The sequence below is a fragment of the Molossus molossus genome, unplaced genomic scaffold, assembly GCF_014108415.1.
Source record: "Molossus molossus isolate mMolMol1 unplaced genomic scaffold, mMolMol1.p scaffold_m16_p_1, whole genome shotgun sequence".
Classification (NCBI taxonomy): Eukaryota; Metazoa; Chordata; class Mammalia; order Chiroptera; family Molossidae; genus Molossus; species Molossus molossus.
This window is the reverse complement of record NW_023425344.1, coordinates 116,324,220-116,612,577: the sequence shown is the minus strand read 5'-3', so window position 1 is coordinate 116,612,577 and position 288,358 is coordinate 116,324,220. Positions and strand designations below refer to the sequence as shown.

General features: G+C 38.8%; 2 protein-coding genes and 1 non-coding gene across 4 annotated transcripts; 2 read left to right on the top strand and 1 right to left on the bottom strand.

Moving 5' to 3' along the window:
• Positions 1-58,777: 58,777 nt before the first annotated feature.
• LRRC49 (leucine rich repeat containing 49) lies at positions 58,778-250,891 on the bottom strand. Its single transcript, XM_036263468.1, has 16 exons — positions 250,693-250,891; positions 250,037-250,093; positions 248,011-248,098; positions 242,184-242,283; positions 237,759-237,962; positions 231,315-231,381; positions 212,935-213,078; positions 181,007-181,068; positions 125,983-126,130; positions 113,370-113,453; positions 108,863-109,026; positions 97,957-98,194; positions 96,659-96,844; positions 90,674-90,783; positions 69,640-69,793; positions 58,778-59,432 (listed from the first exon to the last, which is right to left on the bottom strand). The coding sequence occupies exons 1-16, from the start codon at positions 250,738-250,740 to the stop codon at positions 59,229-59,231; spliced, it is 2,058 nt and encodes a 685-aa protein (XP_036119361.1). The 5' UTR covers positions 250,741-250,891; the 3' UTR covers positions 58,778-59,228.
• On the top strand, positions 135,460-135,858 carry LOC118631170 (ubiquitin-like). Of its 2 annotated transcripts, XM_036263477.1 has the most exons (2): positions 135,475-135,574; positions 135,662-135,858. In XM_036263477.1, exons 1-2 carry the CDS (start codon positions 135,475-135,477, stop codon positions 135,856-135,858), a joined length of 297 nt encoding a protein of 98 aa, XP_036119370.1. The 2 variants fall into 2 exon arrangements, with proteins under 2 accessions (XP_036119377.1, XP_036119370.1); XM_036263484.1 differs by having other exon boundaries at positions 135,460-135,858.
• LOC118621213 lies at positions 152,841-152,946 on the top strand. Its single transcript, XR_004957653.1, has one exon. It is a non-coding gene; the product is annotated as a U6 spliceosomal RNA (small nuclear RNA).
• Positions 250,892-288,358: the final 37,467 nt, after the last annotated feature.

Sequence of the window (288,358 nt, the reverse complement as noted above, 5' to 3'; positions counted from 1 at the left end):
CCTGTTGGACCAGAGGATCTGGTTTAAATTGGGCAAAGCTGGTTTTAATCTGCAAGTGCAAAACTATTGAAATTAGAGCTGATTTTATCCCGTTTGAACCAAACTACTTTGACAAATGTCACTTTAAACTGGTCTGATTTAGTTAGAATCTGTTAACTCTGCCAGGAGTCATTTCCACTGTTTTTTTCTCACCTGGCCCTGTATCACCAGACGGAACCCAGTTTCCTTCTTCTCAGCGGTGGTGACTCCAGCCCTGTTGGTCTGACCTGTAAGGATGAGTTGGAACCAGGCTTGTCTGCTCTGTCTGATGAACTGCTGAGTCTGCTCTTTCCAGGTGGGAACGTTGTATCCTCCCTGAGCAGGCGGCATAGAACTGGATTTGACCTGGTTAGAACCAGTTAAAAACTGACTTTAACCGACTTGGAATCAGTTTGCTACTTTGAAGATCAGTCGGTTTCTGTTAGAAACCTGACATTCAGGTAAGGCTTAGCTAGTCTCAGCCTGCTGTGAACCCCACTCACCCAGAAGAAGGCAGAACTCTTCAGTTTGGTCTGAAACAGTAAAAAACAAACAAACAAAAAACACAGGGTGGGGTAGAACCAGGTTGCACAGATTAGGGAGTAAAAAGGGTGAAGAGAAAACTCTTCTAGATATAGGTTAATATGGAGACTGAGGGTCAAGAGATGATTTAAAAAAAAAATTTTTTTTTTTTGCCTTTATTGATTTTAGAGATCAAGGAAGTGAGAAGGAGAGAGAGATAGAAACATCCACAAGCGAGAACATCGATTGGCTGCCTCCTGCATGACCCCCACTGGGGATTTGGCCCACAACCTGGGCATGTGCCCTGACCGGGAATCGAATGCCCATTATCCACTCCTGCCACCCAGAAACATGTCACCTAAGGATTTATTGAGCCCAGCCCCACAGTAGAGAAAAATGGGAAATGTGTTCCCATGTTGAAAAATAAAAGGGTATTTGCACAGATTGCCAGGGTGCCTCTGGAGAGCATCCAGGAATCGTTCTAGAAACTATTTCCAGGTGTGTGTTTCTCTAAGGAAATGTTGTGCAGCTGAGAAGGACACCCTGCCAGGTGCCACTGGCTGCAGGTGTTGCTGTGGCAGATCAGCTTTATCATGAAATAGCAAAGGGAGGAGTCATGGGGAAGTACCACATGAACAGGCAGGGTGCACACCCCACCCTTGAGGAAGCCATAGGCAGGGAGCTGACACATTTTCAGAGTGTGCACATTAAAGGGACCAACTTCCCCAGCTGCAGACCCACAGCAAGGACCCCCTGAGTTGGACTCTGCTCCTACTTCTGCCTGACCCTGGGCTTCCCCACCAGCTGCTTTGCACTAACATAAGTCGATAGGGAAGCAGGGTTCCTGCTTTCACTGGGAGCTGGAGAAGCTTGGAGACAGAGTGGAGGTCAACAAGCTAAAACACCAGCTCTGGAGATGGGTAGCTTGTCCAGAGTCAAGATTTGGGCTGATTCATGACACTTGTCTGTGAGGAGAAGGGGACAAGCCCCAGTGGGGAATATATGAATCATGTACTTGTATTCACCCAGGAGAAGGGCCTTCTCAACGTGCATCTATTTCTTTTCTTTTCTTTTTTTCAATCCTCTCCTGAGTATATTGTTGTTATTATTAATTTAGACAGAAAGAGAAACATCGATGTGAAAGAGAAACATCAATCGGTTGCCTCCCACATGCACCCCGACCAGGGATCGAACCCACAACCTGGGTATGTGCCCTGACCAAGAATCGTACCTGCAATCTTTTGGTGCATGGGACAGTGCTCCAACCCACTGAGCCACCTGGCCAGGCCTCCAAGTGCCTCTTTCTTTGATTATGAAATATGGCTCAAATTCCATTGAGAAAATAATTTTAATACTATTTATTTGAATAATAAAAAAAAAAAAGAGAGAGAAGGGATGTAGTTAAACACCCACTAAGCACTAGGCTCTGTGCTGGGTGTGTTACAGAGAGGAGTTTATTTGACCTTTACACAAACCTCCAAGGGGGAGCAGCAGCCAACTTGGAGTCTTTGTAGTCAGCTACTTAACTCACCAGTTTGAGCCTCGTTTTCACACGTGTAACATAGGCTGACCCTACCCGACCGGCGTCTACTGCAAAGTGGCCGACGGCACTAAACGAAATCGCTGCCCATAGAAGCTGCGGAATGTACAGCTCATTGAAAAGTAATTTAACCTAAGCTTGATGGGAGGTGGGTTGATGCTTCTGACATGACTCCTGGTTATTGTTCCATTCAGCAAGTGCTGTAGTTTTAGGAGAGGGAGTCTGTCCTGGGTGGTGTTTCCTCAAAGGCAGACCCTGAGATTAGGATTCTAGTAATTGCTGCTTAATTGGGAGGTGATCTCAGGAAGCATTTGCGGGAGTGAGGAGGTGATAGGGCGGAAAGGAAAGCTGAAGAAGGTGTGTCGGTGAGTTAGCACTGTGGGCATCTGGGGCTCGGTCTTGGGGATCTTCTGGGAACTGCGGAACCTGCCTCAGGCTTGCCCACCAACTGCGGCTCCTCACTGCTGACGCTCTGGCAGCTCCGGAGTGTCCCCCGTGGAGGACAAAGCACAGCCCTGGGCTGCAAGTGTCCCAGGCAAAGAGATCCCGGAAAACATTCCTAGATGGGGAACTGTCTGCAGACCCAGGGGATACGGTGGGGGACCAAGAGTGCCTCCTAAAGAGAACCCAGAAAAGGAGGCAGGGGCCAGTGAGCGCAGAGCGAGCGGAGAGCGAAGGCAGCCGGACGCGTGTGCGCCTCCACCACAGCCTAGGCTTGGAAGTTCAGCAGTTCGGCGGCGTCGGGAGCAGAGTGCTTCTGCCCTGTTCCACCTGTACTCCCGCCTCCCCCCTCCGCCCCTCCCTGTGCAGCATGGGCCCGTGTCCAGGGCCCGGCCGGAGAATTGGAGGCTGAATTGCCCTCACAGCTCTTTCCTAAGCACAGTGGCTCTGCAGCCCTGCCAGGCCCTGGAAGGAGCATTTCTGGTGGCCGTAGCAGAGTTTGTAAGCTGGGATCTTAAGATGATTCCACAGGGACTTGAACTGGTAGGGGAGCTGTTTCCATCTGGGGACGGCAGAGTCTAGTGGTTAGGAGCAGGAGTCTTGGAGTGAGACCAAGCTGGGTTCTGGGGCCAGTTCCACCACTTTCTGGTTGTGTAATCTCAGGCCAGTTTCCTCATCTTCTTATACCAAAGATTCCTCATCTGTAAAACTGGGTAAAAGAATAGGGAACTTGTCATAGGGTTGCTGTGGGAGTTAAATGAAACATCATGTATAAAGCCCTTATCACAGTATCTGGCACATAGTAAATACTCAATGAATTCTAGTTATTATTTCTCACTCATTCAACAATTATTGAGTCTCTTCCATGTGTCGGACCCTGTTTCAGGCTTTAGTAATACATCTGTGAACAAGACAGACTCAAGTCTTGCCATGAAATTTAGGTTCTATTGCTTTAGAGACAGACAATAAACTAGTAAACACATTAACCACCATTATAATTTTAGGTAATACTAAGTGCTTGACGTGTAAATAATGTGACGAAGTAAGTATGAAAAAATCCTGGCGCAGCGATTGAGCAGAGGGTACGAGAAGTGTGAAAGCATGAAGCGAGAATCAAGTTAGTGGGCTGAAGAGAAGCAAGGTTGGTACAGTGAGAGTAAGGAGGGCTGGAGAGAGGCGAGTGAGAGATAGCCATGGTCAGGGATCTGGATTTCATTTTAACTATTTAGCAGGGGTTGGTGTGATTTGATTTGCATTTTTAAAGTATCCACTTGTGTGGCCATAGAGAAAATAGAGTGGGGGAGGGGGGAGGCCAAGAGAGGAAGCTGAGAGATGAGTTATGAGACTATTGGAGTAGGTTCAGAGGGGGGGGGGGGGTGGCTCAGACAGGTGACATCAGAAAAGACGTTGAGAATTGGTTGAATCTTGGATGTATTTTGAAGATGAGAGCAACCAAACTTACCGATGGTCTAGATGTGGTATAAGGTAAAGAGAAAACTGAATTACAACTCATAGGCTTGGAGCCTGAGTTTCTGGGTAAATGGTGGTGCCCATGACCGAGAGAGGTGAATTGAAGAAGACACAGGTGTGAAATCCAGAGTTCTACTTTGGACTTGCAAACTTTGAACTGCCCAGCAGATGTCTGAGTGCACATGGAAAGAAAGCTTAGGGCCCAGGTCTAGGCTGAAGACATGTCTGGGATCGTTATAGCATGGACAGTATTTAAAATCACCAGACGGAGTAAGATCACCTAAGGAGTGACGGGTGGTAGAGAACAAGTCTGATGACAGCCTTAGAACACGCTGACATTTAGAGGGAAGGGAGAGGAGGAGAAGCCAGCAAAGGGCATGGAGGAGTGACCCTGAGTAGGAGGATAGCCAGGAGAATGGGCTACCCCAAAGTTCAAGCAAATAAAGTGTTTCTAGAAGAAAGTGACTTACTGCGTTAAATGTTAATGAGCGATAAACTGATATGAAGATAAGAATTGACCAGTAGATTTAACGAGATAGAGTTATTGATGACATAGAGAATTCTGGTTTCATTATTACTATGGAGACTAATGCCTAGCTGGTATGTGTCCAAAAAAGAATAGGAAGAGGGGAGTTAGAGATAGTAGCAACATTTGTTTTGAGGAGTTTTATTATAAAGAGAGCAAAATAATTAATAGATGAAGGAAGAAATAGAGGTCAAGGAGAGATTTATTTATTTTTTAATATAATAAGGGATGTTACATGTTGGTATGTCAGTGGGATGAGCCACTAGGAATGAAAAAGTAATGATGCAAGAGTAAGATGCAAAGTCCTTGAATGGGAAGAAGGAATAGGACCTGGGCACAGGCGACAGTTTGCCCTAGACAGAGACAGAGGTGGGTCATCCTTTGCAACAGGAAGAATTGCAGAAAACAGAAACACAGCTGTATGAATATTCCTGGATGCTTAGGGAATTTACTTCTTTTCTCTAGAAAATTTCCAAAAATTCAACTTCAGTACCTACTAAATGGCTCAGCTGGGGCTGCAGGTTTTGCGCTGCCCGCCAAGCAGCTGAGGTTCACAGCCAGTCCCGAAGGAGTCCCGAACATGAGGGCGGACGCCACATTCTTCTCCATCCTTGTAGGCCTTCAGTGACTGTTAATTGACTTGAATTATAAAAAATGAAAATTCATTTGTTGAAGACCTCCTTAAAAGATATTTACAAATGGTTCAGGAAGCCACTATTCTGGGGAGTGAATATAGTCTCCACAGTCCTCTGAGGAAATCTGTCTACAGATGAGAAACAGATAAAGATAGAGCTAGGATTTTTTCCACTGACTTGGCCTCTGTTCAATAATATGGCATCTTCTTGGTCCCACTTACTGATTTTACCATGCTGGATGACAAGCTCTCTGAAGGAAGAGGTCATGTCTTGGTCAATATTCAACGACTTCCCAGCCACCCATTAGCCAGTGCGTGTCAGTGCAAATGACAGGTCCTCTGCTCACTGTAGTTAGGGATGGAGGGAGGTCCCCCAGAAACAAAAGGAGACCCCTTTCACATCACAGTCCCTTGCAGGCTTCTGACTGAAACACTGAGCCTAGACCCCAAATACCTCTGATAAAGAGACCTTTGAAGTTAACAGTGAGGAAAAGCTTCCATATAGGAAGATCTGGAGTTCTAGTATATTCCCCTACTCACCTAGCAGCTCCTGCAATGGTAATCGTTAGAGTTTCCTGGCAGTTGCCTGGCCCCTCAGCGGCTGCCTTACCCACACACTCTTCTCTTTCCTTCTCCCATCACTCCTGTGGCCTCCTAAACACTTTTCCTCATTCACCTCACTTCCACACCTGGACTTCCATCTTCTCTTTGGTCTTTTGTGGAGGCTGTCAGACCCATGGGCTCTTCTAAGAATGTGCTGATGAGGACTAGAAAATTTAGAAAATGAGCCCTCGAAGTCAATTTTTTGGGGTTTGTTTTTTTTTGGTACGTATCCCTAGCGGGAACCGAACCTGGAACTCTCTGGTCTGCAGGCCAACGCTCTAACCGCTGAGCCAAACCAGCCAGGGCTCAAAGGTATTTATAGATATAAGTTAACAACTCTTCCAGACTTCCAAAAATGGCCTCCTCTTGGCATGACTCCTGTATCCTTCCCAAGCCCCCTCTCTCATATCCCCATGGATGTATTCTATGTCTGCAGAAAGGACTAAGGCTGGAGAAATAGACCCATCCTTCCAGAAAAGCCTCCACATTTGAGCGGCTCTCTGGATCCAGAATTGGGTACGTGGCAAATTGCTTTTTAAGACCCTGACAAGCATGTACTAGCTGAAAACTTGCTTTTCTTTACTGGATGGTCCAGAAAGGATACCAGGCTTCAAAGCAATTCTGCACACCAGGGGTAACTGCAGCTGGAGGAAGACATCAGGAGTGAGGAGTGCCCCAGGCTCGGGTTAAGTGGCTCTTCCAGGTTATGGACAGACAGAACCACCTTGGAGAAGGTGAGGCCTGCAGGCCAGAACAAGACAGGGCACTAGGTAATTGATTATATTAGCATATCTAAAGAAAGAATGTGTGGAATCCAAGCAGAAGTAGGTCAGACTGGAGTCGAGAAAAATCTTAGTCAGAAAGGCCCACTTGGGAATAGTCCATCTCGGCCCTGAGTTGTACTCCTAGTCAGCTCATCACAGTCTCCCTCCTGATGGCTTAAGACATGAACTGTAAACACTTCCAGAGTTTCGAGCATCAACCTTCGGTAGATCCAAACCCTCCTTGCTTGTCTCTGATCTGCCTCTGCTCCTCACAGGTAAGTGGAGACAGCAGAGTGTGCCCGCAGCGGGGAAGACCCTGGTCCTCTGTGAGATGTGGCACAGGGCAGGAAGAGTAAGGGCCACCAAGAAGAGGGTCAACAAAACTATTCAGATCAGAATCAACACCTTCCTTTAACCCTACTTGGTTAAAACATATCAAATTCTTTGGTGCAGTGGAAACTGGTGTTTAACTTTGGCCCTGCCCTGTGGTGTGCATGGTTTAATGTTGTATTGGGAGTCCCAAGCCCACCTCCAGAGCCAGAGCCCGCAAGAGGGACTCACAGGACTCAGTATATGGTTGCACTTGTGGCTGTGACTTATCACAGTGAAGGGTGCAGAGCAAAATCAACCCAGGGACAAGGTGCGGGGAGAAGTCTGGGGAAACAAATCACTAACTTCCGAGAGCTCGCTCCCCGTGGAGCCACACAGAACACGCTTAATTCCTCCAGCAGCAAGTTACATCAACACATATGAAGTGTTGTCTCTCAGGAAGCTAATTAGAAACTGTGTGAGGTTTTTATTGCCGGCTGTCATAGGGTGTCCTGTTGTACCAAAAGTCCAGGCTCCCAGAAGAAAACCAGGTGTTCAGGATTGATAACATACACACAATACGGGCACAGTGAGCTACCCTTATCATTTAGGAAATGTTCTGTATCAGTGTGGGGAACTGTTCTCACAAGTTCCCACACACCAGCCAAGGGCCAACCTTGGGAGCAGCCTCTCTAAGGAGAGCAGCCGCAGGCCTAAGTGAACAGGTGTATCTAATTAGACCCATGCCATCCATATAGTAACAATATAAAGTTCTCATTCAAAAGTATAGGTTCAAGTATTATCAACAAATCCTTTGCTATCTTCTCAGAGTCCTGAGATAAAGCACTCCTCCAGCCGTTGATACGGATATATGTTTCTACCAGGAAGACCCCGTTCGCACTGCCAGCACGATCCTAGTGCTCTGCAAGTGCAAGTGGTGGTGGAGTTGGTGGATCTTTCTTGCACCTCCTCCCAGAACCAAACGAACTAAAACTAACTGGGGAACAGTCACCCTGAATACCAATGGAATACTAACTGAAGAGGAGACTTTTATTTATTTATTTTAATCCTCATCCAAGAATACTTTTCCATTTATCTTCAGATAGAATGGGAGGGTGAGAGAGGGAGAGGGAGAGGGAGAGGGAGAGGGAGAGGAGAGGGAGAGAGAGAGAGAGAGAGAGAGAGAGAGAGAGAGAGAGAGAGAGAGGAAGGAAGGAAGGAAGGAAGGAAGGAAGGAAGGAAGGAAGGAAGGAAGAAAGAAAGAAAGAAAGAAAGAAAGAAAGAAAGAAAGAAAGAAAGAAAGAAAGAAAGAAAGAAAGAAAGAAAGAAAGAAAGAAAGAAAGATCAATGTGAGAGACACATCAACTGGTTGCCTCGCACACAACCCTGACCGGGGCTGGGGACCGAACTACAACAGAGGCATGTGCCTTTGACTGGAAGCGAACCTGCGACTCTTTGGTCCAAGGGCCAACGCTCTAACCACTGAGGCATACCCGCCAGGGCTGAGAGGAGACTTTTTTTTATCCTCAACAGGACATTTTTGCATTTATCTTCAGATAGAGCAGGAGGGAGGGAAGAAGGAAGAGAGAGAGAGAGAGAGAGAGAGAGAGAGAGAAACATCGACATTAGAGAGACACATTGGTTGCCACCCCAACCGGGGCGGGAACAACCCGCAACCAAAGTAGGTGCCCTTAGTGGGAACTGAACCCGGGACTCTGGTCTGCAGGCCGCCGCTCTAACCGCTGAGCCAAACCGACCAGGGCTGAGAGGAGACTTTTATACAAGGAAGGGCAAAAACCACCTCAGACAGGTAGGAGAGGTGAGGTCGAAAGAGGGGCTGACCCCACTTCCACAGGTGGCAGGGGAAGTCGTGGAGGGATACTGTGGCTGTGAGGGTGGGGAGCAGGAGGGATTCCCCTGAGAGGAGTGAGGGCCGAGCTCCAGGCTGTGCTCCCGAGCCCAGAGCTCCAGAGCCATGAACAACTGCCCAGGTAGCAGCCAATAGTAAAAGGTGATGGGGCTTCTATCCACCAGGGAGAGGCGGAGCCTGCAAGAGACAAAGCCACTTTTTCCCCTAAAGGGCCAGAGCAAAGGATTTCATCATCAGCCACTCACCCTGGGCCAGGTGGAGGGAGGGCCGTGTGGACAGGAGTTGCTTGAGGATTGTGTGGGGTTGGAGGCACTGGGGGAGATGTGAAAGGCTGGTTGCTGGGATCCCTGTGCTCAGTCATCCCTCCTGACCCCACCACCATCTCTTGATAATGCAGTAGCTTTGTTTTGTGAGAGGCACGAGCCTCTCCCAGCAAGAGCAGCCTTGTGAAAGGTGATTACCTCACTCATTGAGATACAGCTGGTGACTTCACCTTCTAGAACCCACTTGCCCCACCCTGTATCTCTGCAGGTCTGGGGGCACATCAGTGACTGGTTTTGGGGTAGGGCCCCTCTACCCGCTTTCCCTGAAACCTGGCTGACATTTCCACCTCAGGGAGAGCTGACAGACACTCCCAGCTTTCAGCAGACCCCGCCAGCCAACCTGCATGGGGCTCCACCCTGCCGAGCTCAGGGAAATATTCCAGGGCCGACTCAGACCTGTGGCTCTGGGACAGAGGAACACACCTACTGTTTCCTGAAGTCTGAGTTGCACCTCCCCCTCACAGGAGACCCAGATGTCCCATCCTCCTGATTCTGCCAAAAGCCCTTTCAGAAATGGCCTTTTCAGTGACTAAATCTGACAGCTGGCCAGCAAGCAGAGGTGGGTGGAGGTGGATCCCGAAGTGCCTTGGGATGTGTGCTGGCCTGCCTCTGGGGCCCATGTTTCTAAAAAGCCAGCCAGCCTTGGAGTGCAGCTTGGTCCCTTCCGCGTGCAGCCAAGCCCAGCAGAGGCAGCCACAAACTGTGGATCAATTGAACTTCAACAGGTTGCTGAGAGCCAAATGTGGACAGCTTCTGACATTGGCTAACACCAAAGTGCCTTCTGAGAGGCCTGGAACACAAAACAGCCTCAGATAACATGAGAGCAGGATGCATAGGGAGATCCAAGCAGGCACTAAACACTGCCGACTCGACTCTACTTTTCCTTATTTTTTAAATTAATTTATTATTTTTTTCCTTTTATGTCTCTTACTTTTCTCTTTCCTTTTTTACTCCATATTTTCTTCCTCGTTCTCTTCTTTCTTCCTTTCATTAATTTGTCTTCATTCTCTTAATTTTTCCTTTTCTTAATTTTTTTCTTTCTTCTTTTCTTTATTACCATTTTTCTTTTCCTAATTGCTATTCTTATTTTTCTCTCTCCTTTGTTTTCTTTCATATTCTTTTTTACTTCCCCCTTTTTTTCTCCTCATATTCTTTTTTCTTTGATTATTCTTGTTCTCTTTTCTCTTTACTAATTCTTTTTTATTTTACAACTGTTTTTGTTGTGTTCTTCTGTATGCTTTTGTTTTGTTTCTTGTTTTGTTGTGTCAGCACCTGTACAAAATCTTGCACATGGTCAGTGTTGAGCCTCAGAGTTAGCCAGTTTGAGGGGAGAACCCACCAATGAATGGGAGACACCAAAACCCAATTACAAGAGGAGAGCCCCAGTAACTCACGTAAGAGACATTTCCAGAGCATTCAGCTCAAGAGATCAAGGAGACTGTACCACTGGCTCCTACAGGACTCTTATTACATAAGGCTACCCCCTGAATACTGAGAGTCATGGCAGTTCTATCTAATATACAGAAACAAACACAAAGAGACAGTTCAAATGAGGAGAGAAAGAAACAACTGCCAAATGAAAGAAAAGGAGAAAGCTCCAGAAAAAGAGCTAAATGAAATGGAGGCAAACAATTTAACAGACATAGAGTTCAAAGTAATGGTTATAAAGATGCTCAAGGAAGTAAGTGAGAACTACAAGGAACTTAATGATAACTATAAGGAACTTAGTAGAAACTACATTAGCATGAAAGAGGACATAGAAACCATAAATAAGAAACCATTGGAAATGAAGCATACCATATCAAACATCAAGAATACACTTGAAGGAATTAAAAGTAGGCTGCATGAAGCAGAAGATCAAATCAGTGATTTGGAAGATAAGGTAGGAAAAAAATGCCCAATTGGAGGAAGATAAAGAAAAAAGAATTAAACAAAAACACACAACAACAACACAAGGATAGTTTAAGGGAACTTGGGTCAACATGAAACTGACAATATCTGCATCATAAGGGTACCAGAAGGAGAAGAAAGTGAGCAAGGAATAGAAACCCTTTCTGAAAAAATAATGATAGGAAACTTCCTTAACTTAGGGAAGGAAAAAGGCACACAAGTTCAGGAAGCACACACAGTCCCAAGCAAGATGAACACAAAGAGGCCCACACTAAGACACATCATAATTAAAATGACAAATGTTAAAGACAAAGAGAGAATCTTAAAGGTAGCAAGAGAGAAACAGTTAGTTACAGGAAGTTCCCTTAAGGTTGTCAGTTGAATTTTGAAAAGAAATACTTCAGGCCAGAAAGGATTGGCATGAAGTATTCAAAGCAATGATAAGCAGCAAGGATCTAAATTCAAGACTGCCCTATTCAGCCAGGCTATCATTTAAAATTGAAGGTGAAAAAAAGAGCTTTCAAGATAAACACACACACACACACACACACACACACACACAACTAAAGCAGTTCATTACCACCAAACCAACATTCCAAGACATGTTAAAGGGACTGTATTTATTTATTTATTTATTTATTTATTTATTTATTTATTTATTTATTTATTTTTGTTACAGATGTTTCTCCTTTTTCTCCCATTAACACCCTCCTCCGCCTCCCTCCCCACCCTGTCCCCAGCTTTGTTGTCCATGTCCATTGGTCATGCATGCATGCACATAAGTTCTGTGGTTTATCTCTCCCCCAACCCCTTCTTCTGTGGATTGTCAGTCTGTATCCTACTTCCATGTCTCTGGGACTACCCTGTTCTTCAGACTGTTATGTTCATTATATTCCACAAATAAGTGAGATCATATGATACTTGTTTTTCTCTGTTTGGCTTGATTCACTTAAGATAATACTTTCCAGGTCCTTCCATGTCGTCTCAAAGGACGAAAGCTCTTATTTTCTTATAGCTGTGTAGTACTCCACTGTGTATATGTAACACACCTTTTTTATCCACTCGTCTACTGATGGACATTTGGGCTGTTTCCAGATCTTAGCTATTGTGCTGCTATGAACATGGGGATACATATATTCTTTCTGATTGGTGTTTCAGGCTTCTTAGGGTATATTCCTAGAAGTGGGATCACTGGGCCAAATGGAAGTTCAATTTTTAATTTTTTGAGGTAACACCATATTGTTTTCTATAGTGGCTGCACCAGTCTGCATTCCCACCAGCAGTGTACTAGAGTCCCCTTTTCTCCACACTCTTACCAACACTTGTTGTTTGATGATTTGTTGATGGCAGTCATTCTGACAGGTGTGAGGTGGTACCTCATTGTTGTTTTGATTTGCATTTCTCTGATGATTAGTGATGTTGAACATTTCGTCATATGTCTCTTAGCCATTTATATGTCCTGTTTGGAGAGGTGTCTGTTTAGTTCCTCTGCCCATTTTTTACTTGGGTTCTTTGTCTTCCTTTTGTTCAGCAGTTTGAGCACTCTATATATTTTGGAAATTAACCCCTTATCTTATGTATCATTGGCAATTACGTTGTTCCATAGAGTCGGTTGCCTTCTCATGTTGACGGTAGTTTCTTTTGCTGTGCAGAAGCTTTTGACTTTGATATAGTTCCATGTGTTCATTTTCTCCTTTGTTCCTGTTGCCTTAGGTGATATATCAGTGAAAATTCTGCTGCGTATGATGACTGATATTGTGTTACCTACATTTTCTTCTAGGATTTTTATGAATTCATGAGTTATATTTAAGTCTTTTATCCATTTTGATTTATTCTTGTGTATGGTGTAAGTTGACGGTCTAGTTTCATTTTTTTGTATGTAGCTGTCCAGTTTTCCCAACACCATTTATTAAAGAGGCTGTCTTTACTCCACTGTATGCTCTCGTCCTCTGTCAAATATTAATTGAGCATATTTCTTGGGTCCATTTCTGGGTTCTCTATTCTGTACCCTTGATCTATCTGCCTGCTCTTGTGCCAGTACCAGGCTGTTTTGATTACAGTGGCTTTGTGGTATAACCTGAAATCTGGTAATGTGATCCCTCCAACTTTGTTCTTCTTTTTCAAGATTGCTGTGGTTATTCGAGGTCTTTTTTGGTTCCATATGAATTTTGAAGTATTTGTTCTAGTTCTCTGAAGTATGTCATTGGTATTTTGATGGGGATTGCATTGAATCTATAGATTGCTTTGGGTAGTATGGACATTTTCATGATGTTAATTCTTCCAATCCATGAACAAGGTATGTGCTTCCACTTTTCTATATCTTCCTTTAATTCTTTTTTCAATGTCTTGTAGTTTTCTGTGAATAGGTCCTTTATTTTTTTGGTTAAGTTTATTCCTAGGTATCTTAATTTTTTTGCTGCGATGGTAAATGGGATTTTTTTTTTTTTTTTTACTTTCTCTTTCTGTGAGTTCATCATTGGTGTATAAGAATGCCGTTGATTTCTTGATGTTAATTTTGTATGCTGCTACTTTGCCAAATTCATTTATTAAGTCTAGTAGATTTTTGATGGAGTCTTTAGGGTTTTCTACATATAATATCATGTCATCTGCGAATAATGACAGTTTTACTTCCTCCTTTCCAATTTGGATCCCTTTTATTTTTTCTTTCTGTCTGATTGCTATGACTAAGACTTCCAATACTATGTTAAATAAGAGGTGCGAAAGTGGGCATCCTTGTCTTGTTCTTGTTCTTAAGGGAAATGCTTTTAGTTTTGCCCATTGAGTATGATGTTGGCTGTAGGTCTTTCACATATGGCCTTTATTATGTCGAGATATGATCCCTCTATTCACACATTGTAGAGTGTTTTTATTAGAAATGGATGCTGGAACTTGTCGAATGCTTTTTCAGCGTCTGTTGATATGATCATATGATTTTTATCTTTCATTTTGTTTATGCAGTGTATCACATTTATTGATTTGCAAATATTATACCAGCCTTGCATCCCTGGGATGAATCCCACTTGGTCATGGTGAAAAATTTTTTTGATGTATTGCTGGATCGGATTGGCTATTATTTTGTTCAGGATTTTGGCATCTATGTTCATCAGGGATATTGACCTATAGTTTTCTTTCTTTGTAGAATCTTTTTCTGGTTTTGGAATTAGAATTATGCTGGCCTCATAAAAAGAGTTTGGAAGTCTTCCTTCTTCTTGAATTTTTTAAACTAGTTTGAAGATAATGGGTATTAGTTCTTCTTTGAATGTTCAGTAAAATTCCTCTATGAAGCTGTTTGGGCCTGGGCTTTTGTTTGCTGGGAGAGTCTTGAAACACTTCAATTTCTTTTGTTGTTATTGGTCTGTTCGAGTTTTTTATCTCTTCCTGGTTCAGTTTTGGGAGACTATATGTTTCTAGAAATTTGTCCATTTTGCTTAGATTGTTGAATTTGTTGCTGTATAATTGTTCATAATATTTGTTAACAATCCTTTGTATTTCTGTGGTGTCAGTTATTATTTCTCCTCTTTCATTTCTGATTTTGTGTATTTGGGTTCTCTCTCTTTGTTTCTTGGTGATTCTAGCTGAGGGTTCATCAATCTTGTTTATCTTTTCGAAAAACCAGCTCTTTGTTTCATTGATCCTTTGAATTGTTTTTTTGGTCTCTATGTCATTTATTTCTGCTCTGATCTTTACTATTTCCTTCCTTCTACTTGCTCTGGGGTTTTCTTTTCATTTGCTTTCTAATTCTTTAAGTTGTGTAGTTAGATAGTCTATTAGAAATTTTTCTTATTTCTTGAGGTAGGCCTGTAGTGCTATGAACTTCCCTGTCAGAACTGCTTTCGCTGCATCCCATATAATTTATTTTATTGTGTGTTCATTTTCATTGGTTTCCAGGAAGTTTTTAATTTCTTTCTTGATCTGTATGGTAACCCATTCATTGTTCAATAACATGCTATTTAGCCTCCATGTTTTCAAATGTCTTTGCATGCTTCTGTTGCAGTTGATTTCTAGTTGCTTGTTATTGTGATCTGAGAAGATGCTTGATATGATTTCAATCTTCTTGAACTTGTAGAGTCTTAGCCCTAACATGTGGTCTATTTTTTGAGAATGTCCCATGTTTACTTGAGAAGAATGTGAATTCTGCAGTTTTCAGGTGTAATTCTCTATAGATATCTGTTAAATTCATTTAATCTAGCACTTCATTGAGAGTCTGTGTTTCCTTGTTAATTTTTTGTCTAGATTATCTATCCAGTGATGTCAGTGGGGTATTGAAGTCTTCTGCTGTGATTGTATTGCTGTTGGTTTCCAGAAGATTTTTAATATCTGTTGGTGCTCCTATATTGGGTGCATATATGTTTACCAAGGTTATATCTTCCTGTTGGATAGATCCTTTCAATATTATGTGGTGGCCTTTTTTTCTCTAGTTATGGCCTTCATTTTGAAATCTACTTTATCAGATATGAGTATTGCTACCCCAGCTATTTTTTCCTTTGTGTTTTGTGGAAGATTTTTTCCATCCCTTCACTTTCAACCTATGTGAGTCTTTTGTTGTGAGGTGGGTCTCTTGTAAACAGCATATATGTGAGTCATGCTTTCTTATCCAGTCAGCTACTCTGTGTCTTTTTATCGGAGCATTCAAATCATTCACATTTAAGGTGATAATTGAGATGTACTTATTTATTGTCATTTTTGTTTAGTGTGGTTCTATTTTTCTTCCTATTTCTTCTACTAATTACAGCAGTTCTTTTAGCATATCTTACAGTGCTGGTTTGGTGTTAATATATTCCCTTAGCCTTTTTTGTGTCTGTGAAGCTCTTTATTTGACCTTCTATTTTGAATGATAGCCTTGCTGGGTAGAGTAGTCTTGGATTCAGATCCTTGTTTTTCATTACCTTGATTAATTCATGCCACCCCCTTCTAGCTTGTAGTGTTTCTTGTGAGAAGTCAGCTGAGAGCCTTATTGGGTTTCCTTTGTAGGTAACCTGTTACTTATCTCTTGCTGCCTTTATGATTCTCTCTTTGTCTTTAATTTTTGGCATTTTAATTCCTATGTGTCTTGGTGTGGGCCTGTTTGGGTTCTTACTTGGGGCTCTCTGTGCTTCTTGAACTTGAATGCCTTCTTCCTTCACCAAGTTAGGAATGTTTTCTGTCACTATTTCTTCAAATAAGTTCTCTAACCCTTGCTTATTTTCTTCTTTTTCTGGAACTTTTATGATGTGGATGTTGTTATGTTTTAGCTATCCCACAGTTCTCTTAAGCTATCCTCCTGTTTTTTAATTGTTTTTTTTTTTTTCCTTTTGGTTTTCTGATTGGTTTACTTTTTCTACCGTGTCTTCTAATTCACTGATCCAGTCCTCAGCTTCCTCTACTTTGCTGGTTAGTCCTTCCAATGTGTTCTTTATTTCTGCTATGTCATTCTTCATTTCCACTTGGTTGGTTTTCAGTGTTTCTACATCTCTACTCATGGTGCTGATGTCCTTACTCATGCTGTTGACCTGCCTCAAGATCTAGGCTCTGAACTCTACCTCTGATAATTTGCTTAACTGCGTTTCATTTATCTCATCTTCAGTAGAGTTCTTTTGTTTTTCCATTGAGGCTTTGTTTCTTTGTTTCACCATTTGGCTGTCTTAGTGGGTCCTGCCAAATTTTCCCTGTGGGTGTTGGTGTTCTGCTGTTTGTGGCTCCCTCTACTGGGTTTGGATGAGCCTGGGTGGGCCCACATTAAACACCACTGTCAAGTCTTACTTTCCCGGGTACATTTGCAAGCTCAGGAAAGGTTCAGTTGTCCTCTATCTTTTTGCCTGGAGGCTAGTAGTCTCAGTTACTCAGGGCCTTGAAATCTTGCCCTGGTGTTTTGCTAAAGAGGATTTCCAGAGGGTGGGATAGATGCTGATTCTTACTGTACCTCCATTTGCATTTCTTTGCCTCAGCTGGAAAAATCTGAATCTCCGAGGGAGGGGCTGCTGCTTTCCCCCACAGCTCTGGGAAGGAGCACTGTCCTTTGTGGCCATGACTCAGCAAAAATTCTGAGTGCCCTGCAAATCCCGTGTGTTCCCACAGAGTTCCAGACCAGTCTGCCCTCCCTCTGCCGGAGCCCTAGGTGAGTGGCTGTGGCTATTTTAGTGCTCTGTTCTGGCTCTGTGCTTTGGAGTGGGCTTGGGAGTTTAATCCTGAGGGTGCTGCTCACGGCTCAGACCGCTGCTGTCCGTGGGCTCCCAGCCTACCATTCTCTTGCACCTCTGCAGATCCTACTGGTGTCCCTGGTTATATGGTCCTGTTCCCCTGCTTTTCTGTCACTTTTTTCCAAAGATGTGTCTTTATTTTAGTTGTAATTCCGGTTTGGTCCTGGGAGATCATCTATGTAGCTTCCATTCACTCTGCCACCATTTTACCATCTCCAAAGGGACTGTTTTAAAAAGAAGAAATAGAGAGACAAAGGAACATAGGTATAAAGGGAAAAATGACAATAAATAAGTAGCTATTAATAACTAAAATGTAAATGGATTAAATGCTCCATTTAAAAGGCATAGGGTAGCTGAATGGATAAAAAAATCTGATATATATATATATCAGACCCACCTCAGCACAAAAAATTCACATAGACAGAAAGTGAAGGAAATGGGGAAAAGTTTCATGCAAATGGAAATGATAAAAAAGCTGGTGTAGTCATACTCATATCTGACAAAATAAACCTCAAAACAAAGGCAATCACAATACACAAAGAGGGTCACTACATAATACTGAAAAGATTGATCCAACAGGAGGACATAACCCTTGTAAACATATATACATTGAATATAGGAGCACTTAAATATGTATATAAACTCTTGGTGGACTTCAAGAAAAAGGCTGGCAGCTATACAGCCATAGTAAGGGATTTTAACAGCCCACTATCATCACTGGATAGAGTTACCAGACAAAAAATTAACAAGGAAACAGCGACCTTACATGACACACTGGATCAGATGGATTTAAATGATATTTACAGAATGTTTCATCCCAAAGCTACAGAATATACATTCTTCATAAGTGCACATGGAACATTCTCAAACATAGACCACATGTTAGGACACAAAATAAGTTTTAACAAATTCAAGAATATCGAAATCAAACCATTATCTTCTCAGATAACAATGGCATGCAACTAGAAATCAACTATAAAAAAAAACAAACTCAAAAACGCTCAAACACATGGAGGCTAAATAGCATGTTATTAAAAAATGAATGGGTTACAAATGAGATCAAAGAAGAAATAAAAAATTTTCTGGAAATAAATAAAAATGAACACACAACAACCCAAAATTTATGGGACACAGCAAAAGCAGTCCTAAAAAGGAAATTCATAGCATTGCAGACCTAATTCAAAAAGCAAGAAAGATATCAAACAAACAATGTAATCCTACACCTAAAAGAACTAGAGAAAGAACAACAGGAAAAGCCCAGAGTAACCAGAAGGAAGAAAATAATAAAAATCAGATTGGAAATAAATGACAGAGTCTTTAAAAACAAACAAACAAAAAAAACATTCAATGAAACTAAGGGTTGGTTCTTTGAAAAGACAAACAAGATTGATTAACAAAGAGAGAGGACCCAAATAAATGAAATCAGAAATGGAAAAAATGAAGTACCAACTGACACCACATAAATATAAAGGATTGTAAGAAAATATGAAGAACTATATGCCAACAAATTGGAAAATCTTGGTAAAATGGCCAAATTCCTAAAAACACAATCTTCCAAAACTGAATCTGGGAAAATCAGAAAACCTGAATAGATCAACAACAATTAATGAAATTGAAACAGTAATTTAAAAAAACAACCCCAGCCAACAAAAGTTCTGGATTGGATGGCTTCACAGGTGAATGTTACCAAACATTCAAAGAGAACTAACATGTATTCGCCTCAAACTATTCTAAAATATTCAAGAGGAAGGAAGACTTTCAAATACTTTTTACGAGGCCAGCATTATCCTAATTCTAAAACCAGATAAAGATTTTATTAAAAAAATTATAGGCCAATATTCCTGATGAATATAGATACTAAAATCCTCATCAAAGTATTAGCAAACCAGATCCTGCAATATATGAAAATGATCATATACTATGACCATGTGGGATTTATTCCCAGAATGCAAGGTTTGTATAAATCCACAGATCCATAAATGTGATATGAGATGAACAAATTGAGATATAAAAAGTAGATAATTAGCCCAATCAGTGTGGCTCAGTAGTTGAGTGTCGACCCATGCACCCAGAGGTCTCCAGCTGGATTCCCGGTCAGGGCAAATGCCCAGGTGGTGGGCCAAATCTCCAATGGGGGGCATGCAGGAGGCAGCCAATCGATGTTCTCTCTCATCAATTTTTTTATCTCTGTCTCCCTCTTTCTTCCTCTCTCTCTCTAAAATCAATAAAGAAAGAATGAATAAATAAATAAAGTAGATGATTATAGCAATAGATGCAGAAAAAGCATTTGATAACATCCAGCACCCCATTTATGATAAAAAATCTCAAAAAGGTGGGAATAAAGGGTTCATCCCTCAACATAATAAATATGAAAAACTTACAGCCAATATCATACTCAATGTGCAAAAACTAAAAGTATTTCCCTTCAGATCAGGAACAAGATGGGAATATCCACTTTTATCACTCTTATTCAACATAGTGGTGGAAGTCCTAGCCATAGCAATCAGACAAGAAGAATAAATAAAAGGCATTCAAATTGGAAAGGAGGAAGTAAATATGTCATTATTCACAGAATACATGATATTGTACATAGAAAACACTAAAGACTACACCAAAACACTACTAGATTTAATAAATGAATCCAACAAAGTAGCAGGTATAAAATCAACATCCAGAAATCAATGTCATTTTTATACACCAATAATGAACTCTCAGAAAGAGAAACTAAAAAAATATCCCATTTATCTCTGCAACAACAATAAAATAATAAGACACCTAGGAATAAACTTAGCCATGGAGATAAAAAAGCTGTATTTGGAAAACTATAGGACATTGAAGAAAGAAATAGAAGATGCAAACAGGTGGAAGCATATACTGTGTTCATGGATTGGAAGAATTAACATCATTAAAATGTTTATACTACCCAAAGCAATCTATAGATTTAATGCAATTCTTCTTAAAATACCAATGGCATATTTCACAGACCTAGAACAAATATTCCAAAAATGTATATGTAACCAAAAAAGACCCAGGATAGCCTCAGCAATCTTGAGAAAGGAGAATAAAGGTGGAGGGATCACAGTACTAGGTATCAAACTATACTACAAAACCACAGTAATCAAAACAGCATGGTTCTGGCACAATCACAGGCATATAAATCAATGTAACTGAAGAGAGAACCCAGAAATCAACCCATACCTTTATGGTCAATTAGTATTTGACAAAGGAGGCAAAAGCATACAATGGAGATAAAAACAGTTTCTTCAATAAATGGCATTGGGAAAATTAAACAGGTACGTGCAAAAAAAAAAAAAAAAAAAAATGCTTTTAGACCACCAATTTACACCATAAACAAGAATAAACTGAAAGTGGATAAAATACTTAAATGTAAGTAGTGAAACCATAAAAATCCTAGAAGAAAACATAGGCAGTAAAATCTCAGACATCTCTCAGAGCTATATTTTTGCCTATATGTCTCTGAGGGCAAGAAAAATACAGGAAAAACTATACAAATGGGACTACATCAAACTAAAAAGCTTCTGAACAGCAAAAGAAACCATCAACAAACAAAAAAGGAAATCACTCTATGGGAGAACATATTTGCCAATGATACATCTGATAAGGGGCTAATTTCTAAAATATGTAAAAAACTTACACAACTCAACACCAGGAAGACAAACAATGCAATTTAAAAATGGGCAAAGGACCTGAATAGACACTTCTCTAAAGAGGACATACAGATGGCCAATAGACGTATGAAAAAATGCTCAAGGTCACTAAACATCAGTGGGATGCTAATTAAAACTATAATGAGGTATTACCTCACACCTATCAGAAAGACTACTATCAATAAATCAACAAACAATAAGTACTGGCGAGGATGTAGAGAAAAAGGAAACATAATGCACTGTTGGTGGGAATGCAGACTGGTGCAGCCAGTGTGGAAAACATATAGCGTTTCCTCAAAAAATAAAAAATGGAACTGTCATTTGACCCAGTGATCCCACTTCTAGGAATATATCCTCAGAATCCTGAAACACCAATCAGAAAGAATATATGCACCCCTATGTTCATAACAGCACTATTTACAATAGCTAAGATCTGGAAACAGCCCAAGTGCTCATCAATATATGAGTGGATAAAACAGCTATGGTACATTTTCATAATGGAGTACTATGCAGCTATAAAAAGCAAGGAACTCTTACCCTTTGCGACAGCATGGAAGGACTGGAAAGACAAATACCATATGATTTCACTAATATGTGGAATCTAATGAATAAAATAAACTGACAAACCAAACAGAATCAGTTATGGATATGTGGAACAGACTGACAAGTGTCCGAGGGGATGGGAGTTGAGGACTGGAGAAAGGAAGGTGAAGAGATTAACAAAAGAACATATATGCATAGCTCATGGACACAGACAATAGTGTGGTGAAGACCCAGGTGGCGGGGGGGGAGGTTCTGGGTAGAGGTGGGCAATGGGGCGGGGGATAAATGGGACACCTATAATAGTGTCAACAATAAAACATTTTTTAAAAAGGTTCTAGAGCTCCAAGTTGGCAAAACAGCACATAAATCATTCTCCAGCCCCCTCCACCACTCTCTCCCACCATCGTGCACTGGGGCCCCTTACTGAATAGTGCTTTAAAACGGCACATCTTACTTGAAGTACTAGATATTGTTCACAAACTGTCCCTTTCTCACCCTTCCCCAAGCCAAAATTGATTAGCATGGGGGTCTCGAGCCCCCCTGACCCTGGAGGCAGCAGCACAGTGAAGCTCAGCGAGGAGCCCTTCCTCCTGAGCCATAGAAAGGCACCTTCCCACGCGTCCTTCCTTCTCCTTGCTCCAGTCTCTACGCCCACCTTCTACAGTGGAGACATTACTTATTTATTTTTGCCTTTCTGAAGTAAGCTGTTACCCTGGCTCACGCTTGGTCACAGTGAAATTTTCATTAGACAGTTTCTCAAATATCCTGTGATATATGAACTCAACCACCCTGAAGTCAACCTTGACTCTATGCGATGGTAATGACTCAATTTCTCTTAGAACCATGGAAATCCTAATCCCCAGCCCCATTTCACACAGTAATGACTTTGCCCAGTTTATTTTTCTTTTCTTTTTTCAAAGGACAGAGTTTGGGGAAGCCAGGAGAGGGGAACCTACCTAGTTCAGTCAGTCTGTTCACAGAAGCCAGATTTGGGTGCCCCTCCACATCCAGAACATCACCCCATAGGAATATCCTTTCTGTTTTTTCCCCTCCAAATTTAGAATCTGGGCTGTATGTGTGTGTGTTGGTCGGGGGGAGGGCTGTTTCAGGACAAATGACATCATGCAGACCCACAGAAACAGATGTTCGGACTTTCTGTGCTCTGTGAACTCAGTTGCGTGCCACCTACTGAAATGGAAACTCACCAGGCCATCCCAAGGGATCTCTAAGATGAGTGGGTAGGACTACACTGCTTTCCTTTCATTAAAACAGGAAAGGTCTGGGCTGGAACATGTGAGTGAGGACGTCCAGGAACTGGGCATGGAAAGCCGTTGCTGAAACCCGAAGTAGGTAAGGACTCCAGTCCACCGAGCAGCTTTGTAAGTGAGATGCTGGAATAATTTTTCCGCTCCACCTCCCCCATTCCCACCTCCAGAAAGGCACAGGATATTTTTAGCAGGAAAAATAAATGCCCCATAAAAATGAACATAAAAATACCATAAATGGGACAGGGCACCCTCCCACCAGTTTCCAAGAGATCCCTGGAGTGACCATTAAATTAACAGGCTTCAAAGCCAGTGTTGGAGGAGTGATAGGCCCAGCAGCACAGCTCTGAAAATAACTGGGAAGAACTAAAACAAGAAACTGGCCCAAAGAACCCCATATGTAATTAAGGGGAATATGGGACTGTGAAAATCCTCAAATCACACAGTGTGTCTCTTCTGTGATCACAGAACTATTTCATTTGCCAAATCCAATGACTTTCCCTCCTTGCTCATCTCCCCTGACCGTTTTGTGGTAGTCCTCTCATCCTTCTGCTCTTGGCCTCTGTGGAACTGTCTTATCTTCATGTTCCTCCATGTCTCTTCCTCAAGCTCAACAGGTCAAAAACCAAGATGCTCATTTTCCTCCTCAGATATGCTTGACTCTTTATCCCCCCTCCATTAAAGGAACCTCCAGTTCCCCAGGCCAGAACCTTGGGGTCATCCTTGACTCTCCCTCTCACACTCCACATCCAATCTGTCAGCAAATCCTGTTGGTCCAACTGTCCCAATATACTGAGATCTGACCACTCTTCTCCACCTCCACTGCCCTCACCACCAAGTCGCCATCAATTCTCACCCCGATTCTTGCACCGCCTTCCTGATTTGGCTCCCTGCTTGGCCCTTGCCCTGCTCAGATCTTGGACTTTCAATATAGAAATCAGATGGATGTTACTATAATGAAAGTCAGATGATGTCACTCTGCTCATAGCCTTCCAAGACTTCGGATCCTACTTTGAGGGGAAACTGAAGTCCTTACAATGGCCTTTAAGGCCTCTCACGGTCTAGTGCCTCCTAAACACTCCTGTCTTTTCTCTTCCTAGAGAGCCCCTGGGTCACTCTGCTCTGGCCACAGGGGCTCTGGGCTGGTTCTCACAGCCAGCAGGGTGCTCTGGTCTCCAGGCGCTGTGCTTGCTGTCTCCTTGCCAGAAATGCTTCCCATCAGCTGTCCTCACAGGTCACTTCTTCAGTTTCTTCAGTTCGGTACTAAAATGCCACCTCCTTGGTTCCTCTGTTTAAAAACTGCAACCATCTGACATTTCGTTATTCTTCTTCTTCCTTTTTGTCTCTCCTTAATGCCTATCACATTGCCCTACTATAGAATAAAGTTGTTTATCTTGTTTATCTGCCACCCCACAAGAATGTAATTTCTGTCTTTTTTGTTTGTTTTGCTACTGCATATCTAGCAGAATCTTTAGGCGAATAAATAAAATAAATGAATGAACGAAGCTATGTGCTAAAATCCACAACTCTTCTGATCTTCCTGCTCTAACTATGAATAGTACTACTCATGTCTTCCAGCTCACAGGAGCTCTTCTGAGATGCTCACACCTACCAGACAGTGAGCTGTGCTGTTTCCTCCTCCAAAATGGATCTTACTTCTGATGACTTAGTCTCTGCTCAAGTTGAAAGACCGTGACAATCCTCTCAAAGTGGTGCAGAGCAAGTGGCTTTGACAAACTCCACACCTCTACTTCTTCATCTGTAAAGTAGGTGTAGTAACACTGACTTCTCTTAAGTTGCTGTGAGGAGATGAGGTAGCCTGTCTATAGCATTTCTCTCTGTGTCTGATACAAAGCAGGTGCTCAGTTAATACTGCCTCCCTTCCCTCAGGTGTCTGTGCCATTCAGAAGGGCTCTGACAGCTGCCAGATTCCCCTGAGGGTCTCTCCCTTTGGTCCCTTCACCAAGCTGGCCGTCTTGTCCACTACTATGCAATTTCTTCAGATTATACTCTGGTTCAAAAATCCACATGTTTCTTCTAAAGAGGTAACATTTCACTGAACCCAAACACACAGAGTTAAAAAGAATCAGATCAAGTGAAATCATGTCATATGTCAGCCCATGCAAGCCGATTTCTTTGCAGGAGCTGCTCAGTAGCACCTGAGTGAAGACGAGGGCCAAGCCCAGCCCACTGTGAGGTGAGTGGCAGTTCATCAGCTCAGCAGTCTGCACCATTTGTAGGTAAATGTCAAGCCCCACATACTCTTCTTTGTCTCCAAGCCACTGTGAAAGCTGCCCCTGAGCCTGGAATGCCTGTTGCCTCTTTCCCCTGCTGATCATCACCCATCAAACAACACCACGCCCTTCAGGACCCTTAAGGCAAGCCTTCCTTTGAAAAACTCACTGGGCCCCCTCCCCAAGGTGGCTTAGCTGCCCCTCTACTGTGCTCCTATCATATCATCTGTTCACCCCACACAGCATGGATCATGCTGAGTGACATCTACCTGTGTAGTTGTCCACCTCCCCAACCTAGGCCGTGAGCCCCGGGCGGGGACCGTGTCCTATTCATCCACACGAACTACTGTCTGAGACAATACTCGGCACATGGTAGGTGCTGAGTAAATGATTTTTCAATGCATGAGCAAATGAGGCAGTGAAAACATGGATGACTCAATGAGTGAACGAGGAAATGCAGTACTCCACCAGCCCAAGCGGAGGTGTGTGAGGGCATGAAGAGACTGGAAAAGAACACATTTTAGGAACAGAACCAAGATGGCACCCACCCCACCAAGCTTCTATCTCGAGTCCTCTCCCTGCACACACTTGTCCTCCTTCCTGAGCCGCCTCACCCTTCCCCGAGGCCTCCCTTCCCCTCGGAGTGTCGCTGCTCCCAAGCAACGGTCCCGCATTCTGTGCCAAATTAAGACAAGCTTTTCTTGCCTGTGGTTTTTTTCGTTTGAACTTTTACTGCCACCACTTTCTCCACCAGAGAGCTCCTGTACCTCTGGGTTTGGGCAGTGTTTGCACTCCAGGCATGCGCAGTGCCCCACGGGCTGCATTCTGAACCTGCACTCACTGAGGCTCCTGCCCTGAGACTCAGGGTCGGGGAAGGTTCAGCAGGTTTGGTAACGGTAAATGCATCCCCTGTCCCATGGAGATGTGGTATTTCACAGTGACGGAGGACAGAGAGGCAAAATTGAAGTTACTTGCCCTGAAATGTAGTAGAAAAATGTAAAACCCAGGGCCCGGATGTGTAAGGCAAGAGTGGGAAACTTCTGGCCTCCAGCTCTTGGCTCAGTTTCCTTCCAACCTTTGGCAACCAGAACAAATTGTAGTTACATTAATGAAGAAGATACTTATCAGTCAGATACCACTGGCTGGAAGTTCTCCAAAGCCAACTGGAAGGCACACGGGTGGTGATACATTTTACAAGCATGTTCTCATTAGTCTTCTCCATTTCATAATTCATTTTGCTTTTAACTTTTCAAATCAGCTCCTTTTCTCCAGAACCTGTGCTAAGTTTTAGAGGAAGTCTTTTGTTTCCTCTTGTTTTATATTGTTGACTGAAGCCATAAAGTCACTAGACCTGAGAGCTGGAAAGACCCTTAGAGATTACCTGGTCTAACCCCCTCATTTTATGGGCAGGGAAACTGTCAGAGGTAACTTTTACTTTGAATTTTATGAGGCCTATTTGTGTTGACAAGATTGATTACTCTGCTCCTGAGACTGAAGTTTTGCAAGGGAAGAAGAAAGAAAAGGCAAGGTTCTTCCTGATAGGTGGGGGTGCAAAGTAGCAGCTCTCACTGCAACCTCCCCGTGCCACACCCTCCCCCACAGCGGCACTTCCACCTGGTGGAAAGCACCCACAGTGGGAACGGCTGTAGGAAGGGGCTGCTCCTCCCAGAGAGAAAGGTGTTGAAAGGTCAGAGGTCACTGGCCATTCCTGAGGGCGATTCAGGCTGACAGCAAAGACTAAGGACCTCTGAAGAGAAGAAGTGTTGTCAGTGGCACCCACTGTCCCAAAGGGAGTTTCTCTCTGGGTCCTGGCTGTTTGGACGTTTTCACATGAATGTGTCTCTGTGCACCGTAGACTCCCAGCCCCTCCCGGCGCAGGCGCTGGACGTGGCCCAGAAGCTCCCCTGGCGGGAGGCCTGGCTGGTCAGGAGCAGAACACCTTAGGCTGTGGTGTTGGATGTGGGTCTGAAGCTTGGAATCAGTCTGGAAAAGACACTAAGTTCAGGGCTAGAAGACCCAAATCAAAGCCTGTTCAGGGCCAGTGGAAAAGCTCAGGAATGGAAACCGGTTTCATGTAACTGAGCGGTAGCGCCCACCAGAGCGCTGTGTGGAGCAGGGTCCGAGTCTGAGCGGCGGCGGAGCCCCATTCCCGGCCGAGCTGCCTGCCTTCGGCCCAGGGAGGGGAGGAGCAGCAGGCACTCTGTGTCTTTTACTTTTTATATTTAATATGATCTTATATAAAACGTACATGCATACAGTTTTAAAAGTCGAATAGTGCTTCCAAGCTTTACAATGTAAACAGCAGTCTTGTTCCCGTGGGCGTGACAGCAGGCGCCCTCTCCTGCCGGAAAAGCTGTTAACAAATCCTCGGTCAGACAGGGCTGTGGAAATAGTCAAGGATGGAGATTATCGTGTGAAAAATTATGGGTGATGGAGAGTAAAAACAAGAAGCCGCTGGCCCTAGATAGAGTACATAGAAAATACAAAGTAAACCCACTTTCGTGAGCCATCCACGATGACGAGAGGGTGGGTGGCTTGAGCGGGAAACACTATTCACTGCCCCCCCAGCAGAGCCCCACCATGGCCGCTCGCCCGCGGACAGAGGACAGGGCTGGAGGCACCTGGGGGGGGGGGGGACAGTCCCGTGAAGGGGGCAGGGGGTGGCTGAAGTGCCTGGCCACCAGTAACCCTACCTGCTGTTGGCTCAGGTCGAGTGATGAAACCAGCAGCCTAAAATGGGGCTGAAACACTGCGGGACCAGGCAGCCGGTGGGGCCATCGCGCAGTCTGGACGGTGCCGGGCACACGAAGGAGGAGGCGCTGGGTCCAACGCCCGGAGCCAGAGGCCAGAACCCAGGAGCAACCTGATGTGGGTGCGGAGGGACACGGCTTTTCTCGTCACTCCCAAGGCTGCCACAGAGTCTTCCTCCCGGTTTTCCCTGCCCTGTGTGGGCCACAGGGAAGCTGTGAATGAGCGCACAAAACTTTTGTTCATCTGATTTTTACATTCTAGTCCTTAATATGGTGAATTACACTGATTAATTTTTCAAATGTTAAACCAAACCTACATTCCTGGGATGAAACCCTCTTGGTCATGATGTACTAGCTTTCTAGATACCATTGGATTGGTTCGCTAAAATATTAAGAATTTTTATATCTATGTTCATGGAGAATTTTAAATTATCATTTTCTTTCTTATGATGTCTTGGTCTGGTTCTGGTTAGCTTAAAGAATGAGTTGGGCCCTGGCTGGTGTGGCTCCGTTGGTTAGAGCATCATCCCACGTCGAACGGGTGGTGGGATCCTTCCTCCGTCAGGCCCACACCAAGGTTGGGTTTGACCTTCTGCCCCATCCATGGAGCGCATGCCGGAAGCAACCGATCACTGTTTCTCTCTCACGTGGATGTTTCTCTCCTCTCTGTCTCTCACCCTCTCCCTTCCTCTCTCTCTCTCTCCAATCAATGAGAAACACATCCTCTGGTGAGGACTAAAAACAAAAAAAGATTAAGTTGGGAAGTTCTTTCTCCTCTTTAATTTTCTGGAAGAGTTTATTCGAAATTCGTTTTCTTTCTTTCTTCAATGTTTCATGGAAATCACTAGTGATGCCATCTGAGCCTGGAGTTTTATTTCTGTTTTTTTTTTGTTTTTGTTTTTTTAATCCTCACCCGAGGACATTTTTCCATTTTTTGTTCAGGTAGAGTGGGAGGGAGAGAGAGGAACAGAGAGAGAGAGAGAAACATCCATGCGAAAGGAACACATCGAGTGGCTGCCACCCACACAACCGACCAGGGCCTGCAACCGAGATACGCGCCCTTAGCGGGAACCGAACTGGGTCTCTCAGGACCGCAGGCCGATGCTCTAACCGCTGAGCCAAACCGGCCAGGGCTATTTCTGGGTTTTAAGTAAAAATTCCGTTTCTTTAATGGTAATAGAGCCACATGGTTATCTATTTCTTCTTGAATGAGCTTTCCTTGTGTCTTTCAAGGAATTGGTCCATTTTATTCAAGCTGAACGTATGTGTGTAGAACTGTTCATAGTATCCCCATACTATTCTTTGATGTCTGCTGAACCTGGAATAATGTCACATCCTTTTTCTTGATAGTGGTAAATTGCATCTTCTCTCATTTTGCCTTAATCAGTCTGACTAGAGATACATCAATTTTATTGATATTTTAAAGAAACGAGTGCTGGTTTCAATGGTTTTCTCTTTGATTTTTTTTTTAATTTATTTTTTATCCTCACCCAAGGACATTTTTTTTTATTATTGATTAATTTTTGTTACAAATGATTCTCCTTTTTCCCCCCACTGATTCCCCCCTCCCCCTTCCCTCCCTGCCCCTTCCCCAGATTGTTGTCCATGTCCACTGTTCATGCATACATGCATATAAGTTCTGTGGTTCATCCCTCTCTCACCTCCCCACTCCTTAGGGGATTGTCCTCAAACTGTTATGTTCATTATATTCCACAAATCAGTGAGATCATATGAAATTTGTCTTTTTCTGTTTGGCTTGTTTCACTTAGGATGATACTTTCCAGGTCCCTCCATGTAGTCTCAAAGGATAATAGATCTTTCTTTCTTACCGCTGCGTAGTACTCCATTGTGTATATGTACCACGGCTTTTTTATCCATTCGTCTACTGATGGGCACTTGGGCTGTTCCCAGATCTTAGCGATTGTAAATAGGGCTGCTACAAAGATGGGGGTACATATATTCTTTCTGATTGGTGTTTTATGCTTCGTAGGGTATATTCCTAGAAGTGGGATCACTGGGTCAAATGGGAGATCAATTTTTAATTTTTTGAGGTAACAACATATTGTTTTTCATAGTGGCTGCACCAGTCTGCATTCCCACCAACAGTGTACTAGAGTCCCCTTTTCTCCACACCCTCGCCAACACTTGTTGTTTGATGATTTGTTGATGGCGGCCATTCTGACAGGTGTGAGGTGATACCTCATTGTTGTTTTGATTTGCATCTCTCTGATGATTAGTGATGATGAACATTTCTTCATATGTCTCTTAGCCATTTGTATGTCCTATTTGGAGAGGTGTCTATTTAGTTCCTCTGCCCATTTTTTAATTGGATTCTTTGTCTTCCTTTTGTGGAGTTGTATGAGCACTCTATATGTATTGGAAATTAACCCCTTATCTGATATATCATTGGCAATTATGCTCTCCCATACAGTGGGTAGCCTTTCCGTTTTGATGATTGTATCTTTCGCTGTGCAGAAGCTTTTGAGTTTGATGTAGTCCCATGTGTTCATTTTCTCCTTTGTTTCTATTGCCTTAGGTGATGTGTCAGTAAAAATTCTGCTGCGTATGATATCTGAGATTTTGTTGCCCACAGTCTCCTCTAGGATTTTTATGGATTCATGAGTTACATTTAAGTCTTTTATCCATTTTGAGTTTATTTTGGTGTAGGGTGTAAGTTGATGGTCTAGTTTCATTTTTCGGCAAGTAGCTGTCCAATTTTCCCAGCACCATTTATTAAAAAGGCTGTCCTTACTCCACTGTATGCTCTTGCCACCTTTGTCAAATATTAATTGAGCATATTGCCTAGGGTCCATTTCTGGGTTCTCTATTCTGTTCCACTGGTCTATATACCTGTTCTTGTGCCAGTACCAGGCTGTTTTGATTATGGTGGCTTTGTAGTATAACCTGAAATCTGGTATTGTGATCCCTCCAACTTTGTTCTTCCTTTTCAAGATTGCTGTGGCTATTCGAGGCCTTTTTTGGTTCCATATGAACTTTTGAAGTAATTGTTCTAATTCTTTGAAGTATGCTGTTGGTATTTTGATGGGGATTGCGTTGAATCTATAGATTGCTTTGGGTAATATGGACATTTTAATGATGTTAATTCTCCCAATCCATGAACAGGGTATGTTCTTCCACTTTTTTACATCTTGCTCTATTTCTTTTTTCAAAGACCTGTAGTTTTCTGCGAATAGGTCCTTGTTCTCTCTGGTTAAGTTTATTCCTGGGTATCTTAATTTTTTTGTCGCAATGGTAAATGGGATTGTTTGCTTAGTTTCTCTTTCTGTGAGTTCATCATTGGTGTATAAGAATGCCATCGATTTCTTGACGTTAATTTTGTATCCTGCTACTTTGCCAAATTCATTTATTAAGTCTAGCAAGCTTTTGGTGGAGTCTTTGGGGTTTTCTTTTTTTTTTTTTCCATTCTTTGTTCAGGTAGAGTGGGAGGGAGAGAGAGGAAGAGACAGAGAGAGAAACATCGACGTGAAGGGGCACATCGAGTGGCTGCCACCCGCACAACCGACCAGGGCCGGGGACAAACTGCAACCGAGGTACGTGCCCTTAGCGGGAACCGAACCCGGGTCTCTCAGGACCGCAGGCCGACGCTCTAACCGCTGAACCAAACCGGCCAGGGCGTCTTTGGGGTTTTCTATGTACAGTATCATGTCATCTGCAAATAATGACAATTTCACTTCCTCCTTTCCAATTTGGATCCCTTTTATTTTTTCTTCCTGTCTGATTGCTGTGGCTAAGACTTCCAGTACTATGTTAAATAGGAGTGGCGAAAGTGGGCATCCTTGCCGTGTTCCTGTTCTTAAGGGAAATGCTTTTAGTTTTTGCCCATTGAGTATGATGTTGGCTGTAGGTCTTTCATATATGGCCTTTATTATGTCTAGGTATGATCCCTCAATTCCCACACTGCTGAGCGTTTTTATCAGAAATGGATGCTGGATTTTGTCAAAGGCTTTTTCAGCATCTATTGATATGATCATGTGGTTTTTTTTCTTCAATTTATTTATGTGGTGTATCACATTTATGGATTTGCTAATATTGTACCAGCCTTGCATCCCTGGGATGAATCCCACTTGCTCATGGTGGATAATTTTTCTGGTGTATTGCTGGATTCGATTTGCTAGTATTTTGTTCAGGATTTTGGCATCTATGTTCATCAGGGATATTGGCCTGTAGTTTTCTTTCTTTGTTGTGTCTTTTTCTGGTTTTGGAATTAGAGTTATGCTGGCTTCATAAAACGAGTTTGGAAGTCTTCCTTCTTCTTGAATTTTTTGAAATAGTTTGAGGAGAATGGGTATGAGTTCTTTGAATGTTCGGTAAAACTCCCCTGTGAAGCCATCCGGGCCTGGGCTTTTGTTTGCTGGAAGAGTCTTGATTACATCTTCAATTTCTTCTGTTGTTATTGGTCTGTTCAAGTTTTCAATCTCTATCTGATCCAGTTTTGGGAGACTATGTGTTTCTAGAAATTTGTCCATTTCGCTTAGATTTTCGAATTTGTTGCCGTATAATTTTTCATAGTAGTTGTTAACGATCTTTTGTATTTCTGTAGGGTCAGTTGTTATCTCTCCTGTTTCATTTCTGATTTTATGTATTTGGGTTCTCTCTCTTTGTTTCTTGATGAGTCTAGCTAAGGGTCCATCAATCTTGTTTATCTTTTCGAAAAACCAGCTCTTTGTTTTATTGATCCTCTGGATTGTTTTTTTGGTCTCTATGTCGTTTATTTTTGCTCTGATCCTTACTATTTCCTTTCTTCTACTTGCTCTGGGGTTTTCTTTTTGTTTACTCTCTAGTTCTTTAAGTTGTGAGGTTAGGTAGTCTATTAGAGATTTTTCTTCTTTTTTGAGGTAGGCCTGTAGTGCTATGAACTTCCCTCTCAGAACTGCTTTTGCTGCATCCCATAGATTTTGTATTGTTGTGTCCTCATTTTCATTGGTTTCCAGGAAGTTTTTGATTTCTTCCTTGATTTCCTCGGTGACCCATTCATTGTTTAATAACATTCTATTTAGCTTCCATGTGTTAAAATGTCTTTGTATGTTCTTCTTGCAATTGATTTCTAGTTTCATACCATTGTGGTCTGAGAAGATGCTTGTTATAATTTCAGTCTTCTTGAACTTGTAGAGACTTAGTTTGTGCCCTAACATGTGGTCTATCTTTGAGAATGTTCCATGTGCACTTGAGAAGAATGTGAATTCTGTAGTTTTGGGGTGTAGTTCTCTGTAGATATCTATTAAATCCATTTGGTCTAGTGCTTCATTTAGAGTCTCTGTTTCCTTGCTAATTTTTTGTCTAGAGGATCTATCCAGTGATGTGAGCGGGGTGTTGAAGTCCCCTGTTATGATTGTATTGCTATCGATTTCTCCTTTGAAGTCCTCCAATAGTTTTTTAATATATTTTGGTGCTCCTATATTGGGTGCATATATGTTTATCAAGGTTATATCTTCCTGTTGGATAGATCCTTTCAATATTATGGAGTGGGCTTCTTTGTCTCTAGTTATGGCCTTCAATCTGAAGTCTATTTTATCAGATATCAGTATTGCTACCCCAGCTTTTTTTTCCCTTCCATTTGCTTGGAAGATTTTTTTCCATCCCTTCACTTTCAATCTATGTGAGTCTTTTGTTGTGAGGTGGGTCTCTTGTAAACAGCATATAGATGACTCTTGCTTTCTTATCCAATCAGCTACTCTATGTCTTTTTATGGGAGCATTCAGTCCATTTACATTTAAGGTGGTTATTGATATGTACTTATTTATTGCCATTTTTGTTTAGTGTGGTTCTATTTTTCTTCCCATTTCTCCTGGTAATTACAGCAGTCCTTTTAACATTTCTTGCAGTGCTGGTTTGGTGCTAATGTACTCCCTTAGCCTTATTTTGTCTGGGAAGCTCTTTATTTGACCTTCTATTTTGAACGATAGCCTTGCTGGGTAGAGTAGTCTTGGATTCAGATCCTTGTTTTTCATGACCTTGATTACTTCATGCCATTCCCTTCGAGCCTGTAATGTTTCTTGTGAAAAGTCAGCTGAGAGCCTTATGGGGGTTCCTTTGTAGGTAACCTGTTGCTTATCTCTTGCTGCTTTTAGGATTCTCTCTTTGTCTTTAATTTTTGGCAGTTTGATTACTATGTGTCTTGGTGTGGGCCTGTTTGGGTTCTTCTTACTTGGGGCTCTCTGAGCTTCTTGAACTTGAATGCCTTCTTCCTTCACCAAATTAGGGAAGTTTTCTGTCACTATTTCTTTGAAAATATTCTCTAGCCCTCGCTTACTTTCTTCTTCTTCAGGGACTCCTATGATACGAATATTATTACGTTTCCAGTTGTCCCACAATTCTCTTAAGCTCTCTTCTTGTTTTTTAATCTTTTTTTCCTTTTGGTTTTCTGATTGGTTGATTTCTTCTAGCCTGTCTTCTAATTCACTGATCCGGTCCTCAGCTTCCCCTACTCTGCTTTTTAGACCTTCCAGTGTGTTTTTCATTTCTGATATGTCATTCTTCATTTCTTCCTGTTGGTTTTTCATTTCCAGATGGTTTATTTTCAACATTTCTATGTCTTTACTCATGTTTCTCATGTCCTTACACATGCTGTTGAGCTTCCGCAACATCATGGCTCTAAATTCTAGTTCTATTAACTTGCTTAACTGCACCTCATTTATTTCATCTTCTGTAGAGGTCTCTTGATCTTTCATTTGGCTTTTGTTTCTGTTTCTCACCATTTTCGTTATCACAGTGGGCTTTGGAGTCTGCCAAGTTTTCCCAGTGGGTGTTGGTGTTTTGCTGTTTGTGGCTCCCTCTCCTGGGTTTGGATGCACCAGGGAGGACCCACTTTAATCCCGCCAAGTCCCCTGTTCTCCGGGAGTCTGTGTGGCTCCAGCCGAGAGTTTAGCAGGCTATAGCGTTACGAGGGCCCATGCAGGGTGGCAAGGGAGGCGGTGGGAATAATTTCCCACTGAGTTCCCCGGTCCCACCGAGTTCCCTGGTCCCGCCGAGTTCCCTGGGGACCAGGAGTCTGTGCGGCTTCAGCGGAGAGTTTAGCCCGCTACAGAGTTCCCAGGGCCGTGCACGGTGGGAAGAAAGACGGTAGAGTTAACTTCCCGTCTAGTTCCCTGGTCCCTGCCCAGGCCGCTGCGGACCCTGGGCTCTCGGTCCCCTCTCCCGTCCTCGCAAGCCTACCAGGACTGAGTGGGTGTTTCTGGTTAAGTGGTCCTCCAAGATGTCTTTCGGCTGCCCTTTCCTGACGGTTTGCCTTTATTTTCGTTGTAAATCCAGTTTGGTCTTGGGAAACGGTCTGGGTCGCTCCATTCACTTCGCTGCCATTTTTTTCAATCTGTCAATGCTCCAATCAACCAAGCCACGTGGCCAAGGATTTTACTTCCCAAGGACATTTTTCATTTTTTGTTCAGATAGAGCTGGAGGGAGAGGGAGGGAGAAAGAGAGAGAGAGAAACATCGACGTGAAAGGGACACATTGAGTGGCTGCCACCTGCACGACCCAACCAGGGCCGGGGACAAACTGCAACCAAGGTACGTTCCCTTAGCGGGAACCGAACCCCGGTCTCTCTGGACCGCAGGCCGACACTCTAACCGCTGAGCCAAACCGGCCAGGGCTTCCCTTTGATTTTGAGGTTTAATTTGCTCTGTTGTTTGTTTGTTTTTTGCCTTTCTAAGGTGGAAACTCGGGTCACTAATTTGAGACTTTTCTAACAAATTCCCTCTAAACACTACTTTGCTAGCATCTACAATATTTGATATGTTGTGTTTTCATTTCCATTCAGTTTGAAATACTTTCTAATATCACTTACTTCTTTGATCCATGAATTATTCAGAAGTATAGTATGTTAGTTTCCAAATATTTGGAGGTTTTCCAGGTATTTTTCTCTTTGTTTTCTAATTTAATTCCATTATAGTCAGAGAAATTCTTTGAATGAGTTGAAATTTTTTTTTCCCTTTTATTGAGGTTTGTTTTACATCCCACAATATTGTCTTAGTAAATAATCCCTGGACACTTGAAAAGAATGTTTATTATGCTGCTATTTGATGGAGTGCTCTCTCTATATAAATATATAAATGCCTTGGTTATTAACAGTGATATTCAACCTTTTTCATCTCGTGGCACACATAAACTAATTATTAAAATTCTGTAGCACACCAAAAATATATTTTTTGCCCACCTGACAAAACAAAAACAGGTATGACTTTGATCCATTTACACCGGATGGTTATTGTGTTGGCTGTTGTCATTTTTTTATTTGACAATCTAAGGGAAAAGAAGTCAGTGTCCCTGACTGAAAAATAAGTCAGGTATCACATGTTTTAAATTTTTTTGCTGCACACCTGTTGAAAATCACTGGTTTGTAGTGTTTATTATGTTTTCTTATGTATTCTATGTCCTTACAGATTTTTACTTGTTTTATCGGTAATTAATAGAGGATGTTGAGTCTCTGACTATAATTGCAAATTTGTTAATTTCTCCTTTCAGGTTTATCAGGTTTTTGGTTTTTGTTTTTTTTTCTACTTGATGTATTTTGATCTGCTGTTACTTTTGATTTATTTATTTATTTATTTATTTATTTATTTTTAAACCCTCACTCGAGGACATTTTTCTATTTATCTTTAGTTTATCTTCAGATAGAGTGGGAGGGAGGGAGGGAGAGAGAAACATCGACATGAAAGAGACACATTGACTGGTTGCCCCCCACATGACCCCGACCAGGGCCAGGGACAAACAAACTGAGGTATTTACCCTTGACTGGAATTGAACCCATGACTCTTTGGTCTGCGGGAGGACGCTCTAAACGCTGAGCCAAACCGGCCAGGGTGATCCTCTGTTACTTGGTGCAAAAATATTGAGAACTGTTGTGTCCTTTGATGAAATGACCCTGTTATCATTATGAAATAACTATCCCTACTAAGATTATTTGCTCTAAAATCTACTTTGTCTGATATTAGTATAACCACTCTAGCTTAATTTTGATCAGGATTATCTTGCTGTATCTTTTCCATTCTTTTATTTTTAATCGATTGTGCTTTTATATTTAAAGTGGGTTGCTTGTAGGCAGCGTCTAGTTAGGTATTATTTTATTATCCAATCTGACAATGTCAGCCTTTTCATTTGGTTTTATACCATTTACACCTTATACAATGAATTACATGCTTCCATCTCACTGTTTAATTTCTATTTGTCCCATCTGTTGTTTATTAACTTTTTCCTATTTTATTGACTTCCTTTGGATTAATAAAATATTTTTATGAATCCACTTCTTTCTTCTTTGGGGACTTAGTATTTATAACTCTTTGTTTTATATTTAGTGTAATAATAGGTAACTTTAATTACCACAACCTACCTTCAAATATTATAGTTTTTATGTATGCATATAAAAGGGTCTTGGGGTTACACATCTTACTATTAACCAAAGACTGAGCTGTTTTTCAATGCAGTTTTCTCCTGTTTTGAACGCTACCCCACAACTTCCAGCTCCCGCAGACTCCCCTACCTCCCACCTCTACTCCTCACCGTGGAGGGAGCTTCCTGCCCACTCTGCTGTCCAGAATGTGCTTCCAGGCAGAAAGCTACAGGGGCCGTAGAACTCATCTCATTTGGTCCCCTTTTCTGTGGACTCACAGTCCTGATATTCTTATTAGCCAGTATCTTTAAACAGTTGCTCCACATATTCTGTCAAGTTTTTCCCATGTTTAAGTCAGGAGGGTAAATCTGATGCCATGGTCTATTTTTAATACTCTGTTGGATGCATTTAACTAATATTTATGGAGGGTTTTTGCACTCATTTCTATAACTGACTGTGACTCTGTATATATAAAGAGGCACCTTTTACTAATGAATGTAAATGTGTGCACATGTGAGCAGAGCTGTGATTCGAGCAGACACAGCAGCGTGCATGCTGGAGGCACCCTTTCTGACAGACAGGTGTTGACCTGATCAACCAGTGTCCAAGCTCTGTTGTTGTTCAGTTACTTAAACACCATCTGTAGAGCAAAATCTATTTTATCTACAATTTAAAATATATTAGCCCTGGCTGGTGTGGCTCAATTGCTTGGAGTATCGTCCTGTGCACAGAAAAGTTGTGGGATCGATTCCCAGTCAGGGCACATACCTAAGTTGTAGGTTCCGTCCCCAGTTGGGGTACATAGGAAAGGCAGCCAATTGATGTTTCTCTCTCACATTGATGTTTCTCTATCTCTTTCCCTCCTTCTCTCTCTAAAATCAATAAACATACCCTTGGTTGAGGATTAAACAAATAAATAAGTAAATGAATAAATACAAATGTAAATATATTAGACTATAGTTGTTTGTAATATTCTTTTATTATTTTTAAGTTTCTTAATGTGTCTGCAACCATTTGTTTTTTTATTATCCTGCATTTTGTTTCTTTATATGATCTTTCTAGTCTTTCCAGAAGACTATTTTGTTTATCTTTTCAAACAGCCAGCTTTAAATTTCACTGATCTTTATTATTGTTTGTTTTTATTATTATTATAGATTGTATTATTATTGTTTTTCTTGTTCTTTACTTTAATTTCTGTCATTAATATTTCCTTCTTTCTGATTTGTTTAGTTTTACTCTAATTTTCCTCCTTTCTTCTTGAATTAAACACTTAGCTCATTAGTTTTCAGTCTTACCTGATTCCTGATAAGTTGATTTAAATTTATCAATTTCCCTCTAAATACTGCTTTATCCATAAATTTTGGCTTAAAATGTTTTCAGTTTATTCAGTTTTCTATAATACCTTCATGACTTCTTTTGATGTCTAAAGAGTATTTAGTTGTTTGCTATTTCATATCCAGACTTAAAGGTTTTAAGTTATTATCAAGAACCATGAAGAGTCTTGGATTTTACCCTACTCATAAACTAACAAGGTACCAGTAACAGTTTCAAAAACGCTGCCAGAAGACATAATGCTCCTGACTGAAGACAAAGGACTTAATTACTTCATTTTCTCATCCAGTTCCCTTGCCTCCTAAGATCCACAAGAATGACACGTCTGTGGATCCAGGAGGATGGGTGTGAATCACAGTTGAAGGAACCTGAGATTAGAAAATTCTAATCTTTTATAAGGGGGTATAAGCCAACCCACCCAGTCTTTGCCCCAGAGGGAGACATTTATTTTCATATCTATTGGACAGCCAACTTTCCTTCTGCCCAGGAGGGAAATACTATATTTTCCCAGGCTGTATGCTATATAAACATCTTTGAAAAGACACTCCAGATAAAAGCTGACAATGTCTCTGCTCAGAAGACTGACAGAAACCCATGGAGAATTGTCACGCAATGATTATTCTTTTGTTATTTATTTCTAACATAATTGCATTGTGGTGAGAGAATATACCTGTGGATATATATCTTGAGGACACCTGTGGAGAAGGCTTGGGATGCCTTAGGAATGAGAACACCACACATCACCAAACCTCAGACCAACTTCATCCTCAGTTCCTTCACCAGGCATTGGCTCCATTCAGAGAATCTCCTTTAAACTCTTGGAAAGAAGCAGGTTATCTCGAAGAGGACATGACCTTCTTAGGTTGCAGTCCACTGTCATTGAAGGTGTGGGGAGAAAGGGAATGAAGAAGCAAAGGCCTTAGGGCAGCTAAATATCCATCAAGCATGTGTTCTCACCAGATTCTCAACCTGGGAGGGTCATGAAGCAGCCCTGATATTCTCCCCACCTCCTCAGCCCCTCCATTTGCCCACATGCACACCTGGCCTCTGGGTTGCTCTTGCTAATTTCTATTCTAAGGAGGTGATGGAGCTGGAAATGATCTTGCCAAAGCCATGTGGAGGACAGGTCAGAGCAAAAGTTTGCTCCATAGCTAACCTACTACCATGCTCTGCCCATCCCAGACAGCCACAAGCTTCTACACCAGTTCACAATGGTGTCTGGTTTCCTCGTGGCCTTCTCAACGTCTTTATGTTCGATCTGCAGACTCTGCTTTCTCTCCTCCTCTATCAATTTGTCAAACCTGGCTGTACATTAGTTGGATCTGAGGAGCATTTTAAAAGTAATAGTGCCGCCCTGGCTGGCTTGGCTCAGCGGTTAGAGCATTGGCCCACGGACTGGAGAGTCCCGGGTTCGGTTCTGCTAAGGGCACCTTAGTTGCGGTTTGTCCCCGGCCCTGGTTGGGGTCGTGTGGGTGGCAACCAGTCAATGTGTCTCTCTCACATCGATGTTTCTCTCTCTCTCTTCCTCCCTCTCTCCTTCCTGCTCTATCTGAAGATAAATGCAAAAGTGTCCTCCTGTGAAGATAAAAAAAAAAAAGTAATAGTGCCCAGATTCTGCTTCTGGATATTCAGATATAATCCGTCCAAGGAGTGTCACCGATTCTTAATAATTTTTGTAGCTCCCTGGGTAATTCTAATGTGCAACGAAGGGTTGCAATCACTGTCTCTAATTTCCTTTGACATGATTTTGGAAAAGGGACCTCCCAGCCTAGGTTACTTAATCTTCCTGTCAGGAACTGGAAACTTATATATTGCTTAATGTTCAAATTATTGAACTCATATAACTAATGAACAAATATTTTCAAATCAAATTATCTTGAAATTTTAAGCTACTATAATTTGATTAAATTCTTTTCAATCATTTAAAATGCAATTATGTATTTACTATGGCTGATTATTTTCGAACACTTCAAATATCATAAAACTTAACACAAATGCAGACTAAAAAGCTTATTATACTTGAATGTATTCTAAAGCCCCAGAACAATGGACGTATTCATTTCTTTGATAATTTATGTGCTTGTTTTATACCTTTCTAGGGGATATTAGTATACTTATTTTTAATATCTTCCTAGGGTTTCAGTTCTATATTTTCATTTGTTCCCACAGGTGGAGTAACATTACCAGGCCCAAAGAGGAAGGCGCGCGTGCGGAGCCCGCAAGGCCACGGGCTGTGGATGACTGGAGATCCCTCTGACCTGGGCTAGGACCCGTCATCAGCTGCACGAACTTCTGACGTTACTGCAACATAATGTTTAAGGTCACACCTTCACTTGGGTTTAATTTTTTTACAGCCTGGTGTCTTTCAGAAAATGATGTAGTACTTTTAAAGTCTCACTTTGCCAAAATTACAAAACCCACTGTCCTATCCGTATAATATACTGACTTGAGCTGTTACCTTTATAAAGAATTATGTATTCCTTATTGGTGTTTTATTAAAATGAGTAGGGACATCTCATGGTTTCATTTCCTGTGAGATGAAGCATTAGGTATCGGTAATATCCTCTTTGGAATGTTTTACTATTTCCTCTTTTTGGAAGATCCTGTTGGACTTTCCTTCTGCTTGGTCATTTTGTGTGATTACTGATCCTGATTAAGTGTTGGACCTTCTTTCCACCTAAATTATTATATGCTAATCCCAGTACCAACTACACCAGTTCACTCTCTTCTTGCTGGGTCCTGTTTTTTCCTACATTATTAGTTTTTTCAGTGCCGTAATTTTGTTTTTCCTCAGAAACAAATATGCACATATATATTTACATAAAAAAGAGTAATTTAATGGGAGAGACAGAATACCCGTATGTAAACAGTAGCCACTTGTTAAAATCCGTTAACAAGAAACAAATCCATATTTGGTTGTTCGTTTTTGTAGTACAACTGTATCTTTGTACTCATTATGTTGAGTACATAATATAATGAGAATAATTATGAATCCATGACCTTTCACAGCTTCAACTTACTCCAAGTAGCCACAATAACAATATTATGTTGTGCTTAAATTATCATAACTTGGTCAATGGAAACCCTCAAATTGGGTCCTTTGGGCTTTAGGTATTGCTCCTAACATTTTTGTTTGTTTGTTTGTTTTAATCCTTACCCAAGGATATTTTTACATTTATCTTCAGACAGAGTGGGAGGGGGAGAGGGAGAGAAAGAAACATCGATGTGCGAGAAGCACCCACATGACCCCAACCGGGGCCAGGGACGAACCACAACCGAGGTACGTGCCGTTGGCCGGAATTAAACCCGGGACTCCTTGGTCCACAGGCCGACGCTCTAACTGTTGAGCCAAACCAGCCAGGGCGCTCCTAACATTTCTTAAATATAAAATTCTAGCTTTCTGGTGACAACAGGATATTTCAGACTCATTCTGATCTGTCTCCCTCTTTTTCCAACATAAGGAGCCATCTACCCTCTGGGCACTCTTGGTTTCTTTTACTCGACAATCTTGCTGGAGTAGTGGGCAAGGAAAAATGCATATGAAATAGGGGCAAAAGTTCCACCACTGCTGTTGAGCCATTTGCACTGGAAACTGTGACTGTAAAAAACACCCCATGGTGCCCGGCCCATGTGGCTCAGTGGATCGAACACCCTCCCATGCACCAAGAGATCCCCAGTTTGATTCCTGGCCTGGGCACATTGCCAGGTTGCAGGCTTGATCCCCAGTAGGGGTCATGTGGGAGGCAGCTGACTGATGTTTCTCTCTCATTAATGTTTCTATCTCTCTCTTTCTTAAGAAAAATTAATAAAAACATATTTAAAAAATACCTCATGGTTTCCAACGATTTTTCAAATTTAAAAATTTAATGTTATATTGCTGTACCCTGCTTTTATTATAGCAAATGATACCACATGCTACTAATATTTTCTCTTCAGAAACAATAGTCAAGTTCAATAAACACATGCATTCTTTTATTTTGATAATGATTTTTAAATTGATTTTAGAGAGAAAGGGAAGAGAGAGAAAACATTAATTTGTTGTTCCATTTATTTATGCATTCATTAGTCAATTCTTGTATGTGCCCTGACCAGGAATCAAACCCGCAACCTTGTTGTATTGGGATGACGCTCTAACCAACTGACTCACCCAACCAAGGCTAAACATATATGTATTTTAAAAACATTTTTAATTTTTCAATTACATTTGCCATACAATATTATGTTAGTTTCAGGTAAACACCCAGTGACTAGACATAAAACTTAAGGAATTGGCCCTGGCCGGTTTGGCTCAGTGGTTAGAGAGTCAGCCTGTGGTCCAGAGAGACCCAGGTTCAGTTCCCGCTAAGGGCGCTTACCTCGGTTGCAGTTTGTCCCCGGCCCTGGTTGGTTTTGCGGGTGGCAGCCACTCAATGTGTCCCTTTCACGTCAATGTTTCTCTCTCTCTCTCTCCCTCTCTCTCCCTCACACTCTACCTGAACAAAAAATGGAAAAAATGTCCTTGGGTGAAGATTAAAAAAAAAAACAAAAAACAAGTGATTGTCCCAAAAAATCTCATACCCATATGACACCATACATAGTTATTGGAATATTATTGACTATATTCCCTATGCTGTACATGACTACACTATAATTACTAATTTGTACTTCTAAATCCCTTTAACTTTTTCATCCATTCACTCAAGCCCTTTCTATCTGGTTACTATGAAAATATTCTCTGTGTCTATGAGGAGTCTGTTTCTATTTTGCTTGTTTATTTATTTTGATGTTTAGATTCAATTATTGATATGCATTTATTGTCATTTTATTGTTTATATTTTTATCTTATTTTTCTTCTTTTCTTCCTCCTTTTTTTTTTCTTCTCCTTCTTCTTCTTTCTTCTCCTCCTCCTCCTCCTCCTTATTCTTCTTTCTCTTCCTTTTCTTCTTCTTCTTCAAGAACACCCTCTAGCATTTCATATAATACTGGTTTGGTGGTGACAAAATCCTTTAGCTTTTTGTCTGGGAAGCTCTTTATCTGACCTTCAATTCTCAATGATAATTTTGCTGGTAGAGTAATCTTGGTTGTAGGTTATTGCTTTTCATCACTTTAAATATTTTTTGCCACTCTCTTCTGGCCTGCAAAGTTTCTGTTGAGAAATCAGCTGACAGTCTTATGGGAGCTCCCTTGTAGGTAACTAACTGCTTTTCTCTTGCTGCTTTTAAGATTCTTTCTTTGTCTTTAATCTTTGGCATTTTAATTATAATGTGTCTTGGTGTGGGCCTCTGAATTTATCCTGATTGGGACTCTGCACTTCCTGGACACGCATGTCTATTTTTTCACCAGGTAAGGGACATTTTCTGTCATTATTTTTTCAAGTATGTTTTCAATTTCTTGCTCCCTCTCTTCTTCTTCTGGCACCTTCATTATGTGAATGTTGGTATGCTTTAAATTGTCCCAGAGTTCACATTTTTGCTTTTTTTTTTTCTTTCTGTTCTAATTGTGTGTTTTTTGCTTCCTTATATTCCAAATATTTTATTTGGTTCTTGGAGTCCCTGTGAATTATTCTTCATTTCAGTTAGTGTATCCTTTATTTCTGACTGTTTTTTTTTTTATGCTGTTAATATTCTCAATAAGTTCCTTGAAAGTCTTACACAATACTTGAAGTTCTTCATAAGTTCTTTGGTCATCCTTATAACTATTCTTTTTGAATTCTGTATTTGGTAGTTTGTTTCTTTCCATTCCATTTAGTTCTTTTTCTAGAGACATTTTCTGTTCTTTCATTTGTGACATGTTTCTTCATCTCCCCATTTTGGCTGCCTCCCTGTGTTTGTTTTAATGTATTCAGTGGAGCTGCTATATCTCCAGGACTTGGTAGAGTGGCCTTGTGTAGTAGGTTTCTTCCAGTGGCTCAACCTCCCCAGTCATCTGAGCTAGGAACTGCAGGTAAGCCCCTGTGTGGGTTGTATGCACTGTCCTGTTGTAGTTGAGCCTTGATTGCTGTTGACCTCAGTGGGCAGGATTGACCTCCAGGCCAATTGGCTATAAGGACCAGCTGTGACTATAGCCAAAGAGCTGTTGTGTAGGAGCCAACTCTATGAAGCAAGACTTGCTTCACTGGGGCTTTGGTTCTCCCTGAGACTGCCCCTTGAGTGTGTCACTCATGGAGGTGGTAGGGTTGTAATCTAGTGTGGTCTGAAGCTGACCACTGGGTGCACTGGCTCTGGGGTCTCCTGCGAGGTACGAAGTCAGCCACTGCTTGTGCCCTACCTGAGGTCACCCAGCATGAGCTTCAGAGTGATCTGAAGATGGCTGCTACTTATACTGGGCTTGGAGTTGCCCAGGAAAGTCCAAGCTCTGTAAACCAAGGCTGGCAGCCACTAATGCCAAGCCTGGGGCCACTTAGCGAGAGGTACGGGTATGCTGAGGCCAGCTGCTGCTTGTCTGAGAGATTTTAGGAAAGTTTGAAGACAGATAATTCATATGGAAAAGCCACTGGAAACTGCTCAGATGAACCTGCAAGGTGGGTGGGGTGGGGTCTCAGGGAATCACCAGGGCAAGGTGAACAGTGTGAGACAGGTTGATGGAGACTCAGATATTGTGCCTGCCTATAGGCTCTGTTGAGGGAGAGAGCTCAGCAAAGGAACAATGGCCTCTGCCAACACTATTGTGTGGGAGATATTTGCCTCCCCCAGCTTTTGCCCTGATGCCAAAGAAGTTAGTTCCTCCCCATATATCCCTAGTTCCTTTCAAGCTGCTGCCTCAAGGCTAGAGCTCAGAGGGAGTGAGTCTGAGCAAGTCTGTGCACAAACCCTTTAAGAGAAACTCCTGGGACTCCAGAAGCCTCAGTCTCCCTCAGCCACAATCCTGCTGGATTTTACAGCCTGAAGATACAGACTTCTCTTCATGGTACTGGAATCCTGGGCTGAGGAGTCTTGTGTGGGCCTGGGACCCCTCGCTCCTCAGGGGGGACCTCCATAGCTAAGATGTCCCTCCTGATTAAATCTGCCACATGTGGGTATGGGACCAGCCCATTCCACTCCTCCGCCCCTCCTACCAGACTCAATGTGGCTTCTTCTTTAATTCCCTAGTTGTAGGACTTCCATTCAGCCAGCTTTCAGGCAGTTCTGAATGATGGTTGTTCTGTAGTTTAGTTGTTATTTTGATGAGGTTGTGGGGGGAGGCAAGTACTGCTTTAACTTACACTACCATCTTGACCCCTATGAAGCCCAACATATGTATTCTTAAAGGTCCAAGAACTGTCCCTAATGTGAGGAATTCACAGTATGGTAGGAGATCTAACATGCGTCTCTAGTCCCCTTGCCATAGGGCCTTAGATGTTGCTTGTCAGAATATCTCACTTCCTTTGGCACATAGTATTTTTGAGAATAACTTTATAGAGATTGAGATCAACACAGAGATTTTTAAAAATAGTCACAGAGGTCTTGGAAGACTGAGTTACAAAGGCAGTGACTAGAGACACTTAAAAAAAAGACAGCAAGAAATTAATAGTGCCCAGCCAGTGTGGCTCAGTGGATTGAGTGTTGTCCCATATGCCAAAAGGGCACCGGTTCAATTCCCAGTCAGAGCACATGCCTGCGTTGTGGGCCTGATCCCCAGTAGGGGGCGTGCAGGAGGCAGCTGATCTATTTTTCTCTCTTTCTCTCCCTCTTCCTTCCTTTCTCTCTCTCTAAAAAAAAAAAAAATCAATAAAAACATATTTTTAAAAAGAAACTAATGGAATGAGAGGGAGAGGTGGAGAGGTGTGTGTGTGTGAGAGAGATGAGACGTGTGAGAGAGAAATAGCACTGAGAGGGTAGAGTAGGAAAGGTAGGGAGAGGAACACAGAGATATTTGGGACAAAAAACAAAAGGAGAAACACACACACAGAAGACAGATGTGGAGAAAATGGTTGATGTTAAGAGCGGTATTAGAAGTAGGGGGAGATGTAAAGACAGTAAAGGTTAGAAAAATGGACAGGAGAAGAGAGAAAAAAAAGTTTCTTTCCTTGACTGTAAATAGAACATATATTAAATGACTGAAAACCTCCCAGCAGGATGTTAATGGTTTTAGGTGAACTCAAATTAAGAACTGAGCTCTGTGTGGAGTTTAGAGACATATTTCCATTCCCAGTTTTGCTTGACTCTACTGGGCACTGGTCATGAGGGTCCTCATTTTTGGCTACAGGATCTTCCATCTTATTGGCCATCTTAGAATAATAGTTTTTATAAATTCAGCTACTGGGTTTAACTTCCTATAGTTCCTGGTTTTGGAGATCTCTGCATTCTCACTTTCAGTGCTGGGATTCATTCAAAGTCAAAGGTGTTACTTGCTCCACACACGTTGTCAGCCTTTTTCTATCACCATCTCCATCTCTGTCAGCGGTCTGTTCCACAGGGTGAAAACCACAGTATTCTTACAAATACTCAAGGCCTTCAGTATCAGAATCACAATTTTACAAAATGCTCTGCCACTGGCCACCTGTCTCTGCCCATACTCCAATTTTATGTTCAGCGGGACCACGTGACCAGTGCTTCACAGAATCTCGTTGGAAGAACGGCTGCCCAGTTCTGCTACTCCAATGCCAGGTTGGGGAGAAATAAGAGGCCTTACATACTTGAAAATCCATAAAGGTTTTCAATCCATTTCAAAGATGATTGCAAAAACTTCCTTTGGATTCTTTGTGTTTTCTTGTGCAAAACCATTTCCTCTCGTTGACATGTGCTGTATCACTTGGGGTCTGACCAGGTTGACTTCCTCATGGCGGAGCAGCCAGCAGGGACTCCTTCCCAGACTGCAGGAGGAGGCCAAGGGGCTCATGGCTCCAGCGTCAGCATCTACCACAGCATTGGTCCCCAAACTTGGCATACATAAAAGTCACATGGGAGCCTATTAAAAATGCTGGGACCTACCTACCCACAGAGATTTGGTCCAAGGAAGGGGCATGGGGACAGGCATTTGAATTGTAAAACTCCTAAGTATGATTCTGATGTGGGCATCCCCATGCCACCCTCTGAGAAATATTACCCCGAGTAATGACAGTCAGTCTTTGTTTAGATTTTGGAAGGTGTCTGGCCAGTCCTGAACCCTGTTTGATCTTCTGCTTATATCAGGTACAGGCACATCTAAGTCTTCAAGTCTTCTCCCCAGACTACATATCTTCCTGTCGCCATCTATAGCATCAGTTCTCAGCCTGGATATGCTGGTAAACTTGACCTCAGAGTTGACATAAACTAATTATGAGACTTGCATCTTATTTAGGATAGTGGTCCACTCTATTTTTTTTTCCCAATCCTCACTCAAAGATATTTTTTCAAGTATCTTCAGATAGAGTAGGGGGGGGGGGGGGAGAAAGAGAGAAACATCAATGTGAGAGGGAGATATTGACTGGTTGCCTCCCACATGATCCGACCAGGGCTGGGACGAACTGCAACCGAGGTATGTGCCCTTGGCCAAAATCAAACCTGAGGCTCTTTGGTCCATGGGCCAATGCTCTAACTGCTGAGCCAAACTGGCCAGGGTAGTCCACTCTTTTAATTCACAATATATCCCGTAAATCTGCTAGAAAATAATAAGTTCAACAGGAGAATTTATATATTATATGAGGCTTTCATTCCCAGAAAGATAAAAAAGATGATAAAAATCCATATTAACACCTTTGAAGATATAGGCCCAGCATTTTGTACATATTCTTTACATTTTGTTCTTGTTCTTCACCCGAGGATATTTTTCCATTTTTTTGTACAGATAGAGTGGGAGGGAGAGAGAGGAAGGGAGAGAGAGAGAGAAACATCGACGTGAAGGGACACATCGAGTGGCTGCCACCTGCACGACCAACCAGGGCTGGGGACAAACTGCAACCGAAGTACGTGCCCTTAGCGGGAACCGAACCCGGGTCTCTCCGGACCGCAGGCTGACGCTCTAACCCCTGAGCCAAACTGGCCAGGGCTTGTTCTTGTTCTTTACGGAACTTTCATCATGTTTAATGATTTTCATCTTTGACTTTATTGTAGACACTATGAGGTTTCACCTCTTACTGCTGGTGTCAGAATTACAGGTGCTTTTCCCACTGGCTCTGCAGTGCACACCTGGCGATGTTTCTAAGACCACAGCTGGCTGGCTGCTGGGCGTGGCCACCACCAGGTGGCTCAGGGTGTTCTCTGCTGCCGGCTTATAAAAGTTTGAGCTTTGCATCTGGAAGGTGCACAGAGGTGTCAGTGCAAAGTGCTCAGAACTATGTGATATAAGGATATTACAAATCAGAAGTCGAGGGCTGTTTCTAAAATAAGAATCCAAATTAAGTGAAACTGATTTACTGCACAAACCCCGAGATAAAACTTTACTACTTATCCAGATATTTTTCTAAATATGCCGGTGATAGAGCAATGAAGACACGATTTCAAATAAGTCAGGGAACCTACAGACTGGTGGTGGAGATGAGCAGGTACATTACAAGTAACTTCTAGAAAGGAAAGGATCGTGTGTGCACATTGATAGAGATACCTCACCCACAGGAGTCTGAGCATGGTTTAGCGGAGATGAAAAAGTAAAAAGAAATGTTGTAAAATGTCTAAGGCCGTAGGGAATTGAAAATAGTACGGTATGTGTGGCAAACAGTAGTTTTCAAAATGGCTACAACATTATTTCCCATTTCACATGCTCTTCTGTCATTGTGACTTTGATACTCCACCTGTCAGGAGCTGAATCTATGTGATCCAGGATCTGAAAGTGATGCTGGGTCATACAATATGTTAGAGCCTGGGAGGCTTGCTCTTGAAACCGGGCACCATGCTGTGAGGAAGCCCAATCAGCCACCCGAAGAGGCCATGAGTAAGTGTTCTGGGTAACAGCCCCAGATGAGGTCCCAGTAAATAGCCTAGTATCAACCACCAGACATGTGAGTAAATAAACCTTCAGATTATTCCTGACCCCAGCCTTTGCATCTTCCCTGCTGAGGCCCCAGACGTTATTCAGTAGGGAAGAAGTTCAGCAGTAGAGAGGGCTTCATGCATGGTTCAACAGGTCTCCTTCTCCATTTCTCTTCATTTCTCAGCTCTCTTCCTTCTGGATGTAACTGGGTTCTTTTGTGGTCTTAAAGTAGCTGCAGGAGCTCCAAACTTCACACTTGCACATCTTGGATTTAGATAGATAGATAGATAGATAGATAGATAGATAGATAGATAGATAGCGCTCTTTTATTTCTAAACATTCAAAACAAACAAACAAACAAAACTGCACTATTCTCTAATTGGCCCTACCTGAGCCAATTACTGATTCTAAAGTCCATATGTTCATTGGCTTAGATCTGGCTCACTGCACAGTTAACTGTAGCAAACAGGAGATTATGTTAACCAGCTCATGTCAATCAAGGCCCATCCCTGGAGCTAGGATGTAAAGGCAATCCAAACAAACTAAATTTCTGCTACACTGTCAGAGGAGATATTTAAAAACAAGCAAAACACCGATGTGTATGTTTCTTAAACCACTTTCTCGAGAACACAGGTGGACCCCAACACACTAAATGATTGGGCTACAGATAGTTTGGAAGTTTCAGAAAGGTAAAAAATAACTTTTAAATTGTTTTCATAAATATTCAACAAATTTGGAACATAAAAGATTATTTTTACAAAAGTATAAACATGTTCTTATTTATATATTCTTAAAGATTATCCATGTTCCATCATTTGTTTTCTGCCAAGAATCAGTTAGTATAGTTCCTTTGGGCTAATGTAGCTTCTCACCATTCACATTCTATTGTCCACGTGATTAAGACTTCTGTGAAGCTGCATCTATTATTGCTCACTTTTATAGCCACAGCACAGTGCCTGGGATATAGTAAAAACTCAATAAATATTTGTTGAATAAATAAGTTTCCTTAGTTTACATATTTGTCATTTCTATTATGATGTTTTTATCCACAATTTACAAACACAGTTTATTAAAGATTAAGAATAATGATGAGTCTGGCCAGCGTGGCTCAGTGGTTGAGCATTGACCCATGCACCAAGAGGTCACCAGTTCAATTCCTGGTCAGGGCACATGCCCAGGTTGGGGGGCATGCAGGAGGCAGCCAACCGATGTTCTCTCTCATTGATGTTTCTATCTCTCCCTCCCTCTCACTTCCTCTCTCTCCAAAATCAATAAAGAAAAAAAAAATTTAAAAAGAAAATGATGAATTTATTAAATTAATGTGAATAATAGAAACTTAAATAGTGAACTAATTCCAATGAATGTGCTGGGCAAATGAAATTGTGTAAAATAATAATTTGATATAAACAGATTTAAAATAAGAGTGTGATATGAAGTACAACTGTACCTTATTAAGTCTAATAACATTTGGGTTTTATTAAACTGGTGGTGCTTTTATCCTTAGCTCTCACTTCATTGTCTACTATGGATCTATCTATCTATCTATCTATCTATCTATCATCTGTCATAGCAAAAACTCCATTATTAAATATATAAAACACTCTGTTATAAGTTCTAGGAAAAATACTAAAAAAATATGAAGAATGTATAATTCCTAAATCCATAGAGGGAAAATGTATGGGTGAAAAATTCTCAGTGATTCAAAACTAAGCAATTAAGGAGGAAAAAAACAAACAAAAACACAACATGGAATAGGTGGGACAAGTAAAATCACAAATTGAGATTGTTAATTTAAACCCAGTTAGTTTTAGAATGATAGTAAATGTAAATGGACTAAATTTACCCTTTAAAAAGCTAAATCACTGAACTGGATAGAAATATAAATTATATGCTATTTAAAAGAAACACACCTAAAACAGAAGGACATAGAAAGGTTCAAATAAAAGCATACAAAAACATCTCATTCCAATGTTAATAAAAAGAAAGCTGGAGTAGCTATATTGAACTAAATTACTTTAAGGCAAAAATAAATTCTAGAAACAAAAGAGTCATCTCATAATGTCAAAAACATCATCTCACTAAAATATGTCAGTTTTTTATTTGTATGCACCTAAAACATGCTCTTAAATGCATAAAGCAGAAAATAATAGGAGGCAAAAATATTTTTCTTTATAGAACTTAGCCACTTGATTCTATTTTTTAAAAAACGCTTTCTTTATTAATTTTTAGAGAGATAGGAAGGGAGAGGGAGAGAGAGATAGAAACATCGATGTGTGAAAACATTGACTGGCTGCCTCCTGCATGCCCCCCACTGTGGACTGGGCCCACAACCTGGTCTTGTGCCCTGACCGGGAATGGAACAAGTGACCTCTTGGTGAATGGGTGGACACTCAACCAATGTGCCACACTTGCTGGGCTACCCACTTGATTCTAAAGTTTACATGGAAATGCAAAGACCTAGACTAGCTAAAACAATTTTGAAAAAGAAGGACAAAGTTGAACGAGTTATATTACTTAATTTCAAGAGTTATAGTAATCATGACAGTATGGTATTTGTGTAAAAATAGAAAAAGGAAACAGAATACTAAGTCTAGAAAGAGACCCACACATATCTGGGTCAACTGATTTTCAAGAAAGCTGCCTAGGCAATTCAGTGGGGGAAAGGAACTCTTTGGACTAAATTGTGCTGGAACAACTGGGTTTCCAGAAAAAGGAAATAAATGTGTCCCCTACTTCACAGAATTCACAAACATTAATTCAAGAAGGAGCCGAATCCTGAATATAATTGCTAAAACTTTAAAGCTTCTAAAAGAAAACCGAGGAGAATATCTTTGCCAACTCGGGGCAGGTAAACCATCATAAAGAGAACAGTATAAAGCACTTGCCATAAAAGAAAAATTGATGAATTAAACTTTATCATAATTCAAAACAAAAACATTATACGTAGAACATATAAATAGCTCATATAAATCAATAATAAAAAGACAATTCAAATTAAAAGAAATAGGCAACAGTCCTGAGTATTTAATTCACAAAGGAAGATATAAAAATGACCAAAAAGCACATAAAAATGTCATTAATACCATCAGTGATCAGAAAAAAGAAAATTAAAGCAACCATAAGATGGTTGAAAAAGCCCCACTGGAAGAGCTAAAAATGAAAAGGGCTCAAACACAAAAGCTGGCAAATCTGTGGAGCGGTTGAAACTTAAACCATCACTTTGACAAAATAAACGCCAGTTCCTTCTATAGTTAAACTTAAAACTGTTCTATGACCCGGCGGGTCCACTGCACAAAAAGATGTATATAAAAACATCTCTATTTATAATAGCCCCAAGTTAGAAACACCCCATTGAAATGGTTAAACACATTGTGATAGCTTCGTACTATTCAAAAATAATAATAATAATAATCAACTACTTATACGGTAAACAGTGTGGATGATCCTCGAAAACAATGTTGGGTAAATGAAGCCCAATACAAAAAAGTGCAAACCGACTGTTCCGTTTATAGGAAGTTCCAGGTTAGACAAACTTCATCACTGGTCAAAGAAATGAGAAAACGTGCTCCCCACGGGCTGCTCCGCCGGCCCCGCCCCAGCGCCGGGAACGGGGTGAACCTCCGCTGCCTGGGCCCCGTGCTCCGCGCGTGGGACCCCCGGGGACTTGGAGCAGCCGGGGCTGAGGCGGCGGGGGCGGAAGAGACGCCAATGAGGACACTGGGGAGCTGAGGACACTGGGGAGCTGACGAGGGCACTGGGGAGCTGAGGACACTGGGGAGCTGACAAGGACACTGGGGAGCTGACGAGGACACTGGGGAGCTGAGGACACTGGGGAGCTGACGAGGACACTGGGGAGCTGACGAGGACACTGGGGAGCTGAGGACACTGGGGAGCTGACGAGGACACTGGGGAGCTGAGGACACTGGGGAGCTGACGAGGACACTGGGGAGCTGACGAGGGCACTGGGGAGCTGAGGAGGACACTGGGGAGCTGACGAGGACACTGGGGAGCTGACGAGGACACTGGGGAGCTGAGGACACTGGGGAGCTGACGAGGACACTGGGGAGCTGACGAGGGCACTGGGGAGCTGAGGAGGACACTGGGGAGCTGACGAGGACACTGGGGAGCTGACGAGGACACTGGGGAGCTGAGGACACTGGGGAGCTGACGAGGACACTGGGGAGCTGACGAGGGCACTGGGGAGCTGAGGAGGACACTGGGGAGCTGACGAGGACACTGGGGAGCTGACGAGGACACTGGGGAGCTGAGGAGGACACTGGGGAGCTGACGAGGACACTGGGGAGCTGAGGAGGACACTGGGGAGCTGACGAGGACACTGGGGAGCTGAGGAGGACACTGGGGAGCTGAGGAGGACACTGGGGAGCTGACGAGGACACTGGGGAGCTGAGGAGGACACTGGGGAGCTGACGAGGACACTGGGGAGCTGAGGAGGACACTGGGGAGCTGACGAGGGCACTGGGGAGCTGAGGAGGGCACTGGGGAGCTGACAGGACAGCGAACCCGAGGAAGAAGGGGGAGGAGGGGGGAGCTGAGGCAGCTACACACAGGCCGGCAGCGGAGGATGATGAGGACGACGATGCTGACCCCAAGAAGAAGAAGGCCGATGAGGATGACTGGACAGCAGAAAGGAAATGTTGAGCTTAAAAACAAAAAGGCGGCTGCGGAGACCTGCTGGGCTCCTCCTGCGGCCCAGAAGCTGACACGGCGGCCGGAGCTCCGAGCCCGCGGGCTACCACACCGCGAGAGAGAACCGAACCGCCACGGCCCGGACTTTTCCCCCCCTGGAAATTACTTTAAAAAGGAATATGTTTGCATTTGTTATTTACATTGTATAATTTTGTGTGTGTTTTTTATCCTCACCCGAGGATATTTTTCCATTTTTTGTACAGATAGAGCGGGAGGGAGAGAGAGGAAGAGAGAGAGAGAGAAACATCGATGTGAAAGGGACACATCGAGTGGCTGCCACCCGCACGACCGACCAGGGCCGGGGACAAACTGCAACCGAAGTACATGCCCTTAGCGGGAACTGAACCCGGGTCTCTCCGGACCGCAGGTCGACACTCTAACCGCTGAGCCAAACTGGCCAGGGCTACATTGTATAATTTTGTACATATTAATAGGATCTGCCATTTTTATTGATCCCGGAATGACCAAACCAGCCTGTAGGGCCTTCCCTGTCCGACTTCCAACCTCACCTGTGGTGGGAGCGTGTTCATTATAATCTCAAAGGGGAGAAAACAAAAACAAAAACGTAAAAAAAACAACAAAGCAAAATCAACAACAAAACCATCTTATTAGAGCATTCCAGTAACATTGTGTATTTAGCTGTGCTGTAGTAGTTGGTTTGTGTAAGATGGTTAAAAGGGCCAAAGATATTTCTCTGCCCATCCTCCTGTCTATTTGTATTTTTTGGCCTGTTTGATTTATGTGTGAAACAATGTTGTCCAACAATAAACTGGAATTTTAATTTGCTGAGTTATTCTAACAAAACCCAAAGTTGCTCACAGGGAGGGACAAGAATTGACTATATCTTTTCTGAAGTGATTAAAATGTTTCACTTCTTAATTGGGATGTTGATTATATTTTCAAAATTAAACAATTATACATTTAAGTGCATTTCACTATATATCAATATAATCTTTAAAGAAAGCCCTTGAACAATCTGTACAACAACCATGCTCATTACACACACACACACACACACACACACACACCACAGACACACGTACTCATATTAAACATCAGATTGCAAAAATGAAAATCTAATGATCAGTGAGTATGTGGAACAACCAGAACTTGTATTCTCTGCTTGTGGGAATGCAAACAAGCTGAAGATATTTAGTACAGGTGAATGTGTGCATATGTTCCAGCAATTCCACCACCAACTGTGCACCTCCCCAAAATCGCGTGCAAACACGTACTGTATATTTAAAGCAGTACTGTCAATAGTTATAAATGAGAAGCCACCAAAAGGAAAATGGGTATATAAATTGTGCATCCAAATATCAAACAGCAGTAAAAATGAAAAGAGCAGTTACTCCATCAGCTGTTTCTGAGTAGAGCTACTCAGCAACAGAATGTTGAGTGAAAAAAATGATGCAGAAAAATATACATTGCATGATACCATTTATGCAAAACTTGAAAATATAAAATCTCAATTCTATAAACTCTCTCTACATGTATGCATAAGTAGGAATGTTATGAAAACATGAATGAATAGTAAGCATTGAATTTAGGATAATGGTTACCTCTAGGGAGGAAAAGAGGTGCACAGGGGCTCCATCTATTTATAATGTTTTATTTTAAAAATGTGAAGCAAATGTGGAAAAATATTAATATCTCTTGTGCTAGGGGGTGGATACAGGGTATTTATTTGAGATACTATTCTACATGCACTTCTGTATGTTAAAATATTTCAAGATAAACAAAGAGAAGTCAACTCTCTGACAACTCAAGCTTAGAGAGACTTGTGTAAGGAATTAATAAATAGTTTCATTGTCTCCTGAACAGAAACTTAAACTGCCCAAGAAATATAGGAGTCATTTATTCTTTGGAGCTTTGGTATATTTCGGCTCATTCATTTATTTTTATCCTCTTTCCACAAAGGATTCAAGGTAGCTTGCAACAAAAGATACACACAATGAGCCGGGAAAACATAAACATAAGTAGAAAATCAGGATCAAAGACAACAAATATTCCATCAATACTGGTTAACCACAGTTGCTGTGATCAAGTTTCAAACTTGGCTCTGAACTTCTTGGCAACAGTAACCATTTCATCTCCAGCTGACCCATAAAAGCAGGTTACGAAAACTAACCTTTGTTCTTCAGAATTTAAACTTAGTACTTTCCTGAGCAATCTCTCTGGATTCTATTTTTCATTTTGCCTTGCTCATCAGCCAGGTTCTTCTTTCCTTTGTTCTTTTGTTCCTCCTTTCCCCTCCTGCCTCCTTCCCTCCCTCCTTCCCTTTTCCTTTCTTTTCCTTTATTTTATCCAAATGCCAGGTCCCTAAGACTGGCAGTGGTTATGAAAGCAGGTTCTATTTACTATCTATTGGCTGAAATATCCTCAGGTGAGGTTTCTAACTTCTTATGTCTGAATTTTCTAATGTTCAAATGGGGATATCTATCATATGTATATCAGTGTTAGGAGATTAAATGAGATAATGCAGGTGAAAAGCTTTGATTGGTGCTAGTTACTGCTCAATAACTCTTAGTTGTTGCTCTGATTATTATTACTCAGTGGAGGAGAGTATGAATCACAGTGCATTCCCTGCCCCGGTCAGGAACAGATCAGGAGCAGGGTAAGGCTCACTGTCTCACAGGCAAGACCGTCAATAGCGTGAAACTCAGGAAGTGGGAGCCGATACCAGCACCACCCTCAGACCCAGCTGCACAGTTCACCAGCCTCAGATCCCACGGTGCACTTAGCAGCCATCCCCAGACCTAGCAGCACACTTAATCCTCCAGCTGTTGCACCAGAACATGAGGGATACTGGACATTTCTGCTTCTGAGGCAAACACAATATTCTGTTTCTGCTTGAGATTCCCTTTGGAGAAAAGCAACCCGTGAGCACACACTAGCCTGGGCAGCCTCAGACCCTGAGATGTGCCCCTTCCTGAAGACCGGGGAGAAGCCCAAGCAGACGGGGTAACTGATTCCAGGGATCACCACTGACAACCTAGGACCCTCACTGGATTCCAGGCCCAGCACACCCCTGCTCCCTGTGTCCTTTCATCTGGAGATAATCTCCATTTTGCCAGGAGTTCCAGCAAAATAGGTTGGGAGGAAGCTGAGCTGAAGGGGAGAGGAACTAGATAGGAGGATGCAGACATTGGGAGTTTGGAACCAGGCAAAATAAGGATTCAAGAAATAGAAATCAATCAGTATGGGGCAGACAAGAGGGAGCTCAAGTACAAAGGGATGAGAGATCCAGTGACTAAAGCGGGGGCACAAGGAGGTTTGGTTTCAAGAACACAGCAGACACCCCATCACGAGGTCTGAAGCAGAGGGTCTAAGCCAGCAGTGCCTGTGGGCTCACTAAGTCTGAGTGCAGACTCAGGTTTCCTTAAACTCCCAGCATGATAGGGGGCCAGGAATGCATGTACACGTGAGGGCCAAGTCCCTTTAGCATCAGGGATGAGAGGGTTGAGGGAGGAGAGGCAGCATTCAGGAAATTAGACAGATTACTTACCAAGCAGCCCACCCATTCACCCGCAAGCCCAGAGTGAGCAACCATTCCCACACTGCTGAGGAGTCACGAGTTCTTGCTTTTCCTTTTCACTAGAAGCCCACAAACATGATATTCTTGTTCTCATCTCAACATCACCCTCAAGGTGGGAAATCTCATTTCTATATCAAACAAGATATAAATCCCAGGAGGAATCACCCTTTACTAGCCAGATGAGAGGTCCATATGTCAATTTAGAGACTGAAGGGTCATCAAGAAACGTTAATAGCTCTTCTGTCCTGGGCCACCAATTCTGTGGTTCAACTTGTATCTAGAAGAATAATACCTCCATTGATTGGCTGTTCACTGTGTACCAGGCATTATAATAAATGCTTTAAGTACATTATATCTCATTTGATCCTCACAACAATATTATGAGGTGGGTACTAGTGTGAAGAAACTGAGGTTCAGATTGGTCACATACTATCAAGATGGTAGCTCTAGTGCCAAGATACAAACCCAGGACAGTGTGACTTAAAAAGCCACATTCTGAAACATGTAACCTCCCAAACTTGAGCACTCCTTTTTGGGAGAGGATGACCAAAAACTCTTACAGACATGAGGCCTTTCTTAGAGCTGCAGAAGCAGCTTACCTGCTTCCTTCCAAACATTTCTGTATGACTTTGTTGTCCTATTTCATTCCTGGTCCACGCCTTGGTGGTCCCGCTGCCAGTTAAAAGCTTAGGCAAAATCTGAGCAAATCCAAGAAGTCCTATTTACTGACCTGTGAGATTATTTTCTAAAGGTGTCCCATGTCTCGCTATGGTAATACACTCCAACCAACCTCCTGAGCAGCCTAAACTAGGACAAACCCCTGCTTACTTCCTGTTTACCTGTTCGGTCTTTAAATGGAACTAGAACAATTAGAACCTTTCACCTGTAAATCCCTAATACCTCTGAGGCACAGGTGCACAGCCTGCCTGAGAAAAGAGCTCAAGAAGAGCTATCAATAGGTGGAAACACGTTTCAGAGAAGCCAACTTACTGATTTGTAACTGCATTGTACATTCACTAAGAATCTCTTAAGACAGTGTCTTCTTCCTGCCTCAGTTTTGACTCATTTTCAGATTTTCTGCCCACAGTGATCCTTAGGATCTCCTGTGGCACTCGAGGGTATGTACCACGAAGATCAGGACATCTTCCTACGAAAGTGAAGAGAAGGGCTCCTACTCAGCTAAAGAGGAATGTGCAATAAAATGACTATTCTGGCCCTGGCTGGTTTGGCTCAGTGGTTGGAGTGTCGGCCTGCAGACCTAAAAGTCATGGGTTCGATTCCCATCAAGGGCACATACCTCAGCTGCGGTTGGGTCCTGGCCCTGGGTCCTGGTCACACGGGGGCAGCCAGTCGATGTGTCTCTCTCATATCAATGTTTCTCTTTCTCTCTCTCTCTCTCCCTCCTTTCCATTTTTTTTTTTTTAAATGACGATTCTGACTGGAATAATGAAGCAAACACTTTGTTTACTAATTTATTAGTAAGTTTAATAAACTTATAAAAAAACATATTTTTGGCTTTGAAATCATGACATAAAATAAAAAGGCAAATAACTGGAAATTATGGGCTGAAAGACAGTAGTAGCAACTCATGCCAAACCATGGGCAGAGCCTCCCTCCACCTCTGGGCCTCAGCAGGGCACCAGTGGAGCAGGAGCTGCAGGTGCAGTGCGGTGCCCAGGCCCAGGCCGGGTCTACGCACTGCTCATTCCCTAAGGTAGTTTGGTCCTCATACATAGGAAACTAGGCCTGCCTGTCTCTTGATTCCTAACCTTGAACTACGAGAATAGTAGGTAATAATGATTTGATGCGTCCCGGTTTGTAGGATAGTGTTGCTGCTGTCTTAATTTACTTAACCTACATGTTTTCAGCCTTCAAGAACATAAAACTGCTAAAATCAGCTGTAACTATAAGCCATTTCTATTTTTGGTCAGTTATCTGCTGTAGGCAATGCTTCATGTAGGAATTTGTATTGCGAGTTTCGATGACTGCATCCCTAACTAGCTCGATGAACATCTGTGGCCAAAGCTTCTGCAAAGCCTCCTTTTTCACATTGATTTCTGTGGCTTCCTTCACAAGGTCCTCTATATACATCTTGCAGAATTTCTTTTTTTCCTTTGTTTCCTGTTAAGAAAAGAAAAAATTTGCACTGAATCATAATTAATCCAAAAGCCAAAGCAACAATGAGCTGAACCAGAGAAACTTGAAATACTCTGTTCTAACCCCTCTTGTCAGAGCAATAATACTTCCTAGACAGTCTGGATGCAGAGCTGTGCTTCAGAAAAGAAGCAATAAAGAGCTCCCTACTTCCCAGCCGACTCCTACCTCTGTTGGACAACTCTGTGAGAAAATGTGTTTCCTCACTGGAATCACTGGATCACAACTGCTATTTCTCCCTTGGTAGGCATTCTCCTTTCTCAGTCCAGGTAGTTTAGCTCACACATGTCAGCTGAATACAGATTCATAGCTTCTAGTGATAAACGTATCAGAGAGCTGACACTGCCGATCTTAACTGGTATCGTATCCATACTTTAAATAGCCATACTCTAAATTCGCTCTTTATTTTAGGAAAGCAGGTAGTGTACATTATGCTGACTTAAGTGACTTAGACCATTTGGACAAAGTTGAGGAAAAGAGTACAGGGAAGAAGAGGAAATATATACAGGCCTGGGACCCAGAAGTTGGCCTTCGAAAGAAACAGTAATAAGCCAGAGAAAGACAAACACCATATGATCTCACTTATGTGTGGAATCTAATTAACAAAATAAACTGATGAACAAAATAGAAACAGAGACATGGACACATGGAACAGACTGTCAGCTGTCAGAGAGGTATGGGGAGGGGGGACTGGATGAAAGAAGGGGAAGGGATTAGCCAAAGAACATATATGCATCACAGACAACAGTGTGGTGATGGCCAGAGGGAAATGGGGTGGGGGCTGGGTGGAGGCAGGCAAGGGCTGGGGGGGGTGGGTGAAATGGGGACATCTGTAATAGTGTAAACAATAAAAAAAATTTTTTTTTTAAAAGAAAGGGAGACTGATAAAAAAGAAAGAGAAACAGTGGCCCATCTCAACTTCTGGGTCTGGCAGTCTACATTTGAAAAATCTGGGTGCAAAACACAACGGTGGAACTTTTGGAGCCAAGAATATTCAGGCACTGGGCCCGTTTCATCCCAGAGGCTAAACAAAGCCATTTGTTTAATGCAAGAATTCAACATTACTTTTGAATACTGATATCTTTGGAAGTGTAAGGCATGATATAATAGAAAGTGTCATAAAATATATCAAATAGATGATAATCAGAATTACAGGGGAATCAATTCACATCAATAAAGAAAGAAATGTCAATGAGACAATAGGTTTAACTACTTGAAAAGGATCTACTGAGACCTTCAACTAAAATCAAAATGTTAAATTTAACATATCAAATAGATATTGCCATTAAAATTACACTTACAAAGATTTATAATACAAGGAAAATACATTATAATATTAAATGGAAAAAATGCAAAATGAAATTTTGATAGAGGTTGTGTTATATAAGTGTATGTATTTGTCAAAACTTAGCAATTATATATCTAAGATTTGTATTTTATTGCATATAAATTTTACCTCATAAGAAGTAAGTATACAAAATACTGAACTTTAATGATTTGCATGCTGAATTATTTAGAGAGAAGCATGCTAATGTCTGCAATTACTTTTAAATAAATTTAAAATATAGGTAGCTTCTGATGGACTGAGGAGGGGGTAGATGCATAGACTGACAAAGCAAGGACACCATACAGGGCAATGCTGACCATAGAATCGAGGTTTCAGTAGATGGTTGTTTACTATAAAATTCTTTCAACTTCACTGTACATTTTAAATTTCAATTAAAAATTTAGGAAAAAAACTATTGAAAGAAAATATACTGAACTGTCACTAAGACAGTCTTTGTGTTGTGAGACTATGAGTGTTTTTTCTTCTTTTTACTATTCCTTTTCCATATTTTTACAGCTTTTAAAAACAATATATTTTATATTCTTTTTCAATTTGAACTTATCTTTATTATTGAATGCATTACAGATGTCCTTCTTTCCCCCCTATTGACTCCCTTCTCCCCGTTCCTGTTCCCCTCCTGCCTTCCCCGCACTATTGTCTGTGTCCATTGGTTATGCATATATGCATAGCAGTTCCTTGGTTTATTTCTTCCTGCCCTGCACCCCCTTCCCTTTGAGATTTGTCAGTCTAACAACCAATTTGTACTTCCTAATCCCTTCATCTTTTTCACCCATCCCCTAAACCCTAAACTATCTGGAAACCAACAAAAAGTTCTCTGTATCTGTGAGTCTGTTGCTGTTCTGCCTGTTCATTTTGTTTGTAGATTCAATTGTTGATAAGTATTTCTTGTCATTTTATTGTTCATGTTTTTGGTCTTTTTCTTCAAGAGGACCCTTCAACATTTCATATAATACTGGTTTGGTGGTGATGGACTTCTTTAGTTTTTCCTTGTCTGGGAAACTCTTTATATGTCCATCAATATAAAGGATAGCTTTGCAGGATAGAGTAATCTTGGTTGTAGGTCCTTGCTTTTCATCACTTTAAACAGTTCTTGCCACTCCCTTCTGGCCTGCAAAGTTTCTTTTGAGAAATCATCTGACAGTCTTATGGGAGCTCCCTTGTAGTTAACTACCTGCTTTTCTCTTGCTGCTTTTAAGATTCTCTCTGTCTTTAATCTTTTGCATTTTGATTATGATGTGTCTTGGTATGGGTTTCTTGGGGTTCATTTTGTTTGGGACTCTCTGTGCTTCCTGGACTTGTATGTCTGTTTCCTTCACCAAGTTAGGGAAGTTTTCTATTTTTTCAAATAGGTTTTCCAGTTTTTGCTCTCTCTTCTCCTTCTGGCACCCCCATGATGTGAATGTTGGTATGCTTGAAGTTGTCCCAGAGGTTCCTTATACTATCCTCACTTTTTTTGGATTCTTTTTTTCTTTTTGCTGTTCTGATTGGGTGTTTTTTGCTTGCTTATATTGCAAATCGATGGTTTGCTTCTTGGCTTTACCTACTCTACTATTGATTCCCTATAAATTATTCTCCTTCATTTCTGATTGGTCCTTTTTAATGCTCTTGAGGCCCTCAGTAAGTTCATTGAGCATCCTTATAACCAGTGTTTTGAACTCTGCTTCTGTTAGATGGCTTATCTCCATTTCATTTAGTTCTTTTCCTGGAGTTCTGTTCTGTTCTTTCATTTGGGACATGTTCTTTGTCTCCTCATTTTGGCTGCTCCCTGTGTTTCTTTCTATGTATTAAGTAGAGTTACTATGTCTTCTAGGCTTCCTATTATAGTAGGTATCCTGTAGAATCCAGTGGCACAACCTCCCTGATCACCCCAGCTGTGCCCTCAAGGTATACCCCTCATGAGGACTGTACACCCTTCTGTTGTAACCGAGTCTTGATTTCTGTTAGCATGTCAATGAGAAGGATTTACTCAGGCTGATCAACTGCAAGGACTGGCTGTGCCCACTGACCACTGACCTCTGATTCTCTTGGAGGATTAGCTGTGCAGGGGCCCACCACACAGAGCAAGACTTACTTCAGCAGGGCTCTGGTACCCACTGAGTCCCCTCATTGAGTGTGTCACTTGTGGAGGTGGTTTGGTGGTGGTGCTTCAACATGATCTGAAGTAGTCCACTGGGTGTCCTGGCTCTGGGGCAAGGTCAGCCACTGCCTGTGTTCTACCCAAGGCCACCTGGCATAAGCTACAAAGCAGTCTGCAGATGGCTGCTTCTTGTGCTGTGCTTGGAGGTACCCAGACAAAGCAAAGTTGTGAACCAAGACTGGCTGCTTCTAGTGCTGGGTCTGGTGCCACTTAATGAGAGGTATGAGGCTCGCTGAGACCAGATGCTGCTTGTTTGAGAGATTTTATTTTTTATTTATTTATTTATGTATTTATTTATTTATTTATTTTATCCTCACCGGAGGACATTTTTCCTTTTTTTTTTTTTTTTTGGTACAGATAGAGTGGGAGGGAGAGAGAGAGAGAGAAACATCCATGTGAAGGGACACATCGAGTGGCTGCCACCGCACGGCCAACCAGGGCCGGGGACAAACTGCAACCGAAATATGTGCCCTTAGCGGGAACCGAACCCGGGTCTCTCCGGACCGCAGGCCGACGCTCTAACCGCTGAGCCAAACCGGCCAGGGCTGTTTGAGAGATTTTAGAAAAGTCTGAAGCAGCAGCCAACACAGGCCAATCCTATGGTAAAGCCACTGGAAACAGCTTGGGTGGGCCTGAAAGATGAGTGGGGCGGGGCCTCAGGGAATCACCAGGTGGGGCCAACAGTGTGAGCCAGGTTGCTGAAGTCCCAGATATGGCTGCCATCAGCCTGTCTCATGGGGGGAGGGCTCACCAAAGGAACAATGACCCCTGCCAGCACATCTGTCTGGGAGAAAGCTGCCCTACAGCCCTCACCCTAATGCAAAACAACTCAGTTCTTCCCCATATGTCTCTCGTGCCTTTCAAGCTGGAGCCTGGAGGGTGAAAGTCTGAGCAAGTCCATGCATAGGCCCTTTAAGAGAAACTGCCTGGCCAGGCTGGTGTGGCACAGTGGTTGAGCATTGACACGTGCACTAGGAGGTCACCAGTTCAATTCTCAGTCAGGGCACATGCCCAGGTTGTGGGCCAAATCCCCAGTGGGGGGGGGCATGCAGGAGGCGGCCAATTGATGTTCTCTCTCACTGATGTTTCTATCTCTCTTCCTCGTTCTCTAAAATCAATAAAGAAAAAAAATTTTTTTTCTTTCTAGTTTGTGCCCTTGGTGTGTTAGAAAATCATAGCCTACCCAACCAAGGTCATAAAGATTTTTCTCCTTTTTAAAAAATGAGAACTTTCAAATTTTGCTTTTCATACTTGGATTTTTATTTAATCTGGAGTTAATTTTTGCTGTATGGTGTGAAGTAGGGTTTCCCCGGAACCATTTATGATGCAGCCTGTCTGCAATGGTCTGTAACACCTGCTATCTGTATAGTTTCCCACATGCATGGGACAATTCTGGCTCTCTGCTTGTCTGTTCCCCCACTGCCTTCATTACTATGCTTTATGATAACACTTGCTATCTGGTAGTGCAGGTTTCCCACTTTTACACTTGTGCATTTTAGGTCTATCAGATAACTTTAAAAAAAACTGTGCTCTATCAGATAACTTTTATAATCAAATGGTTAAGTTCCAAAAATAACCCTGGCCAAGTTTTTATTAAAACTGCCTTACATTTATAGATTTAGGAAGGATTGATATCTTTATCATGTAGAAAGTTTCTGTCCATTAACATTAACTATCTATTTAGATCTTCTTCAATAAAATTGTCTTTCAATAAAATTGTTTATTGAAACCTCCATAAAGGGTGTATATAAATTTTCAATGTCTTTCAATAAAATTGTTTATTGAAACCTCCATAAAGGGTGTATATAAATTTATTATTCATGCCTATAAGGTTTGTTTTTGTGGTAAGTGGTATATTATTTAAAATTAGTTTTTGAGTAAATACTACAACCTGGATTAAATTATTGGTTCCTTTTCTAAAAGCTCTTTATAATTTAGGTAGATTACTACAAACTACTTTTTGTTTGTCATTTGTCTTTGCTTATTGTATTCTCCTGAAGGTCATTCTCATCCTAATGCTACACATTAATTTTCCATGGTTTCTTGTAGAATTTTTATATCTTTATTATAGACTTTAAGATCTTTGACCCATTAGGAATTTATGCTGGTGTAAAACATAATGACAAAATCCTGCTTTTCTTCTCAGTTTCCTAATTATTCTTAAGTCATTTATTGGATAGTCCGCTTGACTAGTTTGAGATTATTCTTTATCATCTAATAAATGCTCTTTTGTATTTGGATATATACTTGACTTTTCATTCTGTTCCATTAGACCATCTCTTCAGCGCCGTCTTGTTGGAACTGGTAGACTTTACAACATGCCTTCCCACCCAGCAGTGCTGGTCTTCTCTGTCAGAGTTTTTATGGCTGTTTGTTTACTTTCCCACATGTACTATATGATCAACTTGTTTAAAAACATCTCAATGAAAAATTTTTGTACTTTTATTGGAATATTAAAATTTTAAATTAATTAAGGAAAACTAACATTTTACTTTAGGTCCTTCTTATCCAAAACATGGTATAAATCGTTTGTGTGCTTCATTAATGTTTTAAAGTGTACTTCTTTTTTTTTTTTAATCCTCACCCGAGGATGTTTTTCCATTTTTTGATCAGATAGAGCGGGAGGGAGAGAGAGGGAGAGAGAGAGAGAGAAACATCGACGTGAAGGGACACATCAAGTGGCTGCCACCCGCACGACCAACCAGGGCCGGGGACAAACTGCAACCGAGGTACATGCCCTTAACGGGAACCGAACCCGGGTCTCTCTGTACCGCAGGCCGACGTTCCAACCGCTAAGCCAAACCGGCCAGGGCTAAAGTGTACTTCTTATAGCTCTTGCTTATTTATTAATTAGTTTCCTCCTAGATATTTTATCACTTATGTTGTTACTGTGAGTTGGATCTTTCCTCCATTACATTTACTTTGCTGTTGAGATATATATATATATATATATGTATATATGTATATATACATATATATATATATATATGAGCTGTTCATTTCTGCTCCATTACTGAATTTTATTATAGCTATTTATAGTTTCTCAATTAATTCTCTTGGGATTCCCAGGTATTCTATAATATTATTTGCAAATAGTAAGCTCACTCCCTTCTTATCAAGTTACTAATGATTTCTTTCTCTGGTCTAGTTGTATTATTAATTTTGATAAATAATAATGGTGACATTGGACATATTTGTCTTGACGCTGACTTCAGTAATGCATTAGTGTTCTATTGCTGTGCACAGATGAACTCAAACTTGGTGACTTAAAACAACATACATGTATTATCTCACAAGCTTCCATGCATCAGTTCTAGCATAGCTGAGCTTGACCACAGGTGTTAGCCAGGCTGTGTTCTTTTCTGAAGCTTGGAGTTCTCTTCTAAACTCAAGTGGTTGCACCTGGCTGTTGTGGCTCAGTAGTTGAGTGTCGAGTCATGCACCAAGAGGTCACCGGTTCGATCCCTGGTCAGGGCACATGCCCAGGTTATGAACCCAATCCCCAGTGCAGGGCATGCAGGAGGCGGCCAATCCATGTTCTCTCACATCAATGTTTCTATCTCTCTTTCCCTCTCTCTTCTTCTCTCTCTAAAATCAATAAAGAAAAATATTTAAAAAAATAAAAGAAAATAAACTCAAGTGGTTGCTGGCAGAATTCGCTTCCCTGTATTTGTCAGACTGAAGTCCCATTTTCATGCTGGTTCTCAGCAGGGAGCTGCTCTCTAGAAGCTTCTCGCAGCTCTTTCCCATGTGACCTTCTCAAAATGCAGTGGCGTGTTACTTTAAGGACTGTAGGAGACTCTCTCAGAGAAATCTTGAATCCCCTTTCAAAGGATTGCCTGATGAGAGGTCAGGCTCACCCAGGATAATTTCCACTTTTATTAACTCAAAGTCAACTAATTAAGGTGTTTTTTTTAATTTACTTTTTTAATTTTTATATCTGCAAACTTCCCTTCCCTTGCCATATCCCACTGGTTAGAAGCAAGTCAGAGGTTTCCCTGCACTTAGAGGGGATATCAGCCAGGGTGTGAACACCAGTGGGTGGGCGTCACGGAGGCCATCTTAGTGGACTTCTGCCTCCACTAATGCTAATGTTCCTAGAGTTTCCTCATCATGCATGTTTACCATCCAATTTCTACTTATCCTATTTATTTAGTTCAAGGAAATTTAGAATGGGTGTTCGATTATGTGAAATGCCTTTTCAACATCTATAGAAATCATCACAAATTTTCACCTTAGATCTATTAATTTACTAGAATAAACTGCACTTGGCTATAATGTTTGTTATTCACTTAATGTTCTGCTATATTCTTTTTTTTTTTTTATCCTCACTCGAGGACATTTTTCCATTTTTTGTTCAGATAGAGCGGGAGGGAGAGAGAGGAAGAGAGAGAGAGAGAAACATAGATGTGAAGGGACGCATCGAGGGGCTGCCACCCGCACAACCAACCAGGGCCGGGGACAAACTGCAACCGAGGTACGTGCCCTTAGCGGGAACCGAACCCGGGTCTCTCTGGACCGCAGGCCGACGCTCCAACCGCTGAGCCAAACCGGCCAGGGCTGTTCTGCTATATTCTGACTGATAACATTTTAGAAGGATTTTTGCATCATTAATATTCTTAGGTATCTGGTCTGGCTGGTCTTGTTCTGTGCTATCCTGACATAAAATCTGAAATCAATGTTATGCTGTAAACCTTGAAAAAATATAAAAGTTTTCTTTTTCAGTACTCCTGAACAATTAAAAAATCATTGGAATTGTCTGCTTCTTAAAGAGTTGGTAGATTTCTCTATGAAATGGTCCTTGTTTTGAATGCATCTCTTTGACATTTTTCTAAATGTCTTTTATAGAAATTGTATTAATTTTTGACTCATAGAACCAACTACTTTCAGGAAGAGAAGGACTCATAATCCTGACAGCTTGGCTTTCATTTTCCTCTTTTGACAAAATCAGGAAGCCGCTAACGGCCAAAGGCTTACATCCAGGCTCTTTCACACAGCCCTCTTCCCACCTTCCAGTCAATCTTCTAACAACGTCGACCTCAATCTCTGTGCTTCAACAACACTAAATTGCCTACAGTTCCTGGCCTTCTCCTTATCTTTTTTATACTTCTCTGTCTTTATTCACACTGTGCTATTTGCCAGAGTTTCCCTTCCCCCTTTGGTATATAGTTATTTCATCCTTTAAGACTAGTATCAGGAAATTACTTCATTAGAAAGCCTTCCTTGACCTGGGTTAGCGATCCCTCCCTCCACTCTCTTGGCATCAGATTCGTAATGATCCCTGTGAATGTACATCTTCTCTATTAGAATGTAAGATCCATGAGGATAAGAACAGAATCTTCTTACAGCCCAAGTTTTACATGTGATAGATGTTCAATATATGATTTTTGAATGAGTGAAAGTATAACTGTAGAGAGAATTAAGATGAGACAGAGGACTAGCTGACTTTAAGTATTTGATGAGTTTTCCTAAGAAAGAAACTTGTTCTCTTTTTTGACACAAATCAGTTAGCTTAATATGGGTAACAATTTCTCCATAGTTGCAGTTGTTCAGTGATAGACAGCTACACCATGAAGCAGTGACCAGAAGAACTGAAAGCAGAATCTGAACCTATTTTAGGGTGCTATAAAAGATACTGTTACATACATTGAGTTCTGAAGTGATTTTCAAGCCATGATCCACATAGCTCTATGGGTTCCAAAGAGATGCTTCAAGATTGGGTTGAAATGAGGGGAATGGGAAAGAAGATCCAATCAAATGAAGCTCTGAACACCCCACTTTTCCTATACAACAGCAGCTCTGCTGTTTTGCTTTGACATGCTGGGTTTTCAGCTACAATATGGTTTGAATAAAGAGTTCCACAGCTGTTTTAAAATTTTTTTTGAAAACTACTTGCCTATTTCACTTCAAATTTTATATATCTATATATAGATGATATATCTGTGTTTAGATAGCATGTCTTGCACATGAGTCATAGGTGCTCAATCAATGCTATCTGATCTTTTTGTCTTATTCTTTCACCCTTTAGTTCCCTCAAAATCTCTGATAGAATCTAACATTCTATTGTTAATGAGATGACTTTCTTCAGCTTTTCTATGGACTCCATCAAGGCAGAAAGTGCATGCTTTTCTCTTTGTAGTTCACACAGCACCCTAACATTGTATTCCCCCCAAAACCTCTGAACACTTGGCCTATGTAGTTACAGTGGAAACAGAACAAGTAAAAATTATATTATATAATTAAGAGTACAGAAGTTAATGGTGTAGAAGATTGAAAGAAGTAAATTAAAACATCAAGGACTCAAGCAAAGGGAACAGAAATGTGTACTCTGTCTGTCTGGCGTGGGCTAGGTAAGTGTACACAGCCAGCCCTGCAGCCCTTTTCTTAATCCAGAGACATTAGGACCCTTGGTCCTGCTTGGGTCTAGTTTTGATACAGACATCTTGTGCAGATATTTTTCTGCAGAAATGAAGATATCAGAACTATGGGCTCTACTTCTTCCTAACGCCTTGGTGCCTGCTGTCCACGCCTTTGTGTCGTTTAGGCTGGCTACCATTCCAGAGCAGCAACAGCACAAAGAGGTGATCTTAACTGTTTGGGGTGAGGGGGTGGGAAAGTACAACAGTCACGCCCTAAGCTGTGAGGGATATATCCAGGCACTAGATTTTAAGCATCAGTGGTAGTTTTACCTCTAGCTTTTCATTATAAAAGTCTCTTGTGGTATAAGTTAGCATAGCACGATTTGTGTTTTCTCCTGCAAGTTTTTTGCTATCATTATTTTCTTCATTGATAATACCAGGCTTTTTCCCCTTGGTTTTTTGCAGATACCGAAATTGCTTCTTCCTGTAGAAAGACAGTAAAGGGATTTAGAGTTACTTAACAGATTTATTAACATACATGCACATTTTGTTGATTTTGATTTTAGAGGGGACCATATATTCTTTTGAATATCTGTTTTACGAGTTTGAGTTAATTATTTACTTGAGCTCAGTTCAGTACCCCAGTCTTTCTACTAATCAAGCTATTCAACACAAATTCTTATTTCATAACTACCAACCATGAATATAAACATGTCTCAAGCATTTCTAAAGTGGAAAAAACTTGACTTAAAAAAATCAATATAATGCCCCACTGGTGTGGCTCGGTAGTTGAGCACTGAACTATCAACCAAGAGGTCACCAGTTCTATTCCCAGTCAGGGCACATGCCCAGGTTGTGGGCCCGATCCCCATTGAGGGGCATGTAGGAGGCGGCTAATCCATGTTCTCTCTCATCGATATTTCTATTAATCTCTCCCCTTCCTTTCTCCTCTCTCTGTAATATCAATAAAGAAAAATTTTTTTTTAAATCAATATAAAAATTAAGTAATCACAGAGCACAAAACAACCCAATTACAAATGTAGTAGACCGGGATTCCAAAATGGCAGCGGAGTGAACGGAAGCTACACAGACCGTCTCCCAGAACCAAACTGGAATTACAACTATAACACAGACAGATCGACGGGAAAAAGCAACAGAAAAGCAGCTTGTGAGGACCATATAACCAGGGACACTGACTCGATCCTGGTAGGCTTGTGAAGGCGCGAGGTGGGGGCTGGGAGCCCACGGTTAGCAGCTCTGGAACTGCCTTAGCTGTGAGCAGCGCCCTCGGGTTAAACTCCCAAGTGGCTCCACAGCGCAGAGCCGGGACAGAGGCTAAAAAAGCCACAGCCACTCACCTTGGGCTCCGGCAGGAGGAGGGCAGACTGGACTAGAATTGTGTGGGGACACTAAGGATTTGGAGGGCACTCAGAGCTTTTGCTGAGTTGCTGCCACGCAGGACAGTGGCCATCTTGCTCCTTTCCAGGGCTCTTGGGAGAGGCAGCAGCCCATCCCTCGGAGATCCAACCCCATCCGGTGGGCCATTGAAATGCTAATTGAGGCTCATTAACAACCAGCATCTGCCCCACCCTCGGGAAATCCCCTTATGCTGAGCACCTGAGAAAGGTATTCAATCAACTGACAACCCAAAATTCTTCAAGTAACCTCGACTGCTAGCCTCCAGGCAAAAAGCTATAGGATAACAGTACCATTCCTGGGCTAGCAACTCTAACCAGGAAAGTAAAACTTGCCAGTGGTGTTTAACGTGGGTCCTCCCTCACTCATCTAAACCCAGGAGAGGGAGCCACAAACAGAACACCAACACCCACAGGGAAAACTTGACAGGCTCCAAAGCCCACTGTGATAGCCAAAATGGTGAAACACAAAAACAAACGCCAAATGAAAAAACGAGAGACCTCCACCGAAGATGAGATCAATGTGGAACAGTTAGGCAAGTTAACAGAGCTGGAATTCAGAGCCATGATCTTGAGGAAGCTCAACAACATGAGTAAGGACCTCAACATGTTCAAAATAAACCAATTGAAAATTAAAAACCACCAAGAAGAGATCAAAAATGACATATCAGAAATAAAGAACACATTAGAAGGTCTAAACAGCAGAGTAGAGGAAGCTGAGGACTGGATCAGTGAATTAGAAGACAGGGTAGAAAAAAATCAACCAATCAGAAAACCAAAAAAAAAGATTAAAAAAACAGGAAGACAGCTTAAGAGAACTGTGGAACAACTGGAAACATAATAATATTCGCATCATAGGAGACCCCGAAGAGGAAATAAATGAGCAAGGGTTAGGGAATATATTCAAAGAAATAGTGACAGAAAACTTTCCTAATTTGGTGAAGGAAGAAGGCATTCAAGTTCAAGAAGCACAGAGAGCCCCAAGTAAGAAGAACCCAAACAGGCCCACACCAAGACACATAGGAATTAAAATGCCAAAAATTAAAGACAAAGAGAAAATCCTAAAAGCAGTAAGAGATAAGCAACAGGTTACCTACAAAGGAAACCCCATAAGGCTCTCAGCTGACTTCTCACAAGGAACACTACAGGCCAGAAGGTAATGGCATGAGGTAATCAAGGTCATGAAAAACAAGGATCTGAATCCAAGACTACTACTCTACTCAGCAAGCCTATCATTCAAAATAGAGGGTCAAATAAAGAGCTTCACAGACACAAAAAGGCTAAGGGAATATTAGCAGCAAACCAGCACTGCAAGAAATGTTAAAAGGACTACTGTAATTAGTAGAAGAAACAGGAAGAAAAATATAACCACATTAAACAAAAATGGCAATAAATAAGTACATATCAATAATCACTAATCACCTTAAATGTAAAAGAACTGAATGCTCCGATAAAAAGACACAGAGTAGCTGACTGGATAAAGAAGCATGACACATCTATATGTTATTTACAAGAGACCCACCTCACAACAAAAGACTCACATAGGTTGAAAGTGAAGGGATGGAAAAAAATTTTCCAAGCAAATGGAAAGTAGAAAAAAGCTGGGGTAGCAATATTCATATCTGATAAAACATATTTCAAAATGAAGGGCATAACTAGAGACAAAGAAGGCCACTACATAATATTGAAAGGATTTATCCAACAGATAAACCTTGATAAACATATATGCACCCAATATAGGAGCACCCAAATATATTAAAAATCTTCTGGAGGACTTCCAAGGAGAAATCGACAGCAATACAATCATAGCAGGGGACTTCAACACTCCACTGACACCACTGGATAGATCCTCTAGACAAAAAATTAGCAAGGAAACAGAGGCTCTAAATGAAGCACTAGACCAAATAGATTTAGTAGATATCTACAGAGAATTACACCCCAAAACTACAGAATTCATATTCTTCTCAAGTGCACATGGGACATTCTCAAATACAGACCACATGATAGGACACAAACTAAACCTCTACAAGTTCAAGAAGATTGAAATCATATCAATCTTCTTCTCACATCACAATGGCATGAAACTAGAAATCAATTGCAACAGGAACATGCAAACACATTTGAGCACATGGAGACTAAATAGCATGTTACTGAACAATGAATGGGTTACCGAGGAAATCAAGGAAGAAATTAAAAACTTCCTGGAAACCAAGGAAAATGAACACATAACAACACAAAATCTATGGGATGCAGCAAAAGCAGTTCTGAGAGGGAAGTTCATAGCACTACAGGCCTACCTCAAGAAACAAGAAAAATTTCTAATTGACTGTCTAACCTCACAACTTAAAGAATTAGAAAGCAAACACAAAGAAAACCCCAGAGCAAGTACAAGGAAGGAAATAGTAAAGATCAGAGCAGAATTAAATAGCATAGAGACCAAAAAAACAATTCAAATGATCAATGAAACAAAGAACTGGTTTTTCGAAAAGATAAACAAGATTGATGGACCCTTAGCTAGACTCAACAAGAAACAAAGAGAGAGAACCCAAATACACAAAATCAGAAATGAAAGAGGAGAATTAACAACTGACACCACAGAAATACAAAAAGATTGTTAGCAGCTACTATGAACAATTATATGGCAACAAATTAGACAATCTAAGCGAAATGGAAAAATTTTTAGAAACACACAGTCTCCCAAAACTGGACCAGGAAGAGATAGAAAACTTGAACAGACCAATAACAACTAAGGAAATTGAAGAGGTAATCAAGACTCTCTCAGCAAACAAAAGCCCAGGCCCAGATGGCTTCACGGGGGAGTTTTATTGAACATTCAAAAAAGAACTAACACCCCTTCTCCTCAAACTATTTCAGAAAATTCAAGAAGAAGGAAGACTTGCAAACTCGTTCTGTGAGGCCAGCATAATTCTAATTCCAAAACCAGAAACAGACACTACAAAGAAAGAAAACTGCAGGCCAATATCCCTGATCCTGAACAAAATACTAGCAAATCGGATCCAGCAATACATCAAAAGAATTATTCACCATGACCAAGTGGGATTCATCCCAGGGATGCAAGGCTGGTACAATATTCGCAAATCAATAAATGTGATATACCACATAAACAAAATGAAGAATAAAAACCACATGATCATATCAATAGATGCTGAAAAAGCATTCGACAAAATCCAGCATCCATTTCTGATAAAAACGCTCAGCAGTGTGGGAATAGAGGGATCATATCTAGACATAATAAAGGCCATATATGAAAGACCTGCAGCCAACATCATACTCAATGGGCAAAAATTAAAAACATTTCCCTTAAAAACAGGAACAAGACAGGGATGCCCACTTTTGCCACTCTTATTTAACATAGTACTGGAAGTCTTAGCCACAGCAATCAAACATGAAGAAAAAATAAAAGGGATCCAAATTGGAAAGGAGCAAGTAAAACTGTCATTATTTGCAGATGACATGATATTATACATAGACTGCATCAAAAATCTACTAAACTTAATAAATGCATTTGGTAAAGTAGCAGGATAAAAAATTAACGTCAAGAAATCGACGGCATTCATATACACCAATGATGAACTCACAGAAAGAGAAACTAAAACTACAATCCCATTTACCATCATGGCAAACAAAATTAAGATACCTTGGAATAAACTTAACCAAAGAAGGAAAGGACCTATTTGCAGAAAACTACAGGACATTGAAAAAAGAAATAGAGCAAGATATAAAAAAGTGGAAGCACATACCTTATTCATGGATTGGAAGAATTAACATCATTAAAATGTCCATATTACCCAAAGCAATCTATAGATTCAATGCAATCCCCATCAAAATACCAATGACATATTTCACAGAACTAGAACAAATACTTTAAAAGTTCATATGGAACCAAAAAAGTCCCCGAATAGCCACAGCAATTTTGAAGAAGAAGGAGTAAGTAGGTGGGATCACAATACCAGATATCAGGTTATACTACAAAGCGACTGTAATCAAAACAGCCTGGTACTGGCACAAGAACAGGCATATAGACCAGTGGAACAGAACTGAGAACCCAGAAATGATCCCAAGGTAATATGCTCAATTAATATTTGACAAAGGTGGCAAGACCATACAGTGGAGTAAAGACAGCCTCTTTGATAAATGGTGTTGGGAAAATTGGACAGCCACATGCAAAAAAATGAAAGTAGACCATCAACTTTCACCATACACAAAAAAAACCTCAAAATGGATAAAAGACTTAAATGTGACCCGTGAATCCATAAAAAGTCTAGATGGAAATGTAGGGATCAAAATTTCGGACATCACACGCACCAGAATTTTCACTGACATATCACCGAAGGCAACAGAAACAAAGGAGAAAATGAACACATGAGACTACATCAAACTAAAAAGCTTCTGCACAGCAAAAGAGACAATCAACAAAATGGAAAGGGAACCCACTGTATGGGAGAACATCATTGCCAATGATACATCAGATAAGGGGTTAATTTCCAAAATATATAGAGTACTCATACAACTCAACAAAAGGAAGACAAAGAACCCAAGTAAAAAATGGGCAGAGGAGCTGAATAGACACCTCTCCAAACAGGATATACAAATGGCCAAGAGACATATGAAGAAATGCTCAACATCACTAATCATCAGAGAGATGCAAATTAAAACAACAATGAGGTATCACCTCACACCTGTCAGAATGGCCCCCATCAACAAATCATCAAACAAGTGTTGGCGAGGGTGTGGAGAAAAGAGGACTCTATTACACTTCTGGTGGGAATGCAGACTGGTGCAGCCAGTATGGAAAACAATATGGTGTTACCCCAAAAACTTAAAAATTGAACTTTCATTTGACCCAGTGATCCTGCTTCTAGGAATATCCCCTAAGAAGCCTGAAACACCAATCAGGAAGAATATATGTACCCCCATGTTCATAGCAGCACTATTTACAATAGCTCATATCTGGAAACAGCCCAAGTGTCCATCAGTAGATGAATGGATCAAAAAGTTGTGGTACATATACACAATGGAGTACTATGCGGCTGTAAGAAAGAAAGATCTCTTATCATTTGAGACGCCATGGAGGGACCTGGAAAGTCTTATCCTAAGTGAAATAAGCCATGCAGAAAAAGAGAAATACCACATGATCTCACTTATATATGGAATATAATGAACGTAACAGTCTGAGGAATACGGTCGACCCAGAAACATGGAAGTAGGGCACAGACTGACATCTCTCAGAAGAGGGGGTGGGGGACTGGGAAAAAATAAACCATAGACTTATGTGCGTGTATGCATAACCAATGGGCATGGACAACAAAGCCATGGACGGGGTGGGGGGGAATGGGAAGATGGGTTGCCAATGGAGTAAAAAAGGAGAAACATCTGTAACCAAAAAAAAAAAAAAAATTTAAAATTAAAAAACAAAACAAACCAAAAAAAACAAAAAATAAAATTTATGGAATCATTAAAAAAAATATATAGTAGACCAAACTTTCAAAGTCTTCATATTCCACAAAACATGTTAGTTATCCTCTTATAAAGCACACAAATGGTTCATAATCCCACTACATAGTCAGTAGTATTATTCGTAGCTGGAAAATGGAATGGGATACTGGTTCATGTTCAGGCAAAAACAGAACCAACAGTAAACCAAAAACTTCCAACTGTTAGCATATCTGGTCAAGATCCCATTAGGAGGTAAATAATGAAACAGGAGGCCTCAGTTGATTATGGAAAATAACATAAATGATGCTCATAGTATCACTTACAGACCATGAGCCTCATCCAGAGGACTGCAACTCATTCTCTATGAAAGTCGCTTCTATAAATGAAGTGATATTACTACTTCACTGTAAACTTAAGACTGGGAGCAGAAGAAGAATGTATGTTTTAAAGTTTCTTCCTCTTACCAATTTAAAAGTGTAATAATCAGCCCTAGCCGGTTTTGCTCAGTGGTTAGAGCGTCAGTCTGTGGTCCAGAGAGACCAGGGTTCAGTTCCCGCTAGGGGCGCGTACCTTGGTTGCAGTTTGTCCCTGGCCCTGGTTGGATCATGCATGCGGGAGGCAGCCACTCGATGTGTCCCTTTCACGTCGATGTTTCTCTCTCTCTCTCTTCCTCTCCCTCCCTCCCACTCTATCTGAACAAAAAATAGAAAAATGTCCTTGGATGTGGATTAAAAAAAAGTGTAATAATCATTTTAAAAACGGTAAGGAATACAAATTTTGAAAAGTATAAGGAAATAGATAAAAATCACTCATAAATCAACAGCACATAAATTATATAAATCTATAACATTGTTCATACTTGACATACTTCCTTCTAGGCTTTTTCTACAAATTTTTGTAAAAAGTTAAGATCATACTAACCATCTAATTTTGTATACTGTTTTCACTTAATGTTATAAAATAAGCTTTTTCATTGTCATTAAAAATTAATAATTTTGCCCTGGCCGGTGTGGCTCAGTTGGTTGGAGTGCTGTCCGGTGCACTGAAGGATCACAGGTTTGATTCCCAGTCAGGGCACATACCCAGGTTGTGGGTTCCATCTGCAAACAGGGGTACATACAGGAAGTAACCAAATGATGTTTCTCTCTCTAAACATACTTTAAAAATTAATAATTTTAATGAATGTATAAAAATCAATGTTATGTAGATCACAATATATCTAGTCAAGACTTTGTATTGGATATTTAGGTAATATAATACTCTGACTTTTATAAAGAGAAAAGTAATATAGGTCATTATCTGCATTTATTTTCTTTATTGATTTTTTAATTTTAAGAGCAATGTAAACATACATAAACTACATTTTATATCACTTTTATTAGTCTTTTCAAATAATCAACTTTTCATGAATTCTGTTTTCAATGTCATTATTTCTTTTCTTTAACTCCAGAATTATTTTGCTGTTCTTTTTCTAATTTCTTTAGACACAATGTTTAGCTCATCATTTTCAGGCTTTATTCTTTCCTAATATATTCATTTTAAGGTTAAAATATTTCTATTTAGCACCATGGTAACTTGATCCCACAAGTTTTGAAGCATTGTATTTTTATTATATTTCAATTCAAAGTTGCTTCAAATTTCCATTATGAAACTGTCTTTAACCTGTGGGTTATTTAGAAATGTTCCTTAATTTTCAAGCATATGGGAATTTACTGGTTAACATTTTGTAATTGAGTTAAAGTTTAATTACATTAAAAATTTTTTCTTTATTGATTTTAGAGAAAGAGGAAGGGAGATGGAAAGAGAGACAGAAACATCGATGAGAAAGAACATGGATTGGCCGCCTCCTGCATGCCCCGCACTGGGGGTTTGGCCCACAGCCTGGGCATGTGTCCTAACTGGGAATCAAACTGATGACCTCTTGGTGCATGGGTTGATGCTCAACCACTGAGCCATACCAGCTGGGCTAATTGCATTTTGAACACAGAACATGGAATCTGTTGACATTTGCTTTATGAATAGTATTTGGTTAATTTTTATAAATATTCCATGTATACTTGAAAATAATGTACAATCTGCAGTTGTACAATGTGCAATGACACAAAATATTGTGTCTAAATGTCCATTAAGTCATCTTTTTTCTATTAATTTCAAAGGTATACGAAACTTTCCCAATGTAATGTGGATTTTCAGTGCTGTCAACTTTTGGCTTAAAAGTTTTTAAGGTTAGGCTAATAGGTGCATAAAAATTAAATGAGCAGATTTATCTTTATATTACTGATGAACTGAACCTAATATCATTTTGAAATTATCCTATTTAAATTTCTAGTATTGTTGTTAACCTTAGTCTATTTCATCTTCAACGACTATTCTGTTTTTATTTTGGTTAGTATTGATGTTGTTTACCTTTTACCACTCTTTTTACTTGCAAACTTTATATAACCTTATGTTTCAGACATGTCTCCTAAATTTAACTTCATTTTTTAAATTCAGGCTGACAATCTTTGGCTTTTAACCTGAAAAATTGCATTTTATCATTAAGGTAGATTGGTTATATCGATAGTCATAATTAATGGTTCCCTTGAATCCATGCCCTTTACAATGTGATTTTGCAGCTACGTAAAGTCTACCTCCAAGTCCCTTAAATTTTGGTCTGTGACTTGCTTTGACCAATAGAATGTGGAAAATAACAGTGTATGAGTTCTTAACTTAGGCCTTAAAAGGCTACCCATGTTTCCACTCTCTCTTCAAACCTTGCTTCTGTCATAAAAACAAAACCAGGCAGATTTCTTCATTATGACAGACCATGTGAAGCAGAGACAAGTTGTCCCAACTAAGGGCCTTCTTAGATCATCATACAGCCAGTCAACTCCCAAACAAATGACAGAGCCAGGCTAGATCAGCAGAGCTGCTTTCCCAACCCACAGGTGACTGCAGATGCACAAGGAACCTGGCTGAGGGCAGAAGAACCACCCAGCTGGGTGGCAGGGAGCAGGGGTGTGTGTTTTGTTTTAAGCCACTGACTTTTGGTACAAATATAAGTGCTGATATAGCAGTATAGGTTAAATTCGTCATTCTCTTTTGTTTCTATTTGACTCACACGTTCTATACTTTTTATATTTTTCTTCTCCTCATCCTCCCAACTCTACTCTTACTAGTTTGGAAACTATACATTCTTTTATTTTTTGGTTACCATAGGAGCTACAACATGCACTCTTAACACATTGACATCTATTGTTAATTACTGTATCACCATCCTAGACAATACAAGAATCTAGAATACTATATCTCTGTTTACTCTTTCCTAATACATACTACTGTTGTAGTATATTATATATATATATATATATATATGTTTAAAAAATTTGTTAAAGACTTGTTTATTAATTTTTAAGGAAAAAAAGGAGAGAGAAGAAGAGAGAGAAATATCAATGTGAGAGCAAAACATTGACTGACTGCTTTCTGCATGCCCCACACTACCAACAGGGATCAAGCCCACAACCTGGGCATGTGCTCTGACTGGTAACTGAGCCAGTAACCTTTTGGTATATGAGAAAATGCCCAACCAACTGAGCCACACCTGGCCAGGGCTTTCTCCCCTTCCCTTCCCTCCCCTCCCCTCCCCTCCCCTCCTCTCCCTTCTTCTCCTCCCTTCCTCCCCCTCTCCTCTCCTCTCCTCTCCTCTCCTCTCCTCTCCTCTCCTCTCCTCTCCTCTCCTCTCCTCTCCTCTCCTCTCCTCTCCTCTCCTCTCCTCTCCTCTCCTCCCCTCCCCCTCCCCCCTCCCCTCCCCTCCCCTCCCCTCCCCTCTCCTTCCTTCCTTCCTTCCTCTTTTAAATACGTTTTTATTGATTTTTTTAGAGAGGGAAAGGGAGAGAGAGATAGAAACATTGATTGGAGAGAGAAATATCCATCAGCTGCCTTCTGCACACCCCTTACTGGGGATCAGCCCAAAACCCAGGCATGTGCCCTGACCAGGAATTGAACCAAGACCTCTCAGTCTGTGGAATGATGCTTAATCCACTGAGCCACACTGGCTGAGCTATTTCTATATTTTTAAACTCCACTATATATTGTTATTGTTACGCCTCAATATTCATTTAGCTTTATCCTACAAACTTAATAATTTCCTTGCTCTTCAGATCTTCTTGTACATCAGACCTACAATAGAGGATCATTTTCCTTCTTCCTTAATTACAAGCTTTATTATTTCTTTTAGTGCAGGTATACTGGTGAGAAATCTCTTGGGTCTTATTTTTATTATTTTGTTTTAAAATGTCTATTTCATCTTCATTATTGAAGGACCTTTTTTGCTGTGTATAGAATTCTAGGTTGGCAATTAGTTTCCTTCAGTATTTTAAATGATATCATTCATTATCCTGTATTCTGGCTTTCACTGCTTCTACTGTGAATTTAATTGATGATGTGGATTCCTTTTAAATTAAACCCTCTTTTCCTGGTTGTTATTTTTTTTAAAAATTCACTTTATAGTTGGTGCTCTGTTGTTTCACTGTGATGTGACTAGTGTAGATTTCTTTTAACAAATTTGGAAATAGCTGAGTTTATTTAATGTGTAGATTTGTATATTTCATCAGTTCTGAAAAATTATTTGCCATTATCTCTTTAAATATTACCTCTAATTTTTACTCTCTGTTGTATCTTTCTAAAACTCCAATCAACATATGTTAAACATTCTAACTCACTCCATCTTCAAATTTCTTAACCGCTTTCTGTGTTTTTTCTTTGGGATGTATTCTGAAAATTCCTCTAGCCCATTTCCCAGTTTATTAATTCTCTTCTTTTCATAAAACTTTAAAAAATATATATGTTTTTTATTGTTTTGTTTTTTTTTTGAGAGAGAGGGGAAAGAAAAGGGTGATAGAAACATTGATGAGAGAGAGAGAAACACTGATCAGCTGCCTCGTGCATGACCCTTACTGAGGATCAAGCCTGCAACCCAGGCATGTGCCCTGATCAGGAATTGAACTAGGACTTCTCAGTCCATGGGAGGACGCTCAGTCCACTGAGGCACACCGGCCTGAGCTCCTTTTATGAAACTTATGTTTCAATATATTCCAATCAAAGGCAGATATTGAGTTTGTGGAGTCTGAACAGCTATAACTTTATTGTCCCTTTTTCAAACAACATGAATACAAAATTGTGAATATAAAATGCCATTACATTTCTGTCCTTCATTTTTTTAAATTGTTTATTTGTTTATTTTTTGATACGTGCCTCTAGCGGGAACTGAACCCAGGACTCTCTGGTCCGCAGGCAGATGTTCAATTGCTGAGCCAAACCAGCCAGGGCATTTCTGTCCTTCAAATATGTCCTACTAATTCTCTTTTCAACTGTATCTAATTGCCTGTTAAACTTCCTAATTAAGTTTTAATTTTGCTTATTGTATTTTTTCATGTATAGAACTTCTTGTTCTTTCACATCTGCTAGATCACATTTTATTTATTTATTTTTAATAAAAAATTTTTTTTTCTTTATTGATTTTTAAAGAGAGAAGAAGGGAGAGGGAGAGAGAGACAGAAACATCGATGAGAGAGAACATCGATTGGACACCTCCTGCAAGCCCTCCATTAGGGATTGGTCTCACAGTCTGGGCATGTGCCCTGACCAGGAATCAAACTGGCAACCTCTTGGTGCATGGGTCAGAACTCAACCACTGAGCCACACTGGCTGGGCTAGATCACATTTTAAAATTTCCTCCTCTCCAGATATTTTCAACCCTTTATATCATGAAATATACCAAGAATAGTCATTTTATAATCTATGTGTGATAATGCAAAAATCTAAAGTATTCATGGGTCTATTTCTTTTTTTTTTTTTCTCGCTACTTCTTGCATATGGTGCTTTATTTCCTAGTGTGCTTGTGTGTGTGTGTTGGTCACTGTCCTTAAAAATTATCCATGAGGGCTTGGTTTGTGTGGCTTAGTGGTTGGGTGTCCTCCTATGTACTGAGCGTCACTGGTTCGATTCCCAGTCAGGACACATGCCAATGTTTCAGGCTTGATCTCCAGTAGGGGGCGTGCAAGAGGCAGGCAATTGATGTTTCACTCTCACATCAATGTTTCTCTCTCTTTCCCTCTTTCTTCCTCTCTCCAAAAATCAATTAAAAAATTATCCATGAGGATTCTTTGAGATAGGATAAAAGTAACTTCCTCCAGAGAGGAGGTGCATTTGCTTTTCCCAAGTATCTAGAGATAGTAACGTTTAAACTTTGATAGTATTTTAACTGTCCATGTATTATACATTCAGGCTGCAAATCTACAAGAAGACTGACTTTTGCTTATAATTTCTTACAGGCAACTTTTCCCCTTTTCTGTTCAAACCAAGGCAACTTGAAAAATGTTGAGAGTGGGATGGAAGAAAGGTTTATTTCTGATACACCCTTGCCTTAGTGTAGCCATTTGGGTTCTAGCTTAATCTTGGGAAGATCTCAATTTACATTCACCACTTGAGATGGGATCCTAGGCTGTGATTTCTATCCTTCCTTCTTTGTGGTTAGAAAACCCAAACTTTAACTTTCCCTGAAAGGCCTCTAGGTCAAACAGAGTCTGCGTGCTCACCTTCTCAATGTTCTTTTTTTTTAAAATTTTTTTCTTTTACTGATGTTAGAGAGAGAAAGAAAGGAAGAGAGAGATAGAAACATCGATGAGAAAGAACATCGATTGGCCACCTCCTGCATGCCCCACACTGGGGATTGGGCCCACAACCTGGGCATGTGCCCTGACTGAGAATTGAACCGGCAACCTCTTGGTGCCCGTTGACGCTCAACCAGTGAGCCACACCGGCGAGGCTCTCAATCTTTTGCTCTTAGATCTTGGCCTAGTAATTATGTTATATATTGTCATCTCTTCAATACTTTTATGGGGCTTTAAAAAAAATTTATCCAGCAGTTTTAGTTGTTTTTAATGGTGAAAACAGCCCAACTCACATTTTTAGAAAACAAGTCCAACATAGTCTCAATGACAAGTTTCAAATTGTACAGATGTACACAGAGTAAAATTTGAAAACCACTTTTTTAAAAAAATTATTTTTTAAAGGTTTTCAAAGATTTTTAGAGAGAGAGGAAGGGAAAGATAGAAACATCCATGTGAACGAGAAACATCGATCAGCCACCTCCTGCACACTCCCCACCAGGGATCAAACCTGCAACCCAAGCATACGCCCTGACTGGGAATTGAACCAGGACCTCTCAGTCCATGGGACGAGGCTCAATCCACTGAGCCACATTGGCCAGGCAAAAATCTCTCTTTTTTTAAATTAATTTGTTTTTGTTATAGATGTTACTCCTTTTCCCCCCAATTGACACTCTCCTCCCCATCCCCAGCTTTGTTGTCTATGTCCATCAGTCATGCATACATGCATATAAGTTCTGTGGTTTGTCCCCCCACCCCTTCTGAGGATTGTCAGTTTGTACTCTACTTCCATGACTCTGGGTCTATTTTGTTCATCAGTTTGTTTACTTCATTATATCCCAGCAATAAATGATATCATGTGATATTTGTCTTTCTCTGCTTGGCTTGTTTCGCTTAGGATAATACTTTTCACGTCCCTCCATGATATCGCAAAGGATAAGAGATCTTTCTTTCTTACAGCTCATAGTGTTCCATTGTGTGTATATACCAATGCTTTTTTATCCACTCGTCTACTGATGGACACTTGAGCTGTTTCTAGATCTTAGCCATTGTAAATAGTGCTGCTATGAACATGGGGGTACACATATTCTTTCTGATGGGTGTTTCAGGCTTCTTAGGGTATATTCCTAGAAGTGGGATCACTGGGTCAAATGGTAGTTCAATTTTTAATTTTTTGAGGTAATACCATAGTGATTTCCATAGTGGTGCACCAGTCAGCATTCCCACCTGCAGTTTACTAGGGCCCCCAAAAACCACTTTTCAACTACACCACCACCAGTCCAACATCTACACCCTTCCAGGTGCTTATTATTATTATTTTTTTGTTTCCTTTATATGCCTCTATATTTATATACATATTTATTTTGTTGTTTTTTATAATAACAGTAGGTTATAATAGAAATAATGTTTTATGCCTATTTTATTTAATTAACCATCTGTCTCTGGATTATTTCATGCCAGAACAGAAAATCTAACTTAATCTGTATCTACCTTAATGTATAATGACCACATTGTAGATAGCATCATACAGATACTACATCCATAGTAAAACTAGCACGGTGTATTTAGTTTTCCCTATTATTAGGCATTTAGTTACTTTCCAAAGTTGGGTTACTAAAAACAGTAAAGCAATGGCAGCCTTGTACATAAATCTTTTATGCCCATATGTATGCATTACAATAGGATATATTCCTTGTACTAGAACTCTGCATTCAGAAGTAAGACACATACTGCAAACTACCTTCTCCAAGTTATACTTTTGCTAACAGTATAGAGTGTACATCTCCCTGAATACTAATAAATCCTTGATATTATTGGTTTAAGAATTTTTAAGTCAATCTAATTGGCAAAAAATGTCTCATTATTTTAATTTAAATGTAATTTCTTTAATTACAAGTGAGTTTGATCTTTTCTTATGTTATTTGGCCATTTGTAATCTTGTGAATTCTCTGTTCATACACTTTGATTTTATTTCCTATCATGTTGACTGTCTTTTTTCCACTAAATTTATATAACTTCTTAAAAAATTTGTTAAATGCCCTGGCTGGTTTTGCTCAGTGGTTAGAGCATCAGCCTGCAGTCCAGAGGGACCCGGGTTTGGTTCCCGCTAAGGGCACGTACCTTGGTTGCAATTTGGCCCCAGCCCTGGTTGGGTCATGCAGGTGGCAACCACTCGATGTGTCCCTTTCACATCGATGTTTCTCTCTCTTTCTCTCTCTCTCTCCCATTCTATCTGAACAAAAAATGGAAAAATGTCCTTGGGTGAGGATTAAAAAAAAAAAATTGTTAAATGAGTTGCAAATATATTCTCCCTGTATGCTCATGTCTTTTGACCGTATTAAGTTTTTATCATATAAAACTTTAACATTTTTGTGAGTGAAATGTGTCAAACTTTATAGAAATATTAGAAAGTACAGTAGAATAATTTTTAAAATTTGGGATGATGAATGCCTTCCTAAGATACAAATTCATCTTGTTTAGTTTACTGAGAAATTTCATTAAGATTTTTCAGTGGAAATTTATTATTTAATTTGAATAAATTTGCATCTTTTTACTATCAAGTCTCAGAAATCATTAATAGTGCACATTTCTCCATTTCTTAGACTTCCCTTTTCCTAATTTCAATGTTTACTTCACAATTACTTTGTGTCAGGTGAATTTCCTGGTGTTTTATGTTTTTTTTTTTTAATTTTTTAATTTTTTTATTTTATTTTATTTTTTTTTATCCTCACCCGAGGACATTTTTCCATTTTTTGTTCAGGTAGAGTGGGAGGGAGAGAGAGGAACAGAGAGAGAGAGAGAAACATCGATGTGAAAGGAACACATCGAGTGGCTGCCACCCTCACGACCGACCAGGGCCGGGGACAAACTGCAACCGAGGTACGCGCCCCCAGTGGGAACCGAACCCGGGTCTCTCAGGACCGCAGGCCGACGCTCTAACCGCTGAGCCAAACCGGCCAGGGCTGTTTTATGGTTTTTATTGCTTCTATAAATAGTATACTTTTTCTAAATTATTTTCAATAGTTTATTATTGTAATGAGGAAATGTTAATTATTTTTGTATGCTGAGGTGGTATCTGAACTCCTTGTATATTTTGACTAAATGTTTAATAGCCCAGTTCTTAGATTTTTCTTAGAAAATTATCTTTATAAAGAGTGAATTTTCACTTTTACTGGACAACTTTTCATTTTTCAATTTCTTCTTTCGTTAAAGGTTGCTGTTATCTTTATGAATTTCTTTCCTCCATATTATTTTACTTTACTTTGGTATTTTCTAGCTTCTTGAATTAAAAGCCTCATTCATTAATTTCTAACCTTTGTTTATATATATATATATATGATATATAATTATGATATGATATATATGATATATAATTTCCTCTCAGTACACCTTTAGCCATATCCCACAGGTTTTGACATATAGTATTTTTGTCAAATTCATTTATATGTGACTTATGCCTTTGATTTTATTTTTCAATTTTTAAAAAGATATTTAGAGAGAGAGAGAAAGAGAGAAAGGGAGAAAGAGATAGGGAAACATTCATATGTGAGAGCAAAACATCAATCAGTGCCCCCTACCAGCAATCAAGCCCACAACTCAGGCATGTTCCCTACCTGGGAATCAAACCCACAACTTTTGATGCATGGATGACACCCAACCAACTAAGTCACACAGGCCAGGGAGACTTTGGTTATATTTTATTCTTTAACCCAAATAATATATTTTCTGAAATCCTTTTTTTAAAAAAGGAATACAATAATTATAATAAAAAGAAATAAGAACAAAAAATAATACAACAGAACAAAAGCTAAAAAGATAATTTGAGTAGTACATATAGACATAAGGAAAAGTAGGCTTCTACATACTTTGAGACCCTAGGATCCCTCAGTTCAACTTACAGGGATAATCATTAAAAACAAAACAAAACAAAACATACCCAGCCAGTGTGGCTCAGTGGTTGAGTGTCAACCCAAGCACTAAGAGGTCGCAGGTTCGATTCCTGGTCAGGGCACAGGCCCATGTTGTGGGCCCAATCCCCAGTAAGGAGCATGCAGGAGGCAGCCAGTCAATGTTCTCTCTCATTGATGTTTTTATCTTTCTCTCTCTCCCTCTCTCTCTAAAATCAATAAAGAAAAATTAAAAAACTAAACACAATTTAAATTATACAAGGATATCTCTGAAATCATGCCCCATTTCTCACAAATTGCAGCATTTTCTGCAGTTGTTCTATACCTTACATTTTTACTTTCTCCAACATATTAAAGACTGTGTCATATCTGAATCTCTATTTTTAGTGCTACTAGTAATCGGTCCTCTACTGATGGACATTTAGTGAGCTTTAATACATTTCCTATTATAAACACTGGCTGCAGTGAAAATCCTTGGACACATACATTGGTGCTTATATTAAAAATATTATCTGTATAGCTCTGGCCAGTTTAGCTCAGCGGTTGGAGCATTGACCTGCGGTCCAGAGAGTCCTGGGTTCGGTTCCCGCTATGGCACGTACCTCGGTTGCAGTTTGTCCCCGGCCCTGGTTGGGTTGTGTGGGTGGCAGCCACTCGATGTGTCCCTTTCACGTTGATGTTTCTCTCTCTCTCTCCCTCCTACTCTATCTGAACAAAAAATGGAAAAATGTCCTCGGGTGAGAATAAAATTATATATATATATATATATATATATATATATATATATATATATATATATTCTGTATAATAGTCCTTTAAGTGAAATCACTAAGTCAAAGGGCATGTACTTAATAAAAATTTATTAGGTACTGCTAAGTTGTGAAAAAGTTGCCTCAATTTTCATTAACACCAATAGTATATATGAATCCTGTTTCATCATGCTTTACATTATCAAACTTTTAGTCTTTTCCCACAAAGTTACCTTAATGTTTTAAAATTTTCATGTCTATAGTTTTGATTGAGGTCAACATCTTAATTTTTAAGTTTAAAAGCATTTATCTTGTTTTCTGGAAACTTGCTTCTCCTGTTTCTTCGTTTTCCCAATTCCAACTGGACAAGCTTTTGGCTCATTATTTTATATTATAATTATAGAAAATTATCCGTATGAGTATACCTTTCGGGATATACATAGATTTTATTTGAGCTTAATATATGTCCAATTTTTTCCTAAACATTTCTTAAGTGTTTGAATAGGTTTTATTTATTTATTTATTTTTAATGCATTGGGGAATAAAGTTCTGGGAATAAAATTCTAAATACAGGGAGGGGCAAAAGTAGGTTTACAGAAGTTCATATGGAAAATAATACAATAATTAATAATACAACAATAAACTCTGTTCTGTATACTCACAACTGTAAACCTACTTTTGCCCCACCTGTATATTTATTTGATAAAATGTGTTAACTGAATTGTTCAAGTCCTCAATATTCTTTTTTATTTTGGTTTATTTGATCTACTGATCAAATCGATTAATATTTATCACAATAATTATGAATTTGACAGTGTATACTTGTATTTCTTAATATATTTAAAGTTGTCATCTTGGTTAAATTAAATTTAACATTTTTATTTTTTTTAGTGGATTATAGTTTTTGGTGTCATGAATTCCATTATCACTAATATTAATATTCCTGCATTTTTGTTGTGGTGGTCAGCATTTGCCTGCTATGTATTGTCCATATCTTTATTTTCAACATTTATATATTGCTATTTTTAGGGGTATCTCTCAAAAACAACATGTAACTCAATTTTTAACCTAACCTGAGAGCCACTATCTATTAATAAGAGAATTTCATTAATTAATATTTATTGTGATAACTGATATGTTTTTCTTTTTGCTTCCTTTCCTGCTTTTTGTTGATCAGTGTTTTTTTTCCTTTTAGTGATTTAGAAATAATACATCTAATCTTTTTTCTAATGACAGCCCTTAAAATTTTAAAATACACTGTTAAACATATATTTTTCCATCAATTTCTGGTGTTAACTGTTACCTATAATTTTTCTAAACAGGGAAAGAGACTTGGCAAGTTTAATTTCATTTTTCTTAGAATTTTCTTGGATTCTTATTTTCAAGTTATTAAATATTTTTATCATGCATTTTATTTTTAGACAATATAATTTATATTGATTTCTTTCCCTATCATCAGTTCTTAAATTTATTGCTTCCTATTTCTCACATTCACTGTTAATTTTGTAGCTTTACCTCCCTCAGTATTTGTTTCTCGGAGTGTTTCTGTAGGTTTTCAATGGCATTACGATTCCACCAATTAGATACAGTGATACCTCGGTTCTCGAACATAATTCGTTCCAGGAGGACGGTCGAGAACCAAATTGTTCGAGAACCGAAGCAATGAAACCCAACAGGAAATAATGGAAACTGGATTAATTCGTTCCAAGCCCCAGAAAATGCCTATTTACTGGCCTAATTTGTATATAATATGTAGAAAAACATAAGTCTCAACAAGAAATAAAAGTGTACAGTATGTCTAAGGGTTAAATTCAGTGTAAAGCGTGACTCTCTCCACAAAGCGTGACTCTCTCTCTGCACTCACACTGATGACGCGAGCAAGGCGCGCTGGGCCGAATGAACGCCATTCGGCTCAACTCGGCTCATCTCGGAAGTTCGAGTTCCAAATATTTGTTCGGATTCCAAGACAAAAGTTTCTCGAATCTCCTGGTCGAATACCGATTTGGTCGAAATCCGAGGCGTTCGAGAACCGAGGTATCACTGTACACCTGGGTTAAGATCTGAACTCAGCACTGAGCTAAGTGGGGAAGTAAGAGTAGCACATGAGATGCCTGTTTTGTTGGTATGAATTACAGCAGGGCTGCATGCTTCTAAAGCCAGGTTCTGGGGGAAGAGTGGGAAAAGCAGCGTAGTTCAAGTGATATGATTCTAGGGTTCACGTTGGGACAAGTCTCCCGATCACCCAGCTCCCTGACTGTTCCTTGGTGGGCTGGCCCAGTCTACAGAGTTCTTCTCCAATTCTTCTAATGATTTTGTAGATAGTGAATTCCTTGTAAATCAATGATTTTCTACTTATTCTAGTCAGACTGAATTCTTATAGCTGAATCATGACTGGCAGACCATCCTCGGCTTTTCCCCCTCCATCTATGCCATAGCCTGTCAGTGAATATATTCTGTCAGGTACACCTCTTCTAAGTATTTTTCAAATTATCCTCTTCTCCAGCTTCACTGCCTTAGTCCAGGCCCTCGTAATCTCTCTCCCAGACTACAGACTAGCCTCTTATTAGTCTCCATTCCCTCCATGCCCGTCTGCTCAAATAGCAGCCTTTCTAGAACATACATTTAACCACACGATTTTTGTGCTTAGTTACAAAGTGTTTTCACTTTTGTTTTCTATGGATTGCAAGGCTCTTCAAAATCAGACCAGAGTCATCTTCCTAGCTTCATTTCCTATCACTCTTCACAATCATCCCATGCTCCGATTATACGGAACTATTTCCAATTCCTGGTGCCTCTGCAGATCTCTTCCCCCATACCCTCTACCTGAGATGCTCCTACTGATTCCTGAAGAACTAGATAAAGTGTTACCTCCTTTGTGACACTTTCCCCAGTGTCCTTCCAAAATGTTGTTAGTCTCTCCTATGCTCCTCTTATATGAGCCACAGGAAACATTTTATTATAATTGCTTATCTATATATTTAACCTATTAGCTTATAAGCCACACAAGAGTGAAGACTTTGTCTTATTCATCTTTATATCCCCAACACTTTGAATAGGGCCAACCACAAAACAAACCTAGGATAAATGTTTGTGAGATACAGAAATGGCACAGTGAAGAGGAGTGTGGAATCTATTCCTTTTTCTAGTGCAACAATAATTATTTAAAAACAATAGAAATTAAAGGTTACCTGGCATCACCCAGAATTGAAATCACACGGTACTGGGGTAACTCGGAAGATGCTACATGAGCTAGCATTCCAAAGAGCCTCTCAGCCATTATGATATCATTCTGTGTCACCTGAAGAGATACAATGGGGACGGGTAAAAAATGACACTGTCTCTTAACTTGATACAACTACCATACTTCCAAAGAAATGTCCTGATTAAATATTTTCTTTTTAGTCCAGGAACGTATCTCCTGGGCTATAAGAAGAGTTCTCATTGATATTTCATTTTCTTCCCTGAGCTTAATTAGAATAAAGATGTATAAATGTGGCTCATGGTGAGGGAGGATGACTAGAAGCTGAGTTTGCACTGACTTAGCAGCTATATTTTCTGGGAAGTATACTGAAGCAACTTAGATTCTTAATGAACTTTTCAGAAACCATATAGCTTCTTGGAGTAGAATAATGAAGGGCAAGGGGGAAATTTCCAAGTGGCATTGAAATAGATTCGTTTTAATGTTTCAAAGGAAAAACAAGGTGGTGTTCTGACCTTGTTTTTATAAGGATAATTTTGTCCTTGCCTAAGAGATAACACATTGGATTAGCAAGGATACTTCTGTTCTTTATGAAGTCATGTCTGCCTTCCACGCTACAAGGATTCACTTGTCACAGGTATTCCCTATGAGGGTTTATTAAGATGTTAAACAAGAAAATACTAAAAGCAGGACTTGGATTACTATCTGGGCATATTTTCTTTAATGTGAAATAAGGTGGCTTGCATTTTAAATACTATTACTTTGTTTATATAATTCAGTGGTTCCCATCCAGGGGCTATTTTAATCCCTAGGGAACAGTTAGCAAGTCTGGAGATATTTCTGGGTGTCACAACTGGTGAAGGGGTGATACTGGCATCTAGTGGGTAGAGGCCAGGGCTGCTGCTAAGCATCCCACAATTCATAGAAGAGACACCACAACAGAGCTGAAGTTGAGAAACACTGGTATTGTTAAATTTTGAATCTTTTAAAAGTTCATTCATGACACTAGGTAAAATATACTTCACAGGCATTTTCTAAAAAATAAACCCATAAATCACAAGCATCTTATGAATCAGTACAGACTGGTCCCTTCCTTTCCCTAGCCACTCCTTTAAAAAATATACATTTTTTTTTTCATTGTTGACAGTATTACAGATGTCCCCCATTTTCCTCCCTCTGCCCCCCCTCCACCCAGCCCCTGCCCCACCTCAGGCCTTCACATTATTGTCTGTGTCCTTGGGCTATGCATATATGTATATAAACTCTTCGGTTAATCTCTTCACATCCCCTGCCCCTCTAAGATCCGCCACTCTGTTCCATGCATCCATGCCTCTGGACCTATTTTGTTTACCAGTTTATTTTGTTCGTTAGATTCCACATATTAGTGAGATCATGTGATACTGTCTTTCTCTTTGTGGCTTATTTGACTTAGCATAATACTCTCCATGTTCCTCCCTGCTGTCACAAAGGGTAAGAGATCCTTCTTTTTTACAGATGCATATTATTCCATTGTGTATATAAACCACAGCTTTTTTACCCACTCATCTACTGATGGGCACTCGGGCTGTTTCCAGATCTTAGCTGTTGTAAATAGTGCCGCTATGAACATAGGGGAGCATATATTTTTTCTGGTTGGTGTTTGGGGATTCTTAGGATACATTCTTAGAAGTGAGATTGCAGGGTCAAATGGCAGTTCCATTTTTAATTTTTTGAGGAAACTTCATCCTTTTTTCCATAGTGGCCACATGTACCAGTCTGCATTCCCACCAGCAGTGTACTAGAGTTCCCCTTTCTCCATATCCTGGTCACACTGATCAATTGTTGATTAGTTGATAGTAGCCATTCTGGCAGGTGTGAGGTTATCCCCTCATTGCCATTTTAATTTGCATCTCTCTGATGATTAGTGACTTTGAGCATTTTTTCATGTGTCTTGACCATCTGTATGTCCTCTAAAAAGAACTGGTCCTTGGCCTATTTTTACAATTGGATTGTTTGTTTTCCTTTTGATGAGTTGTATGAGTTCTTTACATATTTTGGAAATTAACCTCTTATCAGATGTATCATTGGCAAATATGTTCTCCCATACAGTGGGCTCCCTTTTCATTTTGATGCTGGTTTCATTTGCTGTGCAGAAGCTTTTTAGTTTGATGTAGCCCCATTTGTTTATTTTTTCCTTTGTTTCTCTTGCCCTAGCAGATGTATTAGTGAAAATTCTGCTGTGTGTGATGTCTGAGATTTTGCTGCCTATGGTTTCTTCTAGGACTTCTATGGATTTGAGACTTTCATTTAAGTATTTTATCCATTTTGAATTTATTCTTGTGTATGGTGTAAGTTAGTGGTCTGGTTTCATTTTTTTTGCATGTACCTATGCAATTTCCCAACACCATTTATTAAAGAAACTGTCTTGCCCTGGCTGGTTTGGCTCAGCGGACAGAACATCTACCTGCGGTCCAGAGAGACCCGGGTTTGGTTCCCGTTAAGGGCACATACCTTGGTTGCCGTTTGTCCCCAGCCCTGGTTGGGTCCTGCGGGTGGCAACCTCTCGATGTGTCCCTTTCACGTCGATGTCTCTCTCTCTCTTTCTCTCTCTCTCTCTCTCTCTCTCTCTTCCTCTCTCTCCCTCCCACTCTATCTGAACAAAAAATGGAAAAAAATGTCCTCGGGTGAGGATAAAAAAAAAAAAAAAAAGGAAACTGTCTTTATTCCATTGTGTGTTCTTGCCTCCTTTGTCAAATATTAATTGACTATAATGGTTGAGTCGATATTTGAGGTCTCTGTTCTGTTCCATTGATCTATATGCTTGTGACAACAGCATGCTGTCTTGATTGCAACTGCTTTGCACTATAGTTTGATATCCAGTATTGTGATGCCTCTAACTTTGTTCTTCTTTCTTGAGATTTCTGAGGCTATTTAGGGTCTTTTTTTATTCCATATAAATTTTTGAAATATTTGTTCAAGATATGTGAAATATGCTGTTGGTATTTTAATAGGGATTGCATTGAATCTATAGATTGCTTTGGGTAGTGTGGACATTTTAAAGATGTTAATTCTTCTAATCCATGAACAAGGTATGTGCTTCCACTGGTCTGTATCTTCCTCTGTTTCCTTTCCTAATGTCCTGTAGTTTTCTGAGAACAGGTCTTTTACCTCCTTGGTTAAGTTTATTTCTATGTATCTTATTTTTCATTATTGATGCAATGGTAAATTGGATTTTTTTTAGTTTCTCTTTTTGAGAGTTCATTATTGGTGTATAAAAATGCCATTTTTTTGGACGTTAATTTTGTATCCTACTACTTTGCTGAATTCATTTATTACATCCAGTAGTTTTTTGGTGGTATCTTCAGGGTTTTCTATGTACAATATCAAGTCATCTGCAAATAATGACAATTTTATTTCCTCTTTTCCAATTTGGATGCCTTTTATTTTTTTCTTCTTGTCTGATTGCTATGGCTAGGACTTCTAGTACTATGTTGAATAAGAGTGGTGAAAGCATAAATTCTTGTCTTGTTCCAGTTCTTAAGGGAAATGCTTTTAGTTTTTGCCCATTGGATAAGATGTTGGCTTTAGGTTTGTCATATATGCCTTTATTATGTAGAGGTATGATCTTTCTATTCACACGTTGCTGAGAGTTTTTTATCAAAAATGGGTGCTGGATTTTGTCAAATGCTTTTTCTATGTCTATTGATATAATCATGTGATTTTTTATCTTTCATTTTGTTTATATGATATATCACATTTATTGATTTGCAAATGTTGTACCAGCCTATACCCCCAGAATAAATCTCACTTGGTCATGGTGTATGATCCTGTTAATATATTGCTATACATAATTTGCTAATATTTTGTTGAAGATTTTAGCTTTCATGTTCATTAGAGATATTGTTCTGTAATTTTCTTTCTTTGTAGTGTCTTTATCTGGTTTTGGAATTAGGATAATGCCAGCCTGATCAAGAAACAAAGAGCACCCAAATAAATAAAATCAGAAATGAAAGAGGTGAAGTAACAACTGACACCACAGAAATACAAAGGATGAACATATATATGAACAACTATATGCCAACAAACTGAACCACCTGGGTGAAATGGACAAATTCCTAAAAACATACAATCTTCAAAAGCTCCATCAGGAAGAATCAGAAAACCTGAATAGGCTGATAACAGCTAATGAAATTGAAGCAGTAATAAAAAAAAACTCTCAGCAAATATAAGTCCTGGACTGGATGGCTTCAAAGGTGAGCTTTACCAAACATTCAAAGAACACCTATCCTCCTCAAACTATTCCAAAAAATTCAAGAGGAAGAAACACTTTCCTATATTTTCATAGTTAATGAGGCTGCTGCTCTGCTCCCACAAATCCTTCCTTTAGCTGACAACTAAATCGTGTGGTCTAGTATAGTCACCTAGTGGTCAGTGCAGGCCACTACTCCATTTTTTATTTTTGATGTTCATAATTCAATTTAACTCTATCTCAAGCAGTATCATTCTTACACAAAGAGAAATAGAAATATAATACATTATTATCTATTGCCATGGATGAGATAAGCAGCTTTATTTCAGGTGTTAATTAAAGGGTCAACTGTCTCTGGCTTTGACATTTTTGAAACTTTAAATAAAAATAAATTATATTGGTTCTTTCTCATTCTTTTCTGTTTCCTACAATTATAGCATATGATTCCTTCCTAGTTCTATAATAAATTATTATTTCTAGTGGTGATCCATGTCTGGGTAAGTATACTGTCCATGGTGGAACTGGAAGTAGCTTTGGAAACCTTTTGGACTAATTATTAGGTGTGACCAGGGATTCATAATCTGGGGAAGTACCAAGAGGGTACACAAGAGTACACAAGACTGAACCAAATCTCTTAAGAACTAGCTAGAGAAACTAATACTCATAGAAGGCTCCAGATTTGCCCTTATTTTTGACTGATGGTTGATACTGTGGTTGTGGGCTTACTCTGGTTGATGCAAATTTCACAATGCTTTTTACACACTGACCCAGAGACCTCCAGTCTACTAATAATATGCTGGATTTGTGGAGTTCTGGGCCAGAAGTACTTGTAGTGTATCAGCTGCAGGGAAAAAGAAGAGGCTGTTAATACCATGCCAGCAAAGTTGACTACAGTTCATTTACAATAAAGAGGTCTTCTGAATTTTAAGAGATAATCACAATAATACTAACAGCATATTTAAGATTTTTTCCTTTAGAGGATTAGTTCAGTTCACTTCAGGAAGAAGTATAATTTCTCTCTTTTATTCCTAAATAATATTTAAAGAGAACATGGTCTTTGGATGGCTGGGGGATTACCCTTGTGACCAGCTTCGCAGAATCAATTTGAAAAATAGCTTTTTATTAGTAACTTTCCAGTTATTCAGGCTCCAGGCCTGAGCTATGCAGTGCAGATATGCCACAGGCAGCTTATACAAACTACTAACGAGGTGGTCCAAACATTTATTTATGCTTCTTATACTTTTCCTCCTTCTCCTTTCTTCTTTTGTGATCATTCTTCTTTCCCTGTGTACATCCCTTTTCCCCCCATTTTGCTCTTCCCTTCTTCTACCGCTACTCTTATTAGTTGACATTTGGGTGTTATTTCTCCATCCCTTCTTGCATGCCAGGCAGTCTACAAAGCACTTTTAAAAACACAAAGATCACATTACCTATAGAAGTAATCTTTTTTTATTTTAAACTGTTATTTTACCAACTTTATACTTCTCTGAATGCTTACAAACAACAGTAAAACTATTTACTATTCATCATGACCTTGTTATTATTTTATTTTCAAAATTTGTGTAGTGCTTTATAAGTTTTAGAATAAATAGATTTTTAGCTTTTTGACATTTTAACAGTCAAGATTTGAAACAACAGTGTTTCTCAAAAGTTCCAACATGCTTACTTAAATTTCTTACCATTTGTATAACTATTTCCCTTAAAAAGGAACCCTTTTATTCCACAGTGACTTAGTGTTTAGCTTACCTCTGTCCCATTTACTTTCTGCATATTAAAATGGCTCAGCCTAAACAGTACATAGTATTTCCAGAGGGTAAAATTGACAACGGGATTTCCTTGAGGATCAATTGTCAACTGGTCAATGCGATGGAGTTGTGCTAATGCATTGAATTGCTGCAGCATTACAAGATTTGTTTCCTTGAATTTAAGGTGCTGCAATAATAAAACACACAAAAAAAGAGCTGAATGTTGTTTAACCATATTGTAAAATACTAACATTAAAACTTTATTGATCACTCTCTAAGTAAATCTGTAAACTTAGTTAATATGTTTTCTATTACATTAAGTCAATCAACTGAATGAAATCCATTAATCCATCCAATATTGAATTCATAGTGATTTCCCTTCTGCAAAGGATACCCTCCACTTAGTAACAAACTAAAATCCTTAAAAATTACATAAATACACAATAACTCATTACAATGATTTTATATACTTTTTGCTGAAATTAAAATTATAAAAGAATGATTAAAAATAAAATTTTCAGAACTTTATAAATACAGGGCTCAGAATGTTTCTGAGAGAACTAATTAGCCATTATACCTGTATCTTGCTATTTACTATGCAGGCTAGTTAAACTGGCTACAGGAAAATCAAGTCACTAAAACTGAAATGCTAATGTAAGTGTTCTGTCTGTGAAATGATGCTCTTTTCTAAACATACTGTCTGCACTTCTATCTATATTATTTAGGAGAATGATGTGGGGAGACGCTATACAAAGGCTAACAGAGACAAACACATCAATAATAATTCAAGTAAGAATGCATGTAAATCACAGTTTCTGCAAATGCATACCAATTAATAATACAATAATACCATAATTGGAAAAGGCTAACTCTAAAATTAATTTCAGTGAGCTACTAAAATTATTACAAATGTTGTGAGAGGACTATTATGAAAATTATATAAAAATGTGCATGTTCCATTAATACCAGGTACAATAAATGAATATATAATATATGGTTAAGTGAGGTCCTGTTGAATGCTTTACAAAGTAGAAAGAAACAATATGAATACAGTTATGTTAGTCCTTTATACTCCATAAAGAATCATTTTCTAGAGAGAGAATTTTCAATACTAACAGAAAGCTGCAAGGGCATTTATGAATACTACTTTAAATCGCAGGTCCAGAAAATCAACACAAAAGCTTAGTCTCCCTGCCAGATGGAAATTGCATAAGTAAGAGTTAAAAACAGGTGTTTAGCCTAAACATATAAGTCATGACTGAGAATAATTCAAATAGACTACTAAAAGGAAATGTTTACCAGAGAATTAGGGAACTTCATCTTCAATTTGGGAAGCACTTGGACTATTTCATCAAATTCTATGAAAGTGAAGGACACTGTTGTCACCATCCCTGCTGTTTGAACACTCCAATTCCGATCTAGAGATTCCAGTGCGCCTGAGCCATACAGGAAAAGCGTGTCCCCGTCCAGTTCAACAAGGTGTGTGTCTGTGACAGATAAACCTTGTAAAGCATTGGTGAGTACTGAGTCCAGAGACCTGAAAAAGTGAACATACAATTTTAAATGATAGTCTTATCATGCAAAGTAAACAACAAGACTATAAAGACCTGTTGGGAAAGGTATTTAAAATTCTATATTCACTTTTTCATTTTAATAATTAAATCCAGAGCACCAAAGACTAATTTTCAATAGAATACCTGGAAGTTTTGATTCTTCTAGTCATACATTTATTTTTAATTTTTATTGTTGACACTATTATAGATGTTCTCATCCCCCAACTTTGCCCACCTCTACCCGGCTCCCATCCCTCCCCCTCCCCTCTGGCCATCACCACACTGCTGTCTGTGTCTGTGGGTTATGCATAGGTGTTCTTTGACTAATCCCTTCACTTTCTTTCATCCAGTCTCCCCCTCTTCTAGTCATAATATTTTAATTCACAAAGAAACACATGTGAATAAAAAATACCTTTAAACCCAAATTGTTTATGTCAATGAAAGATAATTGATATTCTACTTAGTTTTAAAACAATCCATTTAATGTACCATGAATATGTTTTCATGTCAATACAAATAGGTTTTCGTAACATATAAAGTATTTCACTGTCCAGCTGAAAAATAAAAAACCACATTTTACAAAACACTGTTTCTATAGCAAGAACCACATAATACAAAAATATGTTTATAAAACACCTGGGAAGACATAAAATAACTCTTAACAATAGTTAATCTCTCAGAAGTTGGGTTAAGGGTTAACTTTGACTTTCTATTTTTTAATACTTCCATGTCGCTTAAAATTTTGCAAGTGTATACTACAATTATAAGCAGTAAAATTAATGAAGATGTCCTCCCCATTTTGAAATAAGAAATGATGAAAAACAATCCACTATTTATATAATATGTACACCTATAAAAACTCTTCACATACACTACTCAATATGATAGTTGATATTATTTCCAATGTCGGAGCCACATTTTCTGTAAAGGATACTTAAATGATAGCCAGAGAAGAAAAGAAATAGCTTGATCCAACTCAAATTTTCTGCTTTTACCTAATCTCGAGCAATGCTTGGCCTTTGTTCTGTTTTCATTCTGGTGTTTACTTTCAGATTCGCCCTGTCTGTCAGTGCTTGCTCCCCTTCGTGTCTCTGTGATTCTGTACATGCTCCAATGCTTTGCTTCTCAAACTGCCCCGTAATCACAGGTCTGCAATTCTGCCACCTCTGTTGGATAGTGAGTTCCTCGAGGCTAATGACTATATTTTTCATCTTTGGGGGTTCTGGGGCCTAGTAACGAGCTTCTCATAATGTATATTGAATAACTGCATTATTAAAGACCTTCAAAATTTGTATAATGATGCTCTTGGGGGATAAAGCTGGCAAACCATCACCCAGGTTTTACTAGACTTATGTGAACATATACGAGCCATCCCAGATTTTCAACCTTTTTCATCTCATGGCACACATAAACTAATTACTAAAATTCTGCAGCACACAAAAAAAATATTTATTTTTCGCCAATCTGACAAAAAAAAAAAGTATAATTTTGATTCATTCACACTGGATGACTACTGTTGTGTTGGCTCTTGTCATTTTTTATTTGACAACCTAAGGGAAAAGAGGTCAGTGCCCATGACTAAATAGTCAGGTACTGCATGTTTAGAAAATTTTTGTGGCGCATAGGTTGAAAGTCGCTGGTCTACACAATAACAAGCAGGCTATTATAATATAACAGCTCTAAGTGAATGTGCAACAAAAAGCCTTGATTTCTGTCAGACTAGTGCTCAAGACAATAATTATTATATAAAAATAATCAAACATTCAATGAGCAGTAGTAGATGAAGAATCTTAGAGGACAATCCTATAAAAGTAAAGGCTAATAATGGAACAAAAACAAGAAGAGAATTAAGAACTCCTTGTACTGTGCTTTGTATAATAGATTTGTGTTGAGCTATGTGGAACATATAATCATTTCTGGAATAAGAAAAAGGATAGGAGTTACATTTCACTGCTACTAAAACAAAGAAGGCTTGATGGAAAGGGTGCACACCCGTAATAGCACTGCCCACCAGCACAGCAATTACTGTTTACTTGTCTGTCTCTGTCACTAAACATGGTGATCCTTCAGGGCTCGAACTGGGTCAGATTCGCTGTAGTAGAACCAGCATCTAGCACAGCTCCTAGCACGTTGTGCACAATAATATTTCTTGTGTGAATTAATGAAGTGAGACAATTAGGACTTTTTTTTAGTATCTCCTGAATTGTATAAAGGATTCCAACCATAAGCTGTGGTTTGAGCAAAGGGCAGAATCAGTGATCCAGACACAGGTAGGGTTAGCAAGAAGTATTCTCAGGTGAGGCAAAGGCAAACAATGCAAAAGTAATGTCAAGGAAGAAATAAAAGGTAGCTAGTTGATGGAGTGATGCTTGATAGCCATGACACTCAGCAAAAGAAGTGTGTTTTAATGTAAAAATGATGGGAAATCACAGCTATGTATCAAAAACATGAATAAATCCTTTGAGAAGTGGTGTTGTTTTATATTATATATTTGGAAGTATCTTGCTTTTCTTTATCCACATGATTAAAAGTTTAAGAATATAAACTACAGATTGACCTAAGGTGGTGACTGTGGAAACAAAAACCACTCCTAATCCTAATCTCCCACCTGCAGAAGAAGAGAAAACAGAATTTAACAGGAGATTGCTAACCCAGAACACTATGCTGAACATCCCTTACAGACCAGATGGGCACTCTGTTGTTGTTGTTTTTTTAAATGATAAAAGCAAACCCTTGGCTGATCTCTGAGTTTGATCTCTAAGTTGAAGACTTTTTTGGCTCTTGTACACCTATATCCAGTTCTCTGGTAATTTAATGCCTGCCTGTGACTACTCAATTTTGGGGGGCAAGTTATTAAATTTCTTTGTAGTTTCAGTTTCCTGGTATGTAAAATGGTGACTTATACATATATTTTCAAAGTTGTTATGGAGAATATAAGTGATACTCTAAACCATGCTTAGCTCACTACATTTTAGTGATTATTATTAATAAAAGAAGAGAACATAAACATATCAAATATTTAAAAGAAAATAAAGGTAGGACTTAGTGATTGATGGCAGGGAATGAAGGAGAGGGAGGAATCAAGTGTGATTCAAATGTTTAGAGCAGGTGACTGGCTCACTTGGTCCAGTTTCCTACCCCTACCCAGTCTAAATTCATGCTCTAAGAAATGTAGTATTCTTCTATGAAGGATCTATGTTTTATAATGTGTTTTCCCATGAAGCCCAATATATTTCCCTGGATATTTTCTGACTCAAATATTATTTATATAACAGTCGGCAGTCTGCCATCAAATAGGAATTCTCTCCAAGATTATTAGTGGTTAATCCCAAGTCCAAACATTCATTTATTCAACTCAGTCTTTGTGTAGGAATGAATCAGAAAAAATATTCTATGCCATCTTGATTAGTAAAGGACTCTAAGATAGGGTAATTAATTTATACATATAAAATTTGTTTTTCCATTATAGTTGATATCCAACATTATATTAATTTCAGGTGTACAACATAGTAATTAGACATTTATATACCTTACAAAGTACAGGGTGATTAACTTAATGCCATAAAGTAATGACTCCCTGAAAATCAGGTTCAATGGAGAATATACTCTTAAACGCCTGAATGAGAAAAAAAGAATATTTCAGAGAATTATGGGTTCTTTTGGTGTATTTTGAAAACATCTTTAGGCTTTCTATAACAGGTTAGAGCAGAAAGACTTGAAATATTTCAGAAGATTCTTTTCCCAGTGAATAAGTGGTGCTGATTCCTATAATAATGTATTTTATGGATTTCTATTACAACATTTGTAGGTGTGGAAATTCACTTTATGCATACTATTTTATTATAGTAGTGTTGGCTAAAATACCACAGTGTTCATAGACAGGAAATGACCAAAAATAAACCAGCTTCACTACATGCATCCAATGTAAGCAAAATAAAAAATAAAAAAATAAAAAACACATTACACCAAGTACTTTCCCATTTCTGGCAGGGGAAAGAAACCTGCAATATGTCATTTTACTGTAAAGCTGTCCCAAGTACAGTGAACAGTGAAATCGTTAATGGGATATAGCAAAGTTTTATGGAATTTCTTCCCTGTATGTGCCTATAATTTCTTCATGGATACTTGTTTCCAGGCATTTTGTTACACACCCGTATGCCAAAGGCCACAGACAATGTAACACAGGAATTAGCCACCTTGTTGGCATTATGAAACACTGAACACTATAAATGGGATTGTTAAAAATGGAAAACCTATGTAATATTAAAAAAACAAAACAAATCAAAACCCCAAGAAAGACACTTTGTGGCCCTCTGACTAGCTTTCTATGTTCAGAAAGAGCCAGGCTTATATCATTTCAGAAAGATAAAATCTAATTATAATTTTAAAGAGTTGCAGATAATGTAGTAATACAACGTGTAATATTTAAAACACCTCAGTACTTTCAGATAAAATAACAGACAGACTGAGCACATGTGTTTAAAACCTCTCCCTCTAAGACCCCATTAAAATAATTAGAATGGTATAAACCCCCAACAACAGCAAATACAAACAGGGAGGACAATCTGTAGCAAGAAGTTTCAGCAAATTTCTGGAAGCTGGAAAGTGAAGCATGTTGAATGATGAAGGACAAAGGAAACTATAGCTTTGAATATGCCCTGGACACAACAACAAAGATGGCAGCGAACCTGCCCAGTAGAGCTTTGAAAAGACAAGAATAGTAGTTATGTTAGAAGATAGGAATGAGAAGTGACACTGAACACAGGGATATTAATTGAAGATCTAGCCTGGCCAGTGTAGCTCAGTGGTTGAGTGTTGACACATGCACCAAGAGGTCACCAGTTCGATTCCCAGTCAGGGCACATGCCCAGGCTATGGGCCAAATCCCCAGTGTGGGGCATGTAGGAGGCGGCCAATTGATGTTCTCTCTCATTAATGTTTCTATCTTTCTCTCCCTCTCCCTTCCTCTCTCTCTCAAATCAATAGAGAAAAAAAAAAAAAAAGAACGCTTAAAAAAAAGATCTATAAAAAAACCCTACTATCTACTTCTCCCACTGACAATAAAAAAGTCAGGCAGAATAGCATTGCAGATTAGTGAGCAAAAGAAAGAATATTCACTAAATAACTCTAGGGCAACCGGCTATTCATTCGTACAGGGGAGAAACAACCAAATCAGATTTCAATTTCAAACTTCAAAATAAATTCCAGGTGTAATAAAGACTAAAATATGAAGGCCCTGGTTGGGTAGCTCAGTTTGTTAGAGCATCATCCCAATAAGACAAGGTTGTGGGTTCAAGCTCTGGTCATGGCACATATAAGAATCAATCAATCAATAAATAAATAAATAAGTGGAACAACAAATATCTCTCTCCTTCCTTCCCTCTCTCTTTCTCCCTCTCTTTCACCCTTCCTCTCTCTCTCTCTCTAAAAAATCTCTCTCTCTCTCTAAAAAATCAATCAATCAATTAATCAATCACGGCCTTTTAAAAAAGTCTTTAAAAAAAGACTAAAATATGAAAGGTCAAATTTTAACTTTTAGGAAGACAAAATGGGAGAATATACTTATAATCTCAATGTAGTAAAATATTTTCCCCCTAAACATAATCTAAATGGGTAAACCATAAAAGATAAGGTATACATATTGGTATCTTCAAAATATAAATGGTACTTAAAGTCAAAGACATATGTAACATTACTTAGGGGGGAAACAGAGAGTAAGAAGAAGGCCCCAGACCAAAATCTGAGCAACTCTACCATTTAGAAGTTGAGAGGCTAAAAGTACTTGAGAATATGAGAAAGAAACACAATAGGAGAAAAAAAAAAATCTACTAGTAATATGATATATAATAATAAAGGAAATAATGAGACAAAATTAGGTCAGAGAGAGAGTAGGTTTCAAAAAGATAAATAAGAAGTCAATAAAAAAAAAAAGAAATGTAGTAAAGGCAGTACACATTTCAGTGTTCAATTAAAAAGAAAAAAGACAGGCAATAAGAAACTGCAGATAGCCCTAGCTGGTGTGGCTCAGCTGGCTGGAGCACTGTCCTATACATCAGAAGATAGTGGGTTTGATTCCCGATCAGGGCTCGTATCCAGGCTGCAGGTTTGATCCCTGGTCGGGGCATATGTGGGAGGCCACCAATAGATGTTTCTCTCTCACATCGATGTTTCTCTCTCTCTTTCTCCTTTCCTTGCTCTAAAAATCAATTTAAAAAATAAATAAAAGTAAAAAGAAACCCCAGATAAAAACAAGGTACATAAGTCATGGCTCCAGTACAAAGCAAACTAAAATGTGTGGCACAGTTTTGAACAACTTTTGAAGTGTAATTAAGAGGGGGCTGTTTGGATTATTATGCTCAGATTAGTCTCTGAGTGGTTTAGGAAGCAGAAAATGAGATATAATCATAGTATACTACCTAATTCTCACATAAAAAATAGTTATATAACCTCAGAAACTTAAACAGTGTTTGCTAGTTTTAATCTTTAGAAGATACCAACTGACAAATGATTATAGAACAGATGCATATTATCTTGATCTTGAAATGTAAAAGTATAGCTCATAGAATATAGCAAACATATTAGATTTCCAAAGAAGAGAAAATGGTAGAGTAGGGAACTCCAAAACTCCATCCCTCCATAAAAGCAACAAACATGCTAGCAAGAACTGTCAGATCACCTTTTTCAGAATTCTGGAATCTAACAAAAACATTACAACAACTAGGGGAATGCTTAAGAAAAAATGCTGAATTTAGTAAGAGAGTTCTATGGTATTTTAACTTGCCCTGTTACCATCCCCTTATTCCCCAGCTCAGTGGTAGCCCTGACAATGACAGCCCACATTCTATGTGCAGGTTGCTGGTACCAGAAGTGATACATACCTTACTCTCAAAAAATTATGGTTGTGTGTTTTGAAGGACCAGCTCAAGGGTTTGCCTTTGTTTCACCGGCCTTGGAGCTTCCTCATGGCTGAGGTGGCTTCCTGGTGACATTTGTTAAAAGCATAAAGGCAAAAATGTATTAGCTGCTGCCATATGGGGCAAACAATAAACCAACAAGCCCAAGGAAGGAGAGATTGGGAAAGAAGATACTTGGGGGAGTAGGGGCTTTGAGAAGCTCCTGTATATTCCAGGGAATACAGAAGTCCACATTCAAGTCCAGGGCTGGACACATGCTCAGAAAAGACCTGAGAAGTCCCTACACAATCACTTCCAATTGTTAAAAAAACAAAGAAAAAGAAAGAATCTTGAAAGCAGCAAGAGAAAGTGACTGGTTATATACAAGATTATCCTCAATAATATTAACAGTCAGTTTCTCATCAGAAACCACAGATGGCTGAAGGCAGTGGAATGAATGAGTGTCAATCAAGTGCTAAAAGAAAAACCTGTCAATTAATAATTCTATATCCAGCAAAACTGTACTTCAAAAATAAGGGAGAAATCAAGATATTCCTAGATAAATCAAAGCTGTGAGATTTCATTGCTAGTACACCTACCCTATAAGAAATGCTAAAATCGTCCTTTTGACTGAAATGAGAGAACACTAGACAGTAACTCCAAGCCATATGAAGAAATAAAGAACACTGGGAAATGTAATTACATAGGTAAATATAAAAGCCAGTATCACTGTATTTTTGGTTGGTAACTCCTTTTCTTTCTTTTTTCAATCCTCACCCAAGGACATGCTCATCAGTTTTAGAGACAGGTGAAGGGGGCATGGGGGAGAGGAACATTGATGTGGGAGAGAAACATCAATCAGTCGCCTTCTTGTATGTGCCCTGACCAGGAATCAAACTCACAACCTTTGATCCTTTATCTCATTTTTTATCAGACATTTAACTTATCCGGTGTTTCTGGAATACTCTCTTAAAAATTCAGACTACAGTTGCTATGATTTCATGGTCTGTAACTTCATTTAGTTCCTCATAATTTTCCTTCAACCTTTCAACACTTTGGCAGTTAGCTCCCTCTGAATACCAAACAAGACCTGACAAAATGAAGAGCTATATCTTCATTTTTAAAGTGATGATTATTATCTTAAGAATGTCAATCCTTCTGAAATAAATAAGTTAAATGCCATTTTAAAAAAAGTCTATCATTTAGATTAAATTATTTTATTTTATTGTTGTTGTATTACAGATGTCCCCCTTTCCCCCCTCATTGACACCCCCTTCCTCCTCGCTCCCAATACCTCCTGCTTTCCCCAACCTTATGTCTGTGTCCACTGGTTGTGCATATATACATATAAGTTCCTTGGTTTAGCTCTTCCCACTTAATTACTTTTATTTTATTTATTTTTTAAAATAATTTTTCTTTATTGATTTTAGAGATAGAGGAAGAGAGAGGGAGAGAGAGGGAGAGAGACATCGATAAGAGAGAATATCGCTAATCACTTCCTGCATGCCCCCCACTGGGGATCAGTCCCACAACCTGGGCATGTGCCCTGACTGGGAATTGAATCATGACCTGTTGGTGCATGGGTCGATGCTCAACCCCTGAGGCACACTGGCTGGGGCCCCCACTTAAATAATTTTAAAGTTCATATACTAGAAAAAGTGTGTGAGAATTGAAACGTTGGGAAGAATAGTGAAAGCAGATTTCCCAGAAATTAAAACTTCCTACAAAACTACAATAATCAAAACAGTTTGGTATTGGCACTAAAACAGATTAAGTAGATTAGTGAAATGGAATAGAAAGTCCAGGAATACATCCATATATTTATGAGATCTTAATATAAGATGAAAATGGCATTCTCATTTAAAAAAATCAGAATGATAATTAAGGAATACTATTATCAGCACATTGACTTATCAACTGAAATAAAGTCAAGTTAGACTCTTATATAACACCATATTAAAAATAAAACTGATGTATTTTAGTATTAACTTTTTAAACCTTATTAAAATTTTAGAATAAAATTTGCAAGACTATTTGGATAAACTTGGAACTAGAAAACCTTAAGGAGGACAGAAAAAATACTTTTTTAAAAGAGAAATTATATAGTACTTCATAAATCTAAAGACAAATGATATAAAATTTAACTTTATAAAGTATTACAATTCTAATCAAGTAAAATAATATTTTGACATTTAAATGATATTAAATATAGAGTTCTAGGGCAATATAAGAATGACATATCTGTGAGAGAAAAACATCAATCAGTTGCCTCCCATACGTGCCATGAAGGGGGATTGAACCCACAACCTACGTATGTGCCCTGACCAGGAATCAAATCCACAACCTTTTGGTATATGGGACGATGCTCCAACCGAGTCACCCAGCCAGAGCATAAATTTATATTCTTGTTGCCTGACTTTTTTAGCTGAAAGAGTTGAGAAGCTCTACATGTAAATACCTAAGAGAACTGAAGAAAATACATTGATCAATATAAAGGAATCCTATAATTAAAAATTGTAAAGTTTATTTGTCTAAATATATATCAGACTCTTAACTCTAGAAAAATCCAAAATATTATTCTAATGCCTTTTAAATTAGTTTCTTTATTACATTATTTATATTATAAAAAGCTTAAAGAATACTAGCTAAAAACTTGAAATAAAAAAAGCTACATTATATTTGGTTTGAAATGTGTTTCAGAGTTTGGTTAAAGTAATTAGATAACTGCTTCATCACCTGAAACAAAATTGAAATTTCAACAGATTTTTAGGCTTTATTTTAAAATTATATACATATATATATTTAAAATTATAAATAAACTATAAAGATATATATGCTTTATGCCCTTCTCGTTTACTTGATTCCAAAGTGCTTTCTTAAGAGGAAGATAAATATGCAAAGTCTAGACATTGTACTCAGATTTTCTCAGAAACCAGGAGATATGAATTATGTGACACGTGTCATAGAAGAAAAGAGGTTTTAAGCCACAGGAATAGACAGATATTATAGAACACAAGTGGAGTAATTATTCAGATTTTATGCTGAACTGCTTAATACTACTAACTAAGGAGTAAGGTTTTGTGCTGGCTGCCAGGGATGGATATAGGTCAAGATAATCAGGATTCTTTTCCTCTTGAAACTTATACTGTAATGGGGAAAACAGATCTGAAAAACTATCCACCCTTCATTTAATTATGGTTATGGAAAGTGCTAAGAAGGTGCCATGCAGAGTACTGAGAGATAAAGGAGGTATGTGATATAGTGTAGATTCTGGAAAACAGTTAGGGAAGGCTTTTCAGGGGATATGAAGTCGAAACCGAAGCCCTCCAGGCTGAGTTGGAGTTAAAGCTAGGGCAGGGTAAGGGGAGGAGGGGAGGGAAGTGGTGTCAGGGGAGAATAAACTGTTTTCTTGTAACAGAAAGAAAGTAACTTCCAATCAAATAACTAAACTGGAATTCACCAAGGCTGCAATAGAATAGGATAAAATAGGTGAGGCGGGTTGGGGTCTTACAGGCTATATTAAGTATTCTACATTTTTTTCCTATGACAAATATAAAACCACTGAAGGGTTTTTAAACTAGGGGTCAGTGTGTTTTTTCAATAATTCCACCTTAATTTTTAAATTTAAACTTCTAATTCAGTAGATTTTCATAAGAAAACTATTGTTAAATAATTATATGTGAGATGGCTTCCCATTTCTGCTTCAAATTCAGTTCTTCGAAGACTAGTACTGTATCTAGAAAGAATAGCATCGCATACCCCGTTTCCTCTGGAAATGCAGAGGTGGTGCTTCCATCCTTCAGACAGGGGTCCTGAGAAGGAGAGTCAGAATCTTTTCTATCATGGTTTGTAGCAATGTCGGTTACTCGATGTTGCAAGTCCCACTGTCGTGCTACGTTGTTAATTGTTAACCTTTTCTTCTCCTGTGAAAAAGTTTATTGTAACAAGTTCATAAAGCAATTTTTGTAGCAGGAGAGTATCCAAAGAGCTTACTGTTTGTACTACTTATCACACTTTTAAAATGAGTCTACTCCCTAAAAGTAGCTAAATTTGTATTCTAAAACAAAGTATAACTGGTCTTTATTTCTTTTTGCATTCAAACATCTTAATAATAGTCTATCATCCTTAAAGAAAAAGAAATATACACAAATAATAATTCCTCCCATTGGAGATATAAAAATTCACTACCTGAAAGTTTAACGGAAATTTATATACTTAAGTGTTATCTGAAGTGTTAATTTAACAGAAATTTACATGCCTTTGTGTTTAAACACAGAAAGAAAAAAATGGATATTTTAATTTTCCTATCCAATAATTAGGGTTAATATGATGAAATAATCTTATAAATTTCAATGTCTGAAGATTAATAATTATAGACAGACTGCTGAAAGAAACTGTAATAGGTTGAAATATTTCTAGGTAACTAGTACCATCCTAGATAAATATGAAAATTTTTAATTTGTTATATGCAATGGATACCTTAATGGAGTGGTTCAGAAACTTCAGAGTGCCTCAAATCACAAAGAGAGCTTATTAAAACACTAATTGCTAGTTCTTACCACATTCTAATTTAGTGGGTTTCAGATGGGGCTCTTGAGATTGCATTTCTAATTCCCAGGTGTTACTATTGGACTTCACTTTGAGAACCATTGATTAGGGCATTGGGGTACCATTCTCTCACAGAAACTTGTCGAAAAATCAGATCTGGACTACTGAAAGAAACTGCGCCGGGTTGAAATGCTTCTAGTCAACTTATATAAATGTATTGGGGAAAATAATCACCTATTCTATTCTATTCTATTCTATTCTATTCTATTCTATTCTATTCTATTCTATTCTATTCTATTCTACATGATCAAATGTTAACAATTTTATATGGCATGTCAATTAGATCAGAGGCTGAAAATAGACACTTTCCCTTTCCTCTTAATCATCCAATGAAAAATCGGTGTGTGATACTGACCTCTCTTCACCTGCTCCCTCTGGAGCCAGTGAAGGCTATTAGAAAGATTCTTTGCGCATTTTCTCAGTGCATATACACATGTAGAATAATAATTTTTAGTTCCACCTCTTTGCCTATGTTTGGTTATCTAAAATTTTAGCATGTAGAAATGGCATTGAATAGGAACAAAAAATTATGACAAAGCTAATTAAAACTAAACTTTTAAAAAGTTCCAGTTTTGTGTTTAGAAATGTTTTTAGCATTTTTTCTATTGCTTGGTATTTCAAATTTGTCTATATAGTTCAGTGGGTTATACTTAGTATGTATATATTTCTGAGACTTTTTGACACTTTACATATGTCCTCCTTATCTAAAGCAAGTAGGAATCTGCTATTCTACTGCAAAAAATATTTCCAAATCTATAATAAAAAGGCATCTTACCTTAAATTCTATTTCAGTTATTTGCTGATTTGGATAATCCAATTCTTAACCTAAGTAGTGCCTTTGTTTCTATTCATTACCAAGGCCACTTTGAAAGAGGCAGGGGCAGTGGGTTAATGGAGGATATCTATTATGGGAGCTCCATGCATTTTGTTTTCTGGCTGACTGGATGTTGGCAGAGAGAAATATTCTTTTTTTTTTTTTTTTCATCCTCACTCGAGGACATTTTTCCATTTTTTGTTCAGATAGAGTGGGAGGGGGAAAGAGAGAGAGAGAAACATCGATGTGAAAGGTACACATCGAGTGGTTGCCACCCGCATGACCCAACCAGGGCCGGGGACAAACTGCAACCGAGGTACATACCCTTAGCAGGAACCGAACCCGGGTCTCTCAGAACCGCAGGCTGATGCTCTAACCACTGAGAAAACCGGCCAGGGCAGAAATATTCTTAATAAGGTAGGTATATCAGTGTTTAGAAAAAAGGCACAAAATATCTTTACACCACTGACTATAGTAACAAATGTATAACAAGATACTCTGAAAATGTAAACACTTTCCTATATCTACCCCAAGGTTAAGCATCCTTTACTTGGGTTATTAAAATCAGATACACACCATGTTGACTAAGATAATTTTAAAAAACTGGGCCCAGGAATAGGGAAGACATATCTTAAAATAAGAATGTAGCCTGAGGTCAGGTGGGAATCACTGGCTGGCCAGGGGGACACATAAGACTCTAGATATCTGTGAGTAAGAGGGAAAAAAGCAAAAGAAAAAAAGAAGCAAAAGAACATAGTATAAAGATAGAAATTCTGCAAGGCAGAAGTGGGTGGGACACTCAAAGAAAAATGTTGTGCTCAATGATCATATATGCATTTGGCATATCAATTACAGTCATGTTTCTAAAACTAGATGGCAATATATTACTAATTCTGTATTAAAGTGACACTTGATTTAGAAGATGCCAAACTTCAGCTCTACCACTTGAGTCAATTCTTCACAGCCCAAACAAAACCACACCAGTATAGGCCATGACTATCACTTCCATTCATTCCAGAGCTTGCAAGAGAAGTAGATGGAAAAGCAGTAAGGCAGAAGGTATGTGTCTGCACACTCTTCCTGTCTCTATAACCACCCACCCATTTTCTTAATGATGTCACATGAAACAATCCCCAGCAAATGCTGAGGGCCTTTGGAATCATGACCACCAATCTGAGTTAGGGCTATAAGTCACGTCTCCTGATTTCCCATGCTTTCCCTCCTAATAAAACAAATTTTAAACTAAGTAATTCCTTAGTTAAGTAAACTAAGTAATTTAAACCCCATAATTCAACAGTCCTATGTAGTGACTGCGAGAAGCATTAGCTATTTTTTGAAGTTTTCACAAAAATTTTCCAAATATTTAAAAACATGTTTGCTAAAAATTCAATGGCACATTTCCAAAAATACTGATGATAACAAGCAGCCGAATTGTGTATTTAACAAAATCATTTAGGTTCCAAGGCTAAGTCGAGTGCGATTTCTGGCCTATTATACCAGCTTAGAGCTAAATCATGACTGAAGTTTGTTTATTCTTCCTTTCCATGCTCTGGGCTCACATAAGTGTTCCTCAGGTCTGAAAGCTTTAGTCTACTTACTTGTTTATGCATTTTTGTTCACTTATTCACTCACTCACTTATGCATCTGACAGCAGCAGAAATACTACTTTTTCTAAGTGAACAAGTCAGAAACTTTGCCAGCACTAGTATATGGCAATGGTAAATCTCGCTCCTATAAATTAAAAAAATACTGCCTACAACTGTATTTCCTATAAGCCAATGTGTTTTTGGCAGACCATTAGGGATATTCCATAACAGAGAAACTAAAATCTTATTGGCTAAATTAATATAAAGGCAGAGATGTCAAGAAAAAGCTAAGGCACCCCTGATGAATGGATAAGGGGAAACGAAAGGTGGGGAATCAGCACAGCAGGTGAGGAAAATCTAAGTACCCAAGGAAAGTTCTACTTACTTTTGAAGTAGTCGTCCTGAGCTGAGAGGGCTTGGGACCAAGTTGCTTTTCTTTTTTGCTAATTTAAGAGTATTTTTCATAGTAAAACACACAGACTAATGCGTGCTCTTTGACCGGTTTTTACAAATGCATATATACCTGTGTGTAATCCCTAGCCCTATAAGATATACAATATTCTGCCCCGCCACACACACACCAAGTTTCCTTATTTCTTAAATACAACTTGGTATGGGTAGTAGTCATTTTTAAAATTCTGAACACTATTTTAACCTTAATTTTAAAAAGAAAAGCACCTGGACAGGACAAGAATGAGTAATGATCATCAGGGCAACACACTTAGCTTTAGAACAGAGCATAAAGCATAACACAAGATATAAGTTTTAAGCTGTCTTTATTATACTTTGTGATGTTAATATAAAATATTTTAAAATACGACATTTTATTTAAATAAATAAATTTCTGATATGCTAAATCACTTAAAACCAGTTTAAAACAAATGTCAATTTCTAAATTTCTCTAAATCTTCACCACCTCTACATCAGAGAAGCTAACAGAGTTTTCGGATGTAGACCTTTAAATGCCATGCGGAAACACAGGTGATGCATTTGTATGGAAACAAATGATAACTTCTGTTATATATATATATATTTTCTTCCTTTTAAAATAACCTTTGTATGTGTTTTATAATGTACATTATACTGTATTTCAGAAGCACAAATCTATTTATAGGTAGTAAGCTTATACAAGTTTTAGAGGTGTTATAAAAAACATCCTATTGATAGGATTGAACATTTTAGACTGGAAACCGCTTTTCCAGCTGATTAGCCAGCTTCAGTGCAGGGAGTGTGGGCATGCAGCCATCGGAGAAAATACCTTGAGCAAGGATTGTTTATGACTTTCCCGCTTCTTCTCTTCCTCTTTTTTGGCTACAACGGATGCCATACGTCTTTCTTCTTCCTAAAGAAATTTTTAAAAATGATTAGGTATTTAACCCTTTTCATGCTAAATATCTTTGGTTCTGCACGTCTGGTTTTCTTTGTAAGACACATAGTATTTAGCTAATAGAAACTATGCCCTCAAATAAAAAGCATGTTTTTCTTTATTTCCTTCTTTCTTCATAATTCTAAAAAAACTGCATTCTTAACTCTAGTCTCATTTTTGGATGTGAGATAAATCTTGCTAATACAAGAGAGAGAAAATGATAAGGAGGAGAAAAAAGAGGGGAGCAGGCTTGTATAAGTTTCTTTGTACACTGGGCACAGTAGTTCCATATAGAAAGACTTACATTTTCTATCATGGAGATTTTAAAAGGATCAAAATGATACTTCTAACAATTTTGATTTTTTTCCCCCACTTTTTGTTGAGAGAGAGTGGAAGGGAGGGGGGAGGGAGAGAGAGAGAGAGAAACATCGCCGTGAAAGGGACACATTGAGTGGTTGCCTCCCACACGACCCAACCAGGGCTGGGGACTAACTGCAACCGAGGTACGTGCCCTTAGCAGAAACCAAACCGGGGTCTCTCTGGACCACAGGCCAACGCTCTAACTGCTGAGCCAAACCGGCCAGGGCTTAACAATTTTGATTTTTATCTATGGTTGTTAATCAGAGTTTTATTTAATAATAAAACATGAGTGAAAGCCTTTTAAAACTCTTCATTGATATTGATAAGTTATCTCCATTAATATAATTTCTTTTACTTCATTTTAAAATGGATTTGGCCAGTCTAACATCTTAAATTCTAAAAACTGTGAAATAACATTATAGACAGTTTTAAAAAGTTTTAAAAGTCGATCATAATCCCAATATACTAACTCAAATCCTATTATTTCTGTGTCACCTTACAATATTCACTACAAAGAAATTTTTAAAAGTTGCAGTCTGTATACAGAATCTTAAGCATGCTTTCCCCCTGAAGATGATCAAATTTTAATTGAGTTAATTATAACTATGTAACTTTTAATTTAAATTTTTTTCTTTATTGATTTTAGAGAATGAGGAAGGGGGAGAGAGAGAGATATAGAGACATTAATGAGAGACAATATCGATTGGCCACCTCCTGCATGCCCTCCACTGGGGATTTTGCCCACAACCTGGGCGTTTGCCCTGATTGGGAATAGAACCAGCGACCTCCTGGTGCATGGGTCAACCACTGAGCCACATCAGCCGGACTCAACATTTTATTTAAAACATGATGAATAGTCATAAGGACTGTTCACCAAATATTCCTGTGTCTTTCCACATCCAGGCCACATGGTAAGATAGTACTTCTTGCCCCCTTGAAGTGAGGTATGGTGAGTGACTTGCTTTGGTCAATGCCATATGGACACAAGTGACGTGTTTATTTCTAGGTGGAAGCTTTCAAAGACAATGTATGATGTAGGTATTCTCTCATGTGCCTCTGCCACAGAATCTGCAAAGCTCCAGATGATGGGTACTTTAAAGACCTTGGTCCTGGAATGACGACAACACACAGCAAAGTTCTGGGACCACATATTATAGGCAATTAGTATGAACATGAAATAACCTTTGTTGCTTTAATCCATTGAGGTTAGAGAGGTTGTTACTGCAGCATAATCTGGCTTACTTATCTGGACCAGCATATAGGTTATTATTATCTGTTATATTAGCATTAAGGAAGGTCAAAGAGGCCATGAAAATGTACTGTAGAGGGTGAGCTATTATAAATGCTTCTGAAAACAATGGAAGACCTAGACTAAAGAAGTATATTGAACATGCACAAAGAAAACTATCACAGAGTTAAAAAGGAAACTAGAAATGTATCCACTGGAAGCCTCTAATTTTAGAAATGAGGAAATAAATGCTCTAAGAAGTTTAGCAATTTATACAAGGTCACATAGCTAGTGACAAAACTAGAATCAGGACCAGAAGCCATGTCTTGTAAGAAATGGATTTAATAGTCTTTTATAATTAGGATATATTTAAATGTATTTTATGGAGATGAAAAAGTGAGGTTAAAATTCAGTAGTAATCTGCCATATGATTTAGTTGTTTAAAAGGGAACAGAAATTTAATGTGATATTTGGTGAATTTAAAGTGTCTTTTACAATATGGAATATAGTTATTCTTAATGTAAGGCTGAACAGAGGTAATGAGGAAAAATAAACTAAATAAAAAATTCAGGACCTTAATTCACAGCTTCACAAAATAGCTATATTAATAATTATATTAAATTCTTTTGTTCAGCAAATACTGATTCAGTACCTATTAAGTATAGCCTATTTCAGAATAAAGGTTTTAAAGAGAAAATTATACTGATGTTCAGTTGTTGACTCATCTTTAAAATGTGAACTAGAAACAGATTGGTTATTTAAAGAGCCAATTTCAAACAGTACTGGAAACTGTATGGATCACGTACGACACATACTTAAGAGGTGATTCCATCAGATTTTCTAAAAGAATCTGAGCTTCTATTAAAGGCAATAGAACTTTCAAAGGAAAGCCAAACCTAGGAAAACTGGATATATGCCAAATCAATTCAAATATTGAGTGTTTTAAGGAATTTATATATCTGATGACTAGTTCAGCCCAAATAATTACAGAGTAACTAAACTTAGAAACAAAAAAACCCTCTAATTTTAAAGATAAGCTATAAATCTGTTGGTAAGAAGAAAAAACTGTGAAATTCTGGCATCTTCATGATAATAGTTCAGTTTCTGGGATGAAAGCATACCCTTTATGTAGCAAAAGAAAGGGATCTAGCTGGGATCAAAACAAACAAATAAATAAATAAATAAATAAATAAATAAATAAATTTTTTTCATACTTCAGTTTGTCATGGAGCTCTATTGCAGGAATGATTTCAAAGAAGTGCAGTGATTTAATAGGTGTTTGATAACTTGGATTATACTCTGTTAGCAGATTATGAAGGCTCTAAAACAATGCATACATCAGTTTTGTTCTAAACTAAATAAAATTGGTCCTAATAAAGATAGGCAGAAATTTATGTGGAATTATAAAAGTAAACAGCAAAGTGGGCTTTTAATCATATAGTTAAAAACAACAGAACAGATAGTTATAAAGGACATTGTTTTCTTCGACTACATCAAGTATTAAAACAGACTTTAAAATCTCAGTTTTTGTCTAGAAGAGATGGTCCATATTTTTCATTCAAACAATCTTGTTTTACAGAGAAAACTAATTTTTTACTAGGCTCATAGGTAGTGTAAGAGCGAACAGTAGAAGCCCTGTCACCTGACTTCTAATGGCCCGGGGATATTAGCTGTTACATACCAAAGGAGAAAAGCCAGAACAGGCTAGGTTATGCTGTTATAACAACTTCACAACTCACACTGGTTTACAATAAGAAAAGGCTATTTTTTGGTCACGCAGAGAACACTACAACCTAAGTACTCCTGGTGCTGTGATCTGATGGCATCCTCAACTCATCATAGGCTTCCACAGTGACCACGGAAGAAAGGCATGGGAATCACACACAGTCTTTTAAATATTTCTGCCTGCAAATTATATATATCACTTCTGCTCACATTTCATTGGACAAAGCCTGTTACATGACCACACCCAAATACAAGAGGAAAGCAAGGACAATGGGCTGGGTACAGACTCTCCAGGGCAGAAAGCCCCAGATGTCTAGCAAGGGGCAAAATTGGGAAAACAAGAACCTCACCCTCAAGGTAACCTTTCCTCCCTAGCACATCATGATCATGCAGTTTAGACCCCCCATGACTTTTTCCTCTCGATGGATAACATCTAGGTCTCTCAGTTGTATTTCGGCTCCAGGCTCCAGAAAGCAGCAAAGTCAGACAAGTGACACTGTGGCTTTAGGACCAGTTGCATTGACTAATGACCCCCTGCCCTGTCACTGACCAATCAATAGACACCATGACCCTGAAAAAGCACACCTGAAAAGCTGATGAATATTCTATTAAGACCCTCCCCTAATACCTCTCTAAGATTCCCACCTGCAATTGAAAGATAAATATCCCCAACAAAAAGGACCTAGTTTGTGTCCTGCTCCCCCCCTCCCTCCACCAAAAGAGCAAGCCTGTGCCATTCCCTTCCCCCTTCTTCCCTCTAAGGGACCCCACAAGACTTGCAACCAGGGAGCAATGGGCAGTGGCAGCTTGTCCTGGGCTAACTCCCTGATACTATCTCCAAGGCCCCCTTTTCTCTGGCTTCTCTGAGCCAAAGCAACCCAGCTCACGCTGTCCTGTTGCTTTTTCTATGTCCTTCCTTGTTTCACTGTCCTGAGTGTGATTTTGCTGTGTCCAGTAAATTCTGGATTGCTTTACTTTCATTATCGTTGGCCTTAAAATATTTTCTGCTCTGATGAGAAGAACAGAGGTCCCAGGTGGTAACCCCAACTGGTCACAATAGTATCTTTCCACATGTCAAAAAGAGAACCAGATCACATTGTGAGCATTAGTGATGGTGACCACATCATCAGAGTGAAAAAGAAATTCACTTCTGCTTCAAATAGTCTAGTCCACTTTTTAGAGAGCAAATTATAAATAAATTCATACTAAGACAACTAAGGGTGGGTCAGAGGTGAAGACGTTAGACATTGTATCTGTTTCAAAACTGTAAACATACTGCCTACATTCACAAAATACAGCCTTAGAAATAAAAAGGAGAAAAGTCTGCCTCCCAGAACTTTCTATGCAATGGTCCTTGTTCTAGCCTCTCAAAATGTGTCTTTTCTCTTATTGGACAGTTGTGAAAATATATGAGGACCTGCACTGCCTTCCTTATGTCTTTTCCTTTGTCAATGCATCATGCAAAGTTCTCTGGAAAAACTCGTTTGTTGTCAGCCCTCTAACATTAACAGTTCAGGTATAATCTGACCATTAAAGACTATTGTCTCCATTTTTCTGGGTTCTCTATTTCTATAAATGAATACTGTTTTCAACCATATTAACTTCTAACAATCACATCTCACAATTAACTCAATTTTAACATATCGATTCCAATGCTATTTTTTTCTTTCTCATTTCTCTTAACGCATTTGGGCTGAGGATTGTTTTGTTTGTTGTTGTGAAGTAAAGTATAGAATTTCCAATTTATCTTTTGTTTTTTTATCATGCTAAATTCTGCTTATTTTTCTGGACTATAGGTTAGCAAACTTTTTCTGTAAGGGGCTAGATAGTGATATTTGAGGCTTGTGAGCCATGTAAGATCTCTACTGCATATTGTTTTTCTTTTTTAGAGCAATGCTTACATAGAAGCCATTCTTTGCCTGAGAGCTATACAGAAACAGGCTACAGAATGGATTTGGCCCACAGGCTCTAGTTTGCTAAGCCTGTACTAGATTATTGAATTACTTTTAGATTCTGATTTGAACAACCAATATATCAGGATCTCTTAACTTCTCCAGTTTGTCATTCATATACTTTATCAGAATAAAATAAATATTGTCATCCAGTCATTAAACACAAACTTTGAACTAGAATGAGCCTGAGGAAAAAGCCTCATGCCATGATAGTACAGATTTCTCTATAGGCTGGTATTAATCAATCAATTCATGTTCTGTAGGTATATATAAAACCATAAATCCATTTAACCATGTTGTCATATGGTTTATCCAAAGCGATCTCATAAAAGACTTTGTCAACTACTTTGCTTAAGTACCAAAACACTATCTATCTATAGCATTCTTCTGAAAGGGGCTATTTATAATATCTAAAATAGAAAATAAACTTTGGTGTAAACTGATTTTAGTGAACTAATGCTGCCTCCTAGTGATCAATTCCTTAAGTACTCACAACCCATCTTGTAATAATCCAATTTCGTTTTCTTTCATAATCAACATCAAGTTTATTGTTACAATTTGTGGAATTTATATTCTTTCCTTCTGCGATAAAAAGACAGATTAGTTCATCTTACCTTTCAACTACTCCATTATTCTACACTGCTTCTCAGAAATAACTTCAGAGTTTAGCAATTCATTCACTAGTTTTATCCGTGCTCTAGACCATGGCTTGGCAAACTTCAGCCCAGAGGCCAAACCTAGGCTGCCACCCGCTTTTGTAAATAAAGTTTTGTTGGAACACAGCCATGCCCATTCATTTATGAACTGTATTTGCCTGCTTTCACACTACAATGACAGAGTTGGGTAGTTATCAAAAGAGTATGTATAGCCCTCAAAACCTAAACATTCACAATCAGGCCCTTACATATAGTTTGCCAGCCCCTGCTCTAGACAGGTCTGAATTCAAACTTGTTTATTCACCTATCCTAGGCTCCACTTTTACCTTATTAATGTTTATTTCTACTTTTTACAGACTAAAAGCCATTTTTGTCAAAAAAGCAAAAGAGGCATTGAAGCCAGCAACTCATATTATCTCTTAGCACCATACCGGCTCTCCGTTCCTCCAGATTAGACCTCCAGCTCTTACCCTGCTTCTCGCCTCATCACCCAATCCATCCTCCCCATTCATCCTCTGGGCTGCTACCCAGAGAGACAATCTTTTCCATAGGCAATTCCAATTTAACTACCTTAAACTCTCCAAAGGCTTCTTCTTATGCTCACAACAAAAATCTAACCTGTTTATTACGACATAAAATGCCTTTCATGGCTTAACCCTTGCCTGTCAGACCTCCTTTGCTCCTGTTAGTCTCCCCCATGTACCCTCACTGCTCAGCCACCTTCCCTGTCCCTGGAACGTTCTTCAGACACATCTTCCTTCTTTGCCACTCTTCCAGACTCAAGGCAAGTATTTTCTCTTTTGAAACTTTTCCCATTTCTCCAGAAGACATAGGAGTGCTTTGCTCTTCTATATGATTGTGCTGTGTGTGTGACTGTCTGTGCACACCACATCCATCCATCAATTTTATTAATTAGTCATTTTGAATTATAATCTGGCTGCATGCCTGCCTCTGCGCTGGACTGTAAATTAATGAGAGGGCACAAATTATAACTCTGATCTTATATCTAGTATCTAACGCAGACCCTAGTACAGAAACTTTTCTGTTCAAAGTGACGAAGACGGTTTCAGGCAGTTTATGACAGTGCCTCTGGGTCAAAAGAAATGTGCAACAGCTCTGTTTACTGTAGTTAGGAAGCAACTTATCAAGTCTTCATGTGCTAGCAACTTAGTAGTCATTTGAAAACAATAATAATAATACATATAAATTAAAAGAAAAAAATGTGCCACTCTTAAATAACCACAACTACGTACCAATGGAACATGTGTACCTGCAGTGCATGACACAACTTCTCAAACACTGGAACTGGAGTGGACATTGCCACCCTCGCCTCCTCTTCCACACTGATGTGGCATGGCATTTGTTTTTTCACAATAACCATTGAAAAGTCAGCTTTGGAAAGATATGATGCCAGAGAGAGAAATATAGTGTGATCTCATGTTAAAATGGTAAATTTCCTTGAGCTAGACGTTTTACAGTATCTCACAGATAACAAATATCACTGTGTTTCCCTTAAAACTAACAGCGTCCCACAGTGCCCCCGCGAGCTGATTGCAGCATCTTTGGCACACCCTTTGGGAGCCACAGCCCTTGTTCATAGAAGTTCACTAAATATTTGTGTAATCCACCCCTGCTAGAATGTTTACATGATAAATTACATAAAATTTAATCAAGATATCATTTTTAGAGAGAAAAAATTGTTATAGAACAGGTGTCAGCAAACTTTCCTAGTATGGTGGTAAATATTTTAGGCTTGTAGGCCATATAGTTTCTTTAGCAACTACTCAGTCCTACTATTGTAGCATCAAAGCAGATGTGGATAATACATAAATGGACGAACATGACTGTGTTCTAATATAACTTTTTTTACAAAAATGAGTGACTAGCTCATGGGCCATTGTATACCAATCCTGTTACAGTAAGTCTTTAAAAGGTATATTGTTTCCACACTAAAGTATCTAAAAAATTATAAACAAAAAGTGAAACTAAATACCGTGGTCCATCCCAATATGAATAAATGAATAAACTGAAATGTTTATGAGGAACGGGATTACATGGAGAAGCCTGGCAGGCACCATCTTAAAGTGAATAACATCAGTAATAGGATAAATGTAACTTACACATCACTTAACAGGAGGCAGTGAGAATAATGCAAAATCACATGTGATATTTATGCCAAAGATCTGTAGCTAAAAATCATGAGGAAACATAAAAAACAAAACAAACAAAAAACCCTGAATGAGGTCCATTCTATAAAATAACTGATCTGTAATCTTCATAAATACCAAAATCATGACAGTGAAGGAAAACTGAGGAGCTGTGCCTGGAAGGTGGCAATAGAGACATGACAACAAAATGCATCTGCAGTGTGAAGGGACCAGATTCTGCCACCCTGAAGCTGCTTTTTGGAACACTGACTTTAAGATGTTTATTAAGAAACAAAGACTCAGAAAGAATCTTTGACCCTCACCCTTTTTTTACCCAAGACAGAGAAACCTGCTTCAGAAAGGAGATTTTAGGATGTCACCTTAGCCTAATTTGAATTAAGTGCAGGAAAGAAGAGGGCTTCAGACAGGTGGATACCCTCTGTATCACACTGTTTCTGAGTCACCTGGCTAGGATTTTTCTGCCAAGTGTGTTCCCTCATTTTCAACTACCTGTAAACCGTCCATTCTTACTTCTGAAATTGAATACTCCAATTGCCCCATGCCTCCTCCTTTGTCCAAAGATATACCCAATGTTGCCTCCCTGTCTTTGGAATTTTCATGTAATTATCATATCTATGTGAGTTCCCCATGCACATGTATTAAGTTTCTATTTTCTCCTGTTAATTTGGTTATTAATTTAGCAGGTGGGAGGAAATGTATTAATAGATTTTAGCTCCCAAACATGTATAATTCCAAACTGGATCATTGTGCTATACAGAAGATTGTTGAAATAACTGGTAAAATTGAATGTGGTATGAGAATTAAACACTAGTTAATTATTCAATATTTATTTCCTGATTTTGTTGGTTATATTTTGTTTACACAGGAGAATGTCTGCTTATAGGAAAGACACAATAAGTGTCCAGAGTTGTTGAGGAATCAAGTCAGCAGCTTACTCTCAACTGTAAAGTAGGCAGCCAGTTAGATATTCATGAAAGAGAAGGGAGACAGACATAGAATTAAGCTGGCTTAACTAGGTAGCTGCCTCTTCCAGACACTCAAGCAGATAGCAGTGTTGCCTGCCAAAGGGATTAACATTCCTCCTTCCCCCAGTGGGGAGGAAGGACCAGTCTCCCAATCTCCTCAGGAACAACAGACCCCTTCCCACAGATTGCCTGGGGAGGGATAAACAGTGAGGGGGAAATTCCCCTGCTGAGACATGTGTAGTAGAAACCAGACAATGAAGCAGAGCTTCGAGGCAGGTGCAGTAGAAGCCAAAATGGCAACCATACAGGGGACAAGTCTAGCCTGGGAAAATCTGGTAAAATGACCAGATAGGATACGGGTACGAAACCCCAAAAGATCCAGAAAAGGGACTGGATAGGGAGAAGGCCCAGGACAAGCCAGAGAAGGATTAGGAAGAAGACTGGATAGTCTCTCAAGCCCAAGGAAATATAATAATAAAAAAAAAGGCCCAAGGCCTGAGCTCTCGCTCCAGTGCTGGGCTAGAGCCTCATGCCAGGCTGATGGCAGGCCTGGGCCCTGGCCCTTCTCCTGGCTGCATGAGGAAAGTGCAGCCCTGTGCTCCACAGGCTGGCTTCTTCCGCAGGGAGACAGAGCTGAGCCACCTGGTCAGGAATGAGGCATGTGGCAGCCTCTGCGGGGGCACCTATGCCCTGCGTGCCCCTCCAATGCACCCTGCCACACTATACCTGAACTCCTCCTATGCACTGAGTGCCTGGAATGCTTTTCCTGCGACTTTATAAGGACCCATTTCCAGACTGTCTGGCAGATCCGCTTTGGTCCTGGTCCATGTGGGGAAAAAAAGTTGTTTGTATTGTATGTACAGCTTTTCTGTAACTTTGAGACTGTTTCCATTTAAGAGTTTTTAAAATGTCTAAAATAAACAGTGGAGGAGCAGATGTAAAGGACTGCTGCCCTGTATTTAGCAGGACAGCTGGCCCTGCTACCATGCCAGGAGATTCTCCCTCATTTCCTTACCAGGCACATATACTCTATGAGTGTACAGGACAATGACTACGTACACTATTATTCTCCTTTACTTAAGTAGGTAAATAGAAGTAGGTAAATCTCACTGAACCAATAGTAAGTCTTTACTGAACATTACTACATTCTCAGCGTTGAGTGAGATCGAGAAGAAAAGGAACATGTACAGAACATCTGCATGTATTAGACAAGGAGAAAGAAGAATAGCTTCTAACCTTAAGGTCATTAGTTGGGTAGACAAGACTGACATAAGCTCAGTATAAGAAACACAATATAGTAAAGCCTCGAAATAATGGACTAATTAGGGTGAGAGGGTATCTGTTAAAGCCGAAAGTTCGTTATACAATAAAATAGGTTTTCCGAATACGTATGTTAAAAAAATCAACAAATTAGTTTAACTGTTTTTAATTATGTAGAAATGTTTGTATAATTAAAATTAAGTATGTACAAAATGTTCAATTTCACAGAAAAGTTTTCTATATGTATTATAGTCATTTTAAATTTATACTGAATAGGTCTAGTAAATGCGTGCATTTGCCAGTTACATCGAGTAAACAAAGGCACACGGCTGGGGCGTGCCTTAGCGCACACTAAAACATTGGCCAGCGCATGTTAAAACTTCTACAGAAAGTCACTCCAGGTGACAGCAGAACCAATTACCCCACATGATGCAGTGTGATCAGGTGCTAATTATTTGCCAAACATTGTTTATGAGCAGTAACTCTTGGATTTAAATATGTAGACTATAGTTTTATGTATGTAATATTTATTTATATTGGTGAGATTACTACATTATTTTTCTAACATATGGCCTATTCACCAAAATTTGCTAAAAATAACAGTGAAATAATAACAAAAAGTAAGCTGTTAATTTAATTATAAGCAAATCTTGGTTAAAAGCATTTTTAAATTAACAGGGTGTTAATTTTCACGTATGACCTATGGACCAGAAGTTTTGTCCATTAACGCCAAAGTCTGTTAAATTGAGGTCCACAAAATCAAGGGTTATAATTAAGTACTATATATAATTAAGTACTAATTTATATAAATGGGTTAGCTTCACCTCTTACCCCACTATCTCAACTTCATCAGAAAGAGCAATAAGAAGTACCAAGATGCTTAATTAAGACAGACATGGAGATAAGGGTAAAAGTATGAGTCAGCATTGACAGTATAGATATGAACAAACCGAGAGGACAAAGAACCATGCCTCTATGCTGGAGCAAAGAGAGGCAGAACCCTCCCAGATCCTTGGTATTCACGAATCCATTAGCACAGAACTCTCTGCAGGCCATCGTAGCTTCTGTAACATCACTCGGGGAGAGACGAAAAGCACACATGGGGAAGCTGGTGTATAGGCCATCATCAACTGGCCACTGAATAAACCTAGCTGATCACTCAGAATTCAAAACTGGCACAGTCAAGAAGTAAGAAAACAGGTAGGAGTTTAGGTCTGAGATTATTCAAAGGAATTTTCTGAGAAAATAAAATATTCAAATTAACTTGGGATGCCATGAGACAAACTAAGGCAAGTTTTTTATTCCAGAACTTCTTGGAGCCCCAAATGTGCTAATGTACATTGTACACCTATAAGCAGGGGTAGAATCAATTAGAGAGATAGCTACTTTGAGAGGTAGAGCATCAATAACAACTCCTTATGATGCTTCCTAGGAGCCTCACTGTGTCCTAAGGTTTATTTAGTACTTTATTTTACCTTACCAACAACCTTATGGCATAATACAATTATGATCCCTATTTTATTTTGAGAAAATGAGGTATAGAAAGGTTAAATAAATTGCTGAAGGTCATATGACTAGAAAATAGCCAGGATTCAGACTTCACTAATCTGGCTCCAGGACGCACTTTCTTAAGCATTATGTTCTTCATCTTTATCGACAGAATTTTTACCCACTACAAAGTAAATTGTTGGTAGATATTAAGCAAGAATGAAAGACAACCATAGTGATTAATTAAAATAATTACTATAAAAATTTATTTTTTAATGGATTTTATTTTATTTTTTAAATATGTTTTTATTGATTTTAGACAGTGAGGAAGGGAGAGGGAGAGAAACATTGATCAGCTGCCTCCTGCATAGCCCCTACTGGGGACTGAGACAACTCAGGCAAATGCCCTGACTGGGAATCAAACTAGTGACCTCTTGGTGCATGGGATGACGCTTAATCCACTCAGCCACACTGGTTGGCAAGGCTAAAAATTTTAAAAGCCCTATTCAGTGATATTGGGAATAGAGGAAAGGTGGTAAAAATAAATATCTATAATTATAATTATGAAATATACCATAATTACATTTATGATAATCCCTAGCTCATTAAAATTAAGCAGCATTCCAAGCAGAGAATATGCATCCTAACTTCCTCATCCACACTAAGGAAAACAGCCTGGTAAGCACTTTGGAAACGTTCTCACCGTAACTCTCTTCATATCCAGCTGGCGCAGCTGCATCATATTCTGAAGGACAGTGTGTTTGTACCATGACTCTTGAGCTATGGGATTGCCATCGAAAGTGATGTCTGAGAGAGAAGTGGAGTCAGCAAGGCAGCAAACACTCTCAAAACTGCAGAGAAACAGAAAACACTGGATTATTGTGAGACCTCCAAACAATACTTTGATTTGTTTAATAAAAGTTTTAGATATACATAAAAATTGAGAGGATAGTACACAGTTCCCACATGCTCTCCACCCAGTTTCCCCTATTATTAACATCTTATATCAGTATAGTACATTTTAAATAATTAATGAACTAATATCAATACCTTCTCACTAACTCGAGTCCATATTTTATCCAGATTTCCTTGGCTTTTACCTACCGTCCCTATTCTGTTCCAGGATCCCGTCTAGGATACCACATCATATTTAGTTGCCATGTCCTTAGACTCCTTTTAGCTGTGACTTTATTATATTTTCCTTGTTTCTCGATAACCTTGACAGTTTTGAGGCACACTTATCAGTCATTTTGTAGGATGCCTCTTTATTGGGGTTCGTCTAATGTTCTAGTTATGAGACTAGGATTGAGGTACATACTATTAACTAACATGACATCACTGTTGAAGTTTACTTTAATTACCTGGCTGAGATAGTGTTTTTCAGGTTTCTCCAATGGAAATTTACCCTTCCCTCCCCTGAATTCTTTGGAAGGAAGTGATTATGGGCAGCCCATAGTTAGGGGTTGGGAAGTTCTGTTTCCTCTCTTTGAGAGCAAACTATCTACATAAATTATTTAAAATTCTTCCTAGTTGGTTTTTTTTTTTCTGTCATTTATTTATTTATATCAGTTTGGAGTCATGAATATTTATTTTATACTTTGGGTTATAATACAAAACTACTTAGCTTATTTTATTGTTCAAATTGTTCCAGGTTTGGCCACTGGATGCTCTTTCAGTTGATTCCTATGTCCCTTTGACATGCTCCCACCATGAATGTGGACTGTGTGTGCTTCCTGACTCTCCGGCACTACACAATTCTCTAGACTCGTATTATATATTTACTACCCCAGTCCCAGAATCAGCCTTCTCTCCAAGGAACCATGCTCCTTATACTGGAGAATGGTACTAGAAACAAAGATCTGCATATTTGCCATCTGTATAGCTTCTTTGTGTTTTCAGATCTTGTACCCATTTTTTAATGGGTTTCTCTGTTTTCTTATGGTTGAATTGTAATAGTTTAAAAATATATATATAATGGCCCTGGCCGGTTTGGCTCAGCAGTTAGAGTGTTGGCTCACAGACCAATGAGTCGCGGGTTCAATTCCGGTCAAGGGTATGTACCTCGGTTGGGATTCTTCCCCGGCCCTGGTTGGGTCACGCGGGAGAGAACCACTGGAGTGTCCCTTTCACGTCGATGTTTCTCTCCCTCTCTCTCCCCCTCCCCCCCCACCCCCAGTATCTGAACAAAAATGGAAAAATGTTCTCCAGTGAGGATTAAAATATATATGTATATAATGGATACATCTCTTGCCAGATATATGTTTTGCAAATATTTTTCCCAGTCTACGACTTATCTTTTCATTCTTTACTGTCCTTCACAGGGCAGAAGTTTTAATTTTAATGATGTCCAAGTTTATCAACTTTTTCTTTCTTTGATCAGGTTTTTGGTGTTCATTCTAAAAATACATTGCCAAACCCAGAGTTTCCTAGATTTTCTCCTAGATTTTCTACTAGACATTTTATAGTTTTGTGTTTTACATTTAGGTCTATGATAAATTTTGGTTAATTTTGTGAAATGTATAAGGTCTATGTCTGGATTCACTTTTTACATAAATATTCAATAGTTCTAGTACCAATTATTAAAAAGACTGTTCTTTCTCTATTTTTTATTTTTTGTTAACTCTCACCCAAGGATACTCTTCCATTGATTTTTAGAGAGTGGGAGGGAGGGAGGCGGGGAGGGGGGGGGAGAGAGAGAGAGAGAGAGAGAGAGAGAGAGAGAGAGAGGGAAACATGGATGTGAGAGACATTGATTGGCTGTCTCCCTCACAACCCCGACAGGGACTGGGGATGGAACCTGCAAACCCAGACACGTGCCCTTGACTAAGAATCGAACCCAAGACCCTTCGGTCCGTGGGCCAAAGCTCTAACCACTGAGAAAACCAGCCAGGGCTATTCTTTCTCTAGTGAATTGCCTTTGCTCCTTTGAAAGATCACTTGACTATATTTGTGTAAGTCTATTTCTGGGCCCTCTACTCTGTTCCATTGATATATATGTCTATTCTTTCACCAATTCCACACTGTCCTGATTACTGCACTTTTTCTTGTTTTGTTTTTTTTCATCCTCACCTAAAGACATTTTTTTGCATTTATTTTCAGATAGAGCAGGAGGGAGAGAGGGAGGGAGAGAGAAAGAGAAACATCGACGTGAGAGAGAAACATCAAGTGGCTGCCACCCACACGACCGGGGACACAGTGCAACCAAGACACGTGCCCTTAGCGGGAACCGAACCCAGGACTCTCTGGTCCATAGGCCGACGCTCTAACCACTGAGCTAAACTGGCCAGGGCTGATTACTGCACTTTTATGCTAAGTCTTGAAATGGGTTAGTGTGAGTCCTCCAACTTTGTTCTTTGTGTTGCTAATCTAGGTCTTAGCTTTTTCATATAAACTTTAGCATCCTTGTTGATATCTACAAAATAGCTTGCTGGAATTGTGATTGTGACATTCATTTCTTAAAAGAAGTGCATAATCACTCTTCTAAATAATACCCCAGAGCAGGTTGGTAAAATTCATTTATATTAGAGTAATTCTCATTTAATGAATATTCAAATAACTAATGTAAACACTTAGGCCTTAAAGTACTTTCTTTTTTGGGGCACTATACTGAATATCCTTTCTTCCTGTGTTAAGAAAAGGAAAGGAGGGGAAAGGGAGGGGGGTGTCAATGGGGGAAAAATGAGAAACATCTGTAACAAAAACAAATTAATAAAAAATTTAATAAAGAAAAGGAAAGGTAAGGGAGCCCTGGCCAGTGTGGCTCAGTGACTAGAGCATTGTCTTACACACTGAAGGGTCATGGATTTGATTCCTGGTCAAGAGCACATACCTGGGTGGCAGGTTCAATCCCTGGACCCAGTCAGGGTGCATGCAGGAGGCAATCAATTGATGCATCTCTCTCACATCGATGTTTCTCTCTCTCTCCCTCTCCCTCCCTGCCTCCATTCCACTCTTTCTCTAAAAAAAAAAAAAAAAAATGGAAAAAATATCTTTAGGTGAAGATTAACAAAAAAAAAGGGAAAGAAAAGAAAAGATAGGGGATATAGAATATTTATGGTACAGTAAAAAATCTATGTGTTCCTGGGAGAGGCAAGATGGCTGAAGCCTAAGGATGTTCTGTCCGCTTGCTCCTAGCACAGGACAGGACTTGAGGGTAACCTGCAGAATATTTGACTTGAAAAACCATCTGAAAATAGCTCATTAGAAATACTGCAAGTGGGGACAGAAGAAGACATGGAGTGGGTGAGCCCACTTGCACAGCTGCACGGTGCGGCTGAGAAGCCAGAGGGAAGGTGCAGCAGCACAGCTCCTGGCCCCTGGTAGCAGGGGGGCTCAGCCCCACACAGGGATCCCCAAATGAAAGCAACAGAGAAGGGAAGGGGAGCCCATGTAGCATTGAACAGTGGGAATCAGAGGGGATTAGGCCCACGGGGGGCACTCAGACAGCACTATCCCAAGCTAAAAGCCAGTGCTTGGTTACACTACCAGCCTGGGAAGCTTTCCCTGATTATAGTTGGTGGGAGGGGTCACAAAGCAGAACTGTAGACCTGAGGAGGGGTCTGAGCGGATCACCCAGCAGCAAATCTGAAGGGCTGATTATCACTGAAAGAACTTTAATGGGGACTAGTCAGTGCGCCCAGGGAAGGTACGATCCTCCCCACCTCAAGTGAAGCTGAGGTTTCCCTCCCTGACCCCTCTCCCCCATGGAACAGCTCTGGGCTGGAAATTGGCAACCCAGCAGCTAGGCCTGGCAACACTGGGAAATCAGATGTCTGGTCAAGTGGGAGACTGGGCAGAAGCCCTGCCCAGCTAGAATGACTATGCTGAAAGATTAGAGAACCAAGCATGGTGGGTCACCCCCTTTTTGTTTTCTCTGACCTCCCCTATTTAGGGTGGTGACCCAGGGACACCAGCAACCCAGGCAGAGCTGAGACATTGGAAGGAGAGGAAGTGACTGCCTGGGCCTCTAAAAGCTACAGGCACCACCCCCAATACAAATCTGTTTAACCATCCTGACTGGACCTGATACCCCTCAGAGCTAGTTTTGTGAGGGAAAGGAAAGTAGTACAGAACAAATACATTCAAGAGGTGAGCCTAGAAGCAGACCCAACCTCTGGGCTAGGGAAGCCATGACCACTAGACTACTTGGGGTCCTGCCATTCAGGGTGTCAGCCAGGTGGCCCAGGGCCAGGCAGGGACAGGAAGTTCTATACCAGAGAACTTCCTGAGAGGGCAGAAACTCACACACCAAAGGGCCAGACCCAATAACACTGGAGCAAAATTCAGTGAGTTACACAAATATCAGATCCAAAGATTTGTTTTTGTGGTGGTAGTTGTTTCTGTGTGTGTGTTTTTCTTTTATTTTGATTTTTAATTCAAGTTTTTTTCTTCTTTACTTTTTCCATATTTTACTTTCCTATTTTATATTTTATTTTATTTAGCATTACTTTCTAAATGTATTATTATTTCACTCATTATTTTCTACCTTTTAATTTTTATACTTAGCCTATTTCTGATCTCTGCCTTCTTTTCTTTCATATTCTTTTTTTCCCCCTCCTCTAATTCTTTTGGTCTCATGCCTTCTAGTATGCTTTTCGTGTGTGTGTGTGTGTGTGTGTGTGTGTGTGTGTGTGTGTGTTTTCAGTCTGTTTGTCTTTTAATATTTTTGTTGAGGCTGTTGCTTTTATCATTTTTGTTGCTGATATATTGTTCAGGTTCTTTTTGGTTTGGTCTGGTATTGCCTAATCTTGTTCTCTCAGCATCTATATAAGAGCACAACTGGGTTGGGGTTGAGACTCACAGTCAACAACCCTGAGGGCTGAGCTCATCCAAAAATGGACAACAGCAATGAAGACACAAATTCAACAGTAGAACGACATGACCCACACAAGTGTCATTCCTAGAGCACCCAGATCAGAAGATCAAGGAGACTACTCCATTGGGTCCCACAAGAAGGCCACCCTACCAAGACTGGAATGTACATCAGCTTTATCTGACACACACTGACCTGCTACACATCCCAGTGTGCCTAACCTGGCCCAGAACTACCAAACTGCTAAAATGGTAAGACAAAGAAACAACCCCAATGAAAAAAGGAGAAATAACCAGAAAAGAAACTAAACAAACTAGATTCAAGCAGTTTTTCAGATAAAGAATTCAAAGTAATGGTTTTAATGTGCTCAAATAACTTAGTGAGAATTACAAGCAATTTAATGAGAATTATAAAAAACTAAGTGGGAACTACATCAGCATGAAAAAATAGGTAGAAGCTATGAATAAAAATCAAGTGGAAATAAAGAATGACATAGCAGAAATAAAAAATACCCTGGAAGGATTCAATAGTGTATTAGAAGAAGCTTAAGACTGAATCAGTGAGTTAGAAGACAAGGTAGGAAAAAACACCCAAATAGAGGAGCAAATGGAAAAAAAATTAAAAAGCCCAAGTATAGTTTAAGGGAGCTTTGGGAGAATACTAAACGTAACAACATTTGCATCATAGGGGTAACAGAAGGAGAAGAATTGTAGAAATGAATAGAGAACCTATTTGAAGAAATAATGACAGAAAACTTCCCTAAACTAGTGAAGAAAAAAGTCACAAATCCAGGATACTCAAAGTAACAATCAAGATGAGCCCAAAAAGACCCACAGCTAGACACATCATAATTAAAATGGCAAAGGTCAAAGACAAAGAAAGAATCTTAAAGGCAGCAAAAGAGAGACAAAAATTTACCTACAAGGGAGCTCACATTAGGCTGTCATCCAGTTTCTAAATAGAAAAATTATAGGCCAGAAGGGAGTGGCATGAAGTATACAAAGCAATAAAAAGCAAGGGACTGAATCCAAGACTACTCTATCCAGCAAAGTTATCACTCAAAATTGAAGGTAAAATAAAGACCTTCGTGGGGAAAAAAAAAAAAGCTAAAGAAATTTACTACCCCCAAACCAGCACTGCAAGAAATGATAAAGGGACAGTTGTAAGAATAAGAAGAAATAGAGAGAGAGAGAGAGAGAGAGAGAGAGAGAGAGGAACTCAAGTATAAAGAATAAAAATGGGCCCTGGCCGGTTTGGCTCAGTGGTTAGACCGTCGGCCTGCGGTCCTGAGAGACCCGGGTTCGGTTCCCGCTAAGGGCACGTACCTCGGTTGCAGTTTGTCCCCGGCCCTGGTTGGGTCATGTGGGTGGCAGCCACTCGATGTGTCCCTTTCACGACGATGTTTCTCTCTCTCTCTCTCTCCCCCATACTCTATCTAAACAAAAAAAAAAAATGTCCTCGGGTGAGGATAATAAAAAAAAAAAGAATAAAAATGGCAACAAATAAGTAGCTATCACTAATAACTGTAAACATAAATGGCTTCAATGCTCCAATCAAAACACATAGGGAAGCTGAATGGCTAAGGAAACATTACCCATATGTATGCTGTCTACAAGACATCCACTTCAGAACAAAATAGACTCACATGGAATAAAAGTGAAGGTATAGAAAAAAGTTTTCCATGCACGTGGAAATGAGAAAAAAAAGCTGGGGTAGCAATACTCATATCTGTTAAAATAGTCTTCAAAATAAGGCCATAATAAGACACAAAGAAAGTCACTACATAATATTAAAAGAGTTGATCCAACAAAAGAATATAACCCTAGTAAACATATATGCACCCAATATAGGAGCCCCACAATATATTTAAAAACTTCTGGAGGACTTCAAGAGAGAGATTGATAGAAACACAATCATAGTAGGGGACTTCAACACCCCACTGACAGTACTGGGTAGTTCTTGTAGATTAAAATTTAACAAGGAAACAGAGGTCCTAAATGACGTACTAGACTAGATGGACTTAATTGTATTAACAGAACATTTCACCCCAAAGCCGCAGAATATACATTCTTCTCAAGTGCACGTGGGACATTTGCAAAGACAGACCACATGTTAGGACAGACTAAATCTCTACAAGTTCAAGAAGATTGAAATCATATCAAGCATCTTCTTGGATCATAATGGTATGAATCTAGAAATAAATTTCAATAAAAATACTCAAACACATAGACACTAAATAGCATGTTATTAAACAATGAATGGGTTACTAATGAGGTCAAGGAAGGAATCAAAAACTTCCTGAAAATTAAAGAAAATGAACACACAACAACACATAATCTACGGAACACAGCAAAAGCAGTCCTGAGAGAAAGGTTCATGGCATTACAGGCCTACATCAAGAAAAAAGAAAAATTGCTAATAAACTATCTAACCATACATTTTAAAGAATTAGAAGAAGAACAAAAAGAAAAGCCCAGAGGAAGTAGAAGAAGGGAAATAATAAAGACTAGAACAGAAATGAATGACATAGAGACTAAAAAAAAAAAAAAAATACAAGAGATCAATGAAACCAAGAGTTGGTTCTTTGAAAAGATAAACAAGATTAATCAATCTTTAGCCAGATACACCGAAAAACAAAGAGAGAGGACCCAAATAAATAAAATCAGAAGTGAAAGAGGTGAAGTAACACCTGACACCACAGAAATACAAACAATTGTAAGAAAATACTGTGAACAAATTATATGCCAACAAGCTGGACAACCTAGGAGAAATGAACAAACTACTAGACATATACAGTCTTCCAAATCTCAAACAGGAAGAGAGAAAAAAACCTGAACAGGCCAATAACAACTAAGAAAATTGAAGCCGTAATAAATAAACTCCCAGGAAAAAAAGACTGGGTCAGGATGGCTTCACAGGGGAGTTTTACCAAACATTTAAAGAAGAAGAAAAAAAAAAAGACAATGAACTAACACTTATTCTTCTCAAACTATTCTAAAATATTCAAGAGGAAGAAAGACTTCCAAGCTCTTTTTATGGGGCCAGCATAATCCTAACCCCAAAAACAGATAAAGACACTACAAAGAAAGAAAATTATAGACCAATATCCCTGATGAACATAGACATTAAAATCCTCAATAAATATTAGCAAAACAGATCCAGCATTATATTTAAAAAATCATTTACCATGAGAAAGTGGGATTTATCCCAGGGACATAAGGCTGGTACAATATTCACAAATCAATAAATGTGATGTACCACATAAACAAAATGAAAAGTAAAAATATTATAGATGCTGAAAAAGTATTTGACAAAATCTAGCACCCGTTTTTGATAAAAACTCTCAGCAAAGTGAGAATAGAAGGATCGTATCTAAACATAATAAAGGCCATATATGATAAACGTACAAACAATTCATATACAATGGGCAAAAACTAAAAGCATTTCCCTTAAGATCAGGAAAAACACAGGGATGCCCTGTCTTTTGCCACTCTTATTTAACATAGTACTGGAAGTCTTAGCCACAGCAATCAGAAAAGAAGAAAAATGAAAGTGACTTCCTCCTTTCCAATTAGAAAATTGTTAATTGTTATTATTTGTAGATGACATGATACTGTACATAGAAAACCCTAAAGACTCCACCAAAATACTACTAGATTTATTAAATGAATTCAGTAAGTAGCAGGATACAAAATTAACATCCAGAAGTCGATGGCATTCTTATACACAAATAATGAACGCTCAGAAAGATAAACTCAAAAAACAATCCCATTTCCAACTGCAACAACAACAACAAAAAACCCACAACAGTATAAAAAAAAATACCTAGGTATAAACTTAACCGAGGAGGTAAAAGACCCATTCTCAGAGAACTACAGGACTTTGAGCAAAGAAATAGAGAAAGATATGAAAAGTGGAAGCATATACCATGTTCGTGGATTGGAATAATCAACATCATCAAATGTCCATACTACCCAAAGCAATCTACAGGTTCATTGCAATTCCTATAATATACCAATGGCATATTTCACAGATCTAGAACAAATACTCCAAAAATTTATATGGAACACAAAACAATCTCAAATAGCCACAGCAATCTTGAAAATGAAGAACAAAGTTGGAGGGAATCACAATTCCAGATATCAGGTTATACTATAAAGCCATTATAATCAAAATAGCCTGGTACTACTGGCACAAGAACAGGCATATGGATCAATGGAACAGAAGAGAAAACCAAAAAATCAATCCAAGCCATTATACTCAATATTTGACAAACGAGGCAAGAACATACAATGGACTAAAGACAGTCTCTAATAAATGGTGTTGGGCTTTTTTTTCTTTTTTCAACGAGGTGGCAGAGAAGCCTCCCCAGCAGACGCAGAGATGCAAATCTTTGTGAAGACCCTGACTGGCAAAACCATCACTCTTGAGGTTGAGCCCATTGACACCACTGAGAATGTCAAAGCTAAAATCCAAGACAAGGAGGGAATCCTGCCTGACCAACAGCGTCTGATTTTTGTGGGCAAACAGCTAGAGGATGGCCGTACTCTCTCAGACTACAATATTCAGAAAGAGTCCACCCTGCACTTGGTGCTTCGTCTGAGGGGTGGCATCATCGAACTCTCCCTCCGCCAGCTCACCCAGAAGTACAACCGCAACAAGATGATCTGCCGCAAGTGTTACGCCCGCCTGCACCCCCGTGCTGTCAGCTGCCGCCAGAAGTGCAGCCACACCAACAACCTTCGCCCCAAGAAGAAGGTTAAATAAGACTCCACCACCACCTCCTCGGGCCCACAGGGCAGCCTTCTGCCTGAACCCTGTGACTCTGGGGCCTCAATAAAGTTTCTCTTTTGTTGATTGGAAATAAACAAACAAATAAATAAATGAATAAATAAATAGTGTTGGGAAAATTGGACAGGTACATGCAATAAAATGAAACTAGACCACCAATTCACACCATATACAAGAATAAACTCAAAATGGATAAAAGAAAAGACTTAAACATAAGTCATGAAAGTATAAAAATCCTAGAAGAAAAGGTAGGCAGCAAAATCTCAGACATCACATATAGCAGCATTTTCACCCATACATTGCTTAGGGCAAGGGAAATAAAGGTAAAATTTAATAAATAAAACTATATCAAACTGTAAAGTTTCTACACAGCAAAAGAAACCAGGATCAAAATGAAAAGGGAACCCAGTGTATGGGAGAACATATTTGCCAATGATACATTGAATAAGGGGTTAATTTCCAAAATATATAAAGTATTCATACAACTCAACAACAGAAAGACAAACAATTCAATTTAAAAACTGGGTTGAGGACCTGGACAGCTTGACTCAGCAGTTAGAGCATCAGACTGCAGACTGAATGGTCATAGATTTGATTCCCGGCTCTGGCTGGGGTTGTGCTGGAGGCAACCGATTGATATGTCTCTCTCACATTGCTGCTTCTCTTTCTCTCTCTCCCTGCCTTCTACTGTCTCTAAAAATCAATGGGAAAATATCCTTGGATGAGGATTAAAAACAAACAAACAAAAATGGGCAGAGGACTTGAATAGACACTTCTCTAAACAGGACATACAAATGGACAAGAGACATATGAAAAAATGTTCAGTGTCACTAATCATCAGAGAGATGCAAATTAAAATGATATGAGGTATCACCTCACACCTGCCAGAATGGCCGCCATCAACAAATCATCAAACAGCAAGTGCTGGCAAGGATGTGGAGAAAAGAGGACTCTAGTACATTGCTGGTGAGAATGCAGGCTGATGCAGCCACTATGGAAAACAGTATAGCTTCTCCTCAAAAAATTAAAAATGAAACTGCCATTTGACCCAATGAGCCTGAAACACCAATCAGAAAGAATATATGCACCCCCTATGTTCATAGCAGCACAATTTACAATAGCTAAAATCTAGAAACAGCCCAAGTCCCCATCAACAGATGAATGGATAAAAAAGCTGTGGTATATTTACACAATGGAATATTATGCACCTGTAAGAAAGAAAGATCTCTAACTCTGATACGACATAGAAGGACCTGGAGAGTATTGTGCTAAGCAAAATTAGCCATGTAAAAAAAGACAACTATCACTTGATCTCATTTATTCATGGAATATTATGAACAAAATAAGCTGATGAACAAAATAGATCCAGAGACATGGAAAGAGGAAACAGATACAAACCTCAGAGAGAAGGGGGACTGGGGATGGTAAGAGATAAACTAAAGAGCATATATGCATATATGCATAACCATTAAACACAGACAACAGTGCAGTAAAGACAGGAGATGGTGGGGAGCGGGAAAGGGGTCAGTGGGGGAAAAAAGGAGGGACATCTGTAATACTTTCAATAATGATAAATTAAAAAAATAATTACCATCTTTTCATGAAATAAAGGACTTTTTTATACCAAAATAAACAAAAAAATATCCTATGTATTCACAAAGTTGAGGCAAAGTCTTTAACAAAAATAAAATGTTTTTATTGTCATATTTAAATATTTCTAGTATTTTTTCCTCTCATTCAAGGTAAAGAAATACTCTACTATTACTTTACCTCAGAGCTTATCTTTACCAATCTAAAAGGTAAATCTTACAATTCATATATACATCATGGCTTTTGAGACATGTTTAGATTATTATGAGAAGATATTTTTGAAAGGCTGGTAGGCAAAAATAAGAGTTCATTTAATCACTTCAAATGTAAATAAACTTGAACACTGTATTTTTTTCCCATCTAACATTAACAAAATTCTTTTTTTTCCATCAATATAAAAAAAAAATCTCAGGAGAGTTTCTAGTGTTTGAGATGGATGTTTAAAGGATGCATCTCCCCTGCCTTCATAATTGTTAACATAAAGCTTTAATCAAATAAAAATGATTCTGATAATTTCAGAACTAAAACACGAGGAAAATGTTTATTTCTTACACCCTGTTAAGTGAACGAACTCTCCACTTTTCCTTCACAAATCTGCTTCTCCGTGTACATTTCCTATCTGCTAAGTGATATATGATCGGTGTCATCATTAAGTTAGTTTCCACTGTGACCCAATCAATCTCTTACTCAAAAATTGCTATTTGTAATAGGAACTGGGAGTTTTAAGCAAGTGGGGACTAATGTGATTAAAATAATCAGAACTTAGTGACATTATGAAGGATATAAAGAAAAAAAGAGAGGACTCAAAAACCAGTTGTAAAGTAGATACAGTAACAGGTGAAAAATAGTGAGAGCCTAACATATCGAGAACTAAGGTAGTAGCCAGGAGAGTAAAGGAAGAGCAAATTCTGTGGGATTTTAGAGTGAGGCATGAACAGAAATTAGCGGCCATTTGGATATGAAAAGAGAGGAATCTAGAATAACATCTGGGTTTTTGTCTCTGGAGAATGAGGTGGTGGTTACAGGGTATATACTTTGTCAAAATCCATTGAACTTTACACTCAAAATGGGTGCATTTTATCATATGTAAACTTCTCTAAATAAATTAATTTACAAGAAATTTAAAGTATAAAAAATACATATCTGACAGATCACCCCTCATCTATTAGGTCTCCTTTATCTGGTACACTATTTCACATGGGTGCCCATTCAAAAAGGCTTTAATTAAGTCTTCCTCCAACCACCACAGGATAGGATAACTAATTTCAACCTAAGTAGCACAGGCCACAAAGCCAGTAGATGGTCTCTGCTAAAGAGTGTTTTTCTTCAGTGGCTCAGGGTATCTGAACAGAATTACACAGAAAGTTCTTGAGGGCTAGAAATATGCTGTGGCCAGTGCCCTAACTTAATACCTCGCATTTAATAACTTGTTCAGTAAAGTTATGATGAATTGAAATAATTCCAAAGGGCTTATCCTTGATTTAAAAAATTAATAAATATATTTTCTTACATTATTCTTCGAATTGTTTAAAAAATATCATGCTATTCAAGAATCATTATGACCTGATATCTGTCCCCAATTATTTAAAAAGTATACATAATGTGTCCATAAAGAAAGATCTAGAAGACCTGTGAATGCCCATCTGTGTGTGTGTGTGTGTGTGTGTGTGTGTGTGTGTATATATTTAAAGCACAATGAAAAAGAGGCATCAGGAATGGAAGAATCATTGCGATCCATAGCAGGTACTTTCCTGGAAACTCTTCCCAGAACAGCACTAATACTGATACCCAGACTGAAGTCTTTATGCTTTGAATAGTGCTATTAAAGTAAAAATAAATCTGTATTTGATCCACAAGTTTCGTCACAAAATTTCATTTCCATCTGCAAGTCATTTGACCGATGAACATGCCAGACATTTCTAAAAAAGCACTGACAAATGCATATGATTTTAAAGACATTTTCTAATCAAACAAAACAATGCTTTTAAAGTGCAAATACAGGCAAATAAAAGATTATAGCCTACCTAACCAAACAAAATCAAATTATTTAAAAATAAAAATAAAATAAAAAAACCCTGGAGATAGAGTAGTAATTATAGTGGAGGAATGCTAATTTTTTTTTTTAATCCTCACCCGAGGACACTTTTTCCATTTTTTGTTCAGATGGAGTGGGAGAGAGAAAGAAAAACATCGACGTGAAAGGGACACATTGAGTGGCTGCCACCCGCACAACCCAACCAGGGCCGGGGACAAACTGCAACCAAGGTACGTGCCCTTAGCGGGAACCGAACCCGGACCACAGGCCGATGCTCTAACTGCTGAGTCAAAATGGCCAGGGTGGAGGAGTGCTAATTTTAAGAACAGTCTTTCTCTTTTTTAAGAACACAATTGCTTGTCTCTTCAGAGTACCAAGAATGGAAAAGCTTTCTTCCAAACACTGATATTTAACTCATAATTTGACTTTAATATTTTTCCAGATTACTCATACCTATGTTCTTCCCATAGTAGCCTCCTCCCAAAGCCACACCTGCTTCCTGTCTGTTGAAGAACCCATATCGGAATAACCTGTCCCTCCTGACCAAACTCACTTCTCAAACGGAAAAGAAAATATTTTAGTTCATTTTATGCTTACAAAATAAAATACAGAGAAAAGAAAAAATTCCCATATATGTATGTATACCACACAGATCTTTAACTAACAATTCCCAAATATTAGCCAAATCTCTCCAATTAGAAAGTTCTTCCAAATTCCGGTCAAGATGGCGGTGTAGGTAAACGCGGTATCGCGTCCTCCCACAACCACATCAAAGTTACAACTAAACTACAGAACAACCATCATTCAAAACTGCCTGAAATCAAGCTGAATGGAAGTCCTACAACTACGGAATTAAAGCAGCAGCCACATCCAGACTGGTAGGAGGGGCGGAGGCAGACGGGCTGGTCCCAAACCCACGTGTGGCGGATAAAAATCAGGAGGACACCTCGGCTGGGAAGGTCCTCCCTGAGGACTGAGGGGTCCCCGTCCCATACCAGGTGCCCTGCTCAGGCTTCCAGTGCCAGGAAGAGAAGTCCCCATCACTTCTGGCTGGAAAAACCAGCAGAAACTGAGGCTCGGGGAGGCTGAGGCGGCTGGAGCCCAAGAAAGCTCCTCTTAAAGGGCCCGCGCACGGACTTATCGGACTTTCTCCCCCTAAGCTTGGAGGGGAGGCAGCATGAGAGGCACCAGAGACATACAGGGAAGAATTGAGCTGTTTGGCACTGGAGCAAAAGCTGGAGAGGGGGCTTTCTCCGGGACAACTGTGCTGTCAGAGGCCTTTGTTCCTTTGGTGAGCTCTTCCCTGGGGCGGCACACAGCCACCATATCTGGGACTCCAGCAACCTGGCTCACATTGGTTGCCCCGCCCTGGTGATTCCCTGAGGCCCTGCCCCACCCAACTTTCAGGCCCACCCAAGCTGTTGCCAGTTGCTTAACCATAGGATTGGCCTGTCTTGGATCCTGCTTCAGGTTTTCCTAAATTCTTTCAAATGAGCAGCATCTGGTCTCAGATAGCCCCATACCTCTCGTTAAGTAATACACTGAAACAAACACAGGGAGGCAGCCAAAATGAGGAGACAAAGAAACAGGTTGCAAATGAAAGAACAGAACAAAACCCCAAGAAAAGAACTAAGCAAAATGGAGATAAGCAACCTAACAGATGCTGAGTTCAAAATACTGCTTATAAGGATGCTCAATGAACTTAGTGAGAACCTCAGTGAACTCAGTGAGGGCCTCAAGAGCATAAAAAAGGACCAGTTAGAAATGATGGATGCACATTCAGAAATGAAGGAGGCATTAACTGAAATAAAGAATAATTTACACAGATTCAATAGTACAGTACATAAATCCAAGAAGCAAACCATCGATTTAGAATATAAGGAAGCAAAAAACGCCCAATCAGAACAGCAAAAGAAAAAAGAATCCAAAAAAATGACGATAGTATAAGGAGCCTCTGGGACAACTTCAAGTGTACCAACATTCACATCTCGGGGGTGCCAGAAAGAGAAGAGAGAGAATAAGAAATTGAAAACATGTTTGAAACAATAATGGCAAAAAACTTTCCTAACTTGGTGAAGGAAACAGACATACAAGTCCAGGAAGCACAGAGAGTCCCAATCAAGATCAACCCCAAGAGGCCCACACCAAGACACATCATCATCAAAATGCAAAAGGTTCAAGACAAAGAGAGAATCTTAAAAGCAGCAAGAGAAAAGCAGTTCATTACCTACAAACGAGCTCCCATAAGACTGTCAGCTGATTTCTCAAAAGAAACTTTGCAGGCCAGAAGGGAGTGGCAAGAAATATTCAGAGTGATGAAAACCAAGAACCTACAACCAAGATTACTCTATCCTGCAAAGTTGTCATTTAGAATCGATGGCCATATAAGAAAAAGTTAAAGGAGTTCATCACCACCAAACTGTTATTATATGAAATGATGAAGGGTCTTTTTGAAGAAAAAGATAAAATGTATGAACAAACAAAATGGCAATGAATACATATCTATCGACAATGGAATCTACAAACAAAATGAATAGGAAGAACAGAAACATTCTCATAGATACAGAGAACATTTTGTTGGTTGCCAGATGGGAGGGGGGTTGGGGGAATGGGTGAAAAAGGTGAAGGGATTAAGAAGTACAAATTCATTGCTAGACTGACAAACCTCAAAGGGAAAGGGGTTGCGGGGGTGGGTGGGAAGAAATAAACCAAAGAACTTATATGCATAACCAATGGACACAGACAATAGTGTGGGAAAAGGCGGGATGGGGGCAGGAGTAGGGAGGAGGGGGTCAATGGGGGAAAAATGAGGAACATCTGTAATACATTCATTAATAAAGATTTTAAAACAAACAAAAAAATAAATTAAAAAAAAAAGTTCTTCCCCGAAAGTAAATTAGATTCCTTAGAAAAAGGGATTTTACTTTTTCATTTCAATAAGATACCATATACTCTGATATAATCTTAATAAAAAGCTCACTTATTTTATGTAGATCAGTGAGAATTTTACTGAATAGTTATTAAGTGAAATGAAATGAAACAGAATAATTTCAGTGTGCCCAACACGACTGAAATATATACAACTGACAAACACAAAATACTTAGAAAGATCTATAAGATAACATATACTTAAGTATTAAAGAATAAAGCATAGCTAAAGAAAAAAAGCACATAATTGTGTTTGTATTTTTTTTTTTTTAAATCCTCACCTGAAGATATGTTTTTTCCATTTATCTTCAGATAGAATGGGAGGGAGGGAAGGGGAGGAGAGAGAAACATCAATGTGAGAGAGACACATCGACTGGTTGCCTCCCACATGACCCCAACCAGGGCCAGGGACTGAACTGCAACTGAGGTCCGAGCCTTGACCGGAACTGAACCCGAGACTTTTGGCCCATGGGCCAACTCTCTAACCACTGAGCCAAACCAGCCAGGGCTAAAGTTTGTATTTTTGATAAAATGAGCTAAGTTTGTGAACTGAGTTCCACACTAAAAACAAGTAAAAATGGTGGATAAAATATATTTTTAAAATATTTTCAAATGCATTCATGACCTGCTAAAAGATGAGAGATACACAGGCAAAAAATAAAGTAAACATGGGAACTCAGAGAGGTAAGCAGAATATTGAAATGGAACCTTTTGCTGTGAAGGTCTTTACTAAACCCAATGAACTTGAGCTTTGGCTTATATAATCTTCGAGGCCAAGGGACAGAGTTGTCCATAAATCTGAGACCCCAAGGATGAATTAGTTATAAACTTTCCTACTCACTACCCTCAAAATATTGCCTATCTCAAAACTTGGGGCTAAGTAAAAGGGGAGAAAATTTCTTCCTTGATTATTTATAATCACAAACCACACTTTGAAGCCTAAATCCACACTAAATGGATGATCTGCAATATTTCAATATTTGATTATTTTTGAAGAGCTCTCAGGCTGGTTATGCCTATAGGCAACTAACAGAAACAAATGAAACTCCTCTAAAACCCCACCTTCCTTCATAAAAACCCTAAAGAATTCCCAAAGGTAAGGTACCAAGAAAAACAAATAGCCCACAGTTTCAAAGGAAATAAAACACTCTGATTTAGAGCTAACGGAAACAATTGGTGACATAGTCAGATTAGCTCAAATTTCTTCATATAATAGGGTTTTCAAACACAGAATATATATATATATATAAAAAACTATAGCATATCGCGAAAAATAAAACAGGTTTGCAAATATGAGTAAAATTCAAAAAGATTTTAAAAGACAGGACTTCTGGAGATAAAAAAAAATTAACTGAAAATTAAAATGTCAGAGGCAATGGATGGAAATCAAGCATTTATTGAACTTTTCCTGTACAAACTGTTCTTTGGGGCAACTAAAATGATAGTAAATGTTTTCTTTATGGAAGAGTTGCAATAGAAAACCTGAAACATCATTGAATATCACCATTTTGTAATCCCTAATGAAATAGTGTGTTAGATAATGATCCTCTATGACTGCTCAGATATTTAGGTGAAAAGATGATGGGGAACTTTATTTAAAAATGAAACAGGCTAATAACCGCTGAACCCAAAAATCAATTTTAACATTATAGCAAGCAAAATGTATTTTTTTCTCTATATATGTTCTCCACCCTTTTACATTTTCTTTCACTTTCCTGTTTCTCTCCTTTTCGTGCTCCATAACAAGTAATCATCTATATGGACATATTTTAATGTTATTACTATAATTCTTTTCAGTACATGATGGTAGTAGAGGTTCTTAGAAACTAAACAGATCTAAATAGTCTAAAGACACCTAATAAGAAATCAAAAGCAAAAATATGGTTGAGACAACAAAAAATTTTTTTGACATGCAAGTAAAAGATCTCCAAATTTCCTTTGGGTGCCCTGGCCAATTTGTCTCAGCAGTTAGAGCATTGGCCCACAGACCAAAGAGTCACGGGTTCAATTGTGATCAAGGGCTTGTACCTCGGCTGCAGTTTTTCCCTGGCCCTGGTCGAGGTTGTGAGGGAAGCAGCTAGTCCATGTGTCTCTCTCATGTCGATGTTTTTCTCTCTCTCCCCCTCCCACTCTATCTGAACATAAATGGAAAAATATCCTCGAGTGAGGATTTAAAAAACAAACAAAAATTTCCTTTGGGGACTATTAAAAGATAAACTGAGACATTAAAATTTTTAAGAGTTTGAGCAAAAATCAATTAGAATCAGGCATTATCTAATATAGCAGATAGAAAGGGCTCCATGGAGCTGTACAAAATGAAATACTTTTTTAGCTAGAAGGGAGCAGGAACAAGTTAGTTCTTTTGGGCAAAAAAGCACATTGGTTACTGCAAAGTCACTTTCCTTAGGGAATGGCAGGGGTTTATCATGCAGATCACCTAACTAGTGCTTCTGATCAGGCAATTCCTGATTAAGTGGTTTAAGATTCCATTTCTGGGAGAACCAAAACTGTAATTAAGTCTAGGTTTGGTGATGTGGGGCTTAGTATAAGTAACTCCATTTTGAGTCTGTTGTCTTATACTTAAAAGGAAACTATTAAAATAGTTTAACCCACACATCACAATGTTTAAAAGATTCTAATATTTGAGAAGCTAAAGTGATAGGAGAGAGAATAAATAAAGATTGTGGATGCCAATAGAAACAACAAGCGAGAAGGAAGAGATAGAGACATAAAGAGTTAAAACAGATGTAACAGAGAAATGTTAAACCATCTCTTTAAGTACCTTTTGTTACAATGTCATTGACAACAATCAGTAAAGAAAATATCTATTATGTCTGTACAGCATCTGGCTGACAGAAGAGAAGACATCAGCAGAGTTGAATGTCTCAGAAATGCAGGTGATAATTCTATTAGCTTTCTCCAGGTTATAATTATCTTTTTCTAGCAGTTAAAAGAAAAAAGCAAGATAGCTTCAGTATCTGATGATTCACAATGACTAATTACTAAGGGCAGATTTTAAGATGTAATGTTCTTGTAATGCTAATTTGTGACACAAACCAATTTGAACTGATACAGAAAATTCTTGATGACATGACATGTTTTATCTTCTTGAATTGATATGTGAATGCAAATAAGCCTTACATTTGAAGAAGGAAAACAGATTCTTAGCAGTCTCAAAAATGTAATAAGGATAACTCTAAAAAGCATGCTCACTGTACCGAATTTCAACATTTATATTAATTGTTTAATAAATACACTGGCTATAAAGCAAGTCAAATAATATCCTGCGAGCAAAAAGATTTAAATTCAGTACTGTTTGGGTAAGCTGCTCTCTGGGAAAACAAAAATTTCCATGGTGTAAATAATCCCAACATGGTCCATCTTAAACTATCAGATGTTACTAAACCAAAGAGCTGCACATAATTGATCTAGTGAGTAAAAGCAGGCTCCAGCACATGACTACAGACCAAATTCCTCTTTTATAGCCCTGGCTCAGTTGATTGGAGTGTCATCCCGTGCACTGAAGGGTCGTGGGTTTGATTCCCAGTCAGGGCACATACCCAGGTTAAGGGTTCAATCTCGCATTAGGGGTGGATACAGGAGCGATATATCTCTTTCACATAGATATTTCTTTCTCTCTCTCCCTCTCCCTTACTCTCTCTCTAAAATCAATAATATCATATCCTCAGGTGAGGATTAAAAAAAAATTCCACTTTTACAGTTAATGAAAGGACAGTTATCATTCTATCATGAAACAATTTCGTTATTTGAAGGAACTTCCTTAAATTGGTGGTTTTACAGTATTATTTGAACTTTTCATCAACATGTACCATACATACAGAAAAGTGCACAAATCTTAAGTGCACAGCTCATCTTTGACAAACTGAACACGCTGCAGCGGATGAAGAAACAATACATTACTACACCCCGTGCCGCCACCTTGTGTCCCTTACAACCATTGCTCCTCTCCAAAGTAACCACTCCTTAGTCTAACAGTACAGGTAAGTTTTGCCTGTTTTTGAACCTTATGTAAATGAAATCATACATATGCCATCAGTTAAATCTGGCTTCTTTTGCTCCACATTTTTATTTATTTTTATGAGATTCATCCATATTGCATGTAGTGGCAGTTTGATAAAATAGCATTAAATTTACTTTATTCTACTATCAGAGGACATTTGGCTTGTTTGCAGTTTGGGTTACTTAAATAGTGCAGCTAAGAACATTCAGATAAACATGTTAAGCATTTCTATGGAGTATATACCTAGGAGTGGAATTGCTGAGTCATAAAATATGCTATTAAGTTTGACTGAATAAGATACTGCAGAGTTTTACAAAACGATTTTACCGTTCTACATTCCCACTGGCAAGTGGAGCTCCAGTAGCTCCACATCCTTGCCAATACTTACCATACATCAGATATTGACAAGTCATTCATCTTGTTCTTTTTTAAAATATTAATTCTTCTATATTTCAGTAGCTTCTAATATGAGCTGGGAATCAGAATAATTTGTGAGGCTTATTAAAACATACAACAATTTATAGAATCCATCCAGATCTAAATCCGCATCTTGAGGAGCAGGGGCAGAGATGTAAAATTCCTAACAGTTCTACTGATGACTCTAATGCCGACTCAGGGTCTGAGACCACTGACCTAAACTTCAGTAGCACTTTAAAGTTTCCTATTTCTCAGATGATGAACCTCACAATTCCTTGCTAATATTAAGAAAGGATTCACAATTCTAAGGACAAATATGATTTCTCCAAAGTTACATTGTGATATACTGACCCATGTTCACAAACATAATATGTTCAAAAATGTGTATCACAACATTGCTTATAATGACAAAAAATAGCACACTATCTAAATAACTGTCAACAAAGACCGCATTAAATAAATTAAGATTAATCCACACAATAAAATTGAATGTAGCCACTAAAAAATGAAATGTATATGTAAGGCAGACACACCTGGTAAAACTGACTGCACTAGTACAAATTCTGAAATACTTCCATGCCAGCTGGTAAAGGCTACTGCCCTGAAGATAGCCACGTGCCCTTCCCTAGTCTCAGCCCTGAGGTGCCCTGCACCTCTTGTTGTTTTGGCACCACAAAGATTAACCCTTGCCACAGCAGGGGCCTTGAGACCCAGCAGAGCATCTGTTTTGACTGGACAGTGTCCATGCTATACTGGTTAACCAGTATACTATACTTGCTATAGTATATGCCATACTTGTAAGAATTTTTAGCATCACCTTGCCTACCTGTACAAATGTGGAAATATATCTATAATATATTCTTAAGCTGAAAAAATAATCTATATATCATGATTCCATATTTTAAAAATATTATTCATATGTCCACAGTATTGACACAGGAACAAAAATAGGATCGAGTCCTCATAGGTTCTCAACAGAATCATACTTCTGCAATTGAGACTAGGGGCTGTGGGATGGCACGTTCATTTTTTACTTTATCTTACACATTTCTGTACTGTTTGTTTTTGTCATAACAGGCATGGGATTAACATGACAATAGTATTTTTAAAAACCTCATCTTACTCCATAATTATGCAACAAAACACTTCATATGGAATGGAATTATATCGGCAGCCTTCCCGAAAACTGTTCCTTTATGTCCACCCCCGCCCCTGCTCCCACCTATAAAAGTAATACTTAATCATTAAGAAAATGTGGAAAAGTAAAATGAAAATTTTGGGGAAAAAAACCATGTGAAATCTTTCCTCCCAAATATATACCTGTTTATATATATTTTAACAAAATGTTACCCATGTTATATGAAATAGCTTTGTATACTTCCTTAACATTCCATCAAACTTTTACAAATCATTAATAATTTATAAATTATAATTTTAATGAATGCATACTATTTTCAATGTTTTGAGAATATCCTAATTTATTTAATCCATTGAATTCTAGTTATTTATGGGAGAAATCTACTATATTAAAATGTAGAGAAGTTACCAAAAATAGTATGTGTGAGAGCTAAACCTCCAAAGAGATTTTATTTATAATAAGGGCATTTGGAGACTACATTGTAAGGTTTTGCAAAAAGAAAGAAAGAAATATTTAATCATATATAAATAAGTATATCTAGGCCTGGGTATAGTAATTAGAAATGTAGGGATAATAAAAAAGAATGGACTGAGCAGTTTAAATCTTATTTTAAATGAGGCTTGGAGGGAATTTGTGTAGAAAACAAAGAATAAAATCACTTTGAGGGAAAGATATACTGAGCCTGTGCACTTAAAATATCCAGGCACAGTATTTGTCTTCTTTTTCTCTCTGGATGTTCATGATCAGTATGAATACTATCTTAATCCATGGTACCTTGCTATTGTACCCACTGCATAGAGGAAACCATAGACTGCAAGACAGCAGAGTTCATTCTACTGATAAGTTTCACAAGTTGGTTCATGTTAGTTACAACAGTGGAAGCCTGTATCCTTACCTACTCTTGTTGTCCTTTGCTGCCATCAAAGAGACTGCAGAGGAGTTAGGATAGGTAGACATGGATATGAATATAACTATGCTCCCATTATTGGACACTTTGTTGTTTTTATTTTGAGCTGCTATTAAAAAATTCTATAATGAATATCCTTGTTGTATTAGTTTGCTAGGGCTGTCAAAGAACCACAAATTGAGTAATTTAAACACACAACTTTTGCTTTTTTTCATAGTTTTAGAGGCTAAAGTCGAAGATCAAGGTGTAAGTGGGGTTGATTTCTTCTGAGGCCTCCCTCCTTGCTTGTAGGTGGACATCTTCTCTATTTTCACATGGTTTTTCTTCTATTAGTAAGTGTCCTAATCTCTTATCAGGACACCAATTATGTTTGATTAGGACCCACTGATAATGACCCCTGTTTACCTTAATTACTTGTTAAATGCCCTATCTCCAAATACAGTCATATTCCAAATGAATTTGGGAAGAAACAATTCAACCCATAACACTTGTACATAAATCTTTATGCATTTTCTTAGGTTTGATCCCCATATACATATATACTTCACTTTCTTCTCTTTCTGAATCATGAACTAAAAGTTTTTGCACAGCAAAGGAAACCATCAACAAAATGAAAAGACAATCCACTGAATGGTAAACATATTCACCAATACATCTGACAAGAGCTTAATATTTAAAATTTATAAAGAACTTATAAAACTCAACACCAAAAAGACAAACAAAACAATTAAAAAATGGTCAAAGGACCTGAATAGACACTTCCCCAAAGAGAATATACAAATGGACAATAGACATATGAAAAGATGCTCAACATTACTAATAATCAGAAAAATGAAAATTAAAACCACAATGGAATATCACCTCACATCTATCAGAATGCCTAACATCAATAAATCAACAAACAAGTGTTGGTGAGGATGTGGAGATAAGGAAACCCTTGTGCACTGTTGGTAAAATGCAGATTGGTGCAACCACTGTGGGAAGCAGTATACAGTTACTTTAAAAAAATTAAAAATGGCCCTGGCTGGTGTGGCTCAGTTGGTTGGGCATTGGCCCATACACTTAAAGGTTGCCGGTTCAATTCCGGGTCAGGGCACATGGGCAGGTTGGGGGTTTGATCCCTGGTTCAATGTTTTGTTCTCACATCAATGTTTCTCTCTCTCTCTCACACGTACACCCTCTCCCCTCCTCTCTTTCTAAAACTCAATTAAAAATCTTTTAAAAGAAGAAAAAAAAAAGTTCTTAATTTCTCAAGTTAAGAAATTTGATTAGCTCTGTTTAAAAAAAACAAACAAAACAGAATTCGTTTGTGACTCAGCAATTCTACTTCTGGGAATTTATCTGAAGAAATCCAAAAAAAATAATTCAAAACAATATATGCACCCCTATATTCGTTGCAGCATTATTTACAGTAACCAAGATTTGGAAGCAGCCCAATGTCCATCAGTAGATGAGTGGGTAAAATAGCTACGGTACATGTAGATAATGGAATACTACTTGGCCATAAAAAAAGGAATAATTTACCCTTTGTGACAGCATGGATGGACCTATAGCATTATGCTAAGTGAAATAAGCCAGTCAGAGAAAGACAAGTACCATATGATTTCACTCACATGTGAAATCTAATGAACGAATTGAACTAACAAGCATATGATTTCACTCACACATTAAATCTAATGAACAAACTGAACTAACAAGCAACACAGAGACAGACTCATAGGTAAAGAGCAGGCTGACAGCTCTGGAGTGGGGTTGATGGGGATGTAGAGAATTGAACAAAAAAGAAAATAACAGATTCCAAACTGGTGGTGGAGTGAATGGAAGCTACACGGACCATCTCCCAGGACCAAACTGGAATTACAATGAAAATAAAGACAAATCGTCAGAAAAAACAACAACAGAAAAGCAGCTGGAGAGGGTCCATATAACTAGGGACAGAAACAGAACACTAAATAGAGCCTGGTAGGAACTGCAGACACACAAGACGGTGGACTGGGAGCCCACAGACAGCAGCTGTTTTAGCTATAAGCAGCTCTCTCAGGGATAAAATCCCAAACTGGCTCCACAGCACAGAGGGCCGAGACAGAGCACAAAATTAGCTACAGCCACTCACCTTAGTCTCTGGCAGAGGAAAGGTAGACTGGACTGGAACTATATGGAGACTCCGGAGCTTGGAGAGGTAAGAGGGCAATGGGAGTATTTTGTTGAATCTCTACCCCACATGACAATAGCCATCTTACTCAAAGAGGCCATTCCCAGAGATAGGGGGAGAAGCAACAGCCCCTCCCTCAGGAATTTAACACCACCCAGCCAGGCCAGAGAAATACAAATTGAGGCTCATTAACAGCCAGCATCTGCTGACCCTCTATAATTCCTCTTACCATGAACACCTGAGGGAGTTTTTCATTCAGTTGAGGGCTATAACCAAAGGCTCATCAGGTAACTGAGTCTAATAGCCTCCAGGCAAAAAGCTAGAGAATAACTGAACCTTTCCTGGGCTTGCAAATCAACCAAAGAAAGTAAGATTTGACAATGGTATTTACTGTGGGTCCTCCCATATTCATCCAAACCCAGTAGAGGGAGCCACAAACAGCAGAACACCAACACCCACAGGGAAAATGTGGCAGGCTCCAAAATCTACTGAGACACCCAAAATGGTGAAACAAAGAAACAAATCCCAAATGAAAGAACAAGAGAACTCTACTGAAGACCAGATAAATGAAATGCTGTTAAGCAAGTTATCACAGGTAGAGTTCAGAGCAATGATAATGAGGAAGCTCAACAGCATGAGTATAGATATAGAAACACTGAAAACCAACCAATTGGAAATGTAGAATGACATAGCAAAAATAAAGAACACATTGGAAGGAATAACCAGCAGAGTACAGGAAGCTGAGGACCGGATAAGTGAATTAGAAGACAGGGTAGAAAAAAATCACCCAATCAGAAAACCAAAAAGAAAAACAATTAAAAAACAGAAAGACATCTTAAGAGAACTGTGGGACAGCTAAAACATAACAACATCCACATCATAGCAGTTCCAGAAAAAAAAGAAAATAAGCAAGGGTTAGAGAACATATTTGAAGAAACAGTGACAGAAAACTTCCTAACTTGGTGAAGGAAAAAGGCTTTCAAGTTCAAGAAGCACAGAGAGCCCTGAGTAAGAAGAATCCAAACAGGCCCACACCAAGACACAAAATAATTAAAATGCCAAAAATTAAAGACAATGAGATAATCCTAAAGGCAGTAAGAGATAAGCAACCGGTTACCTACACAGGAACCCCCATTAGGCTATCAGCTGACTTCTCAACAGAAACACTACAGGCCAGAAGGGAATGGCATGAAGTAATCAAGGTCATGAAAAACAAGGATCTGACTCCAAGACTACTCTATGGATCAAGGCTATCATTCAAATTAGAAGGTGAAATTAAGAGCTTCCCAGACAAAAAAAAAAGGCTAAGGGAATATATTAGCACCAAACGAGCACTGCAAGAAATGTTAAAAGGACTGCTGTAATTAGTAGAAGAAACAGGAAAAAAAATATAACCGTAATAAACAAAAATGGCAACAAATAAGTACATATAAATAATAACCTTAAATGTAATGGATTAACACTCCAATCAAAAGACACAGAGTGGCCCTGGCCGGTTTGGCTCAGCGGTTAGAGCGTCGGCCTGCGGTCTGGAGAGACCCGGGTTCGGTTCCCGCTAAGGGCATGTACCTTGGTTGCAGTTTGTCCCCGGCCCTGGTTGGTCGTGCGGGTGGCAGCCACTCGATGTGTCCCTTCACGTCGATGTTTCTCACTCTCTCTCCCTTCCTCTCTCTCCCTCCCATTCTATCTGTACCAAAAATGGAAAAAATATCCTCGGGTGAGGATAAAAAAAAAATAAAAAAAAATAAAAAAAAAAAGACACAGAGTGCTGTGCTCCCTTCGGCAGCACATATACTAAAATTGGAATGATACAGAGAAGATTAGCAGGCCCCTGCACAAGGATGACATGCAAATTCGTGAAGCGCTCCATATTTTTAATGAAACTAGACCATCAACTTACACCCTACACGAGAATAAACTCAAAATGGATAAAAGACTTAAATGTAACTCATGAATCCATAAAAATCCTAGAAGAGACTGTAGGCAACAAAATTTCAGACATCATACGCAGCAGAATTTTTACTGACACATCACCTAAGGCAATAGAAACAAAGGAGAAAATGAACCCATGGGACTACATCAAACTCAAAAGCTTCTGCACAGCGAAAGATACAATCATCAAAACAGAAAGGCTACCCACTGTATGGGAGAGCATAATTGCCAATGATATATCAGATAAGGGGTTAATTTCCAATACATATAGAGTGCTCATACAACTCCACAAAAGGAAGACAAAGAATCCAATTAAAAAATGGGCAGAGGAACTAAATAGACACCTCTCCAAACAGGACATACAAATGGCTAAGAAACATATGAAGAAATGCTCATCATCACTAATCATCAGAGAGATGCAAATTAAAACAACAATGAGGTATCACCTCACACCTGTCAGAATGGCCGCCATCAACAAATCATCAAACAACAAGTGTTGGCGAGGGTGTGGAGAAAAGGGGACTCTAGTATGTTGCTGGTGGGAATGCAGACTGGTGCAGCCACTATGGAAAACAATATGTTGTTACCTCAAAAAATTTAAAATTGAACTTCCATTTGACCCAGTGATCCCACTTCTAGGAATATACCCTAAGAAGCCTAAAACACCAATCAGAAAGAATCTATGTACCCCCATGTTTGTAGCAGCACTATTTACAATAGCTCATATCTGGAAACAGCCCAAGTGTCCATCAGTAGACGAATGGATCAAAAAGCTGTGGTACATATACACAATGGAGTACTACGCAGCTGTAAGAAAGAAAGACCTCTTATCCTTTGAGACTACATGGAGGGACCTGGAAAGTATCATCCTAAGTGAAACAAGCCAAATAGAGAAAGACAAGTTTCATATGCTCTCATTTATTTGTGGAATACAATGAACATAACAGTCTGAGGAAGGGGATAGTCCCAGAGACGCGGAAGTGGGATACAGACTGACAATCCCCTAAATAGGGGGGTAGTGGGGAAGAGATAAACCACAGAACTTATATGCATGTATGCATGAACAGCAAACATGGACAACAAACTGGGGAAAGGGCAGGGAGGGAGGGGGAGGGGGGAATCAGTGGGGGAAAAAGGAGAAATATCTGTAACAAAAATTAATTAATAATAAAAAAAAGACACAGAGTGCTGATTAGATAAAAAAAAAAAAAAGCATAACTCATATATATGTTGTTTACAAGAGACCCACCTCACAACAAAAGACTCACAGAGGTTGACAGTGAAGGGACGAAAAAAATGTTGTAAGCAAACACGAAGGAAAAAAAAACTGGGGTAGCAATACTCATATCTGATAAAACAGATTTCAAAATGAAAGTCATAACTAGAGATATAGAAGGCCACTACATAATATTGAAAGGATCTATCCAACAGGAAGATATAACCTTGGTAAACAAATATACACCCAATATAGGAGCACCAAAATATATCTAAAAACTTCTGGAGGACTTCAAAGGAGAAATCCACAGCAATACAATCATAGCAGGGGACTTCAACACCCCGCTGACATCACTGGATAGACCCTCTAGCCAAAAAATTAACCAGAAAACAGAGATTAAACGTTGCACTAGATCAAATGAACTTAATAGATATCTACAGAGAATTACACTCCAAAATTCCAGAATTCACATTCTTCTCAAGTGCACATGGGACATTCTCAAGGATAGACCACATGTTAAGACACAAACTAAGTCTTTACAAGTTCCAGAAGACTGACATCATATCAAGCATGTTCTCAGATCACAATGACATGAAACTAGAAATCAATTACAACAAAAATAGGCAAAGACATTTAAACACATGGAGGCTACAGAGCATGTTATTACAAAATGAATGGGTTATCATGGAGATCAAGGAAAAAATAAAAAAACTTCCTGGAAACCAATAAAAATGAACACACAACAACACAAAATATATGGGATGCAGCGAAAGCATCCTGAGAAGGAAGTTCATAGCACTATAGGCCTACCTCAAGAAACAAGAAATATTTCTAATTAACTATCTAACCTCACAACTTAAAGAACTAGAAAGCAAACAAAAAGAAAACCCCAGAGAAAGAAGAAGGAAGGAAATAGTAAAGATCAGAGCAGAAATAAATGACATAAAGACCAAAAACACAATTCAAAAGATCAATGAAAAAGAGTAGGTTCTTCAAAAACATAAAAAAGATTGATGGACCCTTAGCTAGACTCACCAAGAAACAAAGAGAGAGGACTCAAATAAACAAAATCAGAAATGAAAGAGATTAAGTAACAACTAACACCACAGAAATACAAAGGTCCATTAACAAATGAACCTCAAATACTATGAACAATTAATTATACAGCAACAAAATGGACAATCTAAGTGAAATGGACAAATTTCTGGAAACACATAGTCTCCCAAAACTGAACCAGGAAGAGACAGAAAACTTGAGCAGACCAATAACAACTATGGCAGTTGAAGAGGTAATCAAGACTCTCCCAGCAAACAAAAGCCTGGACCTGGAAGGCTTCAATGGGGAGTTTTACCGAAGAAGAACTAACACCAATTCTCCTCAAACTATTTCAAAAAATTCAAGAAGAAGAAAGGCTTTCAAATTTGTTTTATGAGGCCAGCATAATTCTTATTCCAAAACCAGATAAAGACCCTACAAAGAAAGAAAACTACAGGCCAATTATCCCTGATGAACATAGATGCCAAAATCCTGAACAAAATATTAGCAAATCGGATCCAGCGATATATTAAAAAAATTATTCACCATGACTAAGTTGGATTCATCCCAGGGATGCAAAGCTGGCACAATATTTGCAAATCAATAAATGTGATATATCACATAAACAAATAAAAGATAAAAACCATATGATCATATCAACAGATGCTGAAAAAACATTTGACAAAAATCCAGCACCCATTTCTGATAAAAATGCTCAGCAATGTGGGAATAGAGGGATCATATCTAGACACAATAAAGGCCATATATGAAAAACCTACAGCCAACATCATACTCAATGGACAAAAAATAAAAGCATTTCCCTTCAGAACAGGAATAAGACAGGGATGGCCACTTTTGCCATTCTTATTTAGAATAGCACTAGAATTCTTAGTCATGGCAATTAGACATGAAGAAAAAAAAAAGGGATCCAAATTGGAAAGGAAGTGAAACTGTTATTATTCGCAGATGACATGATATTGCACATAGAAAACCCTAAAGCCTCAATCAAAAATCTACTAAGTTTAATAAGTAAATTTGGCAAAGTAGCAGGATACAAAATTAACATAAAAAAATCTATGGCATTCTTATACACCAAAATAGAAACTAAAAAAAAAAAAAATCCCATTTACCATTGCAGCAAAAAATTAAGATACCTAGGAATAAAATTAACCAAAGAAGTAAAGGATCTGTTTGCAGAAAACTATAGGGCATTGAAAAAATAATAGAGAAAGATAAAAAAGTGGAAGCACATACCTTGTTCATGGATTGGACGAATTAACATCATTAAAATGTCCATACTACCCAAAGCCATCTATAGATTCAATGCAATCCCCATAAAAATACCAATGACATATTTAACAGGTCTAGAATAAATACTTCAAAAGTTTATATGGAACCAAAAAGATCCCAAATAGCTACAGCAATCTTGAAAAAGAAGAACAAAGTAGGAAGGATCACAATACCAGATATCTGGTTATACTATTGTAATCAAAGAGGCTGGAACCAGCACAAGAACAGGCATATAGATCAATGGAACAGAACAGAACAGAGAGCCTGGAAATTGACCTAAGACATTATGCCAATTAATATCTGACAAAGGAGGCAAGAGCATACAATGGAGTAAAGACATCCTCTTTAATAAATGGTACTGGGAAAACAGAACAGATACATGCCAAAAAATGAAACTAGACCACCAACTAACACCATACACAAGACTAAACTCAAAATAGATAAAAGACTAAAAACTTAAATGTGACTCGTGAACCCATAAAAATCCTGGAAGAAAATGTAGGCAATAAAATTTCAGACATTATACGCAGCAGAATTTTCACTGATAGATCACCTAAGGCAACAGAAACAAAGAAAAATATGAACACATGGGACTACATCAAACTAAAAGGCTTCTGCACAGTAAAAGATACAATCATGAAAATGGAAAGGCAACCCACTGTATGGGAGAGCATAATTGCCAACGATACATCAGATAAGGGGTTAATTTCCAAAATATATAGAGTGCTCACACAACTCCAGAAAAGGAAGACAAAGAACCCAATTAAAAAATAGGCAGAGGACCTAAATAGACACCTCTCCAAAAGGACATACAAATGGCTAAAAGACATATAATAAAATGCTCAACGTCACTAATCATCAGAGAGATGCAAATTAAAACGACTATGAGGTATCACCTCTCACCTGCCAGAATGGCTGCCATCAACAAATCATCAAACAAGTGCTGGTGAGGGTGTGGAGAAAAGGGGACTCTAGTACAGTCCTGGTGGGAATGCAGACTGGTGCAGCCACTATGGAAAACAATAGGTTGTTTCCTCAAAAAACTAAAAATTGGCCCTGGCCGGTTTGGTTCAGCGGTGAGAGCGTCAGCCTGCGGTCCTGAGAGACCCGGGTTCGGTTCCCGCTAAGGGCATGTACCTCGGTTGCAGTTTGTCCCCGGCCCTGGTCGGTTGTGCGGGTGGCAGCCACTCGATGTGTTCCTTTCGCATCGATGTTTCTCTCTCTCTCTCTGTTCTTCTCTCTCCCTCCCACTCTACCTGAACAAAAAATGGAAAAATGTCCTCGGGTGAGGATAAAAAAAACAAAACAAAAAAAAAACTAAAAATTGATCTGCCATTTGAGCCAGCGATCCCACTTCAAGGAACATATTCTAAGAAGCCTGGAACACCAATCAGAAAGAATCTATGTACCCCCATGTTCATAGCAGCACTATTTACAATAGCTTATATCTAGAAACAGTCCAAGTGTCCATCAATAGATGAGTAGATAAAAAAGTTGTGGTATAAATACACAATGGAACATATGCAGCTGTAAGAAAGAGAGATCTCTTATCCTTTGAGATGGCATGGAGGGACCTGAAGAGCATTACGCTAAGGGAAAATAGGCCAATCAGAGAAAGATAACTACCACATGATCTCACTTTTTTGTGCAATATAATGGACAAAATAGACCCAGAGTCATAGAAAGGAGTAAGGTTCAGACTGACAAACCTCAGAGGAGGGGGCGGGGGTGTGGGGAGGGATGAGATAAACCAAAGAACTTATATTCATGTATGTGTAACTACTGGACACAGACAACAATGCTGGGGTGGGGGTGGGGTCAGGTAGGAATGAGGGTGTGGGATGGGGAGGAGAGTATCTAGGGCAGAAAAAGGAGAAACATCTGTAACAAAAATAAATTAATAAAAAAAGAAAAGAGAAAGAATTCATGGGCATGGACAACAGTGTGGTGATTACAGGGGGTAAGGTGGAGGTGTAAGATTGTAAAAGGGGATAAATGGTGATAGAAAGAAGTAAAAATAAAAAAAATTAAATTATATTTATGAAATAAATAGACACCCCCCCCCCCCACACACACACACACACTGTACTATGCTACTCTGACAGAAGGCACCCTTGACCTAAGATTCTTGTAAACCACCTAGATCCACAAATATATTGGCAAAAACAGACTTAATTTATACTAAGCATTTAAGGATAGAAAATTAAACCCACTCAAGTTGATAAAAATTCCTCTCTCAAAAAGAAACATGAAGAAGAAAACAGTAACACAACATTCTACACTGAATTAAATATCCTCAAGTAAGCATTTGGAAGAATGAAAACCTACCTTGAATAAGTAATTCAAAAATTACAGGCAGAAATGGAAAATAAACAGGAAGAAATTTTAAAAAGAGTACATTCAACATAGAAAAGATGTCGGGGGGGGGGGGAGGTAAAACCATCACATAATCAAAGATTAAATCACAGAGCCCTCCAGGAGTACAAATCCAAATAAAATTTTACTAAGAAACACTGAAGAAAGCCAGAGAAGCAAACAAGAGAGTGAAAATGAGGCACAGAAACAAAATGGATCAGAAGTACAGTGGCTGAGATAAAAGAAAGCCAAAGAAGAAAAACAGTATGGGCAATACAAGGTCCTAAAGATAAAAATGAAACAATTGAATAGAATACCCCAAGAAAACTTTCTGGAAGTAAAAAAATACTCAGATGTACATACTGAAAAAGTCTAAGAGGTAACTGGGAAATTTAATCATAATGATCAATTTGAAAACATATCTTAATAAAACTATCAGATTTAAAAAATTAAATAGAATAAAACCCTTAAGACCTCTAAGTATAAAGATCAAAACTGAAATTCATACTGGCATCAGATGCCTGAAATACAACTTATAATGCAAGGTAACAATAGAGCTGGCCAGTTTGGCTCAGCGGTTAGAGCATCGATCTGCGGTCCGGAGAGACCCGGGTTCAGTTCCTGCTAAGGGCATGTACCTCGGTTGCAGTTTGTCCCTGGCCCTGGTTGGGTCGTGTGGGTGGCAACCACTCGATGTGTCCCTTTCACGTTGATGTTTCTCTCTCTCTCCCTTTTACTCTATCTGAACAAAATATCAAAAAAAAAAAAAAAAAAATGTCCTCGGATGAGGACTAAAAAAATAGAGCTGTATTAAAAAAAAATCAACAGCAACAACTCAGAAAGAATGAGTGAACTTAGAATTTTCTATTTAGACAAGCTGTACTTTAAGTATCAAGATATAGAAAATCTTTTAAACAGGCATGGTATCAGCATATTCTGTACCCATGATCACTTCTTGAGCAACATACTGGATGAGTTCCACCCACTATGAGATGACTAAGGAAACCTGAGCAAATTGACTAATTATGAGCATTCAGTAACTAATTATAGATCTAAGACTAAAAGGCAGGAACCTAAGTAGAAGACCAACATGCTATGCATTATATATAATGTGTTTTATGTGCAAGAAAGTAGAAATGATACAGCTAAAAAATACATAAAATTTAAAAACACCATTATAAATGACATGACAGTAAAGGAGAAAATAAGAAAACAAGACTGGAGATCTAATGCACAGCATAGTGATTATAGTCAATGTATAAACTTCAAAGTGCTAAGAGACTAGATTTTAATTGTTCTTCATCACAAAACAAATGATAATTATGTGATATAATATAGCTAATGTTATCGTGGTAATCATTTTGCAATATATAAGTGTATCAAATCAAAACACTGTATACCTTAAACTTAACATAATATTATATATGTCAATTGACTCAATTGAAAAAAGAAAACAGGGATAAGGGCACTTGATATTAAGTAAAAAGTTACCAACAGAAAAAAACCCACAAAACTTCCCAAATACCAAAAGAAATTTCAAAAAGCAAAGAAAACACATCATATAAAAAACATAGCAAGTACAAATAAAACGCACATTAGAATTATAAGATTTTATAACAGAGTTGAAGGCTTCAGTCATATGAATAAATATAAATGTGCTTAACTTCCCTATTAAAATAAAAAATATTTTCAATTTGTCTAACAAAGCAAAGGCCCAATTCTATGCCCTATAGATGAGAGATGCCTGAAATAAAGTATTACAGAAAGACCTGTAGCTGGCAAACTATATCCCATGGGCCAAATGTGTTCTATTACCTGTTTTGTATGGCCCATAAGCTAATAACAGTCCCTATGTTTTTAAATGGTTGTAAAAACTCAAAAGAAGAATAACATGTCATAACACGTGAAAATTATGTAAAATCCAAATGTCAGTGTCCATAAATAAAGTTTTATTGAAACACAACCCACCTCATTCATGTATTGGTTTTGTCTGCTTTTGTGCTACAAAATCAGAGTTAAGTAGTTGAAACAGAGAACACTTGGTCTGCAAAGAATCAGAGATATGAAACCAATTTAGGTTCTCTGAAAACACACACACACACACACACACACACACACACACACACATGGTTCACAGAGAAAGTCTATGAAATCTTCAAAGACCAGAACAGTAGCAATGTGTCATAAATTGTTCCAGAGCAGCACTTAAAATTAAGAAAAACTTACTAAATCTTTTATGAAGCAAGTATAACATTGACACCTAAACCAGATATAAGAAGTACTCTTAAAACAGAGAAAATTACACATGAAAGTCACGTATAGGTATTATTGCCAAAGTTTTAAATAAAATATTAAGAAACAAAATTCAATACCACATTAAGAAAATTATACACTTTGACCAAATGTTATCTATATATTTATGCACAAAAAATGGCCTCCAAGTGGATCAGGGATCTAATGTAAAAACTGAAACCGCCCTGGCCGGTTTGGCTCAGCGGTTAGAGCATCAGCCTGCGGTCCGGAGAGACCCGGGTTCGGTTCCCGCTAAGGGCATGTACCTGGGTTGCAGTTTGTCCCCGGCCCTGGTTGGTTGTGCGGGTGGCAGCCACTCGATGTGTCCCTTTCACGTCGATGTTTCTCTCTCTCTCTCTCTCTCCCTCCCACTCTATCTGTACAAAAAATGGAAAAATGTCCTCGGGTGAGAATAAAAAAAAAAAAAAACTGAAACCATGAAACAAATGTGTGAATTCCTCCGTAGTACATGTTAGCATCTAATTTGTGCAACAAAACAAAATAACAACAACAAAATATAAAGAAACCAGAAACTTATGAGATTATCTATAGCAGGGGTGGGAATGTCCGGCCCAAGGGTCATATAAGGCCCAATAAATCAATACCAGCTAACATCACACGCCTCACCAAGGAGAAGCAGTTCCAGCCATCACATTAGGGGTGAGTTAATTAAATGTTTGATGAAATACAGCAGACTAATTTTTAAGTTGATAATGCTGTATGGCCTGTGAATGATGCTATAAATATCCAAACAGCCCTTGGCAGAAAAAGGTTCCCCACCCCCGATCTATAGGGAGGGGTGAAAACAAAATGGAAAGGAGTGGGGTTGGAAATGGGGTAAAAGGACTGTGAAAGTGATTGATCTGTGAGTAATATCTTTTTGTACAGTTCTGAGTTTTAGAACCATGTAATTACTACACAGATTGAAAAATGAATATATCAAATAGTAGCAAGAGGAGGGGACAGACAAATGTAATAGAAACAGAAACTAATAAATCTTATTGTTCAAATGAATAATACAATCACATTGAAAATAGTGGAGAACTGACCCAAGCAATATTGAACACATTTCTTTGATTATATACTTTTAGACTACGGATAAAACACAGTATAAATATTTAACCCGTTAGTTTTTTTCTTCCCACAAAATTATGGGTCAGCAACTCTGAAACTATTTTCTACATATTCAAGGACTGAATAAATGAGAAAATATTATATATAATGGAGAGTCAATGTCAGGGAAAGTAAATTATAAATATAAAAAGGGAGTGTGGTGAATGGTTAAAATAAAGCCCCGTGGTGTGGTGTTGTATTGGAAGTTTCATCATTGAATTCATGAAGGTGTCAGTATGAAGCCACAGCTTTTGATATATACAGATGGACAAACAGATAAAGATGTAAAACACCCCCCCACACACACACACTTCCTAATTTCATTCATTGAGAAGACCCAGAAATGATGATACCCCCAGCCTACCTAGCAGTGGAATCCTGGATTCTAAACACTATTTTCTACTAAAAAGAATCAGAACTACAAAAGATGATTCTGGAACAGCTTGTGCCAGAAAATGGGGGTGGGGGGTGCTCAAGGATTGATGAGGAAGGCCATCATCAAAAGACTGGGATGAGCCAGTTCGAGAAATCCAGGAAAATTTGAGCACCAAAATAAATAATAGTAAAGGATTATAACCCTCTCTTTCCCTGTATGTAAAACTCTGTACAGTAGTCACTAGGAATTATAATTCCTGAGGGCCAAAAGTGGGACTCCCTCTGGTAAATGCAGAAGCATTTTTAACAGTTCACAGCTTGAAAGGGCACGATTCCAAGGAGTAGTGCCTCTGTGATAGAATGAAAAGCAGTGAGTGAGGCAGAGTTGCTCTGCCTAAGGAGCAAGGAAGTGAAGACAGACTTAGGCACAAGTATGCGTGTGTTTATCCTTAATGTGTTCATATGTATTTGAGAAGCAACAGAGGAGCCATGCTCTGGAAGAAGCACGATCTCTGATATCTAGGTCAAGCAGACAGATGGCATTGTGAGATTAGGGAGATTGGGAATAGAACACGCGCGTGCGCACACATGCACACACACACACACACACACACACACTCACACTCAGGAAATGACCCAAGTGAAAGGGCTAATGAACAAGAGCTAGCCCTACATTAATGTGAGCTAAGACATAAAAGAAGAAATGAGATTACTGAATATGTATCACTATCTTCCTGCTCAGCTTCCCTTCCTGGGTAACAGAACACTTCTTTTCTGCAGAGAACCCAATCCACAAACAGATCCCACCCCCCTGACCTAGGGGACAGGGAATAAAGGTCCCAGGCTTGAGCGTTCAGTGTGCCCCCTATGCCTCTAGCCAAATGATTAGTTCCAACTGGGTGCTTGGCCTAATAAGTGCATCAGAATCCTCTGCCACGGTGCTTCCAGTCTGTAACGTACATGGGCATCACGGGGATCGTTTAGAAATGATGACTCTAATCCAGTAGGGAAAGGGCAGGCTTGAGATTCTGGATTTCTAATAAGCTCCCCAGTGATGCTGCTGCTGCTGGTCCAGGATCACAGTTTTGAATATTAAGGCTCTTTCAGAAACTTTCTGGCGGTGTTAGCAGGGAGGAAGGGCTCATATATCAGAGTGGCTAAGCTGACAGGCTGTGATTCTGGGGGCTGCGGGCTTTTCCACAAGCTGAAGGTTGCCTTGTTCTATGTTTCTGTCACTCATGCCTCTGTGTGTTCTTTGTCATTAGATTACACACTCAGAGAACAGAGGCTGTGTATTTATCACTCCCCACAATACCTTGTTGCTATTTTACATATAGAGATGCAAAATCAGTGTTCTTCAACAACCAAATGGAAAGAAATTTAAAAAAATTTTTTTTAAATGTTCACCTGAGGATATTTTTCCATTTATGTTCATATGGAGTGGGAAGGGTAGAAAGAGAGAGAGAGAAAGAAAGAAACATCGATGTGAGAGACTGGTTGCCTCCTGCATGACCCAGACCAGAACCGAACCCCCACCGAAAAATATGCCCTTGACAGGAATCAAACTCATAATTCTGTGGTCTGTGGGCCAACTCTCCAATCACTGAGCCAAACCACCCAGGGCAAACTTTAAATTATTTACATGAAAAAGAAAGAGAAGATACTCTAAGGAAGTGGTGAAGGACGTGAAGGAGGAGGACCCGTTTCCCGCTGACTCCCTCTGAGTCTCCCTGAGAGCCCTGCATCGTGACCTCAGGCAGCCCTGAAGCACTGGCGCCCGCCGCTCCCACAGTCCCTCAAGGCAGTCACTAGGACAGACAAGCCAACACCTTTGAAGTGCAAGATGCCCAAGTCCCAAAGAGATGTTAAAGGACTTCAGAAAAATATTATTAATTTGGTTTGCAGATTTATTCAGTGCTTCTTAAACTAAACACTATGGTCTCTAACATGGCATCTACAACTGACCCTGTCAAGTTCTTTTTAAGCCAAAAGAAGCAAGTTCTATCAAAAACAATTTCCAGAGACTGGTCAACAGTTTTGAACCACCCTGTAAGATATCTTGAAAATGTATCATTAAGTCACTGTAATACCTTCTCATGTGCTCAGGAAAATACCAAAAGGTATTTTTTGTCCCTTCATAAACATCATCTATGATACTAAAAACTAATATAAAGAAAGCAACTAATTAATCCATCTAATAACCTAGTCACACACACACAATTCCTCACTGGTAAACTACTCCCTGAAGGAGATGATTATGCATACATAATAATCCTAGGAACTTATTTGTCCTTCAGGCTCCCCACCCTCCAGGGTGGAAGTGTTCTCTTCAGCTCCACCCCTCCCAGAGAGGTAGCTCTAAGTTTTCTAAATTCCTCTGCAGCAAATCAAATTTTCAGTTTAGTAAAGATGCATTAGGAAGCCTGACCACAGGTGCATTTCTAAACATGTTCTGCTAGTCTGTATTCCATTCATCCAATTCCTGTATCTTTCAATTGATTCAAAAATTAGAGCAGAAGATAAAGGATGTGATTATCAATCACCTCCTCAAACATCTAAAGTCAGCAGCTTCTATAGACATATACAATTCTTATAAGTTTATTCTTAAATAATTTAATACACCTTTTAGATTACAGGTATTTTTCCATCATAAATAGAAAAAAGTATTTTTCTTTTGAGAATGACACAATCCTTCAATCTCAGACATGGACTCAAGAATGACTATATGCAGACATATTTCTTGTGTGTGCATATGAAAAAGTATACCGATAATTTAATCCTACATTCATAGTGTTCCCTCTTCACTCTGACAAACAACAAAATATGTGCATAATTATAGTATCTTTCAGTCGCCAGAATTTTCTGGTTTAATATTTTCTTCAATCTCTTCACTAAAGAACAGAGTATATTAAATGATAGTTCTTGAAGGTATTTCTATAGAGAGATAAAGTAATAAATACAAAGCATGAAGTTTTCTGGACAAATTATATAATACTGGAGTGGAGTTTAAAGAATCTAAAGAACAGGTTTACTCAAATTACAAACTGTTTATTTTAAATATCAGGAAGGCTTTGGGCAGAAACTGTATATTTACTAATTCAGGGTTAGCTTAAATCAGTGGCCCTAAGATAGAGGAATACAGTATTGTTGATATTGTTGATATTCTTTAAGTACCAGACAGGTAGATGGCAAAGACGATATAAGACAAAATCTGGAAATCTAGAAGGAACTTGCGATTTTGACTGTGAGAGTATCAGACTCACTCTTCCAATGTACACAGCTGTGAAACTGGCACTCTCCAGACCACGGCACAGGGAAATGGTGTCCAAAAGAGAACAGGGTCTCACTAGGGGGATGGAACGAAGGTCAGAGTTTGGTCTGCTGAGGGAGTGTGGAAGAGAAACTAGACGTCTACACATGGGTCTCGTAAGTATTCGGCTGAACACTAGGGTGCACCCACACAGGGTGAGACTCCAGGAAGCCTAGCAAAATAGTGAGGTGCTATGTGATGGAAAGAGTACCTACAGGCACACAGAGCTGGGGGACACTGGAGCTCCAACTAGATGCAGTGAAGAAATCTCCCTGAATGCTCAGGTTATATAGCTGAGGCCTCAGAAAGGTTATGCCTTAGGGGTAGGACTACTTTATGTCTGCAAACAATTTGAAAACAGTCGTGTTTCAGCATGATCAAGGCTTTCTGAGCAAAGAAAAATGGCCTCTGGGTTAAATGGTGATTGTATAGATAGAGACTTCTGGAATGATATAGAAATTTATCTCCCAGAGCTATGTGTTTACATGTCAAAAGGTATTAAAACCTGGAGCCATTTGTTTACATTCCAAAGGGTAATTTTCTCTCTCTTTCTCTGTCTCTCTTCACTCCACCCCTTCTCTAGAGAGAAAGATGCTCAGCAAGCAGCTCCTTTATAAGCTCCAAGATTAATAATTTTGAATTCCTCTCACGTCCTAGAAGCCCCCACCCACCGTCTATGTAGGTGACACCGGCCCCCACCTCATACCCCTGGTGGGAAGATGAAACATGGGAAACCAATGAAGACTTCTGCAGGCAAATAACCAGTCAGCCTTGGATCTAGAAACCTTATGTTTACTGTCAGGGTAAAATAAATATAGATGTTTAAACTTATTACTCTGGTTATAGAATAAGAATTACTTTAGAACCGCCATAAAGGAGCCTAAAAATAAGCCTCAACTTCTCCAGCAGGTTAACTATCTTACAGAACAAAACTCAAGTCTCTAAATTAAAACAGGAAAACCCACTTCTTTCACATAGCATAATATTCTCAAGGTCTATTTATGTTGTTCCAAATAAGACAGTCAGAAAAAGCTAAGAAGAATATGATTTCACTCATATGCAGGGCACAAAAACTGAAAGCAACAAATGAACAGACAAGACAAATAAACAAAGACTCATAGACACACACAGACAACAGTACGGTGGTTACCAGAGGGAAGGGGTGGGGAGTAGTGAAGGGTAAAGGGGGACAAATATATGGTGATAGAAATGACTTGATTTTGGGTGGTGGGCACATAATACAATATACAGATCATGTATCATGTACACTGAAACCTGTAATCTTATTACCAAAGTCACCCCCAAAATTAATTAAAAATAAGTAAGTAAATAAATTCTGAAAAATAAGAAAACCCAGATTCTCAACAGTATAATGTTCACAGTGCCCAGAATATAATAAAAATTGCAAAGCAAGTGAAGCAAAGAGAAAAGTTAACAGAAACAGTCCCAGAGATGATACGATGTTGGAATTAGCAGGCAAGAACTGTTTAAAAAGCCATATATATTTATATGTATAACAACCAGGCAGACATTTCTATTCAAGTAGAGAGCTATCTTATCTTTGCATCATAGTTTAGAATTAGCTCAAGCAAAGTCTCAAATTTTTTTCCAAGACGCAACTTTGAATCTACCCAATGTTCAAAAAGTACTGCACTGAAATCTTCAGGCACCAAAGACAGCCTTTGCTCAGGAAGATCTTGTGACAGGTCTTACTAATAATCCAACTCTACCATAAATAATCTTAATTTGGCTTTCTTGTCTTATTTACTTTTTAGCAGTTTGTACACCAGGGGACTGCCATGATGTATTAGTTGCAAACTGAATCCTCAGACAACTAAATAAGATAACATGCTGAATAGGACTGTTAGGAATTATCTATGAGTACTGAGAAACATCAGCTCTAAACTTTGACCTAGTCTCTTCATTAACAGAAGCAGTAGTAACTATGTGCTCACTGTGCCAGGTGGGAGAGAACCACAAGTTAAACATGGCCCGACTGGGCATCTATAAAACAGGCATTCTAGCACTGCAGGAGGGATTGTAGAGATCCTAGAAAAAGGAAATAATTCTACTTGTTTGGAGTTTGGATTGCATCCGAAAAGATGAATAAAAGTTCTTCCAACAGATCAAACCTGAAAGTTCTGGAGGTAGAAGTACACATTTGGGGTTTGGGCATTTTAAAAATATGTTTCTATTGATTTTCTAGAGAGAGAGGAAGGGAGAAGGAGGTAGGAAGAGAAACATCAACATGAGAGAGAAATACCTCTCAGCTGCCCACTGCACACACCCAGACTGGGGACTGAACCCGCAACCCAGGTATGTACCCTGACTGAGAATCGAACAGGTTACCCTTCAGAGTATGGGATGAGATGCAACCAACTGAACACACGGGCCAGGGCTGGGCATGATTGATTCTGAGCATTTTCCCCCCTTGAAACTAACTGAACAATTTGTTCAGTCCTTTCAATATTTGTTCACTTACCTTTGTTTTAGATGTTTATGTTTAAATGTAGTGGGGATTTTTACTGTAAACTACTTCAAACCTCTTTGGAAGTATTTTCTACAATATAAGTGATACAATTGTAACTTATTATTTATCAGGAAAGAAGTAAAGGAGAAACTAGATAATATAGGCATGCCATTTATAAAGCTTTGCAAGAAAGCTAGTTTAACACTATGCAGGTCTATTCCTGTAGATTGGTGGGGAGAGGGACTGGACAAAGGCAGTTGAGACGCATGTCCAGTAAGGTCACTAAGATTTGAGTGACATGGGAAGGTGCTTACTTGTCTGTCACACCTGGGAATAGGTAACTGGCCAAAATAGGCATGGCCACTACAGAGCATGAAATCTGAGATACTTAACTCCTGGACAAAGAAAGTTCCCCCTCTCTCTTGCCTCTCCTTCTTGCTGCCTGCAGCTAACTCCCAGCTTTTGGGGCTTCCATGCCCTGCATTTGCCCACATGGCTCATGGTCATGTGGGACCCACATAATGCACTAATGGATTGGACGTGGCCTGATGCTAGTTCGGACCCAGCTTCATCATGGATTGAAAGCTCTGGACACTGGCCCTACTTCTAGCTTTGCTGAATTTCCAGCTGCGTGTCTTTCAGGACTGGGTTAAGGAAACTAAGACTTTGGAACCTAAGGAATGTAACTCCATGCATATAACATCACATTCATTCTTCCATGCGAGTCTTAGAAAGTTCCTTTTCTGAAGATATCACAAGAGCCACCCCACTCCCACTGGTAGTGGGGAAATCTGACCCAATGATTTCTCCAGTAACATAAGTACAAGGAATATCACTACAGGAAACTACTTATATACCTTACGTTTATTCCTATATGCATTTGGGGTTTAATGTACTTATACCTTAAGTTTATGAATATATTTTGGATTTCCTTGCATGTGTAGAACAAATAACAAAAAAGGAAATCATAAAACATATATTGGGCTCAGTTTATCATATTTGTTTGTTTCTGAACCTAAAAACAACCACACCAAATATAACATGTATTCAAGAGTAATTTTAAGACTCAAAATTTCCCTTAGCAATATGCACCAAAAATTTTCCTACAACTTCTAGAACCTTCACATAGCAAAACCCAAAAGGGCCTTTGATACAGCAATGCTTTAAAAAATGTTAATTCACTTCCATGAATAGTTATCAGCCTCTCAACTACGTATGTGTGAACCCAATCTGAGACCAGGTGTGCAAAAAGCCTGCTCACAGGGCCTTCGTTTTAGCTCAATAATCCTTTTTAAAAAACTCACACACATACACATACAAATAAATTACCTTCATACTAATGAAAATAAAACCTTATGATTACAGTAACAGTAACTAGAAAAATCCTGGGAAGTTTCTTCATAATTTTATAAATAAAATCCATGACAGCATTTGCATGTATTTCTGTATCTACAGAATTGATGCTTTAAATGACTACAGATGCTGTTAGAGAGAAAGAGGATAATAAAATAAGGCATGCAATAATAATAAAAAGTAACTGCTATCCAACAGATACTTTTTCTGTCTTTCTCTCCTTCAAAGGTAATTCAAAAGGAATAAAGCAAACATGATGGAGGTTCCCCAGTTTCCTCACTGCCCTGTACCTTTGCCCTTTTCTTTCTTCTTTACTATCTACCACCCCTGCCCTATGAACTGTGACTCCTCAATAAACCACAAGGCTTGAAAAAACAGTCTTTAGAAACTACCACTCAGATGACTGTTGCCTTGTAAGTCCTAACAGATACCATGTCAAGTGGCAGTGTCATTGAAGACACTGGATGTTTTCTTCTGATTTAAAGGGAGCTAGCATTACTACTGCTGACACAGTAGAACTCTGAAATTGTAACATTATCCTACCAATGTTCTGTAGATATGTGAGCATTAGAAACCAACTACTCAGCAAGAGAGATGAAAAAGGAACCACCCTCGCTGCTACCGGAGGTTCGAGTGGAGACTGCCTGTGGTGATGCCGCTGGGCCAGCCGCATGCTCAACTCCCCACAGTCTATAAAAGGTCTGGCCCTGCTTCACCTAGAGTCACCCCTGGCTCGCAGGTGCTCCTGGCCACACATGAGGAAGAAGTTTTTAAGTTCTATTCGTGTCACTTAAGTAATTTTCTCTTGGCAGTAAACTCTATATGCAACTTAGTAAATTAGAAGACATAAAGCAAACGTACTCTGTTCACTTTAAAATGCTAGCATAAAGCAAAATTTTTATAGAATTTATAACTACAAACTACTATGAAAATGTTTCAGGTATTTGGGGTAGGCAAAAGGAGGTTAAATGACCAACCATCATTACTTAAAAGATAAATCATGAGTAAGAATATGAAATAACAACAATAAGAAGACTAATAATACAAATAAATAATACAATAATTAATAAATAAATAATACAAGAATAAACTCTGTTTCACACACGCACAACTGGAAACCTACTTTTGCCCACCCCTGTATAAAGAAGTTGGTTTCTAATGCTCACATATCTACAGAATATTAATAGGGTAATGTTACAATTTCAAAGTTCTACGGTGTCAGCAGTAGTAATGCTAGCTCCCTTTAAATCAGAAGAAAACATCCAGTGTCTTCAATGACACTGCCACTTGACATGGTATCTGTTAGGACTTACAAGGCAGTATCATTCTTAATGGCCATGTTGTAAGCTTCCCCACCACAGGAGAACTAAGACCAGGAGGACCTGGCAGACAGAAAATGCCAGATACCATGATTCAAACCATATAAGGAACCAAAACTGCCAAAGAAGTACCCGATAGCACATCTGCATTCCTGTAGACCCAACCCCATCAACCAAGCCCCCCAAACCCACTGACAACAAAACCTTCACACCAGTGGCTACATGTAAAGACGAGACTCCAGATCCTGAGGGGGGCTGGCATCACTGACCCAATACCCCACGGCTCAGTGCTGTGTAGCCCTTCCCTTGGGATATCCCCATACCACTATACCCTTTTCTGTTTTTTTAAATCCTCACCTGAGGATATTTTTCCACTGATTTTTACATAGAATGGAAGGGAGGGAGGGAGAGAGAGAGAGAGAGAGAGAAGGAGAAAAAACATTGATGTGAGAGACACATCGATTGGCTGCCTCCCACACAACCCTGACAGGTGCCAGGAATTGAACCTACAACCCAGGCATGTGCCCTTGAATGGGAATTGAACCCTTGACTCTTCGGTCCTTGGGCTGATGCTCTAACCATTGAGCAAACCAGCCAGGGCCCCTTTTCTTTAAATAAATCCAAGTTTTCTTTATTTGCCACCTGGGATTGCCATTCAGTATGCCTGTGCACCGAGAACCACCGACCTGAACCTTTCAGTACCACAGCCATATTCCATCTCTGCAGTCAGTAATCTGTCTACATGAGAGCAATAAATTCTTAAGACTAACAGAAAAAGCCCTGGCAGATTTGGCTCAGCGGTTAGAGCATTGGCCTGTGGTCCAGAGAGGCCCGGGTTCGGTTCCCGCTAAGGGCACGTACCTCGGTTGCAGTTAGGTCCTGCAGGTGGTAGCCACTTGATGTGTCCCTTTCACATTAATGTTTCTCTCTCTTCCTCTCTCCCTCCCTCCCACTCTGTTTGAACAAAAAAATGGAAAAATGTCCTCCGGTGAGGATTAAAAAAAAAAAGACTAACAGAAAAAGAAATCATTTTGACTACAACACAAAAATAAAAGTCAAAGAAAATTAACTAAACTGTATAATCCTTAGCTTAGTGCATAATTCAAACAAGCCTTTATAGTAGAATGTCAAGTATTATAAGCAGCACAGTCATCTAAAAAAATGACTATCCTAAAAACAATGAAGAAAATAAAGTCGGTCCATTTTAAACATTTTTATATTTTATAACATTTTAAAATAATTTCTACTTTTGATCTCTAAAAGGAAAAGTCACCTATAATAAAGTAATATTGAAAAGAGGTATATAGTGGAAGATTATATACAAATGTTTTATTTTTATTTTATATTACAAGTTCTATGTTTTCAATAAAATAGATTTAGATCCCACAATTAAATCAACTCTGAGCATGATAAAACAATTTATCTTACTTCAAAGTCTACTTGTCTGAAGTGGTAGAACAAATATGTCATTAGTTGTGGGCATATCTTTTCACTAATTTCCTCCTGAAAAAATTCAAAAGCTGCAGCTAGGACTGACCTTCAGGCACTAAGGGACAATACTCAGGGATTTGCCCTCTGCAAAGGAGCAAAACAGCATTGGAGGGAGGTGGCAGGGAAGCCCCTATTTTTAGGATTTGCTTTTGTTGGCTCTTTTAAAAATGCAATTAAATGTTTTCTGAAGGTGAATTCCATGTCAGCCCTTAGGCAAACACTTCAAAAGGAGTTAAGTCGCTAAATGGCACTGATAATGAAATTTCCTCCACAAGTATGTAATCATTAATCATTTCTTAAACTTAAAACTTTTATTAGTAGATGGTCAGAAAAAAAAATTTTTTTCTCAATAGTGGGTTTCCTGTTTTATTCAGTTAGAAGATTCACATATTGTTGATTATCTGTTGACTTAAGCCACAAAGGGAGAAAAAAACAGTAAAGGCATTTTAACAGTTTGTGGATACCAGAACTAAGGAAAATTAATTTCCTTCAAGCCAAAAGGACAGAAGCAGCACTTCCAATCCTGGAAATTACGATAGTAAAGCCCTGTATCTCAACTATAGAAACACTTCATGAAACAACTTGAGTTCCCAACAAATATCAATACATTCTGAATGTCAGTAAAATAATTTCCTCCTTAAAACAGCAACTAGTACTGCAAGAGACAGGGCAGGGCTGTCTGATTTTCTGAAACAGAGACAGGTTCTTCTTTGGATACATAATTCATACACGGTGACTTTTTTCTCAAGCTGAAGTATAGCTTGAGAAAAATACAATGAGAATGACTTCCTGATAAAGGTGAAAGTATGAGCCATTTTCAGTGACATTTTGAAAACAGCCTAGAGGATAACCTTGCCCTGTAATGAAGGAAAAGTCAAACCCCAAAGCTTGGAGTCCAGTGACCTTTAGTCATACTATAATTATTCAAAGAGGTCATTAGAGAACTCATCACAGCACTCTTTCCTCGAAAAAACAAAATGAAAACCTTTAAAATGTTCAATGACATCATAAAGAGAAAGAATCCAAAAGCATTGTCTCACTAAAGGAAGGAAGGATAAATGAGGGATTCACATGGACAGAGAGGAGTATTTTATCCCTGACATTGTTTATAATTTCCAGTGCATGGAGATAATAAAAAGGAAAATTATATTTGGCAGTGTTGTTATTGTTTTTAAATGCCCTACCAATACTGCAGCTCCTTCTTGCCTGCCCTGGGCACACCACAATAACAGGAAGGTTTAGTTTCTATAGAGTTTCCTTGTATCTATTTTTTTTTTAATTTTTATCTTATTAATCCTCACACAAGAATATTTTCTGCATTAATTTTCAGAGAGAGTGGAAGGGAGGGAGCGAGGAAGGGGCAGAGAGAGACAAATATCGATGTGAGACAGACACATGGGTTGGTTGCCTCTGGCACGATCCCTACCAGGGCTGGGGACCGAACCTACAACCCAGGTAGGCGCCCTTGACTGTCTGTCCTCAGGCCAAATCAGCCAGGGCAGATTTTTGTTGAATCTAGAAGTTCTGGGCAAAATGCTTACTGACAAATCAACAAATTGACCTGGAAGCCAGAAACAACTGCCAAGAGAATTATGATTGTTTAAGCCTTTAAACCTCACATGTCTGGGAATTAAACATAGTCCAAATGACTTAGTATTAACATAGGAGACCCACAAAACAAGTTCTTAGACACAGAAAAATCTTTCTACTTGAGGGATTAAATACTTTTTGAAAATTTTGTTGATACGATAGTAATGTTTTTACTGAGAGTTTATACACACTAGATGCTAAAGAAAGAGACTGTAGTGAACAGAGCAAACATACCCCTCTGCCTTTGTCAAGTTCACAGTGTAGCAGGGAGAACAATTTAAAATGAAAGTACAGCCCTGGCCAGTTTGACTCAATTGTAGAACGTCAGCCTCCTGAACAATGACTCTCGGGTTCGATGCCTTTCAAGGGCACGTATCTTGGTTGCACTTCATCCCCAGCCCTGGTCAGGGTCTTGCAGGAGACAACCAGTCGATGTGTCCCTCTCACGTCAATGTTTCTCTCTCTCTCTCTTTCTCTCCCTCCCTCCCACTTTATCTGAAGATAAGTAGAAAAATATCCTTAGGTGAGGATTAAATAATTATAATAAAGGTATAATAAACTATGAACACTGCAGTAATAGTGAAAATACAGGAAGTTATGAAAGCATGTAGCAACACCCCACACATAATTTTTCAAACTTTTAAAACCCAATCCATAACCCACAAATGCATGCATATAGATACACCTACATATAATTAAAACTAAAAAAATTTCATGAAACAATATTTGCCCTTAAATATGTGAGAAACTCTGATATCTTCTATTTTGTGTTAGTTTTCTGGTCTTGAATGACTAAATTGATTTTAGGATCCCTGGAGAGGTTTTGACTTGAAGTCTGAAAAACACAGCCTAGTGGTATTTTTAAGTCAGCTGCATCACTTGCTACAAATATGAATTCCTGGGCCCCACCTAAAACTATTGAGTTAGAATCCATGAAAGATGGGCCCAGAAAGCAGGCTCTCCAGATTATTCTTAGGCATATTAAGGTTTGAGAAGCCTTGGTGTCATTTCATCTGAAATCTAAAGGAAGCTCAGGATTTACTCAGATAGAGAGAGGATAGAGAAATGTTATTGCCAGAAGCCACAGGAGATACAAAGGCTGAGGGTGCAAGGAGAAGCATGATCTGTTTAAGGAAGGTCAGTGAAGAGGAGTCTAAGGCACAATGGGAAGGCAATAAGGATGGAGAGGTAGGTATGGCTCCTTCTGCAGCTCCTCCTTCATACAACCTCAAGCTTCAGGAATGATACATAAGTATTCAGCCTTAAAAAGGAAGGATATTTTCACACTTCACAACACAAATGAACTTTGAGGACATTGCGCTAAGTGAAATGAGCCTGTAACAAAAAGACAAATACTGTATGATTCCAGTAGATGAGGTATCCAGAGTAGCCCAACTCAGAAAAACAGAAAGTAGAAGGGTGGTTGCAGGGCCTTGGGGGAGGAAGGAATGGATACTTGTTGTTTAATGGGTATTGAGTTTCAGTTTTACAAGATGAAGAGAGTTCTGGAGATTGAATACACAACAGCATGAGTATATTTAGCACTACTGCACTGTATATTTAAAAATGATTAAAATGGTACATTTATGTATATGTTACCACAATGAGAAAAAAAAAAAGAAGAGGCCAAGGATTCTGAGCTGATATTGACCTTGACTAGTATTGACTCCTTCCCCAGTGATACTAAAATCCCGTTAGTTCTAGAAGCAATAGCAACCACTCCCTTTTGGGCAATCAAGGCACTAGAATTATAAACCCTCTTCCTGCTGTTAAACAAAGCTTATAAAAACTTTCTACATTTGGAGAATGAAAGAAGAGAGGGACCGTACAGAAGAATAAATTACAACTTAACCTTGTAACTCTGCAGCTGTGGCAGTGAAGAGACAAAACTGATGAAACAGCCCAGTGTTTGGCTACAGAGCATAAACTACCTCCAGAAGGTAGCATGTATTTGTCCCTGACAAATATTTGTGTTTGGAAAGTTTTTCCTTGAGAAGGGAAATGATATATAAAACAGTAATCTCTAGGTTAACAAATATTCTCATTTTGGGGTATCATAACTCTGGTTCCCAAATCCTGCACTGAATTGCCCATTCGAATCCTCCGAGAAACCTTAAAAAATCCAGATCCCTGGCCCCACTGGAGCAGATCACCCAGCGGTGAACCAGTGATGACTATGTATCTTCAAAGCTTCCAAGGGTATCTTTATATGCAGTGATTTTGGGAAATCACTCAAAAGAAGGACAGTTATGAGACAGGCTGCCTGAGCACATGCTCTAACCTCTCCCCACCCTCTCAAAATCTCTTTGAAATGACTGAACATAAAAGTATGAAATAGCAATAGCAGTACTAAAAAACCAGGAAGAGTTCCATCAGCAGACCAGAACACTAAGGAATTTCTGGAAGATATAAAGTAGATGGAATCAATAAAACCCAACAATACTAAAGAGCGTTAAATGAACAGGATCATTACATTGCAAGCTGGTAAATGTTGCCGGCAGGGCCTCAGAATATTCCCTGAATCAGAGGCAGCCTGTGTTGGCAGCAGATATGGGTCACCTGTCCAGTAATTACTGAAGGGTTTGGTAACACTCTGCTAGCCTGTCACTGTCAGAGCAGCTAACTCCTGAACTATCCCCAGATGGAAAGTGAAGAGAGAGAAGGGCGGTGATCAGGGTAAGTTCTGGTGGCAGAGATGAAAAAGGAGCCTCCATTCCCAGAAGGCAAGTTTCCTGTGCACATCCTACAGGGAAATCCAACTGGGCAGATATCCCCCTCCTCCCTACCCTACATCCTCTGCAGACAGAGATTCTATACTTATAATTTGCATTCACAGTGACTTTTCTAAACTCATGCTGAGGAAACAACTCCATGTAGACTCTCATTTTCCATCCAAAAATCATGCAAATGATAGAGGAAGTAAATTGCTGTTTTAGAAAAAGCAAGCACCCAGGAGATAACTAGACCCTTTTGCTTCCTAGAGATAACCAGACCTTTTCGCTTCCTGCTTCTGTAAGCTGCTTACTGCTCTCGCATCTAAAGAATGTCCACCCAGCCCGCTATAAAACTAGGCGCACCCTACACTCGGGGCCCAGAATTTGGAGACTGCCTCCTCTGGGTCTGCATGCATGAATAAAGGAACCTCTTTGCTTCCTCTGGTGTTCGGTCTGAGTCTTTTCCGTAACAGAAATAAAGAAACAAGGAAAATTGTTTAGAGAACAAATACAGGTATTAACTCCAAGGGAAAAAATTAAATTCTAGAAATCAAACTTTATCTCATTCATAAAATAAGAACTAACCAGTAGAAAAAAATATAATCACTACTTGGAAATTATGAGTATGAGAGCCAAGAAAAATAAAATGAATCAACCAAATAGTACCCCCAGAAGAAGAGGTGAATGAAGAAATTTAAGTGATTCCCTTGATTAACCACAGAATGTTTCTCTTAAAGTGACTGTCATAAAATGTACTTTGGCAGGCCCCTCCAGCATTCTGTGGGCTGGAGGAGGACCCAGGATTAGTATGGGGTGGGGAGAGGGCATGGGGGAAAGTAAAAAGGGGGAGGGCAAGGATCTCACTGCAGTTCCCCAGAGAGTAGACATAGTGAGTATACCCTGAGCCTGCTCCTTTGCCCAGGTAAGCCCTGTACCTTTAATGTCCCAGTACCTTTTACTTCACTAAGGCCTACTCTGTACTTAGAGCTCAGCTCAGGTACCATCTACCCCTGGGAAGGCTTCCTTCACTTCCAGACTGATTTACACTGTCTAATATCCCTTCATATCATCACAACTAATTTTAATTCACTGAATTATAATTACTTATTTGTGTCTCTGTCTTCCTCATGCTCTAAGGGATAATTTTACCAGAAGCACTGATTCTATTCAGATACATAGACATGAGTATTTGTCATTCACTCTCTATCTTGCACGTCTACTGGTAGAACTAAATGCACTGTTCTCATATCTGCAGGAAAATATACAGGCTCACCATTAAACACAAGTACCTATTTGACCCATGTTGTAGTTCTCTGAATTCAATAGGATGCCATCACATTTTGGAACTTCCTGAATTTCCACCAGAAAGGTAATTATTATTATCTGATAATTTATGCAAATGGACCTTTAATAAGTCAATAACTTGGTTAAAACCTAGATGCCCTACTACATAAGAGGCAATGCCTTTTTGTCTCCCCAGACTGGATATATGATGGGATATCTTCATTTGTGAAACACTATCTGCGAGTTTTCCAGTCCTAAAAGGTACTGACTTGCAGCTTCTGCTCTTCTTGACCCCCCATTACCTCTGGGACACTGAACAGCAAAACTACATGTCCTGTGCCAGGACTGCAGCAGGGTGCTTGGGCCCTGAAAAGATACTATAGGCGTCACTACAGATCATCTAATGGCCCAGCTATCTGAGATATTTGTGTCCTGAGTAAAGTTCATAAAAATGTTTTTAAGGCTTGAACTCTCCGATTTTCCCTCAGACCCACTATATTCTCTATACCATCTCCTGGACCATGTGCGTCAACAGGAACAGAGCAGGAAATGTCCGTAGCCTCAAAAGCAGATCAGCTGGAAGCAGTAAGGGAAGGCAAAGGGCTAAGCCCATGTAGAAACAAAGAGAAAACAAGTAAGGAGAAAACGAAAGCCCTGAAATTGTTGACTCACTTCTATCTCAATTTCTTGCAAAATCACGCTTTTTAAAGAAAGTTATAAATACTCATCCCATTAATCATATTTTTAATTTGCTAGGTGAGTGAAACTCCTTTACAGGTTATGAACAAAACTCCCTAAATACGAGCCATTAGAACCAACTTGCTACAGACCCAATGCACATAGAATCCAATGATATGGTACCAGCTTTTGAGAAAAGGCTTGTATTTGCAAGTCGACTGACAAGGAGACAAGAAGCAAGACTCAAATCTGTCTCCCCAGTCCAGGGTTTGGGACAGGATCAAGGAGTTTCAGCATCGGATCTTTCTGGACAATGGACCCTTCACTTCTGAAAAGGTTCCAATGTTCAGGTTCTGGTCCTGTTCTCGTCTTTTGGTTCTGTGGGGGGAGCAGTTAAGGGTGCACAAGTGTTACCTATAAACTTTGGTTCAGGTCTAGAAACAGGATAGGATCTGTTTGAGCTGGTTCTGGGTTACATCAGGAGTTCAGAAGTTCCAGTATCCTGGACCTGGGAACATCATAACCCCTATACGCAAATTTATATCTATCTATAAATTACTCCCCATAAACAAGACAAGAAGCACAGTAATGAGTTCCATCACAGGTTAGGGGATCCTAAGAGTTTTCAGCGCCTTAAACAGTAAACACTGTGACACAAGAGAAACAACATCTTGTGAGAATGAGGAACTGTCCTCTCAAAACAGTTGTCAATGATATTTTGGTAGAAATTCCCTAAAGAAAACTGAATGTCCCTTACACTGCTACTGAAAAATAAACTGCACCCCCTCGACAAGACAGAAAGGCAGCTGGAAGAGCATTCAACACAAACTGAAAAAGAGATAAAAAGTCTTCCAGAAAACTTTAATATTTTTTCCACAGAAGAGAAAAAAAAAAAATCAGGGTATTTTCTTTGAAATAATGCCTATTTGCAAAGTTCACCATATGGATTTAATTTCTAACTTAGAGATATGGCACAGTGTTGGGGTAATACAAATGTGCTGGAGGAGGAAAATGATGCAAACAGACAATACACAAAAGCTAAACTAGTTTTTGATAATCAGAAGCATAGACCTAGAGGCCAGGAAGACATGGGCTCTATACTTTTTTATACTTAATTCTTTCCATCTTATAAATGCAGGTTCAGAGAACAGCCCTGAAGTAAAACTACAGAATTTAGGGGTAGTTATAAAGCCTAGTTCAAGCTAAGTGACTAGAGTGAAGGAGAGGAAAGAATTAGACAGAGAAGAGGTCCTTTCTCATTGAAGTCTGACTGCTTGTCTCAGCTCCAGTTCTGAAACCTCCCATACTGACACTGAATGAGACTATCACAACATAAAGAATGACATGCTTCAAATATTTGGAAATCAAAATTTTTATATTCATATATTTTAATATACAGTCTTTTAGCAGCATTAGTTCTAAGTAGGAATACCAAGTTACAAGTTATGGTCTAATTAGCAAGGGTCTCTGACATATATAACTGCTCTACCAAAACTGTTGAGTAGCCGGGCCGGTGTGGCTCAGTGGTTGAGCATCGACCCATGCACCAAGAGGCTGCCAGTTCGATTCCTGGTCAGGGCACATGCTCAGGTTATGGATCAAATCCCCAGTGGGGAGCATGCAGGAGGCAGCCAATTGATGTTCTCTCTCATCAATGTTTCTGTCTCTCTCTCTTTCTCCCTTCCTCTCCCTCTTTAAATCAATAAAGAAAAATAAATAAATAAACATGATGCATTAAAAAAAAACTGTTGAGTAGCTATATGGATTGTAGATAATTTACTAAAGAAATTCTAAATCAACTGACTAGTGTTTTAAGTGTCAAACAAAGGACATCAAAATGTATGTTGAAATTTCCATGTTTTGCAAGAGAGCAACTTTAATGTATAATTAAATAAAAAGCACGTGTTATACAAATTTCATTATTTAAGCATGATAGGCACTGATACACACCAGAGCTTTGTTTTCCACAAATAATTTAGTCACCAATGTCCCTGTTATTTTCCAAATTAAAATCTCACATGTCAATAAATTCTCTAAGGTACTTACAATCTTTATTTACAACACTACAACCCACACAATCAAGTTATTAATAAATGACAAGTTGGGAGTTTCCACTTACTTAGATATATTGTTGAAGCTGAGAAACAGACGTTGGAGGCAGGGCAAATTATCCACATCTCTCTAGAAGAAAACAGAAAGCAAAAATTTATCAGCTAAAAGCAAAAGAAATATTATAAATGTCTTCTTGCTCAGCTGATGAAATACATCATCATTTCTATTTTCTGCAACCTTGCTTGACCACTGATTTCTACTGGACACTGAGCTCCATTCTTCTCCACTGCAGATTAAATGGGAGGGTTTCAGTACATCCGCAGAATGAGCTGCACCACTCACAAGGTAAGAAACACTGAAGAGAACAGGGAGAGATGCCGCTGCTGCCTCTTTAAGCATGCTCTTGGGAAAGAAGCCAAAATGCTTCTTCAGCATTTGAACTGTAGCACAAATGTAGTATGATCAAACATTTGTTAAAACTCATTTTTAAAAGGAAGCCATTCAAATGCTTTAAATTTTAAATTTATGCAATTAGCTTTCCAAACAGTACTGAGAATTTCAAAGCTATTTACCTCACTATTCTTAATCCTTGTAAATATACCACTCAGTTACAAATGAACCCAAACAGACAATTCCTCATAAAACTAAACGCAGATTATAGTGAGTATCCCTGAAGGGCACCATAAGGGCAATTTCCAATCAAACGAGAATCGAAGGTTCTTATAATTGGAAATCTATCCTGTTCTGTATAGGTGCAGTACCCCCAAAAACATTTAAATGTAGTTACACTCAGCAAATATTGAAATCTTTGTCCCAAATTATTTTAAAAATATTTTTATTGGTTTTGAGAGAGAGAAGAAGGGAGAGGGAAAGAGAAAGATAGATGTGAGAGAAGAACACTGATCGGTTGTTCTTGCACAACCCCCTCCCCAGGTATTTAGCCTAAAACTCAAGCTCCTGCCCTGACCAGGAATCGAACCAGCAACATTTGGTGCATGGGACAATGCCCAATCAACTAAGCCACACTGGTCAGGGCCCAAAACCACTTTTAAAAACCACAAAATAGCCCGGCACTGTGGCTCAGTGGATTGAGAGAGGTCCCAGTTCCATTCCCAGTCAGGGCACATGCCCGGGGTTTCATGATCGATCCCCAGCGGGGTTGTGCAGGAGGCAGCCAATAGATATATCTCTCTCATGTCGATATTTCTATCTCTCTTTCCCTTCCTCTCTCTCTAAAAAAAAAATCAATAAAAACATATTTTTAAAAAGTCACAAAATAAACACAAAGTTACCTAATTTTGTTAAGTGAAAAGATACAAACCTTCCGAAAAGTATGACATACTGGAATAACAGAATCTTAAGAGAAGGTTTAGTAATTACCTAGTCTGCAAACTCATTATTCACATAAGAAAAAGTACACAGCTGAGGTTACAGGGGCAGCGTGGGAGTGGGCTGGGAAGGTGACCAAGGGTTACATACTATCCTAGAGGCGGAGACAGCACAAGATTCCAGGTATACTGACTTCCAGCACTCCGCTCTTTAACACACTACACACTGGCATTTCTCACATAAAATGTTTATTATTTTTAAGGGCAATATAATTACAATAATTCCTAGTTATATGAGTTTGAATAATGCTAATATAAATATATACATTTTACATATTGTTTTACATATTTAAACCCAAATCAAAACTTGTTTTACTGTTTCCATTAAGTCATAAACTGTCCTCCTTCTTCCTGTTCTGTCTCCCTTTTATTTTTTATTTTTTATTTTTTTTGGTACGTGCTCCAAGCGGGAGCTGAACCCAGGATTCTCTGGTCCACAGGCCAATGTTCCAACCACTGAGCAAAACCGGCCAGGGCCTTCCTCCCTTTTAATATGACCATTTTCAAGACCCCAGTCAGAATTTAGGCAAGTGCATTAAAATTACAGACAAGACCTGTTTTTCCAAAAAAATGATTCATCTATTTATTTTTAAAAGCTTGTTGTACAAAAAAGGTGTATGTGTGTATATATACATATACATATATACATATATACATATATATATATATATATATATATATATATATATATATATATATATGAATGATAGAATTGTGGCAGTCACATCTCATTGATTTTTGAGAGAGCACAGGAAAAGTGAATCTGGCTTAAGACATTCTCCCATGCAGCTTCCCTTGTGTATCATTCTCCAACTTTCTCTCAACCCCTTCAAACCTAAGTAGGGTAAAACAAATCTAACTGCAGTGACAAATCACCGGCTATGTACACCATTCATTTGGCATTACTGTCCTCGGGCCCACCTCTGAAAAGCCTGTTCCATAGCTGTGAGTTAGTGATTTTTAAAGTTTATCAACCATGATCAAGGAATAAGTTTGCATCAAACAGGAAGACAGCCAAAGTTTCTTCAGTGGCTGGCAGGCTCTATGTGTTGGCAAACTCCTTGAATCAGCTCTACCGGCTACCTCTCTCTGATGTTCCCAGAAATGAGAGGGGAGTAGGGTGGAGGAGGAACGACAGACTAGTGGTAGGACTCATTATACCCCAGGGCCCTATTTTCCAAAGGAAATGCTAGTGTGCTTCCTATCTGTTCTCTGGTAGTATCGAGTCACAACCTAATTGAAAGCCCTCTCTGTACTTCTGGGGAATCTCTTCTCCCAAATTCTTCCTGAAATCCATCTTAGATATTTCTGGGCACAAGCCTTGTTTGCCGACATCTAACTGGAAGAAACTGAGAAGCAGTAGCCTGAAATTCCTCTAAATCAAAGCACCTTAGAAAATACATTTGTCTCTTTGAGTTCCAGTCTACCACCTTCAGAGACTACAGACACCTTTCAAAACATATTTTTTTCTATTAAAATATAAAATCAAATTATATCAGGTAATAATTTGTGAGGAAGGTTTTTTAAAGTTTATTTGATTAAATTATAATATTTTGTATTTATCTTTATTTATGAAACAAAATTTTAACAGAAGTCTTTATCAAATTTTCAAAATCAGTGTCATGACCTGAGAGAGCTATGAAAAATATTAACAATTGAAAAACTAAAATTCAGAATTCAACTACATACATCCTTATAGCCACTATAACAGATAGTCTTTCCAGTGGTTTAAAAAGCAAAATAATTACATAATCATTTTTGTTTTTCCAAATTTCATTTTTTAAAAGAAAATTAAAACTTTTCCTTATAAGCAATTCTAAGATACTTTGTAATGGATTCCTAGCATTACAATTTGGGGTAATCAGCATTCAACAATGTGCTTACCCAAAAAGTTTAATTATTTTGGAATGATGGAGAAAGGAGAAATGGGGGTTAAAGATAATGTAAAAAAGCTAAATTCTAATAACTCTGAGAAAAAGTCAGCATATTTATTTCATTATCAAGCATTAAACGCTATCAATAGTTCTTTTCTGGAGATAAAAGTATCATAGGCAGAAAAACTATTGCAAAGAAGCAATAATGTCAACATACTTAAGATGAGAAAGTAATAAAATAAAATATTTACTTATAGAAGAATATTTATAGCTTATTAGTTATTAATCTGCTCATAGTCTCAAATTTATTATATTTAACAAAACAATTCTGAGAATCACATTCAAAACTTTCTTGAAGTAAAATTCAAAAACATTTCATATATTTTAAAAATATAATCCTTGTAAAATAGATTTAAATACAATTACTACAAGATTGTTGAGAGGTTTATAATTTTTATTCTTCAAAAGCATAATAACTTGCCATTTGATAAAATGCTTGTCCTACTGTGCTCACTGTTTTCCACATTCTTAAACGTCACAAAAGAACTACATGATTCAGCAATCTGACCATGTGTATAACATCTATTACTGGAGCTATTTTTAGAGCTGCCTCCTGCAGAGGAATAAGGAAGAAGAAAGGCAAAGACACAGCGTCTTTGGCGTGCATCAAGTAGGACAAAGATGGCTGTAATAAAATCACAGCTTCTCTCAGCTTCTTATTTATTCTGTCACACAAAAAAAGTCAAAGTAAATATATATAGAAGTAATTACTTTAATTTTGATAACTGGGAACATATTTATTAACAAAGCACTGAATAAGTTTGAAAAAGGCATAGGAAAAATAATAATTTTATAAAGGGGTTTATTAAATTAATTTCAAAATGACTACTTGCTACAGCCATCACTTTGTGACACAAACACATGAGAAATAATATGTGTAAGCCATCATATCAGTGACTCTAATCATATATTTAAATGCCAATGAAGAAAAGTCCATCATCTTGCTCTGTTATCCAAAGGCAGTCATATGCATATCTGCTTTCCATATTTGTTTACTACCCATTACATGGCAATAAATATCAAGTCAATCTAGCTGCAAGTTACTCTTCAAGTCTGCTTTTCTTCTATGCACTGTTGTAATTCCCCCACACATAGAAAAGAACAAAAGGGAACTGGAAATGAGATTAGTAAGAGGCACTGATACTCTAACTACAGAGATTTCTAGTCTTTGAAATCCAGTAGAGCTAGATTTAATAACTAGGAGGAAAAAGAGAAAAAGCCTCAATTTCATGATCATTGGCTCTTTCTCACTTGAATTTGTATTTCAATTTTACATCACATGCATGACCTAATAAGACTCATAAAAAATGGTCCCTAGAATTCATGCCCCTATCACTCCTGGCAAAACTCACTGAAAAGATACAAACTCAACTCAGGCTTTAGAACATCTTACTAGCTCAAAATACTAAATTATGAAAAAAAAAATTAGCATGAGCAAGAGTCAGCAGAAATTTCAGAAAGCAAATGTAGATATGCCAAAAAATTAATATAATCAACTGATAAAAACTATAGAATATCTTTGTTTTAAATTATTATAGAAATAAAACAAATCAAATCATGAGAAAATATGACAAAATAAATAAAGTGATCTGAGTGTTTATGAAAAAATCCAAGCTGGGACTTCTAGAAACAAAAAATAGTCATTACTAGAAACTCGATGGATGGACTAAAAATCACATTCGATCAAACTGAGGAGAGAGCTAGTAACTGGAAGACAGTACTAAAGAAGTAAAAAAATGCAGAAATGGACTTCCAGCCAAAATGGCAGCAAAGGTAAATGAGGTACTTGCCTCCTCCCATAACCACAGCACAAGTATCACTAAAGTACAGAACAACCATCATTCAGAACCACCTGAAATCGAGCTAAATGAAAGTCCTATAACTATGAGATTACAGAAGCCACCTCAAGACAGAAAGGAGGGGACAGGGCAATAAAGGGCTAGTCCCACACCCATGTGTGGTGGATAAAAATCAGGAGGGATGTCCGGCCAGTGTGGTCAGTGGTTGAGCGTTGACCCATGCACCAAGAGGTCACCGGTTTGATTCCCAGTCAGGGCTTATGCCCAGGTTGCGGGCCTGATCCCCAGTGCAGGGCATGCAGGAGGCGGCCAGTTGATGTTTTTTCTCATTGATGTTTCTATCTCTCTCTCCCTCTTACTTCCTCTCTCTCTATAATCACTAAAGGGAAAAAAAACCAGAAGGGACACCTCAGTTGTGAACATCCTCCTAAGGAGCAAGAAGTCCCTGTCCCACAGCAGGCCCCCAGCTCAGGGTTCCAGTGCCAGGAAAAAAAGTCCCCATAACTTCTGGCTGTAAAAACCAGCGGGAACTGAGGCTGAGGGAGGATGAGGTGGCTAGAGTCCCAGGCAACTCCTCTCAAAGTGTCTGTGCATGGACTTACTCAAATTTGCTCCCTCTGGGCCCTAGAGGTGGAAAGGCAGCTTGAAAGGCACCAGTGACATACAGGGAAGAAGTGAGTTGTTTGGCATCAGGGTGAGAGTTGTAGGGGCAGTTTTCTCTTAGACAGGTGTGCTGATAGAGGCAGTAGTTCCTTTTGTGAGCCTTTCCCACATGGGGCGGCAGAAGGGCACCATATCTGAGACTCCAGCAACCTGGCTCACACTGTTTGCCCTGCCCTGGTGATTCCCTGAGGCCCTGCCCCAATCAACTTACAGGCCCAGCCAGCTATTTCTAGTGGCTTTACCATAGAAATGGCCTGTCTGGGGTTATGCTTTGGATTTTCTTAAAATATCTCAAACAAGCAGCATCTGGTTTCAGTGAGCCCCATACCTCTCACTAAGTGGCCCTGGGCCTGGCACTAGCACCAGGGGGCCTTGGTTCACAGGTTGGCCTTGCCTGGGATCCTCTAAACCCAGCACAAGAAGCATCCATCTGCAAATAGCTTTGTAGCTTATGCCTGGTGGCCCTGGGTAGAACACAAGCAGTGCCCCAGAGCCAGCACACCCAGTGGACAGCTTCAGACCATGTCAAAGCACCACCACCCAACCACCTCCACAAGTGACACACTCAAGGAGTGGACTCAGTGGGTACCAGAGCCCTGTTGAAGTAAGTCTTTTTCTGTGTGGTGGGCTCCTGCACAGTTGGTCCTCCAAGGTAAGCAGAGGTCACTGGTCAGTGGGCACAGCCAGTGCTTGCAGCTGATCAGCCTGAGCAAACCCCTCCCACTGACATGCCAACAGCAATCAAGACTCAATAACAACAGAAGGGTACAGCTGGGGCGATAAAGGAGGCTGTGCCACTGGACTCTATAGTACACCTACTACAATAGGCCACCCTACCAAGCCTAGGAGACATAGCAAGTCTACCTAATACAAAGAATCAAACACAGGGAGGCAGCTAAAATGAGGAGACAAAGAAACATGTCCCAAATAAAAGAACAGAACAAAACTCCAGGAAAAGAGCTAAACAAAATGGAGATAAGCAATCTAACAGATGCAGAGTTCAAAACGCTGGTTATAGTATGCTCAAGTAACTTAGTGAGGATCTCAAGAGCAGTCAGAAATGAAGGATGCACAAACCAAAATAAAGAATAATTTACAAAGAATCAATAGTAATGTAGATGCAGCCGAGAATCAAACCATCAATTTGCAATATAAGGAAGCAAAAAACATACAATCAGAACAGCAAAAAGAAAAAAGAACCCCCCTACCTACAAAGGGAACCCCATAAGGCTCTCAGCTGACTTCTCACAAGAAACACTACAGGCCAGAAGGGAATGGCATGAAATAATCAAAGTCATGAAAAACAAGAATCTGAATCCAAGACTACTCTACCCAGCAAGGCTATCATTCAAAATAGAAGATCAAATAAAGAGCTTCCCAGACAAAAACAAGCTAAGGGAATACATTAGCACCAAACCAGCACTGCAAGAAATGTTAAAAGGACTGCTGTAATTAGCAGTAGAAATGGGAAGAAAAATAGAACCACACTAAACAAAAATGGCAATAAATAAGTACATATCAATAATTACCTTAAACGTAAATGGATTGAATGCTCCCATAAAGAGACACAGAGTAGCTGATTGGATAAGAAAGCATGACTCATCTATATGTTGTTTACAAGAGACCCACCTATCAACAAAAGACTCACATAGGTTGAAAGTGAAGGGATGGAAAAAAATTTTCCAAGCAAATGGAAAGCAAAAAAAAGCTGGGGTAGCAATTCTCATATCTGATAAAATAGATTTCAAAATGAAGACCATAACTAGAGACAAAGACGGCCACTACATAATATTGAAAGGATCTATCCAACAGGAAGATATAACCTTGATAAACATATATGCACCCAATATAGGAGCACCAAAATATATTAAAAATCTTCTGGAGGACTTCCAAGGAGAAATCGACAACAATACAATCATAGCAGGGGACTTCAACACCCCGTTGACAGCACTGGATAGATCCTCTAGGCAAAAAATTAGCAAGGAAATAGAGACTCTAAATGAAGCACTAGACCAAATGGATTTAATAGATATATACAGAGAATTACACCCCAAAACTACAGAATACACATTCTTCTCAAGTGCACATGGGACATTCTCAAAGATAGACCACATGATAGGACACAAACTAAATCTCTACAAGTTCAAGAAGATTGAAATCATATCAAGCATCTTCTCAGATCACAATGGCATGAAACTAGAAATCAATTGCAACAAGAACATGCAAAGACATTTGAACACATGGAGGCTAAATAGCATGTTATTAAACAATGAATGGGTCACCGAGGAGATCAAGGAAGAAATCAAAAACTTCCTGGAAACCAATGAAAATGAACACACAACAACACAAAATCTATGGGATGCAGCGAAAGCAGTTCTGAGAGGGAAGTTCATAGCACTACAGGCCTACCTCAAAAAACAAGAAAAATTTCTAATTGACTGTCTAACCTCACAACTTAAAGAATTAGAAAGCAAACAAAAAGAAAACCCCAGAGCAAGTAGAAGGAAGGAAATAGTAAAGATCAGAGCAGAAATAAATGACATAGAGACCAAAAAAACAATTCAAAGGATCAATGAAGCAAAGAGCTGGTTTTTCGAAAAGATAAACAAGATTGATGGACCCTTAGCTAGACTCACCAAGAAACAAAGAGAGAGAACCCAAATACACAAAATCAGAAATGAAAGAGGAGAAGTAACAACCAACACCACGGAAATACAAAAGATCGTTAACAACTACTATGAACAACTATATGGCAACAAATTCAACAATCTCAGCGAAATGGACAAATTTCTAGAAACACACAGTCTCCCAAAACTATTCCCGGAAGAGATAGAAAACTTGAACAGACCAATAACAACTAAGGAAATTGAAGAGGTAATCAAGACTCTCCCAGCAAACAAAAGCCCAGGCCCAGATGGTTTCACGGGGGAGTTTTACCGAACATTCAAAAAAGAACTAACACCCATTCTCCTCAAACTATTCCAAAAAATTCAAGGAGAAGGAAGACTTCCAAACACGTTCTATGAGGCCAGCATAATTCTAATTCCAAAACCAGAAAAAGACACTACGAAGAAAGAAAACTACAGGCCAATATCCCTGATGAACATAGACGCCAAAATCCTGAACAAAATACTAGCAAATCGGATCCAGAAATACATCAAAAAAATTATTCACCATGACCAAGTGGGATTCATTCCAGGGATGCAAGGCTGGTACAATATTCGCAAATCAATAAACGTGATACACCACATAAACAAAATGAAGAATAAAAACCACATGATCATATCAATAGATGCTGAAAAACCATTCGACAAAATCCAGCATCCATTTCTGATAAAAACGCTCAGCAATGTAGGAATAGAGGGATCATATCTCGACATAATAAAGGCAATATATGAAAGACCTACAGCCAACATCATACTCAATGGACAGAAACTAAAAACATTTCCATTAAGAACAGGAACAAGACAGGGATGTCCACTTTCGCCACTCTTATTTAACATTGTACTGGAAGTCTTAGCCACAGCAATCAGACATGAAGAAAAAATAAAAGGGATTCAAATTGGAAAGGAGGAAGTGAAACTGTCATTATTTGCAGATGACATGATATTGTACATAGAAAACCCTAAAGACTCCATCAAAAATCTATTAGACTTAATAAATGAATTTGGCAAAGTAGCAGGACACAAAATTAATGTCAAGAAATCGACGGCATTCTTGTACATCAATGATGAACTCACAGAAAGAGAAACTGAAAAAACAATCCCATTTACCATCGCGCCAAAAAAATTACGATACCTAGGAATAAACTTAACCAAAGAAATAAAGGACCTATTTGCAGAAAACTACAGGTCAATGAAAAAAGAAATAGAGGAAGATATAAAAAAGTGGAAGCACATACCCTGTTCATGGATCGGAAGAATTAACATAATTAAAATGTCCATACTACCCAAAGCAATCTATAGATTCAATGCAATCCCCATCAAAATACCAACGACATATTTCATAGAACTAGAACAATTACTTCAAAAGTTCATATGGAACCAAAAAAGACCCCGGATAGCCACAGCAATCTTGAAAAAGAAGAACAAAGTTGGAGGGATCACAATACCAGATATCAGGTTATACTACAAAGCGACTGTAACTAAAACAGCCTGGTACTGGCACAAGAACAGGCATATAGACCAGTGGAACAGAACTGAAAACCCAGAAATGGACCCAAGGCAATACGCTCAATTAATATTTGACAAAGGTGGCAAGAGCATACAGTGGAGTAAAGACAGCCTCTTTAATAAATGGTGTTGGGAAAATTGGACAGCTACATGCAAAAAAATGAAACTAGACCATCAACTTACACCATACACAAAAATAAACTCAAAATGGATAAAAGACTTAAATGTGACCCGTGAATCCATAAAAATTCTAGAAGAAAATGTAGGCAACAAAATTTCGGACATCATACGAAGCAAAATTTTCACTGATACATCACCTAAGGCAACAGAAATAAAGGAGAAAATGAACACATGGGACTACATCAAACTAAAAAGCTTCTGCACAGCAAAAGAAACAATCATCAAAATGGAAAGGCAACCCACTGTATGGGAGAACATCATTGCCAATGATGTATCAGATAAGGGGTTAATTTCCAATATATACAGAGTGCTCATACAACTCCACAAAAGGAAGACAAAGAACCCAATTAAAAAATGGGCAGAGGAGCTGAATAGACACCTCTCCAAACAGGACATACAAATGGCCAAGAGACATATGAAGAAATGCTCCACATCACTAATCATCAGAGAGATGCAAATTAAAACAACAATGAGGTATCACCTCACACCTGTCAGAATGGCCGCCATCAACAAATCATCAAACAACAAGTGTTGGCGTGGGTGTGGAGAAAAGGGGACTCTAATACACTGCTGGTGGGAATGCAGACTGGTGCAGCCGCTATGGAAAACAATATGGTGTTACCTCAAAAAATTAAAAATTGAACTTCCATTTGACCCAGTGATCCCACTGCTGGGAATATACCCTAAGAAGCCTGAAACACCAATCAGGAAGAATATATGTACCCCCATGTTCATAGCAGCACTATTTACAATAGCTAAGATCTGGAAACAGCCCAAGTGTCCACCAGTAGACAAATGGATCAAAAAGCTGTGGTACATATACACAATGGAATACTATGCAGCGGTAACAAAGAAAGATCTCTTATCCTTTGAGACGACATGGAGGGACCTGGAAAGTATTATCCTAAGTGAAAGAAGCCAAGCAGAAAAAGACAAATACCACATGATCTCACTTATATACGGAATATAATGAACATAACAGTCTGAGGAATACAATAGACCCAGACACATGGAAGTAGGGCACAGACTGACATCCCTCAGAAGAGGGGATGGGGGGTGGGAGGTTGGGAAGGGATAAACCACAGAACTTATATGCATGTATGCATGACCAATGGACATGGACTACTAAGCCGGGGACAGGGTGGAGGGGGGTGGGGTGGGGGGTGCCAATGGGGTAAAAAGGTAAAATATCTGTAACAAAAAAATAAATAAATAAATAAATTCATAAAAAAAAGAAAAAAGAACCCCCCCAAATGAAGATAGTATAAGGAGCCTCTGGGAAAACTTCAAGTGTACCAACATTGACATCACTGGGGTGCCAGAAGAAGAGAGCAAGAAATTGAAAACCTATCTGAATAAATAATGACAGAAAACTTCCCTAACTTGAGGAAAACAGACATACAAGTCCAAGAAGCACAGAGAGTCCCAAACAAGTTGAACCCAAAGAGGCCCACACAAAGACACATCATAATTAAAATGAAAAAGGTTAAAGACAAAGAGAGAATCTTTTTTTTTTTTTTTCAAATCTTTATTGTTGGATGTAAAATGTATTACAGATGTTTCACATTTTTCCCCCATTGACCCCCTCCTCCCCATTCCCGCCCCCCTCCCAACTTTTCCCACACTATTGTCTGTGTCCATTGGTTATGCATATAAGTTCTTTGGTTTATTTCTTCCCACCCCCCCAACCCCTTTCCCTTTGAGGTTTGTCAGTCTAGCAATGAATTTGTGCTTCTTAATCCCTTCACCTTTTTCACCCATTCCCCCAACCCCCTTCCCAACTGGCAACCAACAAAATGTTCTCTGTATCTATGAGAATGTTTCTGTTCTTCCTATTCATTTTGTTTGTAGATTCCATTGTTGATAGATATGTATTCATTGCCATGTTGTTTGTTCATACATTTTATCTTTTTCTTCAAAAAGACCCTTCATCATTTCATATAATAACGGTTTGGTGGTGATGAACTCCTTTAACTTTTCCTTGTCTGGGAAAGTTTTTATACGTCCATCGATTCTAAATGACAGCTTTGCAGGATAGAGTAATTTTGGTTGTAGGTTCTTGGTTTTCATCACTCTGAATATTTCTTGCCACTCCCTTCTGGCCTGCAAAGATTCTTTTGAGAAATCAGCTGACAGCCTAATGGGAACTCCCTTGTAGGTAACTAACTGCCTTCCTCTTGCTGCTTTTATGATTCTTTCTTTGTCTTGAACCTTTTGCATTTTGATGATGATGTGTCTTGGTGTGGGCCTCTTGGGGTTCATCTTGTTTGGGACTCTCTGTGCTTCCTGGACTTGTATGTCTGTTTCCTTCACCAAGTTAGGAAAGTATTCTGCCATTATTGTTACAAACAGGTTTTCGATTTCTTGTTCTCTCTCTTCTCCTTCGGGCACCCCCAAGATGCGAATGTTGGCACGCTTGAAGTTGTCCCAGAGGCTCCTTACACTATCCTCATTTTTTTGGATTCTTTTTTCTTTTTGCTGTTCTGATTGGGGATTTTTTGCTTCCTTATATTCCAAATCGATGGTTTGCTCCTTGGATTTACATACTCTATTATTGAAGCTGTGTAAATTATTCTTCATTTCAGTTAATGCCTCCTTCATTTCTGAATGTGCATCCATCATTTCTAACTGGTCCTTTTTTATGCTCTTGAGGCCCTCACTGAGTTCACTGAGGTTCTCACTAAGTTCATTGAGCATCCTTATAAGCAGTATTTTGAACTCAGTATCTGTTAGGTTGCTTATCTCCCTTTCGCTTAGTTCTTTTATTGGGGTTTTGTTCTGTTCTTTCATTTGGGACCTGTTTCTTTGTCTCCTCATTTTGGCTGCCTCCCTGTGTTTGTTTCAGTGTATTACTTAATGAGAGGTATGGGGCTCGCTGAGACCAGATGCTGCTCATTTGAAAGAATTTAGGAAAAATCTGAAGCAGGATCGAAGACCGGCCAATCCTATGGTTAAGCAAGTGGCAACAGCTTGGGTGGGCTTGAAAGTTGGGCGGGGCGGGGCGGGGCCTCAGGGAGTCAGCAGGGCGGGGCTACCAGTGTGAGCCAGGTTGCTGGTGTCCCAGATATGGCTTCTGTCTGCACCCCCCGGGAAGGGCTCACCAAAGGAACAAAGGCCTCTTACAGCACGTTTGTCCCCGAGGAAGCCCCCTCTCCAGCCCTCGCTCCAGTGCCAAACAGCTCAGTTCTTCCCTGTATGTCTCTGGCGCCCCTCGAGCTGCCTCCCCTCCGAGCTTAGAGGGTAGAGTCCGATAAGTCCGTGCACGGGCCCTTTAGGGAGCTGCCTGGGGCTCCAGCCACCTCAGCTTCCCTGAGCCTTAGTTTCCGCTGGTTTTTCCAGCCAGAAGTTATGGGGACTTCTCTTCCTGGCACTGGAACCCTGAGCGGGGCACCTGGTGTGGGACGGGGACCCCTCAGTCCTCAGGAAGGACCTTCCCAGCCGCGGGAGCCTCCTGATTTTTATCCGCCACACGTGGTGTAGGACCAGCCCGTCTCGCCGCTGCGCCGCCACCGCTGCCGCCACCCCTCGTGCCGCCGCCCCTCCTACCAGTCTGGATGTAGCTGCTTTTTTTAAATTCCGTAGTTGTAGGACTTCCATTCAGCTTGATTTCAGGCGGTTTTGAATGATGGTTGTTCTGTAGTTTAGTTGTAACTTTGATGTGGTTGTGGGAGGACGCGATACCACGTTTACCTACGCCGCCATCTTGACCAGAAGTCCTAAAGAGAGAATCTTAAAAGCAGCAAGGGAAAAGCAGTTAGTTACCTACAAGGGAGCTCCCATAAGACTGTCAGGTGATTTCTCAAAAGAAACTTTGCAGGCCAGAAGGGAGTGGCAAGAAATATTCTAAGTGATGAAAAACAAGGACCTACAATCAAGATTAGTCTATCCTGAAAAACTATCATTTAGAACCAATGGTCATATAAAAAGTTTTCCAGACAAGAAAAAGCTAAAGGAGTTCATCACTATCAAACCAATATTATATGAAATCTTGAAGGGTTTCTTTAAGAAGAACAGAAACAGACTCACAGATACAGAGAACATTTTGTTGGTTGCCATCTAGGAGGGGAGTTGAGGGGATAGGTGAACATGTGAAGAGATTAGAACAGTGGTTCTCAACCTTCCTACTGCCGCTACCCTTTAATACAGTTCCTCATGTTGTGGTGACCCCCAACCATAAAATTATTTTTGTTGCTACTTCATAACTGCAATTTTGCTACTGTTATGAATCGTAATGTAAATATCTGATCTGCAGAATGTATTTTCATTGTTACAAATTGAACAGAATTAAAGCATAGTGATTAATGACAAAAACAATATAATTGTATATTGTGAAATCTTGAAGCATGGTGTAGCATGGTAACAGTCTTAATATAACAACAGTAAACTACATTGCTACATCTTGCGACAGTATGCGTAAAAAGCCAATGTCAGTACAAAGGCTGAGATTGCTTCTTTCTCACCAGATCAGAAATTCCCGCGGCAGTCTTTGCAAGAGCACAACAAAGATCATCGTCCATAACAAGTCTACTTGTATATTTAGACGTGATAACCAAACAAGCTGAAAAACCCTATTTCACAAAGATATGTTGTTGGAAATGGAAGAAGAAGGTGCAACACAGTCTCAGACAGAACACAATATGACTACAAACACTTGATCCAGAATTTTGTAACTGGCATTGTAGAGAAATCAGTTCTTGCTGCATTGCTGTTAATAAGTTCAATGAACTCCTCGTGCTGTCTCAGGAACATCTTCAACTTTGACTGTGAATGGGCTTCTAACAAGTGCAAATGGGGTGTCAGGTAGATTTGGAAAGTACAATGAAATCTTGTCTGCAAGCATGTGCAAGTGTTCTTTCACAGAAAGTATCATCATAATCCTTTTATCTGGTTCAATGTCATGTTCCTCAAAGAAAGCACATGAGGTAGGCAACATGTAAATTTTATTTTCATCCAATTTTTTTTGCCAAAGCTGAAGTTTCATTTGGAATAATAGGATCTTTTCAGACAAATCTTTTCAGGCATGTTGCATTTGGTCCTTGCAGTGACAAATTTAACTCATTTTAGATAGCAAAGATGTTAACCAAGTAAGCTATTTTCTGCAGTTCACTTTTATCGCTGAAAAGTGCTTTGAACTGTGGTCTTGCTTTCTGATTAAAAAAGGTTTTGAGTTCATGATGAAGCTCAAAAACATGTTTTAAAATTTTTCCTGTCGACAATCATCTCACTTCAATGTGAAATATCAGAGCACTGTTCAGCACATCCAACTCGTTGCACAGTTGCGAAAACAGTCAACTATTTAAAGTGCTAGCCTTTACAAAATTGACAGAACTTATGACACTTTTCATTACTTCTTGTAACTCTTGTGGCAGTGTCTTCATTGCTAATATTTGCCAATGAATCATACAGTGAGTTCTGACAACTTTTGGTGACTCATTCAGTACCAAACGTTGAAATCCAGATGAACATCCTAGCATAGCTGGAGCACCATCTGTGGAAACACCACAAACCTTTTCCCAAGAGATCTTATGCTCTTTCAGAAATGAACCGTGTCAAATACATCACGTGCAGTGGTTGTCATTTCAAGAGATTTGCAAAAAAGAAACTCATCTTTAAAGTCGCCATCATTAACATACCTCACGTAAATCAGTAACTGTGAACAGTTTGCAACATCTGTAGATTCATCAAGCTGGATGCTAAATATTGGAAGTGGAGCAGATTTAATTTCCTGGATTACCTGATCAAGAATATCAGCAGACATGTCATCTATTCTTCTGCAGACAGTATCGTTAGATAAGGATATTGCACTCAATTTTGTAACAAATTCGTCTCCGATCATAACTCAAACCTTTGGCCACTGGCAACAGTAAATCCTCAGCAATGATATGAGGTTTCATAGCTCTGGCGATTCTGAGTGCCACCAAATATGAAGCTTCAATGGCCGCCACGTTTTGTTTGTGGTACTTGCCACCAGTGTTAAGTCTGGCTTTCTTGAGTCCATCAGCTTTGCTTCTAAAATAATTGGTATCCTTGCTGGCAAAGCTCAGATGCTTGCTATCAAAACGGCATTTTAGTTTGTTCAGCTTCATAGATTTGGCTGATAGAACTTCACAACAAATAACATTGCGGTTTCTCAATTCCTTCTGTAATTATTGAGGTAAAACCATACTGTAAAAAATCCTCACTACATTTTCTTTTCTTAATGTTCTTCTCTACACAATCCATTGTCATGGGATAGTTTGCTAATGAAAATAATATATAACAATAGCTTTAATAAAACAAAAGATGATATATGGCATAGTTTAGTCAATACAGTTCATTAAAGTTTCCTATGATTTACCATTCTCTGTGTGTTTTTTTGTTTACATACCTGTTACTATCACAAGGAGGCAGTATTCACATCAACCACAGCTGAATATAAAACGACCGATCAGCATCCACATTAAGTTCACATGGTACAGATATTTTTTTTTGCAGTAGTTGATGATTTTACAGTACATGATTTAACATTTAGCCAGTACTTATAATTCATGAAGTGTCGTTTTACTTCCAATACTGCTGCTTTCAACACAGTAGCTGCTTTTAACAGAGTAGCTGCTTTCTACACAGTAGCTACTCTCTACACATGTGTTTCTGGTCTGCATAAGTACATTATGGTGCCAACCCGCTCACATACACCTGTATTTGTACAGGGTGTATGTGATGGGGTTGGCATGATGATGTCATCATGCCAGGTACTCGTATGTAGACGTATCTGTATGTGGGTGGACCTGCCTGGAGACGAATACAGGAGCAGTGTCTCGGTTCCGAAGACCCTCAGAAATATGTGTTTTCCGATGGTCTTAGGTGACCCCTGTGAAAGGGTCATCCGACCCCCAAAGGGGTTGCAACCCACAGGTTAAAAACTGCTGGATTAGAAGTACAAATTGGATGTTAGACTGATAAATCTCAGAGGGAAAAGGTGTGGCAGGAAGAGATAAACCAATGAACTTTTATGCATATATGCAGAACCAATGGACACAAACAATAGTGTGGGGAAGGCAGGAGGGGTGCTGGAGCAGGGAGGAGAGGGTCAATGGGGTAAAAGGGGATACACCTATAATACTTTCAACAATAAAGATACATTTTTTTTTTTTATCCTCACCCGAGGACATTTTTCCATTTTTTGTACAGATAGAGTGGGAGGGAGAGAGAGGAAGAGACAGAGAGAGAGAAACATCGACGTGAAGGGACACATCGAGTGGCTGCCACCGCACAACCAACCAGGGCCGGGGACAAACTGCAACCGAAGTACGTGCCCTTAGCGGGAACCGAACCCGGGTCTCTCGGGACCGCAGGCCGACGCTCTAACAGCTGAGCCAAACCGGCCAGGGCAAAGATACATTTTTTTAAAAATGCAGAAATGTAGAACAGAAAAATAAGAATGATGAAACTTTGAAGAAACAAAAAATAGAACAAGAAGGTCCATACTATGAATTATAAAAAGTAGAAAGAAAGAGAGAAAATAAGAGGAAGCAATATTTGAAAATATAAGACTCACAATGTTCCCATAATTAATGAAAGATATGAATCTGCAGATTCAGGCAACACAAATATTAGGTATGCTAATAACATTACCATATTTAATTAAATGTAAGATGCCATCTTACAATTATTTTACATAATACTTGGTGAAAATGAACTTATAATTAACCAATCATAAAATAACCTATCAGTTAGAATTTTTATTTCATCATTGCTGAGAGTTCTTATAGATTTACTTAACCATATATTTTTAACCAAATATCATTCTTATGCATACATAAAAATTAAGCAAAATCAATTCATTAAATAAATAAACTCCCAAAATATCTCCACTTACTATAAGACTAGAGTAGTTACAAAGTGTAGTTTTGGCATAATGGTAGACAAATAGATGAAACAGAAAAGTCCAGAAAAATATTTATTTAATTATAACTAATTTTCAACAACAACAAAAACCAATTCAATTTAATGGGGAAAGCAAGATATTCCCAATCAAAGTTTATGGAGCAAATAAATATCCCTATGTGGGAAAATGAACCATGATCTCAGCCTCACACTGTACATAAAATTTAAAGATGGATCACAGACCTAAGTGAAAGGTAAAACTATAAAATATTTGAAAAAAAAAAAACAGAGGAGAATATATTGTGATACTGGGATAGGAAAATACTTTTTGGACAAGACAAAAAAGCACTAATGATAAAAGAAAACAAATGAATAAACCGTACTTCACAAAAGTTTAAAGCTTTGACATATCAAAAACATTGTTAAGAAAGTGAAAAGACAAGCCATGCAGAACGTGCAACTCAGTACAATTATCAAACAAAGAAACTGAATCTAGAATAAAGGTCCACTACAACTCAATGATAAAAAGATAAACAACCCAGCCCTGGCCGGTTTGGCTCAGCGGTTAGAGCGTTGGCCTGCGGTCCGGAGAGACCTGGGTTCGGTTCCCGCTAAGGGCACGTACTTCGGTTGCAGTTTGTCCCCGGCCCTGGTTGGTCGTGCGGTGGCAGCCACTCGATGTGTCCCTTTCACATCGATGTTTCTCTCTCTCTATCTCTTCCTCTCTCTCCCTCCCACTCTATCTGTACAAAAAATGAAAAAATGTCCTCGGGTGAGGATAAAAAAAAAAAGATAAACAACCCAGTTTTTTTTAGAGGGCAAAAGACTTGCACTGATACTTCACAAAAAGGGTCTGTCAGAATGGTCAATAAGTACTTAAAAGATTCTCAATATCATTAGTCATCAAGGAACTGCAAATTAAAACCACAATTCAAATCACAAAATCACTAAAATTATAGACTGTCGATGTCAAACAATGGCAATAATGTGGAGCAATCAGAACTCTCATTTATTGCTAATAGGAGTATAATATGATATAATCACTTCATAAAACTGGCATTTTCTAAAAAATTTAGACATTCATCCCTTATGGCTTAGTAAGCAGATTCCTATGTATCTATGTAAGAGAAGTGAGGGTATATGTCCAGTAAAATAAATATTTAAGTAAAATACAAGTATATTCATAGCAGCTTTATTTGTAAGAACCAAAAATTAGAAATAACCAAGATGCCTGTGAACAGAAGACTGGAAAAGGAAATTGTATTATATTTATTAATTTATTTTTAAATATGTTTTTACTGATTTTTTTAGAGAGAGGGGAAGAGAGAGAGAGAGAGAAACATCAATGTGAAAGAGAAACATTGATCAGCTGCCTCCTGCACACCCCCTACTGGGGATTGAGCCTGCAACCTGGATCTGCCCTGACTGGAAATCAAACCGGGACCTCTCAGTCCATGGGGCAATACTCAATCCACTGAGCCACAATGGCCAGGCAAATTGTATTATATTTAGACAACAAATATAATTCAGCAATTTTTTTATTTTTATTTTTTATCCTCACCCGAGAACATTTTTATTTATTTATTTATTTATTTATTTATTGCATTTATCTTCAGATAGAGCGGGAGGTAGAGAGGAGGGAAGAGAGAGAGAGAGAAACATCGACGTGAGAGAGACACATCGAGTGGTTGCCACCCACACAACCCCAACCGGGGCAGGGACAAACCACAGTCGAGGTACGTGCCCTTAGTGGGAACCGAACCCGGGACTCCGCTCTAACCACTGAGCCAAACCGGCTGGGGCAATTCAGCAATTTTTTAAAAACTTCTGCTACAGCCCTGGCCGGTTTGGCTCAGCGGTTAGAGCGTCGCCTGCGGTCCTGAGAGACCCGGGTTCGGTTCCCGCTAAGGGCGCGTACCTCGGCTGCAGTTTGTCCCCGGCCCTGGTCGGTTGTGCGGGTGGCAGCCACTCGATGTGTTCCTTTCACATCGATGTTTCTCTCTCTCTGTTGCTCTCTCTCCCTCCCACTCTACCTGAAGAAAAAATGGAAAAATGTCCTCGGGTGAGGATAAAAAAAAAAAAAAAAAACCTTCTGCTACATGCAACAAAATGGATGAATATCAAAACATGCGTTTAGTACACAAAAGAGTACATACTTTATATATACTTCATAAAAAGTTCAAGAACAAGCACAATTAATCCAAGAGAATAGAAGTCAGGAATCCTCTGGAGCAGGGAAAGACAATGACTAGAAAGAGACACAGAGAACTTTATGGACTGGTTGAAATGTTTTCTGTCTTGATCTGGCGGTGGTCAGATGAAAATATAAAAATAAACTGTATAGTTAAGATTTGTGCATTTTACAGCTGTAAGAAAGAAAGATCTCTTATCCTTTGAGAGGACATGGTGGGACCTGGAAAGTGTTATCCTAAGCGAAACAAGCCAAACAGAGAAAGACAAGTATCATATGATCTCACTTATTTGTGGAATATAATGAACAGAACAGTCTGAGGAACAGGGTAGTCCCAGAGACGTGGAAGTGGGGTACAGACTGACAATCCCCAGAAGAGGGGGTGGGGGAGAGAGATAAACCACAGAACTTATATGCATGTGTGCCTGAACAACGGACATGGACAACAAAGCTGGGGAGAGGGCGGGGAGAGAGGGGGGGGGGGAATCAGTGGGGGGAAAAGAAGAAACATCTGTAACAAAAATAAATTAATTAAGAAAAAAAAAGATTTGCGCATTTTACTATATCTAAATTACACCTTAATAAAGTATGGAGGAAAAGTCTTCACATTTAGAGTCCAACTTCTGAATCACTGTCACTAATAATGTCCATGCTGTTCACACAATATTGTCTCTTCTGCCATGAAACACATTGGTGATGCAGTATATACTAGAAGTGTGCTCTATTATTGTCTATAGAATTTTATTCCAAGCTACAGATCCCATTCTGTATGTTTTGATATTAATAAAAAGACACCAACACTATGGTCTGAATGTTTGTTTCCCCCCAAATTCATATGTTAAAATCCTAACCCCAAAAGATTAGGAGGTGAGGACTTAAAGAGATGCTCACGTCTTGAGGGTGGAGCCTCAAGAATGGGATTAGTGCCTTATAAAAAAGACCCTGCACAGACCTCTAGCCTCTTCCACTCTGTGAAGAAAGTGAAAAGGCACCCACTATGGACCAGGAAGAGGGCTCTTACCAGAGCACAATGCTAGCACCTTGATCTTGTACTTCCTAGACTCTGGAACTGTGAGAAATAAATTTCTGTTGTTTGCAAGCTGCCCATTCTGTGGTATTTTGGTATAGCAGCCTGAATGTGGTAAGACACCACCATGAACTATTCAGACGGCCTCTTGTTTTTTAAAATTTCTTTCATCTATTCCAAGGATTTTGCTGCCTTCAGTTGCTTTGCTTAGCATGTGATAAGCAAGTTCTCTGGGCCTATCTCAGTAACAGAGTGTAACACTGCCTCACCAAACAGGATTATCTTTCTTTTAAAGTATTTGGTTATTAATTAGCAAGATAATGTAAAATTGCAGTCATTCCTCCAATAAGAAATGTTTACTAATATTAAACATATCTTTGCTGTTCTAGTTCCATGTCTTTTTGAATAAAGTTTCATTTCAAAGCCAAATCATAATGTAATCTTTTAAAATGCATTTTGAACAATGATAAAATTCAAAACATGCTGTACCAACAATTGAAATGATAATAGTATAAACAGTTATAACCAAGTTCACATATATTTAAGCAATGAAATTGCTGTAGCCTATCCAATAGTGATTTTAAGATGCCACAGATTGTAAAACACATCCAGATTTCAGAGTTGTTGAAATACGGGAAAAGGTGTGTCTTAAATTGGTGAAGTATGGTAGTTCCACATCTAGACACATCATAGCTAGTCCGAAAGAATTAAAAAGAAATCCTATGCTTTCAAAAGCAACTAGAGAAAGACAAAGAAGACCACATACAAAATCTGACAGTAGACAGTTTGATTACAATAGTAGAAGGCCAAAGACAATGAAATAAGAACTTCAAACATCTGGGAGAAAACTGTTATCCAAGCCAAACCATCAGTCATGAATAGAAGCAAAATAAACACATTATTAGACAAAAACTGAGAAAGTTTACTGCCACCAGAGTCATCTTATAGGAACTTTTTCTAAATTATATATTTTGGGAGGCGTGGTAAGCCCAACATGTAGGTGAATCCAAATAAGCATTGACTGAAAACAATAGCAATCAAAACATCTAATTTTGAGAGCAAACAGATTTAAAAAAAAAATACTAGGCAACAAAAATATGTAAAATGGGATGGGGTTACTAGATTAAGTGATCCTAAGGTCCTTATTTGAGAAAAAGGTACAGATGTGTATTAACTTGTATAATTTAAGTCAAGGGTATATTTTAAAATATTGAGAGTAACCATTAAAGTGAGTAAGAAAGAATAACAAAAACACCATCAACTCAAAATAAAGCACAAGAAAGAAAAAAAAAGCAGAGGAAAAGCAGGACAAATAGAAAGCATAAGAAACAATAAAGTGATAAACCTAAAGAAATCAGTAATCACAATTAGTATAATGAACTAAAGTTTCTTGTTAGAAGACAGATTCTCAAAATATAAATTTTAAAAAGAATCATGCCCTGGCCAGTTTTCTCAGTGGTTAGAGCACCAGCCCACCGACCCAATGGTCAAGGGTTTGATTCCTGGTCAAGAGCACATACCTGGGCTGTAGGTTCAATCCCTGGCCCCGGGATGGGGTCGTGCAAGAGGCAACCAATCGATGTGTCTCTCTCACATTGATGTTTCTCTCTCTCTCTCCCCCTCCCTCCCTTCTACTCTAAACAATCAATGGAAAAATATCCTCGAATGAGGATTAACAAAAAAATAAAAAAGGAATTGCGTCTTCTTCAGTTTCTTTCAACAATGTCTTGTAGTTTTCAGTGTACAGGTCTTTTACCTACTTTGTTAAGTTTATTACTGGGTATTTTATTTATTTGTGTTACAATTGTAAGGGATTGTTTAATTCATTTCTCTTTCTGATAGTTTGTTCTTAGTATATAGAAATGCAACAAATTTTTGTATATTGTTTTTGTATCCTGCAACTTTATTGCACTATTATTATTTCTAACAGTTTTTTGGTGGAATCTTTAGGTTTTCTATACATAAAAATCATGTCATTTGCAAATAGTGACAGTTTTACTTCTTCCTTTTTAATTTAGATGCTTTTTATTTCTTTTTCTTGCCAGTTGCTACTCAGCCATAAAAAAAGAAAAAACAATGCTATTTACAACAATATGAATGGATCTTGAGGGTACTATACTAAGTAAAATAAGTCAGATAGAAAAGGATAAAAAAAACCATATGGTATTACTCAAATGTGGAATATAAAACAAAAAAGTGACAAACGAACACACAAAACAAAACAAAAACAAACTCATAGATACAGACAAGAACCTAGTGGTTACCAGAGGGGAAGGGAGGTTGGGGAGGGGGAAATGAGCAAAGGGGGTCGAATATATGGTGGTGAATGGAAACTAGACTTTTGGTGGTGGCCATGCGATATAGTGTGTACAGATATCAAATTATAATGTTGTACAACTGAAATTTACATAATGTTTTAACCATTGTTACCTTGATTTAAAAAGATGTTGTGCATTCTTTATAAGAAAAAAGTTGAGAGTTAAAAAACTTTTATGATGCACTGAGAAGAACTCAGCATCACTTCTGTTGATATTCCTGCCAAAATTATATAGTATCCTGAATCTAATCATGAGGAAACATGAATAGATAAGCCAAAATTGAGGACTATACAATAAAAAATAAACTAATAGGCTTCAAAAATTTGGGAAATTTCTGTGCCTTGAAGTAATTTTCTTGTGAACCTAAAACTTCTCTAAAAAATTAAAGAGTTAATAAAACAATTTTTTTTTTTAATGTTCATGTCATGAAATACAAAGAATGACTCAGGTACACTTCTAGACTGAAGAAGAGTAGGGAGACATAACTGAATATAATGCACGACCTTGGATTTTCTTGTGCTTTAAAGGACAGACACTATTGAGACAATTGGAAAAATCTGAATGGGATGTATAGATTAGATAATAGTATCATATCAATGTTAACTTCCTGGTTTTCATCACTATAACGTGGTTACATAGGAGAATTCCTTGTTTTTCGAAAATATACACTGAAGTATGTGAAGATAAATGGACATACCTACAACTTACTCTTAAATGGTTCATAAAAAAATAGAGACAGAGAGACTGATAGATATAAAGAGAAAGGATAAGAGAGAGAATGATCAAGAGAGAGGATGAAGCAAATGTACTAGAATGTTATCATTTAAGAAATCTGAGTAACAGGTACTGCAAATTATTTATACCATTATTGCAACATTTTCTGAAATTATGTCAAAAATTTTTTTAAATTTAAAGGTTAAGGAATAAAAAAAGATATACCAGGAAAAAAATGACCAAAAGAAAGTTGGTATTAACATTTATAGTAAATAAATGTTAAGGCAAGAAGTATTATTAGCTTACTGATATATATACTACATATATAGAATAGTATATGGCATATGGCTCATGCTCATAAAATTCTTACTCAATGAAGGAGTAATAAAGACATTTAATACATAATGAGGAAAGAAACAATTGATGAGGAAGATGCATCAATTTTAAATTTATGTACACTTAGAAACTTAGCTTCAAATATTAACTATATTGACTACAAGTATTAACAAGGCAATAAAGCAAACCTCAACAAACATCAGAGAACCAACTGCATGTAATCCACATTCACTGGCCACATGCAATAAATTAAAAAATAACAAAAAATATGTATTAAAATTTTAAAATATATTTCTTAACAAGTAAAACTGTCATGGATTAAAGAAGAAATCACAATGTAACTAGAAAATATTTTTAACTAAATGATAATAAAAGTACTAAATTTCAAAACTTGGGGTAAGAAACAATAATGTTCTTAGAGAGAAATTTATAGCCTTAAGAACTCATATTAGAAAATAAACAAGACTGCCCTGGCTGTTTTTGCTCAGTGGTTAGAGTGTTGGCCTGAGGACAAAAGAGTCTCAGGTTTGGTTCCACTCAAGGGCACGTACCTGGGTTGCCATTTGGTTGTGGCCCTGGTCAGGGTTGTGTGGGAGGCAACCAACCGATGTGTCTCTCTCACATCGATGTTTCTCTCTCTCCCTCACTCCCATACATCAGTGAAGATAAATAGAAAAATATTCTCAGGTGAGAATTATAAAAAAAGAAAACGAAAAGACTGAAAACTAATATGTATCAAATATTTAACACAAAACTTTAGAAAAAAAATAGAGGAAATAAGAGATAACAACAAAGGTCCATAAAATAGTATTTTTGAAAAGCTATGAGAAAGGTTCAATAAACCCAAAATCTGATTCTTTGAAACTACTATTAAAATAAATAACCCTCAGGTAATATTGATCAAGAAAAAAGAGAATATAAATATGCATCATTAGTTATGACAAGGGAGACATGACTACAAATAGACCAGCCAGAAAAAAAAAGTGAATATTGATGAAAGAAAACTATTACATAACAAAACTGATGCCCACTATTATTAATGAGTTCAATAGTTTAAAACTACCCAGACCATTTAACAGATAAGTTCTATCAAATATTCAAAAAACAGGACATCTTTATCTTATATAAATTGAGATGTATACTAAATAAGAAACCAAAATAGGGAATCAAAGAATATCAAAATAGGAAGCATCCCCAATATATTTTACGAGGCTAAAAGAACAGTAAAAAAAATTACAGGCCAGTCTCATTTATTAACATAGATGTAAATATTGTAAATAAAATATTAGCAAACAAAATCAGGAATGTATATGAAATATAGCCTATAAAAAATGACCAAAAATGCTGGAATGACTTATCATTACAAAATCTTATAACTTTACATTTTAATTTACCAAAGAAGAATCCATATGATCAATCTAAGACCTGTAGAAAAATAATTTAATAAAACCCAACAACTATTCATAATATAAACACTAAGCAAACTAAAAATAGAGGATAATGACTTCAGACTGATAAATGGCATTTAGCAAACACAGCTAGTGATGTGTTCCCTTTAAAATAAAAAATAAGGCACTTTTACTTCTTTACCCAACTTTGTACTGGAGGTTCAGTCAAACTGGAGATTCAGTCAGGCAAGAAGACAGAAAATCTACAATGATTGGGGAAAAACTATCATCATTTGCAATATATATATATATATATATATATATATATATATATATATATATAATTGTCTAAATAAAATACCCTAAGATAATCTACAGATATATTATTAGAATTATTAAGTGTTAGAGCAAGGTTGCTAGACATAAGATCAATGAACCAAAATCAACTGTGGTTCCATATATTAGTAGCAGTAAGAAATCTATTTCTGACCAAAAAAAAAAAAATTACAATAACAACAAAAAAGTATAAGATATCTGGGATGAAATCTAAATAAAACAAGACAAAAGAATAAGTTATCCATGGAGAAAAGGATGAAATAATTAAATTAGACATATAAATTGAGAAAAACATAAAATCATTAGACATATACAAATTGAGAGACATGCAATATTAATATTATGCCATACATATTAATATGGCATGCTCATATTATGGTATTGAAGGCTCAATATCATAAAATAAGTCAATTGTCTTCAAATTCAAAGGTATTCCAATCAAACAGACCACTAGTGTTATTCATGAAACTTGACATGCTATTTCTAGAATGTAATTAGAGAAAGAAAGGATCAAGATGATTTTTCAAAAACAAGAATTGAAGGAAGGCACCTTGGGAAAGAAAGGAGAGGGAAGAAAAAGTAAGATTGGGATCCTCCTTCTATTAGCTCCTAGAACATAATAGAAAGTTAGAATTATTAAGAGTGTTATACTGAAACATGGATAGATATTAGTTAAACAGGCCAGAGAGGTCAGGCACAGACCCACGTATATGTGGATATTTAACTTGTTAGAGGGAAATACTATCAAGGGGAAAGGGAAAGACAAAGAATTCACTTTTCAATAAATGAGAGAAAAATTAAATTGGATTTCAACTTTACATTACAGGCAAAAATCAATTCCAAATAGGTGAAACTCTTACATGTGAAGAACAACTTTAAAATTTTTGTTAGACAATAAAGAAAAAAATCTTTGTTATGTCCGTAGCCTATAAGGGGTGATTTTTCTTTCTTTTAAAAATAATTTTTTTCTTTATTGATTTTAGAGAGAGAGGAAAGGAGAAGGAGAAAGAGAGATAGAAACATCGATGAAAGAGAACATCGATTGGCCACCTCCTGCATGTCCCCCACTGGGGATCGGGCCCACAACCTGGGCATGTGTCCTGACTGGGAATCGAACCAGTGACCTCTTGGTGCATGGGATGATGCTCAACCACTGAGCCACACCAGCTGGGACAAGGGATGATTTTTCAAACAACAACAAAAACCAGAAACAATAAAGAAAACTATTGATGATTTTTACTTCTGTTCCTCAAAAGATACCAGAAACAAAAGAGATTTGTTTCTTTATCAACTGGAAAAGGAAAAAAATAATAATACTGTTGTTACAATGAGCCAAGGATCTGGTGATTCAGAAAAGGTGCAACCTCAATACCAAGGGAAAAAGATGAAAGGCATTCAACCTCACTGGAAATTCAGAATAAAATCTCAATGCATTACAATTTCATAGTTTAAAGATTAGCAAAAATTAAAAGGTCTGACAACATCAAGTGTTCACCAAAGATGTGAAATTAAAGAAATTCTCAGATAATGCTGATGGAAATGTAATTTGTGCCACCACCGGGGAAAAACTTGAAGACATCTGATACAGTGAAATAATGTACATAATCCTGGCACCTAGCAAGCTTCCCTTAAGTATCCACCATTGAGCATTGTTTTTCAAATGCAGGTTGCAACCAATTTCTCATTGGTCAAGAAATCAACACAGTAGGTTGAGACCAACATTTTTTTTTTTTTTTTGAGACCAACATTTTTTTTTTTTTATCCTCACCCGAGGACATTCTTCCTTTTTTTGTTCAGGTAGAGTGGGAGGGAGACAGAGGAACAGAGAGAGAGAAACATCGACGTGAAAGGAACACATCGAGTGGCTGCCACCCGCACGACTGACCAGGGCCGGGGACAAACTGCAACCGAGGCACATGCCCTTAGCGGGAACCAAACCCGGGTCTCTCAGGACTGCAGGCCGACGCTCTAACCGCTGAGCCAAACATTTTTAAATGAGATATAATAGAATCAAAGAGGATATACCGGAATGGATAGGGTCTAGTTTCATGAAATGCTTGTTCCCATTATTTATAATGTATCCATATAAATATGTATTTAATAATTTGGTTGCAATGTAAATTTTATTTATTACCATAGATTATGGCTAAAAATGTCTGAAAGCCACTAACCTAGAAAAATTGTTATACATACACATAAAAAAACATGTAAAGAAAAATGATCTGTGCTGCTCTGAATAACAAAAAAATGGAAATAATATTACTTCCCATAAATAGAAGAATACATATTTAGTTACAATCATATAATGTAGTACTGTATACCAGTGAAAATTAGTGAATCAGAGCTACAGGTATCAACATAGATAAACCTCAAAGCATAGTGTTAATAAAAGCAACTTAAAGAAGATATGTACACTATGATGATACCATTTACAGAACATTTAAAAGTATGCAAAACAATTATTTTGTATTGTTTAGGGATATAAACATATATGGGGGGGGGGAACAGACACGCATGGGAATAAACACCAAGTTCAGAATTGTGGTTACCTCTGAAAAGGGGGGACAAAATATGATGGGGGAGTGTTACACAGAAGACCTCAACTATATTTCAAACATGTTTTATTTATTCAGTTGATTGGTGGATACTCAAATGTTAGGAATGACTGTAATGATTCATAATTTTTAAAAAGAGAAAGATACATGTAAACTAAAAAGACATAGGGTTTAAAATTTACAAAATTTCCAAGAAAAAGATTAGTGAATTTAACAAACAATAACTTTTCTACATCTCTGATTAGATGGTGAAATAGGCAGTGCATTTGTTTCATGCCCTTCCCAAGATTCAATGAGTGAAGCAAAAAATAACATACAAAATGAGTAAACCAAGAGAGTTATCATTAACAGATCAACATTTGAGAATCTCAGGGAGCCCTGGCCGGTTTGGCTCAGCGGTTAGAGCGTCAGCCTGTGGACCAGAGAGCCCGGGTTCGGTTCCTGCTAAGGGCACGTACCTCGGTTGCAGTTTGTCCCCAGCCCCTGTAGGGGTCGTGTGGGTGGCAACCAGTTGATGTGTCTCTCTCACGTTGATGTTTCTCTCCCTCTTCCTCCCTCTCTCCCTCCCCCTCTATCTAAAGATAAATGCAAAAATGTCCTCAAGTGAGGATTAAAAAAAAGAATCTCAGGGAGCCTAAAAGCAGATAGGATAACATCACAAATGATCCTGAACAAAGAAAACTGCAGCTCAGAACTTGCAAGAGGTGCTGGACTGGAAAGGCAGCAGTCCTTTTTGACAGAATGCCATCCTGTTCCATACTCCAATCAGTACACACAAAGTGCAGGTGTGGGCTGTGGTCAACTGTGGCTCATCAAGTGGATGTGTAATTAAAGGTCTGTCTACTCAACAGCTATTCCTGGAATACCAACAAACCCACACACACCCGTGCACCCCTATCCCAGCCATGCACTCACACAACCATGTACAGAGCAGCTGGCTGAGGAAACCCTCCGTTGGAGACTCAGGATCTGTTCTCTAATGAGAGTATTTGTCAAGGAAGGATGAGTGTGGATATTTTATCCATGGAGAAGGTTAATAACTACTACAGTAGGACCAGAGGTAGAAAAGGAATGGCAGTTTCACCTGGCACAAAAGATACTAAAGTCCTTCTACCCCCAACAATAGCCTTCCTTATTTTGGCAATTACAGAGTAAGCCTGCCTTTCCCCTTCTACTTACTCAAAAGGGAAGTCTGCCAGTGTGTGAAATTCAACTTACGCAAATCTAGCAATCATTCTAGGGAGAGACCTTGTGGTTATAAAGACCTACTCAGCTGCACAAAAGACCTAGCCAGTTCTTAACATGATCTTCATTGAAGGATTACCAGCCACTGAAAAAAATCAAAGGCAAAAATATTAAGTGTGATGACTGACCCTGGAAAAAGGAGAGATAATGAAAACTAAAAAGGAATCCTCAGATTTAAAAGTCTATTGGTTCTTTTAGAAAAATAATGCTTTCAAAGAGAAAATAATAAGGGTTGGATAAAGTTTCTTATTTATCCTTATATGTATACTCACAATTTCCTACAAATCAATATGCATAATACTTATTATCCTGACAATGATACTGTATGCATAATGGTTCAAACTTCTACAAATTAATATAATTTCCTTTTCCCTAAAATGTTTACTGTAACAGTAAAGATTAGGCATAATACTAAATAAGAAACTTAGTAAGCAATTTCCTGAACATCCATAATGCACTTTCCAAGAGAAAGATAAAATATAGACCACAATATTCCAGGACCAATAGATTTCTGTACCTACTCTACCAAAGCTCTTTGGATTCTTACCATAACCAATGTCCTGAGGACAGATGAAGTTCAGCCTGAGCAGATCCTAGAAACTCCACAATGTAACAGATAAACTCAATCTGCATGTCTTATAAAATAAACCATTTCCAACATTTAAATCCAATCCGGGGAAAACCTGACGGATTTGAGAGACTAGAATAAAGCTGTGTCTTAGAGGAGGCTCTGAAATTATCCGCAAAAGATAAGAGCATTACGTGGCTCAGATCTTCTGGGAAAACTTTAAAATGAAACCAGTGTGTACAGTGAGGCCTAGAGCTAAGCCATCATCTGTCCCCCAGCCTTTTCAAATGTACCACTTATGGTACACTTAATTATTTACAAAGAAACTCAATGTCTTGAAAAAGTTGAGTTAGACTGTGTCTTTAAAAGTGCTTAAATGATATCCAGAGAGAACCTAACATAGTTTTTCTATTGCATGTTAAAAGCACAAGTAATGTTTTTATTAATCATTAGAAGTCTGCTAGGCCATATCATACTGCTGATAGCCATATACCTAGTGTTCTTCACACATGCCCAATACAAAAGACCTGGGTGTTAACTCATTTAGTTGCTGAACGTGAGTAAAACTATAAACCTGACAAAGTTTATCTTTAGAGTTCCAGACTCGTCTTTCTCTACGTTTGTCCCCACAATGCTCATCCTTTTCCTCCTGCTCACATGCCTGTTCTCATCCATCTTCATGTCTTTTTTCAGACTCAAAAAACCAAAAAGGACCCCAGAAAAAATCTAGCCCAATGCCCTTATTTTAGAGAAAAGTACACTGAGGCTTACACAGTTAAAGTGATTTAACCAAGGTCACACAGGTAATGAGAGATAAGGCTAAGACTGAACTAGGCCTCTAATGCCCTATACAATGCTCGTTCCACTATACAAAGCTGCCTCTTTAAAAGCTGCAAAGAATATGATATTTATACATGTTTTCACAGCCCTAAACCTCCTCAGTTTTTATTTCTTGGTGCAACAATTTAACAACATTCAATCACTAATAATCTTCTTTCTTATTAATTTTATACCCATGACAAACAGGTAAAGATTCAGTATACATTTATACTAGCTAACTCACTCACTGATATTTCTATTCTGTTTTTAATTTTATATTTATTTTTTGAAATGGAAAACACCTTTCTACTTCCTAAATCAAAAAGAGATAAAGCTTAATAATTCCGTCCACAATTTAAATTAACAACAAAAAAAAACTACAAAAAAACAGAATTACCTTAGCTGTTTACTCTGCATAAAGCAATGCTGTAACATTAATTTCATTTCCCCAAAGAAAAGGCCAGGAATCATACATCGATTCCATTTTAGTACTCACCACAAAAGTGATTTGATTGTGTCGCAGGTTAAGTTCAGTTAGTGAATCCAGCCCATTAAGATTATCAACGTGACTTAAAAGGTTCCTGGCAAGGTTTAAAACTCTCAAATCACACAAATGATTGACATTTTCGATTTTGGTAATCTGTTAAAAATGAGGAAGGTATGATTAGCAGGCATAAGTCTCAGATATGTATGTTATAAAACCCAAAAATTAAATATACAGCCATGAGACTAAGGGACCAGTTTATATGACATTTAAAAACTTATTTCTTATGTCAGTGATGTCAGAGGAATGGCAGTGTGAGAGATCCCCCTGGTCTCTCCTCTTGAAGTTTCAACAATTTGAACAGCTACAATTCAACAAAGGACTTTCTGCTCAACTCACAAACACATTTGAGAGATCTGTGCATTGAAACATCTAAAGGTGGGCAAGTGGGAGTGAACCAGGGAGACAAGAAGGGAGAAAAGCTCAAAGGAAGCATGGACTCAGCCCTGCAGCCAGAAGCTCACTGTGGGGCTCTGCCCAGGCAGAAAAGAAATCAGTTTATGTATGGCACTCCCTTCAACTGGGAGGAGCAAAGAGATTTAGTCAGCATCCTTGCAGGAGCAGGCAGCGCAAGCTATGGCTGAGCCCGGTGACCTGGGCAGGGATGAAGCACAGTAGTGCAGCCACAGTATTTGGTCACAGAGAATGGCTGCCTTCCCTTAACCACCAAGAGCTCACCTCTCCTCACCCTTCATGTAGGGTTGTAGAAATAATTTTCTGCAAACCTGAAAACTGTTACTACAGAAACACTTTTTCCCTGAGTGAAGTGAACACTCTGCAACTAATGCTAGAGTTGGGTGGAGATGCGGGGAATATCATGGAGGTCCACTGGTTGCCACTGCTGGGAGGGCAAAGCAGCAAAGGAGGCCAGGCTCCTCCAGCTCACCCCACCCCCACACAATGAGGCTGCACCACTGACAACGTCTGGTCACAGGGGATAGCACTAGGATTTCATGGATTTGTAGCCCCATCACCCACCATGTTCCCTTGTAAGGTTAGTCCCCTGGGACCTGGGCCACTGGATCGCAGGGGAGAGGCCCACCTTCCCAGGGAACACAGGCCATTTTCCACCACCCCACAGAGATCTGAAAAGCCAGAGAAGTGAAAGAGAGCTAAAAAATTGTGATTCAGTGCCACCTACCAGAAAACAATAGAAAGATTTCTCATCAATCTACTAAAAAAGTGCCACTCATACATAGAGGCCTAGACAGAGAAGAAATCCATCAAATACTATGAATAACCAAGGTAATGAGGCAGCTCAGAAAGAAAATTAAAAATCTCCAGAAAATAAACTTAAAGACATGGAAATATGTGATTCATTTTTTTAAAATATGTTTTTATTGCTTTTTTGAGAGAGAGAGAGAGAGAAAAACATCAATGTGAGGGAGAAACATCGATTGGCTACCTCTTGCACACTCCCTACTGGGGATTGAGACCTCAACCCGGGCATGTGCCCTGACCAGGAATCAAACTTGGACCTCTCAGTTTATGGAACGATGCTCAATCCACTAAGCCACACAGGCCACGTCAAATATGTGATTTAAATGACAAATAATTCAAGATCACAGTTCTGAAAAGATCAACAAGAGGCAATAAAACACAGGCGTTTTAATTATATCAGAAATCAAATAAACAAGCAAAACAAATACTTTATCAAAGAGACTGAAATTTTAAAAAAGAACAAAATAAAAATTCTGAAGATGAAGAAATCAATAAAAGAAATAAAGAATGAACTAGTGAGCATAGGAAATAGAGCTGACCAAATGAGGAAAGAATTGGTGATATTGAAATAGAAATCTAGAAATAATGCAGAGGGAAGAAGAGTTGCAAGCGAGAGAGAGAGAGAGAGAGAGAAAGAAGGAAAGAAAGAGAACGAACGGACTCAATGAACTATCTGACTCCATCAGAAAGAGCAATATAAGAATAATAGGCATACCAGAAGAAGAGGAGAGGGAGCAAATAACAGAGAGCCTTTTCTATTCAAACAAATAGTTGATGAGAACTTCCCAAACCTATGGAAAGAGCTACAGTCTCGAATCCAAGAAGGAAACAGAACACCAAATTGCCTCAATCCAAAAAGGCCTTCTCTTTCTTGCCTGGCCAGTGTTGCTCAGTGGTTGAGCATCAACCTGTGCACCAAGAGTTCACCAATTTCCAGGCAGGGCAAATGCTCAGGTTGTGGGTCTGATCCCTGGTAGGGGCATGCAGGAGGCAGCCAATCGATGTTATCTCTCATCAGTGTTTCTATTTCTCTCTCCCTCTAAAATCAATTAAGGAGAAAAAACAAACAAACCCAAAACAGCCTTCTCCAAGGCACATTTTATTTAAACTGTCAAAAATTAATGACTATGAAATAATTACCACGGCAGCCAGGGAAAAGAAGAAAGCAACCTATAAAGGAAAGCCCATTAGGATATCATTGCACTTCTCAGCAGAAACTCTAAAAGCTAGAAGAGAGTGGGGATGTGAAGGATCTATATACTGAAAACTACCATGCTTTATTAAAAAAGAATGAAAAGACACAATGAAATGGTAAGATATTCTGTGTTCTTGGATTGAAAGAATCAATATAGTTAAAATGGCCATATTACTCAAAACAATATACAAACTTAATGCAATCCCCATCAAAATTCCAATGACATTTAAAAAATAAATAGAACAAAAGAGTCATCAGGGTTGCATGGAACCACAAAAGACCCTGAACAGTCAAAGCAATCCTCCGAAAAAAAGAACTAAGCTGGAGGTATCACGATACCTGACTTCAAATTATACTACAGAGCTACAATAATCAAAACAGCATGGTATTGGCAGAAAAACAGACACACAGATCAATGGAACAGAACTGAGACCCCAGATATAAAACCGCATGTATATAAGCAAATAATTTTTGACAAAGGAGCAAAAAATGTACAATGGACAAAATTGTCCAAAACCTTGCCAATAAATGGTGCTGGGAAAATTGGAAAGCCACATGCAAAAGAATGAAACTATACTACAGTTTGTTCCCATGTACAAAAAGTAATTCAAAATGGATTAAAGACCTAAATATAAGATCTGAAATAATAAATTACATAGACGAAAACATAGGCACTAAACTTAAGGACCTCAGTGTTAAAGAAGATTTTATGGATTTGACCCCAAAGGCAAGGGAGATAAAATTAAAAAAATAAATGAATGGGACTATATCAAACTAAAAAGCTTCTGAACAGCAAAAAACAAAACAAAAAAAACCCGACAAAATAAAAAGGCAACCAACCAAATGGGAGAAGATATTTGCAAACAACAGCTCTGACAAGAGGTTAATATCCAAAATATATAAAGAACTCATACAACTCAACACCAAACAAACAATTCAATTAAAAAATGGACAGAGGATCTGAACAGACACCTTCCAAGAAGACATTCAAATGGCCAACAGATATATGAAAAGATGTTCAACTTTACCAACTATTAGGGAAAAGCAAATCAATACTACAATGAGATAACACCTCACACCTGTTAGAATGACTATTATCAATAGGACAGGTAATAACAAGTGTTGGAGAGGTTGTGGAAAAAAAGGATCCCTCATTTACTGCTGGTGGGAATGTAAACTGGTACAGCCACTATGGAAAACAGTATGATGGTTCCTCAAAAAATTAAAAATAGAGCTACCATATGACCCAGCAATCCCTTTCCTGGGAATCTACCCCCAAAATTTGAAAACACTTATTTGTAAAGAAATATGCACCCCTATGTTCACTGCAACATTATTCATGGTGGCCAAGACATGGAGACAACCAAAGTGTCCTGTGACAGAGGATTGGATAAAGAAGATGTGGTACATAAACAATATGGAATACTAGTCAGCCATAAGAAAAGACAAAATGCTGCCATTTGTGACAACATGAATGGACCTTGAGAATAATATGCTAAATGAAATAATTCAGTCAGAAAAAGCTAAGAACCACATGATTTCATTCATATGTGGGATATAAAACTGAAACTCATAGACCCAGACAACAGTATGGTGGTTACCAGATGGAAGGGGGACTGGGGGTAGTAAAAGGTAAAGGGGCCAAATATATGGTAACAGAAGATGAGTTGACTTTGGATGGTGGGCACACAATGCAACATACAGATCATGTACCATAGAAATATACACTTAAAACCTATATATTCTTATTAACCAATGTCACCTCAATAAATTTAACTTAAAAAATAAAAATAATTAAGCTGTTTTGGGTGGGGGGAGTACGTGCCCCTAGCAGGTACCAAACCCAAGACTCTCTGGTCCACAGGCCGACACTTCAACTGCTGAGTCAAACTGGCCAGGGCTAAAGCTGGTTTAAGTTTAAAAAATAAAATAAAAATCTATTTCTAATTTCCTCTGTTGTAGATAGTATTAAGTAATTTAACTTGTAAAAATTAACTAAAGGAACATATTTTATAATTTGACCATAGTAAATATTTGAAGTCAATTTTATCAAATAATCAAAAAGTCCATCATTTGAGCCAGGTTGATGTGGCTCAGTGGATTGAGCATCATCCCCATGGACTGAGAGGTCCCAGTTTGATTCCTGGTCAGGGCACATGCCCGGGTTGCGGGCTCAATCCCCAGTAGGAAGCATGCAGGAGACAGCAGATTGTTGTTTCTCTCTCAGCTCAATGTGTCTATCTCTCTCTCCCTTCTCTCTGTAAAATATATATTGAAAAAAAAAATTTTTTAAGTCCATCATTTGGGGCATATCTAAGCGCCTAATACTGTGCCTGGTCACATGAAGGTGACAAGAATACATATTACCTACCAAATAGAAATTTACTATGAGCTCACAGCATTAGCTCACAATATTTTTGACCCAACAAGACTACCCTCTGAAAGAAAAGGCAAGGGAAAAACTTGATACCAAGTTCCCTTGTTAATTTCATTTATACTGAAGCATGCTGAGTGCAATCAAGAGTCTGAATGGAAAGGATTCAAGAAACTAGGATCCCCAGTGAGGGTAAGGATAGATATTCTTCAGTAGTGAAAGTGCTTAGGAGAGGAGACAGATAATATTTAGTGAGGATGAAATTAGCGGACACAAACAGTTTAGAACAAAAGGACTTGACTCATGGAGTAAGCAGGTGCACGTAAGCACTGAACTCCAGCAGAGGAGTTGGAGTTGCACAGTAAGGTAAGGGTAAGTGGCTCAGTTGATTAGAGTGTCATCCATACACCGAATGGTTGTGGGTTAGATTCTCAATCAGGGCACATACCTAGGTTGTGGGTTCAATCACTGGTAGCGGTTATACGGGAGGCAACTGATGGATGTTTTTTTCTCTCCTTTCCTCTCTGTCTAAAACCGATGAAAACACATTCTCAGATGAGGATTAAAATAAAAACAAAAAACTATACCCATAAGGTGATGAGAGCTCAACATGATTTTTTTTTTAAATCCGCACTCGAGGATATTTTTCTATTTAAGAGGGACACATCAACTGGTTGCCTCTCGCACGACCCCAACCAGGGCCGGGGACAAACCACAATCGAGATATGTGCCCTTGACCAGAACTGAACCCACGACTCTTTGGTCTGCAAGCTGATGCTCTAATTGCTGAAGCAAACTGACCAGGGCATGATTTGAAGCCCTACTATTGTAATATCTATCATAAGCATAGCACAATGGGATTTTTCTGCATGACAGAGAAGTAAGTAGGGGTCCTTGCAGGGACTTCATGAACCTTTCAATGCAACATACTTAAGTAACAATAAGTCACACACATAACACTTTTCTTCTGTACATTAAAAAAAAAAAATCATCACTAGAGATTACTTTTCTCATCTATACTGTCATTACAGTATTATTTGAAAATTTTTATTTAACACTTCAAAGCAGGTATCTGCTAAAAGAACCTTTTTAGAAGATATAAAAAAGTGGAAGCACATACCCTGTTCATGGATTGGAAGAATTAACATCATTAAAATGTCCATACTACCCAAAGCAATCTATAGATTCAATGCAATCCCCATCAAAATACCAACGACATATTTCATAGAACTAGAACAAATACTTCAAAAGTTCATATGGAACCAAAAAAGACCCCGAATAGCCACAGCAATCTTGAAAAAAAAGAACAAAGTAGGTGGGATCACAATACCAGATATCAGGTTATACTACAAAGCGACTGTAACCAAAACAGCCTGGTACTGGCACAAGAACAGGCATATAGACCAGTGGAACAGAACTGAAAACCCAGAAATGGACCCAAGGCAATACGCTCAATTAATATTTGACAAAGGTGGCAAGAGCATACAGTGGAGTAAAGACAGCCTCTTTAATAAATGGTGTTGGGAAAACTGGACAGCCACATGCAAAAAAATGAAACTAGACCATCAACTTACACCATACACAAAAATAAACTCAAAATGGACAAAAGACTTAAATGTGACCCGTGAATCCATAAAAATTCTAGAAGAAAATGTAGGCAACAAAATTTTGGACATCATACGGAGCAGAATTTTCACTGATACATCACCTAAGGCAACAGAAATAAAGGAGAAAATGAACACATAGGACTACATTAAACTAAAAAGCTTCTGCACAGCAAAAGAAACAATCATCAAAATGGAAAGGCAACCCATTGTATGGGAGAACATCATTGCCAATGATAAGGGGTTAATTTCCAATATATATAGAGTGCTCATACAACTCAACAAAAGGAAGACAAAGAACCCAATTAAAAAATGGGCAGAGGAGCTGAATAGACACCTCTCCAAACAGGACATACAAATGGCCAAAAGACATATGAAGAAATGCTCCACATCACTAATCATCAGAGAGATGCAAATTAAAACAACAATGAGGTAACACCTCACACCTGTCAGAATGGCCGCCATCAACAAATCATCAAACAGTAAGTGTTGGCGAGGGTGTGGAGAAAAGGGGACTCTAGTACACTGCTGGTGCAGCCGCTATGGAAAACAATATGGTGCTACCTCAAAAAATTAAAAATTGAACTTCCATTTGACCCAGTGATCCCACTGCTGGGAATATACCCTAAGAAGCCTGAAACACCAATCAGGAAGAATATATGTACCCCCATGTTCATAGCAGCACTATTTACAATAGCTAAGATCTGGAAACAGCCCAAGTGTCCACCAGTAGACGAATGGATAAAAAAGCTGTGGTACATATACACAATGGAGTACTATGCAGCGGTAAGAAAGAAAGATCTCTTATCCTTTGAGACGACATGGAGGGACCTGGAAAGTATTATCCTGAGTGATAGAAGCCAAGCAGAAAAAGACAAATACCACATGATTTCACTTATATATGGAATATAATGAACATAATAGTCTGAGGAATAGGGTAGACCCAGAAACATGGAAGTAGGGCACAGACTGACATCCCTCAGAAGAGGGGGTGGGGGGGGTGGGAAGAGATAAACCACAGAACTTATATGCATGTATGCATGACCAATGGACATGGACAACTAAGCCGGAGACGGGGCGGAGGTGGGGTGGGGAGGGGGGTGCCAATGGGGTAAAAAGGTAAAATATCTGTAACAAAAAAATAAATAATTCATTAAAAAAAATAATAAATAAAAGAACCTTTTTAGATTTATAACCCAATTTCTATGTTGTTATTTCTCTTACATTTGAGAAATACTATCTAAATTCCATATTGGTTTGAGAGGAGAAACTAAATATGCTTGTTGTAAATTCAATAATATATATAAGTAACATCTGATCATGCTTTAAAATTTGTCCTAAGATTTTTGGTCTAACTAATGTAAAATGAAAATAAAGTAAAAATTGTTAAAAGAAGAAACAAGTTTATCAGTATTTGAAGATGACAGAACTAAATAATAAAACTTAAACAAAATGATGTCAAAACGAAATAGGAAACAAAACTAGAAATGAATGAAATCCACAAAAAGCAAAATAGATACTGTAGAAAATCAGTTGTTAGCATGAGCTTGAGAAATTCTCCTAAAATACTAAGAGAAAATAGAGATAGGAAAAATAAAAAATAAGATATGGAAGACAGACAATTTAGATGCAACAAACATAAATGGAAAAGCAATATTTAAATATATAAAATAAAGTGAGCTCAAGAGAGATATAAATATATAGACTAAAATGGCACAATTGCTGTATGACTTCCATAGGGTGCCTTCCCCTTCTGCTAATAATCTTAGGGCGTTTCTTTTAGAAAATAGTCTGTTACATGTTGAAGGCATGGACAAAGTTACAAACATAGAGTAAATAATAGAAACTTCAGGCAAACGGTGGTATAGGGTGAGGGCATAGTTCTTGATTAGTGAATAAACTTCACGGCAAGAAGAGATGACCAATGTTAGAAAGCCCAATTATGGGTCATGCTGATCAGAGAGAGCATCCCAAAATAGACAGCAGAGCTTCTTAATACATCTAGGAAAGGAGGATACTCTAGTCTTAACTTTTTTTTTTTTAATTTATCTTTATTGTTGAAAGTATTTGAAAAGCAGTGACCTACAACCAAGATTACTTTATCCTGCAAAGCTATCATTCAGAATCAATGGACATATAAAGAGTTTCCCAGATAAGAAAAAGGTAAAGTTCATCACCTCCAAACCAGTATTATATAAAATGTTGAAGGGCTTTCTTAAAGGAGAAGAATAAAAATATGAACAATAAAATGGCAATAAATACATATCTATCAGCAATAGAATCTACAAACAAAATGAGCAAGCAGAACAGAAACAGACTCATAGATACAGAGAACTTTTCCTTGCTTACCAGATGGGAGGGAGCTGAGGGGATGGGTGAAAAAGATGAAGGAATTAAGAAGTACAAATCTGTTAGACTGATGAACCTCAAAGGGAAGGGGGAAAGAAGGGTAGGAAGAGATAAACCAAAGAACTTCTATGCATGTATGCACAACCAATGGACACAAACAATAATGTGAGGAAGGCAGGAGGGGGGCGGGACTGGGGAGGAGGAGGTCAATGGGGGAAAAAAGGGGGGACATCTGTAATACATTCAACAAAAAAAAGATGTATTACAGACGTTCCTCCTTTCTTCCCCCATTGACCCACTCCTCTCCACTATCCCATCCCTGCCTTCACCACACTATTGTCTATGTCCATTGGTTATACACATATGCATATAGGTTCTTTGGTTTATCTCTTCCTGCCCCCCTCCACCCTTCCCCCTGAGGTTGATCAGTCTGTTCCCTACTTCCATGTCTTTGGAGTAACCCAGACTGTTCCATCTGGATAAAGACAACCTTCCTACTCAGCAATGCCAAAAGGGTAAATGTCTGCTTTCAGGCAAGAAATCACACAAAGGGGAAGCTCTCCCTGAAGAAAAAGATGCCACTGCCCTGGCCGGTTTGGCTCAGCGGTTAGAGCGTTGGCCTGCGGTCTGGAGAGACCCGGGTTCGGTTCCTGCTAAGGGCACGTACCTTGGTTGCAGTTTGTTCCCGGCCCTAGTTGGGTCGTGTGGGTGGCGACCACTCGATGTGTCCCTTTCATCGATGTCTCTCTCTCTCTCTCTCTCTCTCTCTCTCTCTTCCTCCCTCCCTCCCTCCCTCCCTCCCACTCTATCTGAACAAAATATCGAAAAATGTCCTCGGGTGAGGATAAAAAAAAAAAAGAAAAAGATGCCACTGAAATAGAATCTTCTTGAAGCACATCTGTGTCCATGTTAAAGCAGGCATCTACCAAGAGAACAAATTCTAGTAGACCAAACAAAATTTAGGTCAGAAATTGAGAGTCAACCTCCCACATTTTTCGCTTTCTTCACTATTCACATATAATCAATTGCTAAATCTTTTTAAATATTTATCCAGTCTGCCCCCTTATTATGTCCCTATTACTACTACTTTAGTTCAAGCCATTATCATTTCTTATCAAGATTACTAGAATAGACTCTGAACTGTTCTAACTCCAGTTTCACCTCACTCCATCTCATCCCATTCCCCAGTCTATTTCTGGAACACTACCATCATTCCTCAAAATGTTTTCACGTCCATAAACCAAATACATTTTCACAATGTGCACCAAGTATCATTTTTATTTCCAACAGATGTAAATTCAAAAGACAAAAATTATAGACATACTTTTCTTTTAGCTATTTTTAAATAGCTGATGCTACTTTTTTAGAGTTGAACATTATTTCATCTTTAATAGTTTATCTCTTGATTTATTTATTTATTTTTATTTTTTGTTAATCCTCACCCTACGATATTTTTCCATTAATTTTTTTGATAGAATGAAAGAAAGGGAGGAAGAGAGAAACGGAGAAACATAGATGTGAGAGAGACACAATGATTGGTTGCCTCCCCTACATGCCCCAACCAGGGATCAAACATGCAACAGAGCTACATGCCCTTGACCAGGAATTGAACCCACGACCCTTCAGTCTGAGGGCCGACACTCTAACCACTGAGCAATGCTGGCCAGAGCTTGGAATTCTTTTTTTAAGCCAGATTCTTTAAAAGCCTCTAATCATTCCTCTTTTTTAAAAATTTTATCTTGCCCTGGCCAGTTTGGCTCAGCAGTTAGAGCGTCGGCCTGCAGTCCGGAGAGACCCGGGTTCGGTTCCCACTAAGGGCACGTACTTCAGTTGCAGTTTGTCCCCGGCCCTGGTTGGTCGTGCGGGTGGCAGCCACTCGTGTCCCTTCACATTGATGTTTCTCTCTCTCTCTCACTTCCTCTCTCTCCCTCCCACTCTATCTGTACAAAAAATGGAAAAATATCCTCAGGTGAGGATAAAAAATAAAATAAAATAAAAATTTTATCTTTACTGTTGAAAATATTGCAAATGCCCCTCCTTTTTTCCCACCTTGACACCCTCCACCCTGCTCCTGCCCACTCCCCTTTCTGCCATCGCCAGATTACTTTGTGTAGTATAGATTACTACTGTGTGTGTCCATTGGTTACATATACATGCATATAAGTTCTTTGGTTTATGTCTTCTGACATTCCCCACACCCCTTCCCTCTGAGGTTTATTAGTCTCTTCCCTATTTCCATGTCTCTGGACCTATTTTGTTCATCAGTTTCTTTTGTTCATTATATTTCACAAATCAGTGAGATCATGTGATACTTATCTTTTACTGACTGGATTATTTCACTTAGCATAATACTCTCCAGGTCCCTCCATGTCATCTCAAAGAGTAACAGATCTTTCTTTCTTACAGCTGTCGTAATATTATGTCATAGTTATTTTAATTTGCTTTTCTCTGATGATTAGTGACTTTGAGCATTATTTCATATATTTCTTGGTCATTTTTATGTCCTCTTTGGAGAAGAATCTATTCAGATCCTCTGCCCATGTTTTACTTTGATTGTTTATCTTCCTTTTGTCGAGATGTATGAGTACTTTATAAATTTTGAATATTAACTCCTTATGTGATATATCTTGGTAAATATGTTCTCCCATGGAGTGGGTTCCCTTTTCATTTTGATGCTGGTTTATTTTGCTTTTTAGTTTGATTTAGTCCCATTTATTATTTTTTTCCTTTGTTTCTCTTGCACTAGTGATGTACTGGTAAAAATTTTGCTATGTGTGATGTCTGATATTTTGATGCCTACATTTTCTTCTAGGATTTTTATGGTTTCACAACTTACATTTAAGTTCGTTATCCATTTGAAGTTTATTCTTGTGGATGGTGTAAGTTGGTGGTCTAGTTTCATTTTTTTTTCTATGCCTGTCCAATTTTCACAACATCATCAATTGAAGAGACTGTCTTTATTCCATTGTATGCTCTTGCATCCTTTGTCAAATATTAATTGCACATAATGTCTTGGGTCGATTTCCAGGTTCTCTGTTCTGTTCCATTGATCTATATGCCTGTTCTTGTGCCAGTACCAGGCTGTTCTGATTACAGTGGCTTTGTGATATAATCAGATATCTGGAATTGTGGTCCCTCCTACTTTGTTCCTCTTTTTCAAGATTGCTGTGGCTATTTGGAGTCTTTTTTGGTTCCATATAAACTTTTGAAGTATTTGTTCTAGATCTGTGAAATATGCCATTGGTATTTTAATAGGGTTTGCATTGTATCTAGAGATTACTTTGTGTAGTATGGACATTTTAATGATCTTAATTCTTCCAATCCATGAACAAGTTATGTGCTTCCACTTTTTTATATCTTCCTCTATTTCTTTTTTCAAAGTCCTGTAGTTTTCTGAGAACAGGTCTTTTACCTCCTTGGTTAAGTTTATCCTTAGGTATCTTAATTTTTTTTTGTTGCAATGGTAAATGAGATTTTTTTTTTAGTTTCCCTTTCTTAGTGTTCATTATAGGTGTATAGGAATGCCATCAATTTATGGGTGTTAATTTTGTATCCTCCTACTTTGCCTAATTAATTAATTAATTTTTTAAAATTTTTTTATTCTCACCCGAGGACATTTTTCCATTTTTTGTTCAGATAGAGTGGGAGGGAGAGAGAGAGAGAAACATCAATGTGAAAGGGACACAATGAGTGGTTGCCACCCGCACGATCCAACCAGAGCCGGGGACAAACTGCAATCAAGGTGCGTGCCCTTAGCGGGAACCAAACCCAGTTCTCCCTGGACCACAGGCTGACGCTCTAACCGCTGAGCCAAACTGGCCAGGGCTGCCTAATTAATTTATTAAATCTAGTAGTTTTTTCATGGAGTATTTAAGGTTCCCTATGTACAATACCATGTCATCTGTAAATAATGAGAGTTTCACTTCCTCCTTCCTTTTTTTGGATGCCTTTTATTTTTCTTCTTTTCTGATTTCTGTGGCTAAGACTTCCAGTACTATGATGACTATGAGTGGTGAAAGTGGACATCCTATCTTGTTCCAGTTCTTAAGGGAAATGTTCCAGTTTTTTCACACTGAGTAATGATGTTGGCTCTAGGTTTGTCATATACAACCTTTATGATGTTGAGGTATAATCCTTCTATTCCAACTTTGCTGAGAGTTTTTATCAGAAATCAGTGCTAGATTTTGTTAAATGCTTTTTCAGCATCTATTGATATGATCACATAATTTTTATCTTTCATTTTGTTTATGTGGTGTATCACATTTATTGATTTGTGAATATTGTACAAGCCTTGCATCCATGGGATAAATCCCACTTGGTTGTGGTGAATAATGTTTTAAATATATTACTGGAACCAATTTGCTGAAACCAATATATATATATTTTATCCTTACCTGAGGAATTTGTGCATGTATCTTCAGATAGAACAGAGGGAGAGAGGGAGGAAGAGACAGAGAGAAACATCAGTGAGAGAGAGACACATCAAGTGGTTGCCACCTGCACAACCCCAACCGGGGCCAGGGACAAACTGCAACTAAGGTACATGCCCTTAGCAGGAACCAAACCCAGGACTCTCAGTTCCATAGACCAATGCTCTACCGCTGAGCCAAACTGGCCAGGGCCGATTTGCTAATATTTTGTTGAGGATTTTGGCATCTATGTTCATCAGGAATACTGGCCAATAATATTAATTTGGTGTCTTTATCTTCTTTTGAATTAGCATTATGCTTGCCTCATAAAAAGAGCTTAAAAGTCTTCCTTCCTCTTGAATATTTTGGAATAGTTTAAGAAGAATGGGTATTAGTTCTTCTTTTAAAAACAAATTTTTTCCTTTATTGATTTTAGAGAGAGAGGAAGGGAGAGGAAGAACGAGATAGAAACATTGATTAGAGACAACAATGATTGGCTGCCTCCTGCATGCCCCTCACTGGGGATCAGTCCCACAACCTGCCAGGGCCATAGTATTTTCTTACAGTCCTTTGTATTCCTGTGTGTCAGTTGTTACTTCACCTTTTTCATTTGTGATCGTATTTACTTGGGTCCCCTCTCTCTGTTTTTTTGGTGAGTCTGTGTACCACTAAAGTTGCAGTTTGTCCCCGGCCCTGGTTGGTCGTGCAGGTGGCAGGCACTCAATGTGTCCCTTTCACGTCGATCTTTCTCTCTTTCTCTCTCTTCCTTTCTCTCCCTCCCACTCTATATGAACAAAAAAATGGAAAAAAATAGCTCTTGGTTTCATTGACTTTTTTTAATAGTTTTTTTTAGTCTCTATGTTATTTATTTATGCTCTGACCTTCATTATTTTGTTTATACTTTGGGTTTTGTTGTTGTTGTTTCCTTTCAAGTTCTTTAAGGCTATGACTGTATTACTATTTATGCTCTGATCTTCATTATTTTGTTATACTTACTCTGGGTTTTGTTGTTGTTGTTTCCTTTCAAGTACTTTAAGTTGTAGGATTAAATAGTTTATTACAAATTGCAGGCCTGTAATGCTATAAAATTCCCTCTCAAGATTGCTTCTCCTGTGTCCCATAGATTTTGGGTTGATACGTGCTCATTTTCATTAGTTTCCACGAAGTATTTGATTTCTTCCTTGATCTCATTGGTAACCCCTTCATTGTTTAATAACATGCTATTTAGCCTCCATGTGTTTGAATGTTTTTTAATGTTTTTTTTTGTAATTTATTTCGAGTTTCATGCCATTGTGATCTGAGAAGTTGATTGATATGATTTCAGTCTTCCTGAACTTGTAGAGACTTAGTTTATGTCCTACCATCCATGTGGTCTGCCTTTGAGAATGTCCCATGTGCACTTGAAAAGAATATATATTCTGCAGCTTTAGGGTGAAATATTGGTTAAATATCACTTAAGTGCATCTGATGTAGTGCATTGTTTAGGGTCTCTGTTTTCATGTTAATTTTCTGTCTAGAAGATCTATCCAGTGATGTCAGTGGGGTATAAAGTCCCCTACTATGACTATTACTATCATCTCACTTAAAGCTAATTAAGAGGGTTTTTAATACACACACACACACACACACACACACACACACTTAGGTGCTCCTGTATTGGGTGCAAGTGTTATACCCTCTTTTTGGACTTATCCTTTTAGTATTATGTAATGCCCTTCTTTGTCTCTTGTTATGACCTTTATTTTGAAGTCTATTTTGTCAGATATGAGTATTGCTACTCTAGCCTTTTTTTCAGATCCATTTGCAAGGAATATTTTTTTCTATCTCTTCACTTTCAGTCTGTGTACATCTTTTATTTTTCCCCTGAGGTGAGTCTCTTGTAGACAGCATATATATGGGTCATGTTTTCTTCAGCTACCTTATGTCTTTTGATTGGAGCATTTAATTCATTTACATTTAAGGTTATTATTGATAGGTACTTATTTGTTGCCAGTTTTATTCTTTATGCCTGTGTTCCTCTCTCTCTTTCTTCTTCTTACAACAGTCCCTTTATCATTTCTTGCAGTGCTGGTTTGGTAGCAATAAACTCCTTTGGCCTTTTTTTGAATGATAGACTTGCTGGATAGAGTAGTCTTGGATTCAGTCACTTTCTTTTCATTTTTTGTATCCTATTTCTATTGAGAAATCAGCTGACAGTCTAATGGGAGCTCCCTTGTAGGTAATTTTCTTTCTCTCTCTTGCTGCCTTTAAGATTCTTTCTTTTATTTTAATATTTGCCATTCTAATTATGATGTGTCTAGGTGTGGGTCTTTCTGGGTTTATCTTGATTGAGACTCTCTGTGTTTCCTAGACTTGTATGACTTTTTCCTTCACCAGGTTAGGAAAATTTTCTGTTATTATTTCTTCAAACAAGTTCTATATTCATTTCTACAAGTCTTCTCCTTCTGGTACCCCTATGATGCAAATGTTGTTACATTTTGTAATGTCCCAAAGCTCCCTTAAACTCTCCTCTTGCTTTTTAATTTTTTTCCCAACTGCTGATCCAATTGGGTGTTTTTTTCTACTTTATCTGCTAACTCACTGATTCGGTCTTCAGCTTCTTCCAATCTACTACTGAATCCTACCAACAAGTAGTTCTTTATTTCCGCTATGTCATTCTTCATTCCCTCTTGATTCTTTTTTTTTATCCTCACCTGAAGACATTTTTCCATTTTTGGTTCAGATAGAGTGGGAGGGAAAGAGAGGGGGAGAGAGAGAGAGAGAAACATCAACGTGAAAGGGACACATCGAGTGGCTGCCACCTGCACAACCCAACCAGGGCTGGGGACAAACTGCAACCGAGGTACGCGACCTTGGCGGGAACTGAACCCGGGTCTCTCTGGACCGCAGGCCAACGCACTAACTGCTGAGCCAAACCGGCCAGGGCTCCCTCTTGATTCTTATTAATAGCTTCTACCTCTTTTTTTTTTTAAAGCTCCCACTGAGTTCTTTACAGTTCTCATTAAGTTGCTTATAATTCTCACTAAATTATTTGAGTACCCTTACTACCATTACTTTGAATTCTTTATCTGATAAACTGCTTGCCTGCATTTCATTTAGTTCCTTTTCTGGAGATTCCTTCTTTTCTTTTTATTTGGAATTTGTTTCTCTGTCTCACCACTTTATCTGTCTGGTGTTCCAGGACCAGGTGGGGCAGGCCAAGTTGGGGGAGCAGGTCAGTGTATCCAGGGTATTGTTTTGTGATGGGTCATGTGCGCTGGATCTCAGATCTAGTCCAGTCACCTGGGATTGCTAGTGGTTGTCAGTGGCAGAAGCAGGGCCAGTTGCTCTTTAGGAACAGGTCAATTGGACCATGGCTCTCTGCTGGGGGGCAGCTATGATGCCTGCAGCTCATTGCTGCAATGGGGCTGGCGGCTCTCTGCCGCTGGTGGGTCACTGGGAATGGCAGGGCCCTCTGCTCCTGTTTGGCTGTGTGGGAGTGGCGGGGCCCTCTGCTGCTGGTTGGCTCTGTCGGAGCAGTTGGGACCTCTGCTGCCAGAGGAGAAGCAGTGGCTGGGCATGCCTCTCTGTGGCCTCCAGGCGCTGGGTCTCTGCTGTTCCCTGCAGCCTCCTCCTATGGAGGACCCTATAAATCCTCCAAAATATCATGCTCTCTGATTGTGAATGGAGAGAAGTGCCTGGCCTGGGACCACACTTCTGCTGCTGGCAGCTTCCTCCACCCAGGGTATCCAAAAGGCCTGCCCTGGGTTCCCCCACTGACAGGCAGCTGCCTGCCTACACTCCCCCCCGTACACTCTCTCACACATGCGCACCTACTCATACTCCCACCCTCACTCCAGTGTTGTCTGCTGCCATGTTCAGCCTCCAACTTGGCATCATCTTTTAAAGTTAGACATTTAAATAACCTAACCCATCAATCTCGCTTCTGTACTCACTCTATACTGTAGAGTACATATGGTATATGGAAGAAGCATATACAAGAATGTTCTTAGAAGTATTATTCCCAAAAGGAAACAAAACCGAAAAAAAAAGGAAACAACTCAAATGTCTTTCAATAATATACTAGAGAAAAAAGTTTTTGTCTAACCACACCATGAAACATAAAACAGTGAAAATGAATAAACTACAGCTACTTAATCAAAAAGATGATGCAAGCAACATAGTATTGCACTAAAAAGTGAAAACTAGAGGACAACACTATGATACCTTTTTCAAATTAAATGACAATGCTACTAAATGATATATTATTAGGGCATACATATATGTGATAAAACCAACTAAAAATTACTCATAAAAGAATGATAAATGAGTCCTGGCCGGTTTGGCTCAGCGGTTGGAGCGTCGGCCTGCGGTACAGAGAGACCCAGGTTCGGTTCCCTCTAGGGGCACATACCTTGGTTGCAGTTTGTCCCCGGCCCTGGTTGGTCGTGCGGGTGGCAGCCACTCAATGTGTCCCTTCACATTGATGTTTCTCTCTCTCTCTCTCTCTTCCGCTCTCTCCCTCCCGCTCTATCTGAACAAAAAATGGAAAAATGTCCTCGGGTGAGGATAAAAAAAAAAGAATGATAAATGTAAAATCCAAAATAGTGGTTATCTCAAAATAAAGGAGGAACACCTAAGTAGAAGGAAATAATTAGTAATAAATTCTAGTTCTTGGGTTAGGGTTGGATAATGTATATATTTTTAAGTAAGTTAATAAAAGACTGAATAAGAGCCCTGGCCAATTTCGCTCAGCAGTTAGAGCGTCAGCATGCGGTCCAGAGAGACCTGGGTTCGGTTCCCACTAAAGACACGTACCTCAGTTGCAGTTTGTCCCCGGCCCTGGTTGGGTCGTGTGGGTGGCAACCACTCAATGTGTCCCTTTCATGTCAATGTTTCTCTCTCTCTCTCTCTCTCTCTCCCTCCCACTCTATCTGAACAAAATATCGAAAAATGTCCCTGGGTAAGGATAAAAAAAAAAAAGACTGAATAAGAAACAAAATTGTCATAACTATAAGAATTTCAAATGCTTATGTATCATTTACTGCAAGAAATTACCAAATCATATATAAATAGGCTTAACATTTCACTGAATCAGTAAAGTAACTCTTGAAAAATTCAGTATAATTCTAAAACTTTTACAATGCCAAATTTCCTGGACTTTTTTCAAGGAAGAAAAAAATAAAAGGTCTTAACAATACCTGATTTCCATGAAGGTCCAAGACATCTAAGCTTTTTAGATTCTCCAGATTTGAGATCTTCTTGATTCTGAAAATCAGAATAAGTACAGTAAAAAAATGTGGATATATCACATCTATTGTAGATCAAAATATGCTAAGGCATAACTCATTTTATATTCCCTATAAGGTAAAATACAGATATAGAAATAACTATACCTATCTATTTATACAAATATACAGATATGTAAAATTACATATATTAAATAAGAACATATTTCCCATCAATTTAATTATATTGTTAAATATGCAGTCCTACTAGAGAAAATGGTCCCCTAGCTTAAAAGTAATTATCTTAAAAAAGAGTCATTCTTCTAAGAACCTGAGGCAAGGCACTTATTCAAATCAGTTCCCTTCATCTTAGAATATGATCCAAACTCCTTACCTCAGTTCTCAAGGCCCTAAACCATCTGGCTGCTGATTCTTTCTCCAGCCTTATCTCCTACCATAGCTCGGGCTCACTTGCTCATTCTACTCCAGCCTCAGCAGCTTTCGTGCTATCTCTATTCTCACAAATTCATTTCTGCTCGGGGTGTTTACCCTTGCTGTTGCTTCTTCCTTAATGTTTCTTCCCCAGAATTTCACATGGTCACACCTTCACATAATCCAGGTCTCAGCTCAAATATCTTCTCAGAATGGTCTGGCCAGATGGCGCAATCAAAAATAGCTCTCTGTTCCTGTCCCCATTACTCTTTCCTTCACCTGCTTTAATTGATTTCAACGTGCTTATCCTTGCCTAAAATTATATTATTCATGTGTTTACTTTTTAATGCTTTCCCTCATCTAACAAAAATATGAGCTTCAAGAGGACAGAAACATCAACATGTTCTCTACTCTATCATGAGGACTCATGACAGTGCCTGGCACCAAGCAGGCACACAATAAATATTTGTTGAATGAATGAATGAACATATAACTAAACAAATGTATTTTATGTACAAGATTATTCATAACAGGATTATTTGCCACAGAGACAAAATGAATACCATCTAAATGCCTTCTACTGGACTTACTTAGTTTGTGAATATTTATATGGAATTTTTGATTTGCCATTTTTTGAAAAGCTGAAATACTATAAATGAAAAAGCACACAATTTTATCTCTAAAATACCCCCTCTTATATCCCCTAAGCTTAGGGCCTACCCACTGTCTCCCTCATTCCTCCTTTTTTTTTTTTTTTATCCTCACCCGAGGATATTTTTCCATTTTTAGTACAGATAGAGTGGGAGGGAGAGAGAGGAAAGGAGAGACAGACAGAAACATCGATGTGAAGGGACACATCGAGTGGCTGCCACCCACATGACCAACCAGGGCCGGGAACAAACTGCAACCGAAGAACGTGCCCTTAGCGGGAACCGAACCCGGGTCTCTCCAGACCGCAGGCCGACGCTCTAACCGCTGAGCCAAAACGGCCAGGGCCCTCATTCCTATATTCTTGGGCTACCTTACCTATCTAACTGCCTCCAAATGAACGCATCTAACAACAACAACAAACACACTTCCCTTTTATTGTTCTCCCTCCTAGAGACCCTTCTTTCTCCTACTACCATTATTCAGTTGAAAGGAACAATGGCAGGGAAAGGATAAAAATAAAGTTCATGCAATCCATCTTTATCAGCATCTTCCTTTCATTATTCATTTCTGTTGCCTTTGTTTACTGCCTCAAAGAACTGTGACCACTTTCCTAAATGTTTCCAGAACCTGGATCATCCCTTGAAACTTCATATATGCTCATCACCATGTATACATAATGGAAACTTAAACTTCATGAATTTCTGTCTCCATTTCACCTCACCCATCTTCCATAATTGCCAAATCCAGATTATATCACCACAATCAACTCAATACAATTTGATTTACAAATATATTTATTATACACCCACTACATATCATCACAGCATGATTGTAGTTCTTCCTCTCTCCCTTCTCCCTTTCCCTCTCCCTCTCTCTCTCTCTCTTTCTCTCACTCTCTCTCTCTCTCTCACACACACACACTCACACACACACACCACTCCCTTATGACCACAAACTCCTCATCAGTCTCCTCTCACACCATCATACTGGGAGAACTTGCTTTTTTCCTAGAAAGCAACCTACACCCTGAAAACATTCAAACCACTAATATCCTTCCAGACTCTTTGGAATCCTTCATTAGCCTTCACCCACAGTCAGCATTTAATACTATCCTATCTAACACTTAAATCTCTCTAATAATAATAGCAATACTAATAATAACAATAATAATAGCAGCCAAACCAGATAGAAAAACAGACAAACTTTCAACAAAATTATTCCCCTGCCTACTTTGCTCTTGAAATACCTACAACAGTTGAGGAAAATTACAATACCATAATAATATGGCTTAGGAGAAGAGTGAAGCCTTTTATTCAATCCTTTTATACTCCTAGGCTCACATTCCCTAAAACAGTGGTTGTCAAGCTTCTGTGTATATCAGAATCATCTGGGAGGTTTGATAAAATATAACTTACTGAGCCCCACCTCCAGAATTTCTAGGATAGGATCCAAAAGTTTACATTTCTAATAATTTCTTGGGTAATGCTGATGCTGCTGGTCCAGGTATTACATTTTGAGAATGCCCTAAAATATAGACCGTCTTCCCATAAAATCTATTCTTCCTCATATGAGCTTTATGAGGATGAACTCACCTACCTAATGGAAAATACTAAAGCCTATTCTAAGAAAATAATCAGAGATACAGACAAAAATTTATGGACAAGAGTATCTATCACAGCATTATAGCAAAGAAAAAATATATACAATGTAAATATCTAACAAAAAGAAAATAAGTAAATTATTACATATATACCCATACAGATTATAAAGCTCTTAAAAAATTATATTTTCAAAGAACATTTAATGACATGGAAAAACAAAAGTAATAAAATATAAATATTCAAATGAAAAACAGTATAAAAACAATTTTATAAAACTATGATATGTGAATATAGAAAAGGTGCTACTTGATGTTGATAACCCCCTCTTGGGAAGAAGGCAAAGGGATGGCTGCAAGTCCTTTCTGCCCCGTAGCAGAGACTGTCAACAAGCCCACCTAGAAATCACCTGACTATCACGATGGATCAGAGCCCAAATTTTGTAAAGTTATATACTTACTTTTGTAGAAAACTGATGTATGATTTTTGCCAAGTAGGAATGAAATTTATTTCTGTCTAATAGGAAAGATAACCTTCTTTATAACTTAACAATTTTATTGCAGCATTCTTCATTTTCATTGACTATACATTAATTTCTCTTATCCTCCTTTGAATCAGCTTTGTCATCCTACTGGTTTCCTCATTAATGAGTTAATTCGAAAACTGTCCTGGAATTAGTATCTATTTGTCTGAGAATTATATTTTTAACATATTGGAAATTATACACAAGAGATGGAGAGTGTCCCAGCCCAACTTTCTCTGATTTGAAAGATCAGTGTAATTTGTTTCTGTATTGACCAGAAACTCTGGGCACGTTTAAGGCACTTCTATCACAGAAACCTAAGTGTGCAACAGGTCTTCCCAAAGAACTCAACCAGGGCCTCACATATGTTAAGTTATACAGTGAAACAGTCCCCATCTGTTGTGATTTCAAGCACTCTCTTAGCTTTGACACATAGTGGCTTTATGACTCTCACTTCAGATTCTGATTGCCCAGGTGAATAGGAAGAAAAATCGGCAAGTTGCTTAGTCAGTTAAACTCAAAACAAACTAAACATCCTGCTGTCTTGTTCTCATGAATTGCCTTTGCCATACACCCCCCAGGACCTGAAATGACATAAAAACAGATACAATTCTAAATAATTCAGAGGCAGATGAAGGTATCAGTTGACCTAGGAGGCCATGGTCAGATTAGGTACTGATGCGAGAAATTTGCAGAATCCTAGTCAGTTCCCAAACAGTTAAAGATTTTCACATTAACACCAATGTGACCTGAAAGATTATTTTTACAGTTCTCATATTAAACAAACTGAAACTAGAAAAAGACAAAGCTCAGCTATCACTTCAGCAGCTACAGAACTCTAGGGATATATGACAGTTTGTCTCTGCAGGTCACATTATATTACTGATGGCAGGATACGGTCCCCTCTACAGGATCTATATGAAGGGTTAGGCTTTTCAGGTGTCAGAGACAAACCCATAAGTGGGAACCCTCCAGCAATCAAAAGGAAAGGAACATGGAATCCCAAGGACTGGCAGAAAGTTTTATACACAGTCCTTGGTGATCAGAAGAACATGCAGAGAAGTTCTATTCACTAGCCTGTGATCATGAGGGCACCAGAAGACCTCACAAGGATAACCGGATACAGAAAGCGGAAGAGTCAGACAGTAAAACTTCAACAGTGAAGTCATACAGAGGGTTGCTAATTCGTTAGTAGCAGGGTAAACTTCACATACAGCATAGCAAGGTCCTTCTAGCTTTTCAGCAGAAATATTCGTTGGAGCTGTTTTAATCTAGGGGCAATTGGTTGTCCTAGATTTTCATATGTGGTTCCATTGACTTGGACTAGAAGATAGTGCAGTGCTTTGCAATGTGGGAGGGAAAAGTTTCTGGACTTGGGCAGCAAGGGGCATCAAGTCACCCAAGATGAATATGAGGGCTCAGGGTGGCAGATGCACTTCTCTCTTCTCCAGCAGTCCTCAGCCAGTTTTGCCTAATGGTCACTAAAGTACTGCCTCAGAAGGGGTTTGCATCTTCAAGACTCACAGGCCTTATCGAAGTCAGTTGACTGAAGAGCATTAGGTGTATGTTTTAGGGATCAGATTTGCATTGTACTGATCCTGCAGAAATATGCAAGTCGGGAGAATGTGGAAAGTTGTTTTTTGATTAATTTTCTTTTTTATTCAAGAACTTGAATAACAGCTATTTTCTAATGGGAGAATTAATTAAAGTAAAATAAGACACAAAGCAAGAAAACAAACAAAAGGATGGAGGAGTAGAAAGATGAAAAAGTGACTGCATTAAATTGCTTTTACTTGACAATGGTAAGGACACAGAGAAGGGCAGTGGACCCTAGAGAGGAGGAAAGGGACCTTTAAGGAGATTAAAAAGGTCCCATACACTGGTGTCTTTGAGGCACAGGAAAAGAGAGCAAATTGAGAGATTATTTAAAACATTAGGAACCAGGAGCAGCTCTAGATACTGTTTAAAACTAGGAAAGGAGATTTACAATGCCACCGGAAAACAGTGACATGAAGGGCATAAAGTCAATGGTATTGCAGAATAAGTGGAAGCTAGAGAAAAAAATCAGTAGCTCCAAGGATCAGAAACTAGTAAAGAAAAATCTGGGAGTGCTAACAGTGAGCACCTAGAAGGGAATGCCTTGCATGTATGAAAGGTTTACTTTACTCCTCACTTTATTCAGTGAACTACTCCTGCTGTATACAATTTGTACATATCTAACCTTGCAAAACTCACCTTACATCTCATCTCCATTTCCCCATCTGTACAATAAGAAAGCTATTCTCTGAGGTCACTTCAAGCTCTAGTACTCTATAATCCTATAATTCCCCCAAATTCCCTCATGGTACTATATTGTTTAGTTTAATACTTGAACCAATAGTAGGTGATAGACTGCACCAATGGGAACTTTCAAGAAACCACAGAGAACAGATTAGACCCTAGAACTCTGGGACATGATCTTAGAAAAAATATTTTATGTTACTGTTGGCTAATAAGAATAAAGAGGTAATTCAAGATCCACACTGTGGGGGAAGAAAGATGGGTGGAGGGAACCATGCTTGGCCATATCTAAACTTTATCACTTGATGATATAAAAATCATTTTTGAATTTTGCCAAACAACTATTCTTTCTAGGTATTGCAAAAGCTATCCAGTAAAGCAGAATAGAAAGAAAGTCATGAACAAATCTCAAGGCAATTAGTTGGGAACTGTGTAGCTGCACAACATAGTAGAGCCTTATGAAAAGCACTGGGGACATTCACATAGGGTATAATCTTAATACATGCTGAAAACACTACCTGAACGAGAATCAAGCAGTAATTTGACAATCACCAAGTATCAAATGTCTACCCTCAGTCAAGCACTGAGAAGAATCACTAGTGAAATGCATATGCCTAAAGTAAATACACATGCTTAAAATACAGCCTAAGAAAACATATAGGCCAAATGTGCCACTCTACTTCCATATGAGCTATGGCAATGGAAGTAACAAAATACACACTCAATAAAATGTTATTTGGTTTTACTAATTGTCAGACTGAATGTCATAAAACAAATTGTGATGGAATCTTACTTAATCTATTCAAATACACTTTCAAAAAATGTAGTCTATTACGTTCTTAACTACTTTTCAATTCTGAGTTGCCATTAAACACCATAGGACTCAACATTAGTCCTAAATATAATAAACAAAAACTGCTCTACAAAGATTACCTGTTTTTCCCCAACAGAAGGACACGGAGGGATCTCAGAGTAGAAAGCCCACTAATTTCTTCAATCTGGTTATCATATAAATCCAAAAATATTAGCCTTCGTAGATTAGAAATATTTTGGATTCGAGTTATAAAGTTGTGTTGAAAGTTCAATAAACGAAGGTGTTCTTCCCCATCAATAACAGGACATACAGTCAGCTTTTGCCTAAAAAACATTTCAAAAGGTTAATTGGATTCTGATTTGGCAGCCTGCCTTCTCTTACATATATTGTTAGTATCTTTGGTTCCCATGTTATGAGAAGAAAAAGATAAATAGAACCACTTCTTGCCTCTATGAACTAAGCATCCTAGATCTAACTGTAAATCGTTCATATAAAAGCTAATATAGTTTGACAAAGATAATTATTAAAATGAAGTCTAAGCTCTCATTACATTAAAAAAACTACAATATATTATTTCACATAAAATTGACTTACCATTAGAAAACACTCAATGTAACTGCCTATGCAACAGAGGGTTGGATGATTCAAAGAACTATGTCACATAACCAAAGAAATGCCCTTGCCATCCATCAATCGACTGACAAAAAGGGCACCCAGGTAACTAAGTCATCAGAAACAAACAAAATGGAAAAGGGTCTCTCGTAGAATCGTCCACTCTTGAACTAGATAATATCTTAGGAAGAGTAAGAAATTCAGCCATCTACAGTTCACTCTAATAAAAAAATTTCATCCTTTATTGAACACTTCTGCAGACACAAAATTTTAAGTTTATGTTTACATGTTCAACACTAACTTTGAACTTTGCAGAATATTTAGAATGCCATTAGGTAAGATGAAACCTTAACAATATATACATACCTCTAGCTATATTTAAAATAGTAAACATTATGCAGAAAGTTATAATGTATTACATGTGAAGTTAATATGTGCAGGGCCCTTTAAGAATTCTACTAGGGTAATAAAATAACCAAATAGAAATGATCTGAGATTCTCAAGAGTCTTCAAGGAAAATGTAGTTCTGTCAATCCAAGTATGAACAACTCTAATAGGGAGATAACTAGAAATATTTCCTTTCAGTAAAAATCAAGTTAATGAAACCTTATGATCTATTAATGAAAGATCAGAGGGCTATAAGCATAAGTGAAATTGTGACTAATGAGAATCATCCTCATAAAGAGAAAAAAATGATTGGCACAAGGTAATAATTGAATGTTAATGGTTCACAAAGATATGATGTTTAAAAATACAGACCCTGAAGCCCTGGCTGGTGTGGCTCAATAGTTGGTTGGAGTGTCCCATGCACCAAAGGCTGGTGGGTTCGATTCCCAGCAGGGCACATACACAGGTTGTGGGTTTGATTCCCAGCATACAGAAGGTAACAAATCCATGTTTCTCTCTCTCTTTCCCACTTTGCCTCTCTCTAAAATCAATAAGCATATCCTCAAGTGAGGATTCAAAATGTACAGACCCTGAAGAAATTGGCTTAAAAGAAAAAAATATTAGGTAATAATCTAATTCTTTTAATGTGTAATTAGTAATCAGAATTCATTTCATGCGCTTAATTACACTACCTCATTTGGTACTTTTATTTTATAAATTATAAGTATTCTAGTTTAAAATTTATATCTTTGTGCATCAGTTTAGCAAAAAACTTAAATTGTCTCATTTTTCCTGCTTCAGTTTTCATTTTTAATAGTTGAATTTACCAATACCCCAGCTTCTAATTTATCCAATTGGTATCACTAAAATAGGAAAAAAACAAACAAAACAAACCCTCTGACCTACCTCTTACATAAGCTACTGCAACTGGAAATAAAGTCACTTTCTTAGATTCCAAATCCAGTGACTAAGTCCCAACTCCAAGGCTCAGCTACACACTCGTTAACTCCATAAGTACCAGTCATCCAGCAAAACAAGCAAACACACACACACTTGGTTATTACCCAGTGCTCTCCAGGAGAGCTTGTTATGCCTAAAAAACCCCTGAGTTGCTACACCCCCTACCTCATTACTGAGGTGTCTACTGGATTACGCTTTTGCCTCTGATTTCCTACTTGGTGCTCGTCAGCTGCCTCCCTGGTCCTCTAGGCCCACCCTACCTTCCAGAACGGTCAGAGCCTGGCTCTTCCAAGCACTTCTTCTCAGGGCTGGATTCTACTCTTTTTAAAAAATATATTTTTAATCCTCACCCAAGGATCTGTTTTTACTGATTCTTAGAGAGAGAGAAAGAGAAACATCAATTGGTTGCCTCTTGGACATGTCCCAACTAGAGATCAAACCCACAACCTGGGTATGTACCCTAACCGGGAATTAAACCTATAACCTTTTGATGTACAGGATGATGTTCCAACCAACTTAGCTACCCAGCCAGAGCCTGCATTCTACTTGACCCCTCAGTTTCCTGGCTAAGAAACAGCACAGCATCACAGATCTCCCTTTGAAAATTACAGCTATTATCCACCGACTCTCAAATAATGATCCTGGAAGGCCTTGATGACAGCCTAACTTTCGTGACTGCACATCCCGGCACTGATAAAGTTGTGCCTAAGCCTATGACATTTTAAAACCAGCCTTTGAAGCTGAGTCAACTCCCTTGGTCCTGACTTTCCTAGTTAAACAAGTCTCCACCTAATCAAAGTTTGCTTCATGTGACAAAGACCATCTTCACAACTGCCTGAGTCACTCCAAGCTGCAACACGAGAGCCTAATTTACGTCACAATCTTATAAATACTGGCTCCTGTTAGCCTCAAGGAACATGGAACCAAAAGGCTGACATATTATCCTTGGCTGGACTTTTAAAGACTGAGATAAAAATTGCCACAAAATCCATCAGAACATTAAAATATTGTGAAAGTGCCCTGGTCAGTGTGGCTCAGTTGGTTGGGCATCATCCAGTACATGAAGAGGTGAAGAGTTCGATTCCTGGTCAGGGCACATCCCAGCCACTTGCAGATTCGATCCCCTGTCGGCAACTGATTGATGTTTCTCTCTTACATTAATGTTTCTCTCTCTCTCAAAAAAAATCAATATCTTTGTATCAGGATAAAAAAAAACTTAAGCCCTGGCCGGTTTGGCTCAGCGGTTAGAGCGTCGGCCTGCAGTCCTGAGAGACCCGGGTTTGGTTCCCGCTAAGGGCATGTACCTCGGTTGCAGTTTGTCCCCAACCCTGGTCGGTCGTGCGGGTGGCAGCCACTTGATGTGTCCCCTTCACATCGATGTTTCTCTCTCTCTCTCTCTCTCTGTTCCTCTCTCTCCCTCCCACTCTACCTGAACAAAAAATGGAAAAATGTCCTCAGGTGAGTAAAAAAAAAAAAAACTTAAAATATATTGTGGAAGTTATAAATATTAGATAACATTAGAATTTTAAAAACCAACAGTAGTGCAAAGATGTCATGAGAATAACTGTCCTCAAGTGTTACTTTGCCTACAAAACAACATCACACCCTCCAAAGAGCTTTATCCCAAATACAAACACAAATGATCTGTGACATTTGCTGTCCAGAGTGCACTGCTAAGCTAAGAAGTGTGCTTAACAATCTGCTATTAGATATGCACTGCTAAGGTAAAGGAATGCACAGCAGAGATGGTTTCTCTGCTGGTTATAGCACTACAGTAGGGTTGGGATCCTTCAGCCACCATTCTATTGCAGATACCTTCCTGGGTTTAATGATGGGGATCAAGCCCTAAATATATTCATTCATTCAAAAATTTTTATTGAGAGCCTATTTTGTCCCAGGCTCTGTTCTACGTGCTGGGATACAGAAGTGAACAAAACTCCCAGTGTTTATGGAGCTTATATTTTAGTAGGAAAAGACAAATAATAAACTTGATAAGTAAAATATTTAATATGTTAGAGGGTGATGACTGCTAAGAAGAAAAATGAAGCAGATAAGGGAACCGAGGACTGTCAGAGTGAAGGCGGTGGGTGGCCAGGGAAGGTTGTCCCTGAGATGATGACATTTGAGTAAAAAACTAAAGCAGGAAAGGAAATGAGCCTACAGATAAGTGGGAACAGGAAGTGCAAAAGCCTTGAAGCATAAGCATGCTTGGTGCATTCAAGGAGGCCGAGTGAGCAAAGGAGAGACGAGGAGGAGGCCACTGAGGCAACAGGAAATTCAAATGGACAGGGCCAGTAGCCTGTGATGACTATATTGCAAAGCCTTTTCTATCCTAAAATCCATTTTCATCGGTCATATTCTAGAATTACTTAGTACTCTTTTATTTTACATTATATAGATATAAAATTCCTCCCCATACTCCCCTAAGGATAAATAAAAATTTGGTAACAGTGATTGTTCTTAGGTAGAAGAACTGGATAGCTGGAGAACAACATGAGGGAGAGAGACTTTTGTACCTTTCAAATCTTGTACCATGTCTATGTATTATCTAGTAAAAATAAATAAATAAAACAAATTGTTCTCACCTTTCTAGGGTCAGTCTGTCTGAGTAAAGAATTTTCTCTTCAGAAGAACGTTGGAGAATGGGAAATGGCGCTGATGAGCTCACCAAATTAATATGATCACCTATTGAAAATGATATACAAATTACTTAAGAAAAACCTTTACAATCTTAAAACTAAAGTCACCTTATATTTAGAGAAGTTTGACACCTACAAATATCTTTTCTAGAAAGTATAGTTTGCATAGCTCTCCATGTTTGAAATTAATTACTAAATTTGTGTTTGTCTTTTTCTTTCTCAAACCTAAACTGTGTTCTGTGTATGCCAAATACTCTAGTGCTATTTTTATCCCTTTTAATGCTGACACCTAATACTTAATTTTAACTCTCTTATAACTGAGATGATAGTCCCTCATTACCAGATACATTGGGGCCAGCACTATGACAGCCCTGCCGGATTCTGGACTTGGAAGGTATCTGAATGGAAGAATCTCCAAATGCTGATAAGGAGCTCATGGTAGTTTTCATGTCCAGCCCACACAGTTCTGTCATGTTTGTTGTGGATGAGACGCATGATGATTTATTACGAGGCGAAGGGCTTATTACTCTTCCATCTCCTTCAAAATATCAAAAAGTTTTATCACAAAGCTACACAGTACATGACTTTGCTACAGGAAATACAGAGAAAGTAGTTTGGATAGCAAATGTAAACCTCACATCATCACTTTTTTTTGTATGCTCAGCTACTATTACAGAAAATATTGCAGAACCAAGGTGGATGTCATCAAATCTCATACACTTATAGTGATAGCCACAGGGTATGTGGCACCCCATGATGATATAGGCTGTTGGTTAGATGTTGTCCCTCCCTTTAGGTAGCTTTCAATCTACTGAGCAAACCCATATGAAATTAATAAACTATTTAGCAGAACATGCACAAAATACAGAATAAAAAAATAATACCTAATGAAAAATTCACACATAAATGTGTCTCATTTCATTTAAACAAGATGATTACAGATGGGTTTGGAGAAAGGTGAATTTTAAGATATACTGTTAAAGACTAGAAAAATGTAGAATGTTCATGAAAAGATGCTGGCAAGTTGCAGAAATGAGGTAAGATTTGAGTAATGGTAGAGGTGACAGAGGAATTGCAATACCAGAAAAATTCTCTTGTATTTTCTTTTATGAAGAGAAAATTTACTGAAAGCAGCAATGGTGTTGAGGGGAGTGATAAGCAGTAAAATATGTGAATGAAAAGGGGCCACATGCTAACCTGAGAAGCTCAGGGGAGGCCTTTGTGGCAGTCTTGCAAACTCAAAGACCTAAAGTAACCACAAAGGATGGTCTGAAATTAAAACTTTTTAACTAAAAGTAGTTTATGGCAAGTGGCTAGTATCTTCCCTGACAAACATCAATCTTTACTTTAACTGAGCCTATCTATTGTCTTTTTGCATCTAAGATAACAAATCTTTGGAATACCAAAGTAAATTTCCTTCTTCCACATCCCACAAAGCACAGGCACTGCTCTTCAGAGACCGCAAATCCCCTCATTGTTACTGGAGTTAATTGTTGACTGTTAAGTATCCTGTACCCACCTATGTAAAAGATGCGTGTCTTACCATTTTACTTTTCATCCAATCCCAGAGGTTTCCCTGCTTTACTTTCTTTCACCTCCCTAATCTATCCCCAATGGATTTCACAACCCACTTACATCTCCTCCTTTGATTGTAATGCATAAAATAAGGGGCAAAACTGCCATTCTTTAGAGTCTAGAGCGTTATCTCAATCCATTGAGATTTTGCTCACCGGCAATTGTCAACAGTTTGGGCTCAAATAAACGCACAAAAATTCTTCACAGGTTTGAACGTTTCTTACGTTGACAAATAGAACCTAAGATTACCACAGAATTCTGCTGCTTACACTGACCAAGAAGAAGAAAAGTAAAACTAAATGTAGGAAGTTAATATACTCTTCAGGGCCATCAAACAACTAAAAATCAAGTTCCACATAGATCACATTAAAGAGCTAGAAAGCAATGGTATAAAAGGTATAAACCAAAGCATCATACACCTAGCTTCTTGAACAAAATAATCAGTGCTCACACCCCACTTTTCTGAATATCATGAAATGTCACAAGCATTCAGAATTGACATCATCTTGTGACATGACCAGCTGCTAGTAGGATACCCAAGCAACTATGATTCAGTAAACTTATTTGGAAACAAACTAAAATAAGTGTAAGGATTAACTGATTAAAGATTAACTGGTCAGATAAAGGAAAAGCTCCGAACAACAGACAACCTTGATTTCTCTTATTAGCATCAGAGTTAGGTTTTTTAAATTCTTTTGTAAAGACGTCAAGCCAATCCTCAATTTAAGAGGCAGATTTAAACTTTGTAAGACTTGGAATGTAGAGGAAGTAATGGAACAGTAATTTTGTTGTTGTTGTTGTTAATCCTCACCAGAAGATATTTTTCCATTAATTTTTAGAGAGAGTGGAAGAGAGAGAAGGAGAGAGAGAGACAGAAACATCGATGTGAGGGAGACACATCAATTGGCTGCTTCCCAAAGGACCCCGACCAGGGCCGGGATCAAACCCAAGACCTTTCTGTGGGAGGGCTGATGCTCTAACTGCTGAGCCAAACTGGCAGGGCTTGAACAGTAAATTTTATTTACACACTGAATAAAGGAATTTTATCTTCACATTTTTCAGCTCTTGTCATAATTACTATCCCCATGAGCTTCAGTATACTTTACAGCTTACAATAAGTAGCAAGAGATCAGAATGATTGAGTAGAAAAATCTTAAAACCTACAAACAAGACATGATTGAGAACTAGAGTGATCTGTGTTGAAACATCCACTTATTTATGTGGATATATAAACATCCACATATATATATTTATACGAATATCAAAAACCCACATATACATGTGGGATGTTTCATCCTATAAATAAATTGCATTGCTTTGTGGCAAAATTTTAATTAAAATATTTCCTGTTATTATTTCATATACACTATTTAATTTGCCAGATATGTAGTCCTTCTCTTCCCAATTAAATGTATAAGAGCCTTGAGAGACAGACTTCATTTTATATTTTTATATTCTTTGAAGAATCTAAATTCAGTAGGAAATCAGTATTGATTTTCCAATGTACTAAGAGTTATTAGGAAATCTATTTTGTATATAGTATTTCTGTTAAAAAAGAAAATAAAAAATTATATTTAATGTAAAAATACTGAAAGAATTCTTTCATAATTAGGATCTCACAGTTGTTAAGAGGCATAATGGTCAACATTTGGTAAGAATCTTCACTGCACTTCACCCTAAATATATGGATGGATGGATGGATGGATGGATGGACAGACGGATGGATAAAAAGATGGGTGAGTCACATATGGTCATATATGTGTGTCCACTCAGCCTTGTTTTTGAAAATGTTTGGTAACCAAAATCCTGATTCTAGATTTTCCAGTGATTTATCATGATCTTAAAAGTTAAGCATTGCTTCTTCCTCTCTATGTTCACATTTTAGAATTCTTAATTAAGGAACTTGATGATTAAGGTCTATTTGAGATTTTACAGTATAGTAGTCCATGGAATGTCTGACTCTTACAAAATCTCAAGGATACAAGGGTTGACTCTTAACAATAATTTAAAAAGACTACTAGTCTAACTAAAACATAGAGTTTCTTTACTTAGGACAGAGAATACAATTGGTTAATTTATGCTGAACAACATAAGGGTAATGGTCACTGACCCCCATGCAGTCGAAAATCTGAGTATAACTTTTGATTCCCCCTTATCCTCAATCATCCCTCACTGTCTGTGGGGAACTGGTTCCAGGACCCTACTCCTGCAGAGAGCAACATACATAGATGTTCAAGTCCTTATATACAATGGCATAGAACAATGCACACAGTTGACCTTCAGCATCGGTGGATTCCTAACCATAGGTGGAAAATACTCTTTTCGTACAGGGTTGGTTGAATCTGCACATACACAACCCAAGGATACAATGTGCAGACTAAATATTTATATTTTAAAAATCCATGCATAAGTGGACCCACAACTGTTTCAACCAGTGTTGTTCAAGGATCAACTATATATAAGTTCAATTAATTTTGAAAAATAAAAAAATGGGGTGAAATCAATTATAATGATCAGGTATCAGGATGCAGTTTATTAAACAGACATCCCCAAACTTTTCCTGATAAAGTGCTACTTACAATTTTTCCAAGGTTTTATGCTTTTGGAGGTAGAATTATGAGTAAAAGTCAAGAAAACAGTGACATACTTTACAGACTTTTTTACATGAAACTGCCTGAAGCTATGAAGGAGGAACATTTCAAAACAACCAGGTACAAATGAGTAGGTCTGTCACAGAGAATGATTTTGAATAAAATCTTTTAATAAAAAACAAATAGGTTTATTTTTCCCTAAAGAATTAATTTGTATTTTATGGGTCATTATTTATATATAAGACTTTATACATCTTTTAGGTTCACAAAATTCAGTACCTCCATATGACTTTCTCATAGCAAACATCTAGTAATACTATACAACTTAAATAAATTTACATAGCCAAGTATTCACAAATCTGCATACCAACTTCCTCCTCTAACTTGAGAATAGCTTGGGAAAAGTATTTATTTTTGACTCATAATTTGAAAAAAAATTAAGATACTATTATCACAAATGTGAAGAAAATTCACAATGCAAACATAAAAAAATCCTACTTGAGAACTTTCACGTTCTTCAAATCTATAATTTTGTGCCTAATACAGTGTCTGGCACATTATACACTCAAGAAATACATATTCAACTGAACCAAAGAAGGCAAGACAGATGTTTCCTGCACTGTGGAACTGCGGTTAGGTTGATATCATGCCCAGTAACTGGCCAAGGCAAGAGTATAGGATATAGGAAAGAGAAAAACCATGTCAGATTACTTGGGCCCATGAGGAATGTCCAAAAGTAAAGAAACAAAAACGGAAAACTAATCAAATATTCAGAGTCACCACATATTCACACAGTAATGAGATAAACAATCTAGAGAGGCCTATACTGATCAGCCTTCTCACACAAACTCCTAGAAGGTAGAGATGGTACTGTATATAAGGATTCTGTAGCGCACATTACAGATCGCTGACAGTTGTTAGCACCCAACTAACAACTCAAATGTACTAAAGGAAATTTCTCCTTAAATTGAAAACTGTATTTCAGAAATATAACCAGATCATATAAGACAGTATTTTTCAAAGTTTGGTCCACAAATCACATCTATCAGAATCCCTTGTTATTTGTTAAAATGCAAATTTCCATGTGCCACCCAAGACCTACAAAATCAGAATGGGGAAAGGGAAAAGGGCAAGGGGAGCACTAGAATCTGCATCCCTAACAAGATCTCGGGTGATGCACACTGGAGTTTAAGGTCTTTGATATAATATCTATAATTATATGCGTTAGTAAGGGAAACTGTTTCTTTTCCACTCCTAACTTTCCACTCTTCCCACTGTTTCTTTATTTCCTAAAGGGTCCTCCTACTCTTACCTTCACCAGTTAGCCATTTTTCCTAGTTCTAATACAGTATTTGGAAGATTCTTTCCCATTCTATTATATATAGTTCATTCCAACTAAAATACAACATCTTTTTCTGTATTGAAAATAATCTACTATGCTGTGTATATAAAATAAATTCTGATTTAAACAAATACCAAACCAACTTGGTAACCAATTAAACATTTCATTTTTAATTGAAGTGTATTTGAATCTGGAAATTTGATAGTGTTAAACAATATTACTCAAAGAAGATAAATCATATCTGATCTCTACTCACTGACAATACCTTGTCTACTTGAATAGTTTCTTTCAAGGTCATGTTGTAAGAGTCGACCAGGGAATGATGCTGTTTCTTTATTTAGCCTGAATTCAACCTAAAAAACATTGTTTAAAAAAATTGGATAAGAATTTAACAATAAGTAATGAAAATAATTGTAAAATAATATACAGTAACTGGCACTTGCTATAACATACAGATGAATCTTGAAAACATCATGCTAAGTGAAAGAATCCAGACATAAAATGCTACATATTATATAATTCCACTTATGAAATATCAAGAATAAGAAAATCTATAGAGATGGAAAGCAGATTTGGGGCTTCCAGTTGGGTGGGGAAGGGATGCAAAGAGAGACTGCTTTTTGGTACAGGGACTCCCTTCAGGTGATAAAAAGTTCTGGAAGTACATAGTAGCAATGGCTGCACAAAATTGTGGGTGGATTTAATACCACTGATTTGTACAACCTAAAATGAGAAAAATGGTAAATTTTATGTTATGTATATTTTCACATATATACACACACACTCAGTCAATTTCACAAGGTCAGATGAAACCATGTTCCCTGAGCCACTGCCAACTCCTCTATATCCTCACCACAAATACAATGATTAAAAGAATAATTTTCTCAAAAACAAAAGCAAAAAATATACTATAAAAACAAAAATCACTGTTTTTATCATTCAAATTGCATTCGGAGTCCAACTATAACATAATAAAATTGTATACTTAATCCTTCTAACAAAGGATTTCTCTGAATTGAATGTAAATTATTTGATAGAACCAGAAAAAAAAACAACCAAAAAAATCAAACAACCTCTCATGATTAACCACAAAAAATCCTAAATATGTATTTTAAAAGAATTGTGACGCTTCTGATTCATCCATACTATAAACATTACACTAGCATTCATATTATCTTCTTATGTATATGAGCTAAATGTATTTTCTCAAAACATTATATCCACACAAGGGAAAACGAATTGTTTGGAAAAATTTTGGACAAGGCACATGGTTCCTAAAACCACAATGTAATGGTAGAATAGGATTTGTCCAGGGAAATCAATTAGCAAAGCTTTGGAAGGAATCTATTATGTCCAATTATAATAAAAATATTTTCACTTGATCTAGCTAACTGCTATTTATTCAAGATCATCAGATGATTTAGGTTACAAGTGTTCATTTTCATACACAGAATATAAGCAACTGCTGTCTCCTTGACTAGTGTCCTTCTATCCACCCTCCTCATGCCCCTACTTACCCTCCCCATGTTATCTGTAAACTCTGCCCTTTCCTTTAGAGTACCTCCAGTGACATCTACTTAACATTTTCTTCAGGAGAAAAAAGACCCTGAATTGTGATGGTTTGAGGTGTAGAACTTGGTCAAAGCAGAAAAATTATATTCTGTCTTGAGACAATTGTGTGGGAGGTGGGTATGTTTGAGTGCTGAGGTAAGACAGGAGGAAAAGAAAAATATGTGTATCTCAAAAATCAAATGAAAACCCAGAAATTATGGAAATACCAGAGATATTATGGGAAATTGTTTAGAAAAAAAAGAATGTCATGTTCATATCTTAACTTCTAAATAGCATTAAGCCTATTTCCACTACTAATATATTTTTCCACTAATTTATTTCCACTACTAATCTATTTTTCTCCTCTGGTTTTAAATGAAATGTATAGATATGTCCCCCCAAATTATTACATTTGATCCATTATAAGATTCCATTAGTAGTAAGACACACCATCACTTTACCCATTACCGAGAAAGAAAAAACGTTCCCAATTAAACTACAATGTGCCATCAATTTTAAAAAGTATTCTGATTTAAGAAATGTTTAAACATAAAAAAATAAAATAAAACAAACCTTACCAGTGGCAATTGGTGAAATAAGAATCAGTTTTTAAAAGAGGTTTTTTGGGGGGGATTTTATGTAGGCAGAAAAAAAGTTAGGTTTAGATTGAAGACTAAAATAAATATACTTAACATTTCCAGTTCAGACTCTACTCTTTAAATCATGCTGTTATTTCTTACTTTGTTTTTTTCAGGAAGAGGTGATGTTTGAATAACCAGATGAAGCCCACAGTTCACCTGCAATGTAAAAATTAAACCATAAAATATGTTCTTAACATACACACACACACACTCCTCCCCAACATAGTACAAATAAAGATATAACAAACAGAATGCTTGCTCTTTGTTTGTTTCTGCTATATGACAGAGGATTTGCTGAAAACAATAAAATCACAACCAAGAATTAAAGGTTTCACTGTGATTTATTGTCCAAAATGTCTGCAGCTATTTAACCCTCTACTTAGCACCTCAAGATTTTGATACTTGCCATTTCAGGCCTAAGTATCTCAATGAAACAGGTGAAGAAGATGGGAATGTCTATTACTAATAAATTATTTTCTTAATTTAAAATCAATGTACTGACTAGTTAAAGGAATTTAAATGGCCCTTAGCCTTTCACAGCAGATCCACGTTCTGGGAAGCCCAGATCTGGGACAAGACTTTGCCCATGATATGAATACCCTCCACGTCCAGCCCACGAATCTCCAGCCTCGGTCAGACAATAGCTTAAGTAGACTCAGCAGTCCTGGTCCCAATCATACATCACCTAAGACAAAGACGCCAGACAGAAAGGAGGCACGAATGGAAAGAAAGGGAAAGTAGGAGACCCAACCTACGTTGTTCGGAGCCCGGCCAGAAACAGAGCGGTATTTCCCGGGAATCATGGCAGGAGACAGGCCAGAATCTGTGAGATCTGCGTTAGAAATGACGTTACAGCAGAGATTCAAAGAGACCAAAAGGGGTCAGGTCCCCGGCAACCCGCTCAGGGGTTACCAAGGAAACAACGATTTCCGGTCTGGTCTTCTCTCAAATCAACTGGCCACTCGAGCATCTGGTTATGTTTCGGGGATGGGGAGGGCGGGGGCGGGGAAGAGGCTGGGCACCTCGGTAGCTATGACAACCACCACTTCCGGCCCGGGCCTCCTTACCGCCCACCTCAGCTCTCCCGGCGCGAAATTTGTATTCCTCCGCGGGCGGTCCCCGGCTCTCCCCGGAGGAAGGTGTTCGAGCCGGGTGCTCCCCGCCTGGGGGCCCAGTTCGGCCCTTCCGGGGGCCGGAGGGGGAGGAAACGACGGGTGCGGCGTGGACGGGCGCGCGGAGAGCAGGGCCCCGGCTTCCCCGCACCGAGGCTGCCTCGGCGCCAGCCCACCGCGCGACCGCCCACTGCGGCGACCGCCCGTCCGCGAAGTCGCTGTTCGCTCCCCAGGGCCCGGCGGTGCGGGGCCGCCGACCGGTCCGGGGCAGCGGCCGCTTGGAGAGCTGCTCTGACCACTGTGCTCCCGCCCGTGTTGACGTCCCTTCCGTGATTCCGACGAACCCGTGATTCTCCCAGCGCCCGAGGCGCGTGGCGGGCGCTGTGCCTCCCTGCACCGTGTGTCCTCCCCAGCCCTGTGGGGGTACGAGGGACACCAAGCGGGCGACCCCGAAGAGGGAGGAGAGCCCTAGGCAGTCAGGCATTGAGAGGCCTCCCTGCGTCCGGCCTCCAGCACACTGTCCGGACCAGGAAGAGGACTGCAGCGTCACAGGTAAGGGACACGCAGGAGCCCACCGGGGGTCGTGGAAGTGCCCTCGGACTGTGGCTGGGCTCCACCGTTTATTGTCCCCTTAGGAAAATCGCCTCACCCCTAAAGTTTCCTTTGTCTTATCTGTAAAATTAGGCAAGTGCTTTGAAGGTGATAGCCAACGTCCTGTTTAGCTGGAATACTTTGGAATTATAGTTCCTTCTACCTCCCCCAAAACGCACATAAGCCAACATGATTGTTCTTCAGATTGTAAAATCGCCTTCACCTGGCTCCAGAGTTTTTAACTAGAAGGAGTTTTATTTGAGCAAATCTCAAGGAATGGGGTGCTCCAAACTGTTTTTGCAAAACATATTACACAAGTAACAAACTTGAGGAAATGTCAATTATACGTGTCAAAATGGTGGGGGAACCGAATGGCTGATAAACAGTGCCTTCCCACCCAAACTTCCCTTTGACTGGCACTAGCTGCCTTTAAGTTGGATGATCCTAGTGAGGTGAATTTCACCCATCTTACCCACCCATCTTACCACATCTTACCTTCTGTCTTTATCCTTGCAAGTATTGATTACATTTATTTGGCATCTGGTCACTACCATCTTCTTCCCCACTTACCTACTTAAAGAAGACTTACCAGCCTTCTTTGAGATAATGAAACTTCAGCCCTATCCACATTACATAGATTAAATTATGATTCTTAATTGCATCTAAACATTATTCATTTCTACAAATGGGAAGAGCTCACCAAATATGACCTGTGTGTCAGATGGGTACTAGACTTATGGTTGATCACTTCATAAGTTATATAAATGTTTAATCACTATGCTGTACACTTGAAATCAATATAATATTGTATGCCAACTATAATTAAATTTTTTTTAACTTTTTAACTCACATTTTGGCCTTGAATATACAGAAGTATTTATAGAATTTTAAAGCTGAAGGAAACCTTAATGCTCATCTAGTCCAAATTCACAATTTAGCCATGAAGAAGTCATTCTAGGAGGCTACACATTTCCTTAAAGGCCTACGATCCTCGATCAAGGTCCAATTGCCAGACCAACTTTTTCTGCAATACCAACCTGCTTTCTACACTGTTTAAGAACCTTTAATGGCATCCTGCATTTATTAGGATAAAGGACAAAATTATTAACCCAATCCACAAGTCCTTCTGTGCATTTTGTCCCTCCCAACACACCAGTTCTAGCCAAGGCCACTGTCCTTGTTGTTCACTGTGTACCAGTCGTGCTGATCTTTTCAACTGTTGCATGTAATACCCAGGAATTATGCCCCTCCCATTCCCCACCATCATCAATTAAGTCATTTTATATAAAAACTAGCTCAAGCATCATTCCCATTTAATCCCCTAACTATGTGTTCCATTCTTTATATATGTTATATGCTTCAACAGAACATAGACTTCACTAGCATTCATTAAAATTGTCATGCAATAATTGTGGCGTTTGCTTAGTGTGTGTCCCTCACATTAGAATGTAAACTCCATGAGAACAGGGATCATATCTGATTTGTTCATTATTATATTGCCAGTACCTAGAACAATATTTTGAAATTTTAAGGAATTCAATAAATGTTTATGGAATGATTATGTGACTATAAGAACAATTTTTGTACTTTAATAGAATTTTCAATTCTCTGCCAGATTATCTTCTCACCAAGCTATAGTCACTTAAGACATTTGTCCTTACCTTGAACCATCTGTCCTCCATCAGTGCCTATTTACCCTTTACCCAAACACATTTATGTACATCTATACAGAGATAAATATAAATACTTAGTAAAAGTGGTAAATATTAAACATGTGTCACACACCCTTATACCATTTTTCTTCTTCATAATAATACCACCTAATCAAAAATTGGGAGAAAAAGCCAGGCTAATGAAACAACCAAAGATTTTATAAAATAACAAAGGCTAACTATTGAGAAATCCAGAAGAGATACCAAATCTATTTTTCAATTAATAAGTATATCCAGCCAACATTTCTAACAATCCATATTACATTAATGTACTTGCAGAATTATTAGGAAACTATATATGGATTTTAATAATAGTTACTTTAAAAGTATATAAGGTTAAAAAAGGGTTTATTTAGAATTGATAGCAATACATTTTTAGCCTGGCCTGGACTGAGTACCTTCACAACATTGCTAAGGAAGTTTGCTTGTGCCACCTCTGACTTCTACCCCGAATCACTGTTCTGCTTTCCAATTCCAGAACTGAGTGTCATTTGACTACATTGATTGAAGATCTGTTGTAGACACTGTTCTGGGTGTTTGGTCCTAAATGTAGATAAATATAAGTATGAACGTTGCCTGTCTTTAGGAAGCTTGAGATAAGGTTATAGGCCACCTCCAAAGGAAGAAAGGGAGCTCTGAGGAACACTATATAATATCTGATATTGTGCTTCACAAAGCTATGATTATTGTTTTTTCATAAATGTTAATTTCACATTCTTATTTTTTTATCCAACTATATTTTTAAAGTGTTTAATTGAAGTATAGCAAATATGTAAGAAAGTGCACAAATCTTAAGTCATTAAATTATTATATACTAAACATGTGTAACCACTATCTAGGTCAAAAAAATAGAACATTACTAGCAACCAAGCCTCAGTCCCTCCCCATTCCTCAAATGAACCAAGTTCACTTTTTTTAATCTTCATAAAAGTAGAATCATAGTGTAGGCATTTCTTGATTCTGATGTCTTTTTTCAATGTTATGTTTGTGAGATTTATCCATACTGTTGCGTATAGCAATAATTTGTTTTTCATCATTATATAGCACTCCAGTGAATGAATATAGCAAAAAAATTTTTAATCTGTTGTTGGACATTTGCGTTGTTACCATTTTGAGGCTATTTTAAATAATGTTGCTATAGCCCTGGCCAGTGTGGCTCAGTGGATTGGGTATGGTCCCATGCACTGAAAGGTTGCTAGTTTGATTTCTGGTCAGGGCACCCAGGTTTAAGGCTGGATCCACAGTAGGGGGCATGCAGGAGGCAGCTGATGGATATTTTGCTCACTCAGCCATGTTTCTCTCTCTCCCTCTCCCTTCCTCTCTCTCTAAAAATCAATAAAAATATTAAAAATAATAATAATATTGCTATAAACATTCATATGTATAGCTTTTCCATATGCATACACATTTCTAATAGTATATAACTAGAATTGCTTGGGAATTCACAGAATTATATTAAATTGTAGAATTGCTTGGGAATTGCACAGAATTATATTAAATTGTAGTATATAATACCTAATAGTTTTCTAAAATGCTTGTATCAATATACGCTCTACCAGCAGCATATTAAAGTTTACATTGTTCCACATACTTGTCTACACTTGGATTGTCAGTCTTTCACATTTAAGACATTTTCCTGGGTGAGGTAGTGGTTTACATTGCATTTCTCATTTTGTAAATGAAATTAGGTGGGGATCACCTTTTCAAACGCTAATTGAACATTTGGATACCCCCTTGGTGATATGCCCATTTTTCTGTTGGATTGTCTTTTTCTTGTTGACTTAAAGTTCTTGATAAACGTAGATCAGTGGAACAGAACAGAGAACCCAGAAATGGACCCAAGACATTATGTGCAATTAATATTCAACAAAGGTTGCAAGAGCATACAATGGAGTAAATGGTGTTGGGAAAATTGGACAGGCACATGCAAAAGAATGAAGCTAGACCACCAACTTACACCACACACAAGAATAAATTCTAAATGGATAACAGACTTAAATGTAAGCCATGAAACCATAAAAATTCTGGAAGAAAATGTAGGCAGCAAAATCTCAAACATCACATGTTAGTTTTTTCTCCGGAATATTTCCTTTTTTATTTATTTCTATTTTCTTTCCACTAATTTTTTTGGCTTTTATTTTTTAATTGATAGGTTTCATTCATGTATTACTGAGCTGAATAATTAATAGACCTTTTCACATCTGTTTTTTAATTAATCAAACTTGGTAAGCCCTGGCTGGTTTGGCTCAGTGGTTAAAGCGTTGGTCTGAGGACCAAAGGGTTATGGGTTCAATTCTTGGTAAAAGGCACATGCTTGGGTTGCAAGTTTGATCCCTGGCCCCAGTGAGGGTCATGCAGGAGGCAACTAATCGATGTCTCTCTCTCTCTCTCTCCCTCTCTTCCTCCCACTCTATCTAAAAGTCAATGGAAAATGTCCTAGAGTGAGGATTAACCAAAAACAAACAAAAAAACTTGTTAAAAAGTGAAAACTTAAACACTGGCATATTTTTACATATTCAGATGAGGTATTTTTTACACAAAGAATATCTTAAATATAACTAACTTGCTTATGTGAATTACCAAATATTTCCTATTTTGTCCAACTACTTACATTAAAAAAAAGATTTCCAGTATTTAAAAACTATATTTAAGACTGTTTTTCTAAGAATATTAAGACTGTTTTTCTAAGAATAGTTTTAGGTTCACAGCAAAATTGAGGGGAAGGTAGGGAGACTTCCAATAGACCCACTGCAAGCAAATGGTACTTTGTTACAATTTATGAACCTACATAGACACATCACCACCCAAAGTCCATAGTTTATGTTACAGTTCACTATTGGTCCCTCTATTTTTAAATCTTTATTTAGTATTCTTTCTTAACTTCTTGAGAAGCTAAATTAGATAGCTTTCATAATTTTCATAGTGAATGGCGCAGCTGTTTCACAGTCTTATTTCCCAGATGGAGAAGTCAGTAGAGTGGGATTGATAGAGAAAAACTGACTCCTGAAATGGGGACATGTTAGAAATATTTTGTGAGATTCATTGTTGCATAATGTCAATGATTCTAATCTAAATTAATCAAGCCCGGATAATTTTTCTATACTATTGTGTGCATTTAAGGCTATAAATTCCCTTCTAATCAGGCATTAACTGAATCCTACAAGTATAGAATGTTTTTTAATACCTAGTGTAAATTATCTTCTAATTTTCAGTGTAATTTTATCTTTTTTTTCACGGCTTATTTAGAAGTAGATTTTAAAATTTCCAAACATACAGGTATTTTGTGATTATATTTTTGTTATAGGTTTCTAGAATATACCACATATGGATTTAATCCTTGAAATTTATGAAACTTGTGTGAGGCCTAACATAGGTCAGCTTTCATAAATGTACCATATGCACTTGAGATGTATGTGTATTCTGCATTTGGGTACAATGCTCCATATGTCTGTCAATCATGCTGTTTAAATTTCCTATGTCCTTATGGAATTTTTGTCTGCTTATTGTATTAGTTACTGAGAGAGGTATGTTACTCTTCCACTGTGATTTTGAACTTACACATTTAGTCTTACAATTCTAACAATTTTTGTTACATATTTTGAAGCTATGTTATTAGCCATATAGCACTAATATAATACAGTTTTTAGATTGGTGTAGGCATAGACCATATTTTCACATCTTTTACTTCCAAACTTTCTGTATCCTTCAGGGTTTAAGCATTATTCTGTCTTATGGCTTCCCCTTTGAAGGAAATGTATCTTTTTTCCTCAGGCGGCCCATAAGTTTTTCTCTTTGGTTTTCAGTTGTACTGTAATGTGCATAGTTATGGTTTCCTTTGGTTTTATTTTGATAAATAAATTTCTGATAACATCTAAGAATTTTGGTAAATTTTGTTATTTGCTTAATATTGCTTCTGTGCCATTTTCTCTCTTTTCCTCTGGGACTACAATTAATATTATATATTATACTTTTTCATCTTATCCACTATTTCTCTTATGATCTTTCCTGCATTTTCCATCCTTTTGACTTCCTCTAGATATTTTTTTGACTCATGTTCCAGTTAATTAATACATTCCTGGAAATTCTGCTTCTTAAACTTTTTTTTTTTTTTTTTTTTTTTATCCTCACCCAAGGACATTTTTTGTTCAGGTAGAGTGGGAGGGAGAGAGAGGGAGAGAGAGGAAGAGAGAGAGAGAGAGAGAGAAACATCGATGTGAAAGGGACACATCGAGTGGCTGCCACCCGCACGACCGACCAGGGCCAGGGACAAACTGCAACCAAGGTACATGCCCTTAGCGGAAACCGAACCCGGGTCTCTGGGGACCACAGGCTGATGCTCTAACCGCTGAGCCAAACCGGCCAGGGCTGCTTCTTAAACTTTTAATATGAAGAAATAATGAAATGTATACACAAAGATTTATGTTTAAAGATTTTCAATAATATGATTTTAATAAATTATAGTATATCTGTATAATTGAGTGCAGCCATGAAATCATAATGTAGAATATTTAAAACATAGAAACTTGATATATTAAAGGGGAAATTAGATTATAAAACACATGATTCCAAATTTTTTAAATGCATAGAAAATGACAAAAAGTATAATAAAATATAAAGTTATTACTTATGCATGATGAGATTATGGCTAATTTTTAGGGTTTTTTGCTTATCTGTATGGTGTGAATTTTCTCACTGATAAAATGTATTGTTATATATGGAACAAAACTTACTTTTAAAAATCTGATTCAGTTACTAAAAATCAATTTTATCAGGCATACATCTCTTTTGTAAATATATACATACATATTTTAGACTTTAAAATGCTTGGCTTAGATGTAGATGTAGCCAGGGATATTAGTCATACATTTATAAACACAATTAAGGATAAAAAATATTTTTAAGTCTTCAATAATATCAGATTTAATTATTCATGTTGCAAAGGAACTCTTTACAAAAGTTTCTTCACAAAGTTATTTAAACTTGGGTATTAATAGTCTGTGTTACAACAATGAAAGATGCCTGCTAAAATCTTTTTTCAGTGGTCTGAAGGCAGTGCTACTACCAGGACCATAGGTATAGTTGTAAAGCACTATAATTTTGTTTTTATTTTTCTATCACTTATTTTTCTTCTCTCATATTCTCTTATATTATTCAGATATCTTTTCTTAGCCATTTTTACATAATTTCTAGGTACTCAGTCTTGTGTTACATTCTAAGTATCAAAATCCTCCTCCTGTCTGTCTCTTCCTTCCCCCACAAATAAAAATTTCCATTTCACATTGTAATTTTTGTTGTAATCCAGGAGATCAATCACATTTAGACTTAATTCTTTAGATTTGAATGTGTTTTATTATGTTAAAACCTGCATGCAGGGTATGTCACCTACGGACATAGCCGAGAGCAGCAGCCCCCAGGAGCTAGTATGGCTGAGTTTTATAGGGGGGTTGTGGTGTAAATTGCAAGCAAGTAGGATGTACAGAAGCAGGTATTAGCGGTTAGCTGGCCTTGCAGAAGCATTCTTTGGCACGCACACCCTGCAGGTGGTTTTTCCAAGGCTCAAGACGCTCTTAAGATGTCCTTGGAGAATTGCTAGGAAAGGGAGGGGGTTTAGCTAGGAGACGACTGGAAAATTTTCTTTGACCCTTTGTTTCCCTCGAAGGCCTCTGGGAGCCTCGGGGCACTCTCAGACCCTAACATTCCCCACTCCTGTTGTTAGTGTGTCAAACCCTTGACTCATCAAATGGGTCCCCTCGCTGGGGGAGCTTCTGGTATGGCTGAGCTAGTACCATGAGCTTTACTGATTGGACTTTTTCCTTTATGAAAGCTATGAGTTTGTTTAGTATTATGGGGCCACAGGTGAACCCTAAGAGCAATAAGAATAGCGGCCCAGCTATGGCAGATATTAAGGTTGTGAGCCAGGGGGACCAATTAAATAGACTTTGATATTATGACTTGTGGGATTTTTCTTTAAGTTTCCTTTCTCTCAGTCTCTTCTGGAGTTCTTGCATGGACTGTCTAATAATTCCTGAATGGTTGGCATAAAAGTAACACGTCTCCCCGAGGGCCGCACATAATTCTCCTTGTTTCAGAAATAGTAAGTCTAACCCTCGCCTATTTTGCATGACCATCTCAGCTAGGGAGTCAACTTGTCTTTTTAAGTATTCGACCTGTGTTTGGAGGAGGGAGATGTCCTTGGAAAATGTGGCAGACAGCTTTTTAATATTTATGTTATTTGTAATTAAGGCTGAGGTGCCAACCGCTGCTGACCCGGCTATACCTAAAGTGGCCAGAATGGGGATTAGAATAGGGGTCCTCCTCTGCAACCGGGGATGTTGATCTTGGGCTAAGAAATGGGCATCTCCTGTGGGCCCAGCATATAGGTAGACCTGTGGAATAATATAGGTACTTATACAGAGATCAGGCCTGCTTCCTGGGGAGATATATCTATGAATCCCCGACATACAGGCAAACCAAGTCCCATTTGGTGCTATGAGGGTCCAAGGGCTGTTAGTGGGTTTCAGCGAGGTGTTGGTCAAGCAGTTGTCTCTATATGGCGAGTAATCCAGGCTGTAGTCCCCAATGGTGAAGCAGGTTCCCTGTCCTTGTAAGTCGCTAAGAGTCATTCTGCCTTGGCCTGCACAAGCCGTTAGATTTCCAGTCCCGGGGCTGTCGGAGTCTGAGAGGGTGACATTCCGGAAAGTGGATCCTCCGGTGATATTAGCTCCAATTTCCACGTAATAAGGAGGCGCTGGATCAATGCATAGCCAGCAGTCTCTGGTGATGGTGGCTTGAGTCTCATTCAAAAGAGCGAAAACAGAGTCTAACATGGTTAGTAGAGAATTGCTAAATGTAGTGGGCGGAACCTGAGGGAGATTGTCGACTGATGGGGCATTGGTAGTATTCAGCCTTCCAGTGGAGTTGTAGTTCGGGTTAAGAATCTGATTAGGGCCTATGGGAGTCTTTATAGGGAGGCCGAAGTGGGGGTCCTCAGTGTGCATTGGAGGAACCCAGGGGAGCTTCTGAATAGTGAAAAGTACCCCTGGGTCAGTCCCCGCTGAGTAGAGTCTTAGTCCCCAAGTCTTTCCAGTGACCCATGTTGGGTCATGGGGATTGTTTATAGTTACAGTTGTAGGGTTACAAGTCTGACTTTCACATTTAGGGTCAGGATCCTCTCTGTTAATAAGTTGGGGTTTGGGGCTGGTGTACCTATGGAAGAGGATATCAAGGTCCCCTTTGGTTGGCACCCATGAAAGGGCCAGAGTTTCGCAACCCCAGGCCCTAAAAGTCAGATAGGGACCCACAGGTGAAGCGCCTGCCCGAGAGCGTTTCAGGACAGATATAATGGGGGGTATTTCACAGGCCCTGGTTTATCTTTCCTTCGGAGCATTCCCCAAGAGATAGTCCCTCAGCAGTGATAGTCCCCCCCGGCCATCTAGTTAAGAATAGTTCCGTATCACAAAGTTTATCATCAAAGAACTTGGAGAAATTAGTAGTAAGTTTGACCATACCAGTCGACCAAGTAGCGTTGGTAGCAATCTGCCTGCCATCAGTGGTCCGGATAATGACTCATTGGAATTTAGGTGGGGTAGTGTCAGAAACTCCAAGCAAAATGGTCATCAAGAAACCGAGACAAATTTGAGTTTTAATGAATCCCCTTGGTCCCGATGCACTTTCCATGTCCGGGGAACTTGGTCTGGATGTGCCTTTTTTATCTGGGTGTGGTGGATTTAATGCTTTTTCCCGGCTACCTTGAAGGCCGTGGGTGTTGACAGGATCACAAGGTGAGGGCCTTTCCAGGTGGGTTTTAATGTCTCCTTGCTGAACTTTTTAGTCCAAATTCAATCTCCTGGTTCTATATTTAGGGCAGGAGGTGAAGCAGTCTTTGGTTGAGGTCTCTGGTCTGTTAACAATTTTGTTTTTTTTTTGATTGTTTGGATTGTCTGTAAGGACTTAAGAAACTCTTGGTTAGTCAATTTATTTATGTATTCTAAAGGGACTCTGGTGAGGATAGGTGGGGGCCTTCCATATAGGATCTCAAATGGTGTTAGGTGCTTCAAGTAGGGGGTACATCTAGTTTTTAATAATGCAAAGGGAAGAAGGTTTATCCAATTCTCATCAGTCTCTAATTTTAATTTTGTTAACGTTTTTTTTAGAGTCCTATTCATCCTTTTTATCTGCCCTGAGCTCTGAGGTCGATAAATGTAATGTAATTTCCAATTAATATTCAGAGCCTTTGTTAAGATTTGGGAGATTTTGGCCGTAAAAGCCGGCCCATTGTCAGACCCCAGTGCTAAGGGTAAGTCAAATTGTGGGAGGATTCCGGCCAGGAGGTGACGGGCTACAATGGAGGCAGTTTCCCCCTTTGTGGCGAAAGCTTCAGTCCATCCCGAATAAGTGTCTATGAAAACTAATAAATATTTGTAACCATATCTGCTTCAGCCCACTTCAGTGAAATCCAATTCCCAGTGTTCTCTTGGTTCTTGTCCCCGATTCCTTATCCCTATGTTCTTGGATACAGAGGGCCCCGGGTTTATTTGAGTACACGGCAAGCAGCGGGAAACTTTCGAGGTAACTATAGTTCTCAAGTCTGGAACATAGAAATGTTTATTAATTAGAGAGATCAGTTTAGAAATTCCTAGGTGAGTGCTCCGGTGGAGGTCCTGGACCAGGGTTATTTTTAATGCCTTGGGGAGTAATAGGCGCCCATCGGGGAGCTTTTTCCAGTCTCCTTTCCCTTTAACACAGTGTAGCTTTGCCCCTAATTTTTGTTCCTCCTTGTTGTAATTAGGGGAAGTAGGCAAAGTTCTGCAAGGCAACAAGGGCAAGATCTCGAGGGGTTGCACTTCTTCCGTGGCAACCCTTCTCGCCGTCTCATCAGCTAAATTATTGCCCTTGTGGGTTGAATCCGGCCCTTTCTTGTGTCCTCTATAGTGAATAATAGCTATTTCCTTGGGCAGCCATATAGCTGACAAAAGGGCCAAAATTTCTTGCTTATTCTTAATCTCTTTACCGGCCGAAGTCAACAGGCCCCTTTCTTGGTATAGGGCCCCATGCACCAAGGCAGTTGCGAAGGCATATCTACTGTCCGTGTAGATATTTACCCTCTTTCCTTTAGCCCAGTGCAAAGCTTGTGTTAGGGCTATTAGTTCAGCCTTCTGGGCTGAAGTGCCCTGGGGTAGTGCCTGAGCCCATATTATTTGATGTTCTGTAGTTACAGCCGCTCCGGCGTATCGTTGCCCATTCTTCAAATAGCTGCTCCCATCCGTGTAAAGTTCATAGTCGGAGTTAGTTAAGGGAATGTCCTTCAAGTCCGGCCGACCAGCAGACAGGGTATCTAATAATTCTATGCAGTCATGGAGGAGTCCGTCCTGATTAGCATCAGGCAATAGGGTGGCCGGGTTCAGGGCCGTGGACTTCGAGAAAGTCACATGGGGCGGGTTTAGCAATAGTACCTGATACTGAGTGAGGCGGGCATTTGAGATCCATCTGTCAGGGGGCGTCCTCAGGAGTGCCTCAGTGGTGTGGCCTCCGATAATTTGGAGGTCCTGGCCCAGGGTTAATTTCTGGGCCTCCTTGACAAGCAGGGCGGTGGCAGCTATCGCCCTCATACAGGAGGGCCATCCCGCTGCCACCGGGTCCAGTCTCTTAGAGAGATAAGCCGTCGGCCTCTTCCAAGGGCCTAAGGTCTGTGTGAGGACCCCCTTCGCGACGCCCCCCTTCTCTGCAACAAAGAGCTGGAAGGGTTTGGTGACGTCTGGCAGTGCTAAAGCTGGAGCCGAAATCAGGGCCTGCTTGAGGGCCCGAAAAGCCTTCTCCTCTTGGTCTGTCCAAATTAAGTCTGTGCTTTTTCCCCCTGTGCTGGTATAGAGAGGCTTAGCTATTTCTGCAAACCCTAGAATCCATAGTCTGCAATAACCCACAGCGCCAAGGAATTCTCGGACTTGTTTCTTGGTAGTTGGAGTGGGTATATTCTGAATGGCTTCTATTTTACTGGCGGATAGGGACCTCTTATTTCCTTGTAGTTGATATCCCAGGTATGTGGCCCTCCGTACGCATATCTGGGCCTTCTTGGCTGAAACCCGGTATCCCATCCTCTCCAGTTCCCTCAGAAGGGCCTTGGTGGTCTCTAGGCATTCCTCTGCGGTTGCAGCTGCCAGGAGGAGATCATCAACATATTGCAATAGGGTTACCTGAGGCTGGGATTCCCTGAATCCCAGTAAGTTTCGGCTTAATGCCTCATCAAAAAGGGTTGGCGAGTTCTTAAATCCTTGAGGCAGGCGCGTCCAGGTGAGTTGTCCAGAGAATCCTCCTTCAGGATCCGTCCATTCAAAGGCGAAAATCAGTTGGCTCTGGGGAGCCAGCGGGAGGGTGAAGAAGGCATCCTTCAGGTCCAAAACAGAGTAGTACGTTCTATCTGGAGGCAAGAGACTTAGGAGAGTGTAAGGGTTAGGCACAGTTGGGTGTATAGTCTCAATTCTGGAGTTTACCTCTCTAAGGTCCTGCACCGGGCGATAGTCCTCAGTATCAGGCTTCTTTACAGGCAGGAGAGGAGTGTTCCAGGATGATTGGCAAGGCCTGAGAATCCCCGTCTCCCTTAGTCTTTTTATGTGCTTGGCGATGCCAATTCTGGCCTTCTGGGGTATCGGATATTGCTTGACCCGTACCGGGGAGGCAGAGCTCAACAACTGGACAATGATCGGGGGTTGATGTGAGGCCAACCCTGGTGGGTTTTGCTCTGCCCATACCCCAGGAATCTGTGTCAATAGCTCTTGCATCTGAATAGAGGGGGGTTCAGGTTTTTCCTGAGAGGCATAGAGTAAGTATTCCTCCGATATAGGGACGGTTACCATTATAGATTGGGAGGGTTGTTTTCCCAACTGTAATATTGTCCCTTCGTCCCCAAAGGAGATAGTAGCTTGCAATTTCTGGAGCAGGTCTCGCCCTAGCAAGGGGTAAGGGCAATCCGGCATGACTAGGAAGGAGTGCGTGATAGTGCCCTTTCCCAAGTCCGTAATGCGGGCTCGTGTCCAAGGATAGGACTCAGGCTTTCCCGTTGCCCCTGTGATAGAAGTCTTTTGTGAGGTGAGTTCCCCATCACTCTTTTTTAAAACAGAGAATGTGGCCCCCGTGTCTACTAGGAATTCAACAGGTTTCCCCTCGACTGTTAATGTTAGCGTGGGTTCCTGGGGGCCTAATTTGTAGGAACCCTGACTCCCTCAGTCTTCAGCCTCCAACAGCAGGCGTGCTTGTCGAGGCTTTTGTTCCTCTGCCCCTTTCTCGCTTATTCGCCTTTTGCACTCAGATTTCCAGTGGCCGCGCTCCTTGCAATAAGCACATTGGTCTCGGTGTAGAGGCGGTTTTTTAGCTCTTTCCTTTATCTTATTTTGTTGCTTTTCAGGCGTGGCTAATAGGATTCGGGACAACTGCTTAGTTTGTTCCCTGATGGGATCCTCCCGATTCTGGTATACTTTCTGGGCTATTTTTATTAGTTTATTTATAGCCTTTCCTTCAAAGCCCTCTAATTTCTGTAATTTCTTTCTTATGTCTGGGGCTGACTGAGAGACGAAGGCCATATTAACCATTCGTCTGTTATTCTCATTATTTGGGTCTAAGGGAGTATATATTCGATATGCCTCCAGCAATCGCTCTAAGAAGGCGGCGGGAGATTCATCTTTTCCCTGTATGGTAGCATTCACCTTGGCCAAATTAGTGGGCTTCTTGGCTGCAGCCCTTAGACCCCTAAGCAGAGACTGGTGATAATGGCGCAAAGCCGTCATCCCTGCATCCGTATTCGGATTCCATCTGGGGGGGCTCGTGGGGAGTTGTTCCTCTAGTTCATCCCTTCTGGTATGTGAGTCCCCTTCTACATCCCCTAAGATAATTTTTGCCGCCTCCCTGTGTATTCTCTCTCTTTCCTCTGAAGAAAACAAAGTTTGCAAAATTTGTTGGCAATCATCCCAAGTGGGCTGATGTGTACGAAAAATGGTTTCAAGAAGAGATATTAATTTCTGTGGATCCTCTGAGAAAGGAGGATTCTGATGTTTCCAATTATATAAATCAGATGTTGAGAAAGGGACATAAACCATCCGGGGCGGCCCCTGGGGTGCCCCTGGTTGCGGCGGAACTTCCCTTAAGGGCAAAAGAGGCACAGAGGAATCCGGGCCCAGCGGGGGCTGGTAGGGGGTTCCGCCCCTAGTGTGAGGAGGGCTTTGGACTCTAACATCGGGTCCTGGTTCTGGGGCCCGTGGCTCCGGATCTTGGGGTGAGCCTCTTGGATAAGGCGGGGGATTGAATAGCCCGTCCGCAATGTCATCATTGTCACCTGGAAGAACAGGGTATAGCCTAGGCTTAGGTTTTTCCTGGTTCGGAGCTCTCTCTTTTTCTTCTCTACTCGTATGAGGTATAGACTTCCCTTGCGGCTTAGGAGCTGCAACCAAAATAGTCTTCCTACCTACTCTGGCATACATCTCCCCTGCCTTTAGTTGCTGGCATTTTTTGATGTAACTAGCCTTGTCAGACACGATGTCTACCCAAACATCAATGTATACCCTTTGATTGGGGTGGGAAACCCCGTACACAACAGACCTCACAGCAAACAAAAGACTCAAGTCAAAAGACCCCTCGGATGGCCAATTAACTTGGAATGTTGGCCACTCCAATTCACAAAGGGTCCGGAGGACCCCTGGATCGGCTGGTGTTCCGTAGCCTTGGGATCTCCTGGAAAAGTCAGAAAAGTTAGCAAGAAGGCATTCAAGGGGGGTACGGGGTGTTGACGGTCCTTGTCCCATCCTACTGAAAGCAAAACAGTTAGAGCAGCAGAGAACACGGAACACAAATAGACAGACAACCGCGGTCAAAACACAAAATACTAATTTCATACCAGATGCACCCGAAAGTGCCAGACGCACCCGAAAGTGCCAGATGCACCCGAAAGTGCCAGATGCACTCGAAAGTGCCAGATGCACCCGAAAGTGCCAGATGGAAACCCACCGGGTTTCCTGCACCCGAAAGTGCCAGATGCACCCGAAAGTGCCAGATGCACTCGAAAGTGCCAGATGCACCCGAAAGTGCCAGATGGAAACCCACCGGGTTTCCTGCACCCGAAAGTGCCAGATGCACCCGAAAGTGCCAGATGCACCCGAAAGTGCCAGATGGAAACCCACCGGGTTTCCTGCACCCGAAAGTGCCAGATGCACCCGAAAGTGCCAGACGCACCCGAAAGTGCCAGATGCACCCGAAAGTGCCAGATGGAAACCCACCGGGTTTCCTGCACCCGAAAGTGCCAGACGCACCCGAAAGTGCCAGACGCACCCGAAAGTGCCAGACGCACCCGAAAGTGCCAGATGCACTCGAAAGTGCCAGACGCACCCGAAAGTGCCAGATGGAAACCCACCGGGTTTCCTGCACCCGAAAGTGCCAGACGCACCCGAAAGTGCCAGATTAAAACAGATTGGTACCAATTTCAGAACAGATGGAAACCCACCGGGTCTCCCAGGTCAGGAGTCGGCGTCCCGACCCTGAGGGGGAAGTGCGGTTCAGCGGCGTCCCGCCCGCAACAATCCCAGAACGCTCCGGAGCTACTGAAAGGGAAATCCCTTACCCAGATCCTCGAGGCCGAAGTCCTAGTCCGAATTAGCCGAATCAAAAGCCAGAACGAATGTAGGTGCGGAGGGCGAGGAGGCAGCCCTCCCCGTCGTCTGAGGAGGTCGACCCCACAGAAAAGGGGGACCTCGCGGCTGATCTCGCTGGGGCCTCCAAATGTTGTAACCCAGGAGATCGATCACACTCAGACTTAATTCTTTAGATTTGAATGTGCTTTATTATGCTAAAACCTGCATGCAGGGTCTGCCACCTACGGACACAGCCGAGAGCAGCAGCCCCCAGGAGCTAGTATGGCTGAGTTTTATAGGGGGGTTGTGGTGCAAATTGCAAGCAAGCAGGATGTACAGAAGCAGATATCAGCGGTTAGCTGGCCTTGCAGAAGCATTCTTTGGCACGCACACCCTGCAGGTGGTTTTCCCAAGGCTCAAGACGCTCTCAAGATGTCCTTGGAGAATTGCTAGGAAAGGGAGGGGGTTTAGCTAGGAGACGACTGGAAAATTTTCTTTGACCCTTTGTTTCCCTCGAAGGCCTCTGGGAGCCTCGGGGCACTCTCAGACCCTAACAATTTTTCTGAGGAAAATACAAAAACACTAAAGCCAATCTTATTATCTTAAGTATTTCTCTGTAAGGTATAAAGGACTGATTGGGTTTTCTAGAATGCTTACAGCTATGATATCCAATAATTTAATACTAGTAGTATTATCTCAGTCAGCAATTAATTGAGGAAAAAATAAGAGTTGTAAGCAAAAAGATTAATAGCTTATAGATTTCTGTTTGATCAGAATGCTCAGCAATTTATGATTTAGAAATAGTAAAGAACAGCATGGCAGAGGCCTTAAGAATTTGGACTGTGGAGCCAGTTTGCCTGGGTTCGAATTTCAGTCTTCCTAATGTGATCTGGAAAAGTATTATCTATACTCTTACTACTTGTAACTTTTAGAAGGATAGAACCATAAGAGATAGGTTTACCTTGAATATAATTCTCCTATGATTTACATTTTTTATTACATTTGAAATGAAGTTATACAAACACAGTCCATGCTAACAATGCAACTTCAGTACTTAGTGTGAAGAAGACCCTGTGTATAAAAGCACACAAATTTCTGTGAAAAGGGCCCTCATTGTAGTGTAGGTATGTTTTGACTCTTCAATCGATTATCGATTGAATTAATCTTTTGTATATGAAAGATATATGAAAAGTAAAGTTGAACTCATAGGTAAATTGTGTTTATTCTCTTTCAGGTATTCAGGCCAAAGTGAAAGTGTTTGGGAAACCTCTATAATGCAACTACTGAGACTGATAAATTATGGTCTAGAACTTCCTCTGTCTTTGACGCTTAACCCCAGTGACTCAGAAACAGATTCAGACTGGGACATCAAGAGTGAACAGAATGCATTGTCTTATCTAGCTGTGTAAGTGAAAGAAGAGACCTGTTTAAAACAATATCAAATGATTTAAGGTTTTACAGGTTTTCAAGTCTTTGCTCACATAATTATCTCTGCTTTTGTAAATCTTTCACTTTCAGATAATTTGGTAGTTGAATATAAGCAAAATTTGTTTAGCTCTACACAAAATTTTATCTGCCTGCCAAAATAATGAAGATGATCCTGCCCACAACCCCCAACTCCCTCTTTTACCTTTTTCTTTTTATCCTTTTGGTGGAAATCAAGTAATGAAAACCACAATAGCAATGTTTCCAGATCAAGATTAAGCATTGAATATTTAAGCTTAATTTAGAAGCAAAACTCATATGGGACTTACTTGACATTCATGAATAGAATGTCACTCTTCTTCTAAATAATTTAAAGATAAAGAACACTGATAGTGAGCACAACCATTATATAATATAGGAATGATACTATTAAATGATTTGGGGTGAAGCCAGGACATTTACCCTTGATTATTATTGTCTATGTTATTTATTTATTAGTTTGTCCATTTGTAATACTATTAAATCTACCCTGTGAACATTTCTGGAGAAGTAATAGCTTTTACAGAAAATTTTCAAAGGGAATCAATTTAAATAGAGTTTTATATGCTTACGTTACCTTGTTACTGAAACCTAGTTGCATCGGTTCCTACCACAACAAGTTAGCTTGATCAATTTAGAATAAAATTACTAACATCATGCAAAATAAATTACATTTTAACACATCCTCATTTTAGGAATTAGGTTTTCCTCTATCAGTTCCACTCTTTTGAATTCTACATTTGGGAAATAAGCACATGAAATTTAGCTGCCCCATCTGCCATTCACCAGGAAAGTTTCTATGGCAGTTTGTACCATGAAGTAATTTGTTACAGTGGTTTCTGAGAAACTTATTTATAACTCTGATCTTTTATTGAAAATAATAAAAATAAATGTCCATTTTACACCTTACATGTCTTGTTAATTCTGCACAATTGGAAGAACCTGCATGTATTTTATCCTCAAAGGTTTAAATAATACACTAACACAATTTTCGCCCAAAGCTAACTTTATATCTGACTTAATTTTAATAAATAGAATAATAAAATATTAATAAAAGTTGTGAGCCTGAACAATGATTATATAAAAACAAAGCATTATATTTTTTTGCTGCTTTGGCTTGAATTTAAGGTGACTTTTATGTTTTAAGAGAGCATTATGTTTTAAAATTAAGCATGTAAATCTTCTGAAGCTAAATACTATCAGTAAGTACCTGTTGGCCCTTGAGCTTTGAAACAGCCTATCTTCTTAATTCAAACCACAATGAATGTCATATGCCCATTCATCCCCAAATTTCACTGCCATAATTTACTTCATTTCTACACGTTAAACAACTTTGACAGCCATAACGTCACTTTACTTTTTTTACTATTCAGTTAGGTTTTTTTTCTTATATGAATTGAGAATATTGGTGTATTGATTCACATGATTTTATAATGTGCTGTGTAATGTTTCACTGCCCTAAAGTAAAACAAAATACTGCCTTTATTTAAAAATAACATAGGAAACATATTTATATAATACTGTTTACTTTTTGCATAAATATTTTTAAACTATTTTATTTTATTGCCAGATAAGTTTAATGGGGAAAAAGTTAGATTTATTTCAATACCTCACATATAATACCTCATTTATTTAATAAGTATTTATTAAACCTACTCTATGCCAGACTGCTAAACTACAAGCATTTCTCTTAAGATTAGGAACCAGACAGGGTTGTCTGCTTTCACTATTATTCAATATAGTACTGGAAATCCTAGCCACAGCAATCAAAAGAAGAAATAAAATTCACCTGAATTGGAAAGAAAGACTTAAAACTGTCATATTTGCAAGTGGCATGATCCTCTGTATATAGAGAAACCTAAAGATTCCACCAAAAACCTTCTAGAACTGTTTAAGTGAATTCCATAAAGTAGCAGGATACAAAATAAATACCCAGATTCAGTTGCATTTTTATACACCAATAATGAACAATCAGAAACTAAGAAAACAATCCTATTCATACTTCCTTCAAAAAGAATAAAATACCTAGAAATAAATTTAACCAAAGATGTAAAACACTGAAGAAACTGAAGTAGATGCAAATAAGTGGAAGCGTATACCATGTTCATGGATAGGAAGAATTAACATAATTAAAGTGTCCATAATACCCAAAGCAATTCATAGGTTCAACACGATTCCTATCAAGATACCAAGACTGACAAACTTCAGAGGATGGGGGCAAGGGTGAAGGGAAGAGATAAACCAAAGAATTTATGCATATAAGCATAACCAATGGACACAGATAACAATGTTGGGGTGGGGGGAGGATGGTGTCAATGAAGGAAAAAAGAAAAGCAACTATAACAAATTAAATGAAAAGGCTGTTAAAAAAGATTTTAATTTAACACTCAGTAAACTCAAAGTAATAGAGATAAACTCATAAAAAAATAAGATACCAATGGCATATTTCACAGAACTAGAACAAATATTCCAAAATATTATATGCAACACAAATGACCCCAAATAACAAGAGCAATCTTGAGAAAGAAGAACAAACTTGAAGGAATCATGCTATCTAATATCAAACTAGACTACAAGGCTATAATAATTAAAACACTTTGGCACTGCCATAAAAACAGACATATAGATCAATGAAACAGAATAGAGAGCTCAGAAATAAACCCATGCCTTTATAGCCAATTAATATTTGACAAAAGAGGCAAAAACATGCAATGGGCTAAAGATGTCTATTCAATAAATGGTGTTGGGAATATTGGACAGGTAAGTGCAAAAAAATAAAATTAGACCACCTTAAATCATACACAAGAATAAACTCAAAATACATTAAAGACAAATGTTAGAAGAGAGGGGCTGGGGGAGGGAAGAGGTAGACTACAGAACTTATATGCATGTATGCATAACCAAAGGACATAGACAACTGTGCTGGGGTGGGGGGTGGGATCAGGAGGAGGGTGTCAATTGGGGGGGGGGGAGAACCATCTATAACAAAAATAAATTAATAAAAAAAATAAAAACTAAAGACATAAATGTTAGACTTGAAACATAAAAGTCCTAGAAGAAAGCATAGTAAAGTCTCAGACATTTCTCATAGCAATATTTTTTCTGATATATCTCCTTGGGCAAAGAAAACAAAAGAAAAAGTAAACAAGTAGGACTACATCAAACTAAAAAGACTTTGCACAGCAAAGGAAACCAATGAAATGAAAAGATAACCCTCTAAATGGGACAACATATTCACCAATTATACATCTGATAAGGGGTTAATATCCAAAATTCATAAAGAACTTCTAAAACTTAATACCAAAAAAGTAAACAATCTAATTAAAAAATATGCAAAGGACCTAGACACTTCTCCAAAGAAGACATACAGATGGCCAATAGACAAAAAGATGTTCAATGTCAGTAATCATCAGCGAAATGAAAATTAAAACCCCAATGAGATATCACCTCACACCTGTCAGAATGGCTACCAACAATAAATTAACAAACAAGCGCTGGTGAGGATGTGGAGAAAAGGAAACCTGTGCCCTGTTGGTGGGAATGCAGACTGGTGTAGCCACTATGTAAACAGTATGGAGGTTCCTCAAAAAAAATGGAACTGCATTATGACCCAGTAATTCCACTCTGGGAATATATCCAGAGATATCTGAAACACTAATTAGAAAGAATATATGCACTCCTATGTCCATTGCAGAGTTATTTACAATAGCCAATATTTGGAAGCAACCCAAGGGCCCATCAGTAGATGAGTGGATAAAAAAGCTGTGGTACATTTACACAATGGCACTAGTAGGCCATAGAAAAAGAAGGAAATCTTACCCTTTGGAGAGCATTATGCTAAGTGAAATAAGCCAGTCAGAGAAAGACAAGTACTATACCATGTGACTTCACTCATATGTGGAATTTAATGAACAAACTGAACTAACATGCAAAATAGGAACAGACTCATAGAGAGCAGCTGACAGCTGTCGGTGGTGGGGAGGTGGAGGGATTGAACAAAAAAGCAGAAAATAGAGAAAAATCTCACGGACATAGGCAACAGTGTGATGATTGCGGGGGGGGGAGTGAAAGAGGATATAGGGGGATAAATGGTGATGGATGGGGACTGGGCTTAGGGTGGTGAGCACACAATACAGTATACAGATGAAACACACACACATGCACACACACAACTATTCTAGATACTAAGGCTACATTGGCAAAGAAGCAGAAAAAGATTCTGTCCTCTTGACACTTACTTTTTACTGGGGAGCCAGACAATGAATGAATAATTTCAGAGAGTGATTAGTGATTTGAAGAATGTAAAGCAGAGTAAGATGTTAGAACATAATTGGGGTGGGGGAGAGAGTTTTCTCTTTTAGGTAGATTAATCAGAAAAAGCCTCTGAGGAGACAATAAATGATCAGAGACCTGAATGATCAGAGAGACAAACCAGGTATCTGAGGGAAGAGCATTTAGATGATAGGAACAGCAGATGCTCTGTTATTTAGGGACGGCAAGAATTAAGGTGGCTGAAACAGAGAAAGACAAGTATCATATGATCTCACTTATTTGTGGAGTATAATGAACATAACAGTCTGAGGAATGGGGTAGTCCCAGAGACGTGGAAGTGGGGTACAGATTGACAATCCCCAGAAGAAGGAGTGGTGGGGGAGAGATAAACCACAGAACTTATATGCATGTATGCAAGAACAATGGACATGGACAACAAAGCTGGAAACAGGGCAGGGAGGGAGGGAAGAGGGGGGAATCAGTGGGGGAAAAGGAGAAACATCTGTAACAAAAATTAATTAATAAAAAAAAAAAGAATTAGGGTGGCTAAAGATATTGAAATAGGCAAAGAATGATAAGAGATGAGATTGGAGTGGTGTACAGAACCAGACCATGTAAGGCATTTGAGGTCCAATCAAGAATATTTATTTTGGCTTCTCCCTGTGCTGCGGGGAAGTCTTGCCATATTGGAAGATCCTGGATCTTCCCTGGGAGGACACAGTGGGAGCAGCTGGAGCCCAGCAACCTGAGCCCACCAGTGCACTCCCTGTGTCAACACAGACCAGTGCATAGTAGCAGAGCTGTCAAGTTGCCTGCTGTGGAAGCTGCAAATGGCTGGGAGCCCAGCACCATCCCCCACAGTAGCAGCCCAATCAAAGTCGAGATATACCCCCAAAAACAGAGGCTTGGAAGCAGACATCCATCCTCAGGCAACAGAAGCACAGATCAATAGCTGAGACCCATCCCCAAAAGCGTTAACAGAGGCTGAGCACTGTTCCCCAACCACCAGTGGCAGGACCTGGGGCTCCATTGGGGCCTGTGCGACCCAGCTGCCCAAGGTGCTGTCAGGGAGTGCAGCTCCAGCAGGGCCTGAGCAATACAGCTGCAGGTGACACCAGTGACCAGTGGGGAACACAGCTTCAGAGAAGCCCACGCGATCCAGCTGTAGCACCTACCAGGACACACCAATACCAGCCCCCAGTAGTCAATCCTCCAGGACCCACAGCAGGCAAGAGGCAACACAACGGAACACTCTGGGAGGCACAGCAACCTTATTTGAAATGCAGTGAGCTGCCTACACACCCCAACATCCCTCACTAGGTCTAGAGCTACCAGATGGCTAAACTGGGTAGACAAAGAAACAACACCCAAAGAAAAGAAAGAGGAATCACCAGGAAAGGAACTATAGGAAATGAAAGAAAGCAACTTGTCAGATAAAGAATTCAAAGCAATGATTATAAGGGTGCTCAAACAATTCAGTGAGAACTACAAGCAACTTAATAAGAATTATAAAGAGCTCACTGGGCACTACTTAAGCTTAAAAAAAAAAGACGTAGAAGCTATGCATAAAAATCAAGAGGAAATAAAGAATGGCATAGCTGTTATGAAAAATACCTTAGAAGGGTTCAATAGTAGATTAGAAGGAGCTGAAGACTGAATCAGCGACCTAGAAAACAAGGTAGAAAAAACATCCAAATACAGCAGCATATGGGGAGGAAAATCAAAAAGCAGGAGGAAAGTTTGAGGGAGCTGTGGGACATTACAAAACTTAACAACATTTGCACTATAGGGATACTGGAAGGAGAAGAATCAGAGAAAGGAATAGAGAACCTGTTTGAAGAAATAATGACAGAAAACTTCCCTAAACTGGTGAAGGAAAAAGTCAACAAGTCCAGGAAACAGAGAATCCCAAGCAAGATGAACCCCAAAAGACACACAGCTAGACACATCATAAAATTGGCAAACATTAAAGACAAAGAAAGAATTCTAAAGGAAGCAAGAGAGAGACAGAAAGTTACCACAAGAAAGCTTCCATTAGACTGTCAGCTAATTTCTCAATAGAAACGCTGCTGCTAGAAGAGAGTGGCATGAAGTGTACAAAGTAATGCAAGGCACGAGTCTGAATCCAAGACTACTCTATCCAGCAAGGCTATCATTCAAAATTGAAGGAGAAATAAAGAGCTTCACAAATAAAAAAAGAAAGAAACTAAAGGAATTTACCACCAAATCAGCATTGCAAGAAATGCTAAAGGGACTGTTGTAAGAAGAACAAGAAACAGAGAGAGAGAGAGAGAGAGAGAGAGAGAGAGAGAGAGAGAGAGAGAGAGAAAAGAAGAAGAAGAAGAACAAGAAGAAGAACAAGAAGAAGAACAAGAAGAAGAACAAGAAGAACAAGAACAAGAACAAAAAGAACAAGAACAAGAAGAACAAGAACAACAACAACAACAACAACAACACAGGCATAAAATAAAAATAGCAACTAATAACTATATATCAATAATAACCTCAAATCTAAATGGCTTAAATGCTCCAATCAAAAGACATAGGGTAGGTGATTGGATAAGAAAACATGACCATATATATGCTGTCTACAAGAGACCTATATCACAACAAAGACTCACACAGGATGAAAGTGAAAGAATGGAAAAAAATTTCCAGGCAGATGGAAATGAAAAAAAAGCTGGTGTAGCAATACTCATCTGACAAGATAGACTTCAAAACAAGGGCCATAATAAGAGACAAAGAAGATCACTACATAATATTAAAAAGATAAATCCAACAAGAGGCTATAACCCTAGTAAACATATACACACCAAATACAAGAGCCCCAAACATTTTAAAACTTCTGGAGGACTTCAAGGGGAAGCTAAATAGCAATACAATTATAGTGGGTGACTTTAACACCAACTGACACCACTGGATAGATCTTCTAGATAAAAATTTGACAAGGAAATAGAGAAAATAAAAGACTAACTAGGTCAGTTGGACTTAATTGATATTTACAGAATATTTGACCCCAAAGCTGCAGAATATATATTCTTCTCAAGTGCACACAGGGCATTCACAAAGAGAGACCACATGTTAGGATACAAAGCAAGTCTCTACAAATTCAAAAAGATTGAAATCATATCAAGCATCTTCTCAGATCAAAATGGCATGAAACTACAATTCAACTACAACAAAAAACAAAAATATTCAAACACTTGGAGGTTAAATAGCATAGTTATTAAAAAACAAATGGGTTACCAACAAGATCAAAGAAGAAATTTAAAAATTCCTGGAAACCAATGAAAATGAACACACAACAACACAAAATATATGGGATGCAGCAAAAGCATTCCTGAGAGGGAAGTTCATAGCGCTACAAGCCTACCTCAAGAAACAAGAAAATTTCCTAATTGACTTTCCAACTCTACAACTTAAAGAACTAGAAAGTAAACAAAAAGAAAAACCCAGAGCTGGTAGAAGGAAAGAAATAGCAAAGGTCAGAGCAGAAATAAACGACATAGAGATGAAACAAAAAACAATTCAAAAGATCAGTGAAACAAAGAGCTGGTTCTGAGAAAAGATGAAGAAGATTGATGAACCTTTAGCCAGACTCACCAAGAAACAAAAAGAGAGCACCCAAATAAACAAAATCAGAAAAAAAAAGAGGAGAAGTAACAACTGACACCACAGAAATACAAAAAATCATCAAAACATACTATGAACAATTATATGACAACAAATGGGACAATCTAGGTAAAATGGACAAATTTCTAGAAACACACAGTCTCCCAAAACTGAAACAGGAAGAGATAGAAAACTTGAATGGACCAATAACAACAAAGGAAATTGAAGATTCTCCCAGCAAACAAAAGCCCAGACCCAGACAGCTTCATGGGGCATTTTTACTGAACATTTAAAGAAGATCTAATACCCATTCTCCTCAAACTATTCCAAAAAATCCCTAAGATGGAACGCTTCAAAACTCATTTTATGAGGCCAGCCTAATCCTAATTCCAAAACCGGATAAAGACACTATAAAGAAAGAAAACTACAGGCCAATATCCCTGATGAACACACATGCCAAAATCTTTAACAAAATATTAGCAAATTAGATCCAGCAACACATCAAAAAAATTATTCATCATGACCAAGTGGGATTCATCCCAGGGATGCAAGGTTGGTACGATATTCACATCAATAAATGTGATACACCACATAAACAAAATGAAAGATAAAAACCTTTTGATAATATCAATAGATTCTGAAAAAGCATTTGACAAAATTCAGCACCCATTTCTGATAAAAACGCTCAGCAATGTGGTAACAGAGGGATCATTATATCTAGACACAATAAAGGCCATATATGAAAAACTTACAGCTAACATCATACTCAATGGGGAACAAGTAAAAGAATTTCCCTTAAGAATAGGAACAAAACAGGGATGCCCATTTTCACCACTCTTATTTAATATAGTACTGGAAGTCTTAGCCACAGGAATTAAACATGAAGAAAAAATAAAAGGGATCCAAATTGGAAAGGAGGAAGTGAAACTGTCATTATTTGCAGATGACATAATATTGTATATAGAAAACCCTAAAGACTCTATCCCAAATCTACTAGACTTAATAAATGAATTTGGAAAAGTAGCAGGATACAAAATTAATGTCAAGAAATCGATGACGTTCTTGTACACCAACAATGAACTCACAGAAAGAGAAACTGAAAAAACAATCCTATTTACTATTGCAGCAAAAAAATTAAGATACTTAGGAATAAACTTAACCAAAGACATAAAGGACCTATTTGCAGAAAACTACATGTCATTGAAAAAAGAAATAGAAAAAGATATAAACAAGTGAAAGCATATACCATGTTCATGGATTGGAAGAATTAACATCATTAAAATGTCCATACTACCCAAAGCAAGCTATACATTCAAGGCAATCACCATCAAAATACCAATGACGTATTTCACAGAACTAGAACAATACTTCAAAAGTTTATATGGAACCAAAAAAGACCCCAAATAGCCAAAGCAATCTTGAAAAAAAAGAAAAAAGTAGGAGGGATCACAATACCAGATATCAGGTTATACTACAAAGCCACTGTAATCAAAACAGCCTGGTCCTGCACAGGAACAGGCACATAGATCAGTGGAACAGAACAGAGAACCCAGAAATTGAACCAAGACAATATGCTCAATTAGTATTTGTCAGAGGTGGCAAGAGCATACAGTGGAGTCCAGATAGCCTCTTTAATAAATGGTGTTGGGAAAATTGGACAGCTACATGCAAAACAGTAAAGCTAGACCACCAAATTACACTATACACATGAATAAACTAAAATTGGATAAAAAATTTCAATGTGACTTAAAAAATTCTAGAAGAAAATGTAGGCAACAAAATTTTGGACATCATACGCAGCAGAGTTTTCACTGATACAATGCCTAAGGCGAGAGAAACAAAAGAAAAAATGAACACATGAGACTACATCAAACTCAAAAGCTTCTGCACAGCAAAAGTAACAACCATCAACATGGAAAGGGATCCCACTATATGAGAGACCATAATTGCCAATGATACATCGGATAAGGGGTTAATTTAAAAAATATATAGAGTGCTCATACAACTCAACAAAAGGATGACAAATTACCCAATTAAAAAATGGGCAGAGAACCTAAAGAGACACGTCTTCAAACAGAATATACAAATGGCCAAGAGACATATGAAGAAATGTTCAACATCACTAATCATCAGAGAGATGCAAATTAAAACAATGAGGTATCACCTCACACCTGTCAGAATGGCCGCCATCAACAAATCATCAAACAAGTGTTGGCAAGGATGTGGAGAAAAGGGGACTCTAGTACACTGCTGTTGGGAATGCAGACTGGTGCGGCCACTATGGTGTTACCTCAAAAAATTAAAAATTGAACTACCATTTGACCCAGTGATTCCACTTCTAGAAATATACCCTACGAAGCCTGAAACACCAATCAGGAAGAATATATGTACCCCTATGTTCATAGCAGCACTGTTTACAATAGCTAAGATCTGGAAACAGCCCAAGTGTCCATCAGTAGATGAGTGGATAAAAAAGGTTTGGTACATATACACAATGGAGTACTATGCAGCTGTAAGAAAGAAAGATCTTATTTTTTGAGATGACATGGAGGGACCTGGAGAGTATTATCCTATGCAAAACAAGCCAGGCAGAGAAAGGCAAATATCACATGATCTCACTTATTTGTGGACTATAATGATCTAAATAAGCTGATGAACAAAATAGATCCAGAGACATAGAAGTGGGGTACAGACAGACAAACCTCAGAGGAGGGTGTGGTGGGGAGAAGAGATAAACCACAGAACTTACGTGCATGTATACATAACCAATGGACATGGACAACAAAGCTGGGAACGGGGCGGGGGGAGAAGGGGTGTCAATGGAGAAAAAAGGAGAAACATCTGTAGCAAAAATAAATTAATAAAAATAATTTTTAAAAAAGAATATTTATTTTGCCCTGGACGGTTTAGCTTGCTAAGTGGTTAGAGCATCAGCCCATGCACAGAAGGGTTGCAGGTTTGATTCCTAGTCAAGAGCATGTACCTGGATTGCAGGTTCAATTCCTGGCCTTGGAGTTGTGCGGGAGGCAACCAGTTTATGTGTCTCTTTCACATCAATGTCTTTCTCTCCCCCCCACCCTCCCTTCCACTCTATCTAAAATAATGGGAAAGTATTCTTGGGTGAAGATTAACAACAACAAAAAGTATTTATTTTATTCTAGGTTTAAATTCTATTTTAGTTGTTTGCTATAGATAACTTATCTGCTGGTATTTATTTTTTATACTTAAACTTAATTGGATACCATTGGGCTTTAGGTGAGAGAAAAGTGACAGTGAATGTATAGCTTGTTCCATTAAAAATATTTTGTAGGAATTCTGGAGAAATGGTGGTGATGGTGTCATTTTCTTTTCTTTTTCAAATTACAGTTAACATTCAGTATTACTTTATATTAGTTTCAGGTGTACAGCATGGTGTTTAGACATTTATATAATTGATTAAGTGATCCTCCCATAAGTGTAGAATGCACCTGGCACCATGCACAATTATTATAATATTATTGACTATATTCCCTATGCTGTACTTGACATCCCCATGATTATTTTGTAAGTACCAATTTGTACTTCTTAATCCCTTCACTTTTTTCACTCAGTTTCCCAACCTCTCTCCCCTCTGGTAATTATCAGTCTGTTGTCTGTAACTATGAGTCTGTTTCAATTTTGTTTGTTTGATTATATTGTTCTTTAGATTCCACATATAAATGAAATAATGTTCTATGTCTTTCACTGTCTGACTTATCTCATTTAGCATAATACCCTCTAGTTCCATCCATGTTTTCACAAATGGCAAGATTTCATTCTTCTTTATGACTGAGTCATATTCCATTGTGTACCACATATTCTTCTTTTTATTCTCACCCAAGGATATTTTTCCATTGATTTTTAGAGAGAGTGGAAGAGAGGGAGGGAGAGAGATAGAAACATTGATGTGAGAGAAACACATCTATTGGTTTCCTTCTGTATGCACACTGACCAGGACTAGGGATTAAATCTGCACCAAAGTATGTGCCCTTGAGTGGAAATAAAACCCATGACCCTACAGTGTGCAGGCTGCTGCTCTAACCACTGAACAACACCGGCCAGGGCATCCCCTTTTTTATTTTATTTTATTTTTGTTACACATGTTTCACCTTTTTTATCCCATTGACACCCTCCTCCCCATCCACCCCATCCAGTCCCCAGCTTTGTTGTCCATGTCCATTGATTATGCATACATGCATATAAATTCTGCGGTTTATCTCTTCCCTCCCCCCACCACCCCCTCTTCGGAGGGTTGTCAGTCTATACCCTACTTCCACGTCTCTGGGTCTACCCTATTCCTCAGACTGTTATGTTCATTATATTCCACAAATAAGTGAGATTATGTGTGGTATTTGACCTTTTCTGCTTGGCTTAGGATAATACTTTCCAGGTCACTCCATGTTGTCTAAAAGGATAAGAGATCTTTCTTTCTTACAGCTGCATAGTACTCCATTGTGTATATGTACCAAACCTTTTTTATCCACTCGTCTACTGATGGACACTTGGGCTGTTTCCAGATCTTAGCTATGGTAAATAGTGCTGCTATGAACATGGGGGTACATATATTCTTTCTAATTGGTGTTTCAGGCTTCGTAGGGTATATTTCTAGAAGTGGGATCAGTGGGTCAAATAGGAGTTCAATATTTATTGTTTTTTTTTTTATCCTCACCCGAGGACATTTTTCCATTTTTTGTTCAGATAGAGCAGGAGGGAGAGAGAGAGAGAGAAACATCGACGTGAAGGGACACATCGAGTGGCTGCCACCCGCACGACCAACCAGGGCCGGGGACAAACTGCAACCGAGGTACGTGCCCTTAGCGGGAACCGAACCCGGGTCTCTCTGTACCGCAGGCCGACGCTCCAACTGCTGAGCCAAACCGGCCAGGGCCAATATTTAATTTTTTGAGGTAACACCATATTGTTTTTCATAGCGGCTACACCAGTCTGCATTCCCAACAGAAGTGTACTAGAGTCCCCTATTCTCCACATCCTTGCCATCACTTGTTGTTTGATGATTTGTTGATGGCGGCCATTCTGACAGGTGTGAGGTGATACCTCATTGTTGTTTTAATTTGCATCTCTCTGATGATTAATGATGTTGAACATTTCTTCATATGTCTCTTGGCCATTTCTATGTCCTGTTTGGAGAGGTGTCTATTTAGCTCGTCTGCTCATTTTTTAATTGGGTAATTTGTCATCCTTTTGTTGAGGTGTATGAATACTCTATATATTTTGGAATTTAACCCCTTATATGATGTATCATTGGCAATAATGCTCTCCCATAAAGTGGGTTGCCTTTCCATGTTGATGGTTATTACTTTTGCTGTGCAGAAGCTTTTTAGTTTGATGTAGTCTCATGTGTTCATTTTCTTCTTTGTTTCTCTCACCTTAGGCATTGTATCAGTGAAAATTCTACTGCTTATGATGTCTGAAATTTTGTTGCCTACATTTTCTTCTAAAATTTTTATAGATTCACGGATCACATTGAAGTCATTTATCCATTTTGTGTATATTTTTGTGTATGGTGTAAGTTGATGGTCTAGTTATATTTTTTCATGTAGCTGTCCAATTTTCCCAACACCATTTATTAAGAGGCTGTCTTTACTTTATTGTGTGCTCTTGCCTCCTTTGTCAAATATTAATTGAGAATAATGACTTGGGTCTATTTCTGGGTTTTCTGTTCTGTTCTATATGCCTGTTCTTGTGCCAGTACCAGGCTGTTCTGATTACAGTGGTTTTGTAGTATAACCTGATATCTGGTATTGTGATTCCTCCTACTTTGTCCTTTTTTTTTTTTTTCAAGATTGCTGTGGCTATTCGGGATCTTTTTTGGTTCCATATCAACTTTTGAAGTATTTGTTCTAGTTCTGTGAAATATGTCATTGGTATTTTGATGGGGATTCACTGAATCTATAGATTGCTTTGGGTAATATGGACATTTTAATGATGTTAATTCTTCCAATGCATGAACAAGTTATGTTTCCATTTTTTATATCTTCCTCTATTCCTTTTTTCAATGTCCTGTAGTTTTCTGTGAATAGGTCCTTTACTTCTTTGGTTAAGTTTATTCCTAGATATCTTAATTTTTTTTTGCGGTGATGGTAAATGGGATTGTTTTTTCAGTTTCTCTTTCTGTGTGTTCATCATTGGTGTATAAGAATGCCTTCGATTTCTTGACCTTAATTTTGAATTCGGCTACATTGTCAAATTCATTTCTTAAGTCTAGTAGATTTTTGATGGAGTCATTATGGTATTCTATGTATAATATCATGTCATCTGCAAATAATGACAGTTTCACTTCCTCCTTTCCACTTTAGATCCCTTTTATTTTTTCTTCATGTCTGACGGCTGTGGCTAAGACATTCAGTGCTATGTTAAATAAGAGTGGCGAAAGTGGGCATCCCTGTCTTGTTTCTGTTCTTAGGAAAAATGCTTTTAGTTTTTGCCCATTGAGTATGATGTTGGCTGTAGGTCTTTCATATGTGGCCTTTATTATGTCGAGATATGATCCCTCTATTTCTACATTGCTGAGCGTTTTTATCAGAAATGGATGCTAGATTTTGTCGAATGCTTTTTCAGCATCTATTGATATGATCATGTGATTTTTATTCTTCATTTTATTTATGTGGTGTCTCACATTTATTTGTTTGAGAATATTGTATCATCCCTGCATCCCTGGGATGAACCCCACTAGGTCATGTGAATAATTTTTCTGATGTATTGCTCGATTTGATTTGCTAGTATTTTGCTCTGCATTTTGGCGTTTATGTTCATCAGGAATATTGGCCTGTAGTTTTCTTTTCTTGTAGTCTCTTTTTCTGGGTTTGGAATTAGAATTATGCTGGCCTCATAAAACGAGTTTGGAAGTCTTCCTTCTTCCTGAATTTTCTGAAATAGTTAGAGGAGAATGGGTGTTACTTTTTTTTCGAATGCTTGGTAAAACTCCTCCATGAAGCCATCAGGGCATGGGCTTTTGTTTGCTGGGAGAGTCTTGATTACCTTTTCAATTTCCTTAATTGTTATTGGTGTGTTGAAGTTTTCTATCTCTTCCCGATCCAGGTTTGGGAGACTATGTGTTCTAGAAATTTGTCCATTTTGCTTAGATTGTTGAATTTGTTGCCATATAATTGTTTATAGTAGTTGTTAACGATCTTTTGTATTTCTGTGGTGTCAGTTTTTACTTCTTCTCTTTCATTTCTGATTTTGTGTATTTGGGTTCTCTCTCTTTGTTTCTTGGTGAGTCTAGCTAAGGATCCATCAATCTTGTTTATCTTTTCGAAAAACCAGCTCTTTGTTTCATTGATCCTTTGAATTGTGTTTTTGGTCTCTATGTTATTTATTTCTGCTTTTATCTTTACTATTTCCTTCCTTCTACTTGCTCTAGGGTTTTCTTTTTGTTTGCTTTCTAACTCTTTAAATTGTGAGGTTAGACAGTCAATTAGAAATTTTTCTTGTTTCTTGAGGTAGGCCTGTAGTGCTATGAACATTCTTCTCAGAACTGCTTTTGTTGCATCCCATAGATTTTGTGTTGTTGTGTGTTCATTTTCCTTGGTTTCTAGGAAGTTTAAATTTCTTCCTTGGTCTCCTCGGTAACACATTCATTGTTTAATAGCATGCTAAATAGCCTCCGTGTGTTCAAATGTCTTTGCATGTTTTTGTTGCAATTGATTTCTAGTTTCATGCCATTGTGATCTGAGAAGATGCTTGAGATGATTTCAATCTTCTTGAACTTGTAGAGATTGAGTTTGTGTCCTATCATGTGGTCTATCTTTGAGAATGTCCCATGTGCACTTGAGAAGAATGTGAATTCTGTAGTTTTGGGGTGTAATTCTCTGTAGATATCTATTAAATCCATTTGGTCTAGTGTTTCATTTAGAGTCTCCGTTTTCTTGCTAATTTTTTGTCTAGAGGATCTATCCAGTGATGTCAGCAGGGTGTTGAAGTCCCCTGCTATGATCGTATTGCTGTCGATTTCTCTTTTGAAGTCCTCCAAAAGATTTTTAATATATTTTGGTGCTCCTATATTGGGTGCATATATATTTACCAAGGTTATATCTTCCTGTTGGATAGATCCTTTCAGTATTATGTAGTGTCCTTTTTTGTCTCTAGTTATGGTCTTCATTTTGAAATCTATTTTATCAGATATGAGTATTGCTACCCCAGCTTTTTTTTGCTTGGAAAACTTTTTTCCATTTCTTTACTTTCAACCTCTGTGAGTCTTTTGTTGTGAGGTGGGTCTCTTGTAAAGAACATATAGATGAATCATGCTTTCTTATCCAATCAGTTACTCTGTGTCTTTTTTTTTTTTTTTATCCTCACCCGAGGACATTTTTTCCATTTTTTGTTCAGATAGAGCGGGAGGGAGAGAGAGGAAGAGAGAGAGACAGAGAGAGAGAGAGACAGAGAGACAGAGAGAGAGAGAGAGAGAGAGAGAGAGAGAAACATCGATGTGAAGAGACACATCGAGTGGCTGCCACCTACACGACCAACCAGGGCCGGGGACAGACTGCAACCGAGGTACATGCCCTTAGTGGGAGCTGAACCCGAGTCTCTCTGTACCGCAGGCTGATGCTCCAACCGCTGAGCCAAACCGGCCAGGGCACTCTGTGTCTTTTTTTGGGAGCATTTAGTCCATTTACATTTAAGGTGATTATTGATATGTACTTATGTATTGCCATTTTAGTTTAGTTTGGTTCTGTTTTTCTTCCTATTTCTTCTACTTATTACAGCAGACCTTTTAACATTTCTTGCAGTGCTGGTTTGGTGTTAATGTATTCCCTTAGCTTTTTTTTTTTTTGTCTGGGAAGCTATTTATTTAACCTTCTATTTTGAATGACAGCCTTGCTGGGTAGAGTAGTCTTGGATTCAGATCCTTGTTTTTCATGATCTTTATTACTTCATGCCATTCCCTTCTGGCCTGTAGTGTTTCTTGTGAGAAGTCAGCTGAGAGCCTTATGGGGTTTCCTTTGTAGGTAACCTGTTGCTTATCTCTTGCTGCTTTTAGGATTCTCTCTTTGTCTTTAATTTTTGGCATTTGAATTACTGTGTCTTGGTGTGGGCTTGTTTGGGTTCTTCTTATTTGGGGCTCTCTGTGCTTCTTGAACTTGAATGCTTTCTTTCTTCACCCAATTAAGGAAGTTTTCTGTCACTATTTCTTCAAATATATTCTCTAACCCTTGCTCTTTTTCTTCTTCTTCGGGGAGTCCTATGATGCGAATGTTATTACGTTTCTAGCTGTCCCACAGTTCTCTTAAGCTGTCTTCCTGTTTTTTAATTGTTTTTCCTTTTGGTTTTCTGATTGGTTGATTTTTTCTACCCTGTCTTCTAATTCACTGATCCGGTCCTCAGCTTCTTCTACTCTGCTTTCTAGACCTTCCAATGTGTTCTTTATTTCTGATATGTCATTTTGATTTCTTCTTGGTGGTTTTTCATTTCCAACTGGTTGATTTTCAACATTTCTTTGTGTTTATTCATGGTGAGCATGTCCTTACTCATGCTTTTGAGCTTCCTCAAGATCATGGCTCTGAATTCTAGCTCTGTTAACTTGCTTAACTGCACCTCATTTATCTCATTTTAGGTAGAGGTCTCTTGTTCTTTCATTTTGCTTTGTTTCTTTGTTTCACCATTTTGGCTATCACAGTGGGCTTTGGAGCCTGCCAAATTTTCCCTGTGGGTGATTGTGTTTTTCTGTTTGTGGCTCCCTCTCCTGGGTTTGGATGAGTGAAGGAGGACCCACATTAAACACTACTGTCAAGTCTTACTTTTCTGGTTAGAGTTGCTAGCCCAGGAATTGTTCAGTTATCCTCTAGCTTTTTGCCTGGAAGCTATCAGTGGTTACTTGAAGAGCCTTGGGTTCTCAGTTGAATGAAAAACTCCCTCAGGTACTCAGAGTAAGGGGGTTTCCCGAGGGTGGGGCAGATGCTGGTTGTTAGTGAGCCTCAATTTGCATTTCAATGGCCCACCTGGTGCGTTGAATCTTTGAGGGAGGGGCCACTGCCTCTCCCCAGAGCCTTGGGAAGGAGTAAGATGGCCACTGTCCTGTGTGGTTTCAACTCAGCAAAAGCTCTGAGTGCCCTCCAAATCCTGAGTGTCCTCACACATTTCTAGTCCAGTCCGTCCTCCCGCTGCCAGAGCCCAAGGTGAGTGGCTTTGGCTATTTTAGCATCTGTCATGGCTCTGCGCTGTGGAACCACCTGGGAATTTAACCCAAGGGCGCTGCTCATAGCTATGGCCGCTGCTGTCTGTGGGCTCCCAGCCCCGTTCTTGCTCCTCTACCAGTATTGAGTCAGTGTCCCTGCTTATATGGTTCCCAAGCTGCTTTTCTGTTGCTTTTACCCAACAATTTTTCTTTATTTTAGTTGTAATTCCAGTTTGGTCCTAGGAGACGGTCTGTGTTGCTTCCATTCACTCTGCCGCCATTTTGGAATCCAGGGCATCTTCTTTTTTTATGGAAATTTTCTTTTTGTTTTAATGCTCACTTGAGGATATGTTTTTATTGATTTTGAGAGAAACATGGATGTGAGAAACCATTAATTTGTTGACTCCTGTATGAGCTCTGACTGAGGCTTGGATCATAAACCCTGGTATGTGCCTTGACCAAGAATCAGACCTGCCACCTTCTGGACAATGTGCCATCCAATTGAACAACATGGCCAGGGCAGCCACATCTTCTTTATCCACTTGTGTGTTGATGCGTACTTAGGTTGCTTTCATCTCTTGGCTATTGTGAATAATGCTCCAGTGAAAATAGTGGTGCATATATCTTTTTGAATTAGTATTTTGGAATTCTTTTGGTAAATTCCCAGGAGTGGAATTGCTGGGTTATAGGTAGTTCTATTTTTAGTTATTATGATTATTATTATTTTAGAAACCTCCATACTGCTTTTCATAGTAGCTGCACCAATCTACATTCCTACCAACAGTGCATGAGGGTTCCCTTTTCTTCACATCCTTTCCAACATTTGTTGTTTGTTGATTTATTGATGATAGCCATTCTGACAGGTATAAGGTGATATCTCCTTATGGTGTTAATTTGCCATCTGTCTGTCCCCTTTGGATAATTGTCTGTTCAGTTTCTCTGCCCATTTTTTAATTGAATTGTTAGATTTTTTGGTGTTAAATTATATGAATTTATGAATTTTGGTTATCTTTTTTTTTTCTTTTTTTTTATCCTCACCTGAGGACTTTTTTTCCCATTTTGTTCAGATAGAGTGGGAGGGAGAGAGAGAAAGAGAGAGAGAGAGAGAAACATCAACGTGAAAGGGACACATCGAGTGGCTGCCACCTGCACAACCAACCAGGGCCAGGGACAAACTGCAACAGAGGTACGCGCCCTCAGCGGAAACCAAACCCAGGTCTCTTTGGACCACAGGCTGACTGATGCTCTAACCGCTGAGCCAAACTGGCCAGGGCTGAATATTGGTTATTAATCTCTTACTGGATGTATCATTGGCAAGTATCTTCTACCAATCTGTGGGTTGTCTTTTTTGTTTTCCTTTGCTGTGCAAAAATTTTTAATTTGATATGGTCCCATTTGTTTATTCTTTTTAAAATTTTCCTCACCTGAGTAGATATATCAGAAAAGTGTACTTGAAAACAGTGTATATTCTGCAGCTATAGAGTAAAATACCCTAAAAATATCAATTAAATCCATCTGGCCTAATGTGTCATTTAAGTCCAGTTCCCTTGTTGATTGTCTGTCTGGAAGATACATCTATTGATGTCAACAAGGTTTTAAAATACTGTACTATGACTGTATTACTGTCAATCTCTCCCATTATTTATAAAAATCTGTTAATATTTGCTGTATATATTTTGGTGCTCCTTTTTTGGGTGCATAAATGTTTACAAGGGTTGTATCCTCTTGTCATATTGATCCCTTTATCATTATGTTATGTCCTTCTTTGTCTCTTATTACAGAATTTGTATTTATTTATTTGTTTATTTATTTATTCCTCACCTGAGGACAATTTTGCATTCATCTTCAGATGGAGCAGGAGGGGGAGAGGGAGGAAGAAAGAAAGAAGCATC

Excerpts from the sequence above, each read along its gene's own strand:
- LRRC49 (XM_036263468.1), bottom strand. The coding sequence starts at position 250,740 with ATGATTCCCGGGAAATACCGCTCTGTTTCTGGCCGGGCTCCGAACAAC. Across the intron at positions 242,284-248,010 it reads AAACTATTCAAGTAGACAAG|GTGATCATATTAATTTGGTG; the intron begins GTATTGTCAGTG and ends CATTTTCAATAG. Across the intron at positions 237,963-242,183 it reads GACAGACTGACCCTAGAAAG|GCAAAAGCTGACTGTATGTC; the intron begins GTGAGAACAATT and ends AATGTTTTTTAG.
- LOC118631170 (XM_036263484.1), top strand. The coding sequence starts at position 135,475 with ATGCAAATCTTTGTGAAGACCCTGACTGGCAAAACCATCACTCTTGAG.